At 41.0% G+C, this 264966-nt stretch overlaps 1 protein-coding gene across 1 annotated transcript; it reads left to right on the forward strand.

Annotated features, from left to right (window-relative positions):
- Positions 1-8224: 8224 nt before the first annotated feature.
- On the forward strand, positions 8225-223851 carry smchd1 (structural maintenance of chromosomes flexible hinge domain containing 1). The gene is made up of 48 exons (XM_041189810.1): positions 8225-8420; positions 28339-28414; positions 31707-31868; positions 32035-32117; positions 32669-32802; positions 37195-37309; positions 38008-38127; positions 38636-38802; positions 41753-41843; positions 45159-45369; positions 48153-48270; positions 48792-48975; positions 52497-52694; positions 57132-57245; positions 62826-62932; positions 63033-63115; positions 63955-64068; positions 71022-71099; positions 72254-72373; positions 87232-87376; positions 93640-93739; positions 95366-95438; positions 97593-97732; positions 101534-101668; positions 110263-110490; positions 111701-111849; positions 114889-114977; positions 116482-116600; positions 120840-121007; positions 126014-126139; positions 129332-129411; positions 146234-146391; positions 157094-157197; positions 165976-166037; positions 167013-167097; positions 178636-178767; positions 181782-181934; positions 194742-194874; positions 196219-196338; positions 201332-201417; positions 202780-202902; positions 203550-203740; positions 209569-209678; positions 210409-210479; positions 210734-210905; positions 218262-218420; positions 223059-223176; positions 223314-223851. The coding sequence occupies exons 1-48, from the start codon at positions 8232-8234 to the stop codon at positions 223417-223419; spliced, it is 6099 nt and encodes a 2032-aa protein (XP_041045744.1). The 5' UTR covers positions 8225-8231; the 3' UTR covers positions 223420-223851.
- The last annotated feature ends 41115 nt before the right edge of the window (positions 223852-264966 follow it).

Genomic DNA, 264966 nt, shown 5'->3' on the forward strand with positions numbered 1-264966 from the left:
ACAAAGGACAGCCAATGGATAAGGCATTTGGCAAGTTGCCGCACAGGAGGCTGCTCAGTAAGATAAGAGCCCATGGTGTTAGAGGCAAGGTACTAGCATGGATAGAAGATTGGCTGTCTGGCAGGAGGCAGAGAGTGGGGATAAGGGGGTCCTTCTCAGGATGGTAGCCGGTGACTATTGGAGTTCAGCAAGGGTCAGTGTTGGGGCCACAACTTTTCACTTTATATCTTAATGATCTAGATAAAGGAACTGAGGGCTAAGTTTGCAGATGATACAAAGATAGGTGGAGGGACAGATAGTATTGAGGAGGCAGGGAGGTTGCAGAAGGATTTGGACAGGTTAAGAGAATGGGCAAAGAAGTGGCAGATGGAATACAACGTGGGCAAGTGTCAGGTCATGCACTTTGGTAGAAAGAATAGAGGCATAAACTATTTTCTAAATGGGGAGAGAATTCAGAAATCTGGAGTGCAAAGGGACTTGGGAGTCCTCATCCAGGATTCTCTTAAGGTTAACTTACAGTTTTTTTTTATATCTCTTCATTATTCATTCTCAGGATGTAACTCTTTCGAGTACAAACACATTTCCATCTGTTTCAGATGAAGCTATATTGTTTCTCATTGTGAGATTTGAACTCTTGATCTTGGGGTTGCAAGCCCACTACCATAACCACTTGGCTATTTAGAGTCGGTAGTTAGGAATGCAATGTTGGCATTTATTTCGAGAAGACTAGAACATAAAAGCAAGGATGTGCTGCTGAGGCTTTATAAGGCTCTGGTCAGACCACATTTAGAATATTGTGAGCAATTTTGGGCCCCATATCTCAGGAAGGATGTGCTGGCCCTGGAGAGGGTCCAGAGGAGGTTCACGAGAATGATCCCAGGAATGAAAAGCTTAACATATGAGGAACGTTTGAGGACTCTGGGTCTATACGCGATGGGGTTTAGAAGGATGAGGGAGGATCTGTTTGAAACTTACATAATACTGAAAGGCCTGGATAGAGTGGATGTGGGGAAGATGTTTCCATTAGTAGGAGAGACTAGGACCCGAGGGCACAGCCTCAGAGTAAAGGGAAGACTTTTTAGAACAGAGATGAGGAGAAACTTCTTTAGCCAGAGAGTGGTGAATCTGTGGAATTCATTGCCTCAGAAGGCTGTGGAGGCCAGGTCATTGAATGTACTTAAGACCGAGATAGATAGGTTCTTGATTGGTAAGGGGATCAAAGGTTACGGGGAGAAGGCGAGAGAATGAGGTTGAGAAACTTATCAGCCATGATTGAATGGAGGAACAGACTCGATGGGCTGAATGGCCTAATTTCTGCTCCTATGTCTTATGGTCTTATGGTCTTATGACTCCCCAAATCCTGTCCACCATCTATAAGGCACAAGTCAGGAATGTGATGGAATATTCTGCATTTGTCTGGATGGGTGCAACTCCAACAACACTCAAGATGCCCGACACGATCCAAGACAAAGCAGCCTGCTCAATTAGCAACACATCTGCCTCCTTAAACATTCACACTCTCCGTCACTGAAATACAGTGACATCTACAAGATGCAGTACAGCAACTCACCAAGGCTCCTTCAATAGTATCTTCCAAACCCATGACCTCTACCAACTACAAGGACAAGGGCACCAGGTACATGTGAACGTCACCACCTGCAAGTTCCCCTTCAAGCCACATATCATTCTAACTTGGAATCTTATCTTCACTGTCGCTGGGTAAAAATTCTGGAACTCCCTCCCTAACAGCTCCACGTCACCACCTGCAAGTTCCCCTTCAAGCCACATATCATTCTAACTTGGAATCTTATCTTCACTGTCGCTGGGTCAAAATTCTGGAACTCCCTCCCTAACAGCTCCTAAAACACATGGACTGTAGCAGTTCAAGAAGTCAAATCACCACCATCTTCTCAAGGGCAATCAAGGATGGGCAACAAATGGTGGCCTAGCCAGTGATGTCCAAATCCCATGAACAAATTTTTTTAAAAATTGCCCTTCATAATGAGTCAGAAACTTTCCTGGTGTCCCAAGTCCAGTCCCTAACCACTTATCCACGATTTGTCTATAATAACCCTTCGTCCTTATAGATTGAAGACATATTAATTGTGGTCTCCAAATCTGTAAAATGTGGAATGAAAATGTTTCCATCTTTGTCCCAAACCTTTTGATCCATGGCAACTACCTTGCTAAAGTCACATGTCAATGGAAGGCGTAAGATAAGATGTGGTGGCATCATTCAATACTTTTTGGATTTCACACATCTCACTAATCTCTTCTACTAGTCTTGTATACTCTTCATCAAATATGCCCGCATCTTTCAGCATGGTTTTCAACATGTAGAATGTGCAAATTATGTATGCAACTTTAAGACAATTTGCTTTTTCCTCTTTGATTCTCATCACATGATGCGATTAATACTTGTTTCTCATCAGATTGTTAGATATCAGGCTTTGCTAAGGGGATACAATAATGTCCTCCTTGGGTAAACTGCAAATCAACTGACTTTCCAAAAATAGTTGCCTTATCATGCTCCATGCCATGTTTCATTTGTGCTTTTTTCATAGAATGGTTACTCAACAGTATAGTGGCTCACTAGGGACAATATCAGTACTTATAAAACATCTTACCCCAGCTTTTTTACCATTCTTTTAGTGTATCAATGTGTTGTCATTGCCAAACTTAAAGCAAGTAGTTCTTTTAAAGTCCTCAAACTTGTATCATCCTTGCTACTTAGTGAATCAAGGTAACATTTAACCAATCTGTCCCACATGTGTTGAAGTACAAGTACCATCGAGAACTATGCAGTTAAAGGAGTTTGTGCTTAACACATTTTTCACAAGGCTAAAACTCATTGCAAGTTGTATATTTTTTTCAGATTCATCATTGTCTTGATCATCTTCCTCAGAATTCTCTTTGTCATGTGCAATTTCAAGAACCTTGCCTCTCCACTTTAGGCAGTTCACTGCAAAATGTTATTTTGAGTTCAACCTGACACACATATTAACTATTCTTTGGGCATTCCTGGGATTCATTCGCCTGTTATTGTTTTGCAATTTTATTTTTTGCTGTAATAACCAGATCTTCCAAAAGTGCTTTTTTCCTCATTCTGCTTGTCTTTAATTCTACTATTGCATTGATCCCCATGTCCGATATGTGAATTATTTTAAAATTGGACGATCATTAAATCTTCTATTCCTTGTGTCACTGTTGAGTGTCTCATTTGTTTCAAGAAGGCTGAAGGAAATTACTGTTTCCCCATATAATTTTTAAAGCAGCAGACACCTGATTAAACAAAAAGTCTCTTTTCCAAGAACCAAAACATCTGTTGGAATCAAGAGTTTATACATGAGAAACCTTAGCATAATCCAACAATTCAAACATTCATACCAACCCAGGGGCCGCCAAGTTGAATTTCATCAGCCATTATGTAATCCATTAAAGTTCATGGTATATTCTACCATGGAATAATCAATTGCTTTCCAAAATCTAACAATGCTTCATTGGCATTTAACAGGTTATCTTACTTGTAGATTTCATTCAGCAACTCTAATATAAGGTCCCAACTTTCATCACTATCCAATTGATGGGCATCCATCTCACATGGATACATGGTAAAGGTTAGTACCGGAGCCAATCTTTATACACTTTCATAGGCTTTTATTTACAGAGATACACATTACAAATCTACACCACCTCAACCAATCAGCACAGTTTCAGTTTGTTTCTATCTATTGCAGCACATGACTCCCCAGTTAATGCTCAGACCCAGCGTAACATTAAACACAATTGATATGTTAACATTATTTAAAAGGCAAGGCACCCAACCTGCAGGCAAGGCAATTTCAAAGAACTTTCTGCTATTGCAGTGTCTGACTTTGGAGAGTTTTTGGAGTTATTTTCTTATATTTCTGAGTTATTTTATTAAACTAAATTGGCAGGGGTTGGGATGCTATAAAGTAGTTCAGAGGGGAGAGAAGCTGTGCTGGAATTAGAGAAGTTAAAACGCTAGTAAGTGAGTCTGGAAGGCAGAGGAAACATAGGCTAGATAAGAAAGAAGTGAGTTTAGCAAGGCTAAATGGAATATATTTTAATGTAAGTAGCCTGAAGAATAAGGTAAACGAGATGAGGGCACAGAAAGGCACGTTAGAGTTTGATATCGTAGATATGACTGAGACTTGGCTAAAAGAGGGGCAGGGTTGGTGGGTCAACATTCCTGGTTATAGGGTATGCAGACGAGATAGAAATGGGGAGGGGGTTGCAATATTGATCAAGGAATCAATTATAGCAGTGAGGAGGGATGATAGATTGGAAGAATCATCAAATGAAGCCATATGGGTAGAATTAAAAAGCACAAAAGTGGCAAACACATTGCTAGATGTGTATTATAAGCCCCAGAACAGTCAGGGAGAGATAAAGGATCAAATATGTAATCAAATTTCAGAGAAGTGCAACAATAATAGGGCAGAAATAGTAGGAGATTTTAACTGCCCAAATATTAACTGGGATAGTGTTAGTGTGCAAGGTAGGGAAGGAGCAAAATTCTTAAGTTGCATCCAGGAGAATTTTTTTAGCCAGTGTGTAGAAAACCCAACAAGGGAGGGGCAGTTCTGGACCTAATATTCGGAAATGAGCCCAGGCAGGTGGAAGGCATATCAGCAGGGGAACATTTTGGAGATAATGACCATAATTCAGTTAGATTTAGGATAGTTATAGAAAAGGATAAAGTTGGGCCAGGAAAAAAAGTGTTAAACTGGGGAAAGGCTAATTTTACTAAGATGAGATACGATTTGGCCCAAGTGAACTGGGAGCAGCTACTTGCAGATAAAACTGTGTCAGAGCAGTGGGAGGCGTTCAAGGAGGAAATAACAAGAGTACAGGGCAAATATGTTGCCGTAAAGACAAAGGGGGGGACCAAGTCCGAAGAATCCTGGATGTCAAGGGGCATAAAGGTTAGGATTAAGAAAAAAAGAGAAGCTTATGGCAGATATTGAGGGCTCAATATGGCAGAGTCCTTAGAGAAGTATAAAAAGTGCAGAAGGGAACTTAAAAAGGACATTAGGAAAGCTAAGAGAGTGCTTGAGAAAGCATTGATGGGTAGAATAAAGGAACCCCAAAGGTTTTTTTAAAAATATATAAAGAGCAATAGAATAACTAGGGAAAGAGTAGGGCCAATTAGGGACCATAGAGGTAATCTGTGTGTGGACCCAGAAGATGTGGATGCAGCCCTCAATGAATACTTTGCGTCGGTCTTCACAATAGAAAAGGATGACGCAGGTATAGACATCGGGGTGGAGGACTGTGAAATATTAAAGGAAATTAACATAGAGAGTGAGGAGGAACTAGTGAGTTTAGTGGCTTTAAAAGTGGATAAATCTGCAGGGCTGCATGAGATATATCCCAGGCTGCCGAGGGAGGCCGGGGAAGAAAGATCAGGGGCCCTGGCAATAATTTTCAAATCCTCTCTGGCTACAGGTGAGGTGCCAGAGGACTGGAGGACTGCTAATGATGTCCTGTTATTAAAAAAGGGAGGAAAGGATAGACCAGGAAATTACAGGCCAGTCAGTCTAACCTCAGTGGTGGGGGAGTTACTAGAAAGAATTCTGAGGGATCGAATATATCTGCACTTGGAGAGATACGGATTAAACAAAGATAGTCAGCATGGATTTGTTAAGGGAAGGCCGTGTTTGACAAATGTCATTGAATTTTTTGAGGAGGTAACCAGGAGTGTTGATGAGGATAACGCATTTGATGTGGTCTGCATGGACTTTAGCCAGGCTTTTGGTAAGGTAGACTGGTCAAAAAAGTAAGAGCCCATGGAATCCAAGGCAAAGTGGCACATTGGATCCAAAATAGGCTGAGAGGCAGGAAGCAGAGGGTGACGGTGGATGGATGTTTCTGTACTGAAAGTCTATTTCCAGTGGGGTTCTGCAGGGCTCGGTGCTGGGCCCCTTGCTGTTTGTGGTGTATATGAATGATTTGGACTTAAATGTAGGGTTCAAGAAGTTCACGGATGACAGGAATATTGCTAGGATGGTAAATAGTGATGAGAATAGCCACAAACTGCAGGAGGATATCAATGGACTGGTCAAGTGGGCAAAGCAATGTCAAATGGAATTCAATCCGGAAAGTGCGAGGTAATAGTCTTGGGAGGGCTAACAAGGCAAGGGATTGCACTATGAATGTTAGGACCCTGGAAAGTACTGAAGATCAGAGGGACTTTGGTGTGCATATCCATAGGTCCCTGAACATAGCAGGGCAGGTGGAGAAGGTGGTTAAGAAGGCATATGGAATACTTGCCTTATTAGCCGAGGCAAAGAACACAAGAGCAGGGAGGTTATGCTGGAACTGTATAAAACACTGGTTCGGACACAAATGCAGTTTTGCTTGCAGTTCTGGTTGCCAGATTATAGGAAGGATATGATTGCACTGGAGAGGGTGCAGAGAGGATTTACCAGGATGCTGCTTGGACTGGAGGGTCTGAGCTATGAAGAAAGATTGGATAGGCTGGGGTTGTTTTCCTTGGAGCAACAAAGGTTAAGAGGGAACCTGATAGAGGTGTATAATGTTATGAGGGGCATAGATAGGGTGGCTAGGAAGGCACTTTCTCCATTAGTAGAGAGGTCAATAACCGGGGGGTGGGGGGAGGGGCATAGATTTAAGGTAAGAGGTAGAAGGCTAAGAGGGGAGTTGAGGAGAAATTTTTTCACCCAGTGTTGGGAGTCTGGAACTCACTGCCTGAAAGGGTGGCTACGTCAGAAATTCTCATAACATTTAAGAAGTATTTAGATATTCACTTTCGTTGTCATAGCTCCAGGGCTACGGGCCAAACACTGGAAAATGGGATAGTGTAATCAGATCTTTGTTGACCGGCATGGACACAATGGGCTGAATGTCCTCCTTCTGTGCTGTAAACATCTATGAGTCTATGAGCTGGTGCTTAATGTTAGGGAGGTGGGGGGGTGGGGGGGGGGGGGTGTTGGTGCAAGAGAAATACCTAAGTTACATATGGTTGGTTTGGTGGTAGTGCCTCTCAGTTTGCAACATGACCATGAAATGGAGCAGTGGATGTAGAGTGGGAAGCTCTGCAAAGAGGGAGGATGAGAAAGGAAGGACATATGCTGGAACCCTGGCAACTGGGATCAAAAGCAGCAAACATTTTTTTTTTGAAAAATATACTATATTCATAAAATATCTGGAAGAACATTACAAAACATTTCTAAATCACCATCACAAGAAGTGCAATCAGATTCAACTTTTACACATGGATCATGAGGTGCTTCAATACAATCAATGAATATTACAGTCATTTCAATATGGTCATTACAGTCAGACAATAGTATTGGAGTTATCAACATACATCATGTTGCACTCTGAGGTGCTTCAATACAATTTTAAAACAATTAGTATTCAATGTATACATCCATTGTGAGCCATACAGCTCGAGGGGTTTATACAACTCCCAGCCCCTTGGTGCACTATGGTAGAAAGGTCTTAGACAGCGACCTTTCCCCATTGCGCCTGCAGTGGCTGCACCAAGCTTTAGTGCATCCCTCAGCATGTAGTCCTGGACCTTGGAATGTGCCAGTCTGCAATACTTGGTAGGGGACAACTCTTTGCGCTGGAAGACCAACAAGTTTCAGGCAGACCAAAGAGCGTCTTTCACCCTGGAAGTTGACCTGACTCCAGACAGAAGATGCTTTGCCAGCAAATTGGATCTAGCTACAAATATCTCTGCTCACTTTGGTCAAGCTTGCTTAGAACAATTTCCCACAGGGTTAGAAGTAGAGGCTATAAGCCAGCTGGTGACCGTCATGATTAGGTGCCAACCGATCTTTCCTGCTGAACTTGTCCAATTTCAAAAGAAACTAATGGATTTCTCCTGGGAACAATGTTGGGGATAGCAGCCAGTCGAATAAGAGTTATACGGACTCGAAACACTATGTTTCTCTCTCCACAGATACTGCCAGACCTGTTGAATTTTCCCAGCATTTCTGCTTTTATTTCAGATAATAACGTATCTGTGTGGAACTGGGCAGGTAATCCTGCTTGAAGGAAAAAAACTTAAATACAGCTGAAGGGTAAAACTAAGAAAAAGGCCTGTAACAATATTAATAATGTCTTTAAAATAAGGAGACTGCAAACTGTTGGAGCGTTGCTAGGCTGTGGTGGAAGTGCCCTGCTTCGTTCTCCGTCACATCCGCTTCTGGCTTAGCCGCGCGACTCGCAGCAAAATGGCGGCGGAGCAACCGCGAAATGCGGCTGTGACTCCGGATTCAACAGCCGGGGGCAACGCCGAGAAAGACAGTAACAGAAAGAAGGTGGTTTTCATCTTCGATCGCCGCCTGGGAGACTCTTTAGAGAAATGTTTGGACCTCAGCAGCTGGAGCACATACGCCGAGTTCAAGAGCGCCGTGTGTCGGGTGAGGAGCCTGAGGGAGAGGGCCCGGGGAGATGGAGGAGGAGGGGAACTGTGGAGAGAGATGGTGGGGGGTGGGGGGGCGGTGAACTGGGTGCCCTCGCCCCGCGGAGAGGTAGGGGGCTGGGCCCGGGGAACCGCTCTCCGGGGAGACGGACGGGCGGGGAGGAGGAGGGGATGGGCTGTGGGACCCGAGCCCCGGGGAGACGGTGAGGGGAGGAGGGAGTGGGCCGGGGGACCCGAACCCCGGGGAGACGGATGGGGGATGCTCTGAACGAACACCTGCACAAGTGGAACTGAAGGCATGAGATCTTCTGGTCGGGTTATTTCCCCTTTGGCAATGTAAATAAAAGACTCAGCCCCCGTGACTGCCTGTTTCCACAAAGCTAGCGTGGATTTGTTCAGGCCAAATCATGTTTAACGAACTTAATTGATTGTTTCGATAAGGTAACAGAAGGTTGTTAAGGACAGTGCTGTTGATGTGGTGTGCATGGATTTCCAAAAGGCATTTGACACAGTGCCGCGCAAGAGATGTGGAATAAAAGGGACAGTAGCAACATGGATATGAAATTGGCTGAGTGACAGGAAACAGGGTAGTGGTTAATAAATGTTTTTTGGACTGGAGGAAAGTTTATCACGGAGTTCTCCAAGGATCAGTGTTGGAACCCCTGCTTTTCCTGATATATATGAATGACCTAGACCTTGGTGTACATGGCACAGTTGCAAAATTTTGTAGATGCTACAAAACTTGGAAGTATTGTGAACTGTGAGATGGTGTAGAACTTCAAAAGGGCATAGGCAGGTCGGTAGAATGGGTGGAACAGTTGTAGATGAAATTTAATGCAGAGAAGTGTGAAGTGATTAATTCTGATAGGTTGGATACGGAAAGATAAAATGAAGTATAATGGACAATATTCAGAGTTGCAGGAGCAAAGGGATCTGTGTGTACTCTTTTGAATATACCAATAAAATAAATTAATAAACAAATTAGCCAATGAACTGCTCCATGAAGGGGCACTGTAACAAAGACAAAACTTTAAAAGAAACTTAACAAATTAAAATAACATTTGAGGGGAGATAATACACTCCAGCCCTTGCGCTGCCTACCCCACCAGTTGTGCAAGGCATACTACGGGCACCATGTGCTTCCTCTCCAGGGACACACAGGCATGAATGTAGCCGCAGAAGAGAGCCAGACAGGTCAAATGAGCACACCCACCTTCCCCAACTGCCCACTGCCTGGACCTGTTAATGGCCGTCTTTGCCATGCCCGTGAGCAGGCTTACGAGAAGATCCTCCACCCTGTTTGCCCCGTCCACACCAGGTGGCCAAAGATCAGGAGTGTGGGTCTTAAGTGCAAACACAGCTTGAGCAACAGCACCCTCAAATAGTGGAACAGGGGCTGCAATCTTAGGCACCCTACATATACATGGAACGTGGACTCGTCAGGGCTTTAGAAATTACTGGTGCCTGGAAGTCTTTTGCTGCATGGGACTGCCTTGCAGAGTGAAATTGTACGAAGGTGATTTCTGCAAATTGTGGGGCTGAGATTCCTGAGGGAGGTTCCAAGGTCAATGTGAAATTCTGTCCGAATGAGGTCAGTTCAGACGGGAGTCCACCATGTGCTTGAGTTGCCTTGACACTTAGAGTACAACTGGGGCCGAGGACCACATTTTTAAGGCTCTGGGTGGCTTTGGCTGCGAGCTGGGCGTTGACAGACAGACGCATGACACGCAAGTTTTTGTCGTATTGTCCAGCATGCCCCTATGCCAGCACGCCCCTGATTCTGGTCATGCCAGCAGCCTGAGCCCTCTCTTCTGCCAGCCGCAAGAATGCAAATTGGTGGAGATGCAGACTCCTGGGCAGCAATTTTCAGACGATAGCCGATACTCCTGAAGGACGAGAGCTCTGGCGTGATGCAACCATGTTCCAGACTTTGATCGGTTCCTGAGATACCTGGGTATATATGTGCATAAATCATTTAAGGTGGCAGGACAGGTTGAGAGAACAGTCAATAAAGCATACAGCACCCTGGACTTTATAAATGGGACATGGAGTACAAAAGCAAGGAAGCGTGTATAAAGCATTGGTCCGGTCTCAACTGGAGTATTGCACCCAGTTGTCTTATGAGGAAAGACTAGGTTTCTTTCCACTGTTGTTTAGAAGAGTGAGCGGTGATTTGATCGAATTATACAAGACCCTGAACTGCCTTGACAAGGAGCAAATGGATGGTTCCCCTTGTGGGTGAGTCCAGAACTAGGGGCACTGTTTTAAAATTATGGGTCACCCTTTTAAGACAGAGATGAGAAATTTTTTCTCTGAGGGTTGTGTAACTTTGGAAGTCTGTGCCTCAGAAGGCAGTGGAGGTGGGGTCTTTGTATATTTTTAAGGCTGAGGTAGATAGATTCTTGTTAGGCAAGGGAATCGAAAGTTATCGTAGTTAGATGGGATTGTAGAAATCAAAACACAAGAAATCAAAACAGCCATGATCTTATTAAATTGCGGGTCAGGTTCGAAGGGCCAAATGGCCTACTCGTGTTTCTGTTATGTTCTTATGTTTTGGGCAACTCGGTTTAGGCAGGATGTGAAGGCCTCACAGAGGGTGCAGAAAAGATTCATGAGAATGGTGCTAGGGATGAGCAACTTCAGTTATGTGGATAAATTGGACAAGTTGGGACTGTGCTCCTTAGAGGAGAGTAAGTTCAGAGGACATTTGATAGATATATTCAAAATTGAGGGGTCAGGACGGAGCAGATAAGGAAAAACTGTACCCGTTGGTGGCAGGATCGAGAAACATTTAACTCCTGGTTTGCCACCATTTTTGGAATTTTTATGCTTCTACCATGAAAAGCTATCTGGCACAGTTTCAAAATTTGCAGATAACACAAAACTTGAAAATATAGTGAATTGTGAGGAGAATAATGATAGACTTCAAAAAGCCATACATAGGCTGGTGGAATGGGTGGATCAATAGCAGACGATAGTTAATGCAGAGAAGTTCAAAGTGATGTACTTTGGGTGAAAGAATGAGGAGAGGCAATATAAAATAAAATATACAATTCTAAATGGGGTACAGGGAGAGACACCTGGGGGTAAATGTGAAGGTGGTATGACAGGTTGAGAAAATGATTAATAAAGCTTAAGGAGCCTCGGGCTTCATAAATAGAGGCATAGAGTAAAAGAGCAAGTGAATAATGTTGAACCTTCACACGACAATGCTTTGGCCTCAACTAGAATAGTGTGCCCAATTTGGGGCACCACGCTTCAGGAAAGATGTGAAAGTATTAGAAAGGGTGCAGAAAAGATTTGGGAGAATGGTTCCAGGAATGAAGGACTTCAGTTACGTGGATAGATTGGAGAAGCTGGGACTGTTCTCCATAAAGAAACGGTTGAGAGGGGATTTAATAGAGATGCTGAAAGTCATGAGGGATCTAGCCAGTAGATAGAATACAGATTTAAAATGATTGACAAAAGAATGAACCAAAGGCAACATGAGGAAAATCTTTTTTACAAGCTAGTTGATTGTAATCTGGAATGCACTACCTGGAAGGATGGTGGTGGAGGCAGCTTCAATCATGGCTTTTGAAAGAATTGGATAAACATACGAAGGGAACAAAAAGAGCGCTACAGGGAAAGGGCTGGGTAATGGGACTAGCTGTTAGGATTGTTTGGGGCCTTGAATGAGGTAAAAGGGCAGGTGTTGTCTCCTGTGCTTGCAGAGGAAGGTATCTAGGAAAGGAAAATTGTGTTTGGGCTGACTGAGGAGTGGACCAGGGTAACACAGAGGGAGTAGATCTTTTGGAATGCTAATAGGGAAGGAGGGAAGTATATTTGGTGTGGCATCACGTTGAGATTGTTGGAAATGGAGGGTGATCCATCAAATATGGAGGCTAGTGGGATGGAAGCTGGGGACGAGGGCAACTCTATTATAGGTTTGTGAAGGAGAGAAAGGGGGTGAGAGCAGAAGTGCCAGAAAATAGAACACGCGCCGTCATGGTCCCTGTCAACCGTGGTTGGGGTGTTTTCGGTTGAGGAAAAAGGGAGACGTATCGTAAGTGCTAGGATGGGAGGTTACATCATTCAAACAGGTGTGATGATAAAGGATAAACTGAGAGTGGTTTAGAGTTCATAGAGGGAGTGGGGTGTGAGGAAGTTTCGTCATGATAGCTGTGGGTGTCAGTGGGTTTATAACAAATCTTGATAGGCAGCCTATGCCCATAAATAGAGACAGAAATTGTTTAGGGGGAAGTGGAATGGAAGAGTCAGATATAGACCATATGAAGGTGAGAACAGGGTAGAAACAGGAAACAAAGTCAATGCAACTTTCAAATTTAGATAGAGAGTAGGAAACAGCATTGATATAAATCATCAATGGACTGGAAAAATGGGTGAAGCAGGAGGCCTGACCTTTCTTTATTTCATTCTTGAAATGTCTGTCACTGGCCAGGCCAGCACTTATTGTCTTTGAGAGGATGGCGGTAGTGATCTACCTTCTTGAACTGCTGTAGTCCATGTGATGTCGGTACACCCACAGTGCTGTTAGAGAGATTTTGACCTAGCAACAGTGAAGGCATGGCAATATTGTTTCAGGGGGAGGTGATGGCATACTGGTATTGTCACTGGACTAGTGATCTAGAGACCCAGGGTAATGCTCTGGCGACCTGAGTTCGAATCCGACCACGGTACATGGTGGAATTTGAATTCAATAAAAATCTGGAATTAAAAGTCTGATGATGACCATGAAACCATTGTTGATTGTTGTAAAAACCCATCTGGTTCACTAACGTCCTTTCCTAATCTGCTGTCCTTACCTGGTCTAGCCTACATGTGACGCCAGACCCACAGCAATGTAGTTGACTCTTAAATGATCCCTGAACTAGGGATGAGTAATAAATGCTGGCCTGGCCAGCGACACCCACATCCCATGAATGAATATAAAAGAAAGTCTGGATGGTGTGTGGCTTGGAGGGAACCTTGCAAGTTCCCATGCATCTGCTGCCCTTGCCCTTCTAGATGGTGGAGGCTGCTTGGAAGCTGCTGTTGAAGAAACCTTGGTGAGTTGCTGCAGTGCATCTTGTAGATGGTACACACTGCTGCTACAGTTGTTGGCATTTATCAGTCCAAGCTTTTATATTAGAGGAGAGCAACTGAAGATGATTGGCCCAGGATACTAACTACCTTGAACTCAGGCAGTATTGTCTTGGGGCTGAGATGATTGGCCTCTAATGACCACAGTGGTCTTCCTTTCTGCTAGGTTTGACTGCAACCAGTGGAGAGTGTTTTCCCTCCCACTCCACCTGAATTCCCAACTGCAGTTTTTCTAGACCTCCTTGATGCTACACTCGGTAAAATGCTGTCCTGATGTCGAGCAATCACTCACATCTGAACTCTGGAATTCAACTCTTACTTTTATGTTTGGACCAAGACTGTAATGAGGTCAGGTGCTGAGTGGCCCTAGCGGAACCCATCGGTAATGGTGGTCTGTGCATCGGTGAGCAAGTTGCTTCTGAGTAAGTGCCATGTGATAGCACTGTTGACATCACTTATATCGGTTTGCTGAGGATTGATAGTAGACTGATGGGGCAATAATTGGCTGGATTGGATTTGTCCTGCTTTTTGTGGACTAGATGTATCTGGGCAATTTTCTACTTTGTTAGATAGATGCCTGTGTTAAATCTGTACTGGAACATCTGGGCTAAGAGTGTGGCTGTTGTACATGTCTTCAGTACTGTAGCTGGGGTGTTATGGCCTGTAGCCTTTATTGTATCCAGTGCTTTGAGCTGGTTTTTCACATTACATGGAGTGAGTCAAATGGACTGAAGACTGGCGCCTCTGGTGGGAACCTCAGGAGTAGGCCAGATGGATCATCCACTCAACACTTCAGGCTGAAGGTGGCAACTGCTTCAGCTTTGTCTTTTGTACTCGTATGCTGGCCTCCCCTGTGTTGAGAATGGGGATATTTTTGGAGTTGTCTCCTTTAATCGTGTAATTGTCCACCACCATTAACAACTGGATGCAACTGGACTGCAGACTTTTAATCTGACCCATTGCATGTGGGATTGCTTAGCTCTGTCTATAGCATGCTGCTTTAGCGGTTTAACATGCATTTAGTCCAGTGTAGTAGCTTACCAGGTTGACACCTAGTTTCTAGATATGCCGGGTGCTGCTCTTGTTATGCTCTTCTATACACCTCATTGAACCATGGTATTATGACCGGGCAGCTGGTAAAGCTGAGTTATTTAAAAATCCCAGAGGGAAACTTTAAACAACTGCAATAATCTATATTTTGAAGTGGTATGTTTGAAATGCAACTCTAAATCAAGGAATCAGACTACCAGTTCTCATGAGGTTTTATATTAAACTAAATGAAACATATTAAGTTACAACACATTAAACACATACACATGGCTACAAATTACTATTATCATAACTTTTAACAAATTCCTAAACTAATCTCCATTAAGGCAACAGCATCCATAGACTTAACCAGACACCAGGCAAAGCATTTTCACCGTACGAATTCAAAATGAGGTTCCTCTCACTTTGGTTCCTGTGAAGACAGTTGGAGGCTTTGATCTTATATTGCCTCTGCCCTCCATACATATCGGCTATATCCAGCACATCTCATTGAATGTAAATTCTCATTGTATCACTAGCCTCTTTGATCTCCACCTCTTCTAACAATAAAACCCCTTTCATAGTACCAATTTTATTAGTAATATAAGCATATTGCTTAGTCTCTGCTAGCTAGGTGCCAGATTTCACCCCACTTCTTGAATGCTGTATTCAAAAGATGCAAATACACCCTAACTCTCTTGCATTTCAAAACTAGTACACATCAAAGCACCCAGGCTAACTGTCTTTAATCCAATTAAGATACGCCCACAGACTAAATTTCTATTTTAAAAGAAAAATATTTTCCAATGATGTTATATACGTAACAGCATCATGACATCCCCCTCCCTATCGAAAAATGAACCATCATAATTCTAAAAGTTGGCTTCATTTTAATAACCCATCTCACACTGTCTCCTATACTTATTACACTATTACGCATGCATTAACATCTATATATTTTCTCTCTATATATATATATACATATATATATATATATATATATATATATATATTTATAGGCAAAGCATTTTCATCATGCGAATCAACAGAAATCACCCCAGTTTAGTGTCCAGGTTTTTATTAAAAAATTAAATTTAAATTTTTTTTTAAAAGCTTCACACTCTTGATAATGCATCTGCGAACAAATTTTCTCTTCCAGCAATATGTTTAATCCGAAGATTAAATGGTTGTAATAATAGACTCCATCTGAAAAGCCTTGCGCTTTTGTCTCGAAATTTGTCCAAAAACTTCAAAAGATTATGGCCTGTATAAACAGTTGTTCCTGATGAATTGTTTGCAACATAAATTTCAAAATGCTGCAGTGTTACAACAAACCCAAAGTTTCTCTTTCAATCTTTGACTATCTTCTCTGATGTACATTCAGCTTCCGTGAAAAATACCCTATCGGTTTTTCAGTTCCAGTGTCACCTTGTAACATTACAGCCCCAGTGCCTGTATCGCTTGCGTCAACGGCCAACTTGAATTGTTTGGCATAATTGGGTACTGCCAAAACTAATGTCGTAGTTAATACAGTTTTCAAACTATCAAATGATTTGACATTCCAGTGCCCATTGAAACTTCTTGTTTTTTAATCGTTCAGTCAGTGGAGCAACCACTTTGCTAAAATTTGGTACAAATTTCTGGTAAAATCTCTTTCTCGTCATCCGCCAGCGCTAATACCTCTTTTTGTTCCTCTTCTCTTTCAAAGTACCGTTTAAGCATATTTGCATGACATACCCTCTGGTTTTATCTGTCTGGCCTATTTACTAAATAATTTACTTCACTCAACTTCTTTTCAATCCTGTAAGGCCCACTAAATCTTGCATTTAATGAATCACCTAGTACTGGTAACAAAACTAGCACTTTCTCTCCAGAAACAAAATTGCGAGTTTTAGCATTCTTATCTGTTTTCACTTTCATCACTTGCTATGATATCTTTAACTGTTCCCTAGAAACTCACATGCTCTGTTCAATCTTTCCCTGAAATTTGATACATAATCCAGGACAGTAGTTTCTGAATTTTGACTCACCAATTTTTCATGAATCAATCTCAGTGGTCCCCTTACCTCATGACCATAAACTAGTTCAAAAGGGCTAAAACCAGTCAATGCATTAGGAGCGTCTCTAATAGCAAATAATGAAAATGGAATTCCTGTACCCCAATCTTGTGGATAATCCTGACAGTATGCTGTTATCATAGTTTTTAAAGTCTGATGCTATCTTTTCAAAGGTCCTTGGGACTCAGATGATAAGCTGTTGACTTAAACTTTTTATCCCAAAACTGTTCATTACTTCCTTAGACATGAAATTTGACGCCTGATCTTCTTGTATTTCCTTAGGTAAACCAGATCTTGTAAAAAATGTAATTAACTCCTCCACAGTCTTCTTAGTTGTAATATTTTTTAAAAATGTATCACTTCAGGAAACCTGTTGGACACATCCATTATTGTCACAAAACTAATTTCCACTTTTAGTCTTAGGGAGGGGTCCTACACAATCAATCATGACCCTGGTAAAAGGTTCTTCAGATGCTGGTATTGGGATTAAAGGCCGTGGCTTAATCACCATTTGGGTTTTTCCTGTTACTTGACACGTATGGCAGATTCTACAGACTTTGAGAAATCCCTATACAATCCTGGCCAAAAAAAACCTCTGTATTTTTTCCTGTGTTTCCCTAATTTCTAAATGCCCTCTCCCACAAATTGGAATTTCATGAGCAATCTTCTGAATCTCATTTCTATACCCTAATGGGATAACAACCTGATGCACCTCCATCCAGCTTTAATTTGCTGAGAGTCTCATCAAAATACCTTCCCGAAGATAATAACATACTGGAATACGTTTTGCTTTGGTTTCTGAATAAGCTTTCTGATATAACTGTTTTAATTGCAAATCATTTTGCTGTAATTCCACTGACTTCTTTGAGGTAAATGTTTCAGCTGAACTGTCCAGTATTCCTTCTTCCTGAACAATGTTATCAAATACAGTGAGATAAAAACAAAAAACTGCAGATGCTGGACATCCAAAACAAAAACAGAATTACCTGGAAAAACTCGGCAGGTCTGGCAGCATCGGCGGAGAAGAAAAGAGTTGACGTTTTGAGTCCTCATGACCCGTCAACAGAACTGGAACAGATGCTGCCAGACCTGCTGAGTTTTTCCAAGTAATTCTGTTTTTGTTATCAAATACAGTACTAGCTAATTGGATTTCGACACTTTTTGCCTTTGAACTGCCTGCTTATCTCAAACAAAAACAGAATTACCTGGAAAAACTCAGCAGGTCTGGCAGCATCGGCGGAGAAGAAAAGAGTTGACGTTTCGAGTCCTCATGACCCTTCGACATGCTTATCTCGTTTGTCTGCTCTTCCCTATGAGCCTTAGATCTCATTTCAACACAATCAGGAAACAATCCAAGATGTTCCTCCTGTAACACCTCTGTTGAGAATACTTCTACAGGCTGCTCAAACACTATAGGCATTACCCACATTTGCGATTCAGCTATATAATTACCCAGAATAAATTGAACCCCAGCAATAGGCAATTTTTCCACCTCTCCAACTGTAACTTCACCTGACTTACATTTGCTCTTTAAATTTACCTTCCAAAATGGAATAGATTTGGCATCTCCGTGAACTCCACTTCTTATTACTTGCTCCTTCAATACACCCTTTGAACAATAAATATCACTATCCCATAAAATTAAGGATTGACTAGCCTCTGTGACTCTTAAAATTTTAACGTCTTTACCTACTCCACCCTGTAGACATGGAAAGACTTTCCCTTCACACACAAAAGCCTTCAAACATTCCTGCAACCTGCTCCTCAGAATTCTCTTGAGTAAACTGTGAACATATTCCCACTTCTTCATTTTTCACTGATTTTCCGTTTCACCTGTACACAAACCACCGGTTTCCCCTGTGCCTGAATCTCAGAACCCACATTCGTTTACTTCCAGAGCTTTTCTGTACCCCAAAATTTCCAACAGATTTTTCCTGCAATCTCCAACAAACTGACTTCGTATGCCCCACTTTATTACAATGAAAACACCTCAATTTTCGAATGTCACCTCTACCTTCAGCACTTTCGTTTTTATTTTTAGAAAAAAATTCCTGGAAACTTCCAGCTACTCCTCTTCCCTTCCTTTCATCTTCCCACTTTTTATCCTTTTCCAATTTGAAAGAGTGATGACAGAAAGGTTTAGCTCTATGAACTAACTCATAATCATCAGCTATCTCTGCTGCTTGTTTTACAGAATCAACCCTCTCTTCTTCCACATGAGTTCTCACTGCCAAAGTGATTGAATTTTTAAATTCTTCTAAAAGAATTATTTCCCTAAGAGCTGTATCTATTTTTAACACCTGTATCCACCAGTCAAAATTACTTTGTTTTACTCTTTTAGACTTAATATAAGTTTGTCCAGGCTGTTTTCTCATATTCCTAAATTTCTGCCTGTATGCTTCAGGAGTCAACTCATATGCATTCAAAATAGCCTTTTTCACTACATCATAATTCACCAACGTTTCTTCTGATCGCGATGCATCTACCTCATGCACCCTGCCTAACAACTTAGACTGTTGTAATAACGTCCAGTTTTTCTGTGGCCATTTCATCTGTTTAGCTAACTTCGCAAATTAAATAAAGAATGCTTCAATATCTTTTTCCTCAAACTTTGGAAGAGCTTGTACAAATTTAAATATCTCCCCACTAGGTTCTACTCTGGAGATAAACCCTCCCTCACCTACTGGCGTCTCTTTAACTGCCAGCACTTTCATTTGGAATTCTCTCTTTTTTTCTCTTCCCTCCTTCTCGATCTTCACAATTTCTAATTCCCTTTTAAAAGCTGTTTCTCCATCGGTTGCTTCTAGTTTTTTCATTTGCAACTGAAGTCTTATTACCTCCAGCTGTGACTCATTAGTGTCAGTAGTGTAAATGCTGTGCTCTACTGTAATTATATCTGAATTCCTAGCATCTTCAGGTAACCCCAATTTTGACTTAACTGCCAACTCTGTTAACTTACTTTTTGGTTATTTTTCCCAACCCGATCAGAGTTATCTCTTCTACTCCCAGAAAAGTATTATCAATTGCCAAAGTCATCTTGCAGTCTCACCACTTCTAAAATACCTCACCAACTCTTTAATTCAAAGTGCTTCTCGTATTCGCAACCTTGAGATTCACCAATTCCAGACTAATCGAAGGAATTAGAAATATTTTTATCCCGGACAAGCCCCCTGTTGTTATAGCCGGGCAGTTCACAAAGCTGAGTTATTTAAAAATCCCAGAGGGAAACTTTAAACAATTGCCATAACCTGTATTTTTAAGTGGTATGTTTGAGATGCAACTCTAAATTCAGAACTCAGACCACCAGTTCTTGAGAGGCTTTATATTAAACTAAATGAAACATATTTTTAAGTTACAACACATTAAACACATATACAAATTAACTTTTAACAAATTCCTAAACTAATCTCCATTCAAGCAACAGCATCCATAGACTTAACCAGATACCAAGCAAAGCATTTTCACCTTACGAATTCGAATGAGGCAGCTCTCACTTTGGTTCCTGTGGAGACGGTTGGAGGCTTACAGCTGCTTTGATCTTACATTGCCTCTGCCCTCCACATACACAACTGCTATCTGTTATTTCCAGCACATCTCTTTGAATGTAAATTCTCATTGTATCACTAGCCTCTTTGAACTCCGCCTCTTCTAATAGTACCAGTAATATAAATGCTATTGCTTGGTCTCTGCTAGCTAGGTGCCAGATTTCACCCCACTTCTTGAATGCTCTATTCAAAAAAACTCTACCTCGCTTACATCTCAAAACTAGTACACATCAAAGCACCCAGACTAGCTGGCTTTAATCCAATTAAGACATATCCACAGACTAAACCTCTATTTTAAAAGAAAAGTGTTTTCCAATAATATTATATACATTAATATCTTCATGACACAGGGTTGGTCCCCTGGCTTGGTGGTAATCGTAGAGGGTGAGGGATATACCAAGCCATGAAGTTACAGATTATGGTTGAGTAGGACTGGAGCAAAAGATATTCCACATGTTGCACAAAAATGCAGGCATAGCTAGGATGCATGTAGATACTTGTAGCCTTTTATTTGGAGGAAATTAGTGGAGTTGAAGAGAAATTGTAGAGTGATTGTGTGTCTATGGTGAAAAGGAGATGGTTAGGGACAGGAAATTAGAAACTGTTCATTCCAGAGGAAGAGAATGGGCAAGAGGAATTGTTCAGTTAGGAAGAAATTAATTCAGTGAGACAGAATGGAATGAAATTACCAGGGCAATCCTGTTTGTGAATTTTGGGGAGGAGTGCAAGTTCAGGGTTTTAGCTGAAGGCTGCAAGTGCTTCAGCTTTGTCTTTTGTACCCCTGTGATAGACTCTCCTGTCATTGAGGTTGGCTCATAAGGTTGGAGGCTATGGAGGGAAGATCTCGAGAGGTTATGAGGTCAATTACAGTCCTGAAAACAATGGTTTCATATTCGGTGGCAGAGTCATCAGTGGAGGTAGAGAGGAAGTGTCTGAGAGTTGATGCTCTGTCTTTTTGAGCTAGAGATCGATCTGTCAGAGAACAGCAGCACCACCTTTGTCATCAGGTTTGATGACAGTATTAGGGTTGTATAGTTTACTGTGTAATTCTACACATTTTAATTGGAGAAAGAGTTGTTTAGATTTTGCAGGTTGCTCTGGCTGTTTTTTGGGTTCTCGGGCCCATGACTTGTAGCAACACATGTTAAATGTAGAGTTGTATCCTTCTAGCACTAATGTTTTCTTATTTTCTTTCAATAAATATCTTGTATCCATTGCTGTCATTTGATTCCATTTCTTATTTTTTTTTTCTATGAGATATTCATGTGGTTTTGCACGCCATCAGATTTTGAACTCTGCATAAGAAAAGGCTTGAAATATCATTGATTAAAAGCAAAATCTCTGCACTCCTCAAATTCTAATCTGTTGATTTTCATCACTACACCCGCCATTCGCAGCTGTGCCTTAAATTGCCTAGGCCCTAAGCTTAGGAATTCCATTCCTAAATCTCTGCACATCTTTACCTTTCTCTCCATCTTTAAATTGCACCTTTAAAATTTACCCCTTCAATCAAGCTTTTGGTCACCTGTTTCAATCTCATGTGGTCTGGTGTCAAATTTTGCTTGATAACAATCCTATGAAGCACCTTGGCGCGTTTTTACTATGTTAATGGGACGCTTTGTATAAACTAAATGGATGGTCAGACTTATTTTGACAGAGAATTATCATTCGTTATTCTTGAGCAGCAGTCCGCTTGGTGTTATGTCGTGCTGTTTGTGTCCTTTAGGTTGCATTTTAACATTCCACTGTTCAAGTACTGACTATTTATAAAATTTTATATATGTTACTTTTCATCCCCAAATTGGGAAGGAATGGAAACTGAACTTACAAGATTTACAAGCAGTACCAGAATGAGATTTTAGTTGGCAAATGAGTTTCAGTATAGATAAGTGAGGTGTTACATTTTGTTAAGAAGGATGAGGCCACAGACTCCTGCTTGAATCAGAAGAATGAGAGGTTATCTATTTGGGACATAAATTTTTTAAGGGACTTGGCAAGGTAAATACTGAGAAAATGTTTCCTCTGGCTGGGCAATCTAGAATGCTGATTCACATTTTTAGAATAAAGGGCCACCGTTTAGGACTGAGATGAGGAGAAATTCCTTCATTCAAAGTGTGGTGAATCTTTGGAATTCTCTATCCCAGAGAGCTATGGCTGTTTTTGCTGTTATGTATATTCAAGGCAGAGTCAGAGAGATTTTTGGGTCCATGGGGATATGGGGTTAGAGTGGGAAGATGGAGTCGAGGCAGAAGATCAGCCATGATCTTGAATGGTGGGGCAAGCTCAAAGGGCCACATAACCTACTCCTGCTCCTATTTTTTATGTTGTTAAACTTGAATAATAAGAATCCAAATGGAGTGAAAGAAAAATGGGTTCTAGAGGTACAGTATAGATGTGCAGACACTAAAATTTACAATGCAGTTTAAAAAGGCCATTTAAAAGAAAGCAAACTAAACACTGGGGTTCATTTCTAAAGGAATAGAATTACAAAGCAGAGAAGATATGTTAAATTTGTGCTGGAACTTGGTGAGATCATACGACGAGTAATGCGTGCAATTCTGGTCTCTATACTACATAAAGGATATAGGTGCACTGGAGATGGTGCAAAAATAGACTGCTCTGTGCAAATTAACCCAATCAGCATATCATTCTTTTTTGTTATTCACATTTTTACCTCAGTTCTCTATAAATGCACCTGTGCTATTCATCTTGAATACTCTGTGGTAGTGCCTTGTTTCCTCTGTTGCAACAGTGACTACACTTCTGAAGACCACTTAATAGGCTGTAAAATGCTTTGAGACATCCGGTGGTCGTGAGAGGTGCTATATATTTCAAGTCTTTTTTCCATGGAGAAATGTCAGCAGACATTCTGAGGGTTCAGTTTTGAAGTGCAAAGTGATCTGTACAAGTAGTGTTCCATTTGGCCTCCTGGCACCCATGGTTTTCACCCAGCGACTGTCAATACTTGCAGCAAAATTTGGAATAGAGCTTCTGCATGTATATTCATATCTGGTTCATTGGAGCTCCTCAAGATTGCCAACTTAGTTATGCTGCAGTTTTTAAAAATTCATTCACGGTATGTGGGTGCCACTGGCTGGGCCAGCATTTATTGCCCATCCCTAGTTGCCCTTGAGAAGGCAGTAGTGAGTTGCCCCCTTGAACTGTTGCAGTCCAGGTGGTGTAGGTACACCCACAGTGCTGTTAGGGAGGAAGTTCCAGGATTTTGACCCAACAACAGTGATATATTTACAAGTCAGGATGGTGAGTGACTTGGAGGGGAACTTCCAGGTGGTGGTGTTACCACCTATCAGCTTGCCTGGTCCTTCTTGATGGTAGTGGTTGTGGGTTTGGAAGGTGCTGTTGAGGGAGCCTTGGTGAATTCCTGCAACGTAGATGGTACACCCTGTTGCTAATGTGCAACAGTAGTGGAGGGAGTGAATGTTTGTGGATGTGGTGCCAATCAAGTGGGCTGCTTTGTTGTGGATGGTGTCAAGCTTCTTAAATGTTGTGGGAGCTGCAGTCATCCAGGCAAGTGGGGAGTATTCCATTACACTCCTGACTTGTGCCTTATAGATGGTTGACAGGCTTTGGGGAGTCAGGAGGTGAGTTACTCGTTGCATGATTCCTAGCCTTTGACCTGCTCTTGTGCCCACAATACTTATATGGCTAGTTCAGTTTCAATGGTTAAACCCCCCCCCCCACTCTTCTCGGATGTTGATAGTGGGGGATTCAGTAATGGTAATGCCATTGAACATCAAGGGTTGATGGTTGGATTCTCTCTTGTTGGAGATGGTCATTGCCTGACACTTGTGTGACATGAATGTTACTTGCCACTTGTTAGCCCAAGTCTGGATATTGTCCAGGTCTTGCTGCATTTGGAATGGACTGCTTCACTATCTGAGGAGTTGCGAATGGTGCTGAACATTGTACAGACGTCAGCGAACATCCCCACTTTTGACCTTATGATGGAAGGGAGGTCATTGATGAAGCAGCTGAAGGTGGATGGGCTGAGGACACTTCCTTGAGGAACTCCTGCAGTGATGTCCTGGAGCTGAGATGACTGACCTCTAACAACCACGAACATCTTCCTTTATGGTAGGTATGACTCCAAACAGAGAGTTGTCTTCTGATTCCCATTGACTCCAGTTTTGCTAGGGCTCCTTGATGCCACACTCTGTCAAATGTTGCCTTGATGTCACTCTCACTTCACCGCTGGAGTTCAGCTCTTTTGTCCATGTTTGAACCAAGGTTTTAATGATGTCAGGAGCTGAGTGGCACTGGCGGAACCCAAACTTGGTGTCAGTGAATAGGTTATTGCTAAGCAGCGCTTGATAGCACTGTTGATGACCCCGTCCATTACTTTACTGATGATGGAGAGCAGTTCTGATGAAGAGTCGTACGGAGTCGAAATGTTAACCGTATTCCTCTCCACATATGCTGTCAGACCTGCAGAGTTTTTCCAGGTATTTTTGTTTTTGTTTCGGATTTCCAGCATCTGCAGTATTTTGCTTTTATTTATATATTTTATATACTTGGGCAATTTTCTACATAGCTTGGCAGTTGCCAGTGTTGTAGCCATATAGGATACGCAACAAGTTCTGGAGCACAAGTCCTCAGTACTATTGCCGGAATATCGTCAGAGCCTGTAGCCTTTGCAGTATCCAATGCCTTCTGCCATTTCTTGATATCGCGTGGAGTGAATCGAATTGACTGAAGACTGGCATCTATGATGCCGCGGACCTTGGAGGACGCCGAGATGGATCATCCACTCGGCACTTCTGGCTGAAGATTGTAGCAAATGCTTCAGCCTTATCTTATGCACTGATGTGCTGGGCCCCTCTATCATTGAGGATAGAGATATTTCTGGAGCCTCCTCCTCCAGTCAGTTGTTTAATTGTCCACCACCATTCAAAACTGGATGTGGCAAGGATGCAGAGCTTCGAGCTGATCCATTGCTTGTGGGATTGCTTAGGCCTGTCTATTACTTGCTGCTTATGCTGTTTGGCATGCAAGTATTCCTGTGTTATAGCTTCACTGGGTTGACACCTCGTTTTCAGGTATGCCTGGTCTTGGCCCTGGCATGCCCTCCTGCACTCTTCATTTAACTGGGATTGATCCCCTGGCTTGATCGTAATGGTAAAGTGGGTGATATACAGGGCCATGAGGTTACAGATTGTGTTAGAGTATAATTCTGCTGCTGCTGATGGCCCACGGTGCCTCCTGAATGCCCAGTCTTGGGTTGCTAGATCTGTTCAAAATCTATCCCATTTAGCACAGTGGTAGCACCACGCAACATGATGGAGGGTATTCTCAGTATGAAGATGGGACTTCGTCTCCATAATGACTATGCGGTGGTCACTCCTACCGATATTGTCATGGACACATGCATCTGCAGTAGGCAGGTTGGTTAGGATGAGGTCAAGTATGTTTTTCCCTTTTGTTGGTCCCCTCACCACCTGCCGCAGACCCAGCCTAGCAACTATGTCATTTAGGATTCGGCCAGCTTGGTCAGTAGTGGTCCTACCAAGCCACTCTCGGTGATGGACATGGAAGTCCCCCATCCAGAGTACATTCTGCGCCTTTGCCACCCTCCATTCTTCCTCCCAAGTGGTGTTCAACATAGAGGAGCACTGATTCATCAGCTGAGGGAGGGCGGTACATGGTAATCAGCAGGAGATTTCCTTGCCCATGTTTGACCTGGCACCATGAGACTTCACGGGGTCCGGTGTCGATGTTGAGGGCTCCCAGGGCAGCTCCCTCCCATCTGTATATCACTGTACCACCACCTCTGCTGGGCCTGTCCTGCTGGTGGGACAGGACATACCCAAGGATGGTGATGGTGGTGTCTGGGACATTATCTGTAAGGCATGATTCAGTGAGGATGTCTATGTCAGGCTGTTGCTTGACTAGTCTGTGAGACAGCTCTCCCAATTTTGGCACTGGTCCCCAGACGTTAGTAAGGAGGACTTTGCAGGGTCGGCAGGTCTGAGATTGCTGTTGTCGTTTCCGGAGCCTAGGTCGATGCTGGGTGGATCGTCTGGTTTCATTCCTTTTTTGTGGCTTTGTAGCGGTTTGTTACAACTGAGTGGCTTGCTATAGTTGAAGGACAGGCAAACAAGAAATTTCAGCTGCAACCTAAGCAAGGTTTTGCAAGGCTAGGTTAATTGAAAAATTCAAAACAGAGCTCTATTGGATAAGGATATTGAGGGATATGGAGCTAAGGCAGCTCTATTCCTGTTACAATATTAAATAGATTTTTTTTGTGCAGTGGTCTAACTTAATTAACCCCATACTCTACATTTCCTCAAGTATTTCAAGAATTTGCTCTTGAGATTCTATTTTCATAGAATTCGAATTATTTTTTGAGAAAACAAGACCACCTGGTGCATGCTGGTTTAAGATTCAGGTTGCTGATCTTCCATCAAGAAGGTAATCGATCCTGAATTGTTAACCATTCCCTTCTCCTCAGATGCTATCAGATCTGCTGAGTATTTTCAGCAATTACTGATTTCACTTCAGATATCCAGCATCTCTGTTGATTGTCTTTACTGGTGTTTATGCTCCACACTAGCCTCCTCCCAACTTGTCTTATTTAACCCAGTCAGTATATCATTCTATTCTTTCTTCCTGGCGTTTTTACCTTGGCTCTCCAGAAATGCATCTATGTTATTCATCTCAGCTACTCCTTGTGGTAGTGAATTCCACATTCACACCACTCGACGAGTAAAGTGATTGCTTCCAAATTCCTTATTGAATTTATTGCTGATGATCCTATATTTATAACCCTTAGTTTTGGAACCCTCCTCATGTTGAAGCATTGGGCTGAATCTTGCTGTAAAAATAAATTAATGCACATTCTTAATGTGTAAATTGGCTAGCAAGTTCAGGGGATTAAGAGATGCAAATAAGCAGATTTTTTTCTATGCAATTTGTTGATGTTCCAGGTGAATGGAATTTAGATGCCATGACCTGGTGAGTCTCTGGGTAATTGGGTCAAATCTGGTTTGACACTTAGGCCAACTAAGTGACCTCCCTCTGGGGCCGGGAGGGGAGCTAACAGCCATTGTATTGTGGAGATTTCAATCTTTAATTACAGGTTTGTGTTTGGACCATTATTTTCAAATGGTGCTCATTTAGGATGTTACTGGTTCTCAAAGGGGACTTTAAATTCATGTACCCACTCTGTGTGAGTTTCTTTCTTGAATGGAAAACTGCACTTAGAATTTGTTTTGTTTTTCAAAATGCGTGAAATGTTCAGCCTTAAATTTTAAATTGACCGTATTTGGTCAGAATGTTGGCAAAGTGATTTTAGATCTTGAGTTTTTAACCCAGGAATTTGTTTTTCAGTTGCTTGAGTCAGAATTGGATAACTTCCTGCATTACAGTTTGTGACAACACTTCACTTCAAAAGCCACCTCTGGTTTTAAAGCTCTGAGATATCTGAAATGCAGGTCTTTCTTTTCCATTGTTTCTGCAACGTAGAGGAGCCCAGAGCCCTTAGCTGCTACATGGGCAAATGATTGGTAATTACGTATACACAAAACCACCAGTGACAGAATAAGGTTTATTACTTCTGGGTTGGTTACTTCCTGAGCTTTTCTCAATCTGATTTCCATTGATAGCATATCTATGGTTGCCACCTGGGTCAATCCTTACACCTTTACTCAAAAGTATTTGTTTGGATTTAATTGTGGCACGCAAGAATATATTAGTCTGAACAATGCTGTTATCATCTCTACAAAGGAGCTTTCCCTCTATCCTCCATTCACTGAGTTTGTACTGCATTATTCTGCTGCTATTGTGTGTATATATGTGAAATGAAACATATAAGGTAGTTATTGGGGTTGTCTTCATGCTTTTAATGTTGTGCACTGTCATGTTGCTACAGTTACACCCGTGTTTTCTCATTGCTGCTACAGGACATGGGTGGAATTTAGTGTTAACTTTTTAAATTGGAATAATGAACAAATACAATCATGTAGATCTTGAGCATCATGTGGGATAGGAAGACCTTAATGGGAATTTCCTAAATCCAGCATTGTGAAGATCCTTTCACATGCATATTCGACATATAATTTTCATTGAACCTATCAAACAAGATTGTACTATGATGTTTGGAAGGTGCATTTCATTTGAAAACTGAAGAGACTTTGGTGAAGCAAAATGACTTCTTGTGTACTTAAAGCTGCTTTTTTTCTTTCAGGCTTTTGACATTACTGCAGAAAATAATTTTGTAATTACAACGACAAATAGGAAAGAAATCAAAAACCAAAACTTTGGTAAGTTTATTTGAAACGCAGATTGTTCATTTTGGTGAGATGCAGTGAACAAATTTTACATACCATACTTCACCTAGCAGCCTGGCTGATACAAACAGTAATCATGTTTGTGAACTTGCTATACTGTCAGATGTAACTGGCCTAAAAGACACAAATGAATCAGTTGCAAGAAACTGATATCTTGCAGTAATATTTTGGATACAGCAGAAAGTGTAGTTATTAGTTGTCAACTTAAAATACTTAAATTGTTCCACAGGTAAGCATATGCTAAAGATAAGGTATTTATAATTGACACTATTCTCTTGAATGACAAATGAATGGCCAATTTTTACAAAGATCTTCGTTATCTTAACTGAAAAACTCATGGATTCTTTCTCGTTATGTATATTCATGAACTTACTGGGACGTTGCATCTATTTTTTGGTGATATACAGTGCTACAGTTGCTTAGAATCCTCCTCTATGTTGCCCAAGTGCTGCTCTTCATATACAAGTATGGACAAAAGGCATTACAGCCATGTGCTAATCTCTCCTCACAAGCTCACAAGTGCTGCTTTCCCATAAAGGCTACTGCATAGTGTTCAGAAGTAGAAATCTTGTCCAACACTTTACCTATCTAGTCAGAGGCGGTTGTGGCTGATTCTTATTTGAACATTGGCTTTTAAGATATTTGCTGAGTTTGCCAACTAAGTCATGAACAGAGTTTCATTTGTTTCCATAAGGTGAGCAGATATGCCTTTCTATACTGTCACCATGACAGTTGTGCTTAACCTGATCTATGGTTTGTAAGCTAGAAGATTCTTTCATACATTCTTCTGAAATTAATTTAATTTTCTGATGTGGATATAATATCTGAAATGACTTTTGAAGTTGACTTGATTTTTGCTGATACAAATTTTACTGGGGAGTTGATGCTGTAAAGTGAAAAAAAGGCTTCACATGCAAGAGTAGGAATATCTATTCAGTTTTTCCCCCTACTCTGTCAATCTTTTCAAACTCTGATATCCTTCACAATGAGATTTGACACTTCATCCAGATTTCTCACGTATCACATTTTATAAGTGAATGGTTTCACGATGTCAGCAGAATTGCACCTGTAGGTGGTACTGTGAACATATTAGCCCAAGTCTTCCAGTCAGTGGCGATGTTGGACACGTTGCCACTGCCTGCAAAAACTTCTGTGCCCCAATCCTTTTGCGCTTTTTCATCTGGGATTTCCAATTCTGGCTGCAGCAACGATGGATCCACGCAGTTCAATGCAGAAAAGATATGCCCCTTTTTTATGACATTAGCTTCTGTGTTCAGGTAAGTTTTTAAAGGTCTCAAGTCTTCCAGTGGATGATGGGTTGGGAGTGGATAGTCGGGTCAGGGAGGTGGGAGTTAGTTGGGTTGAAGCAGTATGGTGGTGGTGGGAGAGAGAGTTGGGTTGGGGAGGTGGTGGGGGGGGTTAGGTGACTGGGGGGTGGTCAGTTGTGGTGCTCAGTTCAGATACGCTGGCTAATCACTGAGTTATATCAGAGATTAACCAGCGTAATATTTCCAGGGTAGGTATCCAGGTAAATCATACACATCTGGTTCAAGTCTCTGAGACTGAAATCAGTATAAGAGACATTCGCGTAGTGTCAGAAATCAGTGTCAGAATCGGCAGAAATCTGCCCAACAGAAGTTTAAATGTTCTGGGCAATCACAGCACTTGTGCATGTGTCAGAACTTCTGCAGGGTCCCGCCATGGTTCACAGACCTAAGTACAGATTTCGACGCTTTGGATCTTGAAAGAGTGGGGCAAATGTCACACAACCAGTCAGTTAGAATGAAGTATCATCCATCCTTTCATGACAGCTCCTCATTGAACATGGAGAAGTCTCACTGTAAACCTTAAATGTAAAAGATTGCTGTACCATGCATCGAAAACGTGTAAGTGAGCAGAAGCTGATGGATACACATAGACTCTGCATGTTATAGAAATGTAGCTGTAATGAGCAAAATTTAAAACTGAAATACCTTAGAGAACAATTCAGAAGCAAAATGAAGCCAGAAGTGATTTGGGCTGATGTGCACAGGAAGAAGCCATAAACCCTTAACTGCTGGGGGAAGTTGCAATGAACTATACCACTCCACTGCCATAATATGTTGCTGGTCCCCACACTTTATATACTGGAAAGTGCTGACAGCATAATTGTAGAGAACTAATGCTGTTCTCTGAAAATAGTCTTCAGATGTCACAAGCTGCACCCACTTTACCATTAGGGCGATCTTACTAGTATATAGCACTTGGCTGAAAAACATTGTCCACCATCACAAATGGAAAAACTCCAAGTTATCACACTAGGATTGAGTTTTTCACACATTTTTGATGTGCAGAATATACTGATAAGTTAGCTACCAAGAGAAAGGTAACGGTGAATGTTTGGGGTTTCTAAGTATGTACATATTTTCTCGTTCCAAAAATATTTTTCAATTAAAGTATTTACTGCAGAGGCATCTGTTTAAATCATTTCCTGAAAAGGACAAGTGACCATGTCACCTCCTACATTGGTGTATATTTCTTTATCATTTATTCCATGTTCGGTCACAACTTTAACTTAACTTTAAGTATTGTTTTGAGTTGTGACATCCACACCATAAATGGCCAGAAATTATTTTTGGTAGTTTTCAGAAAGATCTGTGAAGGACTCCTGTAGTTGGTTTGAAATTTCCTTGGAGCAGGTTCAGCACATTCGTTATGGTAGCAGTTTTGGAGAACATTGATAAATCCCACGCCTGCATGCACACACAAACACACTACAAACAATATTTAAACTTTGCCAAAAATTGATAGCTCTTTCAGCTAAATATTTGAAGACCAATGGTCAAAAAGATTAAAAGAAATACTGGCTACATTACTTAATGTATATTTCAATTATGTTGAGGAAACCAAATTCCCTAAAATAGTACTTTTTTGGATGCCATCTTTCTGAAAATTGTTCACTCCCGAGTTCACCAGATACAGATCAAGCCTATTGTGGTTAACTTAATTGAATATGCTTTAATTATCTTATGCAAAATGCCCATTTGGTGTGTTTGCACGTTGTATATTAAGATAGTTCTTTAAATATTTTGCACAGATTTGATATTATCTCACACATTTGTTCACAGATGTCTGCCCTATAGTGTGGATTGCATATCTAGAATGTATTTGGGTGCACTGTACTACAGTTGAACTTGCCCATTTTTGTGCCTTGCGTATAATTTCAAGCTGCCATACATTAATTGGAAATACATTAAACAGTTTTGCATTTTTTTTTCAACCTTAGATAAAAGTGTCAAAGATGGCACCACCTTGTATATACTTTACTCAGTTGACCAAATACTGCCCTCAGCAACAAGGGAGCGGATTGACTTTCTTCCTCACTATGATACATTGGTTAAAAGTGGCATGTATGAATACTATGCCAGTGAAGGACAGACTCCTTTGCGTAAGTATACAACTTGCACCATTTAATTTGAGTAATATTGCAGAAAATAATTCAAAATAGATACTGTTCTAGACTGCTTGCTCGGAACTTGTTGAACTACTCAGTTTGAAACATAGCTTTATTAAAGTGTAGCCAACCCCAACTAACCTTTTTTTTAAATGAACAGCATTTGCCTTTGCTGAACTGATAGATAATTCATTATCTGCAACAGCCAACAACAAAGGGATTCGTAACATACAGGTCCGGCTGGTGAGTAATATGTAATATGTTCAAAATATGTATGTACTTCCTACCAACTTTTCCATGTATGCATTTATATTTGAACTGCTTATAATTACTTGTTATACTGTAATTATACTCTCTATGAAAGGCCAGCAGCCATTTCACTGGTGAGGAGTGGTGTGATTACAAATTACAGCATGATGAGTTAATATAGGCAGTTTCCATTATAAATGTGGATTATAAGAATTTATAATGGAAATATGAAAGCAAGAGCAGAATGTTTGGTGGAAAAAATTGCAGGAATATAGAGCAACATCTGTTAAGTGGTATTGCTGTTCAAAAGAACCTGCGCAGACTTGATGGATTGCATGACTACGTCCTGTGCTGCAATATTTAATAGTTCTATGTTCTTTAAAATAGGTAGTGGTGCACCCCGGATTGATTATCTCCCATCCTTCAATCCTGCCATAACTGCAGATTACACTTAAAACTGCTTTGACTAGTACTATTTATTTATTTCTAATGCTCCCCAGATTATTCACTAATTCCAATTCTTATGGTCTATTTCTCCTTTTTAGTTGTTTGATGAATCTCAAGGTAAACCAGCAGTAGCTGTAATTGACAACGGGAGGGGAATGACATCTAAGCAGCTTAATAACTGGGCTGTGTACCGGCTGTCCAAGTTCACCAGAACAGATGATGACATTGAAAGGTTGGTTTTCCAGATATAGCCATGCTCATATGTACCCCCAATCCCATGAGCCCTAATTTTGTGATACTTTATCGAATACTTTTTGAAATCCAAATACATTATATCTATCCCTTATAAGCCCTACTAATTACAGCCTCAAAAACTTTACAGACTCTTGAAACATAATTTCCCTTTCGTCAATCTGTAACAACTACTCAGTCATCTTATAATTTAAGAGCTCTGTTATCATGCCCCTAAAATAGTTGGTTCTAGCATTTTCCCTGATACTGATGTCAGGCTCATTGATCTATAGTTTCTTGTTTTCTCTGTCCCTCCTTTCTTAAGTACAATATTCTGTTGTCTTCCAGTCATGGGGTATGCTCTAGAATCTAGGGAATTTTACAAGATGAAAACCAACTCAGCCACTTCTTAAAACCCTAAAATGTAGGTCTTAAGGTCAAGAAAATTTGTCACCTTTTAGCCCTGTTAATTTCTCTGGTACTATTTTTTTAACCAATATCTCTACCATTTCCTTATTCTGCAATAATAACTTCTGTCTCTGCCCCTAAGGGACACACTTTACTCTTGCTGATCTCTTCCTTTTTATATACGTACAGTAGCTTTTGCAAGCTTTTTTGTCTGATGCTAGCTTGCTCTTGTACCTTCTCTTAGGTTATCAATTTCTCTGCCATCCGTTGAATTTTGAACTCCTCCCAACCCTCACGCTTACTGCTCTTTGTGACAGCATTATCAGCTTCTACCTTTGATCTAACACTATCTTTAACTTCTCTTGTTAGCCACGGATTGACCACTTTTCCATGGACATTTAATTCCTTGAAGGAATGAAGAACTTTGAGTGAATTTTATAAATGTTTACCTTTGTCTATCTATTGTCATATCTTTTAATCTAGCTTCTCAATCTACATTGGCCAAATTAAACCCTCATAACTACATGCTTTGTTCATATTTAAGTCCTTAGTCTTGGACTTCACTAAATCACTCTTAAACTCAATGCAAAATTAAACATTTGATCACTTTTCCCCAGACCCCCTTTCACTACAAGATTATTAATTAACCCTGTCTCATTGAAGAACACTAGATCTAAAATTGCCTTCTCCATGGTTGGTTCCTTGATATGATTTAGAAAACGCCTTGAATGTATTCCATGAACTTGCCCTCCACACTATTGTTGCAAAATTGGTTTACCTACTTTATATGAAGATTAAAGTCCTGCATGATTGCTGCATTACTCTTGTTACAAGCATCACTAATTGCCTGATTTCTACTCCACCTGACACTATGACGACTCTGAGGGGCCCTATAAACTAGTTACCGGAGATCACATTGCTTGCCACAGCCTCCCAGAAGCTACAGTTGTAGCACAACACTTGCACTACTATCCCTATCTAACCTTGTTTTATATATTTAAATATGTAAACTTGGTTTAATTAATCAACTTGGCTCAAGAAAATACTGCAGATGCTGGAAATCAGAATTAAAAACAAATTGCTGGTTTTGTGGTCATCATCAGACTTTTAATTCCAGATTTTTATTGAATTCAACTTTCACCGTCTGCCATGGTGGGATTCGGGTCTCCAGAGCATTACCCTAGGTCTCTGAAATATAGTCCAGTGACAATACCACTATGCCACTGCTTTCTGCACATGTGCAGCCTCCCTAGGGCCAGTGCACGCACAGTGGCTGCTGAGGCCCGTCAGGAATTGTGGTTTCCAAACTCTGAGGCCTGACCTCTGTTCTTAAAAGGTTAGCTTTCTTCTTTCTTTTCTTAGGCTAGCAACAGGTGGTAGAGGTCGTGGATTTGGAAGGTATAGTCAAAGGAGAGTTGACATGTTGCTGCAGTGCATCTTGTAGATGATACAGAATGCTGTTACCATGCATCAGTGGAGGGAATGAATGTTTAAGGTGGTGGGTGGGGTGCCAGTCAAATGGCTGCTTTGCCCTGGGATTATGTTGGGATTTGGAGCTGCACACATCCAGGCAAGTGGAGAGTATTCCATCACACTTCTGACTGAGGAACGTAGGAAATAGGAGCAGGAATAGGCCATTTGACCCCTCGAGCCTGCTGTGCCACTCAATTAGATCATGGCTGATCATCTACCTCTATGACACTTTCCTGCACTATCCCCATATCCCTTAATGCCTTTACTATCTAGAAATCTATTGATCTCTGCCTTGAACATACTCAATGATTGAACCTCCTGGGGTAGAGAATTCCAAAGATTCATCATCCTCTTGAATGAAAAAATTCTGTCAGGTAGAAGCAAATGTAATAACATCTACTTTGTTGAGCCCTTTAAGAATTTTGTACATTGCAAAGAGATCACTTCTCATTCTTCTGACCTCTAGAGAATACAGGCTCAGTTTCCTCAATCTCTGTGCATAGAACAATCCTGTCATCCCAGGAATCTGTTGGGTGAACATTCATTGCACTCCCTCTATGGCAAGTGTGTCCTTCCTTAGGTAAGGTGACCAAACTGTACTCAGTACTCCAGATGTGATCTCACCAAGACTTTATACAATTGCAGCAAGACATCTCTACTCCTAACTCAAATCCCCCTTGCGATGAAGGCCAACGTACCATTTTCTTCCTAATTGCTTGCTGCACATACATCTGCATGTTAGCTTTCAGTGACTCATGAACAAGGACACCTAGGTTCCTTTGGGCATCAACACTTTCCAACCTCTCACCATTTAAGAAATTCCCTATATTTCTGTTTTGCCTATCATAGTAGATAACTTCACATTTTTCCACACAATATTCCATCTGCCATGTTCTTGCTAGCGTACTTAACTTGTATAAATCCCCTTGAAGCTTCTTTGCATCCTCCTCACAACTCACATTCCCACCTAGTTTTGTGTCATCAGCAATATTGGAGATATTACATTTGGTCCCCACATACAAATCATTGATATAGATTGTGAACAGCTAGGGTTCAAGCACTGATCCTTGCAGTACCCCACTAGTCACAGCCTGCCAACTTCAGAATGACTCATTTATTCCAACTCTTTTTTTTTGTCCTTCAGCCAATTTTCAATCCATGCCAGTATAATACTTGCGCCTTATTGAAGTTAGACAGGTTTTTGGGAGTCAGGATGCAAGTTACTCGGTACTGAATTCCCAGCCTGTGACCTGCTCTTGTAGCCGCTGTATTTATAAGGTTGGTTCAGTTAAGTTTCTGATCAATGTTTAAACACCCCCCCCGGCCCAAGGGTGTTGATGATGGCGGATTTAGCGATGGTAATGCCATTGAATGTCATAGGGAGGTGGTTAGATTCTGTCTTGTTGGAGACGGTCATTGTCTGGAACTTGTGTAGCAAATATTAAACATTCACTCTCTCCACCACTGACGTACAATGGCAGCAGTGCATACCAGCTACAAGCTGAACTGCGGCAACTCATAAAGATTCCTTTGACAGCACTTTCCAAATCTGCCACTACCACCTAGAAGGATAAGGGCAACAGATGCATGGGAACACCTACCACCAAGTCATGCTCCATCCTGACTTGAAACTATATCACCGTTCCTTCACTGTCGCTGGGTCAAAATCCTGAAACTCCCTTTTTAACAGCAGAAGTTCAAGGCGGCCGCTCCCAATCATCTTCTCAAGGTCATTTAGGGATCGGCTATAAATGCTGGCCTAACCAGTGTGACTTCCACATCCTGTGAAAGAATAAAATAAAACTTGCAACTTATCAGCTCTAGCTTGCACATTGGCCAGGTCTTGCTGCATATGCACTCAGACTTCAGTATCTGAGGAGTCACAAATGGTGCTGAAGCTTGTGCAATCACCAGCTAACATCCCATTCCTGACCTTATGGAGGGAACGTAATTGAAAAAGCAGTTGAAGATGGTTGTGTTAGGCAGTATCTTGAGTAACTCCTGCAGCAAAGTCCTGGGACTGAGATGACTGATCTCCAACAACCACAACTATATTCCTTTGTGCTAGGTATGACTCCAACCAGTGGAGAGCTTTCCTCCTGATTCCCCATAAGTTTTGCTAGGCTTCTTGATGCCACACTCTGTCAAATGTTTCCTTGATGTCAAGGATGGTCACTCTCTTGAGTTCAGCTCTTTTGTCCGTGTTTGGATTAAAGCTGTAATGAGGTCACCCTAGCAGAACCCAAACTGAGCATCAGTGAGCAGGTTATTGCAGCGTAAGTGCCGCTTGATATACTGTCACTACGTGGGCTACAGTAGTTCAAGAAGGTGGCTCACCACCATGTTTTCAAGGACAGTTAGGGATGGGCAATAAATGCTAGCTTTGGTAACGATGTTTACGTCCCAAGAACAAATAAAAATAATGCTAATAGATCATGCAGTAAGCAGTAACATTCTTTAAGCTTGATTGCTTTTGTCTAAAACTGATGAAAAATAAATCTTATTTCCTCAGTGATCATTCAGGATATGTTCGTCCACCTGTGGTGCCTCGCAGTCTCAATAGTGACATTTCCTATTTTGGTGTTGGTGGGAAACAAGCAGTTTTCTTCATTGGCCAATCTACTAGAGTAAGTTTAGAAATTTATAGCCATTAGCAAGAGTATTTCAATTCAACAGTAAACAATAACTTCTAGCAATTTCTGACTATTAACTTATAACGTAATTGCCCGGAGCAATGATTTTCTTTTTCAAAATTTCCTGGTAAAACTGAAATGTCTGTGTTCTTGCAGTAAGTTGGTTTAATGAATCATAGTTTTATCTAACAAAAATTATCTCATTAAATTGATCTTGGTATGTTTCCTTTAGGCTTAGATATGCCTTCATAATTTGTTGTGGCAAGTCCAGAGGCTACCTCAAATAAAAGAAAGTCTAGTGTAATGTTATATAGAAACTCTTTTTTTTAAAAAAAACACTTCCATCTGTATCATTTGATGTAAATCAGTACCTCAGTAAATCTCTTAAATTGCTATGAGACGTTATTAGATCAATAGAATTTTTAAACAAACACAACTACCAATGCAGAAAACTAGTTAAATAAAATATGTAGTGAACTCTTCTGTATTGAATTTTTGTGAATTTTTGGATGCTTATTAATTTTAAAGAAAAATTGATGTGAGTTCAAAAGCATAATGGGCATGTTTCCCACAGCAGGCTATCTGGCTAATGTCTGATTATTTAATTGAATAAAATATGTGGTCAGTTGAAGATTTTTTCTTCTTTCTAGCTGCATGTTTTAGCACAGTAAATTTTGTGTGTTTTTCTGTAGATGATAACCAAACCAGCAGATTCTCAAGATGTACATGAATTAATGCTTTCTAAAGATGATTTTGAAAAGAAGGAAAAAAATAAAGAAGCAATATACAGTGGATTCATCAGAAACAGAAAGGTAATGTAACATTTGGAGTCCTTTTTAAGGCTTTCTGTGCTGCAAATAGCAAAAGTCTATTTAACGGATTAATATATTTGAGTGTAATTCTGTCTAATTTTTGTGACTCCATCCTCCCAATATACTTTTGAGCATTACAGCCTGTTAAAATTAATGCATTGTAGCTTTCTCATTGATAAAGCTATATAATGTGATGCCTGGGTATCATCAAGGAGGGACAGAGAATCTCCAAAGCAATTGAGTAAGTTTGCTAATTTGGTGTAACTGATCATTTAATTTAAAATAACCTCAGGTGGTTTAAAATGACAAAATCAGGGTTGAATTTAAATTACATTGAAACATAGATTAATTGGGAATTTTTGTATGTGATATGTTTCTTTCAGGTGCAGTGTGTGCGCAATTGCAAGTTGGGCAAAGAAAATGACTGATTTTGAGATTTTAGCACAAAAATATTTCAAGTTATAAGTGAATAAAATTTTTTACAAAATGTTATGCATTTTTTAAATAGCCAACAGATTCAATGCACATCACCAGTGAAGATGAACGATTCCTACATAGTCTCATTATGGAGGAAAAAGACAAGGAAAATTTTACTGCGGTAGTAATCACAGGAGTTCAGCAAGCTCATGTACAGTACCTGAAAAGCTATTTTCACCTCTGGACTAGACAGTTGGCGTAAGTGGCAAGTGTTGAACCTAAAAGATAGATTTTCCTATTAACTACTGTTCAAGTTTTAAGTCATCAACATTTTACTTCAAATGCAATTGTAAATACAAGTTACCCTTGCAGTGTAAGAACTTTCTTTCTGGCCCACACTAAATAGTCTGAAACCAGTATCAAAATATATATTTTTTAGTGGCTGTTTTTGAGATTTTCTTAAGGGCTACGTTTTGATTTTCACAGGCTTCTTAGAAGCCTGTAACTGTCCTCAATGCAGGAATTTGTAAACTCATTCCACACCTCCATTGAGGGGACTTGGTGCTGGGCAGGCATGTAGAATCCAGTAGCCTTTAAACAGTTTTCCTTCATTCATCCCCCCGACCTCGTCATCCTCCTCCGGTGGCTGATATTAAATATTAATGCAAACTTGAGGCATGGAGACTCTTCAGATCTACTGGACTTCCAAATTTTCTACACATCAAACTTTTTTTAAAAGTAGAAAAAGATGCATGGCAGCCAGCAAAAGCTTGTATACAGACACACATCTATAGCAGAAACATTTAAAGACAAATCTAAGGGGAACAGAAAAAAAACAATATTTTTTCTCCCTCTGCCCCAGATCTCTCATGCGCTCCCAAAATGATTTATTGGACACCATAAAAGAAGAAGAAAACCATAAGGAAGGATTTAACTTTATACATTTTTGTTTAGTCATTGTTGCTCAAGCAGTAGTTTGTAAACTTGAAAGCCAGGCCCAGGAAGAGCATTTTAGAAGGAAGATTAAAAATTTTTCAAAAAGAATTGGAAAATCATATGCATAAATAAAATAAGATGTCGTGTGAAAATGATCAGTGTTGCCTATTGCCCACACCTTCCCTCCCGCACTCTCTTATGAGAGACCACCTTCTCCCCATAATACCCCCCTCTCCCTCCTCAGTGTCTCTTCTTCCTCTCTCCCTCAGTACCTTGCTCATGCTCACAACCCCTTGGTCACGTTTGTGGCCCCTCGCTGGCATGCGAGCTTATGGCCCCTCCAATCATAGGATGAGCAGCAAGATAGGGGATGAAGAGTCTGTAATTAGAGGAGCTGGAGCAGCCAGGATGGCAGAGACTGGTGTGATTGGAGAAGCTGCTTCTCAAATTCCATCCCCCAAACCTGCTCACTGCTCTTCCAATAAAACTATGTTACTTTCCCACTCTCTGTGTCTGCACCTGCGCCGTCAGTTGTTCAGCCCCGGGCCAGAGAAGGCATAATATGCAGTATTTTGTTAAGGAGCAACCTTTCTTGGATTTGGCGCCTCCATTGTTACTTTCTTGCAGGCTACTGGTGGCGTTTTGGGGACAAATCCGCCCACTGTCCCCATGTACTTTGAACCCGGGTCTGAAATATTTGGGACTGATTATTTTCAATATATAATAATGTCTTTAATGTTATTGGAAATTATTTTAAAATAAAGTTTAGTGGTATCTGGTCTAGAGGCTTTGATGTATAGAAAAGAAGTAGGTTTGAAATGGCAATTAGATAAACATAGGGGAATAGAAGGTGAGGTGTAAAGGGGGCAATTTGCATTTTTAAATAGACCATGCAAAAGAGTGGGTGAAATATTACACCTAACCAGGCGAACTCAGAATCAATGTGTTTATTTTTTAAAGCTTACTGGTAAAGTGGGTATTATGAAAGGGTTTTATTGTTAAATGATTTGAAGTTTTTAAAAAACCTAGTGACAATGAGAATTTGCATTCAAAGAGGAAAATATGCATAAAGGAAGAGAGGGCTGTTGGTAAAAGGAAGAGGGATTTTAAGATCTAAAGCCTCCAGCCTGTAAGCCTCAAGTCTGTCTGCAAGGATCCAGAGCTGAAAGAAACTCATTTTGAAGGCGACTGTCCAGGATGTACTTTGCCAGGGGTTTGTTTAAATCTGTGTTTTCCTGTTGCCTTACTGGAGCTCTAAGAGTCAGATTAATTAGGGGATTTTTGTAGTATTATAGTAGTAATCTTGTAGACATATGTGTGCTTACAATATTTCTTGTATTTTTGATGCTTAATTTAGTTTTATAAAAAACCTTGAGACTCGGTCTTATTATCACTGAATTCAAAGTCCATATCTCGAAACACAAATTGCAAAGATGGGTTATAACAGTTGTTTCAAGTTTCCCTCTACGATTTGAATAGCTCAGGCTTTACCACCGACTGTGTCATAATATCATTGTAAAGCACATTCCAGAAGGGCTCATCAGGTGGGCATAGATATATAATAAACTTTGTATGACAGTTTATCAACCAGCTGTTTGTAAAAGAATGAAATTCCAAGTTTGAGAGTAATGGTATGCCCCATTGCAATGCCTGGGTTGTTGTGGGGGTACAGTAATTGTCACACCTTCCTAGCTAGATGTTTGTTTTACTGCCATGCTTGGGCAAATGTCTTAAGACTTGTGGAATCTGTCTAGGCCATCCTAAAATGGCAACCAGTTAAATTTCTTCCTGGACAAACCTAGAAGCTGAAATGGGATATTTTTTGTGAAGATAAAATTTGTCGAAGTTTTATAGTGCCTCCACCTTTGCACACATCAAACTTTATCCTGATTCAGTGATCAACATCATTGGAGCATTATTAGATGTAAATTTTGTAGCTTGTGGAGAATACAGATGAAAAAAAGATTGCCTACTACCACTCTTTGTGCCTGATCTACATTTGTGAAAATTTGCTTGTTCACAAATTAAATTATAATTTTGTTAAGCAAAAATGATCAAGGTGATTTATTCCCTAATTCTTGAATGAAAAAGCTGAGGGAGTAGCTAAGGGTCTGAACTCGTGAGCAGACTGAGCTAATGGCATGGTAGTTGTAAACGGACTTTGTCTTGATAAATTCATTACACGTGGATTATATACTTTAATTCTGAAGTTATTATGGGATTACTGTCAGTTTCAGCTTCATGAAAAATAATATTTTTGCTTTATTTTTAGCCACATATACCACTACTATATTCATGGACCTAAAGGCAATGATATGACGGCTACTAAAGAAGTAGGACCCTTTAACAACATTGATATAGAGGTAAATTAAGAACATTAGTTTTCATGCAATCTCCTTGAATGCTTAAATACAAGCAGAATACCGTGGATGCTGGAACTCTGAAATAAATACAAAGTGCTGGAAATACTCAATCTCGCAGCATCTGTGGGAAGAGAGTGTTAACATTTTAAGTTGAATGTTACTCTTTAGAACTGAAGGAAGGTGGAAGTGTGATGGATTTTATGCCATTGATAGTGCAGGGGAGGAAGAACAAAACGGAAGGCCTGGTATTGCGTAGAGGGCTTGGCTCCTTGTTCATTTGAGAGAAAATCATTTTGTAACTTCATTCCAAAGCCTATTTAACTTTTGTTTTTGTAGTTGAAAATAATGGTGCATTTAAAACACCTCATTCTTCCCAGTTTCCCCCAATCACTTTTAGGGCAAATTCTTGGAAGTGAACATTTTGGTTTCAACGTTCTTCAAACCATCAGCAGAATTTTTAAATTTAGCCTATAACTTCATATTGCAAATCTATATTGCGAACCTTTTTTCTATTTTTCTTAGTAACAGCATTTTGATGACAACCTGAGATGAGAGAGCAGGACTATATCTTGGGAAGGTTAATGAACCTAGAATGTGAAGGACACGAATTAAAATCAATACATGCTAGCATAGCTAACAATGTCCACATCCTGTGAAAGAATAAATAGTACAGAACTTGAGTATTGCTGAAAAAAGAGACTCCAGCATAAATTGTTCCCTTTGAAATTTGGTATTCTTCCATCTATCCTGATGAGTGAAAGACAAAAAGCTTTGACAGCATGTCTCTTTTTCAGCAATTTTTAAAATCAATTCAAGGAATCATAGAATGGTTAAAGCACAAAAGGAAGCCATTCAGCCCATTTTATATGTCCTGGCTCTCTGCAAGATTAACTCAGCTAGTTCAGTCCTCTGTCATTAATATACATACACCTGTTCATTGCATAATTTCCTCCAGCCTGAAAAACAATTATTCACAATTATTTTGTTTCCTGTCACTTGACCAACTTTGTATCTATGCTGCCACATTCCCTTTTATTCCAAGCCTATAATGTGGCACTTTATCAAGCATCTTTTGGAAGTCTAGGTACATTACTTTACCCTCATTAACTGTCTCTGTTACATCATTAAAAAGCCCAAGCAAGCTATTTAATTATGATTCACCCTTAACAAACCCATGCTGGCTTTCCTCAGTTAACGCACATTTGTTCAAGTGACTTCATTTTGTCCTGGATTATCATCTCTAAAAGCTTTGCCACCACAAAGATTAAAATGACTGGCTTGTAGTTGCTGGGCTTAACTTTGTTCATAAAAGGGTGTAAGGATGTAACATTTGCAATTCTCCTGTCCTGTAGCAAGCACCTCTTTATCAAAGGAGAATTGGAAGATTATGGCCAATATCTGTGCTCTTTCCATCCTTAGTTCCCTCAGCGTCCTTGGATGCAGTCCAGGTGATTTATCGACTTTAAGTACAGCCAGCCTTTGTAATTATCTCTTCATCAATTTTGCCCATCCATGATCCCAACTCCCTTTCGCTATAACTTTGGCAGCATCATCTTCCTTGGTAAAGACAAATGCATAGTCCTCATTTAAGTACCTCAGCCATGCTTTCTGCCTTCATACGTAGATTGCCTTTTTTGGGGATATCCTAAATGTTCCCTTACTGGCATTTGATCATCTTGTCCCACTTCATTTTCCAGAACCAGCAGTGCTTCCTTCCTTGTTGGACTGGAAGCATAGTGATCAAGAAAACACTGTTGAACACATTTTAGAAACTCTTATCCCTCTCTGCCCTTTAGTTATTACTCTCCTAGTGCTATATTAGGATAATTGATGTACCCCTACAGTTTTTGCTCTCCTCTGTAATCTTCCTGAAAATAAGCCCCCTATACTTTTCCCGTTACTTGGTGGCATGTGAAATACACCCAATAGTGTTATGGTATTTCTGTTACGTCTTAACTCTAACCAAATAAATTCAGTCCTTGACCTCTCCAGGGCATCCTGTTTCTCCACTGCTGTAATATTCTCCATCATTATGGCTAACCCCCCTCCTCCCTTTTCTGAGCACCTTGTATCCAGGAATGATTAGTATCCAGCCCTGCCCTTTATTGAACCAGGTTTCTGTTATCGTCACAACATCATATTCCAATGTGGTTATTTGCATCTGTAGCTCACTAACTTTATTTACATACATTCCCTATAAACCTAATTTGGAACTTAGTGCATTACCTTATAGTGTGACTCCACCTAATACCTTAGTATTTCTTAGTCAAGTGCTTCTTACTTCTCTCAATCCTTTCTACCCTTGTTTATCTTTCCTAATGTTGCATCCTGGTTCCAAGGCCTCTGCCAATTTAGTTTGAACCCTCTTGAACAATGCTGACAGATTGCTCTAAAAGAACATTGGGCTGCACCTAAGCAGAGCCAGGACCATTGGGCCTGTATAGGTCCCACCTCCCCCAGAACTGATCTCACTGTTGCATGAATCTAAAGACCTCCCTCCTGTACTGTCCCTTCCAACCACACAATCATCTGCTCTACCCTCCTATTTCTGTATTCAAGAGCACATGGCACCGGGAGTATTCTGGAAATTACTACTTTTGTGATCTTACTTGCCAGTCTCTTTCCTAACTCCCTAAAATCTGCTTTTATCCCTCTTACTGTGTCATTGGTACTATTATGGACCACAACCTCTGGCTGTTCACCCTGCTCCTTCAGAGATTGTTACATTTCTTTATAACCAGTTTGTATTTTAAAACAGTCCATGAGAATGAAACTTTGTCATGCTGTAATTTTTATAACCTATTTCAGTGCTACTGTTAGTTAATTTAAATAATTACAGGAATCTAATTGCAAAAAAAACAATTTTAACAAAATTTTGGTTAGATTGGTCTATTTATTTTGGTCCTACCTCTATTAAACAACTGGGAAGGACCAGTCACTTGTTATCAAATGATCAGGGGTATTAAGTGAATTTAACCTGTTAACAATTTACCTTAATCCCATGTACTTTGCGATTTTGGTTTGAGTTGAAAGTAATCTTGCACTCCAATCATGATATTAGGAGTGGAATTAAAAGAGAGTCATAAAGTCTGTTACAGCCATATAACAAGGGTTTAATCATTTCCAAGCTTGTTCTCCTAATTTATCATTAATTCTTATTTGAATATAATTTTAAAATAAGGAAGATTACAGTAAAGAATAGAGCATTCATAGTGAAAAATTTTCTCTTGTAAACAGATCTGATGATGTGACTTCCTTAATTGTTGGTGCGTTTTCCATTCTAATATGTTTTTTCATGTCCTTTTTTTATGTTAGATCTCAATGTTTGAGAAGGGAAAAGTACCTAAGATTGTGAATCTAAGGGAAATAAAAGATGACATGCAGACTCTCTTCATCAACACTGCTGCGGACTGTTTTGAATTTAAAGCACATGTAGAAGGAGAAGGTGTTGTAGAAGGAGTAATACGTTATCATCCTTTCCTATATGACAAAGAAACATATCCTGAAGATGTTAGCTGTCCATTCAGTAAGCAGGCTTCTTGAACTGATTCAAATGGTGGGAGTGAGGAGGCTTACTTAATTTATTAGCTATGTTTAAACAGAGTTCTTGTATTCACAGTTTTCAAGGGGAAAGGAACAAAGTTCCTGCAATGCTGCTTTATTGTTGATCACAATTTCCTTTACATGTCTCTTTTTCTACCCCTTCCCCAACCCATCTAACTTCTGATCTTAACATGTATGGTATAGGTGTACGGCTCTGATTTGTTTTTATGCTATTGAGATTGAAATAGCTTGTTGAACTACCAAATCGCAGTCAGCAATTCTCCAATGGTTTTACCATTACAGAACTTAATTTTACTGATTCACCATTTTAAACACGGAAAGTAAACCATGCTGTGCTTATGTTGTAACTTATTTCATAAATAGACATTTAAGTTTCATAACGTAAGAAATAGGAGCAGGAGTAGGGTATTTGGCCCTTTGAGCCTCTTCCGTCATTAAGTAAGATCAATGCTGATCCACCTCGACTCCCACTCACATGCAGAAAGTCAATAGACAGTTAAAACCAAGGTCTAATAAATCAATTTAGAGACGGGTCAAACCAGCCTCTTGTCTCGGGATTGGTGACTCAAGTAAAATGAACAGCTCCAGGAATAGGGGCAGGAGGCCATTCAGCCCCCCTCAGTATCTCCATATCCCTTCACTCCCTTAGTATCCAAAAAGCTATTGACCTCTGTCTTGAATATACTCAACGACTAAGTATCCACAGATGCCTGGGGTAGAGAATTCCAAAGATTCATGATCTTTTCAGTGAAGAGATTTCTCTCAGCTCAGTCCTAGATTGTTGATTCCCTTTTCTCAGATTGACTCCCTCTTCTAAATTCTCCAGCCAAGGAAAACACTTTCTGAGCACCCTTTCTGTCAAGCCCCTTAAGAACCTTAAATGTGTCAATTAGATCTCTCATTCTTCTGAAGTCTAGGGTATCTACTCAATCTCCTCTTATAAACCAATCTCCTTATCCCAGGAATCAGACTAGTGAACTTTTTGTTGCTCTCCTTCTAAGGCAAGCGTTCCTTGGATAAGGAGACCAAAACTGTACTCCAGTATAATTGTATTAAGATGACTTTACTCTTATCCTCCAGTCTCTTTTTAAGAAAGGCTAGTATCGTTTGCCTTCCTAATAGCTTGCTGTACCTTAATGTTAACTTTCTGTAATTTGTGTCCAGGGCCAGGGATCTCTAGGTCCCTCTGAATACCAACTTTTCCTAGACTTGCACCATTTTAATAAATATTCTGCTTTTCCATTTTTCCGTCTGAAGTAGATAACTTCTCACTTCTCCAGATTATATTCCATCAGCTATGTTCTTGCCCATTCATTTAATCTGTCTGCATCTCTTTGCAGACTCTTTACATCCTCCTCTCGTACTTTTGCATCAGCAAACTTGGAGCTGAATTCTTCGGTCGGCAAGCAGGGGCAGGGCCCGCTTGCTGACGCGTAAAATGATGCACAGTGACATTGGGCGGGCGTCCCAAAGTCACCGCACGTCATTTAGATCTTCAGTGCGCCCACCGCACTGTCAAAGGTCCATTAAGGCCATTTTAAAACTAATTAACTCAATTAAATGAGCTGCTCGTCCAACCTTAGGGTTGGCGGGCAGGCGAAGAGCCCGGGCGGCCTTCGCATTTTTCATGAAACCTCATCCATGGGTGGGATGAGGTTTCATGAAGTGTTTTAAAATCTAATAATTTTTACATTAATTCTTTGACATGGCCCAGCTCATGTGACTGTGGCACATGAGGGGACATGTTTTAAAAGGTTTTTTCTCTTTATTTAAATTTACATGTCAAACTAATCTCCCTGAGGCACCTTTGTGCCTAGGAGATTTCTGCGCTCTTCCACGCGCATGCGTGAGAGAGCGCAGAAAATGACTTGGAATCCACCCCCACCTCCCCCAGGGAGCGCATAGCGCTTCCAGGCGATCGTCATTATGAACGGGCCTTAATTGGCCTGCCCATGTAAAATGGCGCGGCCCTGATCGGGGGCACCGATGTGGGTTCGCGCCCACGCCCGCACAACCCCACCACCACCACCACCACCACCACGCAGGGGGAAAATTTTTCCCTTGGATTCATTTAAGCTCAGTCCTTTCATCTAAACCATAGATATAGATTATAAATAGCTATGGCCTGAGCATTGACCCTTGCAATCCCCCACTTGTTGCAGTCTACCAACCTGAAAATGACCCATTTATTCCTACCATTTTCTGACCAATAACCAATTCAATCCATGCCAACATATTACCCCCTCCCCATGAACCTGTGTCTATCTGGAAAGTATGACCAATATTAAATATGGTTTTGAAATATTTTACATTGAAGATTTCAAGGAAAGGGGTTGTGTATTAACCCTAAGAATTTGGACCATTGGGTACTACATTTTATGCCTACTGTTCAGTTTTCTAATAGATTGTCACAGATGTTAAGATCTAATGCATCTGGCCATTTTACATTATACTATGGGTGGCATTATCACTAGTGATGTTGGAGACTTGTTTACTTTATTTCATGAAGTTGAACATATGCTTGCCTGTTGTTTGTATTGAAGATAATTATAAACCCTTGGATTCCTATGTGAATTGTGTGTGTATTTGCAAATATTTGTTAGATTTGTTCAACTAGTAAATAATATATGCAATATGTACCTTGGAGTACAAGTAGTAGCTGGAGAATGGCAAGAAGGGGAAATAGAGGAATGCTGTATCTGGTTTTTAAAACTTTTTGCATATAATTGTTATATCTATTTTTAGATACGATTGAGGATGATGAAGAAGACTGCTATTCTGTTGATAAAGGGGCTAGAGGAAAAAGGCCAATATTCGAATGCTTTTGGAATGGAAGATTGATTCCCTATACCACGGTGGAAGAGTAAGATTAAGTGTACTGTTTTACAACTTTTTTTTTGTTTTGCAAGTTCTTTTTTTCGTCAGTCCTCCTTTCTCCTCACTCCTTAATTATTTTGCTGAGCTGTGATTCCTCAGACAGTAGGACTTCTGATAATTTGCCAGTTATTTCCAAGAGAGTCTTGGCAGTGAGTGTTAACAGACTATTTGATGTAAAGCCATCACAGCCAATTCCATCTTGATTTGTGACTCACACTTCTTAATATTTTTGCACACTCATTTCATCATAATTTTAAGTTGCCGGATACAGCAGGATCTTTGTCTTTTATTGCAAAATCTATACACTTGTTTTCTGCATACATTTTCCCCCTTGGTAATTGAAATTTCAAATCATAAATAAGGGTTTAAATAATAAGCTACAGCATCAAAAGAACTTAATTATAGCCTTCTTATAAAATAGTGGCATTGTATAAAGTTATGAAGTATATTCTGTAACCTGCATGTTACATTTACAGAAATACTGGACAATAACCCTTGCTTTTCTAGTTTTGAGTTTTGTGCACCACCCAAAAAAAGAGGACTGGTGGCCCTGGAATGTTACAACAGGATCTCGGGAGTGCTTTTCACCAATGATAAATTTCAGGTCAGCACCAACAAGTTGACATTCATGGATTTAGAATTGAAGCTGAAGGATAAGAACACACTTTTCACACGTGTTGTGAATGGACAGGTAAGGAAACCTAATTAGTCAGGAAAACAAAATTGTATGTTGTTTAATTTTTATGCAAAAATAGGGGTTGCCTACTGACTTAACAATTGCATTAAGGTGAAGTGGAAGCACCATTGTAGTTATTCAATTGACCTTTGCAAGTGTGGCAGGCTGAGTATGGTCTGTATCCTGCTAATTACTAACAACCAGACATTCTGCCTACCACACAATTGAGCAGCATTGTATATGAATTTCAGTGCGATGTCAGGCATTTAGGCTGTATGTCCCAGCAGTTGGCTGATCGAATTAAGCAGCAAGTTCCTTTGGTCGCTCATAATAAGCAGAGTAGATAGAGGCTGCACTCAATCAGCCCATGCTTGCAAAATTCAAAAATGTAATGTTAAAAGTGTCTAATGTAAGATGTAATTTTGTGATTGGGCAGTACTTGCTGAACAATCCTGCGTACGCTAATAGCTACGCTAACAATCGAGTTAAGTAAATCAGTCAAATTCATATCGTGGCTCATTTACAATTGCTCAAGTGACATACATTCATACACAGGGACTTGTTCTCTGCAAGCAAAAGGACTACGTTCAAGCCTCGTGCCTTTTTTGAATTACCCAGGAACTTGGGGAGCCTATAGTTTCCTGTTGTTTTCTCCATGGCAATGCCTTGGTCCGCCAGAGTTGACTTGCTAACTAATCACCAGCCCTTTTTCCCCTGTAGTATAAATTGTAGTGATCGTTTGAAATTTGTAATTCTTGAAATTTGTCCTATGAGAACAAGGCAAAATGCTTTGGCAACTTGACTCTCTTTCCAGCAATATTCAAGTTCTGTACTGCCAGGCGACCATGTTTATTGCCAATCACTGACTGTCCCCTGGTGGTGAGCTACATTAAACTGGTGCAGTCCTTGTGGTGAAGTGCTTACCCAATAGTGTTAGTAAGGAATTTGAACATATTGATTCAATGGTGTTCAATGAATTCCAATATGTGTCCAAATCCAGATGATGTGTGACTTGGAAGGGCATATTGAAGTGGTGGTGTTCCTACAATCACATTTGTTACAGCATAAAATGAGGCCATTCAGGCCATCGTATTGCACTGGCTCTCCATGGAGCAGTTTACCTAAGCCATCCCCCCACTTTCTTCCCATGGTCCTGCACTTTCTTCCTTTTCAGATGACAGTCCAATTCCCTCTTGAATACCTCGATTGAACCTGCTTCCACCATTTTCTCAGGCAGTGCATTCCAGATCCTAACCACTCACTATGTGAAAATGTTTTTCCTCATGTTGCCCTTGCTTCTTTTACCAGTTGCCTTAAATCTGTGCCTGCTTGTTCTCGACCCTTCCAATAATGGGAACAGATTTGTTTCCCTACCTACTCTGTCCAGATCCCTCATGATTTTAAATACCTCTATCAAATCTCTTCTTAACTTTCTCTTCTCAAAGGAAAACAGTCAACTTTTCTGACCTATCTATGTATCTGAAGTTCTTCATCCCTGGAACCATTCTTGTGAATCTTCTCTGCACCCTCTTAAAGCCTTCACATTTTTCCTGAAGGTTAATTCCCAGAACCGGACACGTTACTCTAGTTGAGGCCAAACCAGTGTTCTCTACAAGTTTAACATAACTTCCTTGCTTTCATACTTCATGCCTCTGTTAATGACGCCTATATGCTTTATTAACCACGCTCTCAACCTTCCCTGTCACCTTTAATGATTTATGCACATATACATCCAGGTCTCTCCACTCATGCACCCATTTAGACTGGTACCGTTTATTTTATATTGTCTCTCTGCGTTCTTCCTGGCAAAATGAATGACTTCACACTTCTCTGCATTAAATATCATTTTGCCATTTGTCCACCCATTCCACTGACCTGTCTGTCCTATTGAATAGCTACATATCCTCCTTACAGCTCACAATGCTTCCAAGTTTCGTATCATCACCAAATTTTGAAATTGTGTCCTGTACATCAAGGTCTATGTCATTAATATATATCAGGAAAAGCAAGGGTCCCCAATATTGACCCCCAGGGAATTCCGATACAACCTTTTCTCCATTCCGAAGAAATGCCTGTTAACCACGAGTGTCACTCAGCGAATTTCATATCCATGTTGCTACTGTCCCTCTTATTCCATGAACTATAATTTTCCCATGTCTGTTGTGTGGCAATTTATCAAATGCCTTCTGGAAGTCCATATGTACCACATCAACAGCATTCCCTTTATCAAAAACTCAAGCAATTAGCTAAACACGATTTGCCCTTAACAAATCCGTGCTGGCTTTCCTTAATTAACTTTGTCCATGATGACGATTAATTTTGTCCTGATTTTACCATTTCTAGAAGCTTTGCTTCCACCAAGGCTAAACTGACTGGTAACATTTGAAATTCTCCAGGCCTCTGGCACCACCCTTGAGACTAAACAAGACTGGAAAATTAGGGCAAGTGTCTCTGCAATTTCCAGCCTCACTTCTCTCAGTATCCTTGGATCCATCCCATCTGGTCTTGGAGCCTTATCAACTCTTAAGTACAGACAGCCTATCCAATACTGCCACCTTATCAATCTTAAATTTAAAAAAATGATAGTGCTGCTAGTGATTTTAATGTTTGAACACTGGCCAGTCGGCCACAGGAATTTGTTTAGAGAGGACTCTGGTCAATTTCTGAGGATTTTGGCCACCACCTGGTCTACCTTCCCACTGATAGTAGACACAGTCCTTGCACTACATGCTGTGTGGGGAATCTGTTTGCGATGTCCTCTCTTCTAATAACCACATGTCGTTTATACAGATAGTTTTCTCGCATATCTATGCATATAGCTATCAAAATACAAGGCCAGCTTCCCATGCACCTAAAGTGGTTACACAGTTTGCTGAAAAGTACTTCTGGAACTGAACAGCCCTGAGATGTTGGCCATGTAGGTCCCAAGAGGGTAAACACTATAGCATTCTTGCCTTGACTTAACATCTTAGTGACACATCAGGTAGGTCCCTCACTAAGGTAATACTTGAGGGCCAGGTATCCTAGCTTACAAAAATCTTCATCACTAGCATAGTTAGTTAAAACATTTTCCAATCACTCAAATTAAAGTGATATTTCAGATAAAATGTGGGCATCTTTTGCCAGCACCAAATTCCACTGTAATTTAGTGGTATTTTAGAAATGATGTATCTTACATCCTAAATTTTGCCTTGTGTTCCATGATGGGAGATCTCTACTTCTGCCTAGGAATAATAACACGGTAGAAATATTTCTTCTAATTTCCCCTTTGTTCTTCAAGGGATAATCCTGAGTCAGTCTCTCTCATTTTTAACTCACCAATCAATAGAATCAAAGTTCAGTATTTGTCCCTCCAAAAGCTTTGAAGCTTTTCCTCCCCATAACCTCCCAAGCTTGCTGTTATTCTGGTGAATTTTTGTACTTTTTCCAAGGCTCTAATTTCTTACCTAATACTGTTAGTAATTTCTAATTTAGAAGTTATTTGTATGTTTTAAATCTTATTTGAGTAGTGGTTGTAACTTAAAATCCTCTTTCAGGAGCAAAGAATGAAGATAGACAGAGAATTTGCTATGTGGCTTAAAGAATGCCATGAGAAATATGACAAGCAAATAAAGTTCAGTAATTATAAAGGCACAATCACAAGAAGTGATCTACCATCGAAAAGAATGCAGAGTCCTTGGGCTGTATATGCAGCTATTGAGTGGGATGGCAAAACATTCAGAGCAGGAAGCTTGGTAAGTTTCTGCACATTGAAAATTAATATTGGAGCTAATACCATAGGTGGAAATTGGCCAGTTAATGGCTTCTTCCTTTTGATTCTGAATTGCTGCCTGGGAGGCAGCCACGACTGGATACCCAAGTGCCTCCAATAAGGGAGAAGAAGTTCAGTGGGTATTTAATAACCTCGACACTAAAAATTCTTAACATCTGGCAGTTAGGCTGTTCTCGTGCTAGCGTTTAAGTATTTGACACAAGATATTTTTATCAGGGAAACTAGGTAGCTGACCAGTTCCAGACTTCATTTGATTGAAATTTTTTCTCTTGAAGCTAGTTTTTAGCCATTCATTGGTGCACCTTGTTGGATGTTGCAGAGCAAAATAGCAAGTTAATTTTGAACTTTAAAAAAAATATATAAAATATAGATTAAGTGGTTCCCTGATTTAGCAGCTTTACATAGCAAGTAGTTGAACTGTGTAGATTTGTCATACTATCCCTGGTTCCACTGAATTACCTGGTTTTAGTTGTAGCAATTGCATTTATGCTTGGCAATCTTTGGTGGTGAAAAAATTCAGTCAGAGTTCTTAGTTCTGATTATTACGCAATAGTCCCTGTTTGGGAGCGAATGTTATGCGAGGAAAGGATATGGGCTGAAAGGAAATTCACGGCCAAACATCCTGCTGACTCTTTGGTACGTTGCACTTGAAAAGTGGTACTTGAGGAATGGAAACCAGTAGCTATTGAACTATAATCCCAGCAAAGAGTCAACAGCTCTGGGATAGGAGAGGTGGGAAAATTGGCAGGATAAAATAAAATATAATATGGTTATATATTGGGACAAATGCAAATTTAAAGCAAAATTGGGGTGGAGGAGGAATTGGGGAAAAGGAAAGTCGACGCAATTAGAGCATAAAAAATTTTGGCATGATCCTTACTTTAATTTCTACCATATTGGCATTTCTAAATGGTTTCATAAGTAAGAGAATAGCCGACATTCTTCAAAATCTAGCTACAATCTACGAATCAATTTAGCAGACTTATAAGCATTATGATGGAACTTGAATTGGCTGCTGTTCTAGCCTGTTTGTACCAGTTCATCTCTTTCCCCCAATCAAAGTATTTTTGGCTCCTGTTTTAGGTCCTCTTTGTCATTCATTAATTTGAACAGTAAAGGGCAGCCAGCTCATTCCACAGGTTAGTGCTAGTTCTAATAGAGTTAGTAGAGGGTGTGCATAAGAGCAACCATGGTAGGATTAAATTTTTTAGAATCAATAGCTACCCCTTCTGTAAGATAAACCATTTATACTATGTTCACTTCACAAATCAACTTCCACTTCCCTACCTCATTGTTAGCGAAGAATTGCTAATGCAATAAAGGGGGAAAATGCTGGAAATACTCTGCGGATCTGGCAGTATCTGTAGAGAGTGAAACAATGATTCAAGTCAATGACCTTTCATCACACACTGATTCTTACTAAGCAAATTAGTGACCAGTGGCAGCACCAGTAGAGTTCTTTTGTCTATCAGTGCAAGACTACTTTAAAAAGAGAAAGAAAGCTTGCTCGCAGAATGAGAGCACTGAAGATGCTCATGTTTACGATATTACAGAAACTTAGGATAAACCATATTAATAATAGTATTAAGATATAAATTTCTGCTTGAGGCCAGCAAAAGTTTTAAACATTAATTTCAAATGTCCAGGAAATTACTTATTCAGAATCATGCAACATTCTTTGCCTTTCAACAATTAATGTTGTTTTTCTTACGTGTAATTTATGTTTCATTATAAACTTATAAATGCATAGTTTTATTAACTTAGTGAATTTGTTTTTATTAGATATATTAGTATCTGGAATCTGCTAAATTTCAACTTTGTGCTATCAGCTTTACTGTCTTTAAAACCAAAAACTATTCAATGCTCCTTTGATGGGTTAGCAGTTTTTTCCTAGTTTTAAGCTTTAGGGGTTTAGAGGTATAAAACTCTTTTACTTAAACTATGTAAGTTCCGAATTCTTAACTTATAACGCTGGGGTCCTCAGTTGTGCCTGACCTAACAGGGTATGAAAACTAGTATTTATTAATAAAGTAGAATTTATTAAACAAGGTGTTAAATATACTTAAGGTCCTAGGACCTCATGGTCCTAGGATTCTTTGAGTGTTGTAGCACTCATCTGTCATCATCTTCTATCTCTGAAGTGATGTTATATCAAACCACAGAAGCCATGGTAAAACTGTGCCAACGAAGACTCTGATTTTCTAATTTTTATTTCTAATTCTGACTGCCACTCTTCCTTATTTGGAAGTAGTCCAAATGAACCTCTTTCATTGGCTTAGGGTAAGGGTCATCTGGTGGCACCCCACCTCTATAACTAGTCATGTAGACTGATGTCAAATGTCCATACTTTATTCCCTGGGCCCCCAGAGGTACATTCCATTCTGAACAAATGAGATATCCTTGTTGATATAGAATAGCTACTTCCTCTTATCAATGATACAACCCATCATAAACATTCATATTAAGGTTTTACCCAAGTCCCATGGATTCTAAAGCCTTTACGAACAAATGTTAATAATGATTAACAAAATACCAGGAAAAGAATGCCTTTCTTTTAAAATACAGGTATTCTGCACTACAGATATGGTTAATCAATTAAACTTTATAGTAAATGGTTTTGTTTAAAGATAAGGTGCAATACTAAGCTCAAGCTGCTGAGTTCAAACATTTTGTTTATTCCTTGAAAGCTGACAAAGATCCCCTTAATTGCACATGGTGTAATTAAGACAAAATAAAACTGCTTGAACCCAGACTTTTCTGGTAACTTCAAAGTAATTAAATCATCAACACAAATTCCTCGCAAACAGCTGCTATTCTGTTCCGGGTCTGTTTTATCTGCAAATTGCCCCACTAGCAGAAATTCAAACTGAACTGTTGTAAAGGTGGTCAGGATGAAATCCATAAATGTTACTTCAAACCAACATAGAACCCTAAAAGTTATCAAAACCTTACATGGTGATTAACTGGACAATATTGATCATGAATATTTGAAATTTGAATTAGCCAACAACAGCCAGGACAATATTAGGGCAACTGTAATTGGCCTCGGCATACCTGGACCATATGGGAAATCCTGGCCAATTTTCCATTCCTGATGGATGTTGAACAATCCATGCTGAAAGTATATGCATTGTGGTATTGAGTAAGAAGAGGATTAGGTTTGACTGCGCTGCACCATTCCTCTTTCTCACCCGCTGTGGTGAAATGTACTATTGACAATTAGTATTACACCTCAATTTCAAGTGACCACTTGCATGAAGCAGTGAAGGGAATCAAATGCTGTTGGAGGGATGAAGATTAACCAACAGAACCTAAATTCAAGAGCTTATTTCATTCATGGAACAGTGTGGGGTCTTCAAGAAATGGTAGCAGCATTATTATATAAAATTACAAAATTTCACATTGTGCTATCATGGGTCATTTCTTGACACATGTTAGCATACAGCTTATTGCAGTAGTTTAGCTATGTATAAATGTATTTATGATTCTGTAGTTATGTCTTTTTTCATGGGAAAGTATTTCATGGTTTTACTATTATAGTTGAAAAATGGTTTATATTGGCATCAGAACATTTGCTTAACTCAAATTTTAGTTATGTTGCTAATTAGTGTAGTTGCATTTCACGAAATTTTGCAACAGTAATGATGGCGAAATTGTCACCACTTCTGTAGTCCACACATATGCAGGATAATGCAGAAATCCAGAAGTTGCTGTTAGTGATCCTGTGCTTGTCCACTGATTTACAATCAGTTAGAATTCACTTAACTGTTAAGAACTTGCAGTTTTATGCTATTAGTCCTGCTGTAAAACAGTTGAAGTTACACCTTATTGAATCAGATGTGACTGGATTTTAATGGTGTACTAAGTTCATCATTACTGTTGAACAATCTCTCTGGCCCTGAAGAACTAATTTTATACTCGTGGAAGATCAAATTTATATATTTTGATTAAAAATAAATCCACATTGTTGATTTTTTTTTAAAGTTTGTTTGATATTTCTTCTACCTTAATCCCATACTTAATCCCATGTATATGTGCCAATAATTTTTTTGCTCTTCAGTAAAAATGAAGGATAGTCAGTGCATTTTACTTGGTTTGCTATCTGAGACTACTTTAATGTGATTGGCTACTGATCCTGCTTGATGACATCATTGTTGCTAGGTCTTTGGAAATCTCTTTGATTTGACACCAGACTCAAACTGACGCCATGAAAGAGGAAATCCAAGGGACAAAAATTGCTAGATCTTTCTTTGAGGTCAGCAGTGAGCACTGTTGCTTTACCGTTATGTCAAATTCAGGCTATTGTGTGCAAGTACGTGCAAAAAAAGTTTCAAATGCCTGTTCTCCTGTGTAGAATTAATGTTAAGACATAAACTTTAAAAGATGTCTTTCTTTCCAGGTTAAAACTCTCAAAACATTACCAATAATTTATGGAAGCATAGTTCGTTTTCTTCTTTATGGTGACCATGAAGGAGATGTGTATTCCACTGGAGGAGAGGTTCAAATAGCTGTGGTGAGTGATGCCGGAAATAAAGCCCTACTGAAAATTTTTAAGTTAATCTTATCCACTTATTTTGTTACTTAAGCCTTTTTGCATCTTGTTTGATTCTTTAGGTATAGGATATTTCATGAAAATATTTGAAGTTTAAGGTTATCTCATAATTGTGTGGTAATCAGCAATTACTTAAACAAGTACAGTTAAAATTTACCCTGGTCTTTTTAGAAATCTCCAGACTGCTGCACAGTCACTGCATTTGCTATTATGACATGGTAGTTCTACAACTGTGCCAAAGGAAAACTGATCCTTCCTCCAAACATGGCAGTGTAGTCCTGTTTTAAAAAAAAAACTCTCAATTTGTTTAAATACTCTAGTTTAAATCAACACTGGAACTACTGGAAACACTCAATAGGTCAGTCAGCCTCTGTCGAAGAAGAAACAGTTAAAAATTCAGGTTGATGTCCTTTCATCAGAATTTTTGAGAATCTAATACGCAGTCCCACTGTCACACTGATTATTCACGTATTAGCAAAAATTATTTAATTGGAACTAAGTTCTGCAATATTTTGCTTTTATTTTACTCTAAATCAATGTTTCTTGAAGTATTTGATTCACTATTCTACTCCAGATACTTAGGCAGTCTGCGATCCTAAAGCTAGTGGAGGTTATCGCCCACAAGAATGGAAATGAGCCAGCATCATTAGCATCCTATATCTACCTGGTCCTAAAGTCATAGAGCAACTTGAACAACTTTATAAAGCCCTGTACTTGGCAATTTCTTGTTTAGAAGACACGAACTGGGGGCTTGACAGTGGCCCCATTGGGGAAAATTAGGTTTTCAAATGGTTTCCATGTACCTTTATGATCTGAGATGTTTCTACAAAGAAATCACAATCCTGCCTTATTAATTGTTGGATATATGAGCCTAGAGCACAATATCTTGAGAATTCTATATTAGTGTAATTGACCGAGAAGTATGTTAATTCAAGGATTTTATATGCACAAATAAATGTTTTCTGCACTGAAAGCATTACTTCATTTTAGATAACTGAGGTTGTCTTTTGAACATTGGTGTAGGGGATCCCTGAGGATGATCCATTTCTGCCTCCTCCAGACGTCCCAAACATCACAGATGCCAATCTTCAGCCAATTTACTTCACTCCACGTGATATCAATAAATGACTGAAGGCACTGGATAATGCAATGATTACAGGCCCTGACAATATTCTGGCAATAGTACTGGAGGCTTGTGCTCCAGAAGTTGCCGTGCCCCTAGCCAAACTGTTCCAGTACAACTACAACATTGGCATCTACCCAGCAATGTGGAAACTTGCCCAGGTGTGTCCTTCAGTCAAAAAGCAGGACAAATCCAACCCGGCCAATTGCCACCAAGTCTACTCTCGATCATCAGCAAAGTGATTGAAGGGGTCATCAGTGGTGCTTTCAAGTGGCACTTGCTTAGCAATAACCTCACTGATGCTCACTTTGGGACCTGGTAGGGTCATTTGGCTCCTGACCTCATTACAGCCTTGGTTCAAACATGGACAAAAGCTTTGAACTCCCAAGGTGAGTTGAGAGTGACTGCCCCTGATGTCAAGGCAGCATTTGACTTAGTGTGGCATCTAGAAGCCCTAGCAAAACTGGAATCAATGGGTATCGAGAGGGAACTCTCTGCTGGTTGGAGTCATACTTAGCACAAAGGAAGGTGGTTGTGGTTGTTGGAGGTCAATCATTTCAGTTCCAGGACATCACTGCTGGAATTTCTCAGGATACTGTCCTAGGCTGAACCACCTTCAGCTGCTTCATCAATGATCTTGCTTCTAACATAAGATCAGAAGTGCGGATGTTCGCTGCTAATTGTGCAATGTTGAGCACCATTTGCGACTCCTCATACTGAGGCAGTCCATGTTTAAATGCAGCAAGACCTGGACAATATCCAAGCTTGGGGTGACAAGGGGCAAGTAACATTCATGCCACGTAAGTGACGGGCAATGACCATTTCCAACAAGAGAGAATCTAACCATTGCCCCTATAACATTCCATGCCGTTACCATTGCTAAATCCTCCACTATCAACATTCTGGGAGTTACCATTGACCAGAAATTGAACTGGGCTAGCCATATAAATATTGTGGCGGCAAGAGCAGGTCAAAGGCTAGGAATCCTGTGGCGAGTAACTCACCTCCAGACTTCCCAAAGTCTGTCCACCATCTATAAGGCACAAGTCAAGAGTGTGATGGAATACTCTCCACTTGCCTGGATGAGTTTAGCTCCAACAACACTCAAGAAGCTTGACACCAGCCAGGGCAAAGCAGCCCACTTGATTGGTACCCCATCCACAAACATTCACACCGTCCAGCTCTGGCGGACAGTGGCAGTAGTGTATACCATATACAAGATGTACTGCAGGAACTCACCAAGGCTCCTTGAACAGCATCTTCTAAACCCACGGCAAGGAGGATTAGAAGGACAAGGGAAGCAGACAAATGGGAACACCACCACCTGGAAGTTCCCCTCCAAGCCATTCACCATCCTGACTTGGAAATATATTGCAGTTCCTACACTGCTGCGGATCAAAATCCTGGAACTCCCTCTCTAACAGCATTGTGGGTGTACACCACATGGACTGTAGCAGTTCTAAAAGGCCACTCACCACCACCACCTCAAGGATGGGCAAAAATTCTAGCCTAGCCAGCGACGCCCAAATTTCATGAAGGCATAAACAAAAATCAATCAAGAGAAGAGTTTGTAGACCTTTGCTATACAGAAATAGTCTGTAAACTGATATGATTATCAGTGTAAAGTGAAAACTTGAAACGAAGAAGAAATCCTAACAAGTTTGAGCAATCTTGGTTTGGCAGAGTTGTTTGAAGAGGAGTCATAACTGTGTTCTTGAATTGACTGAAGTGCTGAATATTTGACATCCATAAGTTTCCATATACCTGGTAACTAAGTTTAATATTCAATAAATTACAATGGAACCTCTATAAGTAGCTGCAGCAAGCTGCTACTTTGTAAAAGTACCTTGTAAAAGGCAAGAACTACAGGCTGCCTTCGATGCATCAAACCCTTTTTGACATAGGGGACAGCCTGACATCAGGTATTTATTGTGTCTGAGTTTGAAGATCGTGTTGACTGATTGGGTTCCTTTTTGTTCAACTTTATTATTAGGATTTGATCTTTACAGTTTCATGTTTTCACTTGTAAACTGATGGAGTTAGCAGCATGAGACTGTTTCACTACAGCAATAGCCTACAAACTTTTCTGTGCAATTAATATCCCTGGGGATCCCCTACACCAATGTCCAAAAGATGGCCTTGGTGATCCCAAATAAAATATGCTCCCAGTGCAGCAAACTTTTATTTTGTATTGAAGCTATGCCCCCTTATGTTTTGAAAATATGATTTTTCAATTTTCAACTGAGACAGAGCAAACTGCTTAAAAATGCAAGGTGGAGATGAGAAACAAATCACTCTCAAGGGAGTATGAAGAGAGAGACATTCCCTATAATCCAGACACCCATCAAACCTTGTAACTGTCTAAGGAAGAAACAGTACTGAATATTGAAACAACAGCTGCCACAGACAGACACACCCAAAACCCCTTGGGAATATACAACAGGCGAAGATTTTCAAAGCAAGGCCACCGAGCCAGTAGAGAGAGATTGCAAGTGACATAGATGGTGTCAAGAATGTTTTCCGCAGAGGAAACTGGCTGAAGCTTGCTCTCTCCCTACTCCTCTTGGAATATGTTGGTCACACGGTTTGAGAAGTCAACTCTAACAGAAACCTACCAGCAAACCGAGATCTCGTAATGATTACAACATCATCTACATCTGACCACACCCAAGAAACCAACTAACCCAAATCAGCCGCAGTGTTTAAAATCTACGCCCCAAGGATATTGAAGGATATTCAACCTTACAATGTGTGTGTGTGTGTGCCTGTGTGTGTGTGCCTGTGTGTGTGTGTGTGTGTGTGTGTGTGTGTGTGTGCGTGTGCGCGCCTGTCTGTCTGTGTGTGTGCACCTGTCTCTGTCTGTGTGTGTGCACCTGTCTGTCTGTGTGTGTGTCTATGTCTGTGCCCAAATGACTGCAGGAGGGCCGAATGCTTGGCGTTGTGAGTTTATTATTATTATTCTCGGATAATAGTTAATAAATTTGCTCTTATTTGACTCAAGAAGACCTTGTTTGATTGGCTACTTATTTCTCATAGCTTAAGTAGTTAAATACATTCTGATTTGGAAAAGGCAAAACCTTGTGCAAAAGAAACTTAAAACCTTTGTTATGAACAGTGAGGGGAGCCAGTTCACCCCATCTCACCTATCTGTGACAGTTTACAAATACAAAATTCGTACAACTGGAGTAACATTGCAACTCACCAAGGCTCCTTCGATAGCACCTTCCAAACCTGCGACCTGTACCACCTAGAAGGACAAGGGCAGCAGATGAATGGGAGCACCACCACTTGTAAGTTCCCTTCCAAGCCCACATCATCCTGACTTGGAACTATATTGCTGTTCGTTCACTCTTATTGGGTCAAAATTTTGGAACTCCCTCCCTAACAAAATTGTAGGTGCACCTACACCACATGGACTGGAACATTTCAAGAAGGCAGTCCCCCAGCACCACCTCAAGGACAATTAGGAATTGACAATAAATGCTTGCCTAGTCAGTGACACGCACATCTCATGAAAGAATAAAAAAAATTACACTGACATAGAATTCTCAAGATATTGTGCTGTCAGCTCATATATCCAACAATAAATAAGACAGAAATTGCCTTTTCACCTTGTGAAAATCCTTCAGATCCTAAGGTACATGGAACCCTTTTGAAAACTTATGTTTTTCCAAGGGGCCACAGTAAAGGCCCACAGTTCAAGCCTTATAAACAGGAAATTGCTAAATATAGGTCTTTATAAAGTTCACAGAATGTGGTGTTTGAATGTCCCCTGAAGCAGCTGTCAGTATATACAATGGCCATTTTGAAAATAAGTACATCTGCAAAAAATACAGTTGATGTCAACCCTTTGGGTGTCTCTAATTTACAGGTTTCGTTGTATTCCAATCTGCCTATCATCTCTGAGCAGATGAGACATGCAGGCCATTATCACTGTATCTGTTCTACTAATTTCATTGACTGTGTGTAGACCAGTGCTGTTCTTTCTTCGAATCCTAGGAGAGAAGCAATATGTGGATCTGCTATAATTATGGGGTGAAACAAGATTTAAATCTGTGCACGGGTTAAAGCACTCATGAAGTATAGTAATCATAAACACATGATTAATTCAGAGTTTTTGCCAACATAAAGGATGTTGACGCAGAGTTCCACTTGGGCCTGCTACTGCAGGATCTAAACATAGAGGTAATTTTAACCCAAACTGCAGTAAACTGTTTTGTGTTGGCTGCCATTTTATACCTGCCTGATTTTATTCTGCCTTGACATCAAATGAGGTAGGTTGTTAAACTGGTGGCTATCCCACTCCAATCAATTTCCCGCTAGCTGATTTGGTTAAAATTATCCCTGAGGTGATGAAAGATAAATGACTGTAGATCAGTAAGATTTTTTATTCCTTTACCCCTCCCGTGGCCCCAAAGGAACCCCAAGCTTTGTATGATGAGGTGAAGACCATTCCAATCTCGAAGTTGGACCGAACTGTACCTCTTGCTATGATCAAGAAATACATAGAAGATGAAATGGCAAGGTACTAGAAACTCTCATATGATAAATTTGCATCCATTTTTTTTATTTAAAAAATTTGCTTTTATATGTCAAAATATACACTTGCTGTTTGTTTGAAACAGACTCCCTGATCAGCTATCTGTAACCTGGCCAGAAGGAGATGAACTTATTGTAAATGAAAGCAGACCAGCAGGAATGCCCATTGGTGAGAAAAAAATCTATTCTATTTATTTGTCTGCAACTGCTCAAGTATTTCTCATCAACACTGCATTCAGTAATTTCGCAGTAATGCTGCCACCTTTAGTCTACAGCACAGATTAATTTTTTTTATAACAGCTGAGCTGGAAAATGTGTCTACTGCCTCTAATACAGTTTGTGGTCAGTACAGAGCGAGAAACATTTTTTTGTAGCTTTCCGTTTTCTGGCAGTTTACTGCAATTGTCAAAATATATGAGAATATCAATGCCCAGATTTCGTATTGGCTAATTCGTTCTTCCTATGTCACAAGATATATTTCTAGAAAACAGTGATATCAAGGAATACAGGGATAGTGCAGGAAGATGATGCTGAGACAGAAGCTCAGCCATGATCCACTTGAATGGTGGAGGAGGCTCAAGGGGCCAAATGTCCTACTCTTCCTATGATCCTAGCTTGGTCATTTAACTTACCTATAGCCACATTGATAGAAGGAAATCCTCACTGCACAATGGTAGCTGCTTACATTTCTGCACACAGTTCTCAAGTCTGCTGTTCAATATACACACCGGTGACTCTGAATCCGGTTATCTCTCCAGTGATTTGGGAGATTTCTGTGTTGTAGATTTTTTGTATACTTTAGACTTTACAAGGTAAAATGTGAATTTTTTTTAGTTTAGCTTTAGTTGAAAGCACTTCCTTTGTCTCTTCACAAGACATGAGATCACTTGTCCAATTTCAAGATTGATATTTGATTGTGATGATTGAGAAAGATCAGTGTAATGTTCAAAAACCAAAGTAATATATCATGAGTTCTTTATTGATATTGAGGCATTGACCCTGTTCCAGGTGCTTTGAGAATAGAAATTCTCAATAAAAAAGGCGAAGCTATGCAAAAGCTTCCAGGAACAAGTCACGGTGGATCAAAAAAGCTGTTGGTTGAGCTGAAAGTTATCTGGCATTGTAAGTATGCATAAGCTTACCTACAACTCAAGTTTATTCAATTTATAAAAGTAATTCTAGATTATATAATTATGCAGTACTTAAGCTTGTCAGCTGAAGTGCACTGAGAAAGGCTTACATTTACATAGCGCCTTTCATGACCACAAGACAGCCAGTTAAGTACTTTTTAAAATGTAGTCACTGTTGCAATGTAGGATACAAGGCAGCCAATTTGTGCACAACAAGCTCCAACAAACAGCATTGTGATGATGACCAGATAATCTGTTTTTCTGATGTTGATTGAGGGATAGCTATTGATCAAGACACCGGAGAAAACGCTCCGATCTTCTTCAAAATTGTGCCATTGGATCTTTTACATCGACCTGAGCAGGTTGACGGGGCCTTGTTTTAACCTCTCATCCAAAAGATAGTACCCTGGCAGTGTACAGTAGTACTTCCTTGGTATGACATTGGAGTGTCAGCCTTGATTTTTGTGTTGAAATCCTGGAATAGGATTTGAACCCACACCTTTGACTCAGGTGAGTGCTACCAACTGAGGCACAGCTGACACTTAAATTATTAATGCTCATAACCATATTTATGTTTAAAAATGCATAACCATTGCCCCATTTTTAATTTGCAAAAATTTATGTTAAAATGACTATTATGATCAGGTTAGGAGGGTTGAACTGACTCCTCTCTTTGTCTCACTCCTGGGTTGGTTTGAATTTAAAAAGATGGTATTGACAACATAAATATATACTTAAATGTATGTAGCTTGATGTAAGAAAGAGGCCAGCCAGGCTCTTTAAGTTAACAAGTAAAGGGGTAGTTTTATTGCTAAACTCACTCGGTAACTTTGCAGAAATGGTTAACAAAAGATTTAAAATGTACAAGTATGTCCAACTAGCCACTAATGCAAAAACAACACATACCTAATCCTCCAAAGTAACCCCCTGCAAAGCATCAGATCTTAAAACTTGGCCAAGAAACGTGTAACTTACGCATTCCCCAGCGTTGGATTTGGGGGTGCCCCAAAGATGCCCTGGGAAACCTTCTGGGAAGTTCCCAGGTAAGTCTTTGCATGGTAATTGCCCAGAAGTGGACATTTCCTTTGGAAAATTGCACTGTGCTGGGAACCAGATGAAAATGTGATTTATATCAGATGGTTGCACTGGGGTTATACCAATAGTTATCCAGAAAAGGTTAGAAGAATGAAAACCTCTTCTAATTTCAGAGAAACTATTGTAAAGACCCAGACCGACCCCACAGGACTCCCCGACACACACCCGCTCTGGACCTCGGATCCCATGAACCCCCTGTAGCTCGGACTCCACCACCCCCACCCAAAACCACCTCTGACCCCCATACCCTCCTTCCACCCCCCACCCCCTCCACTACTGGACATCCCCAAATCCTATGCACTTCCCTTAGGCCAGAGGAAGGTAAGTGTCTATCATTTTCCCTGGCCCTTTAAACTTGCCTGTTTTACAGCAGCTAGTGCTGTAAAAATGGGGGCATGGCCTCCTTAAATACGCTGGAGCTACACTTCGCTGGGGTCTGCAAGGAGTGTTTTGATGCAGGCGCCAAGCAGCTCCAGCGAACAGAAGTGGAAAAGTAATTTTCAAGTCCAGATAAGCAGGTATTTATTTCTTCTAATTTCTGAGGGCCAGCACTTTCCAACGTTAGTCGGACGTTATGGCCCGTAAAGTCAGAAAAAAAAAATCGTGGATTTTCCAGATGCTTGCTTACAGCTGAAGGTTCACTTTCTACTGTAGCTGATGGTACTTGGATTTCTAACTGGAGCAGTTGGTCTCCGGTCATGACTAGTTGATTCTCTTTTCTTTTGGAGGTGTTAACACTTAATCCTCCTTGAAGAACTCTTGGTTTGCAGCAATGATGTCTTCTGGTGGATTTTCAAGCCACAAGCAGCTCAGCTTTGATGAGAGGGATTTCAGGGAGAGGGCAAGGCTATTAACCTGTGGCATTGTCTCTGACTGTTATTTCAAACCCAGTGTCTTTTTACACCCAAGAGCTCTGAGCATTGACACCCAAGAGCATTGTCTCTGTGAGCTCTGAGACACACTGTATCTCCATAAAGCAGCTTGTGTCCTTCGTAAATGCAACGTAGCAACTGCTGTAGGCTAATGTCCGTTGCTTAGCAAAATGTTCTTTTCAAAAAGTTCAATATATATGTCGCAGCTGATTGCATTAATATTCTATATAACAATCCTAAAAACATAACAAAAAATTAGTATGTATGATTGAAATAAATTTTGCTGTTTACGCCAGCACTGGATAGGAATAGCATCTGTTCATAGGAGTGCAGGGCAAAATGTTTCACTATGTGGCCTTTGCAATGTACAGCCAACGTTTCTCCAGAAAAATAGAGCAGGAGGTTGGGTACAGCCCTTCAAGTCTCGTTTACATTGGACTTGTGTCTGCTGTAGGCGCAGGCTCAGCTCTGCCCATAGAGCATCTCTACCCATACTTTCTAAAATTTATGCTCAGCGAGATGGATGTTCTATGGGGCAACAGTCATGGGAATTGGTGCTGTTGTTAATACAGGTTTGGTTTGAGATATGAGTCAAACCTCTGTAAATTATTTGCCTTTTATATTTAATGCTTCTTTAACTTCAATTTGGGAAATTAGTTTCTGTTATTCCACTAGAAGAAAACAGGCAATATCACTTGAAGATGTATCACACCATTGTACAAATATTGTGTAGGGCCTTGCACCAAGTTGTTTCTTTTTCATTGTCAGCTGTTTGTGGGACTTTGTGATGCCAGAGCACAAATTACTGTGATTCCTACATTACAACAGTGACCAAAAGCATTTTGTTGGCTCTAAAACACTTGGCAATATCCTGCAGCTTTTTCTTTCTTAGCACTAACAATATCCTACGATGGACATTTGCCGCAGTTTTCATATAGTTTGACTTTTACCTGAATTCAGCAGTAAAAAAAAAATGAAGATTTGTAAGAGTTTATTGTTCTGGATTTAGCAAAAGAGTATCATCAAGGTAACCAAATTTGAAGTTTAACTCATTACTCCATGAGGAAGACTGAACTCAGTCACATCTGTTAGACCTTGTTGCCAGCCAAATACAACATGCTTAAAAGGAATATGCTGCTGCTTCTAACCCTTTGTGACTTGTGTGTAGACGTCACCCAAATTTATTCCTTTCACAGGAGGCAGCAGATCTGCAATTGATACCTTGTGTAGCAACATACCCCTTAAACTGGAATAAGATATAACTTCAAGACTAAATTCTTCATGCTGATATAGCTTGCTTTATGTTGCTCCATTTCTGAAAATAAAGTTGGATCTCATGCTAATCATACAAAACAAACCGTTACCAAAAGTTTGCTATAGAAATTATCACCTGCTTACAAATCCTAAAGTTTCAGTTTATTCATAATCAAGATCATTCATAAGGTCTAAGGGAGGAAACTTCCTGCTCGGTGAGATGTTGATTTTTTTCAACTATTATCAGTTAGTGTTTTGGGGTGCTTACAGAAAGGCTGTCATGTTGTGATTTAGAACTTCAAATTAATGGCATGACTCCCTTGAGGCGACTGGCTTGTGAAGAGCAGAGAGCTGCATTTCATTAACTCTTCACAGGCAGTAAAAGCTGCAAATTGCAAAAGCTTACAATAAATTATGTTGCTTAGACTACTGAAGCTAAGTCTGGAGGTGTAATACATTTTGATGTGGTGCCCTGACAATCTATCTATTGCAAATTTAGCTAGATTATGTTTTTGTACTCCAGTTCAGATGATTGCTACTTTATCAGGCTGTTATCTGTTTGCTTTCAGCAGCAGTATTGGGTAGACTTGTGAAAAATGGCTAGAAGTTTGAGCGTACCATTTGGCTGAAGTTGTTGGCTAGGATTTGGCCCCAGTGCTGAGCAATTCACATCAGAGCCATTTGGACTTGAGTTTATGTAGCGTTAGAATCATTCTCTTTTTCTGTGCTTAATTTTAGCATAAAGGATTTGCAAACTGAATGCATTGGTGGCCTCGTTATTTTGTATGGCAAGTTGAAAATTGTGTCCAGTTTTCACTTATTGAAGGGAAAGTATTCCGTTGTTTTCTGTTGTTACCTATCCTATAGGTTATCTGTCAAAAAGAGCTTGAAACTGATGTGATTATACAGTTCCAGATTTAGAGGTGGTTGTAACTGTCTTGCCATCCCCCCCCCACCACCACCGCCGCCGCCTCCACCGCCACCACCACCGCTCTGCAAAAGTTGGCTCATGCTAGGGCACTATTGCTAGACCTTGAGCAATTTCAGCATCTCCTATAAGTGAGCATTTTCATGTATGACAAAAGCAAAGTACTGTAGATGCTGGAAATCTGAAACAAACAGATAATGCTGGAAATACTCAGCAAATCGAGCAGCATCTGTGGAGAGAAACAAAGTTAATGTTTCAGGTTGATAACCCTTCATTAGAACTAAAGTTAGATAGAAATGTAATGGGTTTTGAGCAAGTGAAAGAGGATGTGGAGGAGGGAGACCAGAAGGGAAGGTCTATGATTGTGTGGAGGGCAGGAGAGATTCAAATGTACAAAAGTCAAAGAGAGTGGTAATGGGATAAGTAAAGAAACAAAACATCTATAAATGGATGGATAGCAGCCATCCAGTTGCAAATTAAAGAAATAAAGAAACCAGAAAAAACAGAACCAGTTCAAAAAAAACAAAATGAAGGCAGGGGCCATGATCTAAAATTGTTGAACTGGATGTTGAGACCAGAAGGTTGTAGAGTGCCAAGCTGAGATGCTGTTCCTCAAGCTTGCATTGAGCTTCATTAGTACTCCTACAGGAGGTCAGGACAGAAAAGTCAGAATTAGAGCAAGATGGAGTAATTAAATTAAGCAATAGGAAGCTCAGGGTCATGCTTGCAGACAGAATGAACAGAGGTCACCCAGTCTGTGTTTGATCGCCCCAATGTAGAGTAGACCACATTGTGAGCAGCATGTTCAATATGCAAAATTGAAAGAAGTACAAGTAAATTACTTTCACTTAGATTGTTTGAGGTCTTGGATGGTGAGAAGGTAAGTAAAGGGACAAGTATGGCATCTCCTGAGGATCTTCACTTTTGTATTTCTTCCCCCTGCCTTTTTTCCTGCTCAACTTGGTTTTGAATCTCTCCTGCCCTCCACCCAATCATAGACCTTCCCATTTGGCCCCCCACTCCCCTCCTCTCATTCACTTGCTCAAAACCTATTACATTTCTTTCTATCTTTCTATCTATCTTTAGTTCTGATGAAGAGTCATCGACCTCAGATGTTAACTTTGTCTCTCCACGGATGCTGCCCGACTTTTTTTCTTTATTCTTTGATAGAATGTAAGGGTCACTGGCTAGGGTAGGATTTGTTGCCCATCCCTAATGCCCTTGAGAAGGTGGTGGTGAGCCCCTTGAACTGTCCACGTGGTGTGACCCGCAGTGCTGTTAGGAAGGGACTTCCAGGATTTTGTCCCAACGACAGTGAAGGAACAGTGATATAGTTCTAAGTCAGGGTGATGTGTGGCTTGGAGGAGAACTTACAGCTGGGGGTGTTCTCATTTATCTGCTACCCTTGTCCTTCTTGGTGGTAGAGGTCACGGGGTTGGAAGGTGCTGTCAAAGGAGCCTTGGCGAGTAGCTGCAGTGTATCTTGTAGATAATACACACTGATGTCACTTTGTTTCAGTGGTGGAGAGTGTGAATGTTTAAGGTGATGCATGGGGTGCTAATCAAGCAGGCAGCTTTGTCTTAGACTGTTGAACTTTTGAGTGTTGTTGGAGTTGTACTTATCCAGTCAAGTGGAGAGCATTCCATCACACTCCTGACTTGTGCCTTGTGGATGGTCGACAAGTTTTAAGGAGTCAGGAGATGAGTTACTCTTGGCAGAATTCCCAGTCTCTGACTTGCTCTTATAGCAACAGTATTTATATAGCTAGTCCAGTTCAGTTTCTGGTCAATGGTAACTCCCAGGATATTGATAGAAGGGACTGCAGTGATGATTAAGCCATTGATTGTCAGGGGCAGATGGTTAGATTTTCTCTTGTTGGAGATGGTCATTGCCTGGCACATCTGTGGGGCAAATGTTACTTGCCATTTATCTGACCATGTTGCCCAAGTCTTGTTGCATTTGCGCATGGACTGCTTCAGTATCTGAGGAGTCATGAATGGTGTTGAACATTGTACAATTATCAGCGAACATCCTCACTTCTGACCTTATGATGGAGGGAAAGTCATTGATGACCCAGCTGAAGATGGTTGGGCCTAGGCACTACCTTGAAGAACTCATACAGTGATGTCTCAGAGCTGAGATGATTGACCAACAACAACTACAACCATCTTCCTTTGTGCTAGCTGTGATTCCAACCAGTGGAGAGTTTTCCTCCTGATTGCGTTGACTTCAGTTTTGCTAGGGCCCCTTGATACCACACTGGACAAAATGCTTCCCTGATGTCAGGTCAGCCACTCTCATTTCACCTCTGGAGTTCAGGTCTTTTGTCCATATTTGGACCAAGGCTGTAATGAGGTCAGGAGCTGAGTGGCTCTGGCAGAATCCAAACTGAGCATCAGTGAGCAGGTTATTGTTGATTAATTGCTTAACAGTACTGTCGATGACCCATCCATACTTTGCTGACTATTTTTACCATGTTCTGTCTTTATTTGCAACTGTACTTTTACCCAATGAGTCCATCATGTCTCTTGTCAGTACTAGAGTAAGCAGGGGCCCTAAAAGGGCAGTGTCTGTGTTTCCTTTCGCTTTCTTTACTCACAACCCCCAAATGATTGAACTGGGCCTAATGTGTGTAAATCAATTGCATTTTTCATATGTCGGCATCAAATGGTGACCAGAGTCAAATTTAAGGACAGTCTATTTTGATAGCCTGAAACTTTTATGGAAGTGTGAAGTTGCATCAGTAATGACTTTTTACAAATCCATGAAAAACCATATTTTTGTTTTATGTTGCAGCTTCTACTGGTGACAAAGAAATAGTTTCTCACATCAGTCAACATGGCGGCAAATGGCCATATTGGTTCAAGAAGATGGGTGAGTTTTTCATAAGAAAATATTCAGTAATAAGTCATATGTCACATTTCAAGATTTTTTGACCATTTTTCCATTGAAAGGGTATGGGATTAAAAACTTAATATTTTAAGTAAAATGTCCACATACTATTTACCTTAAAGCACCTAAGCAAAATTTAGCTGAAGTGCTGAATTAAAATAGTCTTTCCAGTGACAAAACCAATGAAATATTTGTTACAAAAGCTAAATACTAGCTTTTAGGATGCTAGAAATCTGAAATACAAGCAGAAAATATTGGAAATGCTCAGCAGGTCAGGCAGAATCTGTGGAGTGAGAAACAGTGTTTCAGGCCCATGACCTTGTGTTAGAACTGGAAAAAATTAGCAATGTAACAGGTTTTAAGTAAGTACAGAGGCAAGGAAAGTGGGGTGGGTGATAGAGAATAAAAAAGGGTGGGAAGCAGGGAAGATTAAATGGCAAAAGGTATGATGGTGCAAAGCAAAGAGAGATGGTAATGGGATAAATAAAGGAATAAAAGATGGCTCTAAATCCCTTTTGTCATTTAATTTCCTCTGCCTTCTACCTTATCATAGACATTAGTTAACCTGATTTAGATAATAGCAAACCATCTCGCATTGTTTTGGAAACTCCTTTGATCCCAGTCTGTGAACATAGAAATATAAAATGACATACCTCATTGGTAGTTAGGTTTATTAAAGGGAAGGCTGTGAGGCATTTTGCTGAGGTTTATAGATTAGAAATGTTGGTGGATAGTTAATTCCATCTTTTTTAAAATCAAGTAAGATAATGCTGATGGGAGCTAGCATTTATTTTGTATTACGTGCTGATAAAATTACAGATTTAACTGTGTGATCTGGTCAGAAAATATGTTCTCCACGTTCACCTTTCTGTGAAATAAAACAGCTCAATATTTCAGATCTGCCTTCGTCTCAATGGTTGCTTCAGTAGAGAAATTGAAGAGGTACAAGTTCAAAAGTTGTAAATGACTCTTTCAGGTCATAATGGTTTACTACTGTTAGACTTCAAGTTTTGCCATTATGTCATGCCATTCTCAACCCCCTTAGAAGTAAAATGACCAGTCGGCTTATAGGAGCAGACTGGATTTCATAGCGCTGTAGTTTCATTTTGTAGTTAAATTTCAATTTTTTTTTTCAGAAAATATTAATAAACTTGGAGTCTACACATTAAAACTGCAAGTGGTGTTGAATGAAAGTAATGCAGATACTTATGCAGGAAGGCCTCTTCCAAGCAGAACCTTCAAATTCACTGTCACAGGTAAAGAATCAGTTTTAAAAAGATGGAAAATATGTCTGAATCAAAAAAGTGTAATCTGTAACTTACATTTTTTCTTCTCTTTGTACCTTGCCACATTCCCCATTTTGTTCTGGTAATTTTTATTCTCAAAATAAGCAAGACGCTAGCATTGGAAATAGAGTGTGGCAATTTCGGGCATTTAGCATTAGCATCCAGTTCACTCTGCTCAGGTACAGAACAGACTGCTTTATAGAGTAAAGGCTTCTACTTGACCACAGTTGAAAAGCATCTATTGGTGATTTTCACTTTTTGTGTAATCGTTATGGCTTATGCAGTTGCTGATTAAGTTTTTTGTTGTTTGTTCCCACTTGAGAGTACTTTTTCACCAGTATTTTTGGTAAATTTGTGAACGCAAAACAATCCTAGAAGGTAGAATACCATTCTCTTAGTTTGTCCGTGCGTACTTTGTGCTTTAGAAATCAACTCTTTATTCCACCTTTATAAATGTGAATGGCCCTCCAGAACATCTGTCTTCATTTTTACAAAAGTGAGTATATGGCACCATGTAACTAGAATCCCACCACCCAGCAGCTAGGGAATTTAGATTCAATTAATTAATCAAGCCAGAAATAAAAAGCTGGCATTATTAATGGTGACCTTTAAACCACAGTATAATATCTTTTAAGGAAGGAAATCTGCCATCCTTAGCCCCCAGGCCTGTGAGAGACTCTGGATCCACCAAAATGTTGTCTATTAACTGCCCTAGTAAGCTGCTCAGTTGCATTCAGGACAACAATTCACCAGCATCTTCTCAAGGGCAGTTAGGATTGGCAGTAAATGCTGGCTTTTCCAGTGATGCCTACATCTCGTGAATGATTGAAAAGAATTGTTAATGCATTTGGCATTCCTTTTCTAACATGTATTTGAGGTTGAATCTTTGAACAAAGGGAGGCAGTGGCAGAGTGGTATTGTCACTGAACCAGTATTCCAGAAACTCACAGTAATGCTCTGGGGACCTGGGTTTGAATCTCACCATGGCAGATGGTGAAATTTGAATTCAATAAAAATCTGGAATTAAGAGTCTGACGATGACCATGAAACCATTGCCAATTGTTGTAAAAACCCATCTGGTTCACTAATGTCCTTTAGGGAAGGAAATCTGGCCTACATGTGACTCCAGACCCACAGCAATGTGGTCGACTTTTAAATGCCCTGTGAACAAGGGCAATTAGTGATGGGCAATAAATGCTGGCCTAGCCATGCACTTATTGCCCATCCCATGAACGAATGAAAAAAACATTGAAAAACCAGCTCACATCTGAAGTTGTACAATATTCATATTTATACGATTACTTTTAAATTGGCTGAACTAGGGGATTCCCTGATTTACATAACATAAGAAATAGGAGCAGGAATAGGCCATTCAGCCCTTTGTGCCTGCTCTGCCATTCATTGAGATCATGGCTGATCTTCTACTTCAACGTCATTTTCATGCACTATCCATTGATATTCTTAATATGTAGAAATCTGTCGATCTTAATCTTGAACATGCTCAACGATTGAGCCTCCACAGCCCTTTGCGGCAGAGAATTCCAATGATTCACTACCCTCTAAGTGAAAGTGGTGGCATAATGGTATTGTCACTGGACTGATATTCCAGAGACCAAGGGTTCGAATCCCACCACGGCAGATGGTGAAATTTGCATTCAATAAAAAAATCTGGAATTAAAAGTCTGATGATGACCATGAAACCATTACCGATTGTTGTAAAATCTGTCGTCCTTACCTGGCCCGGCCTACATGTAACTCCAGACCCACAGCAATGTGGTTGACTCTTAACTGCCCTCTGAACAAGGGCAATTAGGGATGAGCAATAAATGCTGGCCTAGCCAGCGATGCCCACATCCCATGAACAAGTTTTTAAAAAAAAAGAAATCCCCTCATCTCAGTCCTAAATGACCTGCCCCTTATTCTGAGTGTGTCGCCCTTGGTTCTAGACCTTCCAGCCAGGAGAAACACCCTTCCTGAATCCACCCTGTTGAGCCCTGTAAGAACTTTGAATGTTTGAATGAGATCACCTCTCATTCTTCTAAACTCCAGAGAATGAATGCCTAAGTCTATTTAATCACCTCTCATAGGACAATCCATCCATCCCAGGAATCACTTAACTGAACCTTTGTTGTACTCCTTCTATGGCAAGTATATCTTAGGTAAGGAGACCAAAACTGCACACACTACTCCAGGTGTGGTCTCACGAAGGCGCTACATAATTGCAGTAAGACATCTTTACTCCTATACTCAAATTCTCTTGCAATAAAGACCAGCATACCATTTGCCGCCTTAATTGTTAGCTTTCGGTGACTCAACCTTTAAAGTTCAATACTTGCCAGTCTCTCTCCATTTAAGAAATGCTCTGTATTTCTGTTTTTCTTACCAAAGTGGATAATCTCTCATTTTTCCACATTGTATTCCATCTGCCAAATTTTGGCCCACTCACTTAGCCACTCCAAATCCCCTTGAAGCAGCTTTGCAACCTCCTCACAACTCTCACTTCCACTTAGTTTGGTGTCATCTGCAAACTTGGAAATATTTAACCCCCATATTCAAATCATTGATATAGATTGTGAATTGCTGGTGTCTAAGCACCTGATTCTTGCAATACCCCACTAGTCACAGCCTGCCAACCTGAAAATGGCCCAATTATTACTACTGTCTGTTTTCTGTCCATTAACCAGCTGTCAATCCATGCTAGTATATTCCTCCCCCAATTCCATATGCTCAAATTTTGTTTACTACCCTCTTGTCTGGCACCTTATCAAAAGCCTTCTGGAATCTAAATACACCACATCCACCAATTCCCTTTTATCTATTCCGCTAGTTATATCCTCAAAAAACTCCAAGTTTGTTAAACATGATTTCCCTTTTATAAATCCATGTTAACTTTGCCCAATCTTACCATTATTTTCTAAGTGTCCTGTTATCACATCCTTTATAATAGATTGTAGCATTTTCCCCACTGCTGATGTCAGGCTAACAGGTCTGTACTTCCCTGTTTTCTCACTCCCTGTTTTCTTAAATAGTGGGGTTACATTTGCCACCTTCCAATTTGCAGGAACCATTCCAAACTTATAGAATTTTAAAAGATGACCCCAATGCTTCTACTACCTCTACAGCAGTCTCTTTCAACATGCTGGGATGTAGTCATCAGGTCCAGGGGATTTATCTACTTTAAGTTCCATTAATTTCTCTCATACTTTTGTTTTTTTACTAATAATTTCTTGCAGTTCATTTTTTGCATTAGTCTCTTGATTCTCCATTAATTCTGGGAGGTTTTTCGTATTTTCCTCCCTGAAGATGGACACAAAGTATTTGTTTAGTTTCTCTGCCATTTCCTTATTCTCCATTATAAATTCTCCTGACTTCGCTTGTAATGGACCCACATTTGATTTTGTGATTGTGTTTTTCTTTCTAAATACCTAAGGAAGCATTTACAATCTGTGTTTGTTTCTCATTCGTTTACTCTCAAATTCTGTTTTCCCTTTCTTTATCTTTCTCTTGGTCCTCCTTTGCAGAATTCTAAAATGCTCCCAATTCTCAGGCTTACAATGTTTTTGGCAACTTTTTTGGCCTCTTCTTTTGACCTAATACAATCCTTGAGTTCTTTCATTAGCCACACTTTGCTTGCTGGGTTTTTATGCATTAAAGGAATGTATTTTTGCTGTAAACTATGTATTTGTTCTTTAAATGTTAGCCATTGCCTGTGCCCTATGTACTTTACCATTGTTTCCCAGTCAACCATAGCCAATTTGCCCCTTATATGCTCATAGTTTCCTTTGTTTAGATTTAAAACCCTTGACTCCGATTGAATTACATCACTTTGCAACTTAATGTAAAATTCTATATATTATGGTCACTCTTTCCTAAAGGTTCTTTTATAACAAGATTATTAATTAGCCCTTTTTCATTGCACAATATTAGATCTAAAATAGCCCGCTCCCTAGTTGATTCCTTGACATACTGCTCTAGAAAACCATCTTGCATGCATTTCAAGAATTCATCCTCCACAACATTAGTACTAAATTAGGTTTACCCAGTCTATATGTAGATTGACATTCCCCATGGTTACTGTATTACTAAAAAAAGACATGGTCGAAGCTTTTCATCTTGTACTCATCAGGACATTTGCAAGAATACTAAATGTAAAGGGAACAACAATTTGTACTGTATAAGAGGAGAATGCTGATTAGTTAGCAAGTGGACTCTTGATTGGTTTGGAGAATGCTTCAGTTAACTGATGACTGACTGTTAACTGCCATGCTTTGTTTAAATTCAAGCCAGGTAGGTTGACTTTGGTCAAGGCATTGCCCTGGGGAATGAGCCAGAGAATGGCTGTCGCCTATTTTATTTAATTGAAACAGATGCAATGAGTGTACATGTTCTTTCTGTCTGTGAGGCTTCCACATATGCAGTGAAGGTTTCCTTCACATTTGCAAAGACCGCATAGGACTTGCATATTGATAGCGATGCCATGCTTGTATGACATTGCTAGCTTATTCATCAGTGTACCGTTCAGGGAAGCCATAGACATTTGCACTGCAGCATTATATCATGGCGATCTAGACCCATCATCATGGGCTCCATTCTGCGCTCAAATTCACCTTCAAAATGGATCAGTCAAATGAGCTCCCTTTCCTTGATGTGCTAGCTGAGAAATCTGCTGGGGGTTCTCTACTACTGTCTACCACAAGCCAACCTTCACTGGTCAATATATGCGTTGGGATCCCCACAGTTCTATAAGATGTACATCACTAAGATTGGGCTTATTGACAACTTTGTAAGTAGGGCCCAAGCCATTTGCTCGCCGTGCAAGCTTGATGCTGAAAAAGGGTGCATTAAAGCATCTTGCAAAATGTTGGCTACCCTGATCAGATCATTGCTCACTGTGCACCACGTGAATGGGCCTAAAGCAGACACTTTTGGTCCTGAAAATTGCCGAGTCTCCCTCAGGTTATCCTGGAAGGGTAAGGTCTCTCAAAACTTTCAGTAACAGGTTAAGCTAGCCGATTCATGCTGCTGCATTGCAGTAGCAACACGAGTGGTGTTCGATACTAACAGGATGCTGCTGCCAAGCCAAAAAGACAATCTGCCTTTCACACAAATGAGCAATATGATATATGAATTTCATTGCCAGTGTGATGCTAGTTTTTTAGGCCCAAAGACTGGCTGATCGTATCAAACAGTATGTCTGTTCGGTTGTTCACAACAGGCAAGGTACTGACCGTACCCAACTAGCCCATACTTGGAAATCTGAAAAAAGTATCCAACATATGATTCTGTGATTGGACAGCATTTGCTAAACAAGTGTACTAAGAATTACGCTGACAACCAGTTTAAGATTATCAATTGGGCTTGCAGTGTGGCACACTTACACATGCTGGAAGTTACTTATATCAATACACCTGTTCTTTGCAGACAGAAAGAACATATACACATGTTGCGGCTGTTTCAACTGAACAAAATACACCACAGCCGTTCTCTGGTTCATTCCCCAGGACAATGCCTCGACCCATCAGAGTTAACCTGCCTGGCTTGAATTTAAACAAAACATGGCAGTTAGCTGTCAGTCATCAGTTAACTGGTGCATTCTCCATGACAATGCCTCTACCAATTAGACTCTACTTGCCAACCAATCAGTACTCTCTTCTCATGAAGTATAAATTGTTGTTGCCTTTACATTTGATACTCTTGTGAATGACCTGATGAGTGCAAGTTGAAAAGCCTTGACGTGCCTTTTTTCAACGATACTCAAGTTCTGTACTACCAAATGAATATTTGTATTACCCTTGTTGCATGCACCTCTAATTTCCTGATTTATACATTGCCACTGATGTTTGGTGGTCTGTGAACCCACCAATGTGTTCTGACCCTTGCATTCCAACGAGAAAGAAAAATTTCAAGAGGAGGACCCACCATATGTAGTTAACAAAAGAAAGTTAAAGACAGTATCAAACTTAAAGAAAAAGCATATAATTGCGTAAAGATGAGTGGCAGGTCAGAAGATTGGACAGAATATAAAAAGTAGCAAAAGATGATTCAAAGATTAATCAGAAGGAAAAAATTAGAGTAAGAGATAAAGCTAGCTAGAAATATGAAGACAAATAGTAAGGGTTTCTACAGATATTTAAAAAACAAAAGAGTTAACAAAGTGAGCATTGGTCCTATAGAAAGTGAGTCTCTGAGTTAATAATGGAAAATAAGGAGATGGCATGTGAATTGAGCTGGTGTTTTGCGTCAGTCTTCACTATTGAGGATATATAAGTCACAGCCCATAAATAGCTGTAAATCAGGAATTGGGAGGGAGGTGGGAAGGCTCTCAAGAAAATTACCGTCACCAGACAAGTAGTACTTAGCAAACTGTTGGAACTGCGGATTGACAAATCCCTAGGTCCTGATGGATTTCAATCTAGGGTCTTAAAAGAAGTGGCCAGTGAGATAATTGATGTGTTGGGATTAACTTTAAAATTCACTAGATTCGGGGAAGGTTCCATAAGATTGGAAAATAGCCAAAGTAACTACTTTATTCAAAAAGGGAGGGAGATGGAAAGCAGGGAACTATATGCCAGTTAGCTTAACGTCTGTCATAGGGGAAATGTTAGAAGTTATTAGCGATGTTATAATAGAGCACTTAGATAAATTCAAGGTAATCAGGCAGAGTCAATAAGGGAAATCATGTTTAGAAACTTGAAAATAGAAACCGAAGTAGAAATTCAGCCCTTCTAGCCTGCTCTGCCATTCAGTATAATCATGGCTGATCCTCTATCTCAACACCATACTCCAGCTCTCTCCTCATACCCTTTGATTCCTTTAGAGTCTACAAATCAATCTATTTCCTCCTTTAAAAATTCAGTGACTTGGCCTGTGGGAGAGAATTCCACAGGTTCACCACCCTCTGAGTGAAGAAGTTTCTCCTCATCTCAGCTCTAAATGGCCTACCCCGTATCCTGAGATTGTGACTACTTGTTCTAGACCCGCCAGCCAGAGGAAACATCATCCCTGCATCCAGTCTGTCCAGCCCTGTCAGAATTTTATACTTTTCAATGAGATCCCCTCTCATTTTCCTGAACTCCAATCAGCATAGGCCTCGTTAGCCAAATCACTGCTCATAGGACAATCCTGCCATCTCAGGAATCAGTCTGGTCAACCTTCGCTGCACTCCCTCTACGGCAAGTATATGCTTTCTTAGGTAAGGAGACCAAATCTGCACACACTACTCCAGGTGTGGTCTCACCAAGGCCCTGTATAGCTGCAGTAAGACATCTTTGCCACTGTACTCAAGTCCCCTTGCAAAAAAGGCCAACATACTATTTGTCGTCTTAACTCCTTGCTGACTGCATGCTTGCTTTCAGTGATTGGTGTACAAGGACATCCAGGTCCCTTTGTACATCATCAGTTTCCAATCTATCACCATTTAAATAATACTCTGCCATTCTGTTTTTCCTACCAAAGTGGATAACTTCACATTTATCCATGTTATGCTGCATCTGCCCTGTATTTGCCCACTCACTTAACTAGGCTAAATTGCCTTGAAGCCTCCTAACATCCTCCTCACCACTCTCATTCCCACCAGTTTTGTGTCATCAGCAAGCCTGGAAATATTACATTTGGTTCCCTCATCCAAATCATTGATAAACATTGTGAATAGCTGGGACCCAAGCACTAATCCCCACGTGTATCCCACTAATCACCACGTGCCATTCTGAAAAAGACCCATTTATTACAATTCTTTGAATAAGTAACATGTGCTGTGGGTAAAGAGAAACCAGTGGATGTACTGTATTTAGTTTTCCAGAAAGCATTTGATAAGGTGCCACATCAAAGATTATTGCGGAAAATAAAAGCTCATGGTGTTGCGGGTAACATATTGGCATGGATAGACAGGAAGCAAAGTTGGCAGAAATGGGTCCATTTTCTGATTGGCAAGATGTCATAAGCGGTGTGCCACAGGGATCAGTGCTGGAGCCTCAACACTTTACAATTTATATAAATGATTAGGCATGGTTGCTAAATTTGTTGATGGCACAAAGTTAGATAGGAAAGTAAGTTGTGACGAGGATATAAGGAGGTGACAAAAGGATATAGATAGGTTAAGTGAGTGGGCAAAGATCTGGCAAATGGAGTATAATGTGAGGAAATGTGAAATTGTCCGTTTTGGCAGGGACAAATAAAAAAGCATATTATCTAAATGGTGAGGGATTGCAGAGCTCTGAGATGCAGAGGGATCTAGGTGTCCTAGTACATGAATTGCAAAAGATTGGTATGCAGGTACAGCAAGTAATTAGGAAAGCTAATAGAATGTTATTGTTTATTGCGAGAGGAATTGAATGCAAGAGTAGGGAGCTTATGCTTCATTTATACAGAGCATTGGTGAGACCACATCTGGAGTACTATGTACAGTATTGGTCTCCTTATTTAAGGAAGGATGTAAATGCACTGGAGCAATTTGGAGAAAGATTATTAGACTAATGCATGGAATAGGTGGGCTGTCTTGTGAGGATAGGCAGGAGAGGCTAGACTTGTATGTGCTGGAGTTTAGAAGAATAAGAGGGGACTTGATTGAAACATACTGATTCTGTGGGGACTTGACAAGGTGAATGTGGAAAGGATGTTTCCTCTTGTGGGAAAATCTGGAACTAAGGGTCGCTATTTAAAAATAAGAGGTCGCCTATTTAAGACAGATGAGAAATTTTTTTCCCCAAGGGTCATAAGTCTTTGGAAATCTCTTCCTCAAAAGGCTGTGGAAGCAGAATCCATGAATGTTTTTAAAGCGGGGTAGATAGATTCTTGATATGCAAAGGAGTGAAAGATTATCGGGAGTGGGCAGGAATGTGGAGTTGAGGTTAAAATCAGATCAGCTATGATCTAATTGAATGACAGAGCAGGCTCGAGGGGCTGAGTGGCCTACTTCTAATTTGTATGTTCTTGCTGTTTCTTAGTTCCACCCAAACTGATTCTATGTCTTGATCTTTAGAACTAAGGCCATCTCTCATTACAGTACTTTAATTAACAGAGCTACTCCACCACCTTTTCCCAGCTTCTTGTCCTTCCTGAATCTTGCATACCTTTGGATATTCAGGTCCCAACTTTGGTTTCCTTGTAGCCACGTTTCTGTCATGCTTATCAGGTCTTACATATGAATTTCTATTTGAGCTGACAGTTCACCTATTTTATTGCGAATGCTACGGCATTCAGGTGCTGGTGGAACTTTCTAATGTTTTCCTAGAACTCTTTTGGTTTATGTTTAATTTTTTTCAGCTGATAATTTAAGTAAAGTTGGTTCCTGTAGAGTTAGTGCCATGTAAACTATTTCATATTGCTATATTTAGTGATTGGTTAAACTTGGCATATGACTACATGAAATTTTCAATCTACTAAGTATTGACTGCACCCTCTTTTGATTATTAGGTTAGCTTTTTTTAATGATTCTGTTATATAAGGATGCATCTTTAAGTAGCTTGAAATACTTTTGTATTCAGCTGCAGTGCTTGAAACAAACCACTAAAAAAAGGTACTTCACTTATTCACTAGAAGAAACAATATATAAATAGTGTGCCTAGAACAGTTTTTAAAATTCATTCTTAGGATCTAGGTGTGGTTTTGTTAACAAGACCATGGGTGATATTAATGATGTGTGTGTGTGTGTGTGTGTGTGTGTGTGTGTGACATCAGTGGTCAGATGACCAAGAGACTCCAAGAGAGCTAGACATAGAATAATCTGTGTTCTGAGTACCAGGTGCTTATTATGATGCCTTGTAAATAAATATTTTAGCAAAATTACATTGCCCATCTCGGGTCACTTGTAGACTAAGTTAATCCTCTCCAAAACATGCTGCCAGCACGGGGGGGTGGGGGGGGGGGGGGGGGGGGGGGGGGGGGGGGTGCCCACAGTTTAAGAAACTGAAACCACAGATTGGTGACCCATGAGTGAAGAGCTGGAACAGATTGATTTCACAGCACCAGAGATCAAAACCGAAAAGTGCCACAGCCAGGGGATCAGACAAACTATGTCGGTAATTCCTGAATGACCACAACCCCTTCCATAGCACTTCCCAACGCATCAAGTATCTGCAGCAAGGACAGCGATGGGAGCTGCGGAAGAAACGGCTCAAAAGGCCTCATTTTTACATGGAAAACTTCAAACACCCGATTTGTACAATTTTATATGCTGTGGGGACATAGCTGAAGTTCTGGAGCGGCAAGGTGTCAAAGAGGCCTCGGCATTATACAGCAAGGCTATGGGGGCCTTTGATAAGTACTTTAGCCCTAAAAATAATTTAGGTATAGAAGGTGCAAGGCTCGACCAGAGGAGCCAATGGCCGAGCACATCAATTGATTCCTCTATCAATGATTTAAGCCATTACAGGGCCTCCAAACACAGGTTTATATGTCAACAAACTTGGGGTGCAATTTGGGGCGATGTCGAGGCTTAGGAGGGGTTGATCCAGTATGTAGGCCCAAAGTTGGGAGCCCCGCCCAATGAAGAATCTGCAAAAACTGAGTGGTGGGAAGGACCCTCCCGCCAATTTCAAAATGTTTCAGCGCCACATCTGAAGCACAGCATGGTTTGCACAACATGCCCAGCAGGGGGAGCTGAATGCTTTTGCTGTGGTTGGACTGGACATTTAAACAATTCTGCAGATTTAAAGCATAGGTGAAAAAATTGGAGAAAAATCCAGCTTTTCAAACATCTGAAATATAGCCGTTTGAAAATAGGAACATTCAGGATGAAGAGTTCCTGGGGAAAATAAAAGACCCCAATAAGCAGTTCCGGTCTGTAGAGCTGGATGTCAAAGGTTGTGGAACAGAATTTAACTTGGACATAGGGGCTGCAATCATGGTCTCATCAGACAAATTGGATTGGCTTAATAATGTGGATATACAATCATCAAAAATAAGCCACAAGGGCCAGGAGGCACAGACCTTAAAGTGTAGGGCCAGATCAGTGCGATATAATATAAAGACAAAGTAATTAATAAAATGCTTTATACTCTGCAGAATCAGCAACTTTCCCTAGTAGCAGGGCAGCATGTTCAGACCTTGGTCTCGTGCCAGGAGTTGAAAAGATAACACGACAGGACAACAGAGTTGTTTTTAGGGTTGAATTTCCTTGGTTGTTCTGGGGTTTGGGAGAGTTCAAATGTGAGTGTCATATCAATCTACTCCCAGTTGCAAAACCCGTCTGGATAGGATACCGCACCCACTGATTGGAAAAGTCAAAGAGCACATTGGCAAGATGCTGCATCAAGGTGTTATCTCTCCTGTTACAATGCCTACAAAGTTGTCCTCAGGGTTAGTTACTAGTTACAATCCCTAAACCTAGTGGTGATGTCAGGCTCTGTGTTGACCTGCCACAGCAAAATAAAGCTGTCCAAAGAGTGATACACCCGATGTCCTCTGTTGATGGCAGTTTGGCAAAGTTGTCCAAAATTGTCCTTTTCACGAAGCTGGATGCCAACAGTGGGATTTGGTAGATTCCCTTTGGCCAAGAATCAAGGTTGTTAACGACGTTTACTGCTTACTTTAATTGCTTTTGTTTCCATCGTCTTCCTTTTGGCATTTCCTTTGCATCAGAAATCTTTCATGCATCACGTCCAATATCCTCAAAGGCAAAGAAGGCATTATTTGCCACATGGATGATTTATTCATCCTTCGTGCTACTAAAGAGGAACACCACCATAGAATCCGGGGGGTTTTAAAAGTGGTTAAGCGAGCAGGCCTCACCTTGAATGATAAGCATGTATTTGGGAAGACCACCATTAGATTTTTCAGTTACATCATCACCAAAAAAGGATAACGGTAGATCCCCAGAAGACCAAGGCAATTAAAGAATTACACAGCCCAAGGGTATTATGGACATTCAGCAATTTTTAGGCATGGTCAATCAGATGAGGAAATTTATGCTATTAATGAACCTCTTTAAATACCTGCTGAGGAAAGGTCAGCACTGCTTTTGGGGATGTTGACCAGAAGAACGCCTTTCTCGAGATTAAGGAGTTACTAGCCTCTTCCAAAGTGGCCGCATATTATGACCCAAAACCGTCAACAATAATAGTGGCCGATGCATCAGCGACAGGGCATAGAGCGGTTCTGATGATCCCGGAAAATGGCAAGAGAAAACAAGTTTGCTACTAATGCTTCTCGATCATTAACAGAAACAGAACAGCGCTATGCAGCAATTGAAAAGGAGACGCTAGCTGCGACATGGGCCTATGAAAAATTTTCCAATTACTTACTGGGCTTGCAATTTAAGATTGAGATGTATCATAAACCTTTGGTCACTCTTCTGAACTCCAAAGAGATGGCTGAGATGCCACCAACAATACAACATTTCCGGCTAAGACTCGTGCTTTATGACAATACCACAGTTACATGCCAGGCAAAAGTCAGTTTATAGCTGAGAGCTACAGTTGACCAAGCTACAGATTGTCACTTGACACTCATCTCTGAGGTGGAAGCACATTCCTGATCGAGTACAGGTACCCTACCAGCCTCTGTAAGCAAACACCGGAAGTTCAGGAACGTCCAGTTGAAAGACACAGAATGTGGCCAGGTCCGAACGTACTGCCGTGAAGGTTGGCCTGAATATGCCCTAGCAACCGCACGTTGAGACAATACCACGAACAACCAAGGCATCTCATGATTGTTGATGGCAACCTCATGTTTAATGTAAGGCTCATAATCCTGTAAGTGACGAGAGAAGATATCCTTCATAAACTCCACACTGGTCACTTGGGCATTATGGACACAACAATCGGTATGATGACCGGGACTTTCGAAATCCATCGGAATATTTATTTCCATATGCCATACTTGCGCCATTAACAGCCAAGAACCAAATGAACCATTGTTACCTTCCCCATTCCTTTCCAGGCGCTGGTAAAGACTTGGCATGGATCTTTTTGACTTCAGAGGAAAAGTGTATCTTCTAGTCATGGGCTATTATTCTCACTGGTTGGAAATAGCAGACTCCATACCACAACAGCAGAAGACATCGCCTCTGCCCATGGCATCCCAGATGAGGTAGTATCGGACAATGGTCTACAGTTTGCGAATGACCATTTCCATCTATTTGCAGCGGAATCTGGATTCCACCATGTCACCAGTTTGCCACACCATGCACAGGCAAATGGTGAAGCAGAATGTGGGGTCAAAACCATCAAAATAGTAACGAAAAAGAACATTGACCTAGAGCTAGCCATGCTCAACTAGGGTCACGCCATTGACAAATTGTTTTTTACTCAGCCGAATTATTGATGAGCAGAAGGCTGAAAACCCAGCTTCCTTCTCTCCAACACCAACTCAGACCCATTGTCACTTTATGAGATCATGATTAAGTAAGATGCCATGAACAAACTCTGAGAGAAGCCATCTATTTGGTATAACCACGGACATAAAGCACGCACACGGCCCACATTAGTACCAAGGCAGAATATCTGGATGAGAGACCATCAGGTGCAAGGCACAATCATACACCAAAACCAGCCACGGTCATATCTTGTTAACACACCGCTTGGCATTTTAAGACAAAACAGAACGGCCCTGATTCCCCTAGATACACAAGGTGCCAGTTCTTCCAGTTTCATCATGACAACACTGTCTTTACTGAAAACGCCCCAGAAATGCCGTTCAGATACAGGAACCAGGAATACCCCAGCAACCCCAACCGAGCATAATCGAGATGAGATCAGGGAGAGTTGTTAAAGCACCTGACAGGCTCAACCTGTGATGTTATGACTTTGGGAGAAGATGATAGGAATTTAAGTAGTTTTGTAAACAGCTTGACAAAAGGATTTGACAGTTGTGAGATTATACTTAGTGGAGGGTGGTTGCAGGGCGGAGATGGAATGGATTAATGGTTATGTTGATGAGACTGTGATGATAATGATGTAATTGTGACACCAGTGGTCAGATGACCAAGAGGCTCCAAGAGAGGTAGGCACAGAATAGTCTGTGTCCTGAATGTCATGTGCTTATTGTGATTCCATGTAAATAGTGCAAATAGTTTTTGCAAAGCTATACCACCTATCTTAAGATAAAGACAAAATACTGCAGATGCAGGAAATCTGAAACAAAAACAAAAAGTGCTGGAAAAACTCAGCAGATCTGACAGCATCTGTGGAGAGAAAGACAGAGTTAACGTTTCAAGTCCGTATGACTCTTCATATCTCAAGTCACTTGTAGATTAAGTTAAACCTTTCCGAAACACTGAGGCCGGCATTTGTTGCTCATCCCTAGTTGCCCTTGAGAAGATAGTAATGGAGGGGAGAGACTGTCTTTTCTTTTTGAACCAGTGGTGGTAATTTGAACTGAGTAGCTTGCTAGGCCATTTTGGAGAGCATTTTAGATTCAACCACATTGGTGTGAGGCTGGAGTCATGTACAAGTCTGACCAGGAAAATACCACAGGTTTCTTTCCCTAACGGATGTTAATGAACCAGTTAGGGTTTTACAAGAATCGAACGGGTTTACTGCTACCAGTTATTTAACTCCAGATTTTTTATTTTTAATTGCATTCAATTATAATTGCTTGGGGTTGAACTCCTGTTCTCTGAATTATTAGCTCAGACTTCTGGATTACTACTCTAGTAACATAACTGCTACATTACTGTGCGCTTAGTTTCTGTACTTAGATGTTACGGTGTTTACACTTCTGGATTTTTTGTTAGTTTTAATTATTCAAATCCTAATCACTTGAGCTAAGGCTTGTAGACTTGGGACTTGCTTACATGAAGATCTTATGCTTTCTAATAGTATTTTTTTTCGAAGTTTGTAAGGTCTTTGACTAAGGTTAATCTCAATTTTAATATCTATGTTTTTGTTAAGAGGGAAAACCTGATAAATTTACAGTTGGATTGCTGGATCCTCCATTTCGCATTGCTGTGCCTTTCAACATTCCTCTAGATTTGCAAGATGAATTTGGGCATTCTACACAACCATCTTCTGTTATCAAGCCAATTGTGGAGGCAAGGTATTGTGGATATCAGCTTGCAGTGTGTTGTAAATGAGCGTTTGGTGTCTTTTTTTTAAACTTTTAATTCCCTTTCTATTTCTCTTTTGCTTCCCCTCACACCTAGGTAGTACAATGTTTATACAATCTTTATTAAATATTTAACCTTCATTCAGGTTTCACACTATTAAGTCAGACATTGCAGAGGTTTGGTCATATTGCTGTGTTTTGTATATCTGCTAAATAATTTAAAATGTAGCACCTATTGAAATGCACTAAATTTGTAGTCAGTAATTTACCCCCAAAATAATAAATTCCTTCTCCAGTTAATTCACTTCCATATTAAGTCACATGCACATATAAAGCCTAAGTTCCAATCAAAAGAAGACTGTTTCCTAGCTGTTGGGCCTTTTGTGAGATTTTGTAATCTTAATCTAGTTCCAACAGGTGACAATAAAACCATCCCTACTTAGCTATTTACTTAGAAAAACCACAGGTGACTGCTGGGGGAATTGAGGTGCTGTTTTAATATTTTTCAACCATCATTGAATAAGCTCTAACTTTGCATTTAACTTTGCTATACCATTTATTTGCAACTCACTTAATTGCAATTCCTGTTTTAATGCAACCATTTCTTAAATCTTTTTCCCTCTCTACTTCCAATTGTGAAAAGTTCATTTTAGGTATTGCACTGTGATGTGCAGAGACTTTGCTTTAATGCAACAGTTAAGAAGATCGATTGGAGAAGCTGGGGCTGGTCTCCTTAGGGAAGAGGAGGTTGAGAGAGGAGATTTGATATAGTATTCAAAATCATGAGGGGTCTGGACAGAGTAGATGGGGATAAAATGTTCCCATTGATGGAATGATCACAAAACAGACATCACCGAGAGAGCTAAAGTGAACTGGCAAATGACCTAAGGAATAGGTCAATAGATGTTCGGTGGCAGACATTTAAAGGGATATTTCAGAATACACAGAACAGATACATTCCAATTAAAAAGAAAAATTCCAAGATGAGTGCCCACCATCCCTGGTTAACTAAAAAAAGTTAGTATCAAACTTAAAGAAAAAGCATATAAATATGCAAAGACACATAGCAGGTTAGAAAATTGGAAAGAATATAAAGAACAGCAAAGAATGACAAAAAGATTAATAAAGAAGGAAAATTAGAGTACAAAAGAAAGCTAGCTAGTAATAAAAAGACGGATAGCAAGAGCTTCGATAGATATTTAAATAAAAGATTTAATAAAGTGAGCATTGGTCTTATGGAGAGTGCATCTGGGGAATTGATACTGGAAAGTAGGGAGATGGCGGATGAATTGAACAGGTATTTTGCTTCGATCTTCACTATAGAGGACACAAGTAACATCCAGAAGTAGCTGTAAATCGGAGGAAACGGGAGGGAGGGAGGAAGTAAGGAAAATTACAATCACCAAGGAAGTGGTATTGAGCAACTTGTTGGGGCTGCGGGGTGACACATCCCCAGGCCCAGGTGGACTTCACCCTAAGGTCTTGAAAGAAGTGGCTAGTGAGATAGTTAATGCATTGGTTTTAATTTTCCAAAATTCCCTAGATTCGGTGAAGGTTCCATTTAGATTGGAAAATAGCAAATGTAACTCCTTTATTCAAAAAGGGAGGGAGACGGAAAGCAGGAAACTACAGGCCAGTTAGCTTAACATCTGTCATTGGAAAACTGTTAGAAGCTATTATTAAAGATGTTATAGGAGGGCATTTTGAAAAAGTCAAGGCAATCAGGCAGAGCCGACATGGTTTTGTGAAAGGGAAATCATGTTTTACCAATTTATTGGAGTCCTTTGAAGGAGTCACGTGTGATGTGGATAAAGGGGAACCGGTAGATATACTGTAGTTAGATTTCATAAGGCAATTGATAAAGTGCCACATCAAAGGTTACTACAGTAAATAAAAGCTCATAGTATCAGGGTAACATATTGGCATGGATAGAAGATTGGCTGACTAACAGGAAGCAGAGACTTGGCATAAATGGAGCTTTTTCTCATTGATAGGATGTGATGAGTGGTTTGCCGCAGGGATCAGTGCTGGGGCCTCAACTTTTTACAATTTTATGTAAATGACTTGTATGAAGGGACAGAAGGAATGGTTGGTAAATTTGCTGATGACACAAAGATGGGTAGGAAAGTAAATTATGAAGAGGACATAAGGAGCCTACAAAGGGACAGGTTAAGTGAGTGGACAAAGATGTGGCAAATGGAGTGTTATGTGGGCTAATGTGAAATTGTCCTTTTTGACTGGAAGAATAAAAAAGAAGCTTTATATTTAAATGGTGAAAGATTGCAGAGTTCTGAGATTCAGAGGGACCTGGGTGTTCCAGTGCATGAATCACAAAAGGCTAGTATTCAAGTATCTAGGTTTACTACCATTTACTAGGCTAATACCAAGAATGGACATGTTCCCTTATGAAGAAAGATTGGACAGGTTAGGCTTGTATCCAGAAGAGTAAGAGGCAACTTGATTGAAACATTTAAGATCCTGAGGGCTCTTGACAGAGTGGATATGGAGAGGATGTTTCCTTTTGTGGGAGAATCTAGAACTAGGGGTCACTGTTTAAAAAGGAGTTGCTCATGTAAGACAGAGATGAGGAGAATTTCTTTCTCAGTGGTCATGAGTCTTTGGAACGCTCTTCCTCAAAAGGTGGTGGAAGCAGAGTCTTTGAATATTTTTAAGGCAGGTCTAGATAGATACTTGATTAACTAGGGGGTAGGCAGGAATGTGGGGTTGAGGTTACAATCAGACCAGCCATGATCTTATTGAATGGAGGAGCAGGCTTGAGGAGCTAAGTTGCCTACTCCTGCTAATTCATATGTTTATAAGTCCCCTTTTTATCCCTAATCAACCCATTCTTTTTTTTAACCACCCATTTGTTATTTTTATGCTTTTAGAAGACCTTGGCATTCCCTTTTATGCTAGCTACCAGTCTCTTTTCATGCTCTCTCTTATTAGTTTTTTCACTTCCTCTCTGGTCTTCCTATATTCAGCCTGATTCTCCATTGTATTTTTTCACCTGACATCAGTCGTACGCACACTTCTTTCTTTTAGTTTTCACCTCTATCTCTCTCGTCATCCAGGGTGCTCCGGATTTACTTGTCCTGCATTTCCTCTTCAAGGGAATATACCTTGATGTTGCCTGCAATACTTTCTCTTTGAAGGTGGCTCATTGTTCATCTCCCGTCTTTTCTGCCAGTATTTGATTCCAACTCACTCGATTCAGATGCATTCTCGTTCCATCGAAATTGGCTTTCCCCCAATTAATTATCCCTGCTCTAGATTGTTCCTTGTTCTTTTTCCATGGCCAACCTAAACCTTATGATATAATGGTCACTGTCCCCTAAATGCTCTCCCACTGATATTTGATGCACTTGGGCCAACTCATTCTCCAAAACCAGGTCCAACATTCACTGTCTTCTCTTTGGACCAGAAACCTACTGCTGCAGGAAATCATCTTGAACACATTCCAGGGACACTCACCCCTCTTGCCCCCTTGCATAGACGGGATTCAACCTCCTTCCTTGAGACCCCGGGTTGATCTGGCTTTCGCAAGGGTCAGCTGCCCTCTTAACTACGGCTCAGACCAGGTCTCATGTCAGGACAAATAACTCAGGACATCCATTGTTTGGATTCTCGAACAAGAGAATCAATTCAAGCTTGTAAAAGCATATGCAGGGAGAGCAGCCTCTTAGTCCATCAAGGGGCGCTCTGCTGTAATTACAAAGTTTCGTAACTTATATACTTTTTCTTATCACAATACATTTGTGTACATTTGAATATATCCATTCAGTAACCAACACACAGGTGCCATGTTAAAACTATCCTATTGAATACATAAACATGCAATTCTGCTAACCAATTATTCTAAAGGGTGTATACATAATTATATTATCCAATCAAAATTAAAACACGTACGCAAGACCTTGGTTCTCATAACTCAAGACTGCTGGTGTATCATCAAAGACCCCTCTGTCCATTGTATGTTTTCCCATATCTAAGCTAAAACCATCTGCTCCTTCCCTATCTGAGAGAGGAGCCTACCTAAACTAACTTTCTGTTTTATCTCCAGTCCAGCTCTCAAGGGTTCAACACACCATTTTATCACTTGAATGGTTCTGTCTGTGCCTAGATATTAGCTCATCTCTTGAAACTTTGTAAATCACACAAAACTCAAAGCTGCTTTGTTTGCAATGTCCATCTGCTTACCCTGGAGATTTTAGGGTTTTTCAGTAAATTTTTAGTGTTCTCTTTTAGCATTTTTAATTTTCCCCTAACACACTATTCCTGTCCCGATTATATATTTGGATAAGTGAAGTCCCTCATTATAGTCCACTCCATTGAAGTCCTCTCTATAATTCTTGTACCTCTGTAATTTCTTTGCAAGTTTGTTTCTCTACATGCCTTCCACTAGTTGGCGGTATATACACTACACCAAGCAATGTTGTTGCACCTTTTTCATTCCTTACCTCTAGCCAGAGGGATTCCGTCCTTGTCTCCTTTGGAACATCCTCTCTATCCAGTACTATAATACCATCTTTAATCAATACTACCTCTCCTAAACACCTTGTACCCAGGAATATTTAACGCCCAGTCCTGTCCTTCTTTGCACCAGGCCTCTGTTATAGCAATAATATCATAATTCTATTTGTCAACCTGTGCCTGCAGTTCACCAATCTTTTAACCACACTCTGTGCCTTCACATACATGCACATTAAGCCTGATTTAGGCTCTTTTACTTTGCCCCTTATTCTGACCCCATCTAATGATTTACTATTGCCTACTCTAATTCTGTCGAGCTCTCCAAATATTCTATTAGCCTTTTTCCTACTCTCTGACATATCCTCCTTACATGTTAATACTTCTCTACCTCCCATTACCAGTATTTCTCCTCTCCTCTCTGAATTTCCCCTCAGGTTCCCATCCTCCTGCCAATCTAGTTTAAACCCTCCTGAACAGCACTCTGAAACCTCTCTGCGAGGACACTAGTACCAGTCCTGTTAAGGTGGAACCCATCCTTGTACAGGCCCCACCTGCTCCACAGCCAGTCCCAGTGCCTCAGAAATCTAACACCCTCCCTATTCCATTTCTCCAGCTACGTGTTGAACTGCTCAATCTTCATATTCTTATGCTTACTAGCACATGGCACTGGGAGTATTCCTGAGATTACTGCTTTTGACATCCTGCTTTTTAATTTTATGACCTTATCCCTTTTCCTATTTATGTCATTGGTTCCCAATGTGGATGTTTTGCTCCCCTCACAATGGAATCCCCTACCACTATCGCGTTTCCACTCTTCCTTCTCCCCTCCCTTGCAGCTGAGCCACCTGTAGTGCCATGCACTTGGATCTTGCTACAGTCCTCTAAGGAACGATCTCGTTCATCAGTATTCAAAATGGAAAAGTGGTTAGAGAGCGAAAGCGCCTCAGGGGATTCCTGCACTACCTGACTGTTTCTCTTGGAAATTCTGGCAGTCACCCATTCCCCCTCTGTCTGTGTACTTCTTAGCTGACCACCCCTCTAAACATGCTATCCATGTAACCCCCCAGCTTTGCGGATGCACAACAGTGACTCCAGCTGCCGCTCGAGTTCCGCAACCTGGAGCTCAAGTTTCTGTAGCTGGTAACACTGCCTTCAGATGTAGTCATCGCGGGCACTCTATGCCTGCATGACTTCTCTCATCCCACGGGATGCACGTTCCACATGTACGAGCTGCACTGACACACCTTAAAGTGTTTACTACAGTATGGTATCATATAGCTCAACTGTCGCTCACCAATTGTTTCTTCTGTGCCGAGTCTGGAAAGGCCTATACTTACCAACCTATCAAATGTCACTTTTAGATTTTATCTGTAAGCTCCCAGCTCGCACGCTTTTCCACTGCTTTGTGGGCTCCTGTGACATTCAATCAGTTTCTTCCCCTGTGGCAAAGTAAGAGCCTGCTACTGGAGGTTGAGGAAAGGTAGTAAAAGGAAGGAGCATCGCTTTCCCGTCTTTACCAAACTCCCTCACTCACCAAACCCCAACATAAGCACTCTAATGCATCCAAAGCAGCACTCCTGTATAATGCAGGACAAATCAGTTGTAGACTAGGAATAAGAAAAATGTGAAACTCTTCCAAGGTGCTGCTTTAACCTGACCCAGGAATGTTTGTTGTTGATAGTGTTGTATAAAATTGTAATTGTTCCACCCCTTAATATCAACATTTAGTTTATAGTTATTCTATGGAATGTAACTCTTTCAAATTTAAATGTATCCTGCAGTGGGTTGGAGCTATGTTATGAAGCCTTTGTCGAAAAAGGAACAAGTTTCATCATTAAAGGTGTAACAGCCAAGGGTCATGTGACCAATTGCCAAGGCAAGGTATGTTTAATTTTAATCCTCTAAAGCTTGTTTAGTTTTCGTTCTGCATTTTAACCCTTTCCCTCTTGCATGCAAATGGGTATTATTGTCCTGACACGAAATGCTAACTGTGTGCTGTCGATGTCTTGATTCATTCTTGATTTTGCTTTTCTATTTACCAAGTAATCTGATGTCAATAAATGGAATGACAGCAAATCAATGATTTCTGTATTGCTTTTGTAATATAGAATAATCTTCTGATTCTGAGGGGGTTTGACAAACTAGATGCTGACGGGATGCATCCCTTTGTGGGGGAATGTAGAACTAGGAGCAGCATTTCAAAAATAAGAGTTCTTCCATTTAAGATGGAATTGCAGGCTGGATTTTCATCACCAAGGTGGGTAGTTGGAGTTGGGAAAATGCCCTGCATGTGCTCCCACCCTGGGGGAAAATGCTCGCAAAGATTGGATTTTCATTCCAGTGTGGCGGATGTGGGCTACAATTGGGCTAGCTGACCCGGCAAAGAGATCGGAGGCAGCCACGGGGTCTGCGGATGGAGGCTGGGCAAAAGGCCTGACTCGGTGCTTCACCCCAGTTGTAATGAAAAAAAGTAAGGCCCCCTCGCCACACCTCCACACGCTTCCCATGCCCCATCCATGCCACCTTATACTCCCTATGCAAGGCTATGCCTGTCCACCCACCCCCCAGTGTTCCCTCATGCAGCCCAAGCCAAGGCTTGGCTGACAGCCCAGAAATCCATTACCCCATTACCTGAGCCCCAAGGAAAACATTGCTTGATTGAAAGCTCTGGCTCTCTGATCTCTGCTGTCAATTGCACAATGTTTATTTATACACGGTTGAGGTTTCAAGTGATTGCAGTTTCAGCTATTGATACTTTAAAGAGTCTGGAAGATTGACAATTTATTGTCTGTAGTAAAAGGGCTTTTTAAAAATAATGGAAAGTAATGAATAAATATTTTTAAAGCTTTTTTTAAACACATCCTAATGTCACTGTGTGGGGTTAATTGACCCACTATACATTATATAGAACCAATGAGCATGGAATTGCCATAACTTGGCATGAGGGACCATGTGGGGTGGGTGGAGGGCCATAGCCTGGCAGAGAGGGAATGGGGGTAGGTGGGGTGCTTAGCCTGGCACTTAGCTTTCAAAAGGTTTCCTCACGCAGACCATGGTTCGTGACACCTCTGAGATACCATGTCTCTAAAAAGCTGGCTCAACTTAATGAAAATTGTGAAGGACTAGGACATGCCTCTCCCCACAAAGGAGACTGCCCAATCGGGAGTGCTGGGTGCGGTCTTCCAACCTGAACCAGTCCGCACCCTGTCCAGGAATAGGCCTCGGTGATAATCCAAGCCTCCTCCTCTCGGTCATTAAATTTTGGAATTCTCTCCTCTAGAACAGTAGATGCTAGATTATTTAATACATTCAAAGATGAGTTAGACAGATGTTTGAACTATAAGGGAGTCGAAGGTTATGTGCATGCAGGCAGCAAAGTGGAGCTAAGGCCATAATCAGGTCAGCCATGGTCTTATTGACGGGTGGAACAGGCTTGAGGTGTCATATGGCCTACTCCTCCTATTTCTTATGTTCTTGTGTTCTTATTGTTGAATTATTTCTTTGTAGAATTTCACTCTTAAAGTAATCTTACCTGGATTGAAGGAGGATTCACAAACGTTAAAAATTAGGCTATTGCCTGGTAAGTTTCTACATTCCACAGATTGATATACATATATAAAATAATTTTTGTTATATATTTGAAATTTAATTCTGGTAGATTAGCAAGTGACAATAGAAGCATTTTATATGAAAATTTGTAGGAAGGGAGTTCAAAAGCTTAACAGTTGAAAGGAGCTAAACTGTAACGGTTGGTTATCCTCTATATTGGAGCCAAGAGGGTGATTGCAAGGCCTACCTGCCACATTTTAGCATGTCTCTGAAACTCTGAATGGGACGGATTTCTTACACATGATCTCCTTAATCAGACCTTTCACGCTTTTTCAGCACTGATCCATAATGCTTTCCTAATCATCTGCAGAGGGAAGTAAGAGTATATATTAAATTGCTTGACTGAGTTATTAATTACAATTATTACATTTGCAAGTTCAACAGCATAATAAAATTCACCTGATTTCTTAAAGATACATTTTTGATGAGTTGTATGTTTAGGCTCTTAACATTAGTGCAGTAATTCTGTTTCTTTAGCTTGCTGCTGAGTGTCTTTTGGAATTTAGAAAGTGAATCCCCGAGTGATTCTTCAATTTTGATTGTGATCTGAGCAGAGGCAGGAGATGAAAGTACAGTTTGTATAATTGTCTCCAACAGAGTCAGCATTACAAAATCTCCCTAACTATAGAACTAAATCAACTACCTCAGTTATTGGCAGTATTTTGAAATGAGTAGTGCAAATAGAGAATAATATCCCACGGATTCTTATTCTGCAGCCCACCACCAGAACACTCTGTGCTTCATTAAAAGTTAAACATATTTCTCAATGGTATAATGCTTCTTGCACAGTAAAATTGATATATATCTTGGCTTTCAACTCAGAATGCAAATGTACATAACATCTTTGTATTTGGAAGATCAAAACACAGGTACAATATGTTGTACAGTATCTTTTACGTTAAGCCTGCAAATTAAGTTGAACCGTTGAGTATTGCTGAAAAAGAGAAATGCCGAAGCTTTTCGCCTTGCATTTATCAGGACACATCGCAAGAATGTCCCCTCCCCCAGACAAAAAAAGAAGCCTGAAATGTGTCTGGGGCATCTATGCAACACATTCCAGTCTGAACAAGTGATGTCTGGCTCCAGCTGCATGGGTGGAAGGTGGGTGATTGAGGTACGAATTATTCTGGGGCTAGATGTGGAGGTTTACAAACCTTTTGTTCTACTTCACCCCGTACCCAATCTACCTATCAAAAGGATAAATGGACCAACACAGGAAGGAAGGAAGCCAGCAATAATGACACCCATAAACAGGCAAAGGCATTGGCAACAGGGGCCAGTTGCACCCCAAGAACCAAGAACAAATTGTTCATTTTTCCAGCATAAGCACAAAAATATGATCATCCATTAGTTCTACTGTACAGCTTTATAAATAAAATATACCATTGCTTCATGCAATGTAAACTATTGCAAATACAAATTAACTATTTGGAAAAAGCAAATTTCGTCTGTTTATAACTCTTATTCTACAGACCTCCATCTGTTATGCACTTTAAAAAGCAAAAAATAATCTCTCTCAGTTTTATTTTTTGGAGCAATATTAAATAAAATGTGGAAGTGTATCATTAATTTAGACACTTGCTGTCCAGAAGTGTTAGCAGACCTGGATCAAATAGTTGCTCCTACGTTTGACTTTTCTGTTTTAAATGTTTCACCTTAAAGCAGTATAATGATTTTGCTGCCCAGTGTTCCTGTGTGTAAGCACATTACCCAATGTTGTACTGAGCCAGGGAACTGACTTGACATTTCATCTTGTTAGTGAATTAGCTAGGCAAAAGGCAACAGTAAAATTGGTCCATTAATCTCAAATATCTTGGGCATGAAACAAAAATAATTAGCTAAATTTACCATGGCTCTCTATCTAGTGATCCTTGGTGAAAAATACATTTATGTACATGTCTCATACAAAATCTGGCCTGAATGGTAATATTTTGCAAAGTTTAATGGACTGTCAACACACATGATTTCGATTCATGTGTAAAGAATGATCATTTTGATAAAGTCCTGGAGAGCTTTTGCTGTCTTTGGTTTATAGCACAGTGCTTACAGGAAAGGAAGAGAGAACATCTGAGGGATGGGACAAAAGAGACAATCCTTGCTGATGCAGAAGCTCTGTTTATTATAGGTCCACCACGTGAACTGCGGATTAAGCCAGATTCTAATAAAGTAGTTATTGAAAATGGAACCACTTTACCTTTCCAAGCTGAAGTGCTAGATGAAGCAGGGAATATTACAGCACAACCCAAGCTGGTGGTACATTGCAAGGTAAATAAAATCTTTAGCATTTGAACAACTGTTTTTTCAGTTGCCCTTATCTCTGTTCTCCCATTCTCCCTCACCATCTTCCTTTCCATTATTTTCATTATGCAACTGTTTATCAAGGAATTACATGTTTATTCTATAGTTCTACTTAAAATAAGCATTTCTGCCTTTTTCAATTTCTGGAAAACTTTTTACGTCAATAACTTCATGCTGTCATGAACTTGAATTTTGTTTTCCTGATGTGCTATTTGGGACAGTGTAGTAGTTTTGAAATTTATATTCCTCTTGCTATATCCAAAATATTTCTGTTACAACATAGTAAAAATGTTGTGCAAAATTTTGACATGCAGGCCTGTAAGGAGCAAAGTAATTGAAAATGCTACAAAATGTAGTGTTTACAAAAGGATTTGAACTTAGTTATTATGAGAAAAATCATGCAATTCGAAAAAGTAGAATTTGATATCTTAGAAATGCAGTGAGCTGAGTTGTCATCTGCAAATACCCAAACTTAATGGAATATAAACACAGCCAGCCCATCAGCATAAGCAAGGTGAAATTTGTTGAAATTGGTATGTTCATCTGCTTTAACTATATCTTGGCTTGTTCAAGAAAAACAAACCAAATTCAGAACGGCAACTAATTTACAGTGGTTGAAATCGTATGGTTTGAACTTTGGATTTTGCTGCTCCATCAAATGATTAAAAAGAATGCACTGCCTTGCTATTCCAGGATGCTGATGCTAAATCTATTCTCTGCAACCCCATTTACAGAAAGACTGTTGGATTCAGAGTCAAATTAGAGAGAAAAGGTTAATTTATTCTTTCATGGGATGTGGCAAGACCAGCATTTGTTGCCCATCCCTAATTGCCCTTGAAACGAGTGGCTAGCTAAGCCATTTCACGCGACAGTTAAGAGTATAATCCACATTGCTGTGGATCTGGAGTCATGTGTAGACCAGACCGGGTTAGGATTGCAGCTTTCCTTCTCTAAAAGGCAAAAAAAAGAGATGGGTTTTAACAACAATCGATGATGGTTGTCATGGTAACCATTACTGAGACTAGATTTCAATTCCAGTTTTATTGAATTCAAATTCCACCAGCATTAGCCAAGGCATATGGATTACTCGTCCAGTGACATCACCACTAAACCACCATCTCCCCCTGTTGCTAGAATAAGCAATTGCTTTGTCCTGTAGCTTGCTGTTTTTGGTGTGTTTTATGAGAACACTACATATGGTATACCTGGCAATCTATTGGTGGGTAGCATAAGACTGTAGTAGCTATTTATGTAATTTGTGCACTTGCTTCAAAAATGTCATTAGAGTTACATTAATCTATCTAACCAACTTAGCACACTAAAATGTAGGTAAAATGATTTGTTATTTTTGACTTGCAGGTTTTGAGGACTTTTGATTCCGACACAAATATGAAATTTTTGTAAATTTAGCTTGTAGACCAGCTGATTTGTTTTGACTTTATCAGATGTTTGATTGCCTGATGAATTACCCTGTTGAACATTTGGTTCAATCTAGGCAGTTCTCAGGAAAGATGTATACCCAAAGCAGAACTTTTTCTTTTCTTATCTAGTTCGCCTTCTGCCATCCTGCTAGTTGCATGATTATAATGGAGTTGTTGACTAATCAGGCAATCAATCCCTCTCAATTCATTTCCAGCACACTCAAACATGAACAGAAGAAAACCTACAGTGGTAGAATGTTTTGGAAACTGTAGTTCCAGTTTTACCTGGATGCTGCCAAGAATGCTGCGCTTGTCATATTTAGATCGCAGACTACTTGTTCTATGTCCCAAATGTGATTTTCTGATACAGATCTATCTGATTTGCTTTTGAATTGATCGATTCTATCCACCTCCACCATCTTACTAGGGGAGTCTGTTTCACAGTTTTATCATTAGCTGACTGAAATAATGGCTCAAATGTTCCAAGCAGTGGCAGTGATGAGCAAATTGCTGCTGCACTCAGATTCCCTCAACTCGACACTGCTGCACATTTCTCCTGGATCTTTCGATTCCTGCTGTCAAAGAAGTGCACAGCGTCCCTCAGGGAACACCCTTGGAGCGGGATAGAGGCAGGGGGAAGTCAAGCCACGTCCATTTTTTACTGCACTAGTTGCCATATGGCAAGTTTAAAGGTCCAGTCTTTGAATGTTAGTGAGTTGGGAGGATGGCGAGGTGGTAGGTGGGTGAGTAGGTAATTTGTTCGGCGTAGTCTGGTTGGGGGGTGGTGGTTGCCGGACTGCGGAGTCGTAGTCTGCCCAGGGTTTTAGTCAGGTGGTCAGGGGTATCACAGAATTGTTACAGTGTAGAAAAGAGGCTATTTGGTCCATCGTGTCTGCACTGGCTCTCTGAGCATTTAACTTAGTGCCAATCTCTTGCCTTTTCCTCGTAGTGGGGTGACCAGGGCAGGAACAGAGAGGTGGGGTAGATGGGTTGGGGGGTCCGGGGTGGTAGTCAGATCTGGGGTTGATTGGAGGTTCAGTCCTAGAGTTACCCAGGTGTTAAACCAGTTTTTTAATTTGTCTAACATTACCTGGGTAACTATTCAGGTAGGTATTGCGGAACTATCCGAAGTCTCCAAGTCTTAACTCAGAATCAGAGACATTCACTGATGGTCCTGGGGAACAAGTGGGTTGTCTGTCAGAAGTTTAAATTTCCTGGGCAATTCCCACAAAGGTCCGCACATTAGGACTCCCACAGGGCCCAATGGCATCTTCATTTGTATGTCCGGTCTCCGATGATACGGGGACTGGAAGACTTGGCCCAATATTTCTGCAGATTACTTTTAGATTCTTTGCCTGTGCCCCATGCTCAGGCCACAGATCATGTCCTCTGATTCTCATATTTTGGGCAAAGTGAAGCAGCTTGTTAAGCTCTATTTTGTCTAGTTCCTTTTAAGATCCAGGCATCTCCTTTATAGGAGGATGTGGGAGTGGGGATAATTGAGCATGGGATTTATCTAATATTGAATTAATAAAAAGTAAATTGATTTAAAAAAATAAAAATCTTGAAGAAACAGTGGGTTTGAAGAAAAAATGAAGGAAAACAGTGAAAGATAGAGGTGCATAGATTGGCATTGTAAAAGTAATCTGACAAAAAAAATCACTTCAGACATCCAAACAGCCAGATTTAAGTTGCTTGAATTTGATTGAGTAAGCTGAAACTTCAGTGAAAAGAAGGGAAGCTACCCAAGGACCTGGGATTCATGTCATTTTAATGATCTGATTGAATTTTGTTTCTTGTGACCTATTTTACTGATCCATCTATTCAAAGTGCAGAAAGTTAGTGCTAAGAAATTGAATTTTTAAATTTTGGATACCAAGTTCCTGTTTAATATATAGCTTGGTTGCAAATGGCTATTGATGTGAAATCAATTGTTAATCTTAAATTGGTAGATTTTTGTTAACCACCAAGGTATTAAGGAATGTGGAGTTCCGTCGCATATCGGCCATAATCTCATTGAAGGACTCAGAACAGGCTTGAGGAGCTAAGTGACCGACTCCTATTCCTGTGTTCCAGTTAGTTCTGAACTGGGGCACATTCCTATTGTAGGTTCATACCTTGATTTAAGATGCTGAGTTGAGTCATTTTACTTAAGTGCAAAACAGACGGCTCCATCACCCTGGAGTTAGTTTGAACAATGAGCCTAAAAGAGAAGGCTAATAATATAATTACTGCCTAATTAGTTAATTGAGCTTGCGCTCCATACCCCAACTCTCTTACATTAGCTTGCATAGTCCTTATTTTGCCTTTATTACCATGTAATTGTTTGCATCTTGTTTCTTTTCAGTTTCTTGGTGCCCCAAATTTGCCTGTGTATACAGTGGATTGTAGTAACACTGGTTCAGGAATCTTAACTGGCCCTGTGATACATGTCCAAAATATCAAGAAGGACCAAACGTTGAAAGCAAGGATTGAGATATCGGTAAGAATTTCTTTTGGTGATTTATGAAGTTGTCTTTAATTACAGGTACTAGTTTGAAACATTAGTATCAATGTTTGTTTGTCACCTGTTGACTGTTTAAAGCCAAGTTAATGAGTTGTTTATATCCATGGTATGACTAGCTGTTCTTCTGGTTGTTTTTTCCCTGTTACATTTGGGTTGTTGTCAGTTAAGGGCAGTATATATTTAAGTTTACTAAGGAGATCAGTTTTGCAAAGGTACTAGTATTGAGTGAAGGACCAGGAGAATGTGGATAAAAGCAAAATATTGTGGATGCTGGAAATCTGAAATAAAAACAAAATTCTGGAAAAACTCAGCAGGTCTGACAGCAACTGTGGAGAGAGAAACAGTTAAATTTTTGAGTCCGTATGAAGCATAGTTGACATAAATTATACTTGGGATTATTTGGAAGTTTATGTGTTTGATTTAATTAAGTCTGTAAGGGAAATAGCTATGTGAGGAAAGACAAATGAAGTTTGGAATGTGCATTATCTATGTGGTATTGAATGCTTAGTGTGATTGTATGCAGTAAGTGTCAGGCTGTTTCTGCTCAAGTTGAAGTTGAAGATTGAGTATCCTAGATAGTCCTAATTCTCAATCACATACAGAAGATAGAAGGGTTTCGGGCGCACATACTCCAGGATTATTTCCCCGTGTGGAACACCTGCCATCTAGACACTTAAGGGTAAAGATGTATGGGAACCCCATCACCTTCAAGCTACCCTCTAAGTCACATATCATCCTGACTTAGCATGTATATTGCTGTTCCTTTATCGAAGCTGTATCAAAATCATTTTGGAGCAGCTTTAGCACATGAGGGCAGTAGTAAGAAGTGACTGAGAAGCATTGTGGGAGAAGTCAGTGCAGTCACCGCAACTCAGAAGGGGATTGAGGAGAAGGACCCTTGCACTCAACAGGAGGAAGAGCATCCAACAGAGGGCGGTAGTGAGAAGTGACTGAGAAGCATTCTGGGAGAAGTCAGCGCAGTCACCGCAACTCAGAAGGGGATCGAGAAGGACCCACTGTCAAAGAATGGAATAGCCCCAAACATTACATTGCTGTAGAGTTTCCATCCTTCCCTCCCTCCAAATCTAAAAAAAAAGAGGGAGAGAGGCAGTACCTTCAAGAGTGCACCAGACCTGCAAGGGACACTCTTCTGAAAGTGGATTTTTTAAAAAAACAGCTGATTGGTGAGTAAATCCTGGTGAGTTTTTTTTTTCAATCTATTTTTTAAGGGAGTAACTAGCTTAATCGAGAGGGACGTCATGGCAGGAGAACTTAGACCTGTGATATGCTCCTCCTGCAGGATTTGGGAAATGAGGGACGCTTCCAGCGTCCCTGGTGACCATGTGTGCGGAAGGTGTGTCCAAATGCAGCTTCTAGCTTACCGGATTTTGGAGCTGGAGCTGCCGGTGGACTCATTGTGGAGCGTTTGTGATGCTGAGCAAGTCATGGATAGCACGTTTAGTGAGATGGTCACACCGCAGGTGAAGATTACACAGGCAGAAAGGGAATGGGTGACCATCAGGAACAGTAAAAGACTCAGGAAGGTAATGCAGGGAGTCCCCTGTGGTCATCTCCAACAGAACTAGCAAAAGCCTTATTTATGATAGCTAGGGACCTTGTTTCTTGACTAATTATACTTGTACAGTGCTACTCTGTACTTTTTTTTAGCTCGTATCTCAGTATTAAGCAATGAAGTCCTTTATCAGATATACCGCTTTGGATACTGTTGGTGGGTGGGGGGGTGGGGGGGGTGGGGGGGGTGGCCTCTCAGGGGAAAGCAGCGACAGCCAAGTTCACGGCACCGTGGGTGGCTCTGCTGCTCAGAGGGGCGGGAGGAAAACAAGTGGCAGGGCTATAGTGATGGGGATTCAATAGTTAGGGGCACAGACAGACACTTCTGTGGCCGCAAATGTGAATCAAGGATGGTATGTTGCCTCCATGGTGCCAGGGTCCAGGACGTCATGGAGTGGCTGCAGGACATTCTGGGGAGGGAAGGTAAACAGCCAGTGGTCGTGGTACACATTGGTACCAACAACATAGATAAACTAAGGGATGATGCCCTGCAAGCTCAGTACAGGGAGTTAGGAGATAAATTAAAATGCAGGACCTCAAATGTAGTAATCTCAGGATTACTCCCAGTTCCCAGTGTTAGCAAGAGCAGGAATAAGAGGATAGACCAAATGAACATGCGGGTGGAGAGATGGGGTAGCCGGGAGGGATTCAGATTCTTGAGGCACTGGAACTGGTTCTAGGGAAGGTGGGACCTGTACAAACCAGACGGGCTGCACCCAGGCAGAGCTGGGACAGGTGTCCTTGCGGGGGCTTTTGCTAGTTCTGTTGGGAAGTATTTAAACTAGTGTGGCAGGGGGATGGGATCCCAGGAGTAGGATCAGATAGGTCAGATTCAGTTCAGAAAAATTGAGGTAGAACATTTGCTAGGGACGTTGTGATAGACATAGAGTTACAGGAGAAGCAAAGTTTAAAAATTGTCCAGCAAGAGAAATTGACAGGGTTAAACTGTTTATACTTCAATGCAAGGAGTATTACAAACAAGGTAGATGAGTTAAGGGCACAGGTAGACACATGGCAGCAGGTTGTCATTACTATAACGGAGATCTGGTTAAAGGGGGGACAAAACTGGCAGCTTAATATCCCTGGTTATAAAGTCTTCAGACATGATAGAGTAGAAGATAAAAAAGGAGGAGGGGTAGCAATAATGGTTAAAGAATCAATTCTAGCTGTGAGAAGGGATGGTATACTAAATGGGTCAACAAACGAGGCTTTGTGGATTGAGCTCAGAAATAAAAAAGGGGCAGTCACACTACTGGGAGTAAAAGACAGACCCCCAAATAGTGAAAGGGAGATAGAAGAACAAATATGTAGGCAAATTTCTGCTTGTAAGAACAAGGAGGCAATAATAAGAGACTTCAACTATCCTAATATCAACTGGGATTCAAACAATATAAGGGGTACTGAGGGAGATAAATTCATGCAGTGTGTCCAGGAAATTTTTTTCAACCAATTAGTGACAAACCCAATGAGAGGAGATGCAATTCTAGACCTAGTCTTGGGAAGTGAAGAAGGGCAAGTGGGTGAAGTGACAGTTGGCAACCATATCGGGGACAGTGATCACAGTTCAGTTAGATTTAGCATTACCATAGAAAAGGCCAGAGAGATGGTCTTGAACTGAGGGAAGGCAAATTTTGCAGAAATGAGAAGGGACTTGGCTGAGGTGGACTGGACAGTACTGCTGGAGGATAACACAGTGGAAAACCAGTGGGAAGCACTAAAAAGCGAGATCCTAATTGTACAAAGTAGACATGTCGCCTACAAAAATAAGAGTGGTACTGCCAAATCTAGACCCCTACGGTTGTCTCGAGGAATACAGGGGAAGACCAAACAGAAAAAGAAAGCCTACGATAGGCACAAAGAACTAAGCACTGCAGATAGCCTAGATGAATATAGGAAGTGCAGGGACGAAGTAAATTGGAAATAAGGAAATCAAAGAGAGGGCATGAGAAAAGGTTAGCAAGTAAAGTTAAAGATAACCCAAAGATGTTTTATCAATACATTAATGCTAAAAGGTTAGTTCAGGAAAAAGTGGGACCCATCAGAGATGAAGATGGAAACTTGTGTGTAAATGCAAAGGCTGTGGGAAGAGTTTTGAATGAATATTTTGTCTCCATGTATACAAAGGAAAAGGAGGATGTCGATATAGTAGTCCAGGAGGAGCGCTGCGAGATATTGGACGGGATAGTCATAAAGAGTGAGGAAGTACTTGAAGAGTTGAAATCCTTGAAAGTTGATAAGTCACCAGGGCCAGATGGATTGTTTCCGAGGCTGCTGAAGGAAGCGAGGGAGGAGATAGCAGATGCTCTGAGGATGATTTTCCAATCTTCACTAGACAGAGCAAGTACCAGAGGACTGGAGAAAAGCAAACATAGTTCCATTGTTTAAAAAGGGATCAAAGGAAATGCCAAACAATTATAGGCCAGTTAATCTTATGTCGGTGGTGAGCAAATTAGTAGAATCAATCCTGAGATAGGATTAACTGTCATGTGGAAAGACATGGACTAGTCAGGGATGGTCAGCATGGATTTGATCAAGGAAGGTCTTGCCTCACAAATTTGATTGAATTCTTTGAGGAAGTGACAAGAAGGCTTGATGAAGGTAGTGCAGTGGATGTTGTGTACATGGATTGAATTCTTTGAGGAAGTGACAAGAAGGCTTGATGAAGGTAGTGCAGTGGATGTTGTGTACATGGATTTTAGCAAGGCATTTGACAAGGTCCTATGTGGCAGGTTGTTCAGCAAAATAAAAGCCCATGGGATTCAGGGTAATGTGGCAAACTGGATAAAAGGTTGGCTTTGTAACAGGAAACAAAGGGTAATGGTCGATGGATGCCCTTGCGAATGGAAAGTTGTCTCAAGTGGTGTTGGGACCCTTGCTGTTTGTGTTATATATTAACGATTTGGACGTGAAGGTGGGGGCATGATTGGGAAATTTGCAGATGACACAAAGATTGGCTGAGTAGTGGATAGTGTAGAGGATAGCCAAAATCTCCAAAACAATATAGATGGGTTGGTGGAGTGGGCAGTAAAATGGCAGATGGATTTTAACATAGAGAAGTGTGAGGTCATACATTTAGGGAGGTCAAACAATTATAGGGATTACACAATAAATGGGAATATACTAAGAGGGGTAGATGAAGTGAGAGATCTTGTTATACAAGTACACAGGTCCCTGAAGGCAGCAGTTCAAGACAAAGTTGTAAAGAAGGCATATGGAATGCTCTCCTTCACTGGCAGAGGTATAGAATATAAAAGCAAGGATATAATGTTGGAATTGTATAAAACACAGGTGAGGCCACAACTGGAGTATTGTGTGCAGTTCTGGTCACCACATTACAGGAAAGTTGTAATAGCTCTGGAGAGAGTGCAGAGGTTTACAAGAATGTTGCCAGGGTTAGAAAAGTGTAGCTACGAGGAGAGATTGGATAGGTTGGGGTTATTTTCCTTAGAACAAAGAAGGCTGAGAGGTGACTTGATTGAGGTGTACAAAATTATGAGGGGAATAGATAGAGTGGACAGGATAAAATTGTTTCCCTTGGTAGAGAGTTCTAGAACCAGGGGACATAGGTTCAAGATAAGTGGCAGAAGGTGTAGGGGGGACATGAGGAAGAACTTTTTTACGCAGAGGGTAGTTGGTGTCTAGAATTCGGTGCCCAAGTTGGTGGTAGAGGCAGAAACTCAACTCTTTAAAAAGTACCTGGATCTGCACCTTAAGTGCTATAAGCTGCAGGGCTATGAGCCGGGTGCAGGAAAGTGGGATTAGAAAGGGCACCTGGATGTCCTCAGGCTGGCATGGACAAGATAGGCCAAATGGCCTCGCTGTACTGTAACTTTTCTATTGTTCTATGGAAAGAAGGCACACCACCTCCACCACAAGAAAAGCTAAGAATCAACAATAAATGCTGGCAGTGCCAGTGAGCTTGCATCCCAACCTGAGTGACCATCCATTGGGGTAGGATGAGGGCACAAGAGGGAATGCAGAAAGTCAATTGACATTGTGGAATTGACAAGGTATTTCATTCTGAATACCTTTAAAAAATAACAACTGTGCAACCATGACTGAATTAATGTCAAAGTGAGGCAAGTGGTTGTCAAAGAGGGAAATGTTGTGTGGAAACACAATAGTAGTGAGAGGGAATTTCAAAGTTAAGGAATTGATGAATGCTTCTGAAGATGCAAAATAATGGTACATTGCCAACCAAGTGCAAGGACAGCAGGTATAATTGAGTAGGTGAAAAAAAATGATTAGAATAAAGCATGGCTTCAACTCAATTTCTGTCTCCAATGAAATAGGAAGTAATAAATTTGATACCTTGCAAATAGGAGTTTCAGGAATTAGATGGGAAAAAGCAAGAAATCAATAACAATAGTCACTATTATTCATAATACCACATGCTGATGAAAAGCAAGAAAAGGGAAATAAATGCAGATTTGAAGAGGTGTGTCAAAGAGGAAACTTGTAATTTCTGTGGAATTGGGACTAGCTTTAGGAACAAAAATCTATTTCTACTAAGTAGACTGGCATTACCTGAATACAGCTGGGACTAAATCCTTGTTGGTTTAGTAACTGGTGCTTGGGGGGGATTTTACGTGATTGTGTTTGGGGAATGGAAAAATAACAAAGAAATTAAGAAAAGGATAAAGATAAGCAGGGAAGTCAATGAAGAAAATACCAAATGGAAGATGAATTAAAAATGTTTTGCAGCCAGAATTGAATGATACATATGTAACTGTACAGGCATCTGCATTCCAACAAAAAAAAATAGGGAATTAGAAGCATTAGCAACTGGAAACGTATGATTTAGTAACTACTAATGGCTTGACCTGACCCAGAGCTGGAAATTCCATATTCCTGGTTATACATTATGAAAAGAAGTGAGGGAAAAGGGGTGGGATGATAGAGTATTAAGGGATTCTATCAACATTGGAATGCAAGAACATTCTAAGGTTTGCATTGAAACAATCCATGCGGATAGAATTAAATAATAGAAAATCTTACAATTCTCAATGTGCAGGCTATCAAATCATATTGATGAGATTCAGATTTGTAGTTATTTCTAAGAGTAACAAAGAATAATCTTGCCTGTAGTCCTTCCAGGAGAATATGAAGTTCAACTTCATTAGGGTTCAGGAATATTTGTAAGTTTGTTTTTGATTTAGTTAAGCCTGTAAGGGAAGATATTTATTAACTCTGTCAGGGGAAACAAATTAAGTTTGTGATGTGTATTATTTATGCAGTGTTGAATGTTTCAGTATGGACTAAACCCTGAATGACACCACTGGTTACTTTCAGACTGGCAGGAAGTATACATTCACCAGCACTCTCTGCCCCTTTGCCAATTTTGAATTAATGCTGCCACTGCCCCTTTAATCTCATGGACTTTGATTTTGCTAATATATTTGATATGTTATCAAATGCTTTTTGAATATGCATCAGCTGCACTACTTTCATCAACCCTCTTAATTACTTCAAAGCATATAATTAATTAGTCAAACACAATTTGTTAACAAATCTGCTCTGGCTGAGATTTATTAACCCTTATTTTGCCAAGTGACAATTACTTAGCCTTGGATTATTGTCTTGGAAAGAGATTCTTTACCATCGACATTGGGCTGTTTGGTCCTGGGTTTACCTTCTCCACTTTTTGGAATGGGGTGAAGCAATTTGTGATAATAAGTAGAAAATGCTGAAGAGAACAGTAAAGGAAATGATTCTCAGGGAAAGAAACAACTGAAATCAAAGTTTTGCCTCTGTTTTGGATGGTTATTGGGCACTAATGATATACAGCCTACCAATTGAAGGAAGTCCGAGAAGATGGCCAAGACTCTGACTATAATTTTTCAATTCCCCTTGGATATCCAAATTTTGAGTATTGCTGAAAAAAGACATTTTATCGAAGCTTTTTGCCTTGCACTCATCAGGACGATCGTAAGAATACCAATGTCAGGGAAAGCAACAAGTTTATACTTTCTGAGAAGATAGTGCTGATTGATTGGTAATTGGACTGTCATTGATGGAGGCATTGCCATGGAGAATGCACCAGTTAATTGTGACTGATGGTTAACTGCCAAGCATTGTTTGAAATTTAAACTAGGCAGCTTGACTCTGGTCAGAGCATTGCCCTTAGGAATGAACTAGCAAATGGCTATCAGTTATTTTGTTTAGCTGAAACAGGCGCAATGTGTGTGTATATGTTCTTTCTGTCTGCAAAGAACAGGGTCCTGTGTATTAATATATGTAGCTTCCAGTCCACATAAATGCACCACACTGTACACTAACACTCTTAAATTAGTTGTCAGCATAATTTCCCTTTCCTTGATGTACTAATTGAGAAATCTACTAGGCAGTTCTCTACCGCAAGCCTTCCTTCAGTACATGCATAAACAGTGCTCGGCAGTCGCCATTAACTGGTTCATTCTCCATGGCACACCTCTACTAATCAGAGTTCACTTGCCAACCAATCAGCACTGTATTCTCATAAAGTATAAAGTTGTTACTTCCTCTGACATTGGTATACTTGTGATTTCCTGATGAGTGCAAGGCTAAATGCCTTTTTTTCAGCAACACTTAAGTTCTGTACTACCAAATGACTATTTGATATCTAAATTGTTGGGACTGGAGGACAACCAGTATAACACCTCCGTTCATAAAAGGAGTGAATGATAAACTGGGAAAAGAAGCTAATGTCAGTTCAGTTGTTGCCATACTTTAAGAGTTAAAATGTTTCCTTTGTCCTAATTGATAATCATTGCAATCAGTACAGTGGAGTTTTGCTAGTATGCATACTTGCATTATCCACTGGGGAGTTGTTGGAGACACTATTATGCTAACATAGATTCCACTATATACAGAGTTTTGATTTAGTAATGTACTTTGAATTTATGCATTGCTAACAATTGAAAGTAGTTTTGTGATATTTTAAGAAATATATTAATTACAGCAGGATGTTTTCTCTTCGTCTAATTTTTCATAAATATTGTGTGGTTCTTAATGTGCAGAGCTGTAAAGATGTTTCAGCAGTGGAGAAGATAATTAAATTGCTCCCTAGCACTCAAGTTGCCAAGCTCCAGATCTTCAGCATAGATGGACAAAAAGCAATTCCTATCAAACATCAAGATGAAATTGACTGGATTGCTGGAGATGTTATTCATCATCTTATCTTTCGGATGTATGATGAGGGTGATCGGCAGATTGTTGTTAATTCATCTCTTGCTGAGAAAATTAAGGTAGACATTAGTTCCTTACTAACTTTTGCTAACAATCCCTTGCAAGGATTCTATTGTATTTTTAGTTTAAAATGCTACATTTATCTGAGAATTGTAGAAATCGCAGCACAGGAGACTGTTTGGCCATTATGCTTGTGGCAGTTCTTGTAATTTCTTCATGTTCAGTTTTAAGACTAGAGGACTTGTCAGTTCATTTGACTAATCCCAGAAATTTAGTGGGTCAGATCTTCCAATCTGTAATGCTGTACGCATCAGTGCTGACTGTGGAGATCATTGCGAGCTTAACTTTTTGACCCTTCAAGCTGGGACCTCCATATGTCTGGGTTTCCTGGTAGTGTTTCCCTGCCTCATTTCATCATCTCTTCTCTGCCTACCTCATTCTTTGAATCTGTTGGTGACCACCTTTTGGGATTTATCTTTCAGAAACCTTTCCTCCTCATGTTGCAGCATGTGGTCATCTAGTCCTCAGTTTCAGCATTCGTCTGCTGGGGGATCGTAGCTTTGATACTTCACGTGATGCACCCTTTCTGGAAACTGGGGCTAAAGATATTTTAAATTATACATGTATACTGCACACATAAGTAGCCCAGCTCCTCCTCCTACCATTGCTTTTTTATTCATTCACAGGATGTGGGTGTTGCTGGCTAGGCCAGAATTTTTTGCTCATCCTAATTGCCATTGAGAAGGTGGTGGTGAGCCACTGCCTTGAATCGCTGCAGTCTTGGTGTCAGCACATTCACCTGCTGTTAGGGAGTTCCAAGATTTTACCCAGCAACAGTGAATTGTACTGCTACTTTCTTTGCTACTTTAAACTTAATTAATTTGAACTAATTCACACCCATTTGTGTGGTCTTGCATCTATTCTGGCAAGGTACCAAACCTGTTTCCTTATCACCTTTGCAAAAATGCACAGTGTGTATCTGCTCTTTTTTTCCTATATCCTTTTTATATTTTTCCTGTTCAAAAACTTGACCTAATTCTTTGCATTCATAAAATGTCTTTTTAATCTTTTGCTGGTTTTATTAGATTTTAATTTAGTTATAAATTTTCCTTAAATTAACAAAAAAGTCTTAGTGGGGATTTCAAATAAATGTGTTTTTTTTTGTTACCAGAAAATGAAGTTCCACTCTTAGAGAAACCCAGAGCGGTTTACGTTTGTTTCTTTTCCCAAATGGCCGAGTAATAATTTAGTTAAAATTCTTGATTTTAGGTTAACTGGACACCACGGATAAATAGAGAACATTTAATTCAAGGATTGTTGCCTGATGTAAAAGTACCATGCTCAGTTAAAGATGTGCGTTATTGTCAGGTCTCATACCAAGATGATCATGTTTCACTGGAAAGTGCATTTACAGTCAAGTAGGTGGAAAATTCTTTAATTTCTCATCTGTCTTCAGTTCTTTAATGTCAGGTCAGTTAAATGTACAATTGTAAAAACATAAAATCCTGGAATTATTCAGCTTGAAGCCTGGCAGCATCAGTTAGCATTTCGGGTTTGTGACCTTTTATCAGTTAAATGTACAGTTCAATTGTAAGCAATTGCAGGAATGAATGATGACCTTGGTATACAGTATAGTATATGCATTAGATGCTTGAAATAAATTTGCATGATTGACATGCTGTTTTTGCCTTATGTAAAGGCTACTGTATGTAAAATTCAGTGATCTAAATTAGACACTCAGCTCCTCGATGAAATGAGAAGAGTAGTTGCTATGTCAATTTGTGAAGGAGATTCTATGTCGAAGTTCATTTGCTAATGGATTCATCATTCATGTTTTCAACTTGCCCACAGTATACCTATTGCAAAATTCTGCAAGCATGAAGATCAATAGGCTTGAGGTCCTTGGACATTACTTAATGTGGCACAGTGTTACATTGGAAAACCTCATCTTTTTAACTTTGCAGTAGTTTTATTTTTAAAAACAAGTGTTCATTCCACATTTTTTGGAGCTGTAACTTTTAAAATTCATAAGTAATCTGGTTGGATCCTGAAGTTCATTAATTGTGACACTGCTGCAATATTCAAACTAGATTTCTCAGTGCAGTGCACAGCGTAAATAGATTATATAATAAAAAGTAATTGCTGTATTTATATAACACCTAATCAACATCATCCCAAAACATGGACTTCAAAGTCAACTTATTGAAAAGTGCTGTGGTTGTGTAGCCAAACATAACCATTTTAAGCAGAGCAAGATCCCATAAACAGTAATGAGATGAATGCATAGTTGCTCTGTTCTTTGCGATTTTAGAGGGAGAAACATCAACAGGGACCCTGGGAAAGCTTCTCTTCTTGAATATTACCATGGGACAGGATTTTCAGCTCAGCATGCAGGCGCACGCCCAAGTGTAAAATAGTGCACGATGACGTCAGGCAAGCACCCTGGCATCATCAAGCACTTGTGTGATATTTTGACTGGCGGGCGTGTGTGAAAGTTGGCAGCGTGCCCGCTGACAATTACAAGGGCTATTAAGCCTGTTAATCAGTTAATTAAATAGAATGTTTCCCTGCCTGTCCAACCTTATAGTTGGCGGGTGAGCAAATAGGCCAAGCAACCTTTGGATTTTTGAGGAAACCTCATCCACGGGCAGGATGAGGCTTCCGACGTTAATTAAAAATAAAATAAAAATTTTAACATTTCATTAATAACATGTCCCTGCTCTTGTGATAGTCATGTGAGGGGACATTTTCCTTTTCTTTTTGAGAGCTTTATTTTTAATGTGAAAAATCTTCAGCTCCCTGAGACAGCTGTATGACTTAAGGGAGCTTTCATTGAGCATATGCACCAACTTCTGTGTTCGTCATCCTCTGCACACTGCCCCCTGCACCCAGGAGGCACTGAGCGTTTCACACCGGCAGGCGCGCAGCATGAAATCGCAGTCGGGGCCCGATCACAGACGGCAGACTGTTGCGCGGCTGCTCCCGGGCCTGCCCGCCGTGTTCACCCAACGAGAAGAAAATCCTCCCCATGAAGTCTTCATCCATCTGTGCCACCGTACTAGATGAAGGGAGGAGGCTTGCCTTGGTTTAAAGCCTTGCCTGAAGGACAGCAGTGCAGCACTCTCTCAACACTGCACTGAAGTGGCAACCCAATTTGTGCATGAGTCATGGAGTCACCTGGGACCTGTAAACCTCTGACTGAGGCACTATCATTGGTAAATGAGCCAAACATGCAAGACTGATTTCCTGTATCAAAACCCAAGCGATCTTGTACAAACTGACATTGAACTAGGATGTTCAGTCTTTCTTGAGTATCTGGGATTTATAGAAACAATATGGTAGCACTTCTTCAGACTCTAGGACCAGAATCTTCGGGTTGGCATGCGGAGGTGGCCCCTCTCACCGACGAGTAAAATGACGTGCGGTGACGTCGGGCATGCATCCCGATGTCACCCCCATGTCATTCTGATTTTCAGTTCGGCGGGCGCGCAACGCAGTTGGCTGCATGCCTGCCGAACTGTCAAAGGCCTATTAAGGCCACTTAAATATCAATTAAAACACTTAATGGAGCTGCCCGTCCAACCTTAAGGTTGGCGGGCAGGCGAAGAGCCCAGGCGACCTTCACATTTTTCATGAAACCTCATCCATGGGCTGGATGAGGTTTCATGAAATGTATAAAAATTGAATAAAAGTTTTTATTGAAGTTCATTGACATGTCCCAGCTCATGTGACACTGTCATGAGGGGACATGTCTTAAGAAAAAAATTTTTCTTCAGTTTTATTATCAGTAATCTCCCTGAGGCAGCTCGTGCGTGCTCTAATTGGCCCGTCCATGTAAAATGGAGGCGCACAGCCGATTGTGGGTGGTGATCAGCTACGCACCCTCCCGCTCAGGCCCCCTGACGGAGAAAATTCTCCCCTAGGCGTTTGAATTTTGTTCGTTCTATCATGAAGCATTCTTTGATGCTGTGGAAGGTTGGCTTGTTAAAACATATTGTGTGGTGTGATTTTTGCAAAACTACCATCTGTTTTTTGTACATATGCTGGAGTCATTTCAGAATGTTCCACTACTTCTCAAAATAAACAATGTGGAATTTTGAGAGGAAAATGTACAGCGAGATGAAATACTAAAAGCTAGAAATAAGGGAGAGAGATAAATAAGCAACAATATAATTGAGATAGAAATATAGATACTAGCATGCAGAAATACTTTGTGGTCAGATCCTAAGGCTCATAATTTACTTTTACAAACCATATATATGGCATGAAACTTTAGTTAGGCCATCTTTAGCTGAATTACATAAGTTTTGCTGAGAGACTATATAATTTTCAACTGTGGAATGGTGTTCTTAACCTGTTATAGTGGAACCTGCTATTGGCCTTGATTCTGAGCAGAAATGCAGTTAAGGAAATTTTAACTTTTCATGTGATATAGTGCAATTTGTAACATTTTTTAGGCCACAGCCAGATGAACCTAGACTTTTAAAATGTTCCTTGAAAGGATTAAGTACTGTTCAGATGGGCGAAGAGCTACAAGGAGAAATACGTAAGTTGTTTGTTTTGAAATGTATTTTTAATTACTATACTGGTAATATTTTAATTGCTGATTCATTTTAAGATTCCACATCTGAGTACTTGTGGGAATTCTACTGGTACATCAGGTTAAAAACAGCTTGACTTCCAAATCAGGCTTTCTTTAGTTGTAGGTGCATGCTAAAATAACTTGGTGTGCAGCATCCCAATTTCTTTGATTGTACTATAGAGCCATCTCATTAACCTCTTAATGTAAATATACCTATTCAGTTAAAATTGTAACGGATTGTTATAGTTTAAGATTGAAAATGAAGTGCAAACCTAAGCACAAGCATTTGGTTTTCTGAAGCCACCTTGACATCTGCCAGTTTTGCCATCTGTTTAACGTGAACTATTCATTTCCAAGAAATGGAGTTCAGCTATGTTGAAGAATATTACAGAATTTCTTTGCGGTTTTAGTAAATGATATTTTGCCCACAAAATTAGGAATTACCCTCATTTCCTTGGTGGTGGAGTGGGGGGAGGGGTGTGTGTTGTGGTGGGGTACAGTGATAAGAGAAAATTGTTAGAAGCATTGGTGCTTTTTTAAAAAGTCACTATTTTGGTACGGTGATTTCACTTCATCTGTTAAATGTAAAGGCTTGTTCACAGTCATGTCTCATGGTTTGGGTTTTTCTTCTGTTGCAGCTGCAATTTTTCCAGCATGTAGTTCTTATACTTGCCATAAAGGCTTATCAGAAATTTGTGTACTTTGGATTTGGAGGTTAACTGCATGCCCCTCTGATCAATATAAGATTTATTTTTCACAATTTGGCATGAGGCTCCTGAGCTGTACCTTTTATTAGCTTGCTTCTGGTCAACTCATTTTTATCCTCCTTTGGATACAAGTCACTTTTTCATGTATTTGGTTATATTTAAATGCCCTCTTACTCTAACGCTATAGTGTTTTTTTAATTACCCCTCTTGCTTTAAAAAGATATATTAGTTTCAATGCTCTTTTTGTTACTTGGGGCCTCATTGCTGCTTCCTTCAGTCAGAGGTAACAATGTGGTTTAAATCAATTATTTTTATGGCATAAAAGCAAAGTACTACGGATGCTGGAAATCTGAAAGAAAAACAGAAAAAGAGCATTTTATATTTTTATAGCATATTGAGGAAGATTACAGTGCATGATTTGAAGGGTGGTCTGCCTAGGTTTCCTTGTGGTTGATTCAGGCAAAATATACCAAGTCTAGGTAAGTTTTAATTTCTGCGCATTATATGGTCGACACAACAAAATAAAAACCATACAATTTTGTTGATCTGTTCTTTGTTCTAGACCGGAGGCTGACAATTTTTCATAGCTGAGGAGTTAGAAAAGATGATGAATTGTGGAAAGCTAGCAAATTTTGATTGTAAAGTAATACTGTACTCATTGATATTTTTATCATAACCACAAGGTTTTTTAAGACAGGTTGTGGATAAATTCTTAAAGTTCTCCCTAAATGTAAAATATTATATCGATTTTCATTTCTTAGATTCAACACTTACTGATCGTCATGGCAATCAGATTCAAACTCTAACATCCTCTTGTGTAAATTTACTGGGAATAGCTGGAGAAGGACTTGACAAGAGTAATCTGAAAATCACTTGGCAGGTACGCCACATAGTCATGATTCAAGAAACTTAGCACTCTGCCTTTTACTGGGAGCTATTGCTTTTAAACTGAATTAAGTTTGATGCTGCTTAATTAATTGCAAAATTTATTTCATGGCATAGCTGGTTCTTCCTCGTTTTTTTCATGAACCATCGGTATCCATCATTCAGAGCAAGGGGAAGAAGGCAAAATATCACTACCCATTATTCAAAACAAGATTAGAGGTGGAGAGAGAGAGTCCTTTTTCAGAGCCCTGAGCATGCCATCATTGCAATATGTGTTTGCCCTGCTCTCTCACAAACGATGTTATCCAACCTTTCATCTTCTTTTAGCAGCAGTAGTTTTTTCACTGCTCTCTTCACAAAAAATGTTGACCCAGGTCTTCCATTCCCAGAGGGGGTGGGGGTTGTACCCCAGAAGATGCGCTGGGTGTCCCCTCAGAAGTCCAGGGAAGGACTGTGGGAATTGCCCAGGAAGTTTAAATTTCTGTTGGGCAGTTACCCTGCACCTGGAACCATTTGACACTCCAGTATAAATCGGTGACTCTGGATGGTTCCGACTCTCCGAGCAGAATAGTTACCTGGGAGAGGTTAGAAGGAATAAAACCACATCTAAATTCTGGGTAAGCTATTGTACTGACCACCACCCCCTCCCCCACCCCCACCCTCTGACTACTGCCCCATCCCCAACTACTTCTCCTGACCCATCCTTCCCACTTACCTTACACACTTGCCTTCTCTTCTATCAAAGTGGCTGGAACCTTTAAACTTACCAGTTTACGGCAGCTCGTGTCATAAAAGGAGGGCATAGTTTCACTTCCCCCATTGATTCTGCACTGCACAGAAAAGACTCCAGGAGCTGCTGCGCTGTACATGTCTCAGTAGGCCTGGGTGGAAGTCTGGACAAGAAATCCCAGAGTAAGTTAAAAGGAATGGAGTGGCAATCCGACGGAAAATTTCGCCCGTTGGTTCGCATTTGTCTATTTGGAACCATCACATAGAAAACTAAAGTAGTTTCACTTTACTTATAATTTCTAGGTAGGTACTCGTACATGTCTCACGTATCCAATATTTTGGGTTGCCCTTTTAAAGTTGAAGTGGAATTTCATTGGAGAGCAACTTTTTTTCCCGTATCGAATTCTTCAGTTGGATCTATGTCAGGCACTACATCCTAGTAAAGCATGGTATTGGTTTTATTTCATTCATAAAAGCAGTTGCAAATGAACCACAACTAGTGACCTCAATCGTTGTCCTATCCAGTTCCCTTTTCTAGGTTAATATTGAATTTTCTGCCACGCTACCCTTTCAGGCAGTGTATTCTAAATAATAAAAACTTTGTGTTTTTAAAAAAAGCCTCTTCATCTCTCCCCTGGCTCTTGTGCCAATTACTGTAAATCTGTGTCTTCTGGTTACTGACTTGCTTCAGTGGAAACTTTTTTTCCCTTATTTACCATATTAACCCTTCATAATTTTGAACAGTTCTATTTGTTACAGACAGGAGGAGAACAATTCAAGCAACACTGCATTCCCATTTGTTGATAAACAGAAAGTGCTGGGAAAACTCAGAGGTCTACCAGCATCTGTTGCGAGAAAAGCAGTTAACTTTTCAAGTCCGTATGACTCTTCAGAACTGAAGAAAAGTAAAAATGTGTTGAAACTTATACTGTTATAGGGGGGAGGGTGAAACAGGTGAAACTGTATAGAAGGTGGGGACAAAGGAGAGATTGACAAAGATGTCATGAACAAAAGGACAAACAGGTGTTAAAGGTAGTGGTAAGGGCTAAGGGTGGTGCTGATAGTGGCATTAAGGTAAGAAAGTAAAATGTGATAAAAGCAGGACAAGGGTAAGTACTCTGAAAACAACAACAGGAACAAGTGACAGGTGGCCCTTGTGGGGATGGGGGGGGCAAGATTGAAAATAGGATAAAAGATGGGGATAAAACTATGAATAAAAATGAAAATAAATAAAAATAAGTGAATAAATATTAAAAATAAAAATGAATATTGAAAAAAAGAGTGAGGATAGAGGAGAGTGTTCATGGTCTGAAGTTCTTGAATTCAATGTTAAATTTTGCTTTTATGTAAACAGAAGGCATTTTTGAATTTTTTTAAAATAAGCGGTGTCATATTTCCCAAACCTCTTTTTTGTGTGATCCAATCTTACTAATAACCCTACAGCAAACTCGAGCTAGGATTAACTCAGAAGGTTAGTTTACTTTTACACATTCAAAACCCATGAAAAGGAGTGTTCGCAATTTGCTATTCTGCATTCACACAGTAAAGAGAGCAATAGAGGCAAGGAGGTTTAAGTACAAGGACCACAGAAAAACTGATTATTGGTTTACATGAGTTCCAGAGTCAGAGTCCAATGAGAAAGCCTTTCACATAACATTCGATGGTTGGCTGGCTGGAGACCAGTGTTGTAAGATTCACTTTTTCCGGTGGTGTTGACGTCACAAGATGAAGTTGGCATGCAGAGATTGCGTCAGTTCTGTAGGCGATGATACCAAATCTTTGAGTAGAATCAGGCTAGATGGGCTGGTGGTCCAACCCGGACAGAACTTGTTTCTGTTTGGCCTGCCAGTTGAATGTTAGACTGGCTGCATAGCTCAGGAAGGTAATGTTAAACTGATCAAAAAGCCAGAGTCTTGAGTCATGTGACCCTCCTCCACAGTGACTTTATCAAAGGATGTTTATCTAGCATCTGGAATTTGGCTCTGTTTTCAGGACTGATAATGTCTCAGCCATTTGTATTGAGAGTCTGATATTTGGGAAGCCATTATCTCAACAGACCCATAGACTCTAAGCAAGGTTGGCTTATTAAATGCAAATGGAATCTCTGTAGCTCCTCAGTGCAGTCCCAGGTACTATGTTAAAAGCTCCTAAGGCATAACAAGGTGTGACATTCCCTAAAATGAGAAGAGAATGCTTTTGTTCTGGAGATTGTTGGGGGATAATTTCCAGAAAGAGTCAACCACATTAATTGTTGTGTTCAGCAGAATAGTCCAGTTTAAAAATAAGAAATAGTAATAAGGATAAAGTTTTAAATATATACAGGGTTGGGTTTCTGTTCCATGTTGGAGGAACCCAACATATTAAATTGGCCATTAGCCTTCATTGCTGTAACATGAACAATTCCAGCTTCTCTGGTCTCTCCACATAACTAAAATCCCTCATCTCTAATATCATTCCAGGAAATCTTCTCCTAGGCTACAACTTCCTATGGTTTGGTGCCCAGGTTTGGGTACTGTACTACAGCTGAGGCCTAACCAGTGATTTATAAAGGTTTAGCATAACTTTCTTGCTTTTGTGCTCTATGCGTCTGTTTATAAAGTCCAGAACCCTGTGTTTTAAGAACCCTATCAACTTGTTTTGTCACCTTCAAAAATATATGTATGTGAACTTTTTAGCCTCTGTTCCTGCACCCTCTTTAAAATTGTACTATTTGGTTTTGTTGCCTCTCTGTACTTTTCTTCCCAAAATGCATCGCTTTACACTTAATGCTTTAAATTTCATCTGGCATGTGCCTTCCCACTTCTCCAGCCTGTGTCCTCCTGAAGCCTGCCATTATCTTTCTCAATGGTTACTACATTTCCAAGTTTTTCTGACATTTGTAAACTTTGAAATTATTCCCTTTATCCTCAAGTCCAGGACAGTAATACAGTAATATTTATCAAGTGTAGCAGTCCTAATAGCCCCAAGGAGATACCTTGTATACTTCCATCAGTCTGAACAATATGTCACCATTATCCTCTGCCTTGTGTCTCTTAGTCAGTTTTATATCATGTTGCCCTTGCCCTTTAGTTTTGTCAATAAGTATATTATGTGGTATTAGATCAAATGCTACATTTGATTGAAAAAAAATATGCTTGTTTTGTTATTGATTTAAAGTTTATATAACTGAACAGCAGAAAATTTAGTTTGTAATGTACAAGTGATATGGGCATAAAAAATATTCAGTCCAGTGAAATTAAAGCCTGTTCAGAGTATATGTTTATAATTATCCAATATTAATGCTTATTGAGTAGATGATGGATTAATTCTGTGGTAGTTTTGTTGAGAAGCTTTTAGAAAAGCACCTGTGTCCATACAAAGTTTGACTCTCATAGATGTATATAAAAGTATTTTACCTTAAATAGAAAGTAGATGTTCTGAAAAAATAATTCATTGGCAGTGAAGTGAGAGACTTTGTGGAAATGAAAGATGCCATATAAATGCAAACTTTTTTGTCTCTTCGTAGGAAAATGGCCTGTGTATGATTGCCCGGGGAATAAAGTTTATGCCTGGCGCCACTGGCCAAAAAGAACTTTGTTTTGCGTGGCGTGATTTTGTGGATTATGTAAGAATTCACCTGACTGCAGGACCCCCAACCCAAATTACCATCCCTGAATGGGGAAATACAGAAGAGGTAGGATTGAGCACTTAGATTATTTGAGTATTGGGATGCTTTTAAATCCTTTTATTTAGGCAAATGTAATTTTTGAAGTTGTTCACAAATACTATGAACCTGAGAGCAATTTTCTTGCCAGCAGTTGTATTATAGGTGACTTTGTTTATCCAATAACCTGAGTTTGGCAGATTTGTAGAACTGATAACAATTAACTCATTATAGCTGTTTGGCAGTACAGAACTTCAGCATTGCTGAAAAAAATAGACATGCTATAGAAGCTCTTTGATTTGTAATCAGGACAGAATTGGCAAGAATACCAATTGTAAAGGGAACACCAATTTATACTGCATGAGAAGAGAGTACTGATTGATTGGCAGATGGACTCTGATTGGTAGAGGCATTGTCGCAGAGAATGCACCAGGGAACAGATAACTGCCAAGCTTTTGTTTAAATTCAAACCAGGCAGGTCAACTCTGATCTCGACCTAAACAAAAACAGAATTACCTGGAAAAACTCAGCAGGTCTGGCAGCATCGGCGGAGAAGAAAAGAGTTGACGTTTCGAGTCCTCATGACCCTTCGACCGAGTTCGGTCGAAGGGTCATGAGGACTCGAAACGTCAACTCTTTTCTTCTCCGCCGATGCTGCCAGACCTGCTGAGTTTTTCCAGGTAATTCTGTTTTTGTTTAGGTCGAGATCAGAGTTGACCTGCCTGGTTTGAATTTAAACAAAAGCTTGGCAGTTATCTGTTCCCTGGTGCATTCTCTGTGGCAATGCCTCTACCAATCAGAGTCCATCTGCCAATCAATCAGTACTCTCTTCTCATGCATTGTAAATTATTGTTCCCTTTACAATTGGTATACTTGCCAATCTGTCCTAATGAGTGCAAGACAAAAAGCTTCTCTTTTTTTAGCAATGACTTGTTGGAATTTGTTCCCACGCTTGGCCACAAATAATCCATCAGGTAAATTCCCTGATATGATGGCTTTAATTGAACAAGCTTAGTGCCTTGTGCTGAGATGCAGCATGGTTTTAACTGGATAAAATGCATATTATCTCCCCATGCTTAGCGGTCGCTAAGTGTTTGCTGTTCCTAGCCTATATTTCAGTTTCCTGCAGTTAGGTGAGTGTAATATGCCATAGAAAATGTACCATCTAGAGAAAATATACCTTGTATGATCTCATTACTATTTGATTGAAAACCTAGCTAACCCAAAATAAAGCTTTCAAAATACTTATTATTAAATGATAAAATGTATGTACCATGAACTTTATAATAGAGAGAAATTATAAAACTTAATACAATTCTTCATCTCACTTAAAAGCTCCGATTCTAACTCTTTCTTCCTCTTACCTGATTCTCCAGTGCCAGCCCCTTCAGAACTGCAGTTTTAAGGACAATGTTTTGTACATGAGAAACAGGAACAGGAGTAGGTCACATTCCCCACCAGCATGTTTCGCCATTTGATAATATAACGGTTGATCAAATGTTGACCTCATCTCCACTTTTCTACCTGCTCCCCCTAACTTTGACTTAAGCATGTGTCATGTATGTGTCTATCTCAGCTGTGAATTAATTTAATGACTCTGCCTCCACAGTTTTCTGGGTAGAGAATTCCAAAGAATCACAATCCTTGAAGCAAAGAAATTCCTCCTCAACTGAGTCTCAAATGAGTGACTCCTTATTCTGAAACTATGCCACTTAGTTCTAGCTTTCCCCCACAACAGGAAACATCCTCTCAGCAACAATCCCGTTAAATCCCCCTCAGAATCTTATGTTTCAATAAGATCACCTCTCATTCTTATAAATTCTAATGAATATAGGCCCAACCTGTTCAAACTTTCCTCATAAGACAAACCTCTTCATCCCAGGAATCAATCTATTAAACCTCTGAACTGCCTCTAATACAAGTATATCCCTCCTTAAATAAGGAGACCAAAACTCTGCACAGTTCTCTGGCTGTGATCTCACCAATGTCCTTTCAGTTGTAGGAGGACTTTTCTACTTTTATACTTCAACCCCCTTGCAACAAAGGCATTCCATTTGCCTTCCTAATTACTTGCTGTACCTGCATGCTAACTGTTTTTGTGTATGAAGCCACCCACAGTCTTCTGTACCACAACATTCTATAGTCTTTCGCCATTTAAATATTTCATGCTTCAATTTTCCTACCAAAATGGATACCCTCACATTTTTCCACGTTATATTCTGTCTGCCAAATTTTTACCCACTCACTTAACGTGAGACTGTGTCCTCAGAACTTGCTTTCCCACTATCTTTCTTTAGTCAGCAAACTTAGCTGCAATACACTCAGTTCCTTCATCCAAGTCATTAATATAGATTGTAAATAGTTGAGCTCCCAGTACTGATTGCTGTGGCACTCCACTAATTACGGGTTGCTAACCGGAAAATGGCCCATTTATTGTGACACACTATTTTCTGTTCATTAGTAAACCCTCCTTTCATCCTAATAAATTACTGCCAACATCTTGAGGTCTTAAGAAATGGGAACAGGAGTAAGCCATTCAACCCTTCAAGTGTGCCCTGCTGTTCTGTAAGATCATGTCTGATGTGACTGTGACTTTGATTCTATGGCCTGAATTTTCTGGTCGATGTGCGGGGGCGGGCCCTGCTCGCTGACACATAAAGTGACGCGTGGTGACGTTGAGCGTGCGTCCCAGCGTCACCGTGCGTCAATCCGATTTTCAGTTCGGCGGGCGTGCACCGGAGTCGGCTGCGCACCCACCAAACTGTTAAAGGCCTATCAAGGCCATTTAAAAACTAATTAAAAGAATTAACAGAGCTGCCCATCCAACCTTAAGGTTGGTGGGCAGACAAAGAGCCCAGGCGGCCTTCGCATTTATCACAAAACCTCACCCACGGGTGGGATGAGGTTTCATGAAGTGTTTATAGATCCAATAAAATTCTTTATTAAAATTCATTGACATGTCCCAACTCATGTGACACTGTCACATTCGGGGACATGTCTGAATAATTTTTTTTCTTTATTAAACTTTTCATAATTGAACTAATCTCCCTGAGGCAGCTCAAAAGCAAAAAACTGCGGATGCTGGAAATCCAAAACAAAAACAAAAATACCTGGAAAAACTCAGCAGCATCTGCGGAGAGGAGCGCAGTTAACGTTTCGAGTCTGGATAACCCTTCAACAGAACTAATATCTTTTGGTTATCTCCATCTATCACTGGCTCTCTATCCAGCTCCCCGCCCTTAAACCAGCTTACATTTCACCTCTTTTCTATTTTTACTTAGTTCTGTTGAAGGATCATTCGGACTTGAAACATTAACTGTGCTCCTCTCTGCAGATGCTGCCAGACCTGTTGAGTTTTTCCAGATATTTTTGTTTTTATCCTGACCATGTTGCCTGTTAACCAAACCTCTATCCATGCTAATATATTACCCCCAACACAATGAGCTCTTATCTTTGTTGTAACCTTTTATGTGGCACTTTACTGAATGCATTTTGGAAATCCAAATAAACAACATCACCTGGTTCTCTTTTATCCACCTTGCTTGTTACATCCTCAAAGAACTCTTAATTTTGTCAAACATGATTTCCCTTTATAAACCATGTTTGCTGTGCTTGATTCTAAATGTCCTGATATTGCTTCCTTAATGATGGATTCCAGCATTTTCTCAATGGCAAATAGAAGACTAATAAGCCTATTGTTTCCTGCTTTCTGTCTTCCTCCTTTCTTGAATAGGGCATTACCTTTGTGGCATTCCAATCTGTTGGACCCTTGCCAAATCTAGGGAATCTTAGAAGATTACAACCAGTGCATTCAGTATATCTGCAGCTGCTTCGTTTAAGACCCTAGGATGCAGGCCATGGGGTCCAGGGGACTTGTCAGCCTTTAGTCCCTTTAGTTTTCCTAGTACTTTTTCTCACGTGATAATTGTTTTGAGTTCCTCCCTTTTATCCTTTGATTTTCTACTATTATTGGGATGCTTTTGATGTCTGCAACCATGAAGACGTACAAAATATTTGTTCAAAGTCTCTGCCAATTCTGTGTCTCCCATTATTAATTCTCCAGTCTCATCCTCAAAGGGACCAACATTTACTTTAGCTGCCCTTTTCCTTGTATATACTTGTAGAAGTCTTTTGCTGTCTATTTTTATATTCCTTACTAGTTTACTTTCAATTTATTTGTTCCCTCTACTTTTTAATCATCCATTGCTTTTTCCTAAAACCTTTCCAATCTTCTGGCCTACCACTGATCTTTGCAGCACTGTATGCCCTTTTCTTTCAATTTGATAGCATACTCACTTCCTCAGTTAGCCATGGATGGTTCATCCTCCTCTTAGTTTCTTTATTTTCCAATGGTATATATCTTCAAGAATTATGATATATCTACTTAATTGACTGCCACTGATTATCTACCATATTACCCTCTAATGTATTTTCCCAGTCCACTTTAGTCAACTCTGCCTTCATACCTATATTGCTTTTATTTAAGTTTATGACACTAGTTACATAATAGTTACACCCAAGTTTTTCACCCTCAAACTGAATCTGAAATTCATTACATTATGATATCTCTTTCTTAGAGGATCCTTTACTATGAGATCATTAATTAATCCTGTCTAAAATAGCATATTCCCAGTTTGGCTCCAGAATGTATTATTCTAAGATACTGTCCAAATACGAGAAACTGCCCTGAATACACAGTGAACTCGCCCTTTAGGCTGCCTTTGCCAATTTGGTTTGTCCATGAAGATTCAAGTCTCCTATGATTATTGCAGTACTTTTCTTACACGACTGAGCAGCAAATCTTGCATTCATAAGTGCACTCTTAAGCCCCATACTCTAGTGATGTAGTGTCCGTGTGTACATTTGGATGATGGATCATTGATTTGTTTTTGGAGATTCAACTATGATAAACTACATTGAAGGTGCTTAGTATGACTATCAGTTCATTTTTGTGAGGAATTTGGTTGAAATTTGACATTAAGGAAAAACTACTGCCTTTTGTGGTGTAGCTACCTTAACTATATTTTTATTTTTAGCCCCTCTCAGTTGTCAATGGTAAGGCTCTTGATAAGCCTTTGGTTGTCCAGCTTTGTGATGCTTGGGGGAATCCTTCTCCTGAACCTATGATTAAAGTTGTCCTGCTAAAAGAAAGTGGCCTAAAGGTAAGAAATTTACTGATACTATATTGGCTGCAAAATTTAAAATTTATAGCACCATTAACATGATTGAATCACAAACTCGGGAAAAAATGTGACAGATTTTCCTGCATGTGAAGGCTAAGAATGTTTATTCCTAAAAACATGTTTTACAATGCGTGCAGGAAGTACTAATAGAAGTGTTTAACCTGAGCTCTAGTGATACAGCCCCAAAGACCAAGAAATGTAATCCAATTTGCACATACATTCCTTTGGTTTCTTCTGTTTTGTGTTTTGGAAATGAAATGGCGGCACTCAAATCAAGACCTTTGCCGCAACTAATAAGTGAAGAAAAATGCTTTTGACCACCTGGCAATTGCGTACTCTAAAAACAGATGACCAACTGTTTCTTTGATTTGAGTAGTTGTCTGTAACTTTATTCATGATTCAAGCTGCAATTTTAAAGAATGGTTATGTTACACTACAGTAGAAAACTTGGAGATTTATCCTCCTAATAGTCTTGATCTTTAACCACTGCTGGTATAGCACTGCTGTAGTCACAGTGGAAAAAAATGAAACCAACTTGTCTGTGATAGATTTTGCTTGATGCAGTAAAATACTTCTATTGTTCTGATCATAATCTTTCAAATATCCTTGGTTTGGAAAGGGCCTTGTTAGTGATGAGTCCTAAATGAGAAGAGCAAGGCATATTGGAATTTACAGCTTGAGGCATATTTAAATTAGTGACACATGGATATAAACGTGCCCCTCCATAGTCTTGATTTATTTATCAGCTTGCCTCCTACTGTAAGTGAAGCAGTATGAAGGAAGTAATATATATGAGATGACTTGAGTATAATAGTTCTTACAGGATTTTGCGCTGTTCATTCAGTTCAATTTAATAATGATGAGTGGTGGATGATCATGCTATTATTCAACTGGACTCCTAAGTTATTTTATCCACCTTGTGTTTTTGAGTAGTTACTGTATTTATTCAATTAACTCAATGGAAAAGTTCATTTGAAAGCTACAATTCAGAAATACATTGAAAATGAAAAATGTGAAGTGTTTGGAGTCAAATATAAATATTATGATGTTCACTTATTTATGGTTAAAGGTAAAAGGAAGGGAAGATAAAAGAGGATAAATCTTCAGGTTTTCTTTGTAGTGTAATGGTTCCATTCTATATTCTTGATTCAAGTTTCAATTTTAAATTAACAGACCACTAGTGAAAGAAGCGGTTGGTCGTCTGTTGGAGGCACCCTTCTCCATTTTTTAGTTGAGTTTAAGGTCTTGGTTTGAGACCAGTCATTCTGTTGCAAAGCATAAGAAAATATTCAGCACTGTAGTCACAGTGTAAGAATAAAACCAACTTGTGTGACTGACTGACAGATTTTGCTGTGATGCAGTAAAATATTTCCCTTCCTCTAATCACGATCTTTCAAATATCTTGGTTACAGTAGTTGTCACAAAGCCTGCCAGGAGAACGTCTTATAATAAAACAGAAGGGTCAAATAACATTGGTAGTGAGTAAGCTGCTAGAGGCTTAATACAGTATAAAATTAATTCGCTGAAAAATATGGTCTAATTAAGGATAGCCAAGAATGGATTTGAATGACAAGAATTGCAAATTTGAGTGTTCTGAGGAAATTACTATATTAAAAAGAAAAGATGGTGAATATTGTGTATGATTTTTAGCATTTGCTGAGGTGTCACAAGGCTTGTTAATAATGTGGAAATTCAAAATATTAGAGGAAATGTAACCATATGGATACGAAGTTGGCTAATGGGTAGAAAATAAGTTGTTGATGTTTTTTGGACTAGAGCATATAGCCATGGTTATCCACCTGGAGTCAGTATTTACTGCCATTGGTCAACTCATCATGGATTATAGGGGGCTTAGATAACCTGGAACAGAAATCTTTAAAATTTGATGGTTTTTTTAAAAGCAACATATGGGATCTTGAGATTTCTATTTTCTTTTATGGGATATAAGCATCACTGACAAGGCCAACATTTGTTGCCCATCCCTAATTACCCTTGAGAAGGTGGTGGCGAGCTGTCGTCTTGAACTGCTGAAATCCTTCTGGTGTAGGTGCACCCACAATGCTGTTAGGGCTAAATAAAGGCATAGTGTCAAAGCAATAAAAGTAAATGGTAACCTTGCTGATAATTGGATAGAATGTGGTTAGAAAGCTTTCACTTTTGGGCTGCTACTACAGGAAAAATGTTGAGCGTAAAGAAGAGGTTTGCTAAGCTGACACCTGAAGTGGAATGTTTTAATTATGAGGGTTTACTAGAAAAACAGGGCTTCTCTCCAAGAAGGACAAAAGGATATCTGATGGATGTTCGCGGGTTTAATAAGATTAAACTGTGGTAAAACTATTTTCCTCATCATTAAGTCAGTAATTAAAGGGTATGACATCAGCGTCACTTAGAGAACAAAAGGAGAGGTCAAGAAAATTTTTTAACAAAAACTTATAACATTGAAAGCCTACTGTGAACAGTGGTAGAAGCAGAAACCAAAATAGCTTTGAGAAGGAAAGTGGATAAATATTTGAATAAGTAAAAGCTAAAAGGGTAAAGTTCTTGCCAGGGAAAGGGGTCGAAGAAGCTGGCATAATTGTGTTGGGCTAAGCAACGGCCTCCTGTGCTGTAGGATTCTGAGATCATATTTTGGTATATCACTTGCATTTGGAGTTTGAGAGTGCACCATCTGTCATATGCGTAGTCTTCCTCATTCTTCACAACGAAGTTTGGTAAAGATGTTTCCTAGCACACCTTGACTTTGCTTCTGGACCTCTATGATTTGGAGTTGACGTACTGCTATTTTGGGATCTTTGTGCCATCGCTTCCCATCAAAGTGTACTTGTGTTCTAGGCAAGATATTCTACAATGGTGTGTGAGATGGGGAGAAAGACATCTGAAAGTTTCTTAAAAGAAGAGTATTGTTTCTTAGTCCCTCTTTCATCACCCTCTTGGATATAGTAAAGCAGACGCTGAATTTCAATCATTCTGTGGAAACATTTTGTAGAAATCAATTTTTCAGATTTTGAAGTTTCAAACAATGGTGTTATGTAACAGCAAAGTTTACTGACCACAATTCATAATGGTACATAGGTGAGCTAGCAGGGTTACTTGGATTTCTTTAGACCCGTTGTTTTAGTCATAAACTGATTGAATCTTTCTTCTGTAACAAATGGCTTCCTTTTCCTCAAGCTGTCACCAGCGCCACAACTGCAGAAAACTGATGAAAATGGAAGGGCAAGTTTTGGTTCGTTTCAAATCTTTGCAACAAGGTATGGTTAAATCAAATCATATTTTCAACATCTGGTATGTTTCCACTTGATCTTATCTCAAATGGCCTTGCTGCTCCCGTCGTAACTACAACCGAAAAGGCAATCTCTAACCACTTATCGCCGCCCATATTTCCCTATCTTCTCCCAACTCTCCTTTGTGCCTTAAGTCATTCGCCAGCACACTTTCAAATTCCCAACTACCTTGCCTTTGGCTTTCATTTCTGCAACTATTCTAATGCATTCCTGGCTGGCCTACCACCTACAGCCCTCCAAAAACTTGTGCTCAGCCAAAAATCTGCTGCCTACATTTTAACTCATTCTAAATTTCATTCATCCTTCACCCTGTGCTTGCTGAACTTTATTTGCTCCCAGTCCAAACACAGCCTCAATTTCAAAATCATCTTTGTTTTCATACCCTTCCATGGCTTCGCTCCTCCCTATCTCTCTAGCCTCCTCCAATTGTACATATCTTTGCAGCCTCTTCCCTCCTCCAGCTGTACATATCTTTGCAGTCTCTTCCCTCTTCAGCTTCTACCCTCTTGCTGCACCATTGACAGCTGTACTTTCGCTGCCTTGACCCGAAGCTCCACAATATTCTCTATAAATCTTTGCACCTTCTGCCCCATTCTCTTCTTTTAAAATGCTCTTCTTTGATCAAGCTTTTGTTCATAGTTGTGTTTCTCCTTGGTGTTTCTTTTTTTTTTATCAACATTGCTCTTGTTAAGCACTTGGGGATGTTTTACTGATTTAAATGTGTTATATAAATTTGTAAATGTGGTAAATATTCTTCTCCATGCACTGCAATTATTTCTTCTCCCCCATTTTTACACACATTTTCCCCTTCTCTCAAAAAGGCACTTCCTTTTGTAGAAATGAGATTTCATGGGCATTGCTAGGTTCACCCTAGTGGCCATTTTGCATGGATGCACTGACACAGTGAATGTTGACAGGTTGTTTGACTCTGGAGGGCACTGCAGCTGAGCCTAATTCTGCTTTCATTCAAAAGTGATATGTTGACTTTCCAGCAGGGGTCACTAGACAATCAGTAGTGGAAGAAATGGTTCATTTTCTCCAGTCCCATTTCTAACTTAGGGATAGAGTATCCAATTGCAACATCCCATCTGTGGATCAGGCTGGAATCGGCTGCATTAGCACAGACCTGGGTTAACTTTAGAACTTTGACTTGTTTGATTTAATATTACCCCACATTAAGCATTTATCTACTAAAAAACATTGGGAGTTGAGGTCACTCTTTCAATTTTTGCAAATTGAGCACAAATGCAGTGCATTACTTTTAATGGTTGGGAAATTAGACTCCAGTTGGTGTGATGTAAAAGCACCTTTCAAAGCAAATTGTGTTCTTAGTTATTGTGCTTGTAGTTACTCTGTACCTTGTACTGGCACCCTGTAAAATCTCAGTGATGTCAAATGTGTCAGTATTACTGCATTTGAACGTTATGTCTTGAATCAAATGTGTTACAATATCATCCATATACTAGATTCCTGGTAAATCTTCAATTCTAACATGGGAGTCTGTTCATTAAAAAGACTTCAATGTATATGGCACAAAAAACAAGATACGCAAGGTATCAAAAGGAGACTCGATAGAAACTATCAAACAGCTTTCTTTAATTTTTTTATGTTGCTGCCCTGAAGGAATATCTTTGGAGTTCTGAATATTTGAGGGGGGAACGAAACATTCACCCACGATCTACCTGAAATTTGCAGAACCACAGCATTGTTCCATTTGCTTTCATACTAATATTTACGTAAAATGACCATATTAGTAATACATGTTCATACAATCTAGCTTTGTAACAGTATGAAAATGAATTTATGCCCAGGAAACAAATTTCTGTATAAAAGATTTAAATGTTAGAACATCCAGAGTGCCTTAAATACAGTATAATTGATCACTTGTACCCTCCGCAATCACTAGCATAACCCTTGATTGCACAAAGTGAATCATAACAATAATATCCCTCTTTCTGCTGCCTTGGGTGCTAAATCATGACTGCTCAGTTCTGTAAATGCTTGCAGCTCCAGCACATCTCTGTAGAGTGTGGCTCTTAACTGTGCATGTGGAAAGTAAACTGCAGGCAAGTTATTTTTACTGTGGTGAGGTTTATAACTAAGCTTGATCCGGTCCACACAATGTTTGCAAGAACACATTTCAGAAGAAATCATTGGAAAGCAATCAGGAGTGACAATTCTGACACTTTCTCCTCTCCTTCCCCAAACAGGTGCTATGGTCAGTTCTATGACCTTATTACAAAAGTAAACATTAAGTGCTTTAATCATGAAGGCCAGGACCCCTGGTCAGTTGAGAGAAGTTGTTTTAGTTGGCATCCTTGTCTGTTAATTATATGCTGGTTAAATTTGAATTGCAGTTCACTCCCTCTTGTAAATTGGCACACTGTCTTATAATTTACACGTAGCTGTTCTTCATATACGTTACTGTATTATATGTGGAGTGGTTGAAACTTTCAATAATAACTACATATGAGGGAGGAGGAAATGGAGGGTTATGGTGGTAGATTTGGATGAGGGGAGGCTCAAGTTGATCATAAACACCAGCATGGATTGGGTGGACTGAATGGCCTGTTTCTGCCATTTTTCCTATGTTAACTGGTTTTCAGAAGTCAAATATGCATAATAATATGACTGTTTCAAATGCATACAAATCCCATTTGTTCACATTGTCTTCCTGTAACACTTTGCTAATGCACCTAAACTTATACCTACCCGTACCAGTCTTCCCACCTTCCTTTTCTATTTCAGTCCCTTCCCTTCACCCCACCCCCAACCCCCACTAGGGCTATCTGTACCTTGCTTGTCCTGCTTTCTACCCTTAATTAGCACATTCCTTAGGTAATATCACCACCTTCAACACCTCTGCCCTTTTGTCTATGACATCTTTTGGCTATCTACACCTATCACTGGCCCTCTATCCAACTCTACCTGTCCCACCTCCCTCCCCCTTAAACCAGCTTATATTTCACCTCTTTTCTATTTTTACTTAATTTTGTTGAAGAGTCATACGGACTCGAAACGTTAACTGTTTCCTCTCCACAGATGCTGCCAGACCTGCTGAGTTTTTCCAGGTATTTTTATTTTTGTTTTCCTTTTCCATGGGCTGTGCTACTGTGCTCCTTGCCTGAAGCCATTTACCCCTCTTGCCTCTCCTGGCTACATTTTTATCACAGGATCAGCCACAATCCTTAGTTCTTATGACTGTCACAGACCAAAGAAATAACTGCATTCCTTTACAAGCTCCCACCTCTGATAAGAAAGTTCTCAGCAGTGACCAAGAATCGGATTTAAGTTGTTAAGTGGTTTCAAAAGAAAAATGTCTTGAAAAATATTATGGAATGGTGGTTCCTGGCCACTGTTAGGATTTGTTTTTCAGAGGCAAGAAGTCCCAAAACATTTCCCCATACTATTTGGAGGACCCTGTGTTATTAAACTAAGTGTTTCATTTGCATAATCTTCTCTAGATTACTAATGGCCAAGTCATTTGCATTTTTAAGCTTCTCAGTAGAGGTGAGGCACAAGAACCAAGGAAAGGATTGTCTTTATACCTCCTTTCTAGTGCTAGTATATCTCCCCCTTCCACTTCAAGCAGCCAAGCTTTTTCCCACCATCTCTACTGCTGATTATAAGAACATTAGAAGTAAGATCAGAAAGCCTTTCCCATTAAATCATTATGGTCATGATTGATCTTCTACATTCACTATACCCACCTGCACTAACTCCATATCCTTTAACCCCTCAGTATTCAAGAATTGATTGATCCCTGTCTTGAATATACTTAGAGAGTGAGGATTCATTACTCTCTGGGATAGAGAAATCCAAAGATTCAAACCTTTTGAGTGGAGAAATTTCTCCTCATCCAGTCCTAAATGACTTGATCACTTATTCTGAAACAGTAATCCCTAGTTCTATACTCCCTAGTTAGGGGAAACATCTCCCAATATGTACCTTGAAGTCCCTTAAGAATTTTATACCTTTCAATAAAATCATCTCTCATTCTTCTAAATTCTGGGGAATATGGGCTTAGTCTGTTTATTCCCTTCTCATGAGACAATCCCCTTATCCCAGGAAGCAGTCTAGGAAACCTTTGTTGCACTATCTCAAAATATACCTTTCCACAGATAGAGACCAAAACTGTATAAAATAGTCCAGGTGAGGTCCCTTTATTTACAGTAAAGCTTTTTCGCTCTTATTTTCTAGTCCCTTCTTAAAGGCTGACACAATGCAGACTTTCTTAATTGCTTGCTGTACCTCCATGTTAACTTTGTGATTCATGCACAAGGATATTCAAGTCCCTCTGCCAACATTTCCCACTATCTCACCTTTACAACAGTGATTGCACATCAAAAGTTCATTATTGTCTGTAAAATATTTTTGAGACATCCCCTAGTTGTGAAAGGTGCTATGTAAATACAAGTCTTTTTATGAAATTTGTTTGTCTGCTTTTCAACTAAAGTGCGCAACTTTACATTTGTTCATTTACTTGATCACTCACCACCTGTCTTTATCCCTTTGCGGTTTTTTTGAACCACAGGATGATGCCTTCCTTGGCTGGGCCAGCATATATTGCCCAACCCTAGTTGCCCTTGAGAAGGTGGTGGTGAGAGCTGCCTTTTTGAATCGCTGCAGTCCATATGGTGTAGGTACACCCACAGTGCTGTTAGGGAGGGAGTTCCAGGATTTTGACCCAGCGACAGTGAAAAAACAGCAATATATTTCTAAGTCAGGATGGTGAGTGACTTGGAGGGGAACTTCCAGATGGTGATGTTTCCATGTGTCTGCTGCCCTTGTCCTTGTAGATGGTACTGGTCATGGATTTGGGAGGTGCTGTTGAACGAGTCTTGGTGAATTCCTGCAGTGCATTTTATAGATGGTAAACACTGTTGCTACTATACATCAGTGGTGGAGGGAGTGAATGTTGGTAGATGTGCCAATCAAGCGGGCTGCTTTGTTGTGGATGGTGTCAAGCTTCTTGAGTGTTGCATTCATCCAGGCAATTGTGGACTATTCCATCACACTCCTGACTTGCGCCTTGTAGATGGCGGACAGGCTTTGGGAGTCAGGAGGCAAGTTACTCATCGCACGATCCCTAGCCTCTGACCTGCTCTTGTAGCTACAGTATTTATATACCTCTTCCAGTTCAGTTTCTGGTCAGTGGTAACCCCGCCACACACACACACACACACACACACACACTACTTCAGTATCTGAGGAGTCACGTACTGGACTGCAGCTGTACTGAAACAGCTTGGCTAGGGGCACAGCAAATTCTGGAGCACAAGTTTTCAGTACTATTGCTGGAATATTCTCAGGGCCCGTAGCCTTTGCAGTATCCAGTGCCTTCAGCCATTTCTTGATATCACATGGAATGAATCGAATCGGCTGAAGGCTGGCATCTGTAATGCTAAGGACCACCGGAGGATGTGGAGATGGATCATCCACTCGGCACTTCTGGCTGAAGATTGTTGCATATGCTTCAGCCTTATCTTTAGCACTGATGTGCTGGGCCTCTCCATCCTTGAGGATGGTGATATTTGTGGAGCCCCCTCCAGTGAGTTGTTTAATTGTCCATCACCATTCACGACTGGACGTGACAGCTCTGCAGGGCTTAGATTGGATCCGTTGGTTGTGGGGCAGAAGCATAGAAAATAGGAGCAGGAGTAGGCCATTCGGCCCTTTGAGCCTGCTCCGCCATTCATTATGATCATGGCTGATCATCCAGCTCAATAGCCTGCTCCCGCTTTCTCCCCATGTCCTTTGATCCCTTTCACCCCAAGAGCATTATGTAACTCCTTGAAAACATACAATATTATGGCCTCAACTACCTCCTGTGGTAGCGAATTCCACAGGCTCACCACTCTTTGGGTGAAGAAATTTCTCCTCACCTCAGTCCTAGATGGTCTACCCTGTATCCTCAGACTGTGACCCCTTTTTCTGGACTCCCCCGCCACCGGGAACATCCTTCCTGCATCTACCCTGTCTCACCCTGTTAGAATTTTATAGGTTTCTATGAGACCCCCCCATTCTCTTGAACTCCAGCGAATATAATCCTAACCAACTCAATCTCTCCTCATATGTCAGTCCCGCCATCCCAGGAAACAGTCTGGTAAACCTTCGCTGCACTCCCTCTATAGCAAGAACATCCTTCTTCAGATAAGGAGACCAAAACTGCACACAATATTCCAGGTGTGGTCTCACCAAGGCCCTGCATAATTGCTCCTGTACTCAAATCCTCTCACTATGAAGGCCAACATACCATTTGCCTTCTTTACTACCTGCTGCACCTGCATGCTTATCTTCACGAGAACACTCAGGTTTCGTTGTACATTCCGCCCTCTCAATTTATTGCCATTCAGATAATAATTTGCCTTCCTGTTTTTGCTACCACAGTGGATAACCTCACATTTACCCACATTATACTGCATCTGCCATGCATTTGCCCACTCAATCAGCTTGTCAAAATCACTCTGAAGCATCTACATCCTCCTCACAGCTCACCCTCCCACCCAGCTTTGTATCATCTGCAAATTTGGAGATATTACATTTAGTTCCCTCATCTAAATCATTAATATATATTGTGAATAGCTGGGGTCCCAGCACCATTCCCTGCAGTACCCCACTAGTCACTGCCTGCCATTCGGAAAAAGACCTGTTTATTTCTACTCTTTGTTTCCTGTTTGCCAACCAGTTTTCTATCCATCTCAATACACTACCCCCAATCCTATGCGATTTAATTTTACACGCTAATCTCTTATGTGGGATTTTGTTGAAAGCCTTCTGAAAGTCCAAATAAACCTCATCAACTCTACTAGTTACATCTTCGAAAAATTCCAGTAGATTTGTCAAACATGATTTCCCTTTTGTAAATCCATGCTGACTCTGTCTGATTCTGTCACTTTGCCAAGTGCTTAGATATTAAATCTTTTATAATGGACTCTAGAATTTTCCCCACTATTGACGTCAGGCTGCCTGGTCTATAACTCCATGTTTTCTCTCTGCCTCCCTTTTTAAATAGTGGGGTTACATTAGCTACCCTCCCAATCTGTAGGAACTGTTCCAGAGTCTATAGAATCTCGGAAGATGAACACCAATACATCCACTATTTCTAGGGCCACTTCCTAAAGTACTCTGGGATGTAAATTATCAGGCCCTGGGGATTTATCGGCCTTCAATCTCATCAATTTCTCCAACACCATTTCTTTACTAATACTGATTTCTTTCAGTTCCTCCCTCTCACTAAACCCTGTGTTCCCCAACATTTCTGGTATGTTATTTGTGTCCTCCTTTGTGAAGAACCAAAGTATGCATTTAGTTGGTCAGCCATTTCTTTGTTCCCCATTATAAATTCCCTTGTTTCTGACTGTAAGGGACCTACATTTGTCTTCACCAATGTTTTTTCTCTTCACATACCTATAGAAACTTTTACAGTCAGTTTTTATGTTCCCCGCTTACTCTTGTACTCTATTTTACCCTTCTTAATCAATTCCTGGGTCCTCCTTTGCTGAATTCTAAAGCGCTCCCAATCCTCAGGTCGGTTGTTTTTTCTAGCCAATTTGTATGCCTCTTCCTTGGATCTAATACTACCTCTAATTTCCCTTGTAAGCCATGGTTTGGCCAAATTTCCTATTTTACTTTTGCGCCAGACAGGAATAAACAATTGTTGCAGTCACCCATGCGCTCTTTGAACGCTTGCCATTGCCTATCCGCCGTCATCCCTTTAAGTAACATTTCCTAATCCATCATAGCCAACTCACGCCTCATGCCATCGTAGTTTCCATTAAGATTCAGGACCCAAGTCTCAGAATCAACTATGTCACTCTCCATCTTGATGAAGAATTCTATCATGTTATGGTCGCTCATCCCAAAGGGGCTTCACACAACTAGATTGCTACTTATTCCTTTCTCATTACACAATACCCAGTCTAGGATGGCCTGTTCCCTATTTGGTTCCTCAACGTATTGGTCCAGAAAACCATCCCGTATACACTCCAGGAATTCCTCCTCTACGGTATTATTAGTAATTTGATTTGCCCAATCTATGTGCAGATTAAAGTCACCCATAATTACAGATGTTCCTTTATTGCATGCGCCTCTAATTTCCTGTTTAATGCCATTCCCAACATCACCACTATAATTTGGGAGTCTGTATACAACCCCTACTAACGTTTTTTTGCCCCGTCGTGTTTCTCAGCTGTAGCCATACAGATTCCACATCGTTGGAGCTAATATCTTTCCTCACTATTGTGTTAATTTCCTCTTAACCAGCAATGCAACTCCACCACCTTTTCCTTTTTGTCTGTCCTTCCTAAATACTGAATACCCTTGGATGTTCAGTTCCCATCCCTGGTCACCCTGCAGCCATGTCTCTGTAATCCTGATTATATCATGCCTGTTTACATTTATTTACGCTTAGCTCTGTCTATCACTTGCTACTTATGCTGTTTGGCTCACAAGTAACCGTATGTTATAGCTTCACCGGGTTGGCACCTCATTTTTAGGTATGCCTGGTTTTCCTCCTGGCATGCCCTCCTGCACTCTTCATTGAATCAGGGTTGACCTTCTGATAGCAATGGTGGAGTGGAAGATGTGCCAGGCCGTGAGGTTATGGATTGTGTTCGAGTACAATTCTGCTGCTGCTGATGGCCCGCAGCGCCTCATTGTTGCCCAGTCTTGAGTTGCTAGATCTGCTCGAAGCCTGTCCCATTTAGCACGGTGGTAGTGCCAAAGAACACGATGGAGAGTATCCTCAATATGAAGGCGGGACTTCGTCTCCACAACAACTATGTGGTGGTCACTCCTCCCGATACTGTCATGGACAGGTGCATCTGCAGCAGGCAGGTTGATGAGGATGAGGTCAAGTTCCCTCTTGTTGGTTCCCCCACCATCAGCTGCAGACCCAGTCTAGTACCTATGTCATTTAGGACTCAGCTTGCTTGGTGAGTGATGGTGCTACCGAACCACCCTTGGTGGTGGACATTGAAGTCCCCCATCCAGAGTGCATTCTGCACTCTTGCCACCCTCAATGCTTCCTCCAAGTGATGTTCAACATGGAGGAGCACTGATTCATCAGCTGAGGGAGGGCGGTATGTGGTGATCAGCAGGACGTTTCCTTGCCTATGTTTGACTTGATGCTATGAAGCTTCATGGGGTCCAGAGTCAATGTTGAGGACTCCCAGGGGAATTCTCTCCCGACTGTATGCTACTGTACCACCACCTTACTAAATCTGCCCTGATGGTGGGACAGGACATACCCAGGGATGGTGATGGTGGTATCTGGGACATTATCTGTAAGGTATGATTCCGTGAGGATGACTATGTCAGGCTGTTGCTTGACTAGTCTGTGAGACAGCTCTCTCAATTTTGGCACTAGCCCCTAGATGTTAGTAAGGAAGACTTTGCAGAATCGACAGGGCTGCGATTGTCATTTCCGGTGCCCAGGTTGATGCCGGGTGGTCCATCCTCTTTTGTGACTTTGTAGTGGCTTGCTACAACTATTTCAGAGAGCATTAAAAGAGTAGGTTGGGAGTCATATGTAGGCCAGACCAGGTAAGGATGACAGATTTCCTTCCCTAAAGGACATTAGTGAATCAACAATGGTTCCATTGTCATCATTAGACTTTTAGTTCCAGATTTGTATTTAATCCATCTGCCATTGGAGCATTACCCTGGGTCTCTGGATTACTAGTCCAGCGATAATAGCACTACACCATCGTCTCTCTCTGCCCTCCTCACAGCTAACTTTCCCACCTAGTTTTGTAACTTTTTCAAGGTTGAATAAATTACACTCAGCTCCCTCATCTAAGACATTGACATAGATTGTAGATCATAAATGCCCAACCACTGATTCTTGCAGTCCCCCACTTGTTGCAACCTGTCAACCTGAAAGTTATCTATTTATTCCTGTTTTCTGTCTGTTAACCAACCCATAATAATCCCCAACCCCATGAACCCTAATTTCGTATAATAGCCTCATGAGAGGCATCTTACTGAGTACTTTTGAAAATCCTAATAGCACTACATCCATTGGTTCCCTTTATTTTAACCTGCTAGTTACAGCCTCAGTTAAAAATCCTTGTTAAAAATCATATGCAGTTTTTGTCTATCCAAACAATTTTATTGGTCAGCTCAGGTGGTGGGCCTGTTGATGGATTTATTTGGTGGGCAGTGCCCGGGTACATTCAGTTCCTGAATGTTACAATCAAGTTTTAAAATATCGAATTAACCAACTGTCATTCCACAGATGCAGAACAACAGAGTTTTGCACGACAAACTCACCAAACCTAGAGCAGTCCGCAAGAATTGGGGAAGGGGAATGGCAGGTGGAATGCAGGAGAACTATGAGATGGGATAGCATAGGGTAGGGGTAGGATGGGGATTATATGAGAGGCATGAAAAGAATGAGATGGATATGGCCCGAGAGGAATGGCATAAAGAAGAAAGAATGTCATGGAGTGGAGATTTAAAGAAGTACTGTTGCAGTAAAGATTCTAATTTCACTGCATATGTTTTGTGGATCGGAAGGTAAGAGAGCCCAAAGACAAAATTACCCTGACTGGTGGGATTAGGGGTGGGAAACAACTTGGGGGTGGGGATATGTGAAAGACATGGAATTGAGGATGGGATGGCATGGGGTGGATCGAATTAAGGATCGGATGGCATAGAAAAAATGGATGAGTTTTTTTTTTGCAAAAAAATACTTTATTCATAAATCTTCAACAACATTTCAAACCATTTCGAAATCACCATCACAAAAATACAATCAGGTTCAACTTTTACAACACGAATCACAAGGTGTATCAGTACAAACAATGAATATTACAATCATTGGCAGACATTCATTTTGAGCTGTACATCCCGAGGGGCTCTTTACAGTTCCCAGCCCCTCGGTGCACTGTGGCAGAAAAGTCTTAGACAGCGACCCTTTCCCATTGCACCTTTGCGACAGCTGCCCCAAGCTTTAGTGCGTCCCTCAGCACGTAGTCCTGGACTTTGGAATGTGCCAGTCTGCAACACTCGGTTGGGGACAACTCTTGGCGCTGGAAGACCAACAAGTTACGGGCAGACCAAAGAGCGTCTTTCACCGAGTTGATGATCCTTCAGCTGCAGTTATAGAAAATGGATGAGATGGCAATAATATGAGAGTTATGAAAGGAATGGAATAGATATGGCACAAGTGGGATGGGGTGAAGATTTAAAGTAGTACTGTTGCAATATTCTCACCGCAAATGTTTTGCAGGTCAGAAGTTAAAGGGAGTCCAGCAACAAAGTTACCCTGACTGAAGGGATTGGGGCGAGCTGAACAACATTGTGGGTGTGTGGGCAATATTAAATGTTTTGCAGGTCTCTGCTGGTATCTGCATATTTCGCTTTGGTCAGATTTAAGACCAACATTTTGGACTTGGCTAACTCACTATTAGACTCCTGTGAGCACTATTCCCTGGAGGCTCCTTTACTAGAAGGTTATTAATGAACGCAGTCTCACTGAACAATACCACTTCTCAAATAGCCTGTGTCAGTTTGGCTCGCTGGTGCTGTGGTCGCACTCTTGCCTGTGAGTTGCAATGTTGTGGGTTGAAACCTCACTCCAGCACAATAATTAAGCCTGACACACTTGTGCGGTACTGAGGGAATACGGTACTGCTGGAGCTGCTATCTTTAATATGAAAGGTGTCCCTGTGCCATCGGCTGGACGTAAAATATCCCATGATACTATTTTGAAGAACACTATTTTGAAGGAGTGATTGTGTGTCCTGGCCAGTATTTATCCCTCAGTCTTTTTTTTTGTGTGATGTTGATTATCTGGTCACTACCACAATGATTTTTTGTGAGAGTTTTTAAAAATTAATTCATGGGATGTGGCTGTTGCTGGCTAGGCCCGCATTTATTGCCCATCCCTAATCCCCTTGAAAAAGTGGTGATGATCTGCCTTCATGAACCGCTGTACTTAAATAGTCTGTGTGTTTCCTGCATTACTTCAAAAGTATCTTAATAGTTGTATGGCATGTTTGGCATTCTGAGATCTTGAAAGGCACCATATAAGTGCAAGCCATCTTTTCTTTCAATTTACAAGTTGGTTCCATGACAGGCTGATCTAGAAAACTATCTTGAATGCATTCTATGAATTCGCCCTCTGGATGAATACTCTAAATTTGGTTTGCCCAGTGTACCTGAAAATTACTGTATTACCTTTGTTACTTTTTTTTATTCTTTCCTGGGATGTGGGTGTCGCTGGCAAGACCAACATTTGTTGCCCATCCCTGACTGCCCTCGAATTGAGTGGCTTGCTGGACCATTTCAGAGGGTTAAGAGTCAAACACATTGCTGTGGGTCTGGGGTCACATGTATGCCAGACCAGGTAAAGATGGCGGATTTCCTTCCCTAAAGGACATTAGTGAACCAGATGGGTTTTTACAACAATCGGTGATAGTTTCATGGTCACTATTGCTGAGACTAGGTTTATATTCCAGATTTTATTAACTGCATTTAAATTCCACCACCTGCAGTGGTGGGATTTGAACCCGTGCCCCCTGGGCTTCTGGATTACTAGTTCAGACATTACCACTGCACCATCATCCCCCCAATGTACATCTAATTTGTTGATTTAGAAACAAAGCACAGCACAGAAGGAGGTTACTCAGCACATGAAGTCCGTGCTGGCTCTTTCACAGAGCAACTCTGCTTGACGCTAAACAGCTGTTAGGGGGCCTATAAACTAAATCTTTTCTGCCCCTTGTATCTTGACTCCACCCGAAGTGATTTTCCAAGCTAAGATCCTTTCTTCTGGTTTTATTTCATCCTTTATTATTGGGGCTAACCACTACTCTCACCACTCCCACCTTTTCCATTTCACTTATCACTTCTAAAAGTCATGTATCCTGGTGTATTTAATTCCAATCTTTCTACCACATCTCTGTAATGGTTTTTAGATCAAACCCATTTATTTCTATGTGCAATTAATTCATTTATTTTTGTTGTGATTGCACAATTAGCTGTAATACCTTTTAGCTTTACCATTTGTTTCTGGTTTTACCTGATGTCACCTTAGTCACTAAAGCCCTATTATGTTTGTTAAACTCCTTCTCCCTTAGTACTTTGCATCACAGTCTTTTGACTTTTCACTTTCTGCTTTTGAACTTACCCTTGCCTGAATCCTCCTGCTTGAATCCTAATTATTCGTTTCACCAGGACACTGCCCCCTGACAGGTTTAAGTAGCCTATCCCAACAGAACAGCGCCTTCATTTTTAAAAAATTTGATGTTATTGCTCCATGATTCAAACCTCCTGCCTCCCAAACCACTCTCTTAGCCACACATTTAACCTGCTGATCAGTTGTCTCTCTGATAGTTTGCGAGGTTATTACATGAAATTCTGCATTTCAATTTGGACCCCAGCTCTTCAAACGCTTTCAGGAAAACATCATTCCTAGTTTCATCATTGTCGTTGGTTCCCGTGTGGACATTGATCTGGCCCCCCCCACTCAATTCTTCTCCAGCTGTGAGATTATGTCCTTAGTCTTGGCACCTTTTAGGAAGTCAAATGGCATGTGTAATATAGGGTCTGGGGTTAACGTGGGACTGGGTACAGTACCGCCCACACGTGATGTAAAGGGACACGTGACCTGAGTGTAGAAGGCAATCTTGTACTGGAAATAGATGTGTGTAGAGGCAAGCATAGAGACAGCTCCTAGCTTAGACTTGATACTGTATATATGTACATGGTTCTGAGTAGCTAATAAACACTTATTGTTAAACTATATGAGACTCACTTTAACTACACACAACATCTTACAATAGCATGTTGGCCTTTATTGCAAGGAAATTGCCGTGCAAGAATAAGGAAGCCTTGCTGCAGTGGGCTTTGACAACACCACACCTGGTGTACTGTGAGCAGTTTTGGTCTCCACCCATATTTGAAGAAGGATATATTTGCCTTAGAGGTGGTGCAGAGAAGGTGTACTGCATTGGTTCCTGAGATGAAAGGATTGTCCCATGATGAGAGGCTGAGTAAATTTGGTGTGTACTCTTTGGAGTTTAGAAGAATGAGAGGTGATCTCATTGAAACATACAAGATTCTGAAGGGGCTTTATACGGTAGATACCATGAAGTTGTTTCCCATGGCTGGGGAATCTAAAACACAGTCTCTGGGTAATGGGCCGATCATTTAGGATTGCAAGGAGGAATTTCTTCATTCATAGGGTTGAGAATATGGATTACCAGCCCAGTAACATTATCACTGTTACCATCCCATATTTAATCAAATTGTGTATTTTGTCCTCAAAAATGCCCAAAATTCACTTGTGTTATGATCCTCATAGAGACTGATAACTTTTACTAACAAAATTGAATTCCCAATGACCAAGTTAAAGAAATTGCTTGCCAAGTTTTCAAGTTTTAAGACTTTTACTGTAACATACGAACTAAAATCAACATTGACTAAACATTATTTAGCAGGTAGCTAATACTCTAAACTACAGAAAGGATAATGTCTTAACATGTCCAATGTGTCCACGCTGTGTATATTTTATATATGTTCTCCACAGATTGTAGTCTTTACAAGAAATCTTCCAAAGTAACCCCCAGCTTCCAATAGGTTCACTTCTCCCAATTTCACTGAGCCATAACATCCAGTGACCATCGAAGGCCCTCTTCCTCAGTCTTCTGCAAATTCCTGAGCCCACCTGTAGCAGCCGGCTCACTCTGATGATTCTTCCCCCGGCTGCGCCAGGACGCATCTTTCAAAGTCCTCAAATGTCCATGGGTTCTGCATCTTCGACCAGGAAATGTCTTCCCACCCACATTCTGTCTTGTAACTAACAACGAAAGCAGCCTTTTTCCCTCTGCTGGTCGCAGCAGCTGCTCCCCTCCTTCTTTCCCTCGCTCTCCTTTCTCTCTTGTTTCTTAGACATTAAGCCTGTAATAGCAAAAACATTGATTGTGTTCAGATGTTAAACCTGGCATTTGACCTGGGCAACTGAATACATCAATTTTCATTACTCCTTTTGCTTTAAATTAAGGAGACAGGTTAAAGCATTAACCATCTTATCATTCGCTCGTAACAATTGTCAAATTTGGTTGACACTTGTGTGTCTGTCAAGGGTGTAAATAATGGGTGCTGTTTACATGAAGAACCAAATTTTTCTGAATGGGGAGGGACTTGATGTTAATCTTTTATAGCTGCAAAGGTGATCATTGTAGTAAGACTTCATGCTCGTATTTTACTTTGCTTTACTTTTACTTTCAGTGAACCTGATCAAATACCCAAATATTTCAAGAGTTAATGGATAAACTCCTAAATGACACTTGTTGTAAATCTCATGTAGCAGTTGTGCTCACTTTTTTTTTACATTCTCTTAGCTCTTAAGGCATTCTACAGAATTATTTTCCTAAAATGTATCAATCATGGCTCAGTGATAACATTCTTGCCTCTAGGTCATACCCACAGCCATTTTAAGTGGGCGGGCTAATTAAGGCCCGCCCAGCAGCCTGCCCGACAGGAAGTGCTATGTGCTTCCTGTTCCGGGGTGAGGAAGGAATCCCCAACTGTCAAAGTGCTCTCTTTCGCGCATGCGCTGATAACACACTGCTCCCTGAGGCAAAGTCCTGTCTCAGGGAGTTTAGTGAAAGGTAAGTAAAGTCAAAAAATAGAGACATTTTAAAATTATTAACATATCCCCTTCATGGGACATGTTGATAACAAACTCATAAAATATATTAAATTTTTACAAAACGGTAATGAACCTTCATCCCACCAGTGGTTGAAGTTTCATTAATAATCTACAGGCCTCTGGAGCTCCTGGCCTGCCCGCCACCCTTGAGGTTGACTGGGCAGGGCATTTAATGATTTTAATGAGCCTGTCAGTGGCCTTGGCCATCGACAAGTCGGTGGGTGGACAGCTGATTTCGCTGTCTGCCTGCCTTCCTTAAGATTTAAATGGCCCAGGATGACATCGGGGATTCTTCCCAATGTCATCCTGTGTCATTTACCCCTCGGCGAGCGGGCCCCGCCCCCAATTTGCCGAGGGGAAAATCCTGCCCATAAAGTTGTGGGTTCAAGCCCTATTTAGGCTGACACTTTACTGCAGTACTGAGGGAATGGTTCACTGCTAAATGTGTCAGCTTTTGCATGAGATGTTAAACCAAGGCCTTGTCTGTACGTTCAGGTGGTTGTGAGAAATCATTTGGCACTATTTGAAGAATAACAGGCAAGTTCTTGTGTCCTGAATAACTATCTTTCGGCCAACAGCATGAAAAGAAACAGATCATTTAGTCATATATTTCACTTCAGTTTATGCACCTTGCTGAAGAAAACAAATATATTGAATGTCTGGTTAGAAGGGACCAAAAGTAATGTTTAACTAGTATCAAACTGATACTCCAGATTCTGCATGCAAGGCTTGTATCAATATTCAAGTTACAGATTATCCTGCCCATTATGGGAATGACAGTCCAGTTAACTTGGTATGGCTAGAAGTTATAAAAGTGCAAATAATCTTTCATGCTTGTTAAATTTGTATTATGTGCTGGTGTAATGTATTATTCATATGTTCAGTTTTTTTAAAATCTGGGTTTTACCTATCAGTAATTAAAAAGGATAGCATAGGAGTCTCAAGTTGCACATGCTCATAAACAGCTTGTTAAATTACTTCATTTTAACTCAAGTCTTTATAGTTTGTGATACTTGGAAATAAAATTACTTTCAAAGAGATTGTATTTAGTTTGCCTGAGGAATAGGTGATGTTTATCAAATGTTAAAAGGGCTGCACTGTATGGGTATACGTTTTGTATTTCAGGGGAGAATACACATTGCAAACTAAAGCCGTCATTAATAAAAGTGCAGTGGATGGTCCGGTGATCAGATTGAATGTAGTACCAGACCCCAACAAGCCTATCAGCTTGCATGTAGACTACGACAAAAATGCAACTTTTGTTGCTGGTGGATTTTTAACAGGTATGCATGATTTACTAATTTGTAATAGGTATTGATAGACATGTTTGGTGATTGGATCTTGGGATAAGTGTAAATATTTGCTAGAATCCTTTTAGAAAATCAGTAAATGTTATATTTTAGAATACCATTTGCTCTGTTATCAATTTTTACTCTTTATTGTAAACTGATTTTTATATATGTAATTGCCAAGTGAATTGTCAGAATCTTCTAAGTGCAGTTTCATTAGACATTGTTTATAGTTTAAATAAATAGAATTTAGATTTGGAGTAGAACAGAGCAATTTAGTCTTATTAACTCATATTTCTAGTTTGCTGACTGCTATCTTTCCAGTTCAGAGCGCAGTTCAGTGTTTTTCAATCTAGGTTGTGTAACTATCCTTGCTTCAGTTTGTGTATTTCTGTTTCTTACTCAGAATATATTGAACTTTTCCTCTGACAGTTTTTGCCTTCACTGCATAGTTTACTTCATTTATCAGGTTTCCATCTATATTTAGCTTTCTATAGTTTATAGTTCTTATTAGCACACCATTGGCTTGAAAGCTGTCCTGACTTGGACATCCTTTGCTGCCACCATATTCAATTGGTTAAAGGATAGCACGATAGCACTGCTGTAACAGCTCTTTTTATTAAGGGTAAAAGTACAATAACTGTATGAGAGTTTAATATACATCTATTACTTTTAAGTGATTCAAAAAAAATACAATATTATCTGTCCTGTAAACTTAAGCTTCTGCAGTGAAGCTTCATGGTTTTTCTTTATTCATTCATGGGATGTGGGCTTCACTGGCTGGGCCAGCATTTATTGCCCATCCCTAGTTGCCCTTGAGAAGGTGATGGTGAGCTGCCTTCTTGAATCGCTGCAGGTATGAACGTACAAAGAATGATGAACAGGTAAAGAAAGAACTTCTGCTTCATCCAACCTGTCCCACACTAATGCATTACTTTGCCTATCACAATATATAAACTCCCATCCCTCCTGAAACCGTGATCATCTGTGAGAGGTGAAAAACTAGATTTTAAAAACCCAGGTCAACTTGGGGGAAGAATCTGGGAAATTCCTCTATGACCCATCTAGATGTTTGAACCTAGTCCAGGAGATCACTCTGACCCTGAATTCCCCACCTTTTGTAAGAGTTATTGCTGGCCCTAACCAATTAAATTAACAGGAGGAGATGACTTCATAAACATCCCCACCCACAATGATAGGAGACCCCCAACACTTAAGTGCAAAAGACAAGGCTGAAGCATTCGCAACCACCTTCAGCCAGAAATCGCAACTGGGTGATCCATCCTGGCCCCCTCCTGAAGTCCCTACCAGCACAGAAGCCAGTGTTCAGCCAATTTGATTCACCCCATGCAATATGAAACCACTGAGCATACTAGATGCAACAAAGCTATGGGCCCTGACAATATCCAGCTGAAAAACTTGTCCCTCTAGCCAAGCTGTTCCTGTATGGATGCAGCACTGACATCCTACCCAACAAAATGGAAAATTACCTAGATATGTCCTGTTCACAAAAAAAAGACAGGATAAATTCAATCCAACAAATTGCCACTCTCAGCCATCAGCAAAACGATGGAAGGTGTCGGCAGCAGTGCTATCAAGCAGCACAGGCTCACCGATAACCTGCTTATCGAAGCTCAGCTCCAGACCTCAATACAGCCTTCCTCCAAACGAGGACAAAGGAGCTGAATTCTAGAGGTGAGGTCAGAGTGGCTGCCATTGACATCAAGGCAACAATTGACGAATTGTGGTATCAAGGACTCCAAGCAAAATTGAAATCAATGGAAATCAGAGAAAACTTTCCAAAGCTGTCATAACTAATGCAAAAGAATACGGTAGTAGTTTTGGAGGTCAGTCATCTCAGCCCCATGATATCGCTGCAGGAATTCCTCAAGGCAGAATCCTAGGCCCAAGCAACTTCAGCTGCTCCATCAATGACCTTCCCTCCATCATAAGGACTGACATGGGAATGTTTGCTGACAATTGCAGTGTGTTCAGTCCCATTCACAAATTCTCAGATAATGAAGCAGACCATACATGCATGCAACAAGACCCGGACAACATTCAGCTTGGGCTGAAAAGTAGCAAGCACTATTCAGGCCATACAAATGCCATGCAATGACCATTTCCACAAGAGAGAATCTAGCCACCTTCCCTTGACAGTCAATGGCATTACCATTGCTGAATCCACCCTGGCAGCGCCGTACTAATACTGTGGCTATAAGCAGGTCAGAGGTTGAGTATTATGCGGTAAGTGACTCCCCAAAGGCTGTGTGCCATCTACAAGGCACAGATCAGAAGTGCGATTGAATTATCTGCACTTGCCTGGATGAGTGCAGCTCCAGCAACACTCAAGAAGCTCACCACTATCCAGAACAAAGCACCCCTTCCGCCATCTTAAATATTCACTCCATCCATCACTGGCTTACAGTGTCAGTACTATGTACTATCTACAAAATGCACTATAACTTGCCAAGTTTATTTGACAACAATTCCTAAAGTCCCGACTTCTACCACCTAGAATGACAGTCAAATGGGAACATGACTGCCACCTGCAAGCACTCCTCCAAGTTGCACACAAAATTCTGAATTGGCAATATTGTCGCTGTTTCTTCATTGTCACTGGATCAAAATCCTGAAACTCCATACCTTACAACACTGTGGGAGTACTTACTGACTGCAGCAGTTCGAAAAGGCAGCTCACCCCTGCAGCCTTGAGGGCAATGGAGATGCACAATAAATGCTGGTGCCACCAGCGTCTTTATCTCAGGATCAAATTAAGAAAAGCAAAAATCGGTCCTGCTCTTGACGGAATTCAGCGAATCAGTTTCCACCGAACAAGATAACAACTTGTTACAAAGGTCCACTTTCCCTTGGGAAAAGAACAACCGCCTGATATCTAGCCTAGATCTAGCCTTCAACTTAAAATTGCGACCCTTGATCCTGCCTGTTCTATTTAATTGGAACAAACTTGATTAGAAAGGAATCTGTTCACTTTTTTTATTTTATAAGCCTAATGTACTAAACTATTTCAGATCAAAGCCAATGTATTTCAGCACTATATACAGAATACTACTTTGCAATGTTTAAATGCAATTGAAGGGATTATTGTAGAACTTTGTGTAATATAATGGGGTCTGAATTGCTGTAATTCTCATGATTATTTGTACATGGCTGTCCTTTAAACCAATTTTATCATTCCCTAAAGGACAGGCTAGAAAACAGCATTCTTCATGAATGAGAGGTATCAAATGTAAGGCAGTATTGTCCTGATTTGAAGTTATAGATTCCTTCTATAATCTAAAATTAAGCATTTGAGAGCTGATTGAAATTTTATTAATTTTCATTCAGATTTGTACTGTAATGTTCCCTTACAGAGTATCTTACTTGTAGGAAATAACTGCTATTGTAGCATAACAATTCAATATTGAATAAACTGTTGGTTGGCCCTTCCTGAATTTATCTAAATTGATGCTATAAAGTAATGGGTGACTGCACTTAAATGTGATTTTTCAAAGTGTGTTCAATAGCATGGGTGATATGTCTTCATGATTCCAAGAGTTCTCACCAGGGCATGATTGTATCTCAGTGAGATTATTTTATTCTGAACAATGTTCAGAATTTTTCGCTTTAATTAACTTAAACCAAAGAGAAGGAGATTTTTTTTGTCAAAGTAAACATGGGTCCCTTAAAGAGATGGGAGAAATTATGGGGCTAAGGAAATGGTAGCCTCTGAGGAGGGGGAGCTTTGCGACCCTATCGCGACACAGTGACAGACCTGACAGGCTAAATGGCCAGCTTCTGTGTCATAGATTTCTATGATTGATGTTCTGTGAAATTTCACCAAGGAATATAGGCATATTAAGTAGCCAAGAAGTGACAAATAGATTATAATGTGGAGAAGTTGAAGTTATCCACTTTAGCCAGGAAAGCATAAGCAACATAGAACTAAGTGGAAAAGCAGAATATGTATTAAATGAAGAGACACCAAGAAATTTTGAAATTCGGAGGGACCTGGAAATCCCTGTATAGGAATCACAGAAAGTTAACATTTGAGTACAGTAAGCAATTAGGATGACAAATGATATGTTATCCTTCATTACAGTGATTGGAGTATAAGAGTAACAAAATCTTAACTGCAGTTGCTTAGAGCCCTGAATGAGATCACACCTGGATAGTATTGTTTACAGTTTTGATGATCTTATGTAAGAAAGGATATATTTGCCTTTTGAGGGAGTGAAGCAAAGGTTCACTAGACCAATTCCTTTGAGAGGATTGTCATGAGGTGACATTGAGTAAGCTATGCCTATGTTCCCTAGAATTTAGAAGGATGACTGGTGATCCCATTGAAACATATAGAATTCTTAAGGAACTTGACAGGGTAGATGCTGGGACGATGTTTCCCTGGCTGGAGAACCTGAAGTAGGGATCATAGTTTCAGAATAAGGTAATTTACAAAGATGAGAAATTTTTAACTTATAAATGACATAGGTGACTATATGGGGGGGGTAGGATTTGTAAGTTTGCGGATGACACAAAGATTGGCCGGGTGGTTAGCAGTGAGGTTGTGTCTTGGGCTACAAGAAGATATAGACGGGATGGTCAGATGGGCAGATAAATGGCAGATGGGATTTAACCCTGAAAAGTGTGAGGTGATACACTTTGGCAGGAGTAATTTGATAAGGAAGTATTCAATGAATGGCATGACACTAGGAAGTTCTGAGGAACAAAGAGACCTTGACGTGTGTGTCCATAGGTCTCTGAAGGCGGAGGGATATGTTAGTGGGGCAGTGAAAAGGGCATATGGGACGCTTGCCTTTATCAATCGAGACATAGATTACAAAAGTAGGGAGGTCATGTTGGAGTTGTATAGAACTTCGTGAGGCCCCAGCTGGATTACTGTGTGCAGTTCTGGTGGCCACATTATAGGAAGGATGTGATTGCAATGGAGGGGGTGCAGAGGAGATTCACCAGGATGTTGCCTGGGATGAAACATTTAAGTTATGAAGAGCAGTTGGATAGACTTGGGTTGTTTTCGTTGGAGCAGAGAAGACCGAGGGGTGACCTGATCGAGGTGTACAAGATTATGAGGGGCATGGACAGGGTGGATAGGGAGCAGCTGTTCCCCTTAGTTGAAGGGTCAGTCACGAGGGGACATAAGTTCAAGATGAGGGGCAGGAGGTTTAGGGGGGACGTGAGGAAAAACTTTTTTACTCAGAGGGTGGTGATGGTCTGGAATGTGCTGTCTGGGAGGGTGGTGGAGGCAGGTTGCCTCACATCCTTTAAAAAGTATCTGGATGAGTGCTTGGCACGTCATAACATTCAAGGTTATGGGCCAAGTGCTGGTAAGTAGGGTTAGGTAGGTCAGGTGTTTCTCATGTATTGGTGCAGACTCAATGGGCCGAAGGGCCTCTTCTACACAGTGAGATTCTGTGAAAGGATTGTGAATTTTTGAAATTCTCTACTCCAGAAAATTGTCAGTGCTCAGTCATTAAGTATATTCAAGTCAGAGATCGAAAGTTTTTTGGGTATTAAGGGATATGGAGTAGCATTGAGATAGTAGATCAAACATGATCTTACTGAATGGCAGAGCAGGCTCAAAAGGCTGAATGGCCTATTCTATTCCTGCTCCTATTTCCTATGTTCTTGTAGAGTTGCCTACCTGTACACTGTAGTCAAGGCACAATTTCCTGAACAGCTAGCAGGAAATCTGTTGTTGCACTTGGAAATAAAGATGGTCATACAAATGGAGCAAGAGTGCCACAGTAGTCATTATGTGACTAGCATGTTAATGACTTCATGCTTTTCAAATTGTTCGTTTACCAATCGTGACTGATTTACTTCCTTAACTTAAAAGCAAAATACTGCAGATGCTGGAAATCTGAAATAAAAATACAAAATGTTGTAAAAACTCAGCAAGTCCGACAGCATCTGTCGAGCAAGAAAGAGAGTTAACGTTTTGAGTCTGTATGACTCTTCATTGGAAGAGTCTCTGAAGAATAGTAATACAGACTCGGAATGTTAACTCTCTTTCTCTCTTCACGGATGCTGCCAGACCTGCTGAGTTTTTCCAGCATTTTCTGATTTACTTTCTGTTGGACTCAGAAAACTGGGAACACAAAAGTGTTGAAAACTACTGATAGATGCAGCACAGCACACTGGATGCCTTAACATTTTCCTTTATCTAAGAAACACTTCTTCCTTCGTTCTAAGTTTTTTTTTTACAGTCCTCAATTGCCTGTGGAGTACAATTTTGGAAATCAGTTTGTATGATAGTAAGACAGCATCTCTGATCCAGCAGAGCTGCACCTTTATAATTTACCATTCATGTTGATATGCTAGTGCATTTTAGTGTTTAGTACTCTTGTTATTTATTTGATGAGAAGTCATGCATACCTTTGGACTCTTGTTGCTTTATATGCCATTGTTAGAGCCCAGGTTTGTAGTTGTATAAAATTGTATGAGTATATCTGTACTTAACATCTACAGCTTTGTCTTTAACTTACTACTAAGTTCCTTCCAAAAGCAATCATACAAGTAATCAGAGGGTCCTAATTCAGCTTATAATTTCCTGGTTCAACCACACATCTGCTGCCCAAAATTCTCTGTGACATTCAACTTTTGCTCTCCTCCCCCACCCCCCCAACCCCAATCATGACCTGAGATTCTAAGTTGAGTACCACAGTTTGCTGCACAACTAGGGCCTTTTTTAAGCTGATAGACGAACTTGTAATCTAAGGTTGATCCAACAAACCAGGTGATTATGTATTAGCTCAGCTTCAGAATTTGGTGAATAAAATTTCATACATTGTCTTGCCTCAATTTGACTCTTAGTCAATTCAGGTTAAAATGCCACACTTTAATAGGCATTGTATGGAGATGTTCAACTCTCTTGTGGCATAGTGAATAACTTGAAGGTTTTTGGCCCCCAGCAACTTCATGTGTATGGGACAGCTAAACTGAACTTTCAAAATCACCCATTGCTAATGGTGTTAAAGGTCTTATTCACACCAGTGACAAAGTATAACTTGTTATACCACTTCTCAATCATAATTATACCAAGTGTTTTAACTTTAGTTTTGAAACTGCATGATACTTCAGGGAGTCAATTAAACAAAAGATTTACGTAAAACTGATCTATTTGATTCAGCTTGAAATCTTTCCCCCGATAGTGCTGTTGTAATTACCTCAGTCAGATTCTTCTCCCTTTGCGATTGTTTGGAACAAATCAAAGGAGATTTAAGGGCCGCATGCAACAGACCCCAACTTGTTCCAACTCTCGATAGGGTGCAAAGCAAGAAATGCATTTTCCAGCGAAGTAAGGTAGCCACATTTTCACATGTATGATACCGCTAGGCTCCTTCCTTGGAGTGTGGTTATAAATTTGCAGGTTAAATTCAGTTTTTATCATCAAAGAAGCTTTAGTGGTCATCTTTGGAATAATTTTGAATTTCAATTTCTTTTATATCCCACCACTTGCAATACAAAAGCAAAATACTACAGATGCTGGAAATCTGAAATTTTAAAAAAATGCTGGATATACTCAGCAGATCAATCAGTATCTGTGGGGAGAGAAACAGTTCATGTCCCAGGTCGATGACCTTTCATCAGAACTGGAAAATTTAGGAATATAATAGATTCTGAGCAAGTGAAAGGTGGGGGGGGCGCAGTGGGTGGCTGTAAAAAGGGCTAGAGGAAAGGACTATGATAGGGTAAAGGGCAGGAGACATTAAATGACAGAAGGGTTCATGGTACAAGGCCTTTTGACAATTTGGTAATGGGACAAGCAAAGAAACCAAATGTGCCTGAAGGAGATGAGAATGGCAGAATGCTGACCAGCTGCTAGCTGAAAGCAAAAACAAGAGAAAAACGAGTATAAGACCGAAACATGTAAAGGAAAGGGGAACAGAGATTACAGTCTGAAGTTGTTGATCTCAGTAAGTCCAGAAGGCTGTAGAGTCTAATTGAAAGATGAGGTACTGCTCTTGAGCTTGCATTGTGCTTCAAAGAAGAAGAGACAGATGGAGTATTGAAATAACTAGCAGTCAAAAGCTCAGTGTCTTGAATCTGGATTGAACCAAGGTGTTTCCAAAACAGCCACCCATTCTGGGTTTGATCTCCCCCAAGTAGTGTAGTTGTGAGCAGTGAATACAGAATACGAAATTGAAAGAAGTACATGTATATAGCTGTTTCACCTGGATGGAGTGCTTGGGATCTTGGATGGTCAGGAGGTAAAAGGACAGGAGTTGCATCTCCTACACTTGCATAAGAAGGGGAAGCGGTGTTGGGGAATGGGGGTGATTGAGGAGTGGACAGGATGCCGCAGCATGAATGGCCCTTTCCGAATGCTGAAAGGGAAGGGAAAGGTGTATTCCGTGATGGCATCATGCTAGAGTTGGTGGAGGGTGAGAAGAGGAACACGATCGCTAGTCTAGGTGGGAGGGGAAGGGGTGAGAGAAGTACTGTGGGAAATGGGCCAGACGTTCAAGGGCCCTCTCAACCAAGGGTGGGGGGCGTGGGGGGGTGAATTCTCATTTGAGGAAGAAGGAAGCACTGGTTTGGTTTCTGCATCATCAGAACAGATGTGATGGAACTGGAGAAACTGGGAAAATGGAGTAGAATAGTGTCCTAACAGGAAATAGGGTGTGAGGAAGTGTTTTTTTTTCTAAAAGGTTTATTTATTTAAAAATTGTTTTGTCGTGACTAAGTGCTAAATTGAGGCAAGCGTTACAATCGATCATTCCAAGCAAATTTCACAAAATTATAGGAAGAATAGAGTAGAATAACATGCTGATCATCAAATTATAGTCAAGGTAGTTGTGGGAGTCACTGGGCTTATGGTGAATATTTGTTGATAGCCTATCCACAGAAATGGAGACTGAAGTCAAGGTAGTGAAGGGAACAGTCTGAGGTGCACATGGTGAAGGTGAGAGAAGGGTGGAAAATGAAACCAAAGTGAAATTTTCCGTTCAGGTTGAGAGCTGGAAACAGCAGCAATGCATTCACCAATATACTAGAAAAAGAGATGAGGAAGGGGCCCTGAGTGGGACTGTAACAAAAAGACAAGCATAGCTAGAACCCATATGGGCACCCATTGCAATGCCTTTTATTTGAAGGAAGTGAGTTGAGTTAGAGGAGAAGTTGTTCAAGGTGAGAACAAGTTCAACCAGATGAAGGAGGGTGGTGATGGAGAGAGACCAGTTGGGCCTCCCTTCAAGGAAAAAGTAGAGAGCCCCATGATCTTCCTGGTGGGGGATATAGTGTAGAGGAATTGCATGTCTCTGGTGAAAAGGAGACTGTTCGGACTAGGAAATTGGAAACTATTAAAGTGACATAGCACACTGGAAGATTCATGGATATAGATGGGAAGAGACTGGACAAGGGGAGAAAAATTGGCCAAGATGGGAAGAAATCAGTTCAGTAGCGCAGGAACAGGCTGGAACAATAAATCCACCAGGGCAACCCTGTTTATAAATTTTGGAAAGGAGGCTGTTCGAAGTTTGATGACTGAGATTGGAGGCAAGATTTGCACAGAAGATAAGCTCTGGAAACAATGGCCTGATGTTCACTGGTGGGGTCATGGTGCAAGGGGTGTTAGGAGGAAGTGTTGGCACACTTGTGTTTGGCCTCTGCTTAGATAGAGGTCAGTTCACCAGTGAATGACAGCACCGTCCCTATCAGCAGGCTTGATGACGATGTAAGGGTTGGACCTGAGAGAATAGAGTGCAGCAAGTTCAGAAGGAGACAGGTTAGAATAAAGAGAACAGTGAAATTGAGCTGACCGATATGCCTGCAGTTCTCGATGAAAAGATCAAGAAAGGATCACGAGCTAGAGGGAGGAATCCAGGTGGAGGGAGAATCCTGGAGATGAATAAAAAGGTCTGCAAGCGAAGGAAAGACTCCTGGCCAAAAAGGGGGGCTGGGAGGCAAAAACGTGGGAAGAGCAGCTCAGTGCCACATGGAGCTTGAAGTTAATTAAGGTGGGAGCGTAAAGGAATAAAAGCCTTTGCTAATGACAGATCTTTCAGTGGCGGAGAGAGGAAGATTGAAGAGTATTGTGAATACACAGCAAAAGAATATGAGGCCCTGGTTTCAGTGTTGACAGGTCTTGTTTTTTCATTGTAACTTTATGGTGACCTGACTTCCTAGCCAGACCTTTCTGGTTTTGACGAAGTTTGATTCTAAAGCATTAGCTTAAGCTTGTCCAGTCACTGAACTATATAACAGCAGTGACTGCATTTTAAAAATTTGTCTGCAAATTGCTTTGGGATGTCTTGGGAACATGAGGTGCTATATAATGAAAAGAACTTGCAGTTATATCTTTTAAACGCCCTCTCCCAGAAATTTAGTGGATATGAGTCGCCGATACAATCTGGCTTTGACTGTGTATGCCATGTGTTTGAATGGAGAATACAAATCTAGCTTTTATATTGAATGGAACTTTGAACATAGTTGCACAGAAAAGACATTTGGAGTGAAATGTAGTAATCGTGATATACTGTTTAACTCCACAAACCAAGAAAGTATAAATTATTGATACAGCATTTCTTTTGCCTAATTTTTCATGATATGCTTGAGGATCATTATCATGCTTGAAAATAACCTACTGTGATAAGGGAATTTCCAATAATCTAACCCAAATATTCAAAGAAAATTATCTAATGTATTAACACAATATATTTGTATAACTCTCTTCTAGATTTTGTAGTTAGTGTTATTTCTGAAGATGGCAGTGCAATGAGGAATATCAAACCAGCAGATCTTACCATGAGGATCTGGAGGGGCCAGCGGCCATCATCCAATGTAAGTTAAATGAATACCTGATAATGCAGTTGTTATGTACTGGAGTGAGAGAGAACTGAAACCCTGTTCCCTTCCCTTACTGTCCGTGATCAGTATGTGTTTTGAAAAGGAGAAGTGTGTTTCTTAACCCTTCAATGTGTGGACAATTTGAATAACCAGCAGCAAACTTTTTATCCGTTTAAATAAAGGATTATTTGTTCATGTGTTTATCCCCAAAGTCTACCGTTTCATCACTCAAAGATCCACTCTCTCACATCACACCATGTGCGTGCACACACACACTTGAAGAAAATACAATTAAAGAGAATAGTGCACTTTTACAAGTTATAAACAAAAGAATAGTTCATAATTCTCGCAACTGGCTCTTCTTAGAAAACAGATGGCACAGGCCTGGTGAAGAAGAGGATTTTTGCTCCTGAAGTGTAATTAGACAAATTCAGTTGCCAAACTTGAATGACAGAATCGTTGCGGGATTCTGTCAAAGAGTTGGACTTCCTGAAGGTCACAAAGTTAGTTACTTCTAGACTTTTACCAGAAGATTTGTTTGCTATATTGGCGGACTTGAAAAGAAACAGACTTGGAGACCTTACGATGTTACTGTCTCTAGTTCTTAAGGCATAGGTGTAGCTTCCCTTTCTGCAGTTGTGGAGTTGTCTTTTTGCAGGCAGCACTTAAGTAAATAAGACAGCCATGTTGGTCTCCATATCATGTGGTTTCTCACAGCTCCCTTCCAAATATGGTGTGCTTACATTGATTACCACAACCTGCAGACATTCATCCTGGGGATTTGAGACAATCACTGTCTTGGTTTCAGAACAACCCATTCATGTGAGGAAATACCTTTTTGGATGGTTTCAGGGGATGGGTAGTGACACCTCTCATCTGGAATGCACCCTTTTGTCCTTTTGAGACAATCTGGCAGTTTTTGAATCTACAGACGAAGTCAGATAATTCTCAGTAACCATTTTGTGCAACCAATCGGTGTCCAATTTAAAAAAGAAAAGCCAGTTCCAGAAGATTCCACACTGAGTACAGCTTATATTTTGAGGTTGTGAATATGACATGCTTTTACTGGGCATGACACAATAATAATAACTATTTTAGCCTATCATCTTAATCCTGCTATTGTCTGTTACACTCCTTCCAGGAGAACACACAGCCTTTAAAATCTACCTGAATTAGGAGCCTAAAATCCCTGATATTGCCATAATACCATATTACACTGATCTTCCTTTTGGTTAGTTATGCCTCAATTTCCTGAGAATTTTATTAGGTCAGAGCATTAAAAGCCAGTGTAAAGCATGTGACACCATGTACACTCTCTCAAATCACTCTACATGTGAAATTAAAGCTTGAAACGATTTCATGATTACACATTTAAGAAAATGCAATCATGGACGTTTTGTTAGATCTTAATGCAAATCATCCCAAACTGTAAAGATGCATTCACAACTACCAAAAGTAATTTGTAGGCTTCAAATAAATTTTCGTACGACTCTAGAAATAAATGTTTAGACAGAAATGTTCATTCAGAAATGACATAAATTCCAGAAATTCACAGACTATATTTTGCATGAAGTCAGAGCTGTGTAGATGAGCAAAGAAAGATTTTGGTGAGGGTTTTGGGGAATAGTATAGTCACTTGCATTCAAATTTGCTTGATTTTTGTACTGTAAGTTAGCATTATGCTCTCTTCACACTGTTTTGGCACAACTTTTAAGGAAATTCTCCAGGGTTTATTGAGCAAAAGAGGAGGTGAAGTTGCTAGGATTAAAAATCTTAAACTTTCTCAGTAATGGATTTGGAAATTGATGCATCTGAAGGTAAATTCATTAAGACTGCAATAATAGGTTAAATCCCAATTTTCTAGCTATTGTTCCTGCCTAGCGAGGAACTGCATCAGAAGCGTAAGCTCAGTGAATTAGTCTTTAATGTTTTAAATATAGTTACCCATTTCACAACATAACATCATTAAAATAAATTCCTACAATTGATCTTATTGCAATAAAACTGAATTTTGACCCAACTTAGTTAAAGGCTTCAGTCCATTCAACATCGTACAAAATTAAAATGCTGCCGATGCTGGAATTCCAAAATAAAAACAAAAGCACTGGAAATACTCAATAGAGCAGGCACCATCTGTGGAGAGAGAAACCAAGATGGTATTTCCAGTTGATGACCCTTTGTCAGAAGTGTAAAAAGGTTAGAGATGGAATGGGCTTTAAGCAACTACAAAGATAGATGGAGCATCTGGTGGCAAAGAACAAAAGGAAAGTTTATGATAGGGTGAAGGGCAGGAGAGATTAAAGGACAAAGAGAACAATGGTGTAATTTAAAAGGTGGTGGTAATGGGACAAGTAAAGAAACACAATATGGGTCTAGATGAGGAGGAAATGGGAGAATAGCAGAATGATCAACAGCTGCTGAAAACACTAACTCCTGCTGCTGACCAGAAAGGCATCAGGAGCAGTTGTGCATGCACACTCAGCCCACACTGAAGCTGTTGGCATATTCACAATTGTTCCTGATGCCTTTCGGATCAGCTGGTGGTAGTGTACAGTGGTTTTGAAATATTGAAAAGGGGTAACTTGTGGAGCTGCCTTTAGACCCAGCATAATCTTTCCAGTTTTATTAAAAGGCAGCATTTATTTGAACAAGCGAACAAATTGGAGAAGTTGGAGCAGGGGCAATACACAGCCCAGCTAGCTCAGTTGGTAGAAAGTGGGGCTGTTAGTCCCAGGATCATGGTTTTGAGCCCCACGTTGGGAGATGATTTTTTTGTTAAATATTTCAGGGAAATGTTTTTTTTTAATTTTTAACATACTGTTGGGAGAAAAATATCTACTGTACCTGTCATTCCCAGCTATCTTGCATTCGCTACTGGAATAAATATTTGAAAATCAGCATTGCTTTATTTAATAGTTTGCAAGCCTTAATCTTAAATAAAACTCCAAAATATGCTATAAAGGAGATGATTAAAAGTACACCAACTTGCAAAAAATTGCACAATTTGGTGACAGAAAGCAGAAGCTGTACTTAAAAGCATCTCACTTGAAACACTCACTGGCTGACACTGCATCTGCACATGTGCAGGAAGTGCTTACCATAGTGTTGTGGCACAAATAAATACAGCCGTCTGGAAAAAATTGGCTGCAGGTTATGATCTGAAGTTGAACTCTTATAGAGTCTGGTATGTTGGTTCAATCAAAAGATGAGGTGCTGTTCCTCAAGCTTTTATTGAGCTTTATTGGAACAAGAGGCCAAAGTCTTGAGTGTCTTCTTTTTATTTCAGCATTTTTGCTGCATACCACCCCACATTTCATATGCATCTTTTTGAATTTGTAGCTTTATAGACATAGCACTTAAGTATTCTTTTAAGGATCATGGGTTCTGCAATTTGAAACATGAGCAATTGTTTCTGTAATTTCCAACCTATCTTCTATCCCTGGAATATTATAGAAATGTTTATTTTTCATGAAGGTCCAGCCTTTGTACATTAATTGCCCATTAAACATGTCATGGACAGATAAATCCAGTAGTTAACTTCATAAGTGCTCTTTTAGCATTGCGGTAAAAATTAATGACTGAAAATAAACCCCTCTTGTCCAGAAAAGGAACATTTAAAAGTATGGAGTTTCGTTCCTTCAGGCTGTGCATTGTTGGAGATTTGTCAAATTTTAAAATCTAAAAAGAAATTCCTTCCTCAATTGAAACATTGCTCTCTTTACTTCTCTTTCTGTCCAGATTTGACATTGAATTCATGAAATTCTCTTTATCAGTTCTGCCTCTGTTTATTTCTGAATCCTTAAACCTTATTGGTTAAGGACTCTTTTGGCCTCATCATTCACCAAGATTCCAGATGCCCGATTTCCCATTGCCAATTTTCACTTCTGGTGGGCAAAATATTTTTGAGCTGAAGAGTGCAGGAACAAGTCTAACTCACAGGACATGCTGTAAGCTGCCCTACTCCAAATTCTGGCTGATGCTCATTTATTCAGTGCACTTTTTGGCAGAGAGGCGGGTAGTGTAACAGGTTTGAGATTCTTGCTCCCTGTGTATACGAGAGCGGGGACTGTAGGAAGGATGAGCAAACTGACCATAGCACCGTGGTACAGGGAGTCATTCAAGTGGGGGGGAGAAAAGAGAAATGTAATTGTAATTGGGGATATTATAGTTAGGGGAATAGATACTGTTCTCTGTAGCCAGGATTGAGAGTTCTGAAGGTGCTGTTGTTGTTAAGAATATGTCATCTGGGCTGCAGAGGAACTTGGAGTGGGAGGGGGAAAGATCCAGTTGTTGTGGTCCAAGTAGGTACCAACAATATAGGTAGAACAAGGAAAGAGATTCTGCTGATGAAAAATGAGCAGCTAGGGGCTAAATTAAAAAGCAGAACCAAAAGGGTGATAATCTCTGGATTACTACCTGAGCCACAAGCTAATTGGCACAGGGTCAGTAGGTTAAAGAGGTAAATGCATAGCTCAAAGATTGGTGTGGGAGAAGTTGGTTCAAGTTCATAGGGCATTGGCACCAGTACTGGGAAAAGAAGGAGCTATTCCATTCGGATGGGCTCCACTTGAATCATGCTGGGGCCAGTGTCCTGGTGAATCGCATAACTAGGTTCGTAGATAGGGCTTTAAACTAAGTAGTGGAGGGGAAGGTTCAGTTGCATGGAAGTATAAAAATCAAAGTTTAAGGAGAGGTAAGAGAGCAGGTTAATGACTAGGCTGATTGCTACCAAAAAGTGAAAGGAAGGGACAGAGTGTGTGAACGCCGTATTGCACCAAAGAATCATATAAGAGTAGGGAAAATTGACAATAGGGCAAACTTAAAGGCTTTGTATCTGAATGTGTGTAGCATTTGGAATAAAACTAATGAGTTAACAGCACAAATAGAGATAAATAGGTATGATTTGTTGGTGATTACTGAGACGTGGTTACAGGAAGAACAGGTTTGGGAGTTGAATATCCAAGGGTACTCAGTTTCAGAAGGATAGGCAGGAAGGAAAAGGAGGTGGTGTAGCTTTGTTAGTAGAGGAAGAGATCAGTGCTATAGTGAGGAATGATATAGTCACTAGAGAGCAAGGTGTAGAGTCAGACTGGGTAGAAATAAGAAATAAATTGCAAAAGAAAGAAGTCCCTGGTAGGAGTAATCTATAGGTCCCCGAACAGTAGTTTAGCAGTAGGGCATGGTATAAACCAGGAAATACTGGGAGCATGTAAGAAAGGCATGGCAATAATCATGGGTGATTTTAATATGCATATAGACTGGACTAATCAAATTGGCAAGGGTAGCCTCAAGGAAGAGTTCATAGAGTGTATTAGAGATTGTTTCTTGGAACAATATGTTGTGGAACCAACCAGGAGCAGGCTATTCTAGATTTCGTTTTGCATAATGAGATGGGATTAATTAATGACCTCATAGTAAAGGATCCTCTAGGGAAGAGTGATCATAGCATCCTAGAATTTCAAATTCAGTTTGAGAGCGAGAAACTTGAGTCCTACACTAGTGTTCTGAAGTTAAACAAAGGTAATAACATAGGCATGAGGGCAGATTTGGCCCCAGTGGATTGGGCAGGAAGACTACAAGGCAGGACAGTTGATGAACAGTGGCAGATATTTAAAAAGATATTCAATTCCTCCCAAGTAAAATATACTCCAAAGAAGAGGAAGGACGGTAAGAGGGGGAAAAAGCATCCATGGCTAAGCAAAGAAGTTAAAGATAACATAAAGGCAAAAACTAAGACACACTAACTTGCAAAGGTCAGTGGCAGGTTGGAAGATTGGGAAACTTTTAAAGATCAACAAAGGGTTACGAAAAAAATAATAAAAAGAGCAAAAGTAAGTTATGAAAGAAAACTAGCACAAAATGTAAAAACTGATAGCAAAAGCTTTTACAAAAATATAAAAGGAAAGAGAGCAGCTAAAGTGAATGTTGGTCCCTTGGAGGACGAGACTGGGGAGTTAATAGTGGGGAATGCAGAAATGGCAGAGACGCTTAATCAATATTTTGCCTTAGTTTTCACGGTGGCGGACACTAGTACCACCCCAATAGTAGCTGGTAGTGCAGAGGATATAGAGAAAGAGAAACTTAGAACAACCGCCATCACTAGAGAAAAAGTACTGAGCAAATTATTGGGATTAAAGCGTGACAAGCCCCCAGGACCTGATGGCCTACATCCCAGGGTCTTAAAGGAAGTGGCACCTGAGATCGTGGATGCATTGGCTATAATATTCCAAAATTCCCTGGATTCTGGAAGGATTCCAATGGATTGGAAAAATGCTAATATAGCACCCTTATTCAAAAAGGGGAGGGGAAGGCAGAAAGTAGGAAACTGTAGACCAGTTAGTTTAACTTCTGTTGTTGGGAAATTGTTGGAATCCCCGTTATTAAGGCAGTTGTAATGGGGCATTTGGAAAGTCAAAATGCAATCCATCAGAGTCAGCATGGTTTTATGAAGAGTAAATCATGTTTGACTAATTTACTAGAGTTCTTTGAAGATGTGACAAGCAAAGTGGATAATGGGGATCCTGTAGATGTAGTATATCTGGACTTCCAGAAGGCCTTTGATAAGGTGCTGCACAAAAGATTAATACAGAAGATAAGATCACACGGAGTTAGGGGTAATATATTAGCTTGGATAGAGGATTGGCTAACCAAAGAAAGAAGAGAGTTGGGATAAATGGGTCTTTTTCTGGATGGCAAGCTGTAACTGTTGGGGTGCCACAGGTTTTGGTCCTTGGGCCCCAACTATTTACAATCTATATTAATGACTTAGATTCAGGGATAGAAGGTACTATAGCTAAATTAGCAGATGACACCAAAATAGATGGGAAAGTTAAGTTACAAGGAAGATAAAAGAAATGTATAAATGGATATGGACAGGTTAGGTGAATGGGCCAAAATTTGGCAGATGCAGTTTAACGTGGATAAGTGTGAGGTTATCCATTTTGGTCAGAAGAATAAAAAGGAGAGATGCTTCAGTGCAGAGTGAGCTGGGTGTCCTCATGCGTGAATCACTGAAAGCTGGTATGCAGGTACAGCAGGTAATAAGGAAGGCAAATGGAATTTTGGCATTTATTGCCAAAGGAATAGAGTATAAAAATAGGGAAGTGTTGTTGCAACTGTATATGCCTTGGTGAGACCGCACCTGGAGTACTGTGCACAGTTTTGGTCCCCTTACTTGAGGAAGGATGTAGTTACATTGGAGGCGGTTCAGAGGAGGTTCACTAGATTGATTCCAGAGATTCAGGGCTTGTCTTCTGAGGAGAGATTGAGCAGTTTAGGCCTATACTCGCTGGAGTTTAGAAGGATGAGAAGAGAACTAATTGAGGTATATAAGATGCTAAAGAGGATAGACAAAGTAGACGTGGAGCGGATGTTTCCCCTTGTGGAGCATTCTAGAAAGAGAGACCATAGTTTTAAGCTAAGAGGTGGTAGATTTAAATCAGAGATGAGGAGGAATTACTTTTCTCAAAGGGTTGTGAATCTGTGGGATTCACTACTTCAGAGTGCTGTGGATGCCAAGATGCTGAATAAATTTAAGGTGGAGATAGAAAAGATTTTTAATTAGTAACGGGTTGAAAGGTTATGGGGAGAGGGCGGGAAATTGGAGTTGAGGCTGAAATGAGATCAGCCATGATTATATTGAATGGCGGGGCAGGCTCGATTTCTTATGTGTGGTGGGGGGGTTCAGAATTATTGCATAAGGACAGGTGAAATTATCATAATTTCAAACTGAATTAATATAAAACTGCTTGAGGGGGGTGACGGTGGCATAGTGGTAAAGTCGCTGAGTTAGTAATCCAGAGACCCAGGTTAACACTCCGGAAACACAGATTCGAATCCTACCATGGCAGCTGGTGCAATTTAGCTTCAACTAGTAAAAGTCTGGAATTGAAAGCTAGTTTCAGTAACGGTGACCATGAAATTATCTTCAATTTTCTATCTGGTTCACTATGTTTTTTAGGGAAGGAAATTTGCCATCCTTACTTGGTCGGGCCTACGTGTGACTCCAGATCCACAGCATTATGGTTGACTCTTAACTGCCCTCTGAAATGGCCTTGTAAGCCACTCAAGGGCAATTAGGGATGGGTAACAAATGTTGGCCTTGCGAGCAACATCCACAACCCATCAAAGAATAACAAAAATGACCACCCCTGCTGGGAATGTTTAGCATTTTACTTGTATAACTGAGAATTGGGAGCTGGCCCATCAATTATGATCCAATTAAGGTTCATGCAGAAAGATACACCATAATTTATCACTCTGCTTTGGAACACATGTTCAGAGAAAGAAGCCCATCTTGACCACGTGAGCACGGCCCAGAGTACCCCAAAATTTCAATTTTACTTGAAACTAGTCATGTGGTGTTAAACAAATAGAGTAAGGACAAGTGTTGTTCGAATTTCAGAACTAAGGCCAGTTCTGAGTAATATTTCTTTAAATAGACTGCTGACATAATTTTGCAATTTTGAGGATAGTGAAATTGAACAATTTTTCTCTTCCCTGCTCTCTTTTCCTCCTGGCCCCCATGATTACATTGCTCCTATACAAATCCCCCTCACCCCAATGATTATGTTGCTCCTATACAAATTATATGGGGATCCTTATATGAATTAAAGGGTTGCAGATTTTAAACAGGAATCCTTTTCTTGTACACAAATGGAAAAATCAATTACAATTTTAATTTATTCTATATGCAAAGTAAATATTGTAACTTTGTATGTTATAAATCTGGCCTTCCTAAAATTTTAACCACTTCTGCATGTTTTTCTTCAGCCCACAATTCTAAACTGCAACAAAGGACGAGAAGGTGACAAAGAGGGATGTTTCTATTTCAGGTATTGGCTACACTTCTTTTCAGTTCTCAGTAGCACGTTTTATGTTTGGAACAACAGATGGCATTTATACGCTGTTTGTAATGTAGTAAAACAATCCCAAGATGTGCTGGGCATTCATTTGGTGTACTTGCATGAGCTTTAATGCTTTTTAATGTTAAACTGCCTGATGTTGAATCCAAATGGTGCCAGACTGAGAATTTCTAAAGTAGAGTTATATTTTGTTGCATATTAGTGTTAATAAATAACATTTGACTTGTAATTTATCCATCATGACAGCCAGAACCCATCAGTGACAAGACGGTCAACATATCTACTGCTATTTGACTTTCTGTTCCTTACAAAAAGCTCTTACCTCGATGAGTTACTGAGCCTAGTTTATACAACAGAGCTGACCTAACATATCAATGGAAGAAATGCTGAAATGTTATGGGTTAATTATATGACTCTTTCAAAGTCTTCAACAAAATAATGGTCCAATGTGATTGTCATTAGAATTTGACCCTAAAAAAAACCTCCTTAAATTACATACAATTTACTTTGTTGTTAATATTGAATTTTATGTTTGATCTCACGCTGTTATTTCACATCTCAAATTCCCTCTATAACATCTGCATTAATTTAAGTTACAGGACAGGTATGATCACCCTGGAGCAACTAAGTTAATTTTAAAGGAAGTTAGTGCTTTGGAGAGGCTGTAGAGCTGACTTGGGGTGGGTGGGGTGTGTGGGGGGAAGATGTGGGGGGATGGGTGAGATGGTTACTGACCTGAAGAACCTGACTCTAGAATTAAGAAAAGCATTATTTAGTTCTTTCTTTTTGTAATTCATAATTTAAAAAAATATAAAATCCTCCATTTTATTTGCTTCTTGATGGACACATGCTATACGAATTTCATATGTCCCCTGAATATTCTGACATTTGTACTGCTAATGAATTGTTCAAGCTCTTATTCTGTAACATACATTTACATTTCAGGGATAAAATTCTTCCAGAGCGGACAGGAGTACATACCATTCAATTTGTTTATTCACAAGACAAGATCGTGCTTTATAGTGAGCAGGTATGATATGTGATGGAACCCATTTAAAGATTTCATATTTAATAAAAAGAATGTAGATGGTAGAAAAACCTGATGAAACATCATCACTCGGCATCTGAAGAAAAGTTAAACTCTTCATCAGAATGAAGACCAAGATAATCAGCATTTTAGAAAGATGAGGAAAAGGGGGGAGAATTAATAGATGATAGTCAAAGGAAAGTTGAATGAGCTTTAAATTCTAATAGGAAAATTATTAAATATAAAAGATGGACTGTGATAATGGAAAGGCAAAAAGGGTGAAATAATGTGGAATCGGATGATAAGACTTGGGAGGGGCCATACAATAAAAAGGTGGGAAAATGGGGAAAAAAGAAACTGCACATGTCACAGGTCAGTCAATAATCAATAACATTTGATGTGTATGTTATGTACATCTAATTGCATACCTCCATTCAGTGACACATGGGGTGGAATCGCCCATGCCTGCTGTTGGGCATACTCGGTGGCATGAGAGGACGATATGGCAAGATTGCCCTAAATTGGTTTCAAGACGTCGTGAAACCAGTTTGTGATCGCATTTCTCACCATCGGACATCGGGGACATTATTGTAATACATCTACATATCATTATAAGGCCAGCCCGCTGGAATCGTCACCTCCCCGCCACTGCCAGATCGTCCGCCCATGTTGCCGTTAATGCACGCCGACGTGTTTCACAACAGCATATAAAAAGCATGCACTTTGAGGGAAACTCAGAGGTGAGTACATAGTAATGTTGTGCAGCGCTCGCCCGGGTTGCCTATTGGATTCGAGGTTGAAGTGGGTTGGAGGCGTGGGGGTAAGGGCTACCCTCCGGTTGAGGTGATTTGGGGGTAGGGGCAAGGGCTGCCCTGTGGTAGAAGGTAGTACACAAGCATGTGTGGGGTGGGTGGTGGGGGGGAGGGAAGCGGCCATGCATGAGGAAAACCCTGTATGAAGTGACCATCCCTCTGCAGCTGAGACAGTTCAGGCACAGCCACATTGACATGTGGAGTCAGGCGTCTTCTAGCTTATCTGCCAACTCAAGCAATGCAGAGGCATGCAAGTGCCAGCAAGTGCTCCAAAGCTTTTCACCCCCTGGGCACAGACTGCAAACTTATAAGTGTTTGTTAGACTACAGAACAGTTGGACGACTGGGTACGTTGTACAATCTCCTTGCTAAAGCTGGCTGTGGAGCAGTCACTGGTGGAGGCCTCACAGCCCCTTGCAATGTCATCATCCTGATTTGGATCAGTCTCCCCCCATAGTTCAAGCTAACAATGCAGCCATGAGGTGTAGGTTAGGAGAATGCCTGAGCTGAGAGTACAGCATGCAGTCTAATGGGCAAGGCTGCTGCCAGTCACTCAGTCAGAGTGGGGCGGAGGTGGTTGGGGTGTCGGGAAGCCATGCAGCGCACTAAATTTTGGCCTCCCAAGTGTTGGCATTCTCTGGGATGTGTTATGGGGCCTTCAGACTTAGCCAAGAGAGATTCTTAGTATACCAAGCTAACCCACTCGTCTCTCTTTCATCCTGCAGGAGGAGTACATCAGGATCATGGAGTACAATGAGGCATACAGCTAGGTCACCAGGCTCCATGACCCTGATGTACTACTGCAGGATGAAAGAGAGAGAGAGAGAAAGAGACATATGGGTTAGCCTGGATATACTAACAACCTCTCTTTGTTAAGTCTGAAGGCCCTTTAACGCATCTCAGAGTGCTGGCCCCCACTTGGATGGTTAGTGTTTAGTGCTCTGCATGGCTTCCAGAAACCCCAACTACCACCTTGCCATACAGAGAGCAAAGACAGCGGAGAAGAGAGCGTTGGCGGTGCCTGGCAGAGGGAGGAGCAGCACCCTCAGGAAGAAGGGGGCAGCTGGAGCTCCCACACACACTGCTGAAGAGCCACAACAAGCCATCATTGATCAGTGCCTAGCTAAACCCAGGGTCTTTGGGCGCTGCCTTTCATTCCTGCAGATGACCGACAACCAGTATCACCAAAGACTGCGCATGTCCAGGTAACTGGTCGGTCACATTTGCCAGCTACTGCTGGTTTTGGCGTCACGAGGACATGGAGGCATGAAAGTGACTATGGCACTCAACTTATTTGCCTGTGGCTCCTTTTAGGGTTCCACAGGTGACTTCTATAGGATAACACAAACCTCCATCCACAAATGCATCCATGAGGTCACAGATGCCATCTTTACGAGGGCACCCAACTTTGTGCATTTTGCCCGGAGTCCAAACAGCCAGGATGCAAGAGCAATTGGATTTGCCCAGATCTAAGATTTCTCACAGGGGTAGCGTGCGGTCAATTACACTCAGATCTCCGCCATAACAAGCGGTCAACAATGTCAACCACAAAGGCTTCATTTGCTGAATGTGGTGATCGCACACCAGCTGCACAAACACATACTGCAGGTCTGCGCACAGATTCCAGTGAGTGTACACAACTCCTACATTCTCAGTTGGTCACAGATCCCTGGTGTCTTCCAGGGCCCACAGAGGCTGCAGGATTGGCTCCTAGGGGACAAGAGCTACCTGTAGAGGACGTGGCTGATGATGCCCGTGTGGCAGCCTCAGACTGCAGCAGAGTGAAGGTATAATGAGGCTGATGCTGCAACTCGCAACTTGGTGGAGCAAACCATCGGGATGCTGAAAATGAGGTTTCCAGTGCCTGGACTGGTCTGGTAGAGCCCTGCAATATAGCCCACAGAGGATGTCACGCATCTTTGATGCCTGTTGTGCCCTTTACAACCTGGCACTGCAACCGGGAGAGAAGCTGGCTGAAGAGAAGATGCATGAGCTGGAGGTCTCCTCTAATGCGGAGGATATGAGGGTGAGGAGGTCCTCAAAGGCGGCAATGAGGCCCTCGCACTGACCAGACAATGGAGACACGCTCTGGAGGCCCTCATAGCTGCCAAATTCATGGAGGCTGATGACTTGGTGAGGAGACACCATAGATCTTCACATTGCACCTGTGAATGTTTGACTCCAGTATTGCTTTTGGCAGTGCACAATACCCTCTGTGATAATGCATGAAGACGCAGTGGAGGCCCTGATAGTCAATGATTGCAGGAGGATGATGACAACATGCAATGAGGACACTCCATAGATCTTCACATAGCCTTTGAGAATGTCTGGCTCCTCTCTGGCCAAGGGCAGCTCGCTTGCGCTCTGTGATCAGGGTCACAGAGATGCAGCCATGAAACTTTAAAAGCATCTGACTTTGCCTGTCTTTAGCACCTCACACCTTCAGGAGCACAACGTCACTGGTCACACATGCTGACGAGATGGGGGCCAGACCCACCTTTAAAGGTGCTGAGAGCACACAGAATGACGGAACTCTGTGATGCCTGCCCACAACATTCTGGCAGCAATGATGAGCATCGTCGAGTGCAGGCATCAGTAATGTGTCCAGAGAGTGAGAGGCTGAACCATCTCTTTGTCTGAAGACTGGACTGAGACATCTACCTTTATGTTGTGCAGAAAGGTTTCAAATCTGAGTGACACGAACACCGCTCAACAGAGCTATCCTTGGAGCTATAGGCGGGGAAACATTCTTGGGAGTTTATTTACCATAGTGAACATTATGTACAATTGATTAACACTCGTGTCCAGTCTGTGCAACTGCTCTTTAACTTTCCTAACCCTGCCGCTACGTCTTGGTGCCCCCCGGACATCCACAGTGGAGGTGGAGGCAGCTTATTGACTGCTAAGTGGTCACCTTGACGTGCGTCCTCTGGAGGGCCCCAGCCTGCTTTCAGAGTGCTGCCGTGTGGCAGTGGCACCCTCTTCGCTTTGTGGAGCTGGAGCTGCTGAGGTCAAAGGAAGAGGGGACTCGGATGGGCTGGACACTCCTAGGGTCATCTGGCTGGATAGCCGTGGGGGATACACCTGCTGATCCTCCTCTCTATGGATGCCCAAGTGTCCCTGACTGTTTCTTTGAGGAGAAAGGGTAGCTGGAATGTGATTGGGTTCTCTTCTTTCCCCCCCCCCCCCCCCCCAAATCTCGCGTACACACTATTGGAGTCCAACTATGGCGTCGGCAATGGAGTTGAGCCCACATAACACTGCAGAAATGACTACCTGGCCCAAGGTCTCTGTGGCAGCCATGAAAATCTTTGTTCAGGGCGATGACTTCATGGCGTTGGCATGCTGGCACTATGACCTCAAACTGAAGGCGGACAGACTTCTCCATCGTGCCGTGCAATCTGAGGAGTGCAGCGGACATCCCTTACTGATGTTCCTGAGTTTGCTTCTGCAGCGTCAGCAACTGTGAGATGACCGAGTCCAGAGGCTCATCATCTGACTCGGACTTATCAAATTTCTGGCCTCCAGCAGTCCTCCAAGTGCTGGACACCTGGGAAGTCCCTGCTGCTGCCTGCTGTGGATCAGAAAGTGCAATTGTGCTCACTTCATTGTGATTCTGAGGTTACTGTACAGCTAGGCCCCACTGAGGTGTGTATCTCTGTGGTGATGAAGGAAGTGGATGAGCGCTGTGACGGGTCTTCAGGGAGGGTTTCGGCAAATTCCTTTTCTGAGCTTCCCTCGGGGCTTGATTGGAGGCCCTGGGTCCTACTCTGCCTTGGCAGTTTCCTAGATGTGCCTGCAAAAGCAAAGAGAGATAATTAATGCATGGCCATTAACCATTACTCTCAGCGTTGTTGCCTAAGGAATGTTGCACTGCTGGATCCTCACTTGGTTGAGCACTGCCGACCTCATCATCAGCACAGCAACCATCTAGATCCTCGCCAGCCAGCTGGATGACTCTGTTTTCAAAGCCCGTGAAGTCCTTGATTTCAGGCATTCCTCCACCAGTCTGCAACCTCTCCCTCTTGTGTCCCCACTTGTCTTACATGAATACAGATAGAGAAAATGTAAGTAGGATGCTTGCCAGGCCAGATGATATGTGCCTGGCATGTGTGGGTGGTGAGTGATCCCACAGATGTGTTGAGGACAATGAAGGTATGTGCGAGAGAGTGAATGGTGATGCCCCTTGAACTGGCAGTCAGTGGGGGCCCTTTGGATGTGTGATGGGTTTGTGATTGTGTAAGTTGAGAGTAATGAGAAGAGTGACTTACCTTGGTGGAACAGAGAAGATCATTCATCCTCTTGTGGCACTGGGTGGCTGTCCTCTTTTTGCAGGGTGTTGGTGCCGATCAACACTGCCACTGCCTCCCAAGCCTGATTAGTGACGCTGCTGCCCATCCGGCAGCCAGAGTGGGGTAGAGGACATCAGGGTGGGCCTCCATTGTGCCCAAAAAGCACTTGAGGGATCCGTCACTGAAGCAGGGGCCTGTAGTCTTTTTGTCTTTCGAGGCCATCCTGTCTTCCGTGCAGCAGTTATGGGCTGAAAGCACTGAGAGGTGTGCGCACGATTGCACTTTAAATGTGGTGCCCAGCATGATGAAATGGCGAGCTAATGGTGTGTCGGGCGAATGAGAGCCCGCCTGCCATGGAAATAGCGTGTTTCCTAGGAATGCATAATTAATGTGGCAGGTTTGGGACAATACGGTATGAAAAGCTGCCATCGTGGCCAGTGGGAGAAGGTTGTTTTACGCGCCATCTACTGCACTTGCGCAGAATTGTCACAGATTCGAACTATGATCTCACCTATAGTTGTGCACATTTTCTAGATGAACCTCCAGAATCTGTAGATCCCTGTACCTATACCTACAGCAACAATTTACTTTTATATAATTTAGCTAACAATGGAATTGAAAGACCTTGACGTCTTAGCAGACTTAATGTTGAACATATGTCTAATGCAGAGCAGCAATCAACAAAATAATGGAATATTGAACTACAGCATGTAGTCAAAACCATGCAATATATGTTAGAGGAAGTTGTATTCAAACAGTATAATGAACTGGACCTACCACACCTTGCATATTTGGTTTTTTGTCACTCAACATTTGAGACATGGTGCCGATGAAATCCATGCAGCAGAGAGTAGTTGTGGACGGGGATGGAGAGAGAAACTGAAACCTCAAAATTCCCTTCCTCTCTGTCCATAATCAGTGTGGTTTATTTTTGAAGAGGTAGATTTGTGTGTTTCTAAACCCCTATTGATGTCTGGTTAATTTAAAGATACAAGCACAGACTTTTGTGCATGCGAACAAAGTGGATTATTTATTCTCACATTCATCCAGAAATATCTGAACACTATGTCAGTCGCATACCACACACTCAAGAAAGATTAATTAAAGAAGGTATTGCACTTGTATAAACCAAAAGAATAGTTAACAATTCACATGTCTTTGAGAGTCCATTGAAGAAAGAAGCTTTTTTTCACTCTTAAGTTCAAATGACTGGGGTCTGCATATCAGGCTTACTACAAAGAGAGGAATGTTTAGCGGGTCACAAAGTTAGGCACTCATGGCTATTGTATCAGGATGTCCAATTTCTTTACAGGCAAACTGAGCTTTGGAGTCAGGCTGGGAGTCATAGACTTCTAAGCTCCTGGGTTCTTAAAAGGCAAGGGTGACACAGCCTTTGTCTGCAGCTTTTGCCTTGTTGGTGTTATTTTGAAGACTGCCCCCAGGTCTCTTTTGAGTTTTGGGATAAAAGGATTTCAGTTTCAGAGAACCAGTTTCAGTCATATGGCCATCGATATACAATAAAAGGTAGATGGTGGTCTTTCATACTTGGCTTGTGAATAACTGGTCTCTTAAACTTTCCTTTGTTATGTTGCAAAGCTGGAGACAGAGAATCCACAAGTCCATTGACTCTGTTATTTGGAGTAATCTTAGAACAATGGCAAGCGTAAATTCCACAACGGTGTGCTTTATAGGCATGTCCATTCAGGGTTGGGGGGGTGGGGGGGGGGCGGTGTTGGAGGGCTCTCCCATCCCTAGTATTGAAAGTCAGATCCAATAAGAAAGATTGAAAATGTTGGCTTTTCAGCCTTGAAAGGAGAAACACAAAATAGTATATAATCTAGTAGTAGAGACAAAAATCCTGGAATAATTTAAAAAGCAGTTACTGTTGTCAATGGACTTAGGTGTCTTACTGAGCCTGTGGGGGAGCTGCAATGGCCCTTCCTCATCAGTAATTACCTTGCGAGCTTCTGAAGTAATTTACAAAGTCTGTATTTAGGAATGAAACCAGCAAGTAAAACCTCAAAAATTATAATCTCCAAATTATCCACACTCTAGTGAGCATAGAAGTAGGATAGAACAGATGAATGGTTAACTGGAGGGATGATGCATGAGCAAAGGCTTTAGATACCTGAGACATTGAGATCAGTTCTGGTGGAGATGGGACCTGTACAGGCTGGGCAGATTGCACCTGAACAGAGCCCAAGACCAATGTCCTTGCAAGATGGTTTGCTACTGCTATTGGCAGTGATTTAAATAAACTTGGCAGGAGGATGAGAAATAGGGGGTAAGATTAGAGACAGAAAACAAGGTGCAAAAAGGATTGGGAGAGACCAATAGACTAGAGTGAGAAAGAGGAAGGTATTAGGTGGGGTCCAGGTAAGATGGAAAGCAGTAAGTTCTAAATTAGGTTTGCAGTCCATGTATGTGAACACGTGAAATGTTATAAACAAGGTTGGTGAGCTGCAAGTGTAGTCAACCACATGGGAGTATCATATTGTGGCAATAATGGAGATCTAATTCAAAAAAAGAACAGAACTGGGTGCTAAATATTCCTGGATGCAAGATGTTCCAGAATGATGACGAAGGAACTAAAGGAGGAAGGGTGGTGGTAATGATAAGGATAATGTCAAAGTGGTGGAAAGAGAAAATGTCCTACGGAGCTCAAGGCTAGAATCTATGTGGTTAGAAATGAAGTGAAAGTCTCCGTAGTCCCAGAGGACCACAGGCTGCTCTCTCATTAGAGAAAGACGACAGGTGGTGAGTTTAACCTGAAGGTTACCACACCTCAGGTGAGGGACATGGTTGAGAAGGCCTTGATGGATGACCTCAGCCGCTATGGGATTGAACACGCGCTGTTGGCATCACTCTGCATCACAAATCAGCCGTCCAGCCAACTGAGCTAACCGGCCCCCAATGTGGGTAAAGCTAAGAAATAATAGATGTACCATTGCACTAGTGGGTATATTCTACAGGTCACCAACTAATGGGAAAGATGTTGAAGAACTAATTGACAAATCAATTATAGGGAGTGCACAAATGATAGAGTAGTTATAATGGGAGACTTTTAATTATCTTAATATAGGTTGGGATCATATAAAAACCAGAGAGAATAAACCAGTCAGGATTTGAATGCAGGTAAAAAGGTGGGATGTTGAGTTTTAATAAGAGTTTAAGGTGGGCTATAACATTGCTGGTTATAAAGCAAAAACTTACGCACGTGACAAGTAAGCAAGTACCAGTCCAGATCGGGCAGAACGGCTAGCATGGATGAACAGCTCTTCAGTTCTTCTCTTCCTGGCGCTTAAGTCTTCATGACTTCTGGAACCCCTCAGGAAGGTTTGACTGGAGTCTTCCTCAGAGCCCTTTTCCACCACCTAATGTAATGAACCCTTCCAAAGTCTCTTACTTTATACTCTTTTTCAGAGATGGATGCCTGGATGGATTATTGACCAGGACTTTTGGACCTACGAAGATTTACTTTATTTCAAAATAACTTATGGTGTGTCGAGGTCTTTGTCTAAGCTTTGGATTAAACATCCTGCCTTGGATATCAGTCACCTGTCATTAATCTTTTGGACCTTCGCACATATCATATAGCCATATTCGGCCTTCCTTACCTCATTTCGTCCTCTCAAGCTGTCTTTTCTGGACTAGTTCCTTCCTCCCATTCATTCCACTATCAGTTATTTATATCTAAGCCTGTTCATGAGGCCTGCTAACAAGCATTCACAATGGTCATTCAGTGCAATAAAAGCTGAATGTGCTGGAAAATCTCAGCAGGTCTGGCAGCATCTGTGGAAAGAGAAACAGTTAACATTTTGAGTTGAATGTGACTTCTCTTGGGAACTGTTCCAAAGAAAGGTCATGTTTGACTCGCATCATTAACTCTGTTTCTCTCTCCACAAATGCTGCCAGGCCTGCTGAGTTTTTCCACCATTTTCTGCCTTTATTTCAAATTTCCAACATCTGCAGTATTTTGCTTTTAGTAGCCATTCAGTGCAGCTGTTCTTACATCTTATTGGGTTAGTGAACTGGGCTGCAGACACATCTATTATTACCACATAATGCTGGATGTATGTACTTCAGCAAGCAAGCAAGTTTATAGGAAAAGTCTAACACATCTTCATACCGCTCTTTCATCTATGGCTTTATGTTCAAACTAGCCAGCCTTAACTAAGAATAATAATTTTTTTACTATTTTGTTCATGAGGCATCGCTGACTAGGCCAGCATTTATTACATGTCCCTAATTGCCCTTGAGCAGGTAGTGGTAAGCTGCAGTCCATGTGGTGTAGGTCTACCCACAGTGCCGTTAGGAAGGGAGCTTCAGGATTTTGGTCCTGCAACAGTATAGGAACGGTATAGTCCCAAGTCAGGACACTGACTTGGAAGGGAACTTGCAGGTGATGGTGTTCCTATGCATCTGCTGCCCTTGTCCTTCTAGGTGATAGAGGTTATGGTTTTGGAAGACGCTGTTGAGGGAGCCTTGTTTGAGTTGCTGCAGTGCAACTTGTAGATATCACGCACTGCTGCCACTGTGCATCGGTGGTGGAGGGAGGAATGTTGAAAGTGGTGGATGGGTTGCCAATCAAGTAGACTGCTTTGTCCTGGATGGTGTGGAGCTTCTTGAGTATGTTGGAGCTGCACTCCCATCCAGGCAAGTGAAGAATATTCCATCACACTCTTGATTTGTGCCTTGTAGATAGTTGTCAAGCTTTGGGGGGGATGTCAGGAAGTGAGATACTGGCTGTAGAATTCCCAGCTTCTTACCTGATCTTGTGGCCACAGTATTCATATGGCTAATCTAGTTCAGTTTCTGGTCAATGGTAAGCCCTGGGCTGTTGATAGTGGGGGATTCAGTGATGCTAATGCCATTGAATGTTAAGGGAAGATGTTTAGATTCCCTCTTGGAGATGGCCATTGCTTGGCACTTGTGTGACACAAATGTTACCACTTATCAGCCCAAGCCTGAATGTTGTCCAGTCTCAACTGGAGAATGTTGTCCAGGTCTTGCTGCATATGGGCATGTACTGCTTCAGTATCTGAGGGGTCATGAATGGTTCTGAGCATTGTTCAATCATTAGTGAACATCCTCTCTTCTAACCTTATGATGGAGGGAAGTTCATTGACAAAGCAGCTGAAGAAGGTTGTGGCCTAGGACACTACACTGAGGAACTCCTGCAGCAATGTCCTGGAACTGAGATTGACCTCCAACAACCACAACCAAACTGGAGAGATTTCCCCTGATTCCCATTGATTTCAGTTTTGCTAGGGCTTCTTGATGCCACACAAAGTCAAATGCTGGCTTGATGTCAAGGGCAGTCACTCTCACCTCAACCCTGGCATTCAGCTGTTTTGTCCATGTTTTGGACCAAGGATGTTATGAAGTCAGGAACTTAGTGGACTTGGTAGAATCCAAACTGAGTGTCAGTGAGCAGTTTATTGCTGAGCAAGTGGGGTCTGATAACATTGTCAATGACCCCTTCCATCACTTTGCTGATGGTCAACGGTAAACTGATGGGGCTATAATTGGCCAGGTTCGATTTGTCCTGCTTTTTGTGCACAGGGTGCAACTGGGCAATTTTCCACATTGCCAGTATTGTAGCCTGTTTTCCATGCCCATGAAACCATGCGCAGTTCCTTTCTACATTCTAAATGTCCAGTGAAGAAGATCAAATTCTGAGAAATGAGCTGCCTATCTTTCATTCTAATTTAACTAGACCAGATTCTTTCTCATCCCACTGAAACCGGTCCTTCCACAATTCATTATTTTACTCTGGATTACTCCTTGTCATTTACCAGAGCTAACCAAAACCTTTACTACCACCGGCCCCTACTGACACTTGATCCACTTGTCCCACCTCGTTTCTCAAGAAAAATGTAATGAACTTTTATAAAACACTGATTTAATCTCAACTGAAGAATTGTGCCCAATTCTGTGCACCCCACTTTAGGAAGGATGTGAAGAGGGTGCAGAAAAGATTTACGAGAGTGGTTTCATCGATGAGGGACTTCAGTTAAGTAGATAGATTGGAGTAGTTGAGACTGTTTCCTCCTTAGAAATGTGATGGTTGAGAGATTTGATGGAGTCGTGAGGTACCTAGACAGAGTAGATCTGGAGAGTTGTTCGTAAAGTGTCAAGAACCAGAAGACAACAATTAAAGGTAATTGGCAAACGAACCAAAGGTGACATGAAAAAAGCTGTTTTTGCACAGTGCATAAGAGCATGATGTGATGACTTTCAGTCATGACTTTCAAAAAGGAATTGGATAGTTACCTGAAGAGGCAAAAATTGCAGGGCTACGAGGAAATGGTGGGTGAGTCTGACTGGCTGAGTTGCTCTTGCAGAAAGTTGGCATGAATGCAGTGAGCTGAATAGCCACCTCCTGTGCTGTAACAACTCTGATTCTATCTTTTGCACCTCTTTTTTTCATTCTAGATTACTTTCCATGTGGTACCAGGTGAACCATTGAAATTAATGCCAGAAGAGCTCCCAGCCACTCCTACTGTCTCAAATGTCCGCAGTGTCACCCATCGTACCTTGGTCAAAAATTTGTGTCTGAAGATCATGGTAATAAAATTCCTTTTATTATAATGTTAATTTCAAGTAATAACCACTGATTCTTTTTCTATTTTATCTCACTGTTCTTTAGATGCCAACAATCCTGCAAAACCTTGCCCAATGCCTGTGAGCCCAATGCTGTTTGTCAGTAACAAAAACAGAAAATGCTGGAAAAAACTGAGCCAGACCTGGCAGCATCTGTGGGGAGAGAGACAAAGTTAACATTTCGAGTCCAATATGACTCTTCAGTTCTGAAGAGGAGTCATATTGGACTCAAAAAGTTAACTCTCTTTCTCTTTCCACAGTTGCTGCCAGATCTGCTCAGTTTTTCCAGCTTTTTCTGTTTTTTGTTAGAATTCCAGCATCCGCAGTACTTTGCTTTTATTTTAGTAATTATCAACAGGTTACTTGTACAGGGTATCACAGCTGAGCCCAATTCTGCTTTCATCCAATGTCCACATGTGTTTTCCAGATTTTCACTAAATTGAAGTCAGGAAGGGACTATCTGGCAAATTGTAATTTGTTGCTGATTATTTCTAAAATCTAAATGTTTTCGTTTTTAAGCAATTAGGTGGTTATTGCTTGAAAGTACTGTTTATAGGTAAAGAGAAAGAAAACAAAAGAATAACACATGAGAAAAAAGCGATTGTTAGAGTTTTTGTGACTCTAATCAGATAGTTAAGAGATAAAACCAAGTGAGGCGGTCCCATGGAACTGGACAACATTGAGGCATTGGAGAGGGCTGGTGTTGTTGACCATTAAAAGACTGTAGAGTGATTAAGAAGTGGATAGTTCAACACTATCATTGTAACAGTGTAGTTTCTGTATAGTTAGGGTGGTTTCATTACTGTAGCAAGGGCTAACTAATGGAAGAATTCAAACAAGGAGTTGTGAGAGCGATGGACATGAATATGTGAGATAACAACCTATTCAAGATTTTTGGAGGGGAAAAGAATACTGCAGATGGAGAAGCAGCATGAGGATTTTTTGACAGGTGATGAAAGCGAAGGGGGCAGTGCTTGGAAAAGGAACTATTTACCATGTCAGCCAGCATAGACCCAGAGCTAAGTTGGGTGTTTCATGGAATGGGGAGAAAGGAGTGGTTTCATGGACTCAGCTTAGAGAAGTTATGAGAGGAGATTGGAGAGACACCAGGTGGGGGTTTGGGGCTGGTTTGGCATGAAGGAGAAAATGGGGAAGCAGCAGGGTATCTGTATATATCATGGTGTAATGGTGGCATAAAGTGCAAAAGCAAGAAAATTATGGTGAATTTTATCAAACACTGGATCGGCCTCAACTTGAGTATTGTGTCCAATTCTGAGCATTACACTTTAGAAAGGATGTGAAGGCATTTGAGAGGGTGCAGAAAAGATTTACAAAAATCGTTCCAGAGATGAAGGACTTCAGCTATGGGGATAGGTTAGAGAAACTAGGGTTTTTCTCCTTGGAGAAAAGGAGGTTGAGAAGGGATTTTATAGAGGTGTTAAAATCATGCCAGAGTAGATAAGGAGAAACTATTACTAAATTAATACCTGGGATCAAATAGACTAGGTGTTTATTCTCTGGAGTTGAGAAGAACGAGAGGTGATTTCATTCAAACATTCAAAATTCTTGCAGGGCTCGACAAGGAAGATGTAGGAAGGATATTTCCCCTGTCTGGGAGGCCTAGAACCAAGGGACTCAGTATCAATAAGGGCAGGTCTTTTAGGACTGAATGAGGAATTTCTTCACTCAGAGGGTGGTGAGTCTTCGGAATTCTCTGCCCCAAAGGGCTGTGGAGGCTCAGTTGTTCAGTATGTTCAAGACTGAGATCAATAGATTTCTACATATTAAAAACATTAAAGGATACAGGGATAGCACAGGAAAATGGTGTTGAAGTAGAAGATCAGAGTGGGCTCAAAGGGCTGAATGGCTTATTCCTTTTTCTTAGGTTCTTAAGCTGTTTGCATTGGCAAGGGTCGAGAAGCGGAGGACACTGATTTAAGTTGACAGACAAAAGAACCAAAGACAGTATGGGGAAAAGCTTTCTTTATGAAGTGAGTGGTCAGGATCTGTGACTGTGATGGAGGCAGATTCAATTGCAGCTTTCAAAAGGGAATTGGATAATTACCTAAGGTGGAGAGGGTTTGCAGCAGGGCTACGGAGAAAAGCAGGGAGTGAGATTAGCGAGTTGCTCTTGCAAACAGCTGGCATAAACATGACAGGCTGTAACCATTCTACAGTGTAACAGAAAACCAGTAAGGGCTGGAATTTAAAGAGGTTATTGGTAGAGGAGAAAAGAACCTTGGTTCTCCGGGATGATCCTAAAGTGGAAGGTTTTGACAGAGATAAGTGAGAGCTGCTGGTGTTTGATGTGGTCCAGCTAGACCAAACCTGTGGGTGGCTATGCTAGTTTTGTGATAGATTCTATGTGGGTGTCGCTGGGCTAGGCCAGCATTTATTACCCATCCCTAATTGCCCTTAGGTAGTTGTGTGCTGCCTTCTTGAACCGCTGCAGTCCATGTGATGTAGGTATAATGTTATGAGGAACGGAATAGAGGGACAAAGGCTTGACAGTTAGGAGTTTGAAAGTGCATTCGTGACTAAGTTGGAGGAGTTTTTTCAAGAGACAGGCACAGAAAGAAGTAGGGCTGGGAGAATAAAGAGTTATGGATAGTGTGGAATATGAAAAAGTGGTCAGATTGCCTTTTGATTTTTGAGAGAGCGAAGGTATGGAGGCTATGGGGGTGGGCCATGCTCGGAGGGTTCATATGGAAGGAGAACAGGAGATAAGCGAATTTAGAGACATGAAGGTAAGGAGTGCTGATTGCAGGGATAAATTTAAAGTGTTCCCCCAGTAGTTTTTTTTTAACTAAGTTTGTATTTTTATTCATTTCCTCTCCACCTCATCTATAAAAATAAGCCTTTCATTTTTCTTTAGACATTTGTATTCACTTGAATGAATGTTTAGATGCTTATATTTATTAAGACGTTGGCTGAAGTAATGTATCCAAGCTTTCTTTATATTTGTTCTTCACAATCAGGATGAATATAACAATGCAGCTGGAGAGGATATTTGTGGCAAGTTGGTGGTTACTATTAAAAGTACGATTGAAGATGATGGTGAGATTCCTCAGTTTCAGGGAAAACTCAGCTGTCTGGAGTTTGAACTCAACCAAGGATCTTCTGTTGTTTCAGTAAGTTGTATTTAGTTTAACTCCTCTGGTAAAAACTTGCTGACTGGGACAGTTAACCTGAATCTTTCAGGGCTGAAATGTTAACTCTGTTTCTCCCTCCACAGATGATGCCAGATCTGCCTGCTGAGCATTTTTTGCAACATTTTCTGTTTTTATTTTATATTCTATATTTCCAAAATTTAAAATTATCCCATACCCCACATTAGTTTCACTGCCAAAGCATATCTGTTCCCCTCTTGATTTTGGGTTCTTCTGTTTCAGTTGAGTTCAGATGAACATATTTATATTTGGAGCCTATGTATTGGAATGGGTGATTTTCTTCTGTCAGTTTAGTTCATTTTCCTGAGTAGTTATCAACCAATTAGATTGGCTATCATAATAGTCAGGACTAGTTAAGGGCTAGTAGCTGCATAAAGGTTAATGGACAAGATAAGAGCTCATGGTGTTGGGGTAATTTATTAGCACGGATGGAGGATTGGTTAATCAACAGGAAACACAGTCAAGATAAATGGGTCACTTTCAGGTTGGTAAACCGTAACTAGTGGGTACCACATGGACCAGTGTTGGGACCTCAACTATTTACAATCTAAATTGGATGAATGTACAGAATTGACAAGATGGCCACATTTGCTGACAATTTAAAGATAGCTAAGAAAGCGAGTTGTGAGGAGGACACAAGAGTCTACACAGGGATGAGGATAGATTAAATAAATGAACAAAATTTGACAGATGGAATACAATGTGGGAAAATGTGAAGTTCTCCACTTTAGTAGGAAAAATAGACAAGCAAAATGTACTTTAAATGGAAAGACCCTTACAAAATGCTGTTTTACAGAGGGATCTGGGTGCCCTTATACATGAATCATAAAAAGTTAGCATGTAGGTACAGCAAGTAATTAAGAAGACAAATGGAATGTTGGCCTTTATTGCAAGGGAGACGGGGCATGAAAGTAGGGAAGTCTTGCTACAACTGTATCCCGTACAGCTTTAGCCTCCCCTATTTAAGGAGGGATATGCTGGCATTGGAGGCAGTTCAGAGAAGCTTCAGTAGGTTGATTGCTGGGATGAAGGGGTTGTCTTATGAGGAAAGATTGAGCAGTTTGGGCCTATACTCATTGGAGTTCAAAACAACAAGAAGTGATCTTAATGAAGCATATAAACTTCTAAGAGAGCTTGACAGGTCAGGCGCTGAGAGAATGTTTCCATAGTAATGGAATTTAGAACTGTGGGGGTGCAGTTTCAGAATAAGGGGTCTTTGATTTAAGACAGATGAGGATTTTCTTCACTGAGGGTTGTTAATCTTTGGAATTCCCCATCACATAGAGCAGTGGAAACTCAGTCAGACAGATTTTTAATCTATAAGGGAGTGAAGGGTTATGGGGGACAGGCAGGAAAGTGGAGTTCAGGCCATAATCAAATCAGCCATGATTTTATTGAATGGCGGATCAAACTCGAGACCAAAAGGCCTGCTCCTCCCCTTTCTTATATTCTTACGAGCCCTTAATTAATCCACCCTTGTCTTAAATTATCCTTTCTGAAAACTTTCTTATGTTTGAGGTTAACTGATTGTCTGTTGTTGTTGGGTTATCCTTACACCCTTGTTCAGAAAAGGGTGTAACATTTACTTTTCTCCAGTCTGCTGTCACCACTCCGTTATCAATGGAGATGTGAAAAATTGATGCCAGTGCTTCCACAATTTCTCAGTTTGCAGGGAAATCTGGCTTTGGTAACCCTACTTTAACCCTCAGGGAAATGTATCTTAACTGTACTCAAACTATCTTCCTTGAAGGCAGCCCATTCTTCAAATGCAGTTTTGCCTGCCAGTCCTCTCAGCCTAATGAAATTGGCCCTCTTCTAATTAAGTATAATTTGTTTTAGAATGCTCCTTGTCCTTTTCCATAGCTAATCTAAATCTTATAATACTGGATCACTGTTCTCTAAAAGTTCCCATACAGATCCACTCGATCCACCTCATTCCCCAGAACCAGATCCAGCAATGTCTTCTTCCTTTTTGGGCTGGAAACAAGCTACTCAAGCAAATTCTCCTGAATACACCAGCAACTCTTCACCTTCCTGCCCTTTACACAATTATTCCAGGACATATTGGAATAATTGAAGTCCTCCACTCTCAGTACTGTAGTCAAGTATTGGTGAAAAAAGAGACATGCTGTTGAAGCTCTTTGTCTTGCACCCATCGGCACAAATGCAAGAATAACAAATTTCAAAGGGAACAATAGTTTATGCTGCCTGAATAAAGGGTGCTGATTGGTTGGCAGTGGATTCATATTGTCTGTGGAGGTACTATGGAGAATGCACCAGGGAACAGTTATTTCCCCAAGCTATTTTTTTAAATTCAAAAAAGGCAAATAGACTCTATCTGAGGCATTGCCATGGGGAATGCACTAGGGAACAGTTGCTCCCCCATGCTTTTTGTTTAATTGAAAAAGGCGCAATGCCTGGACATATTCTTTCTGCTTGCAGATGACAGGACCCTGCATATGAATATATATGGCTTCTAGCAAGCGTTAAGTGAGGAGGCAGTGGCGTTGAGGGAGGTGGTGGCGTAGTGGTATTGTCACTGGACGAGTAATCCAGAGACCCGGGGTAATGCTTTGGGGACCTGGAGTCGCATCCCACCATGGCAGATGGTGAAGTTGAATTAAAAATCTAATGATGAAACCAGTCAGCGTCGTAAAAACCCGTCTGGATCACGATTGGCACTGGCTTACATGTGACTCCAGATTGACAACAATATGGTTGACTTTTAAATGGTCTTTGACATGGCCTAGCAAGCCAATTCAATTGTAACAAACCACTAAAAAGTCTGTATGGAATGAAACCGGATGGACCACCTGGCATCAACCTAGGCACCTGAAACGACAATGGCAAACTCAGCCCTGTCAACCCTGCAAAATCCTCCTTACTGGGGGATAGTGCCAAAATTGGGAGACCTGTCTCTCAGACCAGTCAAGCAACAGCCTGATATAGTCTTGCTCAGAGAATCATACCTTGCAGGTAATGTCCCAGACACCTCCATTACCATCCGCCTGTCTGGATGGGACAGGACATACCGAGCAGAGGTGGCGGCACAGTGGTATAGAGTCAGGATGGAGTTGCCCTGAGAGTCCTCAACATTGACTCTGGACCCCATGAAATCTCATGGCATTGGGTCTAAAATAAGGAAGGAAACCTGCTGATTACCACATACTGCATCCCAACCCCCCAGGTGATGAATCAGTACTCCTCCATGTTGAACACCACTTGGAGAAAGCACTGAGGGTGGCAAGGGCACAGAATGTACTCTAGGTGGGGGACTTCAATGTCCAGTAAGAGTGGCTTGGTAGCACCACTACTGTCCAAGCTGATCGAGTCCTAAAGGACATGGATGCCAGACTAGGCCTTTGGCAAGTGGTGAGGGAATCAACAAGAGCCAAAAAACATACTTAACCTCATCCTCACCAATCTGCCTGCCGCAGATGCATCTGTCCACGACAGTAGTGGAGTGGAGTAACCACCACACAGTCTTTGTGGAGACGGAGTCCCTTCTTCACTTTGAGGATACCCCCCATCGTGTTGTGTGGTAGTGTCACCACGCTAAGTGGGTTAGATTTTGAACAGATCTAGTAGCTCAAAACCATGTGGCGCTGTGGGCTATCAGCAGCAGCAGAATTGTACTCAACCACAATCTATAACCTTGTGGCCTGGCATATCCCCCACTCTATTATTACCATCAAGCCAGAGGATCAACCCTGGTTCAATGAAGACTGCAGGAGGGTGTGCCAGGACCAGTGCCAGGCATACCTAAAAATGAGGTGTCAACCTAGTGAAGCTACAGCACAGGACTACTTGTGTGCCAACAGCATAAGCAACAAGTGATGGACAGAGCTAAGTGATTCCACAACCAGCAGATCAGATCCAACTCTGCAGTCCTGCTGCATCCAGATGTGAATGCTGGTGAGCAATTAAACAACATGCTGGACAGGCAGCACATCAGTGCAGAAGATAAGGTTGAAGCATTTGCAACAATCTTCAGCCTGTTCCAGTACTGCTACAACATTGGCATCTACCCGGCAATGTGGAAAATTGCCCAGGTATGTCCTGTAAACAAAAAGGAGGATAAATCCAACCTAGCCAATTACCGCCCCATCAGCCTACTCTCGGTCAACAGTAAAGAGATGGAAGGGGTCATCAGCAGTGCTATCAAGCAACATTTGCTTAACAATAACCTGCTCACCGATGCTTACTTTGGATTCTGCCAGAGCCATTCTGCTGCTGACCTCATTACAGCCTTAGTTCAAACATGGACAAAAGGGCTGAACTCCAGACGTGAGGTGAGTGACTGCCCTTGACATCGAGGAAGCATTAGATCAAATGTGGCATCAGGGAGTCTTGGCACAACTGGAGTCAGTGGGAATCAAGGGGAAAACTCTCTGCTAGTTGGAATCATACCTAGCACAAAGGAAGATGGTTATGGTTGTTGGAGGTCAATCATTTCAGTTCCAGGATTTCACTGCAGGAGTTCCTCAGGGTAGTGCCCTAGGCCCAACCACCTTCGGCTGCTTCATCAATGATCTTCCTTCCATCATAAGGTTCAGAAGTGGGAATGCTTGCACAATGTTCAGCACCATCCAGGACCCCTCAGACACTGAAGCAGTCCATGTCCAAATGCAGCAAGACCTAGGCAATGTCCAGGCTTGGGCTGACAAGTGGCAGGTGATGACCACCTCCAACAAGAGAGAATCTAACCATTGCCCCTTGACATTCAGTGGCATTACCACTGAATCCCCCACTATCAACACCCTGAGGATTACCATTACCAGAAACTGAACTGGACTAGTCATATAAATACTGTAGCTGCAAGAGTACGTCAGAGGCTAGGAACTCTGCAGCAAGCAACTCACCTGCCGACTCCCCAAAGCCCAAATGTACAAGGCACAAGTCAGGGAAATATATCGCTGTAGAGTCACAGTTGCTGGGTCAAGTTCCTGCAACTCCCTCATTAACAGCACTGTGTGTACTCCTACACAACATGGACTGCAGTGGTTTAAGAAGGCAGCTCACCACCACCTTCTCAAGGGCAATTAGGAATGTGCAATAAACGCTGGCCTAGCCGGTGACACCCACATCCCATGAGTGAAATTTAAAAACCATTGCAAGCCCAGCTAATCATTATAAATTGGTTGTTAGTGTAATTCTTAGCACACTCGGTACTGTTCTGTAAGTGTTATCCAGTCATGGAATCACATCAGTGTCAAACACTATGTTCTGAGTTTTGCAAGCCCAGGCTGATTGAGTACGGTCAGTACTCGGCCTGTTGCAAACAGCCAAATGTGCATGCTGTTTGATGTGATTCACCACTTGTTGGGACGTGTGGCCTACTTGCCTGGCATCACACAAGCACTGAAATTCATATAGTATATTACTCATTTGTGTGGTGGGTAGAACGTCTTTTTGGTTTGACTGCAGTTAGTGGAGAGTACCACATGTTGCTACTACATAGTAGCAGTGTGAAATGGCTAGCTTTACCTGTTGTTCAAATTTTTTGAGACATCTTACCCTTCCAGGGCACTTTTCAGGCCTTAGGCCAATTCATGAGTCTCAACAAGTGGTATTCTCCACTAACAGATGCTGTTAAACCAAAAAGATGTTCTGCCTACCACACGTGCGCAATATGGTATATGTATTTCAGTGTTAGTGTGATGCCAGAAATGTAGGCCATTAGTCCCTATGACTGATGGATCGTATCAAACAACACATCCCTTTGGCTGTCCGGAACAGGCAGTGTTGACCATACTCAACCAGTCCATGCTTGCAAAGCTCAGAACATGTGGCCAACATTAGATGTGATTCTATGATTGGGCAGCACAATCTCCATGGCAATGCCTCGAGCAGATTTCACTTCCCGACCAATCAGATTCAACTTCTCAACTAATCAGCACCTTTTTAACTTGTTGTTCCCTTTGAAATTTGATATTCTTGTATCTGTCCTGATGAGTGCAAAATGAAAAGTTTTGACACCATGTCTCTCTTTTTTTGAAATACTCAAGTTCCATACTACCGAGCGACTAATCTATAGTTCTTGTACCTCTTTGTAATTTCCCTGCAAATTTGTTCCTACATCCCTAGTTGCTGGCCTGTAGAATACACTCAGTAGTATCATGGCAGCTCAATTGTTTCTTAACTCTTAAGTACATTCTGCCCTTGACCCTTGATTGAGCACTTTGAAGTAACAAATCATGGATGAGGTTGACCTTGTAGATCTGGACTTTCAAAAGGAATTCAACAGGCAAACTTGTTTGAAAAATTAAAGTCCATGAGATTAAAAGGACAGTCTCAGCATGGATTAAAAATTGGTTAAGGGATAGAAAGCACAGAACTAATGAACAGTTTTTTCTATATTGAATGGAAGTATAAAGTGTTATTCACCAGGAATTGATATTGCAACTATTGGTTATTTTGCTATATATTAATGATCTGGACTTGGATATACAGGGCATAATTTCAAATTTTGCAGATGATAAACTAAGAAATGTAATGAACAATGAGAAGGATAGTAACAGATTTCATGAGGACATAAGCTAATGAAATGGGTAGAGATGTTACAGGTGAAATTTAATGCAAAGAAGTGCGAAGTGTTGCATTTTGGTAGGAAGCATAAGGAGAGGCAGTATGAACTAAGTGTACAATTTTAAAGGGTTGATTGAGACCTGAGGTATTCTACACAAATCTTTGAAGGTGGCAAGACAGGCTCAGAAGGTTGTTTCAGGGGCCAGAATCTTCAGGTTGGCGAGCAGGGGCAGGACCCGCTCGCTGATCCATAAAATGACGCACGGTGAAGCAGGGCGTGCGTCCCGACGTCACCGCGCGTCATTCAGATCTTGAGTTCAGCGGGCGCGCGCTGGAGTCAGTTGCGCGCCTGCTGAACTGTCAAAGGCCTATTAGGTTCATTTAAATAGCAATTGAACTAATTAACTGAGCTTAAGGTTGGCGGGCAGTCGAAGAGCCCAGGCGGCCTTCGCATTTAACATGAAACTTCATCCATGGGCAGGATGAGGTTTCATGAAGGTTTTTAAAGTTAAATTAAAATTTTTAATAAAATTCATTGACATATCTCAGCTCATGTGACACTGTCAAATGAGGGGACATGTCTTAAAAAAAATTTTCTTTTATTAAAATTTTCAGAGATCAAACTTATCTCCCTGACGCAGTGAAAAAGTGCAGGCCCCAACTCAGCCTCCTCCCCCAACCTGCGCATGGAGTGCTCAGCTCAGAAAATTCTCCCCAAGAAAAACATTTGGAATACTTGGCTTTATTATTAGAGGCTAGAGTATAAAAAAAGTAACTCTTCATAAAACACTGGCTAGGCTTCAGTTGGAATAGTGTGTTCAATTCTGGGCACCACACTCAGATGTCAATTAGAGAGAACAGTAGAGGTTTACTAGAAAGACACCAGAGCTCAGAGACTTCAGTGATGTGCAGACTGGAGAACTGGGATTACTCTTATTGGAGCATAGAAAGTTGAGAGAAGATTTATAGAGCTGTTCATAATCATGAATGATTTTGATAGTGTAAAAGAGAAATTTTATCTTGGCTGAAGGATCAATAACTAGAGGACACAGCTTTAGGTTACTAGCGAAAGAATGGGTGGAAGCATGAAACATTTCATTACGCGGTGAGTTATGATCTGGAATCTACTGCCTGAAAGGGTGGAAGCAGATGCAATAGCAGCACTCGAGAATTGTGTGAATACTTGATGGAAAAATGCTTATGGGGAAAATGGGGACTCTGTTTAACTGGATAGCTCTATCAACAAGTTGACACAGACACAAGAGTCAAATGGCCTCTTCCTATGCTGTATAATTCTATGAATGTAGATTGCCCAAGATGATGGGAAACTATAATTGACATTTGACACGTGGGACTGTTCTCAGTGGAGCAGAGAAACCTACAAGCAAATTTAATAGAGAATTTTAAGATGATGTAGAATTGGTGGTAAATGACACAAGATCATAATCTAAAATTACCAGATTCAAGGTCAGGGCAAGTTTCTCCACTTGGATTTGTTGGAGCCTGGAAAATTTCGCCATTGGTGTTTGAGGAAGAAACCATTCCTATTTTTCAGGGAAAGTTGGCTAAATATTTGGAGCAGAGGAGGATGCAGGACAGTGAAGAGGGAGCAAGGCCAAGGAAATCTGAGTCTTTAAGCACAAGTCTAAATAAAGGCACTGTTTGATGTTCTATTACAGAAAATTCTGGTGCTTTGTATATGTCTGTCCAGTTCCTAATTTATGGTTTGCAATCAGATTTGCAAGCTGAATAATTCAGACTTGAAAAAGCTCATAATCCTTGATAGATTCTTGATTAGCTTAGCGTTAAACATTCATGCTTTATTCAACCATTGATGTGTAGTTTGAAAGGTGAGAGTACATATAACATCAGAAGCAGTAATTTTTTTATTCATTTATGGTATATGGGCGTTGCTAGCTAGGCCAGCATTTATTGCCCATCCCTAATTGCCCTTGAGAAGGTGATGGTGAGCTGCTTTCTTGAACACTGCAGTCTATGTGGTGTAGGTACTGTTAGGGAGAGAATTCCAGGATTTTGACCCAGTGACAGTGAAGGAACGGTGATATATTTCCAAGGCAGGATGAAGAGTGGTTTGAAGGGGAACTTCCAAGTGGTGGTGTTCCCATTTATCTGCTGCCCTTGTCCTTCTGGATGGTAGGGGTCGTGGGTTTGGTAGGTGCTGCCTAAGGAGCCTTGGTGAGTTTCTGCAGTGCATCTTGTAGATGGTATACGCGGTTGCCACTGTTCACCGGTGGTGGAAGGAGGAAATGTTTGTGGAAGGGGCGCCAATCAAGCGGACTGATTTGTCCTGGATGGTGTCAAGCTTCTTGAGTGTTGGATCTGCACTCATCAGGCAAGTGGAGAGTATTCCTGATTTGTGCCTTGTGGATAGGCTTTGGGGAGTCAGGAGGTGAGTTACTTGCTGCAGAATTCCTAGCCTCTGACCTGCTCTTGTAACCACAGTATTTGAATGGCTAGTCCAGTCAGTTTCTGGTCAATGGTAATCCGGGATGTTGCTAGTAGGGATTCAGTGATGTTACTGTCATCGAATGCCTAGGGATAATGATTAGATTCTCTCTTGTTGGCGATGGTTATTCGTGCCAGACAACGTTACTTGCCACTTGTCAGCCCAAGCTTGGATATTATCCAGGTCTTGCTGCGTTTGGACATGGACTGCTTCAGAATCTGAGTCGTTGCAAATGGTGCTGAACAGCATACAATCATCAGCTAACATCCTCACTTCTGACCTTATGATGGAAGGAAGGTCATTAATGAAGCAGCTGAAGATGTTGGGCCTAGGACACTACCCTGAGGAACTCCTGTAGTGATGTCTTGGAACTGAGATGATTGACCTCCCACAGCCACAACCACCTTCCTTTGTGTTAGGTATGACTCCAACCAGCGGCGAGCTTTCCCCTTGATTCCCATTGACTCCCACTTTGCTCCTTGATGCCACACTCTGTCAAATGCTGCCTTGATGTCAAGGGCAGTCACTCTAACCTTACCTCTGGAGTTCAGCTCTTCTGTCCATGTTTAAACCAAGTCTGTAATGAGGTCAGGAACTGAGTGATCCTAGCGGAACCTCTACTGAGTGTCAGTGAGCAACTTATTCTGGGAGTCTGACAGGCCGTAACTCTTTCGAGTACAAACACGTTTCCATCTGTTCCTATTCAGATGAAGTTACATTGTTTCATAGTTTGCCATTGTGAGATTTGAACTCTGATCTTGGGGTTACAAGCCCAGTACCATAACCACTTGGCTATTTAGGCCAAGCCGTGTCAGTGAACAAGTTATTACTAAGCAAGTGACGCTTGATAGCACTGTTGATGACCCCTTCAATCAGTGTACTGATGATTGAGAGTAGACTGATGGGGCAGTAATTGGCTGGGTTGGATTTTTGTGCTGGACAATTTTCCACATTGCCGTGCAGATGCCAGTGTCGTAGCTATACTGGAACAGCATGGACAGGCGCGCGGCAAGTTCTGGAGCACAATTCTATAGCACCATTGCTGGAATATTGCCAGGGCCCATAACCTTTGCTGTTCCCAGTGCGTTCACCTGTTTCTTGATATCACATGGAGTGAATCAAATTGGCAGAAGACTGCTATCTGTGACAGCGGGATTCCGGGGGAGGCTGAGATGGATCTTCCACTCAGCACTTCTGGCTGAAGATTGTTGCAAATGCTTCAGCCTTATCTTTTGCACTGAAGTGCTGGGCTCCTCCACCTTTGAGCATGGGGATATTTGTGGAGCCACCTCCTCCAGTGAGTTGTTTAATTGAAATAAGTACAAGATTTATGTAACTTTAAATACTTATCAAACAACAAATCTTTTGTTTTTCTGTATTTGACAAAGAGAGCGATAGGATAACTGCTCTCAAGCCTCTGCAAACATTTTTTTGTGAAGTGGACGATTTAATTTTCATTGGTTTCTCACTGAAGCAGTCACACTGCAGTCATGGCTGGTTGATCCCTTTTTCTCAAAGACAGTGGTGTTGAGTTGGAATCCTCCTTTAAAAACTCTTGGTTTTGCAGCAGTTAGGTCTTTTGGTGGGTTTTCAACAAACAGAACTCAGCTTTGTTGAGAGAAATTTCAGAGAGAGGGTAAGCAGGGTAAGACCGTTGCACCTACTGTCCCTGGGACAGCTTCTGTCTGCTAGTTCACATCCAGCATGTTTTACACCCAAGAGTTGGGTCACGTGGCCTCTCTCTGGTTTCAACCTAGGGCTTATCTTAACCATTTGTCTCTGAGTTCTGTGGATCTGTCGCCATAAAGTGGCTGGTGGCAACTTAGTCACTGCTGTAGGCCAGTGGGTCATTTGTTTAGCAAAAAATGTTCTTTTCAATATGTATATATATCAAGTAGGTGACATTACAAATTAATATTCTATGTAACACATCTTTGTAACATCAGCTTGAACCAAGTCTTCAACTAATTTAAAATGCAGAAATGGGATTTCCATGTTTTTTTTCCTTTTTAAATATAATGACGCCCATTGGAACTGTGTGCTGCTGAACAAAATTCTATTTGGTCCTAAAAGATCCTTTAGGAGAATTTTGTTTATTGATAATACTCTTGGTAATGAAGCATATAAAATTGAATTAATATTTAATGGACTAGCTCCTCTACAATATATACTATTTAAATTCTATTAAAAATAAAAACTACAACAGAATAGTAGATGAATACCAGTAAAATATTTATTCCACTTGACAAGTGCAATTGAACTACACTTTAAATCTCTAATTAGCTTTTAATTGCATTCCTTTTATCCATAAAGATCAATACCACTTAGCATGTTGGAGAGAAAAACCCAGCACTTCAACTCAACTAATTCTACCTAAAACATTTTGATCAGGCAGCCATCTCATTTGCTATTTTTAAGATAGAGAATTTTTTCCCCATCGGGACGGACTTGGGTGGGAGCGGGCGGGCGCGCAGCTGATTGCCGCCCGAGATTGGCTGCACGCCGGCATTTTATGTGCCTTTATTGGCCTGCCAAGCGTGACGCGCATCTGAAAGCGCCAAGCGCGGGCAGGGGAAGGAGGCTGAGTCGGGGTCTGCGTTCTTTCGTGCGTGCACAGAAAGAGCGCAGAAATCTCCCTGAGGCAAAGAGCTGCCTCAGGAAGATCAGTTAGATTTTTTAAGGTTTTAATAAGGACAAAAAAAATGTGGATGAGGTTTCATGATAAATGCTAAGGCTGCCAACTTTAAGTTTGGACAGCAGCTCAGTTAAGTATTTTAATTGATATTTAAATGGCCTTAATAGGTCTTTGATAGCTCGGTGGGCGCGCAGCCAACTCTGGTGTGCCCCCGCCGAACTGAATATCTGAATGACGCGCGGTGACGTCGGGACGCATGCCCGACCCCGCTCACTGACCCAAAGATTCTGCCCATAATCTCTTGAGGGCTTGATAAGTTGCTATAAGAATTTAGAAGCAAATTCTTTAATGCCATGAGGGAAAAGCTCACTGTTTTAAATGTTCCTTTTTGCAGGTTCATCTTTTGTGTATATCCGAAAATTTAGGTTGCGTGTGAAAATTGAACATTATTTAATGTTTAGCATACACATTTCAAATTGGTAGATTGAAGGAATTGTTCAAGTTTCTTGGGGGGGGAAACTATTTCAAAAGTTAATGCAGTTGGAGCTAAATATGCAATTTGTGGTAATTTTTTTTTTACAAAACCTGTTCAATCATTACTATAAATGCCTGTTGCATTATTTTGCAGTCAGTGGTCAAGACCAGACTTCAGGATCTATAATTAGTGTATTGTTCGTTCAGTTGGTATATATTGCATTTATTGTCCTAATTTTCTAGCTTCAGTCTGTACAAGTAAATAGAATTTATCATAAAGCTGGGTATAGATAATAAAGTATCCAAAGAAGCTCTTGTTAGGAATGGCTTACTGTAACTTTAAAGTCTGGCTTGTAAAACAAGCATGAACAGGTTAGTCTGTGCAGTCCAAATGGTTCAACCTGTATTCATTGGAATTATTAGCGTAAGAAATTGAATTAGCATATTCATTTTTGACATGAACTTGTAGTGCTGAATCTTCAGATATCATGTCTTTCTTTGACCCCTTTGCAATCAAAGTTAATTTGGTCAAGAGCTATTTGCTGCATCAGTGTAAAATAATTTTTTATTGTACCTACTCCTATAATTTCACTGAACATAAATTCCTTGCTAATCCTTGAAACATGATTCTTTTTGTTTGTTTACTTTTGCTCCTCTTTAATAGAACTTGGTGCTGGCAGAAAACAGTCCTGGCAGAGATAGTACAGAATATATGCTGGTTTTTGAGCCAGTCATTTCGAAACCTGGCAAGAGGAATCTTTTACCTCCATACATTTTATCTTTTATGTTTTATAACGGTAAGCATGACAGCAGCCTATGTTTTGTCTGTTTAACTACCTAGAATAACTTGGAATTTTGTGGCTTATTTAATTAATGTGAAGGTCTTGGAGCTAGCTCACTGTTTACCTGATTAAATGTGTGAGAGGTTGACTCAGGTCTTCTGTCGTATCAAGACCAGAAAAATAAGTAATGTGAAAGTAAGTATTCACAAATGAACAAATTTTTATCACATAGTGTGATTTTGAACCATAGGTGACAGGAAGGTTTCAGGTTACTAAACTAATGTCAGGAATGGGCGGGTTGTCTTATGAGGAAAGGCTGGACAGTTTAGGTTTGTATCCACTGCAATTTAGAAGAATAAGAGGCGACTTAATTGCAACCTTTAAGATCCTGAGGAGTCTTGACAGGGTGGATGTGGAGAGGATGTTTCCTTTTGTGGAAGAATCTAGAACTAGGGGGTCACTGTTTAAAAATAAGAGGTCACTCATTTAAGACACAGATGAGAATTTTTTCCTCTGAGGGTTGAATCTTTGGGACTCTCTTCCTCAAAAGGCAGCAAAAGCAGAGTCTTTGAATATTTTTAAGGCAGAACTAGATAGATTCTTGATTAACAAGGGGGGGTGAAAGGTTATCGGGGTAGGCAGGAATGGGGTTGAGGTTACATTCAGATCAACCATGATCTTATTGAATGGCAGAGCTGGCTCGAGGGGCCGAGTGGCCTACTTCTTCTAATTCGTATGTTTGTATGAAGGTTCGATTTATCTTATTTGTGCTGATCTCAGTAGGGTGCACATAAAGAAGACTGCTAATTTAAAACCTCAAGTTTTTTTTCTAAATAAAGTTAGTTTTGCCAGCAGTAATCTTGTTTATTATTTTGAAAACTGAAATATGCTAAAAATTTTCTCGTCAAGCTATACATTGATAGACACGATATTCTTTAGTGGGCAAGGAAGAGCTATCAACTTAAGCTTCTAAGGATGTAATACATCGGGGAAGGGCAAGTTTAGAGGGGCTTATTTTTATTTATAGTTAAGCACAACTTCTGAAGGAAAAATACACATAATCTAAGTCTGAATGGTAACATTATTTAAGAAAGACACTTAGTAGTTACTTGAGATCAGTGATTGCAAATCTTGCTGAGCTTTAAATGGTGAAAAGTCCAGTTTAGCCAAAATTTAATTTGCGCTGGACATCCTGCCTTGTGTTCTTACAATGCACACATTCTAATTGTGTATTAGCAATTTTAAAAGGTTGATACAAAATTGAGAAATGTGATCATTTTGGTTAAAATACATGCACTCTCCCTTGTCATAAGATTCAGTTTGCAATATAAAAATGAATGGCAGTCTTTTTCTCCACAGATTTTAAGAAACAGCAGCAGATGACAACCTTGACGAAAGAGAAGGACCAACTTTCCCAATCCATTGTTGCATACAGGAGTTTGTTTGACACCACCAACCAACTAATCAGTGAAATGAAGTGTAAGCCACATTATGAATACATTTATATTCATGTTGTACATAAATTTGCACAGATGAAGGACTGCGTTCTATGTTTAATTGGAAAATGAATACTGCAGGTCTTGATCATTCCATGTAGAAATACACTAGTAACTAGAGGTCAGTGAAATCACTTCCTAATGGTGAGAGATCTAATGATTAAAAATGAGAAAAATACTTACAACATCCTTTATTATCCAGTTTTAAATGAGAACTGATTGCAGTACCATAAATATGACATGGTGCTTTGTTGCTCTTCTGTTAAAGCCAACTTGGCACCTTTCCCAACAGGGACTGCCATATCTTGAAGGTACTCCAAAATAGAGATAAAATATCAAACCTGTTGTCCAAAGGTCACTATTTCCTATGGCAGAATTTTTATTGAGCTTCAACTCCTTAACTGTACAGCTAGGTTAACATTTCAAGTATAACCCTTCATTAGGAAGATTGACCCAGAGTTCATGGTCAGTGGTGAAGCAATGGTACTGCCTCCAACCTCAAAGAAAGCTGCCCACAAAGATGTCGCAGTCTCTGTGGTGTGGATTTCTCTTTTCCCAGTGTTAGTTTGAATCTGGTGCCAAGTCAAGGGGATCTCCAGACTTCCGGCAAGTGGTGACATCAAGCAGTGTAAGCAACCAATCAATTTGAAATATCCTCAGATAGCAAACCAGGATTATCCTTCACTTTTTAATATCGTACAAAAAAATAAAGATTGGAACATAAAGTTGGGATTCCGGTAGAAGTTGCATATCATAGGCTTTAAAATAAATTATTTTGAAAATATGTGAAATTTCATTATCTTAATGGAGAAATTTGACATTCCAGAGGGGTCAGAGAGGTTATTCCACAATAATTATGAACTTTGTATGCAATTAAACAAAACAATCACAGTTCAATCAACAAGGTGTAAATTTAAGAGATTTTTACAGTGAGATTAATAGCATAAAAATGGAAGTTCTCGTCAATTCATTGATTTCTAATTGATTCAACCTGCAGGGTAAATCTGGGCTTTCCATAGGGTTTGCTATTGAAATGCTGAAAGCAACTTGCTGTCAGTTTCAGAGGAGTAATAAACAGTGACAGTTTTGCCATCATTACCACTGCAAAATTAGAGCCAACTATTAGTTACTGTTCCATGCATAAACTATCCCAATCTGTATATTCTGATTTTTTTTTTTGGCAAAATTATACCATTTGTTTATTTGAAATGTAATTTGAAAATTCCCTCCTTGTATAGAAAATAAAAATAAACTTAGGTGTTCCACCCTATTTTAGTGCATGAATCTGAAGGAAAATCCTTCCTGAATTAGCAGTCACTAAACGATGATGAATGCAGGAAGTGAAAATGCCATTTCTGTAGTACACTTTTGAAGTTAGAATTAAATCATGTACTTTATTAGGATAGAGGCTACTTTACATCTGGTTCTTGTATCTGGCTTGGAATGACTTGTTGCTGATGGTACTTAGAAACAGCGGAAAAATTTTCCATACCCAAGCGCCTTGATCGGCCATACAGATGACCAATAAAAACCATATAAGCTATTCCAATACTTAATTATTTTGATAAACTGAATGATACATAGAAGCTGCTAGACGGCATTAGGTATTGAACACAGTATTTAAACAAAAATAAAATGTGTCCACAACAGGATAGTATAATGCTTCTCAGGCAGATAATTCTTACATTTGCTGAAATTCTTAAGTACAATTTCAGATGATTAGAAACAAGTTTGAAATTGAGATACTATTAGCTTAGCAGTGAGCTAAATCATTGGAGTTCCTTTCTCTCTCATGTATAACTTTGTTTGAATAATGTAGTTAATTCTGGAGTAGTCTCTTGTTTTTGGATCTTGATAATATTCTGAAGCTGGCATCCTCTTGCTCTGGAGAAGAAGCTGACAAGTTTTAGCCTTCTGTGTATTGCAAGTTGAATAAGAAACTGAAAACCACAGGGTTACATTTAAATTATATTGGGTTTCTTTTCTTTGCTGCCAAAGCAGGTCCCTTGGATCAAACAATTTCTTCTGCAAACATATGCTATTACACTGTAAGCATTAAGATGTAGACTCCAGTTTTCTGCATGAGGTATCAACAAAAGAGGCTTTGATGCAAAGAAAACTGGTCCTAATTGACCAAAAAATGGCCTGGATTTTGCAATCAGCGGCAAAGCAACAGCATTTGCCACTAGCCTTGAAGAAAACTCACTGGCCTTGAAGGAAAATCAAATGATCGGATTTTTCTCTCTGCAAAATAAAGATTGGAACATATACATTAGAAGCTGAAATATCAAACTTTTGTCAAAAATAATTTTTTATTCAACTATGGAATTTTAATCATGAGAAAATTTGACAAATGAATAAAATTAGTTTTATGGGTCAGAGGTTATTCAGTAGCAGTTATAACTTAATATGCTGTTTTAAAGAACTCAGGCACACCTCATTAACGAGGCATAACTTTTGTAATGTTTCTAACACCAATGTTACAACATGAAAATGGCAGTTGTCATCAGTTCAGTGATTTCTAAAGATTGCCGCACCCTGGTGAGGGTTATGGGGGAGAAAGCAGGGTACTACTGACAGCTTCTGGATTTCCATGTTTAACTGCGCGAGTGAAGGCCCAAGAAGTTGCTGTCAGTTTTAAAGTCATAACAGCAAACACTTCACAGTTTCACCATTATTGCAACAGCAAATTCTGGGCTATTATCTTTGCACACAGTCAGCAACTGTACAACAATCTGCCCAGATGTAAAGCTGTCTGAAACCATGTTTAAATTAGATTCAAACGCAGAAAATTGCTGGAACCATCATGGATCAATCAGCATCTTTTGGGAGAGCAAGCAGGCAGTCAGACAGGCACATTGATATTATCAAAAATGGGGGATAAAAAACTTGGGGCTGGGTACAAAATTAAAACTGATTTGAAAATTAGGATATAGCTGAAATTACTGAAGTCACCGTTCAGCCCAGAGAATTCCTGGCTGTCTGAGGAAGATTAAAGCCAGGACTTTAGTTTCCTCAGAGGTGTAAAACCTCCATTGACTTTGAAGGGAAAAGACAGTGACGTAGCATTTGTATAGTGCCTTTCACAACCTCATTACATCCTAAAGCACTTTACAGCCAATGAAGTACTTTTGAGGTGTTGTCACTGTTGTAATGAAGCACAGAAGCCAATTTGTGCAGAGCAAGCTCCCACAAACAGCAATGCGATTATGACCAGATGATCTGTTTTAGTGATGATACTGCTCCATTGTTTCTAAGGCTGAGGAATAAATATTGGCCACAATACCAGGGTTAATTCTCCTGCTCCTCTTCAAATGAAATTTTTCACATCCGCTTGAGAGGGCGGGTGGGGCCTCAGTGCAACTTCTCTGAAAGATGGCACTTCCAACAATGCAGTAGTCTCTCAGTGCTGCCTTGGAGTGTCAGACTTGATTTCTTTTTTTGCTCAAGTCTCAGAATGGTACTTGAGCCCTCAACCTTCAGACCCAGTGGTGAGTGTGAAAGGTAGATACAAAAGGACAGCCAATCCAATTTAGCTTGCTTTGTGCTCGTGCTGTAATTGAACGTTAAGGCTGAAATATTGTTCATAAAGCTTGTACTAGACTCACTGTGAGCTTCAAGAACAATATCTGATATTCTCTTAGACACCATGCAAACCCCCTGATATATAAACACTGTCTTAACTTCAAACTTTAGCTATGTCCTCGTTCTAAAATATTTTAATTTACCGATCCCACATTCTCCAAAAACATCTTATGTTTCTTGAATATCCTAATGCTGTATCTGTCCATTACTTGACTGATTATCTTAATGATCTGTCTGTCCATTGCTTGACTGAATATCTTAATACTCTATCTGTCCATTACTTGACTGAGATGATCTGTTAAATTATTCAATGCACAATTCTTATACATCTTCAATCCATCTAATTGTATTAGCATGCTGATTTACATCTTATTTCCAGGTGCTAATAATGGATCTGGACCTGAAATATTGTCTATTCTCTCCACAGATGCTAACTGATTTGTGTTTTTTATTATTTTTTGTTTTGTTTCAGATTTCTATTTTAATTTTTGCTTTAATTTAGATTCACCTAGATATAAGACATCACATAATGTTTTGTTACCATGCATACTAATACACGCTCGCACCTTACTATAAACCTATACTTCCACTCCTCAAAACAAAGTACAATACAAATTATGTTTTTGAAGTCTGGATTATGTGTGAAAAACACAATCTTTCATATGTTAGATAATATATGTTAACATTTGAAATTTTGCTAAGTTTGCTTGTGAAATCTTAAGGGTACCTTAGTCGTAAGAACCATTGCTAGAGTGTAAATCCACAAAATGATATTTGGAAGTTTACAAATTTATAATTCCGGTTACAATTGATTTGCGTTTTGCCACTTTTTCTCAAACCTGTTTCCAGTAGTGTGATCTTGAGGGCTGGGTGGCTTCGACTACTCGGCTGTAATTGGTTGTACTCTGGTGTTACTAGGCCTGCCTACTACAAGTAAGCTGGTGTATCATGCCATAACATGATTGCTTATCAGGCTTCAAACCAGATACACATTCAATAACATCACTGTCTGTGGATTTTATTTGAGGGAGAATGTCAACGTTGATTGCTGTTGATAACTGGAGTTCACTGGGGATTGGTATATGATGCTTTGTGCCCTCAGTCCTGTCTATCCCTCATTCCGTTTTGGGCACCATAAATATAACCACCCTATCTTAGCATAATATGATGCATGAACAAGCACAGCTGAAATTCAGTCTAACCTTTGAATATTAAACAGCTTTCATCAATGGATAATCTTGTAATTTGAGTATATCAGAAAACAGACAGGCTTTTATTCATAACATTGCCCTAAGCGGTTCAACAATGCAAACAATCTTTTTAACTGTGATTTGGAGAGGTAGTAACTAAATGTTTTTCCGGTTAAGTACTGAAATTGAAATCTCATTTAGGTCAAGCACAAGAAGCTACAGCAAAGGAAACTCACCTTAGAAATGAACTTCGAAAGCAGAAAATAAATACTGCAGAAATCTCCACTGTAAGTTGACTTACGTATTAATTTTTTATATGCATGTGTCCAGTACTGAAGCTGAAGTGATTTGATAATTCTCATTTGATAAACACTAAAGGAAGGTCTAACACCCAGAGTGATTTAAATATGGGGTGCCATTGGAATTCTGAATGGCTACAAGCAAAATTGAAAACCTTTTATCTAGCCAAAGTTTATTTTTTCCCCCTTTTGAACTGTACAGAAACCAAACTACTGTAATGAGTTTTGGAACTGCTAAAATCAGTTTGAGCTCATTTCCATCGATTATATTTCCAATTTTTTTTTCAGGTAGGTGAATTAATTTTAAAAAAGCAATTTTCCACACAAGTATGAGGAGTGTAAACCCCAAATTTTCCCATTGATTTCTTAGGGAAAAGGTCTAGAGATGTGTATATATCCCATCAGTTAGCTCACCACGCACGTTGGCAAAGTGCATGCATCTCTGGACCTGACTTTTAACAGGAAAAGAAACAATGGTTGTGTAACCTAAATTTATTTTATAGAAATCTCAAATATCATTAAGCTATTGCTCTGAAGACCATATTATTAATGCTGAAGCAATGTCTTCCTTTATATCTAGTTCAATATTGACCAAAAAACAGCAGTTGCACTAAGTTACCACATTGATATACCCAAACTTTAGAGGAGTATCAATGAAAGGCTGACGCGGACCACACATCAAAGTATTCATCACTAAAAGCAAGTTTGCAACTATTCCTCTGTCACATTTTCCTACAATTTTGATTATCCCACCTGCGTAATCATAGGAGTCATAACCACAAACACAGGGTCTTCAATTTTATTTCTAATTTGAGAGGTGAGGGGAATCATCTTGCAGATAGAAGAGTCTGATTATGAGCCCCATAAAAGTGATGTTCATGACCTATGCCAACAGTTACCATTTTGCTTCACTATATCTTTTGTAAATTTACTTTTTTGTGTGTTTTAAGTGTTTCAAATAAGTAACTTATTTTTTCAAATATGCTAGTTTATTTCTAGCCCCAACTTTCTGGCCCTGCTTTATATTTTAAATTGACAATTAAAAACTAATTTTAACGGTCCTTACAATATATCCAAAAATTACTATATGTGTACATTTTTTATACCTTTTAGAAAGGCAAGTGATACAAGGAGTTTTAGGGCTCATTTCCTGCAGCTGGTTTATTACATACACTTGAATTGCTGCCATTTGTTTTAAGATCACATTTTAAACTGGGTGATGCTCTTTAATGCAGTATGTATATATATTTATGGGGCTGCATTTAACTTTTTAAATGTCTTCATAACATCCTCCCCTCCAACCACAGTTAATGCTTTGAATTTTACCAATTTTTTTGTTCAACAATCTAGATCCAAGGTATTGATACTGTCCTTAAGCAGATGAAGATTGACAGAGACAGGATATTCAAACAACCCAGAAGAACATGTTCTCTGTCTAATTATGCTAGGAGCAGCGCTGACATTTTAGGAAAGGTATGATTAATGTAAATGAGGACCTCATTATAAACTGTTATTTACCAGGTATAATTTTTGTGTACTGATTTCTCTCTGCAGTATTAAGACATTGCCCACAGCACCTGACCTAAAGCATTCAGTTTCTTAGTTTTAGTTCGTCTAATTGATTCCATTACCTGTGTCCTTGTGGAAATGCCATCAGTACTAATTCATACAGCTCCTCTTTTCCCTCTCCTCCTGTTCCTATTCTTTCACATTTTGGCCTCCCTCCCTGTTACCCTTTTTGATAATCAAATTAAGACTGTTCTATTGATACTTAAAGGTAGACCGGATTTTATTTCTGCCAATTGGTTATTTAATTTGAAAGGCATTGAGCTACTTAACATTTAGCATTGGGATTGATCCCAGCCTAGAATGACAGAATGAAATCAGCATTCTGTCTCAATCAAGAGACCAAAGAGAATAATTTTGGGACTTGTGCTGTTCTGACTCTTGCTTCTACTTTGATATTCTCACTTTCTCAACAGAGCACTTATTTTGCAAGATGATTTTATCTTTATAATACTGTGTTTTTTTCCCCCAATTATTCGTTCTCTGTCAGTTTATTATGATGCAGAAAATTCTTCAACCCAAAACACTAAAAAAGTTGTTTGACTTCATTACAGATTGCACACTTGGCAGTGATAGAGGATGATGAGGTGGCCAAGGTTATCTCTTGGCATATGGCTAGCGATATGGACTGTGTGGTTACTTTAACCACTGATGCTGCTCGACGTATCTTCGATGAAAGTCAGGGGCGCCAACAAGTACTACCGCTCGATTCCATATATAGAAAAAATCTTCCAGACAGTAACAGGTATGAAATTAATAATTTAAATTTTGCCCCAATTAAACTTCACTAATTTAATGAAAGGACATTCACTAGAAAGTGCTGTAAAATGCACCCAAACTAAAAACAGGACCCGAGTGTAATTCAAAGCCAACTTGGTGATTAACTGGGCTTCAGAATAAACGCTCCGGTTGATACAGCTTCAGTTTCCAGGTTGGATTCAAACTTTAGATTTTGGTTTTAATGCTGCTACTTAAAATCAAGGTACTGACACTTGGGGCAGAATTTTTCGCTTGGTGATCACACATGCGCCTGACCCGCTCAAGCATGAAATAACACACAATGATGACAGCTGAGCGTGCCAACGTCAATGCACACTCGCGCAATATTTCGCTAGGCAGGCGAGCGATGGAGATGGAGGCACGCCTGCCATTAATTAAGAGACCAGTCTAAGGCCCTTGAAACTCCAATTGTCTCCAACTTTACATAGCCCGTGCAATTTTCCGGCTGTCGCCCAGGCAAAACAGGCCACAATTACAAAAGCTCATCCACGGGCGGGATAAGAAGGGTCAGTGGCACTGTTAATGCCAGTAGTGAGGAGTTTTGGATCAAACTTGCTGCTGGTTGCTTCTGTGAACTGAACAGCTTCATCTCGATTCAGAGCTACATTCTGAGCATTTCTGGGCTTCATTTCAGGACTCATTGTTGTCTTCAGGCCCCCGGAGGATTCAGACCCCGTGGACCCTCCAGGTTTCAGACAACCCTCCGTTACCCTGGTAATGGGGATTGTGGTCTCCGCTGGAGGCACCTCCTCTGAGGAGGAAGAGAGGGGTAGAAGGAAGAGGAGGCCAGATGTCCCAGTACTGCTTCCAGGGGAGTGACCTGTGGGAGGAGACGCACAGGCACAAGGGGGGCAGGGCCAACAGAAAGTCTAGGCAGAAATGACTGCAGACGACGTCACTATCCTGCTGCCAGGGTTTACAGGCAGCGATGCAACCACCTCAATATGCCTGAGGTGCAATGCTGAGGGAGACTCCATCTCAAGGGAAACCGTGATCTCCATCTGTCAGAGGATCGGGTCTGAGATCAGCTCCGGCTATGTGGGTGGACACCCCACGCCAGTGGCTCTAAAGGTCACAATGGCCCTTAACTTCTATGTCTCCAGCTCTTTCCAGGCTCAGTGGGGGATCTTTGAGGAGTCTCCGAATCAGCTGTCCACAGTTGCGTGAAGCTGGTGACAGAACCTCTGTTCAGGCATACATTGACTTTCATATGTTACCGTGCGGGTGAGGCCAGCTAGACAGAGCAAGCCAGAGACTTTGCAGTGATTGATGGGTTCCCCAATGTCCAGGGTGCAATCGACTGCACACATGTGGACATTAAGGCGCCAGCGGGTGAGCCGGCTGTCTTTGTCAACAGGAAAAGATTCCACTCCATGAACATGCAGATAGAGTGTGATCACAAGTTTGTGCAAGGTACCCTGGTAGCTCCCATGATGCTTACATCCAGAGGCACTTCCAGGTGCCAAGGTTCTTTAGTGCTCCAGCCCAACTGGATGGATGGCTGCTGGGTGACAAGGGCTAACTCCTCAAAAGGTGGCTCATGACCCCTCTCCGCCACCCAAGAATAGAGGCCAAACAACAGTACAACAGGATCCATAACTCCACAAGGGCTGTGGTACAGAGAACCATGTTTTCTCAAGATGTGCTTCCGATGCCTGGACTGTTCAGGGTGCGCACTGCAATCCCTCCCAGAGCATGTGTCACTGATAGCGGTTGCATGCTGCACTCTGCACAATCTGGCACTGGCAAGGGGAGATCCAGTGGAGGAAGAAAATCTTGACACAGCTGCACAGGCAACGGATGATGAGTCCAGTAGTGAGTCCAAGGATGAGCACGATGAGGAGAATGCTGAGGGAATACACGCAGACCTGGGTAACCTGCGGGGAGGCAGGGACACCCGGGAAGCTTTGATCCTTCATCTAGCCTACCAAATAAGGACCACCACCACGTGCCAGGGCGGTAGGCTCCTTACTCAATCCCTGACATGCCCATTTCCTTGGCCAGCACCATACACTGCCTTTAATAAGGTTTCAGGAGACTTACGTCCATCATTACATAATGACCTTCCCTGCACCTACAAAACAAATGAAGCATACAGAGGCCAATAGCACAAAATAACATCTCATTTAATTGTGAATGTGAAACAGAGCTGAAATGAACATTAACCGGTGTTTTTAATCACACCATGAAAAATTACACATCAAAATGGGGAAACAAAATATCACCATCTTATGCTTAAGGTGGCTTACATTTACGTTTGCGAGTGCTACATCTAGGTGCTCCCCCCTCACTGGCACCGGCATTGGAGACAGCCTGCTGACTCTGCTGTCTTGTTGGCCTTGATGACTTTGGTGGTCATCCTCTGGCCTGGGAGGGAGCAGCCAGTGCCATGGCTGTCATCTGGAGCGCACTGAGAGGAGCCTGCAGAGACGACAGGTAGCCCATGCACCAACATGAGGCCGCATTGGACCTCCCTGCTCACTGTTGATGGCTGGGCACCTAGCTGGGATTCTGGGTGCCCAATCCACCTCCCACACTGACACTGGCCAGCTGAGGTCATTGCTTGGCGTATGGGCTTGCAGGTCAGAATGCATCCCGAGGGCCCCCTGATTAAGTCCCTGGAGCAGCCTCTCCATGAGAGTCACCACTCTCTCTCCAAGGAGGAGGAATTGTGGTCATGCTCCACAGGGACTCCTCCACAGCAGACACCATGGCACACATTCCCTAGGTATCTCCGCCAGAGCTTCCTGCACAGCCCGCTGGACTTACAGCATCTGCTGCCTAATGGACGACTCCAGAGGCTCATCATCATCAGCCATCGACTGAGCATCGTCCTAGTCCCCAGCAGTCTGCCGACTGCCAGCACCCTGGGCGCACTCTGCCTCTGCCTGCACCTCAGGCGAGTGTGAAGTGGCCTCACCAATGTGCACCGAGATACTGGATGGTGATCTTATGCCCACTGTGGTGCTGATATCTCTGCTGGTGCCTGCTTGACAGAGAGGTTGCGGCACATGTGCATGTTCAGCGTGGAGGTCCTCTGGGGTCGGGGGTGGGGCCTTCAGTCTCCTCATAGCAACCAGCTGCTGATGAACCTAAAAGGGACAAGAAGGACATGTCATTAGGTTAGCTCATGACACTGTCATTGTGCATGCCAGGCGCCCTGGTGAGACAGAGATATGCATATGGTGCCCTCATCTTTCCATTATCAGTGGGGATTACAGGTTCGAGGCTCACATCACTATAGAGACTACACTAGAATGACTGCAATAGCCGACATTCTCACCTCAGTGCGCTGCAATCTTACCTTCGTCTGGCACCCCAACCTCCTACGGCTGCTTGACCAAGGTGTATGGCGCCTCTCGAGCTCCGGGGCCTCATGCTCGTAACGCGTGAGGATTAGGAGGTGTGAGAGCCCCCCGTCAGTCCACGACCTTGTTATGGGATGTCTTCTCCTGAAATTAAGCAATGATTTGTCCACTCTCTACCTCCAATCACAGATATGAGCTTGAAACATAGCTGCAGCCTGAATGTTGTAACAAACTAAATCGATCAATCTGGTGAAAGGTCATTGACCTGAAACATTAATTTTGTTTTTCTCCACAGATGGCTGCCTTACCTGCTGTATATTTCCAACATTTTCTGTTTTAATTCAGATTTCCAAATCCGTACTTTGCATTTACAGAAGTTTAAAACCTCAGTTATTTGTCTGCAGAGCTTGAGGGGGAGTGAAACCGCTTTTGAAGAAACACAGTATGACTTCTTCCATTATGTGGTAAAGGGTAGCCATTCAGAGTGGCGGAAGCTAGAAAGTGGGGTCCCATAAGCATTGGTGATCAAACCACAGTTAACAATTTATATTAACAAATTAGACTTTGGAATCCAAAGCAAAATTTTTAAATTTGTGGATGAGACCAATTGTTTGTTTTATTCATTCTTGGGAAGCAAGAGTTGCTGGCAAGGCCAGCATTTATTGCCCATCCCTAAATTGCCCTTGAGAAGGTGATGGTGAACTACTGCAGTCAGCATGGTGCAGTGCTATTAAGAAGGGAGTTCCACGATTTTGGCCCAGTGACAGTGAAGGGACAGACATATAAGTTCCAAATCAGGATTGTATGCCTTGGAGGGGACCTTGCAAGGGTGGTGTTCCCATGTGTCTGCTGTCCTTGATCTTCCAGGTGGTAGAGGTTTAGGGTTTGGAACAAACTGTTGAAGAAGCCTTGGCAAGTTGCTGCAGTGCTTCTTGTAGGTGATGCATATTACTGCCACAGTGGGCCATTGGTGGAAGGAGTGAATATTTAAGGTGATGGATGAGGTGTTGGTAAAGAGGGCTGTCTTGACTTGGATGGTGTTGAGCCTCTTGAGTGTTGGTGGAGCTTCACTCATCCTGGAAAGTGGATAGTATTCCATCAGACTCCTAACTTGTGCCTTGTAGATGGTGGGACAGGCCTGTGGGAAATCAGGAAGTAAATTACTCATCACAGAATTCCCAGCCATTGTCCTGCTCTTGTAGCCAGAGATTTATATGACTGGTCCAGTTCAGTTTCTGGCCAGTGGTGAACCCAGGATGTCATGCTGGGAATTCAAAAATGTAATGCCATTGAATGTCAAGAGGAGATGGTTAGATTTTCTCTTTTTGGAGATGGTCATTGCCTGGCAATATTCTTGCCACTTATCAGCCCCAGTTTGGGGTGGTTAGTCTATACTGAGGAAGACTATAACAAACTACAAGACGACATTAATAAACGTGCAGACAGGGCATAATTGACAAATGAATTTCAACACAGATAAGTATAAAGTATATTTTGATGAGAAAAATTAGGTTAAATATTACTTGAATTAAAAACTCATGGGGTAAAGGAGCAAATGGATATTGGGAGTACAAATACACAAATCACTAAAAGTAGTGAAAGGTTAATAAAGTGATAAAATAACTACACAATCACTCAGGTTCACCTCTAGAGGGATAGAATTGAAAAGTACCGAAGTTATGCTAGACTTTTGCTGAACCTTGGTTAGACCATACTCCAGTACTATGCACAGTAGTGCTTGCCGTATTGTAAAAAGGACATCAAGGATTCCAGAGAGATGTACAAGGTTGATACTAGAAATGTGAGGTTACATCTATCAGGAAAATGAACACACTAGATCTCTTTTCTCTTGAAAAGAGAAGGGTCTAGACTCATCTAATGGGGAGCCTTTAAAATTATGAAAGCTCTTGAGAGAATAAGCACGGAGAGTTTTTTTCCACTTGGGAAAAACAAAACTAGAACCATCAATGTAAAAGAAACCAAATAGGAAATCCATGAGAAACTTCTTTATCCAGAGAGTGGTGTGAATGTGGAACTCATGACCACAAAGAATGTTTGAGATAAATATAGATCTATTTAAGGGGAAGCTAAAAGCATATGGGGGAGAAGGGAATAAAGGTTATGCTGATGGTTAAGAAAGGAAAGCCTGAAGGAGGCGAAAAGTGGAATATAAATGTCAACATTGACAGGTTGGGCTAAATGGCCAGTTTTGCACTGTATGTTTTCTATGTAATTCTATTTGTAAGACTGGCATAAATTTTCTAATGTCACGGGGATACTAAAGAAATTAAAACTTGTTTAAATACCAGTCCTTTTATAACTCTCAAAACCAATTTAAGCCAGCATTAGGTCCTGTCATGAGAAGTACAAAGAAAACACTACATGTATTGCAGTTATTTTAAATTATTTTTTGAAAATTACCATTGTTGAATGCTTTATAAATATAGTTAGATTATTCAGGCTGACTGCCTGTTTTAATTTATAGGCCTTTACCTCACATGCGAAATGGAAAATGTCATTTCAAACCTGAGGGAAATCCTATATTTGCCCGGGAACTACTAATTTTTTCTGAAAATGTGGAACAATGTCGCACAGGTAAATTGTGGGTTCTGGATGTGTGTAAAGCTATCGGTGTGAGGTGACTATATTTGTTCAATTTATAAACTGAGAGTGATCCATTCCAGCATTTTGTAGATTTTTGTTACTGAAAAATGTGTCACTTGCATTGAAATATGTTCTGCCAACCTCCTTTCAAATACTGTACATCCATGGGTCAGAGGATAGATGACCTATTACAGGCATCTAAATGTGCCATTCAGTAGACCCCTGTGAGGAAGCACATGGTCTTTTATCACCATGCACGTTGATGCATCTGAAATTTTGAGCTTGATATGGGGTTTTTTGCTAGCAGAAATTTGTGACCTGTTTCATAGCAAGCTAATTCAATCTGGTTATAATAAAATACATTTTACCAAAGTTGGTATTTGGTCTGAAAAATTGAGTAGACTATTTTGGCCTTCATTCAAGATGCTAGTGTTTTTCTGATGGTATTTCCATCACAACAAGAAACTACTAATAATTTCCTTACTATGCAGGATATTGGTTGGGCTGTATTGAGATTTTTATCAGACTCATGTTCTCAAAAGTTGTTAGAAGATATTGCAGAATAATTACTGATCATGCCATGGAAAAGCTCAACATTACAGTTAAACTTGTAAATTTGTTGAATTGGATTTCGTAGTGTGTAAACCAATGGAATGTGCTTTTTCAGTTTTAAGTAATTGTGGGCAAGAGCATTCTCTTAGAGTGAGATTTTGTTTTTCAGTGTTTGGAATGCTTCTTGGAGATACAATTATTCTGGATGACTTAAATGCTGCCAATCAGTATAGAAAAGAGGTATGTTCTCGTTTTTCAATGATTCTGTATGACTAGTAGTTAAGACCTTACCTTTGCATGGCATGTGAAACATAGCTATGTACACTGTAATATTTCACAATATTTGGAAAGCTATACAATGTTAATTGTTTTGCTTAAATTAAGATGTATGAATAATACAGAATTAATTTTTCTGGCAGCGCTGTCCTGCTTTTTTAAAATGAGCTGTGACTCAGGAATTTGACCTAATTTCACGCTAATATAACCATTTTTAGGTTGTGAAAATCACCCATTGCCCTACTTTGCTGACTAGAGATGGGGACAGAATCCGAAGCAATGGAAAGTTTGGAGGCCTGCAAAACAAGGCACCACAAATGGACAAACTTCGAGGACTGGTGTTTGGAGCTCCTTTACCAAAAGCTTACCATACACTGAATTCTCAAATTGGTATGTTTAACATTGAGAAGAACATTTAATGCGGCACAAGTAAATCAAGATTTAAATTTGAGTAATAATGTGCAGAAAAATTGTTAACCTTTAAAATTAATAACAAAATATAGCAAATGTTGGAAATCTGAAATAAAACAACATGTTGGAAATACTCAGGTCTGGCAGAGAGAAACAGAGTTTGGAGAGCGCACAGCACCAGCAAAGCTTCATCTAATGGCCATCACTGTTTGTCTTGTGGAGGTTGTGATGGGCCTCCCCCATGATCTGTTGCAGTCTTGTGCTGATGGTGCTCTCAAACTATTATGCAGGGAACTCCAGGATTTGGATTCAGTAACCATCCGTGTGCGATACATGTATACGCCATGAATGGATTTGAAAACAAGGTTAATAATAAAATAAGGTTTTTTGCTTGATTGGGAACCAATTTAAGTGATAGGTGAACAGGGATTGATGCAAATTAAGACACAGCACAGAGTTTTGGCTCACCTCAAGTTTAGGGAAAATAGAATGTGGGAGATCAGCAGGAAGGAGTGCATGAAATAGTCAAGTCTAGAGGTTAAAAGACATGAATGAGAGTTTCAGCAGCAGATGAGCTGACATAAAAAGAAAGTTTAACGATGTTACAGAGGTGGAAATGGATGGCCGGAGTGATGATACAAGTATGTGATCGGAAGCTCGACTTGGGGTTAAATATGGCACCAAGATTATAAAGAGGTCTTCAGTATCAGACTGTTTTCAAGGAGAGGAATGGAGTCAGTAGCTCGGGAATGGAGCTTGGAGCGGGGCACGAAAACAGTGGCTTCATTCTTCCCAGTCCCTTTATTCCAGGCATCACTCCATCATTTGGGTAGTTTTTCCTTTACACTTCCAGTCACTTCAGGGCTTCTTCAAGTACAGTGCTGTATTTGATCAAAAGTTGCCTTGATGTCAAGACTGTGACCAGATCAGCAGCCAAGTTGTAATTGATGAGTAGGTGTCTATTTATTATTATTGATGGCTTTGCTGAAACTTCTTTCTTGGACAGTCTTCAGAATCAAGGATGACTTGCTTCCACTCCGGTTCAGTGGATTCTGAGATGGCTGATAAGTACACTGCAGCGATCTGCGGTCTCTTTCACATGTGGAGCAGGTGGTGCTTGAACAGTCAGGCAGATGAGATGTTTGGAAGTTTGTGCGCTCTCTCGGACACCTTGGCTTTTCATCGGAAACACACAGAGGCAGTCTCTCTGTGTTCAGTGCCTTCCCGAAGGGACAAGCCAGGGATTCCCATGAGTCAGTGGGAATGTTTGATCTCCTCAGTGATGCCTTGAGGACATCCCTATATCATTTCCACTGTCCTCGAAGTATCCTGTCATAATTGAGTTCAGAGTAGAATTGTTACTTCGGGTGTCTAGTGTCAGGCGTACGAATGGCATGTGCCACCCAGCGAATCTGGTTTTGAGAGATTAGTGCCTTTTGGCTTGGGAGGGGATGTTGCAGCTGAACCATCTTTCTTGCCAACGAATATGAAGGATCTTGAAAAAACAGCACTGGTGGTACTTATACAGTGCTTTGAGGTACCTGCTGTGGATTATCCAAGTCAAGAGTGCAGAGATCGCAGCTGCCCGGTAAATTATGACTTCAATCTTGGGATTGAGATCCTGATCCCCATTACTCGCTCCCGCGGTTGGCCAAAGGCTGAGCTGACACTTTGGAGGTAATGTTGAATGTCTTCTGGGTGTGAAGGGCCCATTTTTACATAAGCTTCGGAGGAGTCAACAGTGACCTGGATCTCAGTTTGAGTGAGTGCGCATGCAAGTGTCAACTGCATACTGAGGTATGGATGATTTTGGCTTTGAATTGAAGACGGCATAGGTTGAACAGTTGCCCATCTGTTCTATAGATTACCTCCGCACCTGTGAGTAATGTGCTTGAGGTGAGGTGCAGTATTGTAGCAAGGAAAATGGAGAAGAGGGTTGGTGCAATAACACAGCCCTATTTGACCCCAGATTTCACTAAGATAGGGCTTGTGATGGTTCCGTTGGTGAGGATCACAGCTTGCATGTCATTGTGGAGTAGGCGAAGGATAGTGACAAATTTCTGAGTGCAGTGACATTTGTGGAGGATACTCTATACACCTTCACAGTTGACAGTGTCATAAGCTTTCGTAAGGTTGAAAAAGGCCATGTATAGCAGTTGGTGCTGAGCCTTAAATTTTTCTTGAATTTGCTGCGCAATGCAGATCATGTCTGTGGTGTTTCTTGGGCGAAAACAGCACCGCAACTCTGGAAGGAGCCCTTCAACCAGGTGATTGAGGAGGATGCTTGCAATGATCTTCCCTTTGGCAGACAGCAGGAAGACTGCTCCATAGTTACCGCAATCCAACTTGTCACAATCACAGCTTCCCTGAGATTCTCCCGGCATACACTCCTCTTCCTAGATATGAGGTGGTGCAGCTGTGTCAGGAATGTATCTCTGCCCTGTTTCGGAATTTTGACAGGGATTCCATCTGCTCCAGAGACCTTTGTTGTTTTTCAGCTGTCTAATTTTTCAACTTGACTCTGGACTGGGCTAGCGTCAAGACTGAACTGGACAGGGCACTGGGGAATGGAATTGAGGATGTTCAAGTCGAAGCAGACTCTTGAGTTTTTCAAAATGTTTTCTCTGACGAACACTGACCGCCTCCCTGTTTTTGATGAGCTGCCTTCCATTCTTGGCTCTGTGGAGCGGGCCCTCGAGCGCTTGGGCCATAGATTATCTTGACAGTGCTGAAGAAATCATGCACATTGTTGGTGTCTGAGAGTTGTTGGATCTCCTGTGCTCTTTCTACCCACCATTTGTTCTTCATGTTGCGTGTTTTATGCTGTACTGCTACCTGTAGGATTGCTGCTTTTCTCTAGAAGCCTGCTGAAGTTTCCAGTCTGTAATGCTCGATTAGGTCTTGCATCTCTTGGTCATTTTTTGTAAAAAAAAAGCCACAATGTTTCCTGGTGGAGAAACCAAGGACCTCTGCAGGTGCTTATGATGCTGTACTTTAGAGTCAATTAGGCACTATGGCCACATTCTAACTCCTGCTGGAGAGTGAGAATTTGGCAGAGAGGGGCTGACTGAGAAGGGTTCTTTGAGCCTTTGATGTTGGTTTTCTTCCAGCATTGCTTCTGTTGCCTCTGCTGTTTGGGGCCTGGCAGGTGGAGATGGTAGATTGGATGACATGGTGATTGGTCCAGCAGTCATCAGTACCTGTCATGGCACAGAGATGTGTTCATCTCAGCAAACCCTTGGTCGAACAACTACGTAGTCGAATAGGTGCCAGTGTTTGGACCATGTGTGTTGTCAAGAGGTCCTGGGCTTGTCTCGCTGGTGGGACAGGGTATTGGTTATGATAAGGTCATGTTCTAGATATTTCATCAGGAGGAGGACTCCGTTGGAGTTTGCATTCCCGACTGCTTCCTTCCCTGTCAGATCGTTCCAGAGATTTGCAACCTTCCCAAGGAGCATTAATTTGCCACCAACGGGAACCCAGGTTAGGGATTGCTGAAGGTAGGTTTCAGATATAGAATCCTTCCTTGGCCTCATCTGTTGCCTCAAGTGTTGGAGCATAGGCGCTTTTGACAGTGGCATGCTGACTTCTCGTTGGGGTAGACCAGCTCACTTTACTGAATAGCAGTATGTCAAAAGGGTGGTAATTGGCCAAGTTATTTTGCTGCTGATTTTTGTAGGTATATCGTACCTGGACAATCCATTAGTCCATCAGTTTTGAGCTAACTCTTAGAATCCATATAATCAAGATTAATTCAGTGAGCATTTGGAGATGATAAAGTATATGTTAAAGGCAAGTCACGGTTGACAAATGTAGAGGTTTTCAAAGAAATGGCTAATTGCTAATGGCTATATTGCTTCTATGATAGTATATGTATGGATTTTCCAAAGTCATTCAACATTGTGTGTGTGTCACTTGAAATTTAATACAAATATTCAGGAAGGAAATTTATTCAAATCTGCCTTTTCTCTGATTGAGATTTTTTTTTCGTGTTCTTATCACCACTATGGATACTGCTAGCAGAACAATCTGATGATCAAACTTATCACCTTTCTGGCCTGTATGGTTTACCTATTGACTGTATAAACTCTCTACACACTGGGTGACCTAACTCAAGTGACCGTTTTACATGAGTAAACCTTGCCAGCAGGCTACCCAGTCGCTAATAGAGAAGAAAAGAAATGTATATAATTAGAGCACACCCAGCAGGGCTCATTGGTGACCTTGGCTAATTTTTCCCCACACACCTCTTAAGGACACTTAAAACAAGATCCCTTATCAGCTCTTTGGATGGTACATGCTAGCAACAGTCTGTAGATCAGACCTATCACTTTCCTGACCTCTCTGGTTTACCTCTTCAGTGCATAAGCCCACTAAACTATTAGGAGAGTATCATGAACATTTTTATAAACCTAAAATACAACCTTTCAATCTGTTTCAGACAAAAGCATCTTTTTCTCATCCAAGAAAAACGCTTTGTTTTAAACAGTGCCTGGTTAATTTTTGTTTCTTTTTGTTCTTGTGTGGCACTTCAGCAATCGTGGAGCACAAAAGTCTTGGTTTACTGAAACAAGTGTCAGTGGGGGAGCACTTAGGAGACAGTGATCATTGTATTGTATGGTTAGGATGATGATAGAAGAGGACAATAGACAATCCAGAGTAAGAATAATTAATTCGACGAGAGCCGACTTCGATGGGGCAAGAACAGAGCTGGGCCAGGTAGACTGGAATGAAAGATTGGCAGAAAAAACTGTAGCTGAACAATGGGCTACTTTCAAAAAAAGAATTTGTTCAGGCACAGTTAAGGTATATCCCATCGAAATGGAAAAGTAGGGCAAACAAATCCAGAGCTCCCTAGATGAGAAAGGAGATAGAAATTAAGATTAAAAAAAAGAAGTGCGCTTACAACAGGTGTCAAGTAGAAAATACAATGAGAGCCAAGAGGAATACAGAAGGTTGAGGGGAGGTGAAAAAGCATATTAGAGAAGCAAAGGGGGATTATGAGATAAGACTGGCAACCAACACAAAAGGGAATTGCAAAGTCTTCTATAAAAATATAAATAGTAAAAGAATGGTAAAAGGAAGAGGAGGGCCAATTAAGGACCTAAAAGGGAATTTACACATGGATGATGGGGCCATGGCTGAGGTATTAAATGAATACTTTGCATCTGTCTTTACCAAGGAGGTAGTTGCTACCGAGGCCATGGTGACAGACAAGGAAATTCTATCACAAGAAGGGTTCAAAATTGATAAGGAGGTAGTGTTGAATAGACTGTCGCTACTTAAAGTTGACAAGTTGCCTCCAAGGGTATTGAAGGAAGTGAGAGTAGAAATTGCAGGGACACTGGCCATAATCTTTCAGCCTTCCCTAGGCTTGGGGGTGGTGCCAGAGGACTGGAGAATTGCAAACATTACGCCCTTGTTCAAAAAACGGCTGTAAGGATAAGCCCAGCAATTACAGACCAGTCAATTTAACTTCAGTGGTGAGCAGGATTCTAGAAACAATTATTTGGAATAGAATTAGTAGTCACATGGAAAAATATGGGTTGATAAAGAAGAGGCAGCATGGATTTCTAATGGGGAAACAGTGTTTAACTAACTTGCTGGAGTTTTTTTGAAGAGGTAGCAGAAAAGGTAGATGAGGGTAATGCTGTTGATGTGGTGTATATGGGACTTTCAAAGGGCATTTGATACAGTGCCACACAACAGACTTGTGAGAAAAGTTATTGCTTATGGAATAAAAGGGACAGTCACAACATGGATACAAAACTGGCTGAAAAATAGGAAGCAGAGAATAATGGTCAATGGATATTTTTCAGGCTGGTGGAAGGTTTGTAGTGGAGTTCCCCAGTATTGGGACGGTTGCTTTTCATGATATATATTAATGATCTAGATCTTAGTGTGCAGCTGACAATTTCAAAGTTTGCGGATGGTACAAAGCTTGAGAGTGTTGTAAAAAGAGGACAGTGTAGAACTTCAAAAGGACATGGACAAGTTGGTGGAGTGGGCAGATGGTTGGAAGATGAAGTTCAATGTGGAGAAGCGTGAGGTGATGCATTTTTTGTAGGAAGAACATGGGCAGACAATATAAAATAAGGGGTGACATTTTGAAGAGAGTACAGGAGCAGAAAGACCTGGGTGTATATGTGCATTGATCATTGAAGGTGGCAGAGCTGATGGAGAGAGCAGTTAAAACATATAGTAATCTGGGCTTTATTGAAAGGAGCATAGAGTATGAGCAAAGAGGTTATGCTGAATTTATATAAGACCTCGTTAGACCTCAGCTGGAGTACTGTATACAGTTCGGGACGCCACACTATAGGAAGGATGTGAACACATTGGAGAGAGTGCAGAAGAGGTTTACAAGAGTGGTTCCAGGGATGAGAAACTTCAGTTACGAAGATAGATTGGAGAGGTTGGGACTGTTCTCCTTGGAGAGATTTGATAGAGATGTTCAAAATCATGAGGGGGCTGGACAGAGTAGATAGGGAGAAGCTGTTCCCACTCATAAAAGGATCAAGAACGAGAGGGCACAGATTTAAAGTGATTTGCAAAAGAAGCAAATGTGACGTGAGAAAAAGCTTTCACACAACTAGTGGTTCGGGTCTGGAACGCACTGCCTGGAAGTGCAGTGGAGGCAGGTTCAATCAAGGCATTCGAGAGGGCATTAGATGATTATTTGAATAGAAACAAGTTGCAGGGATACGGGGAAAAGGCAGGGCAACGGCATTAGGTCATAATGCTCATTTGGAGAGCTGGTGCAGACATGATGGGCCAAATGGCTGCCTCCTGTGCTGTTAAAATTCTGTGACCAAGTCAGGGCAGCGCAATAATTATTTTATAAACTGCAAATTTAAAAATAAATCTTCCCTTAAATAATAGGTGATTTTGCCCTGCTTGAGTTTCCTAAAGGAGATTTACTCCTTGATTTTGGATGCATAATAATCAATAATTATTTCCTCAGCAGAGAATAGGCAACTGCCATGTTCCCAGAGATTTGCCAGTGCCACTCTGCCTACTAAAAGGTGAGAGAGACTGGTGTGTATTAATTGATCTTCTAGTTTGTTAATTATTGTAAGGAAATGTCTTGGTGGGGCCCGATGGTCCAACTGTGTTCAGAAACTCGTGTGGAAAATTGAATGCAAGGCACAAATACACTTTGCTGAAAAGTATTCTAAAGCTCCAAACTTGAAGTTCAGCACCCTTTCACTGCAGTTAGCAGATTGACTTGCTGATGGATCTAACAGAAATATACTAGTTCTTTTCTCATGTTTCTTGTACACTACATATTTTCAGCATGTTATCTTGTTTTCAGCAGTTTTGTTTCTCTTGTAGATCTTATTCAGCAATATCGCTCTGCTCTGATCAAGCTTAACAATGTCAAACAGGAACTGGATCTGCAACTGAAGTATCTTGGTTCACCAGAAATGACCCTAAAGCACAAGGAGCTCAATGAACAAGAGAACCAACTCAAGCAAATAGAGAAGCAGCTAGGCAAGTTATCAGTACCCTAATCACACAATAACACAAATCTTCATGGAAAAATAACAGTGAACTCTTGATGCACACCATTATTAATGCACACATCAGCCACGTTCAGAGGAAGATGATGCACCATGAGTAGCAAATCTCTGGAGCTCGCTGGCCAATTTACACCATTCCATAGCTTGCCTTGTACAAACTACATCATACCATTAGCCTTCCAATTTTTTATTTCAGAACTTGCTGGATTTGTGCATTAATTGTCCATTAAAAACACTGTAGAAAGTTGGGGCTCATAATTAACCCTTTCAACAGCATGAACTCTGTTAATGCAATGCCAATCAATCTCTGCAGCCCAGAAGGGGAACAATTTAAATTGAGTCTGATTAGTGCATTTAATAAGATATTTGCTACATTTCAAATTTTTAATTTTTATCTTTATCTCTCCTCTCAATTCAATATTTCTTTCACTCCTTACAAATTTCTGTAGCTAATTTGACTCTTAATTCATCCACTCTCATTCAGCCTTCTGCTTCAACATTCCTAGTCCTTTCTCAATCCTTAAATCTCATTGGTTAAGGACATTCACTGTTGTTCCCATCGTTCATCAAAGTGCCAAATTTCCTGTTGCCCTCATCACACCGTTAATGCCATGCACTTTCAGCACATTACAGCACAAATTATATTCGAGGTGAAGGATGCAGGAAAAGTATTATGGCAGGCACCACAAGATGCCCCACACCAGCAAGACTGGTGACAATTATTACGTTACTTGAGGGTTAAGATTTTGTTGAAATTTCATCTTGATTTGATTGTTCCCTGGACCTCTTACAAGCAAATGTGTTCTATATTCTATCATATGCTTTGAATAACCAATAACCCGAAGGTTATCCCCAAGTATATTGCTGCATTTTGCTTTTGGAATTTAATGCTCAATCTGGACATAATCCTAAATTGCATCATTAATAAGGAGACCAAGTATCATGCCACCATTAATTGAAGTGCGAAAGTAGACTGGAATAAAAGTATTATTTGACCCTGAACGAAACTTAATTACTTTATTTATTTCCAATAATATCTAGAGGTGATTGCGGATTAGATTAGAGATTAGTATCAGTATACTTTTGCATCTGCATTTTTTGCTAAAATTAGTGGAGACAGATATTTCAACCCCCAGTGATTTAAGGAGTATTTTAAGCACTGAGCTTAATTTGCTATCAACATCTAATTTACATTGAGTTTCTCCCCATTGAATGCTACCCTTTCCAAACATTATTCTGATCAATTTTAGCTCCTTTTCAACCACCTTGGACTATTTCTGAAAATGGTAAATAGCAGACATGAAAAGCTTATTCCGTTTTTGTTCTTCTTGCCATGTTGCTATCATTCATTTTAATGAAAGTGGTTTATTGTAGATGTGTTACTCAAAGTACTGCTATCCACTTTACGGTATTTTGTATTATAAATGACAAATTTATGTTTCCTTTAATAGATAATTTATGTAAATAGAAAATCAAAATGCTTATAAAAATACTGTCCAGTTGTCTATTATTCTACCACAATTAGATGACTTTCAGCATACATAGTCTGTAAATTATAAAAGAAAAAAGCTGTATGGTGCCTTTCGTAACTTGGGACATCTTAAAGTACTTCACAGCCAATGAAGTGCTTTTGAAATGTAGGAACATTGTAATGTAGGACACGCAGCAGTCAATTACATATAGCAAGGCACCACAAAGAGGAAAGTGATGACATGATAAAACTGCTTTAGTGATGATTAAGGGATCAGTATTGGCCAGGACACCGTAGAGAGCTCCTTTACTGTAACTCAAAATAATGCCATTATTTTTACATTCACACAAGAGGGAAGGCTGGGCACTGGATTAACAACGCACCCAAAAAATGGCACTATTGACAGTGTGGGACACCCTAAGTACAGCACTGGAATGTCAGCCTAGATTTTGAGTTTGTGTCTGGAGTAGAACTAAAGAGGCAAGAGTACTAGCAACTTGAATCATGGCTAATGTCCTAATAGTGGTGGAAAAGGTGAACCAATAGTTATTAATCATACTTTTTTTAAAAAACTTTCTTATATCTCTGGTTTTGTCAAACTGTAGATGACTAACCAGTATTTGCTTGCTCATCTGACCAGATTATTACTAAGCATTGAAGGAGCTCAGTAAAATGATGGTGATGTAATCATTTCATTAAGGGAAAATGTTTACAGTATGTAAGCTGGCTCAAATATAGCAATCCATGTTGTGGATCACAATTTTGAGATTGTACTTGTATACATCACTCTTCTTGTTTATTAACCTCGCCTTCATAGGGCTTCCTTTTCGACTTTATCTTATGCTTCTGTGCATTTTTTTTTAATAGGCATTGTAAACTTCACTATGTTTGTCAGGTTATGACAGGAATGGGGTTCTATGAAACTAATTTATTGTTCAATTATCCAAATACTGGGAAGCAGATTCTACTACCGAACTCATCTCATGTTTGTGTTCAATAAATGTACAAATTAGCATTTAATGTAATAGCTGCTTTTATTTGAGACGCTCTAGAACCATGCATTTACATATAATATGTGAGCAAGTCCAAAACTAGAGGCCATAAATGTAAGATAGTAACTAATAAATCCAGTAGGGAATTCAGAAGAAATTTCTTCACCCAAAGAGAGGTAAAAAAAATATGGAATTCACTACCACATAGATTGTTTGAAATGAATATCATAAATGCATTTAAGGGGAGGTTAGATAAGCACATGCGGGGGGAAAGGAATAGAAGGTTATGCTGATAGGATTTGATGAAGGGGGACACCACAGATGTTTTGGGCCAAATGGCCTGTTCCTGCACTGTAGAATTAATGTATTATTGCTGTAGGCCCATCTTGCAGGATCCAAGGTTTGCCCTGGGTTTGAATTGCTGTCTAGTTGAATAGGATTCTTTAAACTTCTATTTTAAAAATTTGTGTTGATGTATGAGCAAAGATATTCTAGGTCAGTGTTGTCCATTACGCTCACCATGTGGTGTATTGACCACAGACATGTAGCAAGTTAATGCTCTTCATCAAGTGAGAGATTTTAATCAGATGAATATTAGAAGTCAAGCAGCCCATTCAACTGAGGACGAGTTCCAGACTGACAAAATCATTGGCCATGTTGGCAGTAAATGGAAAATCTTGCAGGAAAAAATAATTCTTAATGTTAAAAAAAAAACTATAGCCTAGCTCCATTAAGGTGCATGGTAAAGCTCCCCCAATTGAAGAAATTGAAAGTGTATTGAAATATTTTAGTTACCACACCTCAACTGGATGTTCTGTAGTGATTAGTTGCTGCTGCTAACAATATTTTTTGACAGAGCTGCTATCACGTACTATTGCTCACCTTTACTCCTGTCTCTCAATTTCACTTCATATCTGGGAGATTGGTACAAGGTATAAAATATATGCAAAGAATAAGGTATATCACATGGTGAATATGGTTACCTGATTGTCACAAGTTTGGTAAGCATCGAAATCCTATTGGACAACACTGTTTTAGGTTATCCATTTCTCAACATTTAGTTTTAACCAAAAAAAGAATCCTGAAGTAAAATCTGAGGGGTTTGAACATTGGTATCCTTGATCACTATTTTTAAACTATAATGATTTAGTCCCCGTAAAGTTTTATGAAAAGCAGACCGATGTTCTACATGTAAGCTTCCCCATGCCTTGTAAATTTAGGCATTGTACCCCGCAATCAATCAAGTTCACTTGCCAAATGAGAGTTGAACCAGTATTCTGCTCCCTCTCCAGCAGATGGCACTGGCTATTCTGTTTCTTAATCATGTGCAGCATAAAGTATAGTGTACAATGCAAATAAGAAAGATGCTGGTAGGGAAGGGAAAATTGGAGAGTTGCAGAACATCAAGATAAAGTAGAAGTCAGAGACCATCAAGAGAATTCTGGCAGACGTTGAAGCAGCTTAGTGAATATCAGAAGAGGGTTGAGTGATTTGGATTGGTATTGTAAGAATGAGGTTTTTTTTATATAAATGTATATAATTTCATCCCAAGAAAATAGACTAGCACAAATCTAACTTAACTAAGCCTGTCTTAGTATAATAGACATTGTAATCATGTCATCTATCCTGTGGACAGTCTAGAAATAGTGCAGCTATGATATGTTGAAACATAAATTTCATTGCTTTCCATAACAAGCCAATTATCCATGAATTTATTCTAGTGCACAGTGTAAAATATCCACTTCCAAATTCAAATAGACAAAAATAACTCTAATAAAAAAAAACTTTGCAATGTGGCAATCTTCTAATTTGGCTAACTGGTTAAGTTCGCCAAACAATAATAACTAGCTTTCAAATGTTTTAGCATACCTGAAATACTGTTTCCATATATTTTGGGTTATGTTTAGCTGCTAACAAACAAGAAAATGTTGAAAGCACATTACACTTTTATTTAAAATATAACTGAGAAGGAGCTTTGAATTTGGCCATTTTCCTGATGTCCAGCTTGTCTGTATTCTAGTACAGCACTAAGGAACATGTAATTCTGTAATTAGTCTGGATTGCACAATGCAATAGGTAATATTACTCATTAGGTGCCACTTACATTGTCAGTTATGCTAATTGCCTTGTTATATCCGTGCCTTAGGTATGACTCCAACAGGAACAACCTCTGCTTGCAGTCCTAAAACATTGGCTCTAGATTTGTCTGATGGGCAGACTCCAAACAAAAAAATGCGAAGAGAGAGTGCAAAGAAAACATATAGGTATGTTGTCAAAGCCATTCTTTAAAAATAATTGTTATCCATTTATCTACTTTTATTAGGATGAGTGTTGCTAGATACTTTCAGTTTTATGGAATGGCAGTAGGTAATAGAACTTTTTTTTCCTTCCTTTAAAACAGTTCGGAAGAGTGGGTTTCAATACCTTTGAGGAAATCACAGCAACCACCTTCAGGATCTGGATTGGAGACAAATGGAAATACTTTGTCACGGAAAAGAAAGGCTTAGAATAAATGGAAGTACTTTGTCATTGGACAGAAGGCTTAGAACAAATGTAGATGTTTTGTGGGTATATTTTCCTCTGTGAAATTTGGTTACTAAACTCAAATATGTTTTACTAAAAGAATTTTCTTAAGCTTCACACAGGGTAATATATCATTATATAGATGAGTCAGAAGAAATAGAATTACTGTTAAGCAGAAATGTATATAGTCTGAGAGAAAAATTGAACAGTGTATGAATGTTCTACAGAGAGATTTCTATCCAACTGTTGCAAATATATAAAAACTGTTGGTAGATAATATGTTCATTTGTAGTTATTTAAATTGAGAAGCTTAATTTTATACATTCAACTTTGTATTTTTTATTTTTAAAAGCTTTTTCAAAAGTTTACTGATCTTTGTTTGTCATGAAGCAAGAAATAAAGCCTCTATAATTAGATATTATTTTCCTTAAGCACACTTTAAAATTACTGTTTAACCAGATGGCGCAGGTATTTTATGAAACACCAACTCCCTGAAACAAGTGTCATGTTTCCCTAATTATTATTTTATCCTTGAATGTTAAACAGTTACATTGCTGTTGCTGAAAATCATATATAATGGAACAACACAATACTATTTGGCTTTGGTTCATTTCTCCTTCAAACATGTTGACTGTGACGATCTTTTCACCTTCATTTTGTAACACTACTAATTGTTGTCCTGGATTGATTGTCGAGTATTGTCTTAATCATGTTCTTTCCATCTATTGAACCATATTCTGATTTACCAGCTTAGAAATCATGTCCAACTGCTGTGCAGCCTCCTTCCAGAGTGCTCTCTTGGCACATAGATTTTTGGCACGAATGCCCTTTCAAAATGTTGAAAGCTACATGGCACATCCTCTCTGCAACCAGATCCACACCATGTTCTCAGAATCTGGCCCTACTGTTTTTTGTGAAACCAATTGCCTTTTTGTGTTAGCTCTTTGCTTGAAAAATAGTGAAGACAACTGTACTATTTACTGCTTACTTAGCCATGAAGATGATTTTTGAGCTTTCTTGCTGCTGTCTACAAACTGTCCAGTCCATGTGCTTCTGATTATTTTAGTTCTCAATTGACTTCCATTATTCTTAATAATTATTTAATTCATTGTGTTTCTCAAATATTCACAACAGCTTGCATTTATCTACCACCTTTTAATGTAGAAAAATTCCCAAGTTTCTTAAGAGACATGGAAAGTTAATCCTGTACCTCAGAAGGAGCTATCAGGAGAAATGATCAAAAATCTTTGTCATGGAGTTGAGGTTTCAAGAGGGTCTTAACAGAGAAGGGGAATTTGGGAAAGGAATTCCAAACTGTAGCATATTCTTATTAGAAATACAGGACATTCTGGAGGAACTTTACAACTGCAAAATTGACACACAAGGCAACAAATGTATGACATACTATGGAATCTTCTGGGTGCAGGAATTCTAGATGGTTAAAGGAAAAAGGGTTAGGATTGCTACTCACATGGATAATAACATTGACACAGACTGGATAGAAGAACCTATTTTGTAGTATGTATATAATTCTACAGGTCATAATTAATGTATGTAAGCATACCTTTAATTTTATTTATCAGAACAGGATATGCTACACTCCCCTGATAGAGCCTGATACAATGTGAAGGCTTATTTAGGAAGCTGACACTTAAGCTTTTTGAAGAGAATAAGGCCACCCATATTGGACTTTGCCAGACATCTCAGCATTGTGTGCATAAAGTGTATTTCCTTGAGAAAGGCCTACTGGCCCATTGTTTTGCAAGGCAAGCCATAATTTTTTTTTACATTTCCTATGAGTTGGCCTATAGTGTTTAGGGATAGTCTGTTGATTGTCATATTTACATTTCTTCTATTCATTATAGTTGACAACCACATCTGCAGTAAGTATCTGCATCTCAAGGAACTTCAGCTCAGAATTGAACTGGAGACTGGGATGCAGACATTGCAGAGCATCAGGAAGGAGGAGAGTTACCTGGATCCAGGTAACTTTGATCCAGGAGGCAGTTACATGCTTTGGTAAGGAAGTGGTACAGGTCTGGTTAGCAACAGGAGTCAGGCACATAAGGAAAACCCCAGGCACAGTACTGGAGGAGCCTCAGCCTTTCTCCTTCCAAACAGGTACAAGGCTGTTCTTGTCCGAGTAGATGAGCAAACTGATTGTGGTACAAGGGGCCATTTCAGTGGTTGGAAGTGACTCGTGGTAGGGGTGAGTATAGTTAAGGGAATAAGTCTGCAGTCGCAATTGGGAAGTTCCGAAGGTTGTGCTGCCTGAGTGACAGATCTAGTTGTCGTAATCCATGTTGGAACCAATGAAATGGGTAGAACAAGGAATGAGATTCTGTTGAGGGACTTTGAGGAGCTGGGGTCAAAATTAATAAGTGTATCTCAAAGGTAAAATCTGGATTATAATGTGAGCCACTATTGGCATAGGTTCAGAAAGATTAGGGATTTGAATGCATGGCTCAAGAGTGATTTGGGAGACAGGTTTCAATTCATGAGGAACTAGTAGCAGAAGTGTTCCTTTGGGACAGGTTCCACTTAAACAGGGTTGGGACCAGAAACCATGTGAATCAAATAACCTGGCCAGTAGATAAGGGTTTTCAGTGAGAGGAAATTCATAACTCTAAACAGAAAAGTAAAGGCAATCGAACAGTGTAAAGATTTGGATAAAGAGAAGCTAAGTGTGACAGGAAGGGACAAAAAGTTAAATTGTAATAGTAATCTGTGAATACAACCAAATGAGAAAATGGTAGAAGTTAAAATTAAAGACGCTTCATCTGAATGTACAAAGCATTCACAATTAAATAGATGAATTAATGGCACAAATATAAATAAATGTGTTTGATCTAATAGCCATTATAGAGGCGTGGTTGAATGGTGACCAAAGTTGGGAACCAAATATTCCAGGGTTGTTGATACTTGGAAAAAAAACAGACAAAATGGAAAAGGAGTGAGCAACTCATAATAAAAGATGGCAAGGATGGTAGTGAGGAAGGAGCTTGGGCTTGGAGGGTCAGGTGGTAGAATGGTAGTTGGGGGGGAGGGAGATAAGCAATAACAAGGAGCAGAAAACACTGGTGGGAATAGCTTATAGGCACACTAACAGTAGCTATAGTGTTGCACGGAGAATTAGTCAAGAGATGAGGAGTTTGTGACAAAGGCAGTTAAGTAAGTGTGGGGACTTTGATTTCTGTGTATATGAAGATTAATTGTCAGAAAGTAGTTTTGAGGACAAGTTTATAGAATATATTTTGACACTGTTTCCTAGAATAATTGTCATGGAACCAACCAGGCAAAAGACTGTTTAAGATGTGCATTGAGAGGTTAATTAGTAATCTCATAGAGATCTGGGGAAAAGTGATCATCGTGATAGAATTTCACATAGAGTTTGAGTGGCATACATAGAGATATTAAGACATTGAAGGAGGCCATTTGCACGTCAAGTCCATGCTGGCTGTCTATCCGCTTAGCCCTGCGAGCTAATTTCCCTCAAGCGCCTTTCCAATTTCCTTTTGAAATCATTGATTGTTTCCATTTCCACCACCCTGGTCTGCATAATGTTCCAGTTCATTATCACTTGTTGCATAAAAGGTTCTTCCTCACATCCTCACTTTACCCAAAACCTTAATCTGTGACCCCTAGTTCTTGGGCTGTAAAACCCAGAAGGTGCAGCCACAGGTATCTCAGCAGTCAGAGCAGGGATCTTAACAATCTGTCTACTGTTACTAAAGCCACACCGGTTGCACCGCATAGCGGTAGGAATATCAATGTAAGTAATAATTTGTGGGTAGATTGCATTGTCTGCAGTCAAGAGCAAAAATCCTGAATGGTGTGTTGTCTTGCCAGAGTAAGAGATATCTCACAGCAGCTGGAAAGGGAAGGAGTAAATCCAGTTGTTGGGGTCCAATTTAGAACAAATAACATAGGTAGAAACAGGGAGGAGGTCCTGCTGAAAGAGTATCTGGAAGAAACATAAGCAGCCTCAATATAAACAAAAACAAAAAAAAGCAGAGGAAAGAAAGGGAGGACACTGATGGCAAGGGAATAAGTAAAGTTGTAGAAGGGTCTGGGGTGTGGGGGGGCTTCTGTTACAAGATTAGGTTGGAAAGGCTGGGGTTTTATTGGAGCAAAGGAGATTGAGGGGAGATTTGATAGGGGTGTACAAGTTTATGACAGGCTTAGATAAAGCAGACAAGGAAAAATCCTTCCCATTAGCTGATTGTGCAAAGACTTGGGAACACATTTAAGATTTTGAGCAAGGGATGTAGGGTGAATGTGAGGAATTTTTTTACGCAGCAAGTGGTAATGACCTGGAACATTCTGCCCGTGAGGGTGGTGAATGTGGAAGCAATGATTTCAAAAGGAAATTGGAGGGCACTTAAAATGGAATAAACTTTCAAGGCTATAGGGTCTGAGCAGGGGAGTGACTGGATTGCTTCCTGGGGACCCAGCATAGACTCGATGTGTCAAATGGCCTCCTCCTGTGCAGTAAATGATTCTATGGCTCTAGCAGTGTTTAAAAAATGGATAAACATAAAGTGAAAGGAAGTTCTACCAAAATAAAAGTTTGCACAGAATGCACATAATATCCATATTAAAACAGGAGAAATTGAGGCAATCGTGTTGGGAGAAACTGGACATAGCAAGGATTACTGAACATGGTTACAGAAAAAAATCAGGACTGGTACTTAAATATTGCAAAGTATAACATTTAGAAAAGATAGTGAAAATGGGATGGTAGAGTAGCTGTACTTGGATAACAATTGCAGTAGAAAAAAGGGACAGCCATCAGCAAGACAAAAATAAAATTTATAATTTAAACCACTAATTTCTCCTCTCCACCTGTCTAAACAGAAGGTGTTTTGATTTGTTTCCGTCTTCATAAATGATGGTGTATTTCCCAAACCCAGTTTTGGTGTGATCCAATTTTCTATTAATAATCCACACAGCAAACATGAGACAGGATGCACTCAAAGGGTTACTTACATATACTCAAAACATGGAAAGAAGGGTTGTAACGTCACCCTCTCACGTTCACACAGTAAAAAGAGGGATAGAGAGAAGATTTCACAGTACAGAGACCACAGAGAAAATAAACCTTGTCTCACATGGGTCCCAGAGTCCAGAATCTAAAGTCCAATGAGGTATTCCTTCACGGGGGTCGGCGGGCTGAAAACCAATGCTGTATAATTCACATTTCTGGTGGTGCTAACTTCTGGATGAGATAGATGTGCAGAGATGAATCAAGTCTTATAGGCATTGGTGCAGAATTTTCAACAGAAGTAGTGTAGTTGGGTCAGGTGTTCCACCTGGGCAGAGCTCCTTGCCTGAGAGGCTGCTGGTCAGATGATAAAGAGCAGATTGAACTATTCAGCTGAGCAAGGCAATATTAACTTGCTTAACAAGCCAGAGTCTATGTCACATGACCCCACCTCTCCACCCAGCCTCCAACAAAAGATGTGTATCCATCGTTTGGAATGTGGCTGGGTTCCGAAGATTGCTAAATGTGTCAGCTATTACAAATTGGAAGAAAGATTGCGGGGCCTTTTGTCTTAGCAGACTATCAGTCTCCTGGTCAGCCTGGGTTATTAAATGCAGATGGCCTTTGTGTAGCTCTTTTTGTAAGTAAGGCTGTGCAGTCCACAGGTCGTCTTTCGTAGTTCCTCAAAGATAACAAGGTGTGAGTTTTGCTGAAACTGCAACATGGTTTAATTTGGGTTCAGCCATTTTAAGGATCTTGTTCTGTTTAAAAATTTACAAAATAGCAATGAGGATTTTTTTTAATAAGAATATACGGGGTGAGGTCTTACTGCCTCACAAAATGGATAGAGATAATAAAGGATTGATCTCACTAATAGATATAGTCTACAGACCACTTAATAGGGGAAAGGAGACTGAGGAAGAGATATGGAAACAAATTAGGAAATTGAGTGAGAAAAAGAATAATAATTATGGGGGTTTTCAACTCCCCCTTGATATTAGTTAGACAAAAGAGGTAGGTAAAGGAGATATGGGAATGGAGTTCCTGTGATGTGTACAGGACTCCTTTCTAATCCAATATGTGAAAAGCCCATCAAGGGAAGATTCGTTATTGGACCTAGTAATGGGGAACAAACCAGAACAGAAAAGAGAAGTAAAAATAGGAGAACATCTAAATAATAGTGATTATAATATAATATGCTTTAGGGTGATAGTGAAGGACATAAGTATGACGAAAACCAGGTTAATAGATTAGAGAAAAGCTGATTTTGAAGGGCTAAGAAATAAAAGGGAAAAATAAAATGGACAACAGTATTGGCAAACAACAATGGGAAATATTTAAAACTGTTCAACAGCGTGCAGGAAAAATGTCTTCCACTAAAGGAAAGAACAAAGTAAGCACTAGTGGGACACCATGTTTGAATAAAGACATAAGGGAACAATTGAGTGTTAGGAAAGAGGCATAGATTAAGTACATAGGAGAGGAAAACCTGAAAAGAGAATATGAAGAGATTAGGAGAGAAGTCAAATAAACTGGGCAAAAAGGAACTATGAAATGAAATTATAAAACATAAAAAAGTAAAATATTTTACAGGCTCATCAATGAACAAAATAAGGCTGAGTTGAGAATAGGATCTTTAAGGGATTGACAGAATAATTGGATAATACCACAGGTAATGATAGATGGCAGAAATATTAAATAATTATTTTGCTTCAGTAGAGATGGAGCAGGTAGACATTGAATGGCATGATAAGCAATGACATAAGTGCATTTAAAATATATATTTTTAAAAAGGTGTATTGACTAAACTAAGCGAAATCAGGATATAGCCCCTGGTCCAAAAAGATTTATTTAAACGAATTTAGGGAAGAGAAGGCAGAGGCATTATGACACCTATTTAATAATTCATTAGAAAAAGGTGTGGTGCAAGAAGATTGATTAATAGCTGATGTAACTGCTATATTTAAGTATGGGGACAGGATATGCTCAGTGAATTATAGACCAGTCAGTCATTGGTAGGAAAAATAATGGAATCACTACTAAAGGCAAGAATGGAACAACATCTAGAAATGAGAAATATAATAATGAATAGTCAACATGGATTTCAAAAGGGAAAATCTTGTTTTTTTTGAGGTAGCAAAGAAAGTAGACAATGGTAACACAGTAAATGTAATTTATCTGAATTTTCAAAAGGTGTTCAATAAGGTGCCACATCATAGACTCATGGATAAGGTCACAGAATGTGGAGTCAGGACAAGTGACAGAATGGATTGCTAGTTGTCTTCAAAACAGAACGCAAAGAGTAGGAGTAAAGGGTAGTTATTCAGAATGGCAGAAGGTGGGAAGTGGTGTTCCAAAGGATCAGTGCTGGGACCACTGCTATTTACAATTTACGTTAACAATTTGGACTTTGGAATCAAAATAATTTTTAAATTTGAGGATGACACCAATTTAGAGGAATGGTCAATGCTGAGGATGGCATTAATAAACTTGCAGAATGGACAAATAATAGACAAATGAAGTTCAACATAAAGTGAGGAAATAAGAATAGGGAGGTGACCTTTTATTTGAAAGCTGCAAGTCTAGATGGGGAGAGGAACAAAGGGATTTCGGAATATAAATATACCAATCACTAAAAGTTGCACCACAGGTTAGCAAGGCCATAAGAAAAGCAAACCAAGTATAATGCTTTATTTCTGGAGGGCTAGAATTGAAAAGTAGGGAAGTTAAGGTAAACCTGTGTCGACCTTGGTTTGACCACCCTTACAGTACTGCATGTAGTTCTTGTCATCATATTATGAAAAGGATATAGGGGCACTGGAGAGAAAAGATTTACAAGGATAATACCAGAAATCCTTGGGTATACATAACAAGAAAATATTGACAGTCTGGGTGCCTGGAAAAGGGAAGGCTGAGGGGTGATCTAATAGGGGTATTTAAAAATCTGAAATACTCGGATGCATTGAATATTCCCTCTTGTGGGGAAGAGCATACCTGGATGCCATCAATGTAAGATCATCACTAAAAAATCCAATTGGGAATTCAGAAGGAACTTCTTTACCAAAATGTGGTGAGAATGTGGAACTCACTTCTACAGGCAGTGGTTGAACTGGATATTATAGTTGCATTTTAGGGGAAGCTAGACAGGCATATGAGGGAAAAGGTAATATAGATGGCATCTTGACTGCCTTAGATGGGACTTTGGACAAGGAGCAAGATGGCCTTTAGCACCAGCAACAGTTGTTCTCATTCTGCAGCTGGACAGCAAAGAGGGGAGCAGCAGAAACATGCAGTCCATAGGAGGCAGAGCCTGTGAAAAAGGTATGCTGGAAGGAAGGTGTGAGGAAGGCTAAACTTCTTTAACCTGTAGGAACAGCAATGCATTCAGAGGCTCAGGATATCATGTCAGCTAGTGGAATACTTCACATCTGTCTTCACCCAAGAGAATGAGGATGAAGGTATCGAACTCGGGGAGAGAGACTGCGAGGTTCTTAATCAAAATGATAAAGGGAGTGACAAGGTATTGGATATGTTGGCAGGCTTAAAAGTGGATAAATCTCCAGGTCTGGATGATTTGTGTCCCAGACTGATAAGGGAGGCAAGGGAGGAGACGCAGGGGCTCTGATCCAAATTTTTAATTCCTCTCTGGCCACGGGGAGGTGCCAGAGGACTGGAAAACAGCTAATCTGGTTCCGCTATTTAAGAAGGGTTGTAGAGAGAAGCCAGGGACTTACAGGCCAGTGAGTCTCACATCAGTGGTAGGGAAACTATTGGAGAAAATTCTGAAGGAGAGAATCTATCTCCACTTGGAGAGGCAAGGTTTGATCAGGGATAGTCAGCATAGCTTTGTCAGAAGGAGATCATGCATAACAAATTTGATTGAATTTTTTGAGGAGGTGACCAGATGTGTGGATGAGGGCTGTGAACTTGATATAGTTTATATGGATTTCAGCAAAGCCTTTGACAAGTTCCCACATGGGAGACTGATAAAGAAGGCAAATGCACATGGGATACAGGGTAATTTGATAAGGTGGATTCAAAATTGGCTTAGTTGTAGGAGACGGAGGGTGATGACAGGAGGATGCTTTAGTGACTGGAAGCCAGTGTCCAATGGCATACCACAGGGATCTGTGCTCGGTCCCCTATTATTCATCATTTATATAAACGACATAGATAACTATGTGGTGGGTAGGATTAGTAAGTTTGCGGATGACACAAAGATTGGCCGGGTGATTAACAGGTTGAATGTTATGGGCTACAGGAAGATATAGACGGGATGGTCAAATGGGCAGATAAGCGACAGACGGAATTTAACCTTGAAAAGTGTGAGGTGATACACTGTGGAAGGAGTAATTTGACAAGGAAGTATTCAATGAATGGCATGACACTAGGAAGTTCTGGGGAACAAAGGGACCTTGGCGTGTGTGTCCATAGATCTCTGAAGGTGGAGGGGCATGTTAGTGGGGTGGTGAAAAAGGCATATGGGACACTTGCCTTTATCAATCGAGGCAGAGATTACAAAAAATTAGGGAGGCCATGTTGGAGTTGTATAGAATCTTGGTGAGGCCACAGCTGGAGTACTGCGTGCAGTTCTGGTCACCACATTATAGGAAGGTTGTGATTGCACTGGAGGGGGTGCAGAGGAGATTCACCATGATGTTGCCTGGGGTGAAACATTTAAGTTATGAAGAGAGGTTGGATAGACTTGGGTTGTTTTTGTTGGAGCAGACAAGACTGAGGAGAGACTTGATCGAGGTGTACAAGATTATGAGGGGCATGGACAGGGTGGATAGGGAACAGCTGTTCCCTTTAGTTGAAGGGTCAGTCACAAGGGGACATAAGTTCAAGGTGAGGGGCAAGAGGTTTAGGTGGGATGTGAGGAAAAACTTTTTTACCCAGAAGGTGGTGACAGTCTGGAATGCACTGCCTGGGAGGGTGGTGGAGGCGGGTTGCCTCACATCCTTTAAAAAGTAGATGAGCACTTGGCATGTCACAACATTCAAGGCTATGGGCCAAGTACTGGTAAATGGGATTAGGTAGGTAGGTCAGGTGTTTCTCACGTGTCGGTGCAGATTCAATGGGCCGAAGGGCCTCTTCTGCATTGTGTGATTCTGTGATTCTGTGACATCTGCAGCCTCCTAGAAGAGCTGCTCTCTGATGGACCTGTCAGGTGTCAAAGTGAGCACCACCCTCAACATTTTGCCTCTGGGGTACCCAGGACTCTGCTGAACCAGGATTTCCCAGTCAGCAGCACACAAATGCATAAGACAGAGGATTGTTTGCTAAGGCCAGCAATTATGTTAATAATGACAACCATGATAATGCCAATTCCCACAGGAGCAGGGCATCACCGACTGCGTGCACATGACAAACTGGGCAACCCTAACTTAACAGGAGTATTTGTCAATTGCAAAGGCTTCCACTCCATGCAGCTGCCATGCAACTGCAAAGATATTTATACAGTTGTGTGCAAGGCTGAGAGGGAGCTACCATGACACTTTCATTCTGCACCAGTCCAGTCCCTCCTGATATCTTTGAATCTGGAAGGAGACTTAAAGGATGGCTCTTAGGAGATAAGGGGTACTCCCTTCAAACTTGGCTGATTGACACCCACGTGAAATCCGAATAATGAAGCCTTAACACTGCAATGAAAACCAGATGGCTTCAGAATGTCATTGGCATGCATAGGTGTGTTTCAACAGCATGGAGAAATCTGGATGTGCACTTCAATATACATTGGCCAGTGTGTTCAAATTGATTGTGGTGTGGGCTCTACATAACATTGGATAACATTGAGGACTGGATCTGCAAGAGGAACAAGGTGCAAAGTGCACATTGCAAGTGATTCTCAGAAGGAAGAAGACAAAGAGGAAGCAAGTCATAACAGTAGTGCAGCAGTCACTGCTTACATTGCTCTCTGTGATGCCAGGAATGCTTTTTTAATGCAAGGTTCAATTAGTTGCCACCATTATATTGATGCCAGAACCACATAAATGGTGCATTCTGCATGACTGGATTTTCGTTACCAATGCAGATAGCTTCAGTTGTGGGATTTCCTGACTCATCAGACCAACCTTAGAAAAAAGGCCTTCGAATATCATGATCTTCACTGTATGGAGGTGGGTGCAGGATAGAGCCGGGCCTGCTGACCCCAGAAGCAGAATGTAAGCAGCCAGGAGGGCGGTTGAGTGCAAAGGCGGGCCACTTAGAAGTTCTCTGGGGCTGTTTCAATTATGGTATAAGATTTTAGACCAACTAATCTTCATCCCTCACAACCGCACCCCCCCCCCCCACCCACCATGACCCCTAATACCCCAGACCAACGCATGGCCCCAATTACTCCCATGCCCACTCATGTCCCCCAACCCATGGTGCCTTATAACACTATGCCAACTCATGCCCCAACCCAACCTCCATGGCCCTTTATACCCCCATGCCAACTCATGCCAACTAACCCAGTGCCCACCCTAGGCAGTTCTTGTGAGCCACATGGAGATGAAATAAAATAAAGTTCTAAAAATCTAACACAGATTTCACTATACCGACTTGATAGTTTAAAAAACTCCCAGTCATGAAAGCCCCATTCAAAGTTTTCTTTTTAAATCTCAAGTTCTTAATCTCTTATAAAAACAAACAAACTTCTATTCATATACCACATCAAAGCTTCTGTCAATCAAACTGAACTCAGAACACCACTGCTGAGATAATTGTATGGGAATCAGCCAAACATTTATAAAGAGCCTTCAGGGTATATCAACAAACAATAGTGAAACTTCTAGAACAAACGCTGCATCACCCGGCCTGTCAATCAAAGCAACACAGCAGAATTTGTTTAACCTCAACACTTATGGCCTTTTTAAAGGGCTGGGGATTTAAATAACTTCAGATAATGATAGACAGACCTTAGCTTCTCTTTAAGAGTGTTTATGTCTACTCCACAATTTGTGACTTTCAAACTGTGATTTAAGGCCCTTGCAACAACCAAAATGGGGCCAGCACTGAGTTCAAATAGTCCTGCAATTTGGTTTTCCCTCATGTATGAATCACACCCTGCCCCCTTTCACCTACTGGCAAAAATTGGATCTGTTGGAAATGGGGATGGGACTTCTACATCCGGGTCCCGCCTGTCATTTTTGAAGATCCAGAGAATCCCCCAACTTCAGCCTCAACAATCCCACTGAGATAGAACAATACTGCAAACAACCAGTCACCGATTCCACATCCCTTTCCCTCTTGCCCACTTGGCCCCCATCGATTCATGCCTTAGGTTTATGTTTTTCAACCAGTTGGCTCCACATCACTGAGGTAGAATGGAATTCCATTGAACATCTGTCCAAACCACAGCTTAAAAGTACCTTCCAATGATTCAATCAACTACATTAAATCCATGTGTTAAGATTGAACAATACTTTAAGTGTAGTGAAGTCTGACTGGTGACAAATTCAACAGAAAACAATATAGAGAATACCTACAAATGCCAAATTACTGGCTTTGTTTCATGCCATGACTCTTGAAAAAATATGCTCAAAATGAACAATGTTTGAAAAGTTTTAGGGGCTATTTTGGGGAAAGGGTGGAAACAGATGTTAAATGGATGATATGCTAAAAGATCATCTGTTTAAAAGTCTAGTTTTAGCCTGAAAGTTTGGGACTAATTACTGACTATTTTAGCATCTCCAGGCATCGTTAAGTCATGATAGACACTTGCAGGTTTAGCACTCCAGTGCAGATTGGGAGCGATTTTCCTGGAGGGATATATGTAGCCTCTATACAGCCACTTCCACTGCCCTCTATCCGGCTCTACTCGTACAACCCCCCACTTAAACCAGCTTATATTTCACCTCTCTTCTATTTTTACTTAGTTCTGTTGAAGGGTCATTCGGACTCGAAACATTAACTGTATTCCTCTCCGCAGATGCTGCCAGACCTGCTGAGTTTTTCCAGGTATTTTTGTTTTTGTTTTGGATTTCCAGCATCTGCAGTTTTTTTGCTTCTATCGAAGCTGTGGAGTGCACTGGCTGACAGACAACAACATGTATCAGGATGGCTTAATGACCAAGGGAGAGGGTTTACAGGTTCTCAGATGCAGCACTGAAAGTCCTGGTGAAGGAGATATAATATATCCATAGGGGAAAGGAGACTACAGAGACAATTAATGTGGTAGGTCTGGAGGAGATTGCTGAGGAGGCCACAGCCAGGAGTACCATCCCCAGGAGAAGCCCCTGGTACCATGATTGGTCAAGGTATGATCCCATGTCATAAACTTCTCAATAACTGCACCACCACCTCATCAACATCAACAATGACCATCACAACCGCAATACATTGCATCCACCATCTAACTGTACACAGGCATTCACAAAGCCCACATTATTGCATCCTTCACAGGCACTACTCATTCCTCAGACACATCTCATAATTCTTCAATCTTGTTAGGTATCCCACACAAACATACCTGCCAGTAGCCATTCATATTCACCACTGTTTCTCTTCCAGGACAAGGTAGCACATAGCAGGTGTCATCAGGATCTGATGGAGGCTTGAAGGGGGGAGGGGATAGTGGCGGGGGGATCCCAGTTCCATGAGATCACTCCTCTTGAGTAGACAGTTCTGGAGGTAATCGCGAAGGGATTGGCAACCAATGTGGCCATAGGTTGAGCAAGGAATATATCACCTAAGGTATGTGGTCATTCCAGCTTCCTTACTCTTCTTCTTGATCTCTAATCCTCCAAGCCTACCCTCACTCACGAGTTCCATATGGTCTCATCATACTTACCCTTGTGCAGTGATGATATGTGCTGAACCCTAATCCTTCCAACACTATCATAGGAGACTCCAAGGAGCAAGATACACTACTCCCTCGAGGAACTGGAAGAGGAGGAAGAGCTACCTTGCCCTGCCCCCTACAGGAAAAAGAGGAGAGTAAAGGAGAAGGCACTACTTCAATTGCTTTCAACAACAACATTTGTATAGCACCTTTAATGTAATGAAACATCCCAGAGTGCTTTGGAGGAGCATTATAATACCAAGTGTGACACCAAGCCATATAAGCCAATATTAGGTCAGATGACCAAAAGCTTGGTCAAAGAGGTAGGTTTTAAGCACAGTCTTAAAGAGACAAGCAAGGTTATTACCATCCCAGCTGAGGTTACCCCTGGACAAGCTTGATCCCAGAGTGGAACCCAGCTTGATAGATCCTAACTTTTATTTGTTTGTTTAGATACGTGGAGAGCAGTGACTGAAAAGAGTCACAGAAGTCAGCTGATGAACTTCTAATGAAAGAATAAAACATTTATTAAACAAGAAAAGGGTAACTATATTACAATACCCTTTCACCCACAAGTATAACCTTTACAGATAAATACGGATTTGTAAGGATAACACAAGTTACAAAAGCTATCTTATTATATTTTAATGTCCACAGCAAGTACACAGTCCATGTATCAATAGGCACCCTGTGGTCAGACACACCACACTCTGAAACCAAGCGACAGATGCCACCTCAACTAGACACAATGGATCTCGCCTCAACTCTCCCCAGATGCTTGTCATACCTTTAGTCAGCCAGTCTCACTGCACTCTGTCTTTCACACAAGGGTTTCCAATCTCCATTTTCCAAGACCTCGCTTTGGAACCTTCTCTGAAACCGTGCTTTCTCTCAAATGCCTTTCGCAAGGTTTTGTCTCCAGGGTTTCGAACTCTCCTTCTGATGTTCCTCTCCCGGGTCACCACATACATTCAAGCTGTCTTCCAAGCACTCTCTCTCACTGACTCAGCCAACAACAGTAACACTGCTTCACATGCCCATAGCAAAGAGTTACACACCTTCTGTTGTCTCTTTGGGCCTTCCTGCCTCTTGCAAGCTGTTCTCACTTTAAATCTGCTTTCTGCAGCTTTTGTCTCTTTAAATCTGAAACTTGGAGCCTTTCTCTCTGCCCCTCACTCTTAACTTCATTAACAGGATCTTTTCCTGGTTCCTGCCCTTCCTTTGACTAGAAGGTCTGCTTGGGACTTTCCCCTGTTACACTCCCCTGGACTTTGTGTTCTTTTCTTTAGCTTTGGACTGGCTATCTGTCACCTTTGCTCTAGTTTCTCCTGGCAGCTTCTTTCAAACCAACTGAACTCAAACAGCTTCAAAATTAAACTGCTGTTTCTAGCTTTTCTGTGTGTGCCTACGGGAGGGGCCTACCTCTCTGGGCCCCTGTTGCTTGGCAACTACCCAATTATTCTACTCTAGTTTGTTTACCTTAACTGCAACAGTCGTAAAAACCTCATTAGAAATGCAGGCACCTTTCTAAACTTAAATTAATCCCAATTTGACCTTTCTCAACACACAGATACAGAAATACAATCAAACTTAAACATTAAAGTTAAAACTTATTCCTAATACCCACCAATACAAATATAACTTACTTAAACTATCTCTATTCCCTAACAAGGTAGAGAGGTGTAGGGAAGGTATTCCATAGCTTGGGGCCTAAGGAACTGAAGGCAAGGCCACCAATGGTGGAAAGATTAAAATCAGGGATGTTCATGAAGCCAAAGTTAGAGGAGCGTGGATATCTCAGAGGGTTGTGGGGCTGAAGGAGATTACTGAGATTGGGAGGGTGATACATTGGACAGATTTGAAAATGAATATGAGAATTTCAAAATCAGGACATTGCTTGAAGGGGAGCCAAAGTAGGCCAGCAATCATAGAGGTGTTAGGTGAATGGACATGGTGTGAGTTTAGACAAGAGCAGTAGAATTTTGGATGGCTTCAACTTTAGGAAGGGTGGGAGACCAAGCAGGAGTGCATTGAAATAGTCAAGCCTTGAAATAACAAAGGCATGAATGAATGGGTATTACTCTCACAGGCACCAGCTGAGGGACAGGCAGTATGTGTAGCTTAAGACTAGGGTGGAACCTGGATCCTCATAGTGGCATGAACTGGGCACTGGTTGTTAGCACCCATACCCGGTAGAGGGGACACCATAGGTGCTATGTTGCCAGGAGGTGTGGGGGTTGGGTGGGTTTGGGAGGTAGAGACAAGGTTGCATAATAGTTCTCCTGTAGATCAGTTGGAAGAAGATCTCACAGGGTTAAGCTTCAGAAGAAGGCTGATGGATTTGGTAATCCACATGCTTAATATAATGAACAGCCAGCCTGAAAATTTCAAGATCCTGGCTAGAGAATGGAACTGTCTACCTCCAGCTTGGCCCATGGCTTGTTGCAGAGCCTGGATCCCCTCCTCTCCAGAGTGGGGAGGCTGGCCTATTCCATTTAGCACTCTGTGGAGCCCAACATTGATGACTGAGGTTGCAGCTTGCCCTGGCAGATCAACAGGGAAAGAACGTGAGAATTCAGACTCACAGGGAAAGCATGTGAGAGTTCAAACCCACAGATGGGAAGAGAGAGAGAGAGTAAATTCAGACACATGAAAGAGTGAGATAGTTCAGACCAGAGGTACTGACTTGTACTGGGCTATGTTTCTACTGACACCCAGCCACCCTGTTGTGCCTTGCCTGAATAGACATTCTTCATTTCTGAGCCAAGACAGAGAGTTTCAATATTAGGATTGAAGTGAAACGAGGGTATTACATCACAGGTAAGCCTGATTCTGTCTTCATGGTTTCTAATTGGAATAAAAATGCTCTCCCTATCTCACAGGTACTGAAGACCACATGTTATACCACAGACCCTAGATGTGGGACCAGAATCTCAAATAAAAGAACAAACCAATAGTAGTGGGAAATTGAAGGAACACAGAAAGAGATTCTCTGGTCTGATCTAAGTAAAATCAGCTGCTATTTTCCACATAAATAAATTACAAATGCAGGTTTATTAATTCTGTACTGAACCAAATTAGATGTTTTGGGCATTTATTTCTCTGTCTTAGATGGTAATATTGTTATAAAAATTGCTTTTGAGTCTTTGCAAACATCTGAAATGAGGACACAATTGTGTCAAGCACATCATTGTACAACGTACTTCTGAAATAATCACAAAAATAAAAAAGCTTGGCCCTTTCCCCAAACTTTTCATGAAGGCATGTAGTTTAATTTCTTTTAATTTTCTTTCCTTTTCTTTGACACTGCTAACTCTTGCAGAAATATGGTCCTAAGGCTATCAGCAATTCTTCAATACCTCAGCCAAGTGTCCATTATTAATGCTTTATTCTAAGTGGCAAGTGTCAACTGTAGGAGGTAACACAGCTGAGCCAGCAGCTGGCCTTACACAACATGTGCGCGTACATGTACTTTTTTCCATTGGAAACAATTGGAGAGCATCGGTGCAACCAACACCCAGAACAGTCGAGGCTTTCCTATTCAACATTTTCAAAAATACAACATAAGGAAGATGTGATGTCTCCTTTACTTCATGTTTATTCTTAATAATTTATTGTACCAGAGGAACAGAAACTTACATAAACCTGCACATATAATTGATCACATTAAATGGGACAAGGCCTACTTGATGTAACTAACCTCTTCTATCTCATTCACCAACAACTTCAAAAAGATTCAAGATTCAGTTTCCAGGATCAAGTTCACTGTCTTCAAATGCAGAGGATGTCCATCACACATGATAACCTTAGCATTTTGGTGAGACTTACACCTTTGCAATAGGAAGGATTTGATTTAAAAGACCTAGAGATAGTGGCAACTCCTAAAGCCTCTTGAAATAATTTCTCTCATTTATCTGACCACTGCATCATCCTCCGCTCCGCCTGTCAATGGCGGGCCATCTTTCCTGCTGCCCAACGTCAGGAACCTAATTTCTATGCATTTGCATCTCATCATCTTGCCTGCTCACCAGAATCATCTCCCCACATCAAATTTACCGCCCAAGTTGGCAGGAAAACACATAGGCCCAGAACACATCTGGACAAGCATGACATGCAGAAGTTAGGACTTACCGTTAGGGCCTTGCTCACATTGTGGACATCCAAGGAGCATAAGATGCTGGACCCTGCAGGAACACGTGAACCGCATGTTGGGCAGATTCTCAAGGACCTGGCTGCACCATGAAGCAGCTCACAGAAGGTGGGAGGTCTCCGTTGATGTCTGGGGTCTGCTTCGGGACTTCACGATCTTGTCCATTGGCTGCTACGGATAATCGGCGAGGGGTGGGGAGAGGTTGGGAGGGGTGAAATGAAGCTGTCAGGGTGGGGTGACATCAGGGGGGGGAATGAAGGTGTCCAGAGGGGGTGAGGTGGTGGGGGGGGGCGGGGGGGGGGGGGGCGCGGTGGTAGGGAATACAGGAGTATGAGGGCATAATGGGGGAGAATGCTGCAACTGGGAGGTAGGTGTAAAGTGGGGAGGAAGGTCTAAGGGAGGGAGTTGGAGGGAAGAAGGAGTGCGGAGGGGGGAGGGAGTCCAGGGAGAGGAAGGACTTCAGAGGGGGAAGGAGTCTGGGGGAGGAGGGAGTAAGAGTGAAGGATGGAGTAATGGTGGAGGTGGGAGTAAGGGTGGAGGGGTGAGTAAGGGGGTGGGGGGGATGGTATGTCCAGGTTAACCATCAAGGGAGGGGTCTGTGGAGTCAATGATTGCCTCCTGGACAGCAAACTGAAGTTGGGCGAGGTAGGAGGGAATGAGAGGGGGCAAAGTGATCTGGAAGTTTGGGATGCTGAGGGTGCAATGGTAGCTGTAGAAGGGATAGTGAGGGTATTTAGCAGGGACTTGGAGGCAGAAATGGACCCTGGCAGTGGGAAGGAGGAGGTCAGGGAGGTCAATGTGGATGGGGGTGGGATTCTCAGCAAGTTAGAGAATGTGAACGTTCACTTGAACATCTTAGGTGACAGTGGGGAGGTGGAAGGTGATGCCAGGGGGGTCAACAATGATGGGGGAAAGGACTTGGGTGACTGGGGGAGGGGAACTGATGAGGGAACTGAGAAAAAAACTTTATGACCACCAAGGCTGTTGAAATCGAAAGTGAATGGAGCCTCATGTTGGGCAGGAACAGGTGCTACATGCGAGTGTAATCAGTGGGTGGGTGGAGACACAGGTCAGCTCAGATGGACAAGTGAAAGAGAAACCCAATAAGCAACATTGGAAATGCTCAGACCATTGAGATGAGTGTGTTGGAGGGAGGCTTCACATGCATGGGAGAATGCTTGCAGGAGGCTCCAAAAGCCTTGAAGGACTCGTGAAGTTTGTAAATGAAGCTGAAAGACACCTTACACATTATTCAGTGAAAGTGAATATATTTTCAGATTATAAAGTGACAAAATGTGTTCATCTGTACAACCACTTGTGATCAGAAATTCTTAACTTTTCTAGGCCTACCACTTCTTCTTGGTGCTGCCTTGACATCCGCAGGAGGGGTGGAGACAGCCGGTGCAATGGTTGGCCCTGTTGCCTCTGATGACTTCCATGTGCATCTTCTGGAGACCCAAAGCCTTGAGGGCCTCAGCTTGCTTTGGCTGTCCTCCTGCAGGCCAGCCTCTCCCACTATGGTGACAGGGGATGAAGTTGAGGGGTCACAGGCAAAGGGGACTCAGAGGGAGAGGATAGCCTCTGAGATTCCTGAGTGGTTGGCCCAGAGGTGTGCTGCTGCTGCTCCTCTTCCCATTGGGTGCCCAAGGGCCCCAGCCTGACTCCTTGAGGGGACGTTGAGATGCCCCATTTCCTTGTTGCGTTGCCACTGCAGGAACTCACCAATGGCTACCACGATGGAGTGCAGGTCTGCGCACATCTTCATTTTCTGTTGGACCAGGGTGTTCCCCTTCTTTCCCATGGAGACCTCCATATGCACACATGAGGGCACCACTTCATCAGAAAGCAGGTGGATGCACTCCTCTGACTCATGTGCCACATTGTTGAAGGCTTCCAACAGCTGTACGTGATGTTCCCCCACCTTCTGCTAACTCTCCACAATGAATTGGAAGGCCAAACCCAGAGGCTTATCATCTGACTCAGACCTCACAGATGCCTCTTCCCCAGCAGTCCTCCGAGTGCCGAGGAGCTGGGCTGAACCTGCCTCCTCCTGCTGTGAACATGTGTCCATGCGGTGACCACCAGATTGTGAACTAGATCTAGGTCCCACCAAGGTGTGTGTCTCTGCGCTGGTGGAGGGTGTGGGTAAGTGCTGTGATGGGTCTTCCAATCTTCTTATATCCAGCTCTCCAATGGAGGAGGTGTCCTCTTGGCTGGAGGTGAGGATGTGGATGGAGCTGAGGGACTGGCTGGCTGAGGGTGTCGGTTGCTTGGCAGAGCTCCCTGTGAACCAAAGTAGAGATAATTAGTGCATGGCAGCAGAGTCAAAAGCAGGAGAAAGAGCGCTGACAATTGCGTTGAGAGAGGGATGATGTGGTGCTGGATCCACACGTCGTTTGCCGCCAACCTTACCGTCACTGCAGGCACGGTCCACATTCTTACCAGTCAGCACAATGGCACACTCCTCAAAGTGAGTGAGGGATCTAATGTGGGCCACATCACCCCTGGTTAGGACCTCTCCCTCCTGCTGTGAGCCGGCTTCTCCTGCATGAAAACAGATGGAGAGTGTGCGCAGGACACATGGCAGTGTGTGGAATGTTTATGTGGTGGGTGGAGCCATGGATGAAATGAGGACACGAGCTCCAGAGGATATGAGCCTGATGGAGATGTGAGTGTGTGTGTGAGAATTAGTGGTTCTGTCCCTTGTGGTGTGAGATCCCTGTGGGTATGTGATGGGGTTTGTGAGTGTGTGATTTAAAAGTGATAAAGTAGTTGACTTACTCTGGTGGAACAGATGAGAGCACTTATCCCCTTCCTGTACTGGATGGCTGATATCCTGTGCGCTCTGGTGGCACTGACAGCCGCCACCTCTCAGGCCCGATTATTGACTCTGGTGCACCTCCTGCAGCCAGAGCAGGGGTAGAGGACATTGTGGCGGCCTTCTACTGCATTCAGCAGGCATCCCAGAGAGGCATCACTAAATTTGGGGGCTGCTGTCTTCTTTGCTTTTGGGGCCATCTGTCGCATGGAGCAGTCCCGGTCTGCAGACATGAAGTTGGCATGCACTCTGGAGTGAGGAAGCACTGAGGTTACCGTGTGGTGGGCAAATCTGAGCCTGTCCACCAGTGAACTGGTGTGTTCCCTGTGAATGCATTATTAATGAGGCGGGATGCACCAGAAATGGGATAATATGGCGGGTAAAACATTCTTTATCCCGCCCCCTACCACACTTAATACAAATCTGGGACAATTCTGTTCAATGGCTTCACTCTTCCCGATATTTAATTGGAGGAAATTTCTGCTCATCCAGTGTTGGATGTTGGACAAGCAACCTGACAACTAAGGAACAGTGTAGGAGTTGTGAGAGGTGGTGATGATGTAGAGCTGGGTGTTGTCAATATACATGTGGAAACTAACACTATACTTTCGGATTATATTACCAAGGGGCAGCAGTTAGATGAGAAATAGGAGGGAACCAAGGTTACATCTTTTGGGAACACACTGGGTAACTTTGTGCAATTGGGAAGGGTATCCATTGCAGATGAATGTGATTAAGATAAGAATGGAACCAAACAAGTGCAGTCCTACCCAACTTGATGACAATAAAGAGGTGTTGATCAACTGTCAAAAGTTGCAGACAGTGCTTTGTAGGTTATCTCATGGCCTAATCTATACTGGGAATGTTTCCCTCTATACCTAAGCTTGGCTCAGGTTGGTTTCTTCAAAACTACTCTATTTACACTATATTTGTGACAAGCTACTAGATAAATACATCTCTCTTGTGCAAACTATCCCACCTACACAGTCTTTAGCACATGACTGCTGAAGTCACTGTTACATCATGCTATACATCATTATCTCATTACCATAACTGTTAACCTGCTACAGGCAGGTTGAGAAGGATGAGGTCTCTCAACCTCTACCTTGTGAACTTCTCTCAGAATCTTACATGTGTCTAATATATAATCTTAAACCATATATAACAATGTGCAAGAAGGAAGAAAAAACTAAACAATTCTGACAAAGGAATTCGTCAAAAGTCAATGGTGGACTTAGAATCCATCATTCAAAATAAAATTAGCAGAAAAAAGCCTTGCATTTATTCACAGCCTCAGGATAATCCGCAAGGATTTATTGCCAATCAAGTACTTTTGAAGTATAGTCATTGTTGTAATGTAGGAACCATGAGAGCCAATGTGATGATAAGAAGAGTGTCCATACTTCTTAGTGATGATGATTGATGGATAAGTATCAACTCAGATGTTAGGGATAGCTGCCTGCTTGTCTATGAAATAGTACTATGGAACATTTTATGTCCACCTGAGATGGCACAGGTCCTTGGTTTAACATCTCATCTGAAAGATTGGCATGTCTGACACTGCAGCACTTCCTCAGGCTACCCTGGAGTATCAATCTAGAGTTTAGTGTTCAATTCTCAGGAGTGGGACTTGAACTAACATAGAGGTGAGGGATCCAGCCACAGAGCCATGACTGACACTTATAAACTTATAAGCATTTAGAAATGTGTTGGTTAATCAACTAGCATGGACTTGTTAAAAGCAAGTTGTGCTGGACAGAGTTTTTTCTTAAATAAATGACTGGATAAAGGGAATGAAGTGAATATAATATACCTGGATTTTCAGAAGGTGTTTGACAATGTGTTTTCACGAGGCCTGTTAGTCAATTTTGCTAATATTATACAAGAGAAAACGTAACAGATAAAAAGTTGCTTGAAACAGAAAGTTAGGGAAAATGGTTGCTTAGATTATTGAAAACTAAAACTTGGGTCAATTTTTGGTATAGATATAAATGGCTTGGGCTTGGGCACAAGGAGCACATTATAGAAATTTACTGAAGTCACACAAGTAGATAGCTTGGCAAGCTGTGAGAAAGAAGATAAAAGAATTCAGGAAAGTATATAGGAATGTTAGCAGAATAGGCAGACCAACAACAAATGCAATTTAATGTGGATGTATATGAGGTAATACATTTTGGGAGGAAAAACCAGGAACAAGAGTAAGCAGTCAACAAAAAGACACTGAAGAATATGATGAACAACGAGATCTAGGGGTTCAATAAGTGGAAATGCAGGTAAGCAATAGAAAGGCCAACTGTATTTTGGATTTCAGGATAGGTGCATAGAGTACAAGAATTAAAGAAAGATTTATCCAAAAAATTGCCTAAACCATCTTTCAAATATTGTGTACAATTTTGGTGCCCATTACTGAAGCAACATAAAGTCATGTGCAACATAGGGCAGAATCTTTTGTCCCGTGAGTGGGCGCGTGCCCGACCAGATCGATAGTAAAATAGTGCGCGATGACGTCGGGCAAGCGTCCTGACGTCATTGTAAACTCGTGCAATATTTCAGTCGGCAGGCGCGCATGAGAGTCAGCAGCATGCCCACTGATGATTAAAAGACCTTTTAACGCCCTTAAGGAAGTAATTGAAAGGTTTTTTTCTGCTGCCCAAGCAACCTTATGGTTGGCAGGCGGGCAGGCGAATAGTCTGGGAAGCCTTTGCATTTTGTGTGAAACCTCACCTGCAGGCGGGATGAGGTTTCCAACAGTAAATAAAAGAAATTTAAGCTTTTTAAACATCATTTCTAATATGTCCCTCTTCATGTGACTGAATCACATGTGGGCACATTCTTATATCATTTGTTAAATATTTGATTTTCATTTAAAAATCCTTCAGCTCCCTGAGGCAGCTCTGTGCCTTCAGGAAGCTTTCTATCAGCTCTCACCCACTCATGCGCAAACTTCAGCGTTCACGCTCCTCCCCGGTAGCGCTGGGAATCCCAGCGCATGTTCCAAACTGGCTGGCCGTTAATTGGCCAGCCAGTGTGAAATTGCGGTCGAAACCCGACTGCAGGCAGCGGACCATTTCCCAGCCGCTCCTGGGCCCGCCCACTGCGCCCACCCGATGAGGGGAAAATCCTCCCCATAAATTTACCAAGATGACAAGAGGGGTGGAAAACTATAATTATGGGGAGATAGTGGTACTATTTCCATTAGAACAAAGAAGACCAAGAGAAGTTTTGATAGATGCTTTTTTGAAAGATGAAGGATTTTAAAATGAGGAAAATCTATTTCTTCTGTTGGGGAGCAAACAATGAGGAGGTTATCAATTTAAAGATCCTCACTTAAAGGATGAGTAATAGGAGAAGTTTCTTTACATAGAGAATTGTTGGAGCAAGGAATATGTTGAGGCAGAGACCTTTACATCATTTAAAGAAAAATTGGATAATATTTTTGAAGCAGAGGAAAATATGGGATTATGGGGAGAAAGTGAGAAGTGGAATTTGTTTTGTATTGCTATAACAAAGATCCACCTGAGACACAGTGGCCTCCTTCTGTGCTGTAATCATCAACAGTTTTAATTCCTCCAGGCTGAAGTAATGCTCAAAAACTCAAATGTGAGCTACCTTCCATGGAAACACAGCAACCACCCACAACAGAACATACAAGGGCTAGCTCAAGTTAATACATCAAGCATGCAAGATTGGATCCATAAAACCACCACTCCCTGAGGGGTGGAGAGACATTACCCAGAACAGTACACTGCTGTACTTGTCTGGCTTGTCCCTTTACTCAACCAATGCAGCAGCAGTCCCGAAGCTCATGGAGGTGGTGGGAGGTCTCAAAATCCTTACAGATCTGAAAATGTCCTTTGGGCCTACCAATGCAAAGCTTATAGCATAACTGTCAATGCTATCTGAACATTTATGCATCCCCCCACAACATTTGTGGAACATGTGCCACTCATAAAGGGCTATAAATGCTCACTGCCCATAAGACTGTAAATAACAAGCAATCTGAAATCTATTCTGGAATCCTGCATGATCCATAGAGACCAGGACCACTCCCTAAGAAAGTCAGAGAGAGGCTGAAAACTAACATATTCAAGTGCACCAGAAAAGACAATTCCCCAATTGTAGAAGACTGTCACTGTGTTTGTAAGATTGCTGATGACCCTTAACCAGCCAAATGCCAGGAACCATCAACAAATTTTGCTGACCCGCAAACAATACACTGTGCCAATGTTTGCAAAATGTACTGACTTAACTCAACATAAGCATTGTGTGGAATATTATACAGTGACCTCATAAAATATTTTACATACACTTTTCTAATGCAATAATAAGAAGACATGCCCTTTGCTGCCCCGAAACAGAAAGGTGCAGGTTAGCATTATGTAATTGGTAGGTGGTTGGAGAGTAATTTCTTATTGTCTGCAAGTGTTGCTAGCAGCTCACTCTGATATGTCTTACACATGAAGAAGAATTTTGTCACTGGTTGCACAGTTGCTGGATAGCAATCAGGAATTCTAGCCCAGGGTACTGAAGTCAGTTCAGGCTCACCTACAGCTACTCCAAATGAACTCAATTCACTGAGCACAGCCCAAGGACCTTCCTGGCCTACATGGCTCAATATCACATCACACATTAAAATACCAAATTACACCCAGTGTAATATGTAATTAGTTAAGGAGTCAATTACTGCAGTAAGGAGACATGATATCTTGGAGGGGCCATCGAATGAATCTTTGTGGGTAGAGCTTAGGAATAAAAAAGGGGCAGTCACATTGTTAGGTGTTTATTATAGACCCCCAGATAGTCAGTGTGAAATTGAGGAGCAAATATATGCACAATATGTGGAAGTGTGTAAAAACAATAACAATAGGGTAATTATGTTAGGTGATTTCAACTTTCCCAACATTAATTGGGATAGACATAGTGTTAAGGGCTTGGATGGAGTGGATTTCTTGAAATGTGTACAGGAAAACATTTAGGTCAATATGTAGAGGGTCCAACAAGGGATGGCGCAGTGCTGGACCTAATTCTGAGGAACGAAGCCAGAAAGGTGACTGAGGTGGTGGTGGGGGAGCATTTTAGCAATAGCGACCACAACATGATACAGCTTAAGTTTGTTATGGACAAAGAAATAGACAAGTTGCAAAAAAATGTTTTGAAATGGGTGAGAGTGGATTTTAGTAAAATAAGGCAGGATCTGGCCAAGGTAGACTGGGAACAGCTACTTGTGGAGAAATCTACAGAGGAGCAGTGAAGAGCGTTCAAAAAGGAAATGGGGAGGGTACAGGCTCAACATGTTTCTTCTAGAGTGATAGGAAGGAATAACAAGCCCAGAGAACCATGGATGACCAGAGATATTCAGGTTATGATGAGAAGGAAAAGAAAGGTTTTTGGCAGGTACAAGGGAAGCAAATCAGCAGGGGCATTAGAGGAGAACAGAAAGTGCAAGGTGGAGCTTAAGAAAGCAATTAAGAGAGCAAAGAGGGGATATGAGAAAGCTCTGGTTGGTAAAAGGAGGGAAAATACCAAGATATTCTATAAGTATAACAATGGGAAGAGGATAACCAGGGAAAGAATAGGGCCCATAAGGGACCAAGGGGGCAATCTATGGGTGGAGCCAGATGACATACTTCACCCAAGAGAACGAGGATGAAGGTATCGAACTCGGGGAGAGAGACTTCGAAGTTCTTAAGCAAATTGATATAGGGAGTGACAAGGTATTGGAGGTGCTGGCAGGCTTAAAAGTGGACAAATCTGCAGGTCCGGGTTATTTGTGTCCCAGACTGCTGAAGGAGGCAAGGGAGGAGATCGCAGTGGCTCTGACCCAAATTTTTAATTCCTCTCTGGCCATGGGGGAGGTACCAGAGGACTGGAGAACAGCTAATGTGGTTCCGATATTTAAGAAGGATTGTAGAGAGAAGCCAGGGAACCAGAGGCCAGTGAGTCTAACATCAGTGGTAGGGAAACTATTGGAGAAAATTCTGAAGGAGAGAATCTATCTCCACTTGGAGAGGCAAGGTTTGATCAGGAATAGTCAGTATGGCTTTGTCAGAGGGACGTTAGGCCTAACAAATTTGATTGAATTTTTTGAGGAGGTGACCAGGGTTGTAGATGAGGGTAGTGCAGTTGATGTAGTTCATATGGATTTCAGCAAAGCCTTTGACAAGGCTCTACATGGGAGACTTATAAAGAAGGCAAGTGCACATGGGATACGGGGTAATTTGATAAGGTGGATTCAAAATTGGCTTAGCTGTAGGAGGCAGAGGGTGATGACAGAAGGATGCTTTAGTGACTGAAAGGCAGTGCCCAGTGGCACACCACAGGGATCTGTGCTCGCTCCCCTATTATTTGTCATTTATATAAACGACATAGCTGACTATGTGGGGGGTAGGATTAGTAAATTTAAGGATTACAGAAAGATTGGCCGGGTGGTTAACCGTGAGGTTGAGTGTCATGGGCTACAGGAAGATATAGACAGGATGGTCAAATGGGCAGATAAGTGGCAGATGGAATTTAACCGTGAAAAGTGTGAGGTGATACACTTTGGAAGGAGTATTTTGACAAGGAAGTATTCAATGAACGGCATGATGCTAGGAAGTTCTGGGGAACAAAGGGACCTTGGCATGTGTGTCCATAGATCTCTGAAGGTGGAGGGGCATGTTAGTGGGGTGGTGAAAAAGGCATATGGGACACTTGCCTTTATCAATCAAGGCAAAGATTACAAAAGTAGAGAGGTCATGTTGGAGTTATATAGAACCTTGGTGAGGACACAGCTGGAGTACTATGTGCAGATCTGGTCGCCATATTATAGGAAGGATGTGATTGCACTGGAGGGGGTGCAGAGGAGATTCACCAGGATGTTGCCTGGGATGAAACATTTAAGTTATGAAGAGAGGTTGGATAGACTTGGGTTGTTTTTGTTGGAGCAGAGAAGAGTGAGGGGCAACCTGATTGAGTTGTACAAGATTATGAGGAGCATGGACAGGGTGGATAGGGAGCAGCTGTTCCCCTTAGTTGAAGAGTCAGTCACAAGGGGACATAAGTTTAAGGTGCGGGGCAGGGAGTTTAGGGGGGGATGTAAGGAAAAACTTTTTTACCCAGAGTCGGGTGATGGCCTGGAATGCACTGCCTGGGAGGGTGCTGGAGGCGGGTTGTCTCACATCCTTTAAAAAGTACCTGGATGAACACTTGGCATGTCTTAACATTCAAGGCTATGGGCCAAGTGCTGGTAAATGGGATTAGGCAGGTAGGTCAGTGCAGACTCGATGGGCCAAAGGGCCTCTTCTGCAAAATGTGATTCTGTGATTCTGTAATATTGAACCACCCAGAGCATGAAACTAGGCACTGTTCCTTTAAGTTGTGAAGTCCAACAGAAATATCAAACATTCCAGTTTAATTTGAGCTGGTTTGTTTTATTAAAATAGAAAAATATTCATTTTAACAAGCAGCTGAACTGTTAGGCAAAATTATAAAATTCAATTTACCAACTCCACCACTGCCACCCTCTGCGTACCCCTACATTAATCTGGTCTTCAGATGGTTGAGGGATTCCCTCATTTCAGTAAATTACTCTGAGCCCGTCTGTTGCTATCCATAAAAGGAGCCAGGGTGCAGTATTCAGTAGGTGACTTGATTTGTGCTTCGGCTTTAAAAAGCTCAAATGTGCAACTGCACCTAAAAATCATTTGCTGGAAATTCTCAACATACTCAGTTAAAAAAGCGGCACTGGATAGATAGAGAGAAAACGAGACTAATGAAGTGTGGGTTTGCAGTGCCGAGTTAGTGCCTCATTCCAGCGGATACTAGTCTCTGGGAATTCAATGTGAAGTCATGATTTGGTTTCTGACTCATGCTGGCATTGAGTTTCGAATGTGGAATTAAGAGCTGGAAACATTTATTCACAGAGGTCTGAGACTCAACACAGCCCAGTCCAGCCCACAACTTAATTTGGTTTTCATGAAGAAAAAATAATAAGTTAGAATCACACCTGAAGATAAGTGTGTTAAAATCAACCTTTCAATATGAAGACTGAGATAATAGATAATACAATTCAAGTTGGATGACTTCTTTAACTTTAAACTGACCTTGACTATTTTTGCATTAAAGATCAGGGTATATTCTGTACTATTGTAAAAAAAAATAAAAGCGTGTGACTAATTTTAGGAATGGAATGAAAAGGATACCACTCATATCCAGCATTGTGATATCAGACTATAAATGGGCACTAACCAGGGACAACTAAAAAAGGCAATTTTCAATCAGGTTTCTTGCACTGAAGTTTCTTGGAATCTGATAGTTTAGATTTTACACTCGTCATTCCCAGAATCAACTGGCATAATGCTTGAAACTGATAAGCATTGATTTCAACCTATCATTTTCTAAAATGAAATGACCACCCACCCCCACAATCCTCATCCCCATCCCCACCCCAAAGTTTTTAATCATCCTTACCTGGAGGTGCCAACCTTTGCTGAAGAATGATTATACATGTGGTGACATTTGTTACAATACCTCACCCAAGTGACTAATTCTTCAAATGTAACTTTTGACAATGAGTGCTGCTGGGTTATGCAATCTTGAGGCCATCACAGTTGAACATAAGCCTGTCTTCCCTGACTTCCAGTTTCCACTGTAGGTGGCAGGGTAACAAGCAGGCATGGGAACCTTGGTTTATTTTCTTTATTTTCCCCAGCCCAGGGAGTTTGGAAGGAATTTTAGTGCCCGAACATCACACAAGCTGAGATTAGCTGACTGGAACCCAACCTCAGAATCTTTCTCGTAGTTCAGTACCATATCAGGCACTACATTTACCTACAATGGCTCTATTCTCCATCTTGACTAGAAACAATCTAATTCTCTAGTCTTTGTGGAACTGGCATTAAGAATATGGCTGTTATAATTACATCTCATTGCACCTTGTTATTATGTTAGTGAGATAAATTTTCAAGTATTCTTTATATATGCTGAATAGTAAACCACAGAATAAAAGACATTCTTGGAACCAAGTTTAACCCAAAATGTACTTATGGTTTCAAAAGTTAAGTTTCCATTTTCTCCTATGTCCCTCAAAGGCATTATTTTTAATGTGTGTAATCACATAGATTTTAGATACATTTTTCTAAAATACTTATCCTTAAATAGTGCCATACCTCTCATAAATGTCTCAAAATGTTCCACACCAAAAATTGACTTCAATTATGTTGTTATGTAGGAAAACATTGCAGTCACTTGCACACATCAAGGACCCATAAACAGCTATATGACCATTAAACTGTTTTTCATAGTGGTGAGTTTAAGAGACAAATATTGACCTGGGGAAGGACAGTTTTTAAAAAAACAGAGCTAAGAAAAGAAATTATTGGATAATGGCTATGTCAACATCTGTGAAGGGAAAAGGTAGGGTGTAACTACGAATGTTACTCTCTTTTTCCTTTACAGATGTTGATGCACATGATGGTGTTTTCTACTGTTTGGTGTCTTTAATTTCCTATTTTCAGCAGCTGCAGTTTACTTTTATTTTCCAAGTCACATTACAGATAGGCAAACCAGGAAGGGAGAGAATGTGAGTTTTTGCCAAAAGTCTTATTAAAGAGAAGGCTTTTGAAAAGGTGCTTAAATGCAAAGAGATTTAAAGGTGTTGTAAACTTAGCAATCAACAATAGGAGAAAAGCTGAGGACAAAAGAGTCAGAGGAATGGAGTTGCTCAATGGGCAATCTAGGCTTATAAGAAATTGCAGAGAGAGGGTGAGGTGAGTCCATAGAGGGACCTAAAGTTGAGAACAAGTGGTAAAGTTTTAAATTTGAAAATAGTGTAAATGAGGCAATATCAGATCAGCCACTCCAGAAAGCAGGAGTGAACTGGGCTAGAGTCAGGGAGGCTGAAATTTAGAGGAAAGATAAGGTGGAGACAGATGCATTAAGGTCTCTATTTTGGTGAGGAAGAAACACATGAACCCCCTCAAACTTGGCTTTTTGAACTGACAGTATAGGGAACAGAGAGGGGGATTCAAAATACATTTGATATTGCCCTTGCCATTTCAGGATGTTCCTGGAATAGTGCAAGGTTTAAGCTGGTGTCAGTAAACTCAGAGTGCTGTTACAGGGTTCCTCTGATGATGTTTAATGTGATCAAGCCAGATCTAGCTATAGATGACTGGACCCCACATACTCTACCAAGGAAGGGGAAGTGAAATCTGTGGCAAGATGTTTTTGTAATAGTTTCATATTGCTTAAGGCTTTGCTGATGAATATTCAGGAAAAGAAGTGGCAGTCTTCCACTTGGGAAATTAAAATGAAATGACCCAATAGCTCGCCCACTCAGCTAGAGTCCATTCAATGATGGAATAGCTATGTAATTTGGCTTGTGTATTTGTTTAATCAAACTTTCCTATAATTGTTATAGTAACATATTCAGTGTTGTGTTGGTGGGAGAAGGTGACCAAACGTGTGGGATCCACTGGAGCATCCTTGTCACCGCAAATACCATCTGGGCTTTTACATGGTTTCCTGACTGACAGTCACTTGAATTAGCTGCCTGTCCTAAAGCCTTAATAATACAAGCAGATTATGTACACAGTTTTTAGAAAGTGGTTTTGTAATTTGTTTTATTTCAAGATTCTAATCTCAGAGTTTTAACATACACACAAGAGCAAATCTTTAGTTCTGACATCATGTATTTGCAAATTGGTCTTTTGTGCATGGATGTACCACTCTGTTTTATTTCTTACAGGTTCACACTTTCCAGAGTGGAGTTAATAAGGTGACCATTATGTGACTAGTTAAGTCATTTGCGTGGTGTGAAATGAGCGTTATTGTGAGTGAACCCTTGTTCATCAGGTTTCTGCCAGTAAGGCTAACAACATTTATCAAATAAACACACACAGCTAAAAACTGGAATAACTGAACTTTTCTATTCTCTTCTGTTCATTTAATTTTAAATAGCGAGGCTGACACTCCACTTTCTCAAAGCAGGAAATGTTCTCCAAAGCCTTTAAAATATGATTGCAGAACACTGCAACAATTAACAACTCAATTCTGCTAAATGCTAACATGAAATAAAATCACTACAAACTTTTAAAACATTAGACAGACTTTATTGTAGTGGGTGTCATGTTTCAGCTAATATTGTAAAGAAGCTGCAATTTATGAAAATGTTAGATGGAATTGCAAAAGTCAGCTAAAGTAACGCAGGAACAGGACTCCTAAAAGTTGTTGAAGCCATGAGTTTCAAAATCAGTTACTCCACTAAGTTTTCTTTTATTCCCCAGATTGTTTATTTAATTGCTATATTACAAAACAATAAAATTACATTGTGGACTTTCTTTTCTGATGCTGATAGGTCAATAATTTCCATCCAAATACTTTGAGAATCGCCTTCCTTATCTTAGGTGCCTTGTGACTGTGTGGGCAGATGTTCACATATATAATAAGCGATGCGTGAGGAAAGGAAAAAGCTGGACAACTGTGACTTCACTTTGTGGTTGTAAGTATCATTGTACAAATCTCTTGTTAGATAGAGGCTTAGCAATCTTGGAGTTTTGCCCAAATCTGTGTACAATTTAATCAGAAACAAATGTAACCTTGTGAACTCCCCAAGTCAACCCACTCACATACTTATATAAATTACTGGTCCCTTCTGTCATCAAAACCAAATGAGAAGTTTCATGTATTAATCAAGCAATATTGTAAAAGGCCTACTGAATAAAATCACATTTACAGTTCATATTTGTAATGCACTTATTTTCTTGTATCTAAATTTTCCAAAAGATACTAACATTTTATTGTAATGAAGTATGTTAAATGTTATGTATATTGTACTTTGGTAACTTAATACTTTGGCAGTCAAACCCAGGGATAATTTGCCTCAGTTATAGCACATTTTAAAGGTATTAAGCAAAGGACTATAAATGAAATATAACACACTGGATGGAAGGAAATAACTAAAGACATGGAACTGAGTATATTTATTGGCTTTATTAGATATTCTCCCCTTAGGTCTGTCAGTTCAGAATTTAAATATCAAATAAATTATTTCATCATATTAGTTTCTGTAATGTCAGAAAGCTCTGCAGAAGATAATGTAGCAAAGAAGGATAATGCCAACTGAAGTAAATCAACCAGCTTTGGGAAAAGCATTTGCAGATTATTTTTTTATTCTATCAATCCAAAGGCAAGTAATATGTGTGTGGTTTATGCACTCTCCTATGATGGCAATGGTGCAAGGTTCTGACTCTTTCCTCCCGCCGCCCCTTTCCCCAACCACCCCCAAAAGTGTGCCAAATAAAAGTTGGTAACAGTGCGACTTTAGAATAGCACTGTCTTCAAAAAGTGGATTCTTAGAAATAAATCAAAAGCATCGCTTGCAAACACTCCTGGTCTATACTAAATATCAAACAATTAGTGGCCTCTTGCTAATAATAGCCTGGCTATGTTTAATGATTTTATTGAAAAAAGGGACAAATGAATTTCTGATATACGCTACATGTATTAATACCCAAGGCCCTGTTCTTTGCAGACAGAAAGAACATGTACATACATTGCACCCGTTTCAGCTAAACAAAATAAGTGACAGCCATTCACCGGTTCATTCCCCAGAGCAATGTCTTGACCATTCAGAGTCAAGCTGCCTGGTTTAAGTGTCAAACAATGCTCGGCAGTTAACTGTCAGTCACCATCAACTGGTGCATTCTCCATGGCAATGCTTCTACTAATCAGAGTCCACTTGTCAACCAATCAGCACTCTCTTCTCATACAGTATAAATTTGTTGTTTCCCATGACATTGGCATTTTCTTGCGAATTCTCCTGATGAGTGCAAGATGAAAAGCTTCAACAAAAAAAGTCTCTTTTTTTAAACGATACTCAAGTTCTGTACTGCAAATGACAATTTTTATGGAACATAGAAATAGCTTGTACATCATAAAGCAGACTTTGGAATTTATGCTGCCGGCACAATGATTTGTATACTGGGAGAGTATATCAAAAATGTTGATGTGGAAGTCAGTATGCTTCCATAGGATTTTGATCCATTAAAATGAATTTCTGATATATGCTACATATAGCTCAGTGTCAGGACTACATGGCGGAATCTTCCCCTACTACCATCAGTGTGATTCATGGTTAGCGGGGGCAAAAGATATCATGAGATGTAAAAAAATCCGTTTCTCAATGTCAGGAAATGAGGTTGGGATCTTCCTCTCTGGGAAGATGGTGGGTTGATGGCGAATCGACGTTCCCACTGAAGCTCAATGGGAACCCATTTTGAATCTCACGCATGCCCATTAAAACCCCAACAGACCGGAATTGTGCACCCCTGTCAAATCAAAGCAGTGGGGATTTATGCCGTTCAGCTACGCAACTGCACAAACATGGCATGCACACGGCAAGGGACCTTCGAGGCTTTCCAGCCAGTCGACATTGCCTCCATCACTGCAGATGGTGCACGTGGAGGACAAGAAGAGGGGGTTGAGCGGAGAACGTAAAGGGGGGGGGGGGGGGGGGGGGGGGGTGGGGGGGGTGGTGGAGGATACAAAGCGGGGTAGGTAAAGGGCACAAAGTGGGTGGGTGGAGAACATGAAGGAGGGATGGGTAGAATGAAGGGGGGAAGGAAGACATGAAGGGGAATGGGGGCAGCGGGAGCGGAAGGTGGGGTGGGGGTAGAATATTTCAAAGGAAAGTGTCAGTTGAGTTGATGCAGGAATCTGGGGGAGAACTTAGGGTGCTGGTGATAGGAAGAGACGGTCACTGTGAGAAGGGGATGTGGGATGCAGGAGAGTGGTAGGGTCACGGTTTGTGTGCGGGACGAGTGTAGTTTTCATTTGGAGAATCATTGAGGGGGACAAGAATGGTGGCACAGATTACAGGAGTGGACAAGATCAGGGTGGGCATTAGTACGGTGACAGGGGTGGGCTCAGCCGGGAGGGAAGGCATGTCTAGGCTGATAATGATAGGGTCCAGGGTGATGGGGGGAGGGAGGTTCAAGGGTAGAGTGAAAGGGAGAGTGAAGGTCACATTGGGGAGGGGGGGTGATGCGGTGGGGGCTCGATGGTGATGGTGGGGGGGATGTTGGGTGACAGGGGGAGGGTATAAAATGGTGGAAGCGATCTCAAATTTTACACACTCCATCCTGAGACACAGGCACCTCACCAGGAAGGTAATGCCCTCGATATCCAACTGCAAAACATTGAGGTGGGAGGAGGGTCTTCCTGGCAGGTGGAGCTAAAGGTCAGCAGAGCTGAACAACTAAAGGGAAACCCTAATAATCATGTGGGGACTGTAAGAGAGCTTAGTTCTTTTGAAATCCCTACTGTCTGCTGAAGGCCACACAGCAGCAGGTCTGGCACAAAGGTCTCACTACAATGACATCCCAGCAAGGTGTAGATCTGCTGTTCACTCTGAGCCATTTGCCATTGGCTCCAGTCAGAGTTAGGGAAGAATAGCGAGAAGGAGGTGGATGCCTATAAGGGGCATGCAGGTGAATAGCAGCCAACTCACAACTGCAAACCTCTGTCCTCCTGGGGGAATGGACCTGCCTAGCAAGAGCTCACGTGGTTAGTCTTTCTATTATGACAAGGCAAAGGTCTCTCTATAGAATCTTGAGAGGAGTGGAGGCAAGTGGAGCAGTGCAAGTGAGAGGCTCTCGCACATGGCTCTCATCACCCTTGTCAAAGAGCAGTGTCTCCATGCACTGGCGTGTTTTAGGGAGAGGAAGACCCATCCTTGATCCCCCTGGATGTCCTTCACCTGGAAGGGGCGGAGTAGGCATGACCATTATAGCAGCAAGAATGAAAGGAGACTTTCAACCAGTGCAAGTGAACATATATCTACAAGTGCCAAAATTATGTACAACGATTTTACACCCATGCCACCAGAGCTCATTCAAAACTCATTAACTTATCTAACTCTACCACTTCTCTGGGCATGTTCCCGACATCCACAGCAGAGGTGGAGGCAGCCTGCTGACTACTATGCCCTCTTGTCTGTGATGACTTTGGTGGGCGATCTCTGAAGGTCCATGGCCTAGAGGGCCCCAGCCTCCTTTGGGTCTCCTGCTCAGGGGCAGGCGAGCCATCTGTGACCTGAGCAGCTGGTGCTGATGGGGTTGCAGCCAGAGGGGATTGGGAACACCTGAGTACCCTTGGTGTGTCCAGGGTGGATGCCCGCTTGGTATCCGCCTGACACTCGTCCTCACTTTAGGTGCCTGAAGGCCCCTCCCTGACTCCTTGAGGAGAAGGGGCACCTGGAGGGAGGTCAAGGTGCTTCATCCCCTTCTTGCCTAGCCAACACTGAAACGCAGCTATGGCTATGGAGTGCAGGTTCCAGCACTTATCGGGCAGAAACTATGTGTTCTGCTGGATTTTGGTCTCCATGGCCTCTGCCATCCTCTGAATGGTTACTTCCATGCACTCACAACCCAGAGCCATGACATCATAGAGCTTGCAGATAAACTCCTCCATCTCTATTGCTATTGAGAGCCTCTGACACCTCTGGCTTATGTTCCTATGCATAATCACTGAATCTCCATGGCCACTTCCAGAGGCTCGTAATCTGACTCCGACTTAGCAGCTGCCTCTTCTCCAGCAGTTCCCCCAGTTCCAGAGACCTTGGACGTCACTACCTCTGTCTGCTGTGGACACGTTTCTGCAAGGTGACCATCAGAATGTGACCCCAAACTTTAACTAGGTATATGACCCACTGAAGTGCATGTCTCTGGACTGGTGGATGGTGCCGGTGAATGTTGTGGCAGCTCTACAAGTGTGAAGTCTTTGTTGTCTTCCTCTGAGGCCTCCTGGGGGCTGGGGCTTAATTCTCAGGTGAAGGCCGGCCTCCCTCTCTTCCTGCTCGCACTGAGAATGGAGAAAAGAGAGAATGAGTGACTGCCTGGGCTGGCTCAAACAATACATGCATCAATTACCTTGATTTTCCAAAGTTGTTGGAATAATGCTTGCTTCCTCACCAGGTTCTTGAGAGAGGCGACCTCACCATCGGCACAGGCACAGTCTTGATCTTCGTCTGCCAGCTCAGCAGCCTACAGCTCAAATTGATTGAGGGGTCTGAGCTCAGGTATCCCACCTCCCTTCTTCGATCTGTCCCTCCTATTGTGGGCTCTCTTCCCCTGCATAATGACAGATAGATGGATTGTGAGCGTATATGATGAAAGAGCAGGTCATAGGCTGCTAATTCTGTGGCTAAAATCTGATTTCCCGTCTCCCCAAATCTGGACCAACATGTACAAAGCACAAGTCAAAAGCGTGATGGAATACTCTTCACTTGCCTAGATGGGTACAGCTCCATAAGCATTCAAGAAGCTTGACACCATCCCGGACAAAACAGCCCGCTTGATTGACACCCCATCCACCACCGATGCACAGTAGCAGCAGTGTGTACCATCTACAAGATGCACTGCAGGAATTCACCAAGGCACCTTCGACAGTGCCTTCCAAACTTGTGAGCTCTACCAGCTAGATGAGCAAGTGCAGCAGATGCATGGGAACAGTATCGCCTGCAAGTTGCCCTCTACTCCACACCCCATGGCTGTGCCTTCACTGTGGCTCGGAAAAAATCCCACAGTTGCCTCCCTAACACCCCCACATGGATTGCAGTGGTTCAATAATGCAGGACCCCTGCACTTTCTCAAGGGCATTTAGGGATGGGCAACACAAAAGCTGCCTTGTCAGTGACACCCACATCCCATGACAGAATGATAAAGTGAGTGGTGATCTGAGGATGGAGTGAGTAGAAGGTTCACTTACCCGAGCAGCAAGGATGAGATCATCCATCAGTTTCCTGTGCGACAGGGCTGTCCTCTTTTGGACTTCATGGGCACTAACCACCCTGGTGACCCCCTCCCATGCCGCCGCGGTCAGATGAGTGGGCCTCCTGCTGCCATTCCTTGGAAAGAAGATTTTCCTCAATGGCTTACAGGAGATTCCCCAGGGAGGCACCACTGAAGCTTGGGGCCAGAACTTGCTGCCTTCTCATTGACACTTACTGTCTTCTCAAGCCCTGACGCGATGAATGAATGGCTGTCTGAGTGCTTTTTAAATATGGCACCCGGACATGACGGCAGGGTGTGCGACTTCCTAACCACCCGCCAGAGGTTTGACGTAATCCTCACAGCTGCACAATTAATGAGGTTCAAGAAGGCAGCTCACCACCAGCTTCTCAAGGGCATTTGGGATGGGCAATAAATGCTGGCCTAGCCAGTGACGCCCATATCCCGTGAATGAATAAAAAAAAATTGTGACTGTGGCCATCTAAGTCAGACCTTTGCCCAGTTACTGAGGGCAGTTACTGCAGGCGCACAATTCGCCATGTTCTCCTTCCCTGCCCTACAGCAGAAGTCACTCCGAATTCCCACTCTATCATCATACATAGTCCCGCAGTGGAAAATTCCAGCCACAGATTTTCACAATCTATCCTTTCTTTTATTTGTATGGCTGGAAAATCAGTTAAAGTTCAATGTCGAGGCTAACAATCCACTCAACTGCTTCCGCTAACTCAATTGGAATGGTTGTGTTACCTCTCAGGGCAGAGGTTCAGTAACAGGGCAAAGGTCTGACTTAGATGGCCACAGTCACAATTTTTTTTTATTCATTCACGGGATATGGGCGTCACTGGCTAGGCCAGCATTTATTGCCCATCCCAAATGCCCTTGAGAAGCTGGTGGTGAGCTGCCTTCTTGAACCTCAGCAGTCCATGTGGTGTAGGTACAGCCACATCACAGTTAGGGAGTTCCAGGACTTTGACCCAGTGACAGTGAAGAAATGGTGATATAGTTCCAAGTCAAAATGGTGTGTGGATTAGAAGGGAACTTGCAAGGTGGTGATGTTCCCAAGCATGTGCTGCCCTTATCCTTCTAGGTGGTAGAAGTTGCAGGCTTGGAAGGTGCTGTCAAAGGATCCTTGGTGAGTTGCTGTAATGGTGGATGATGCACACTGCTGCCACTATATGTTGGTGGTGGACAGATTGAATGCTGAAGGTTGTGGATGAGGTGCTGATCAAGTGAGCTGCTTTGTCCTGGATGGTGTCGAACTTCTTGAGTGTTGTTGGAGCTGCACTCATCCAGCTAAGTGGAGAGTATTCCATCACACTCCTGACTTGAGCCTTGGGGATGGTAGACAGGATTTGGGGAATTGGGAGGTGAGCTACTGGGGGCAAAATTCCCAGCCTCTGACCTTTGCTTAAAAATAAGGGGTCTCTCATTTAAGACAGAGCTGAGGAGAAATTGTGAGTCTTTGGAACTCTCTTCCTCAAAAGGTGGTGGAAGCAGAGTTTCTGAATATTTTTAAGAGCTAGATAGATTCTTGATTAACAAGGAGGTTATTAGAGGTAGGCAGGAATGAGGGGGTTGAATCACATTCAGATCAGCCATGATATATTATTGAATGGCAGAGCAGGCTCGAGGGGCCGAGTGGCCTGCTCCTGCTTCTAATTTGTATATTTGTAACCTGTAGCCACAGTATTTATAGGGCTAGTCCAGTTCAGTTTCTGGTCAATGTTAACCCCCAGGATGTTGGTTTGAGCTGTTCGTCATGTTTTTTAGTGGTTACATCTTCCCTGGCCCACCCTCAGATAGTTGAGGGTTGTTCAGATTTTCCGTGGAAGTCTGAAACCTGGGGCATCACCTATCAGGACAGTTACAGGTTATGGTTGGTGATGTTTACAATCAGTCATGAGATGTGCCATCGAGAGGTGTCATCAGTTTGTAGGATGTGAAGTGTGTTCCAGCTGGAGCTATGGGATTTCAGGCAGGTGCATGAGGTTTTGTTTTGAGGTCCTGTGTCAATGGGGGTGATTTGTTAGCTGACAGCCAGTGGTGTTCTTTGAGGAGGATGTTTTCCCTGCAGAAATCAGGAGGTTCAATATGTGCTGACACACAAAATCACTTGAACTGTGTTGGTCTCAACATCCTAGAAATAAGCTTGATGACTTCCCAGAGATGGATATCTACCATGTTTGTGTGGTGGCTCCTGAGCCAGGTTGAGCAGCAGTACTCTGCTGTGGGGTAGACCAAGGCGGGTGAAGCAGTTGCTCTGCTGCCCCAGGTGATACCCGCCAGTTTCCTTACGGGATTCTCTCGCTCGTCTTGACCTTGGCCCTGGTGTTCTGAAGGTGTTGCCAGTAGGTCAATATGCGGTCATGCGGCCAAGATATTTCGGCATTAGGTTGTGGGTGAGTGGTCAGTCACAGAATTTGACACGCAGTTCTTTCCCTGGCCTTTAAGTTGTTCAGGTGGAAAGCTGAAATGACAGTTTTGGCAATGTTTGATCAGAATCTTCATTTTCTGAAATAAACTTCCAGAGAACATAGATCTTCAGTGGGTGTTTTATCTATGTCCTGAAGCTCTTTAGCTTGTAAAACTAGAGCCAAGTCGTCAGTATATGCAAAGAGCTGTAACTTTGTGGTGAGGTATCACTGGTATATAGAGTTGGTGTGAAGGCTGATCCCTGTGGGTGCCCATGTTGGTTATGTGTGGGTGGCTGATCTCTTTTCTCCAAGATGCACAAGGAACTGTTGATTACTGATCAGGGAGTTGACTAGTTGTAGCGTTTTCACAAAGCAGATGATTTTGGAGCGTTTCAGTAGCATGACTGTGCGCCACAGTGTCGTGGGCACTGGATAAGGCAACAAAAGCAGTTCCTGTCTTCAGACCTTTCTGAAACCAGTCTCAATACATGAGGTCAGTATCAGGACCTGCTCAGAGCAGTTGCAGCCTGTGTGAAAGCCTGCCTGTTGGGAGGGCATTATTGTTTCCAGGGTGGGACTCAATATGTTTAGCAAGAGGCATTCCTGGGCCTTACATGTTATTGAGAGCAGGGCAATGGAACGGTAGCTGCTTGGGTCATCAAGTGGTTCCCTGGCTTGGCAATGGCCACTAACCTAGATTGGTGCCAGATGTTTGGAATGGTGCCAGTGCTGTGGATGTTGGTAAACAGCTTTGCTAGCCACTTCCTCCCTGTGGCCTGATGTTCTTCAGGAATTCTGGGTAAATCCTATCGGTTCCTGCGGCTTGAATTGACTTGGTTTCCTCTTGTGAGAAAGCTGTCTGCTCTGGGGCTGTCTTGCGAGGGCTGTTTTACTGAAGCCCTCAGGAACAAATTTGGCGGCTGCCAGTTTGAAGAATTGAATAAAGCAGTTGTAATTTTCAGGGAGGGATCTGGTTAATGGTGGTTTCTAAGTATCTGCTGTGGACTCCCAATTGCTCTTTCACAGATTCCAGCATGGTTTTGGCTTTGAGTTTACAAATGGTAGTTCGAGGCCAATGCAAGTGAGGGTTGGGCATGTTGGGAGTGGGGGAAGATGGGCAGCACTTCTCAGCAGTACATCAGTGGCTGCCCGTTGCCGTCATGGGTCATGAAGCAAAGATCAGGTGAGTAGTCATTCTGCCACCTGACGGAATGGAATGTGCCAGGCTGCTTTGCATTGTATACAAGTTTTAGGTCATGCATGGAGGCCCTATCTGGCAGTTGCTCTCCCACGTTGTTGTTATTGAGGTACTGCCACGTGATATTGGCTGTTGAAGTTGCCAATGTAGATGGTTGGGGGTGCTGTAGCCTATTTTATGATGTTGGGCCATTGGTCATCAGCTGGCTTGTAGACATTTGTGATAGTCAGCTTTCCTGTTTCGATGGAGATGGGGTAGGGGTGATCTGATTTTAGGTCTTCAGCATCTTTGGTGAGGGTTTCCTTTATGTCGGTGGCTAAGCTGTATGTCCTGTTATCCCTGCTTGCAATGGAATGGTACCTGGGAATGTGGGCTTGATGGCTGGATTGCTCCGCAAGGTGGTTTATTACAGGGTGACTATGTTCACATTC

This window comes from Carcharodon carcharias, chromosome 6 (assembly GCF_017639515.1).
Source record: "Carcharodon carcharias isolate sCarCar2 chromosome 6, sCarCar2.pri, whole genome shotgun sequence".
Classification (NCBI taxonomy): Eukaryota; Metazoa; Chordata; class Chondrichthyes; order Lamniformes; family Lamnidae; genus Carcharodon; species Carcharodon carcharias.

Bases quoted from the DNA above. Each gene is read 5' to 3' on its own strand.
- smchd1 (XM_041189810.1), top strand. From the start codon at position 8,232: ATGGCGGCGGAGCAACCGCGAAATGCGGCTGTGACTCCGGATTCAACA. The intron at 28,415-31,706 runs GTAAGTTTATTT...TTTCAACCTTAG, and splicing joins AATCAAAAACCAAAACTTTG to ATAAAAGTGTCAAAGATGGC. The intron at 201,418-202,779 runs GTAAGTTGACTT...TCAACAATCTAG, and splicing joins ATACTGCAGAAATCTCCACT to ATCCAAGGTATTGATACTGT.